This window comes from Bos taurus, chromosome 13 (genome assembly GCF_002263795.3).
Source record: "Bos taurus isolate L1 Dominette 01449 registration number 42190680 breed Hereford chromosome 13, ARS-UCD2.0, whole genome shotgun sequence".
In the NCBI taxonomy this organism is placed as follows: Eukaryota; Metazoa; Chordata; class Mammalia; order Artiodactyla; family Bovidae; genus Bos; species Bos taurus.
In genome coordinates, this window is record NC_037340.1 from 76794526 (window position 1) to 77082883 (window position 288358).

General features: G+C 50.5%; 1 protein-coding gene and 3 long non-coding RNA genes across 5 annotated transcripts; 2 read left to right on the plus strand and 2 right to left on the minus strand.

The window, feature by feature from the left end:
* Positions 1-46088: 46088 nt before the first annotated feature.
* PREX1 (phosphatidylinositol-3,4,5-trisphosphate dependent Rac exchange factor 1) lies at positions 46089-227240 on the minus strand. 2 transcript variants are annotated; one of them, XM_025001303.2, is made up of 40 exons: positions 226899-227240; positions 151591-151662; positions 147794-147916; positions 139325-139429; positions 131629-131730; positions 115105-115266; positions 106137-106270; positions 100189-100307; positions 99458-99607; positions 98923-99070; positions 92348-92448; positions 91829-91932; positions 91633-91682; positions 89465-89540; positions 82154-82226; positions 77555-77697; positions 75908-76000; positions 74783-74931; positions 72899-72984; positions 71735-71871; positions 70959-71070; positions 69057-69244; positions 68605-68766; positions 67709-67919; positions 67042-67318; positions 66249-66455; positions 64827-64915; positions 63312-63394; positions 63061-63151; positions 61023-61151; positions 59402-59443; positions 57593-57810; positions 55663-55762; positions 53461-53604; positions 53251-53365; positions 51719-51785; positions 50497-50669; positions 49884-49986; positions 49565-49632; positions 46089-47829 (listed from the first exon to the last, which is right to left on the minus strand). In XM_025001303.2, exons 1-40 carry the CDS (start codon positions 227109-227111, stop codon positions 47787-47789), a joined length of 4962 nt encoding a protein of 1653 aa, XP_024857071.1. In that variant the 5' UTR covers positions 227112-227240; the 3' UTR covers positions 46089-47786. The 2 variants fall into 2 exon arrangements, with proteins under 2 accessions (XP_024857071.1, XP_024857072.1); XM_025001304.2 differs by lacking the exon at positions 139325-139429.
* On the minus strand, positions 152238-174787 carry LOC112449342 (uncharacterized). Its single transcript, XR_009497029.1, has 3 exons — positions 162085-174787; positions 160515-160908; positions 152238-158773 (listed from the first exon to the last, which is right to left on the minus strand). It is a non-coding gene; the product is annotated as an uncharacterized lncRNA (long non-coding RNA).
* On the plus strand, positions 175839-181673 carry LOC132346982 (uncharacterized). The gene is made up of 2 exons (XR_009497030.1): positions 175839-176810; positions 181153-181673. It is a non-coding gene; the product is annotated as an uncharacterized lncRNA (long non-coding RNA).
* Positions 227241-266146: 38906 nt separating the features above from the next.
* Positions 266147-271369, plus strand: LOC112449387 (uncharacterized). Its single transcript, XR_003037960.2, has 3 exons — positions 266147-266535; positions 270424-270603; positions 271120-271369. It is a non-coding gene; the product is annotated as an uncharacterized lncRNA (long non-coding RNA).
* Positions 271370-288358: the final 16989 nt, after the last annotated feature.

Genomic DNA, 288358 nt, shown 5'->3' on the forward strand with positions numbered 1-288358 from the left:
GGTGAGACTCAGACCTGCAGGGCATTGTGTTGAGCCTGAGAGGGAGGGGGTGGAGGGGCTTGCCCTGCAGCAGAGAAGAGGGATACATGTGTGCGTGGCGAGTGATGAGTATGCATGAGTACGTGTCTTTTGCATGGGGGACACAGATTATGGTATGCATGCATGCATGGAGATGCATGCACATACAGTGTGCACGGGTATATATATGTATGCATATGAACATAAGCGTGGTGCACAGGGTCTGTGTGTGGGGCTGATTTTCAGGAGTAATAGGCAAGTGTGCAGCCCAGACTTGCTATGCTTGTGTACATGTGAACGTGCATTGCCATGGATGTGCTGCCAGGCCGGTGTCCATGCAGCTGTGGGAGGTGCAGGCGCCTGCGGGTGGGTGCTCATTGTGGGCACACACGTGGAAGTGTGTGGACATGTGCAGGGGGCTGTGATTACAACTGGCCTCTGTTAAGAGCCCCCCTTGTTCACCAGACATGCTTCTAGCACTTTCCATGCACTGACTCGTGGAAGCCTCACAACAGCTTCACTGAAATACATTCTTAGGTGTAAGGAAACCGAGGCACAGAAGGGTTTAATCACGCAACCCAGATCACAGTTTGGTGCTGGGATCTGGACCCAGAGTCTAGCCTCAGACTCAGTGATTCAATCCCCTATATGTGAGGGTGTATATTCACAGTAGGGCGCTGTGCATACCTCTATACAAGCAGTGTCCACAAGTGTGTGTAAGACAGTGAGAAAATGGTCTGCATGTGTGTGTACGTGCACACACATTGTTCCATGAATGTGCATGTACAGGGGAGTGTACATGTGTGCAAACACACGCATGTGCTATAGACAAGCTTTGTACAAGCGTGGATACACGCTCTCACGTGTGTATCCACAGCATGCCTGTGGGTGTGTGTTCAGGCAGACATGATCATTTGGAGACGAGGTGTGGATTTGCACTAAGGCATTGTGGAGGCATCTCAGGGCCCTGGAGGCACTCTGAGGGAAGCTGATGGCCTCCGTTCCCTCTCCCCCCTCCCTCCTCCCCACACTCCTCACCCAGAGGCTTCTCCTCCTCCTCCCGCTGTGTCCCTGTGGGTCCTCTCAGCTGGAGAAGAGGAAGGCAGCCTGACGGCTGAGTCTGCATTAGAGGCTGCTGCTTTGTGTTCCCCGGCTGCGGGTGGAGCACCAGCAGGGAGTCAGCAGCCCCTGGGGAGGAGGGCGGGCTTCCTGGAGTTGCTCCTACGTCACAGGGTACTTTGGGGGTGCACATGTGAGGCTTGCCCTCATGATCAAGGGGTGTGGTTCCAGAGAGAGGCTTCCACCCACGACCCAGTGTCTCCTGGGAAGTTCACAGGGATCATGGATGGAAAAGTATGAGGACGCCACTCCCCCAAGCACCACTGCACGTGAGAACCGAGGCTGAAAACTCTTCTCTGGATGGCTGGAGCATCTTGACCTTGGCTGAGGCATGTCCCACTGCTCAGACTCATTCTGCTCTGAGCTAAGGAACCTCACTGACATCCATGATTTCCGTGTCTATGTCCACCTTTGATTTCCCTTAAAACTCATACAACCAGAGGGGTAGAGTTCACCTAGAGTCAAAGGGTAATATTCAAGAGAGAGGTGAAGGGCTCTGACCAAGCAAGGGAGAAGAGGGCCTCAGATGAATAGGACTCAACCCCTGGTTAGCTTCATACATGACTGTCCATAAGTAGGGAGACCAGGATTAAGAGCCACAGCTTAGTCTGAGAGCAGACTCAGAACTGGATTCTGCTTCTAGAAGGGGAGTGCACAGATTCACCAAAGTGAAAGAGCCAGTAGCCAAGGTTGAGGCCAAAGCCGGGGTTGACCTACTGCAGAGCTCTAGATTGAGTGACTGTAGCCTCTGATAGCAGTAAAACTGACAGATGTCTAATTGACTTTTTTAAGGAGCAAAGGAAAACAAAATTTGGATAAACTGACATAGCTTTTAAACATCAGTAGACACTGAAGCCAAAATTTACTGGTAAATTTATAGCATGGTAAATGGTGATCTTTAAATGGCATCAAAATATTAGATGAGTTCATTAGACTGTTCTAATGCTCATGACCACATTTTAACAAGAAAAGCAATTCTCTGCAGGGGTATTCTGTTAGCAATTTGTCACTTATGAACATGTGGGGTGTTAGCCCTGAGCTTAATATAAAAGTGAGAATAGGGTTGTAGTGAATTTTGGGGGGGCTTAAACCTAGAAGTTATAATGATAAATTCAAGCTTTGTGTTCCATATTCATGTTCTTGTTTTCCTCTATGTATTCCTATAGATGAGCCATAACATCAATGTAGACAGTACCTCAAATACATCCTGAGGACCTATGCAGGAGTCTAGGGCCCTGGCCAGGTGCTGGGACTTAAATACTAAATCCAGTAGGTGGGTTATATGCTAACTCTTCTAGTAACACATGGCAGCACTTGGAGGTGCTTTATGGAGGGCCTGATGTTCAAGCTGGTTTTAGAAAAGGCAGAGGAACCAGAGATCAAATTGCCAACATCCGCTAGATCATAGAAAAAGCAAGAGAGTTCCAGAAAAACATCTATTTCTGCTTTATTGACTATGCCAAAGCCTTTGATTGTGTGGATCACAATAAACTGTGGAAAATTCTTCAGGAGATGGGAATACCAGACCACCTGATCTGCCTCTTGAGAAATTTGTATGCAGGTCAGGAAGCAACAGTTAGAACTGGACATGGAACAACAGACTGGTTCCAAATAGGAAAAGGAGTTCATCAAGGCTGTATATTGTCACCCTGTTTATTTAACTTATATGCAGAGTACATCATGAGAAACGCTGGACTGGAAGAAACACAAGCTGGAATCAAGATTGCCAGGAGAAATATCAATAACCTCAGATATGCAGATGACACCACCCTTATGGCAGAAACTGAAGAGGAACTAAAAAGCCTCTTGATGAAAGTGAAAGTGGAGAGTGAAAAAGTTGGCTTAAAGCTCAACATTCAGAAAACGAAGATCATTGCATCCAGTCCCATCACTTCATGGGAAATAGATGGGGAAACAGTGGAAACAGTGTCAGATTTTATTTTTCTGGGCTCCAAAATCACTGCAGATGGTGATTGCAGCCATGAAATTAAAAGACGCTTACTCCTTGGAAGGAAAGTTATGACCAATCTAGATAGCATGTTCAAAAGCAGAGACATTACTTTGCCAACAAAGGTCTGTCTAGTCAAGGCTATGGTTTTTCCTGTGGTCATGTATGGATGTGAGAGTTGGACTGTGTAGAAGGCTGAGCGCCGAAGAATTGATGCCTTTGAACTGTGGTGTTGGAGAAGACTCTTGAGAGTCCCTTGGACTGCAAGGAGATCCAACCAGTCCATTCTGAAGGAGATCAGCCCTGGGATTTCTTTGGAAGGAATGATGCTAAAGTTGAAACTCCAGTACTTTGGCCACCTCATGCGAAGAGTTGACTCACTGGAAAAGACTCTGATGCTGGGAGGGATTGGGGGCAGGAGGAGAAGGGGACGACAGAGGATGAGATGGCTGGATGGCATCACTGACTCGATGGACTTGAGTCTGAGTGAACTCCGGGAGATGGTGATGGACAGGGAGGCCTGGCGTGCTGCGATTCATGGGGTTGCAGAGTCGGACATGACTGAGCAACTGAACTGATCTGATCTGAAGCTGAACCTAGACTGATGTCTGAGTGGAAGGCAGGCAACTGAGGCAAACAAGGACATGCCTGTTCTGCTCAAGGAATGATCGCACAGTGACGAGGTAAGAATCCAATTGATAGGATTCAGACTTTAATTTTTCTGTTCTTTGATGTTTCTCTTTTTTTCCGCTACTGTTTTATCTGTTCTAGTGATGCCTTATTTGAAACTGGGCTTTAAGAACTGTGAAAAGGAAGAAATTAGATCTAGAAAGCTTTTAGGCTATGAACTAATTAGGCTTTTTTTTTCTTGTGGTATAAAGATTTTAGAAATCATGAATGGAATCATTCAAGTGCTAATAACAAGAATGAAAATTATAATGCATTAGGCCAAAATAATCGGAGAAGGCAATGGCACCCCACTCCAATACTCTTGCCTGGAAAATCCCATGGACGGAGGAGCCTGGTGGGCTGCAGTCCATGGGGTCGCTAAGAGTCGGACACGACTGAGCGACTTCACTTTCACTTTTCACTTTCATTCACTGGAGAAGGAAATGGCAACCCACTCTGGTGTTCTTGCCTGGAGAATCCCAGGGACGGGGGAGCCTGGTGGGCTGCTGTCTATGGGGTCACACAGAGTCGGACACGACTGAAGTGACTTAGCAGCAGTAGCAGCTGCAGCAGGACTAGGCTCCCTCACACTGAGCCATAGTGTGTACTGGGTGGGACTGACCGCAACCTGCAACACTGAGGCGGGGGTGGGACCTGGGTGTGGCCAAGCAGACCCACCCATCCTCTTGGATGATATGATTGGCTGTGGGATGGACATGTGACCCAGAATGGGCCAATGAGAGCCTGTGCTGGGGTTTTTGCTGGATCTGGTGGGAAGGGACTCTGTGCTACGGGGGGTAGTCTGCTGGGCTGGTGGGACGAAAGCTGGGAGCTGCTGGTGGTCATCTTGGCCACCCCCCAGTAGAGACAAACTGCTTGAGAGTGAAGCCCAGACATGGAGAGAGATCGAGTCATGACTGGGTTGTTGGAGTCCCTGGATGCAGCTGGGTCAGAAACCCAGTACACCCGACTTTAATTCCCTGAGACAGTAAATTTTCTTTTTTCACTTAAGCCTGCTTGCATTGAGTTCTGCCACTTGCAACCAGAAGAATCCCTAATATTAGAGCCCAGAGTTTGCCCTGGGGACATCTAAGCGGTGGGTCCAGGCAGACCCACAGAAGGGGGACTGCTTCAGGAAGGCTGTGTGCTTGGTGTCTGAGGACCAGGCGGGCTTAGGACAGGGTGGTACTGAGTCCCCTCACCCACCCCAGGATGGCCCCAGGGCCCAGACGACCACGGGGAGCTGAGCACCCAGCTCACAGCCTTCTTTCCATGGGCTGCATTGGTCCTGCCAAGTTGGCTGCACCAGGCCCAGTCGGTGGCACTGGGCAAAGACAGTCAGAGACGGCTTCCTGGAGGACAGAATCTGAGTGGGAGGAAGGAGGAGAGGCCCATCGGACCCGTGCCTGCTTGAACAATGAATGGCTGCCCCATCTGACGCTGCACACCGTCCTACATCCTGCATCCTTTTCTCCACAGCTCTGCAGTCACGAGTACAGATAACTAATACATTCATGCATTTCTGTTTTATCTCTGCCCCCAGACTATGCTGGACGTTCCATGACGGCAGGGATTTTCATTCACGGTCCTCACTGCACAGCCCTGGCACACAGTGGATGCTTTCTACAAATATGTTAACTGAAGGAACGAAGTCTCCCTTCTGGGCACAGCACCCCCGATTGTCCTTTGGAGAACCTCCGTCCTGCACTCTCTACTCACAAGCTGTGAATGAGGGAAGCCCACACCCATTGCACAGGGGCCCATTACCCAGGCTTGGCAGTCCGCATATCCAAGACCACAGGCTACACCTGGGCAGGTGGTACCCACACAAGGGGCTGAAATCCCCGCCCCTCAAGCCCGAGTCCTGGCACAAGACTTGCTTCTCCCAAGAGAAAGGGGCACCCTTCCTAACTGACACAGAAGCACCTCAGGGGGCAGCCCTGGCCAGGAGCAAATCTCGTCACCTTGACCCCAGTGTTTGGGTCAGAGATGGGCATGTAATCAGACTGGTCCAACCAGGTGAATCCTAGAAATCCGCAGGTGCCACCGTTACTGGCAAAGCCTATTAACAATTCTTGGGAAATAAAACTAGAAATAGAAATCTGGGTAATAAAGTCTAACCTTTTTCTTTTCCTTGGTGCTTCATCTGGTTTTGCTTGCTCACAGGATGCCTCACAACTCGCCCTTCAGACCAGAGCTCCCGGTAGGAAAGGGCTGCGTGGGCACCCCAGCCCCATGGTGTGCGGGAGCACCACCCACGATACTCAATCCAAGATGGCGGCGGAGGGCCATGTGCAGAGATGCTCCGACTCTGCGACCCCATGGACTGCAGCATGCCAGGCTCCTCTGTCATCCACTATTTCCTGGAGTTTGCTCAAATTCTTGTCCATTGAGTCGGTGATGCTATCTAACCATCTCATCCTCCACCGCCATCTTCTTTTGCCTTCAATCTCTCCCAGCAAAAGCGTCTTTTCCAATGAGTCGGCTCTTGGCATCGGGTGGCCAAAGCATTGGAGTTTCAGCTTCAGGAACAGTCTTTGCAATGAACATTCAGGGTTGATCTCCTTTAGGATTGATTGGTTTGATCTCCATGCAGTCCAACGACCTCTAAAGAGTCTTCTCTGACACCACAGTGCAAAGCATCAATATTTCGGTCCTCAGCCTTCTTTATAGACCAACTCTCACATCTGTACATGACTACTGGTAAAACCATAGCTTTGACTAGACGGACCTCTGTCCTCCCCACTAACAAGACGCTATAAAGCAGCCTTGCCCATGGCCTATGAGGGGTGGAGCATGGGCTTTAGAGTGGGACTGCACACCCTTCCATTCTTTAATCAAAAAATAAAGCTTTCCTTTGCTTCTGAACTGAATTCTGTCTCCCTCTATTGGCTTAAACAAAACCAGGCATGAGGACGCTTGTTCAAAATGGACATAGGGGTAGAAGGAAGAGAACATCTTCCTTCTAGGGTTGCTGCACCGGTAGTGATTTCTTCCCCCAGAGAAGGAAGAGGAGGGGGAAACTGCTAGAGCCCCTGGATCCAGCCCTACCTGAGGCCAGAATTATCCTCAGGCCTTTTCAGTTCTATAAGCACAACCATACATTCCTCTTTTGTTCACATCTATAGGCACTGGATTTCCTGTCCCTGACATCTGCTGGAGACCTATCTATCTGATGCAGGGGAAGGGGCAAAGACACCCTGCAGCCGCAACTGTGCGGCTAGAGGAGATCCAGTCCCACTGGACTGGAGACCCAGTCCAGTGCTTAAAAGTCTTTTTTAAGCACTTCATATAGGAAGGGCTCCTGAAGGTGCTGGCAGACTGGGACCTCATCCCCCCCAGCCCTCCTCTCCCCACCAGGTTGCCCCTTTCAGGAGTCCAGACCCCTCCCCAGGGAAGCCACTGCCCCCTCCTCCAGAATGAATTTCAGGTACTCACGGCTCCTCTCTTTCAGCCCAGTGATTTTCTTCTTTCCCATTTTGTCATCTGGAAAGATGGCAAATTGAAGCACTTAATTTTCCTCCTTCAAACCAATTAATATGAAAGTGCATAGCACTGAAGTACAACAGCGAAGGCAAGTCATTTATATCAATTAGCAAAAATAAACATGAGCTTTGTGCAAACTCAAAGAACAACCTCAGAAGCATGAAGCCCAGCAGGGAAGCCTAGGAATCAGGGCTTCTGGAGCCTCGTGGAGGAAGCAGGGATTTGAGGGTGCTATTAAAATTGCATCTCATCCCATCATCCCACCATGTGCCGAGGTAAATACGTCCAGGAATCAAGAGAATTTCCAGGCAAAGTCACACCTCACTGTTCCCAAATTTCCGCTCAGCCAAGCTGGAATGCTGAGTCCATCTCCAAAGTGTGCCCTCTGTTCACCCACACCTCTCCATGGCCACTGCCTCCCTGGGTTGAGTTCCATCGCCCATCATGGCCTTCCTGGATTATAACAGCCTCCTGCCTGGTCTCTTGGCTTCCATTCAATGCCCTTCAATCCAAAGCTCTGGTCATCCAACACATATTGCAGTCAGAGCAAGCTTTAGAAATGTAAATTAAATCATGTCACCCTCCACTCTGAAACCTTCAATGGCACCCCACTGCTCTTAGAATAAAACCTAAACTCCAGATCATGGCCTCCAAGGCCCTGGAGAGGTCTGGCCACCTCTGCAACACATCCCCCTCCAGTCTCCCCCGGCTCATGGCACTGCAGCCATGCTAACCTCTTTACTGTTCCTCCAACTCACCAAGTTCAATCCTATCCCAGGCTCTCTGCACCTGCTGTTCCCCACACCTTTTCCTGTGGTCTTTTCTGGTCTTTCCTGTCTCAGCTCAAATGCGACAGCCCCACCCCACACCCTGCAGGTTAACGTCACTGCTGTTTATCCCCTTCACATTCATTCAGTCTATAAAGATCCACGGAACATGAGCACCAGTCACATTCTAGCCCTTGTGGATACAGCAATAAACAAGGCAGACAAAAGCGCTGCCCGGTGGAGCTCCATTCTGGCCTGGGGAATGGGGTGGGTAAGAAAAACAGCAAGTACTCCAAAAAAACCTATCATTGGGTGAATCCCCTGAGTCCTGAGCAGACAGAAAGCCCCTTGTCAGGTCAGGGTTAACTAGAGAGGTGACTGGTATAAATGCCAAGTCCCAGAACCGTAGATCAAAGAGGGGGTGTCTACAGGGAACTGAGGCGCCCAGAAGAAAGTGACAGGTGTCACCAGACCTTCTTCGGAATTCTAAGAGGGCAAACAAGTGTCAATGAGACGTTTGATGTTTGCTCCAGCTCGTGTGCAAGCTGTAGGTCAGATTTATAAGCCAGAGAGAGTTATATTTTAAAGTGCTGTGCTTTATTACACAAATTTGTGTAATAATATGTTTGAAGTCCTGGTGCATATGTTCATTGTTTAAACTGTTGATGGAGATGGGGGTACAGTGTGGGGTCTCTGCTCCCCACCCCCCGCCCCTGGGGAATTCAGCAGAGCCCAGAGCACTGGGAGTGCTCCCCCGGGTGCAGGGGGAAAGTCTGCCGAGTAGCCAAATAGTAACAAAGTCTTCCAATTAAATGCGCACATACTACACGCCAGGTCCCATGTCAGTGATGACATGTGTGATTTCGTTGACTTCTCAGAACAACTCCATTCTGCCAAGTTTTGTTATTATTACTTACAACTGAGGGAACAGAGAAGTAGTATTTTCGACAAGGTCACACAGCTCTTAAACAGCAGAGTTGGGACTTAAACCCAGTTTCACATGACTTAGCAAAGTCAATTTGTCCCAGTTTGCCCAGAACTGTCCCAACTTGAAGACTGAAAGTCCCACATCCTGGAAACCCCTTGAGCCCCAGAAAACCCAGGACTTCTGTCACCCAAAACAACACTCATACCACAAAGGGAAATGGTTTCTCTTTTTTTGGCTGACCTTGGTACACAACTCTTAACTAGACTACAGGCCTATCCAGTTTCATCATTAGTTACACGTGCTCACTTGTGTGTGTGCATGTGTGTGCACGTATGCACACGCATACTGCCCTATGCAATTTATCACACATATAGGTTCATGTACCCATGACAGCCGTCAAGATATAGGATTGTCCCTTCATGACAAAGGAAAGCCCTTGTGCTGCCCCGTTATAAAATTCATACCCACTCCACTGAAAACCCCGCTCCCATTTCTACCACCTGGCAACTACTAAGGTTTTCTGTCTCTGTAGTTTCGTCATTTTGAGAGTGTCATGTAATGGAATCACACAATTTGTAACCCTTTGCAACTGTCTTTTTAATTCAGCACAATGCCCTTGAGATCCATCAGGACTGTTGCGTGTATCAATAATTCACTCCGTTTTATGACTCAGTCGTATTCCATGGTTCCGCGGCAGAGACGTGCTAGCGTTTGTTTAAACATTCACCTCTGGAGGACATCTGGGTTGTGTCCTTTTCATTTGATGGCTTGAGCTCTGTCAGAGGTAAGAAAGAGTGTCAAGATGGACAGAGGCTTGACTCTGTCAACCTGCGCAGTCAGAGCAGAGTCTGAACGAAGGGACAGCTGGGGTGCAGGAAGCTGTGTTAGGGAGTAGGCCATTATTCAGGTACAAATCACAGGGACCCAAAGCAAAAGTGGTAGATTTTTGGCTTATGGAACTGAAGAGTCCAAGAACTGTACTGCTTCAGGCATGGCTGGATCCAGGGACTCCAATGATGCTATCAACTCTGGTCTTCCTCGTCTTCTCTGTCTTCCTCTCCTCCCTCTCCCTCTCCCTTTCCTTCTCTCTCTCTCCCTCCCCACTTTGGCTCAACCTTCCTTTCTGCTGACTTTATTCCCCACAAGCCCGCTCTGAGTAGCATCGCAGGAAGCCCACAGCCTCCTTCATACCCTCTCGGTACCCTCAAGGAAAGGGAGTGTTTCTTTCCAGCTGGTTCCAGGAGCTCCACCTCCTGAGCCGATCACTGAGGCTGGGGGAATGCACCACTCCGATTAGCTAGACCTTGGTCATGTGCCCTCTCCTTGAGCCAGAGTAGAACTGGCCTGAGAGCGGGGAGCGGAGATTCTCCAAGGGAAACCTGGGTCAATGTCACCAGAAGACAAAGGAGGGATGAATGCCCGAGGGGCACCGCAGCAGGTGACTGCTGCTGAAGGAACGCTCTGCCAGCGTGTTCAGGATGCACTGCAGCTGAAAAGCCAGTGACTGGCATAGGCCAGCGGAGAGGTGAACGAGGCACAGCGGGAACATGCCGAAAGCTCACGATCCTCCTCAAAGCCCACACAAATATTTTAGTTTCCTTAAAAATCATGAAGAAAAAAAATGAAAATAATCCGTCTTGAAATACATTCATGTTTATATAACAAAGTCATAAAACATCATCTTTATTTATTAATTTAAGGAAGAAGGGATCTGTGAATCTTAACACAGTGGGGCTAGGAATTTGCTTGGACATGGTGGACAAAAGGAGGCAATTAGGAAGGTGCCCAAATTCTGCCCTGGCATTTCAAGGAATGGTTGGCTCATCTTAAGGAAGTTGAGTGAAGAGTGCAGTGTCAGCTGACTTAGTTGAAAGTGCTAATGCACTCATCTCACACGCCAGTAAAGTGATGCTCAAAATTCTCCAAGCCAGGCTTCAGCAATATGTGAACTGTGAACTTCTTAATGTTCAAGCTGGTTTTAGAAAAGGCAGAGGAACCAGAGATCAAATTGCCAACATCCGCTGGATCATGGAAAAAGCAAGAGAGTTCCAGAAAAAACATCTAATTCTGCTTTATTGACTATGCCAAAGCCTTTGACTGTGTGGATCACAATAAACTGTGGAAAATTCTTCAGGAGATGGGAATACCAGACCACCTGATCTGCCTCTTGAGAAATTTGTATGCAGGTCAGGAAGCAACAGTTAGAACTGGACATGGAACAACAGACTGGTTCCAAATAGGAAAAGGAGTTCATCAAGGCTGTATATTGTCACCCTGTTTATTTAACTTATATGCAGAGTACATCATGAGAAACGCTGGACTGGAAGAAGCACAAGCTGGAATCAAGATTGCCAGGAGAAATATCAATAACCTCAGATATGCAGATGACATCACCCTTATGACAGAAAGTGAAGAGGAACTAAAAAGCCTCTTGACGAAAGTGAAAGAGGAGAGTGGAAAAGCTGGCTTAAAGCTCAACATTCAGAAAATGAAGATCATGGCATCTGGTCCCATCACTTCATGGGAAATAGATGGGGAAACAGTGGAAACAGTGTCAGACTTTATTTTTGGGGGCTCCAAAATCACTGCAGATGGTGATTGCAGCCATGAAATTAAAAGATGCTTACTCCTTGGAAGAAAAGTTATGACCAACCTAGATAGCATATTCAAAAGCAGAGATATTAGTTTGCCAACAAAGGTCTGTCTAGTCAAGGCTATGGTTTTTCCAGTGGTCATGTATGGATGTGAGAGTTGAACTGTGAAGAAAGCTGAGCCAGAAGAATTGATGCTTTGAACTGTGGTGTTGGAGAAGACTCTTGAGAGTCCCTAGGACTGCAAGGAGATCCAACCAGTCCATTCTAAAGGAGATCAGTCCTGGGTGTTCATTGTAAGGACTGATGATAAAGCTGAAACTCCAATATTTTGGCCACCTCATGCGAAGAGTTGACTCATTGGAAAAGACCCTGATGCTGGGAGGGATTGGGGGCAGGAGGAAAAGGGGACGACAGAGGATGAGATGGCTGAATGGCATCACCGACTCAATGGACATGAGTTTGGGTGAACTCCGGGAGTTGGTGATGGACAGGGAGGCCTGGCATGCTGCAATTCATGGGGTCGAAAAGAGTCGGACACAACTGAGCGACTGAACTGGACTGACTGAAAGTTGCCAACTTTGTGGTTTGAATCCTGGACCCATGACCACTTGGCAGAGGAGCATTGAGCAAGGCTCCTAACCTCTCTGAGCCTCCTGTTGCCTGTCCATAAAATGGGCACAGGAATTATTTTCTCTGAGTTGTCATGGTGATTAAATGAGACACTGTATGAGCTGAGCAAAGAATTCAGCATAAGTGCCTAATAAATAGTCAGAATCTGAGTTTGTGGAAACCTAAGATTAGAATCTGAGAGACCAGAAATGAGGGGACACCTGAAGCTATGAGCAGAGGAGCTGCCAGAGGAGCAGGTAGAGAGAGGAGGGGGAGGCAGAATTCTGGGACATGCAGACATTAGGAAGAGGAGGAGACAGCAAGAGGTGAAGGAGGAAATACTGACCCTGAGGTCTTAGAAGCCAGGAGAGTAATGGGCATTAGGAAGTTGGAGGTCATTACCAGAATTGGATCCAGCAAAACAGTCCAAAATAAGTGATGGAAAAAGAATCTGGAAAGAAATAGATATCTGCGGTCCTGTCTGAGCAGTTTCTAGGCCCCTTGCTTTTTACTAAGTATTCCTTCATTCAACCAACAAATACTCACTGGGCTCATTCCATTGGGTATTGGCCTCAAGGTCCTCCACTTGGGTATTCCTGCTGCATGGGTGTTCTGGAGTGCTCCTGAGTTCCACCTGTTCTAAGTCTATTTCTCAGCCATCTATGATCATCTGAACAATCTTAATGCATCCAGTAAATTCCGATTTTGCCTCAGTTAACTGAATTCAGCTTCTGTTATTGGAAAGCAAGGAAATCAAGTGGCTAGCTCATCCCCTACAGTTGGTCTACCTGTTTTGGGAGGAGACAACTCCCACACCCTGTGTAAAAATGGGCATGACCTAAGCCTGACCAATCAGAGCAGACGATCCTTTAGGCAGAGTGAGTGGTTCTCACTAGTCCAGTGAGTCAGTCTGGGATATTGCTGGAGCTTTCACAAAGAAGAAAGTATCTTTGGGGTTGCTAAGCTGGTGGAATAGTTATGGGGGCCTATAGTTAATGGGGTAGTTAATAACAACCAGTAGTTAATGGGGACCAAAAAAGCGAAATGGCTGTCTGGGGAGGCCTTACAAATAGCTGTGAAAAGAAGAGAAGTGAAAAGCAAAGGAGCAAAGGAAAGATATCCGCATCTGAATGCAGAGTTCCAAAGAATAGCAAGAAGAGATAAGAAAGCCTTCTTCAGCAATCAATGCAAAGAAATAGAGGAAAACAACAGAATGGGAAAGACTAGAGATCTCTTCAAGAAAATTAGATACCAAGGGAACATTTCATGCAAAGATGGGCTCGATAAAGGACAGAAATGGTATGGACCTAACAGAAGCAGAAGATATTAAGAAGAGATTGCAAGAATACACAGAAGAACTGTACAAAGAAGATCTTCACGACCCAGATAATCACGATGGTGTGATCACTGACCTAGAGCCAGACATCCTGGAATGTGAAGTCAAGCGGGCCTTAGAAAGCATCACTACAAACAAAGCTAGTGGAGGTGATGGAATTCCAGTTGAGCTATTTCAAGTCCTGAAAGATGAGGCTGTGAAAGTGCTGCACTCAATATGCCAGCAAATTTGGAAAACTCAGCAGTGGCCACAGGACTGGAAAAGGTCAGTTTTCATTCCAATCCCAAAGAAAGCCAATGCCAAAGAATGCTCAAACTACCACACAATTGCACTCATCTCACACGCTAGTAAAGTAATGCTCAAAATTCTCCAAGCCAGGCTTCAGCAATATGTGAACTGTGAACTTCCAGATGTTCAAGCTGGTTTTAGAAAAGGCAGAGGAACCAGAGATCAAATTGCCAACATCCGCTGGATCATGGAAAAAGCAAGAGAGTTCCAGAAAAACATCTATTTCTGCTTTAGCCTTTGACTGTGTGGATCACAATAAACTGTGGAAAATTCTGAAAGAGATGGGAATACCAGACCACCTGACCTGCCTCTTGAGAAATTTGTATTCAGGTCAGGAAGCAACAGTTAGAACTGGACATGGAACAACAGACTGGTTCCAAATAGGAAAAGGAGTTCATCAAGGCTGTATATTGTCACCCTGCTTATTTAACTTCTATGCAGAGTACATCATGAGAAATGCTGGACTGGAAGAAACACAAGCTGGAATCAAGATTGCTGGGAGAAATATCAATAACCTCAGATATGCAGATGACATCACCCTTATGGCAGAAAGTGAAGAGGAACTAAAAAGTCTCTTGATGAAAGTGAAAGTGGAGAGTGAAAAAGTTGGCTTAAAGCTCAACATTCAGAAAACGAAGATCATGGCATCTGGTCCCATCACTTCATGGCAAATAGATGGGGAAACAGTGGAAACAGTGTCAGACTTTATTTTTCTGGGCTCCAAAATCACTGCAGATGGTGATTGCAGCCATGAAATTAAAAGACGCTTACTCCTTGGAAGGAAAGTTATGACCAACCTAGATAGCATATTGAAAAGCAGAGACATTACTTTGCTGACAAAGGTTCGTCCAGTCAAGGCTATGGTTTTTCCTATGATCATGTATGGATGTGAGAGTTGGACTGTGAAGAAGGCTGAGTGCCGAAGAATTGATGCCTTTGAACTGTGGTGCTGGAGAAGACTCTTGAGAGGCCCTTGGACTGCAAGGAGATCCAACCAGTCCATTCTGAAGGAGATCAGCCCTGGGATTTCTTTGGAAAGAATGATGCTAAAGCTGAAACTCCAGTACTTTGGCCACCTCATGCAAAGAGTTGACTCATTGGAAAAGACCCTGATGCTGGGAGGGATTGGGGGCAGGAGGAGAAGGGGACGACAGAGGATGAGATGGCTGGATGGCATCAGCAACTTGATGGACGTGAGTCTGGGTGAACTCCGGGAGTTGGTGATAGACAGGGAGGTCTGGCGTGCTGTGTCATGGGGTCGCAAAGAGTCGGACACGACTGAGCGACTGAACTGAACTGAACTGAATGGGGACCATCTCCGCCACTGTGAGAGAACAATCTTCCAGCGAATGAGGGATGAGAGATGGAGACAAATACTTCATCCTCATAGTCGAGCTCCTGGATCCAGCCCCTCCTGAAACCCCTGGACTTGCCCACGACTAGGCCAATAACTTCCCAATTTGGCTTAAGTGTGTGAGTTGGGCTTCCATCTTTTCAATCAAAATAATCTCTGTCTACTACAAAGATTACAATGCTATAAAAGCAAGGGGCATTCTCCATGGTTCTTCCCGGGCAAATGGCTTCATAGACGAATGTTATAACTAAACGTGAAAACACAGTATACACAGTAGGTCCTCCATACTTGCCGCTCACCTCCCACCACCCAGGTGGACTCACACATGAGTTTGCCAGTAAGAAGAAAAGGGGTGGGGTGGGGCGCAAGCTATTTTTTCAAATCAACAACATACCAAGGTCGACAAAAGGAATTTCGTATCTCCCTGCTTGTTAAACCCAAACACCTTTCCACATCAGCTTTTTATCACAGTCTTGAGCCACCCAAATTATTCCAAAATAGACATCCTAAATTCTAAGAACATAAGCAAAGCTAGTGTTAATGAAATGTTTAATGCCTGTTAGAACTCATATGTTAGTTTTACTTCAAATTTATAGGCCTAGAGAGGTACATTTATAATATATGATGTGTATATTTTTATTACATTGGGGGACCCATGTATAATCAACATGGACTCCTGATTTATGACCATCTTTATAAAACTTGGAGTATAATTTCATTACTGTTAAATATTTACAGAGGTTCAAAGTTGTAGCTTTGGTTTTATGACCCATGGTGAAATAACATGGTCTTATCTGTGCCTTGGTTGATGCTAAGTCCTTGGTTAGGAAACAACCAAAAAGAAGAATCTTGGGCCTTAGGGTGGTGCAAGTAGTGTTCTGATGACCCTGGGGGGAGGCAGCGTCCCGGAGCAGGGCCTGGGGAGGAGGGAGGGCATTTATGCAGAAATAAACCCCAGAGAGTGGGTCAGCAGGGCTGCCTCAGAGCTCGGAGAAGACCCCCATTCCTGTGAGCCAGAGGCCACAGAGCAGACCTCAGGGAAGAGGCAGGACTGGGCTGGACTGTGAGGGGCCAGTGGGTCTCAGGAGGTGGAGGAGCTGGGGGTAGAGCATCCCAAGGGAACCACGTGACATTATCCACGTGACAGGTGCCATCGTGGAAAAGTTTCCTTCCCTCCCAAGATGCTGTGGTTGACGTCCCCAGGCTCTAAGAAACTCAGGTTTCACTCTGTTATTTCTTCCATAAATCTTCCCCAGACATTGTTGGATTAGAGACTGAAAGGACAGGGTGTAAATCCATGAAGGGAGGACAATGCTCTTTGTCTAGAGGAGGAAGAGTCTAAATAAAGCCCTTGTTCTGGAATTGTGGTTGTCAGCAGGGCTAGTGGGTGCGCACTGGATACAAAGTCGGAGTTTGTATGCAGTATGCAGCTCCTTCCAAGGGATCTGAGTGATGCCATTGGACAGAATGGGTCCTCCTAATGGTTTCCACAGTGTGTGCATGCATGTGTGTGTGTGTGTTTGTGTGTGTATCAGCAGTAGATTCAGCTGTAAATGACAGTAAACCCATTTCAAAGTGCCTTAGGTAAAACACAAGATAATTTCCTCTCTGGCTAACAAAGCCCAGAAGTAAGCAGCCAGGTTTAATGGGATGGCTTCACTCTAATCAACGATTCAGGCTCCTTTTATATTATCATTCTGTCAACCACAACACATGGCTTCTACCTCATGGTCCAAGATGGCTGCTTGAGCCCCAGCCATCACACTCACATCGCAGTCAGCAGCAAGGAAGAAGGCACAAAAAAGCGTGTCCCTCTTCCTTTAAGACGCTTTCTGAAAATTACATATGGTATTTCTGGTGTCATTCCACTGGCGATGATTTAATTACATAGCCACATCTAACTGCGAAGGAAGCTGAGAAATGTAGTCATTATTTTGGGCAGCAATGTGCCAGCTATCGACTTTCTTCCCTAAGGAAGAAAGGGAAAACAACATTGGGGGAACAGTCTCTTCCATACTGTGCCTGAGTGTTTAGGTCCTGAGGTATATTGAGTGGATGTGTACCTACCCTTGTTTGTAACAAGACTCACTATAAGTTATTAAGTCCCCACTCCATAAATACTGCTGTATGAATGAAAGCACAAATGAATGAGGATGGTCCGTGAGCGTCTTGGAGATGTGCATGTGTGTGTGATCAGACGGGTTAAGCATGAGTTTGTATGTTCATGCATACGTGTGTATTCACTAATTCACTTAGCATTCAGCTAATATTTACTGAGCATTTATTATGAATGGACTGTGCTACACACTTATGAACCAGCAAGTTAACATAGCAGTCAAGGTTCCTGCCCTCATGGAATCAGAGTCCAGTGGAAGAGATAGACAAAACCCAAGCTCACCAATAAAACAAAATAATATTATAATAACATTAGCATGATAAAGACAATCAACAGTGTGGGGAAAACAGAGGCATCCGATAAGGACAGAAGGATTGTGAATGGTGTCCCTGAGGAGGTGATGTTTAAGCAGACACATCAGCCCACACACCCCTAGACATCTGCCTCCAGTTCAGACTCTTAGCTCCAGGCTCTGAGCTCCAGATGCTAATTCAACATCTTCCCCGAGGTCCATTCTGACTCCAAGTCTATGTGGCTGAAGGGAAGTTCCTGTTTCTCTTGCTCTCAAACCTTTCCTTCCCTCCCTCCGTCTTCCCCAGCTCTGTCTGTGGCCCCGCTATTTACTGAAAGATAGGAGGAAGAGGGAAGGTGTGGGAAGAGCCAGGGAAGAAGCATCCCAGATACAGGGAGCAGTAAGCACAAAGGCCCAGGGGCCAGCAAGATCTTCCTGGAATGGAGAAATAGAGAGAAGGTCAGGCACAGCCAGTCCAAGGTGACCAAGGAGTCAGCCAGGCAGATCACCACCTTAGCACTACCCTCCCTGGCCTGCACACCTCCTGCCGGGGCTCCCCACTGGTGGGACCGGACTGAAAGCCAGAGCAAAGTCTGCAAACACCTGAAGGGATGAGCCAGTGAGCGGCCATGGAGGGACCGAAGGGATGAGCCAGTGAGCGGCCACGGAGGGACCGAAGGGATGAGCCAGTGAGCGGCCACAGAGGGACCGCAGGAGGGCGTGCCCCACGTGCAGGGGTGGCTGCTCCTCGACTCTGCCAGGCTGCTGTGTGAGGCAAGCCAGGCCCTGTGCTGCTTACTCCTCTGTTTTTGAATGAAGTCAGGAATCGTGATGTGAAATAAACTGGCTTCTTTAAAAAAAAAAAAAAATACTGGCAAAAATACAATCTTAAAAAGTAGTATGCAAAGGCAAGAAAAATGACATACATACTGGAAAAGAGAGCTAAACTGTCCTTATTTTCATCCATATGATTGCTTATATAAACAATACCAAAAAATATACACATACATAAACATCTACAAGTTGATAGTGAGGCCAGCACACCAATATCAATCCTATTTCTATACAATCAGTTCAGTTCAGTTCAGTCACTCAGTCGTGTCCAACTCTTTGTGACCCCATGAATCACAGCACGCCAGGCCTCCCTGTCCATCACCAACTCCCGGAGCTCACTCAAATTCACGTCCATCAAGTTGCTGATGCCCTCCAGCCATCTCATCTTCTGTTGTCCCCTTCTCCTCCTGCCCCCAATCCCTCCCAGCATCAGGGTCTTTTCCAATGAGTCAACTCTTCGCATGAGGTGGCCAAAATATTGGAGTTTCAGTTTCAGCATCAGTCTTTCCAATGAACACCCAGGACTGATCTCCTTTAGAAAGGACTGGTTGGATCCCCTTGCAGTCCAAGGGCCTCTCAAGAGTCTTCTCCAGCACCACAGTTCAAAAGCATCAATTCTTTGGCACTCAGCCTTCTTCACAGTCCAACTCTCACATCCATACTGGAATGTGGACCATGTGGACCACTGGAAAAACCATAGCCTTGACTAGACAGACCTTTGTTGGCAAAGTAATATCTCTGCTTTTGCATATGCTATCTAGCTTGGTCATAACTTTCCTTCCAAGGAGTAAGTGTCTTTTAATTTCATGGCTGCAGTCACCATCTGCAGTGATTTTGACAACAACACAAGAGAAGACTCTACACATGGACATCACCAGATGGTCAACACCGAAATCAGATTGATTATATTCTTTGCAGCCAAAAATGGAGAAGCTCTATACAGTCAGCAAAAACAAGACTGGGAGCTGACTGTGGCTCAGATCATGAACTCCTTATTGCCAAATTCAGACTTAAATTGAAGAAAGTAGGGAAAACCACTAGACCATTCAGGTATGACCTAAATCAAATCCCTTATGATTATACAGTAGAAATGAGAAATAGATTTAAGGGACTAGATCTGATAGACAGAGTGCCTGATTTCTATACAATAGCAATGTACAATTAAAAATAATTTTAAGTACCATTTACAAAAAATTTTCAAAAATGAAATATTTAAGTATAAATCTAACAAACATACATATAACTCCATGCTTTAAATTACAAAACCCTGATGAAAGAATCAAAGACCTAAATACATGGAAAGATACACCACGTTCATAAACTGGAAGACTTGACAAAGTCAAATGTCAATTCTCCCAGATTTATTTACAGATTTAATATAATATCAGTATGCCAGCAGAGTCTTTATACACATAGATAAGCTAACTGTGACAGTGTAGAGGCAGGGGCCAAGGAACTAGACTAGCTCAAACAATCTGGCAAAGGAATAATGAGGTTTGAGAATCACCACTCTTGGGACGTCCCTGGTGGCCCAGTGGTTAAGAATCTGCCTGGTAATACAGGGGACTCAGATTTGATCTCTGGTCCAGGAAGATCTCACATGCTGAGAAGCAACTAAGCTGCAGCACCACGACCACTGAGCTCATGTGTCTAGAGCCCATGCTCCGCATCAAGAGAAGCCACTGCAATGAGAAGCTCGCACACCACAATGTAGAGTAGCCCCTGCTCGTTGGAACTAGAGAACGCCCGGGCACAGCAACAAAGATGCAGCACAGCCAATAATAAACAAGTAATTAAAAAAAAAAAGACTCTCTACTCTTACGGACTTCCCTGATTGTCCAGTGGTTAAGACTCCACGCTTACATTGCAGGGGGCACAGTTTCGATCCTTAGTCAGAAAAGTTTGTCATGCCACACAGTACAGCCAAAACAAAAGAAGCATTATTCCTCTTTAAGACTAAATATAAAGCTATGTCCATCAAGATAGTGTGGTATCGATGAACGAATGGACACACAGATTCACAAAAGAGAGTAAGAGTCCAGATCAGTCCCACAAAAATATCACCAATTGTATTTGACAAAGTACAAAAGCTCATCAATGGAGAACAAACAGTTCACTCCACAAACAGTATTGGAACAACTGGCTGTGCGTATGGGAAAAAAATAAAATAGACCTCACCTTCAACCTCACATCCTGTATAAAAATTAACTTAAAATGGATCACAGATCTAAATGTAAAACAAAAAACTACAAAATTCTCTCACTTCCACTGGAACCGTGGCTTAGAATAAGTTATTAAATGGAGGTGGTGAAGGGAACAGGATGGACTTTCTGCTCACCTAGCTCTATGGACCAGCGTTCAGCCCAGAGTATGATTTCTGCTCATACCTGTTGGGCAGGAATGTCACCAGGGTGGGGACAGGGTTCCCTTCTTCCCTGCATCCCCATCACCCAGCACAACCCTAGACCAGGAGTGCACACACACTGCCTCCACGTGGCACGTCCCAGTGAGAGGTCTGCGGGCCATCTCTCCCCCCACCCCCTCCACAGCCTGGGGCCCAGCAGCTTCCAGGCAGTTCCTCAGCCCCGGGCGTGTGTCTGCCTGAACTCCTCAGTCCCTGACCTCTGGAGGCTCAAGTGTCAGCTGTGCCTGATCAGAGAGGGAGGTGGGGCAGGGGTGGGGTGAGAAAGAGAAGACAAGCAGACAGAAAGTCCTCGGAGGCCCCGGAAAAGCCCCCTTTCAGCAGCTGCTGGGGCTCGCGGGGCACTCGACAAGCCTCACCGCAAGCCCAACACAGGTCACAGCTGGGCACCCCAGGGCAGACCCAGCCCGCGGGTGAGCAGGGGTGGAGGGTGTCCCACACTCAGACACGGGGAAGTCAGGAGGGAGAGCAGGCCTGAAGGAGTGGCACTGCCCAGCGGGTGCCCAGCGTATAAGGCTCTGCTCTGCCCCATGCCCTGTGGTCCTGCCCTCGTTTGCCTGCTGATCCTGGCACCCTCCAGGTACGACCGGTGAGGCCCCTGTCAGAGCCACTTTCAGAGACCTGTGTCCACCTGCCTGCCAGGCGTCCAGGAAGCCAGGTCCCCAGCATTCCTCCTATCACAGCCCTGGCCCTAAGTGCCCAGTTCTGGGAAGTGGTCCCCTGCCGGGAAGCTTCAGCTGACAGAGTATCGATCAGAGCGCCGGTCGATGGGAGCCTTGAACTGCCCAGCTTCCTGCAGGACCTCGTGACCCTCTGCTCTAGGAGCCCGTCCTCTGGGGGCCAGAGGAGCATTCCGGAGGCTTTGGCAGGAGGCAGGTGGGCACAGGAAGAAGAGGACCCAGGGGACTCAAGACCCAAGGTTCTGCTCTGCCACCATCTTGGCCCTGAAAGTTGGCATTCTAACTTCTCGAGCTTTATTATAATTAATAGGAGCAGCAATTTACTCTCTGTGAGTTACAGATGCCCGGGGTCCAGGGACAGTAACTCACAGGTCCTGGGATTCGTGTTGCTAAGACAGGCATTTGAGACTTTTTCCCCACGGCCGTATTCACACAGTATCTAGAAACAGCATCTGGCACTTAGTAGGAGGTCAGCAAACAACAGTGGAGTAAATGAAGGGACAAAAATGAATAGAGAGGGAGCAGACTGCTGGTGGGGGACACTGGGTAACACTCCCATGGCGTCTCTTATGTGAGGGCACCTCCCTAGGGCTCTGCATCTTATTCATTCATTCATTTAATATTTCACCCAGACAAGTCTTCACTGAGCACCTACTATGTGCCAGCAGTTATTGTGAGTTCTAGAGGTATGAGAGAGAAGTATAGCACATGGTGTGTCCAACAGTGGTGCGGACCATGGGGAGAACTGAGGTGGGAAGAAGTATCCGGGGTCAGAGGTGGGACTTTAAAATGCAGTGGCCAGGCACAGTCTCACACAGAAGTGACCTGAGTCAAGACCTCAGGGAGGCTGTTCCATCCTTCCAACTACCCTATGAGAGAGAGACAACAATCTTTGTTTTCCACGCCAGTAAAGGGAGGCTCAGAGGGGTTCAGTTACTAGCCCACAGCCACACAGCACCGAGGGCAGAGCAGGTTCCAGCCCCCACCGGCTGGAACTTGGCTCCTTCCCCGTCTCCCCCAGACCCTCTGGGCGCTCTGGGTCTGGGGGTGTCCCGGAGGGACGTCTGTGTCTCCCCTTCCCCAGCTCTGGGGTAGCTGTGGCAGCTGCCAAGGAAGGAGCAGAGGACCCCTCACGTCTCCTCCTGGGGACTCCGTGTCCTCCCCCGGACCATCCCCTACCCTCCACCAATTCTCTAACAACAAGGAGGAAAGACGTTGAGAATACAGCTAGAAGTCACTTCCATATTAATTCTGGAACCTCATTTTCAGCAGATAATTAAATTACTTTTTAATTACAAACAGAATATGGGTGCACGGCGGCTGAGTGGGCGCGGGCGAGCGTGGAGGGGAGAGGAATGAACACAGCTCTGCAGGAAGGACCGGGCGGGCGTCTCCCGTCCACGTCCTCACACATCAGAACCCAAGCGGGCCGCCTTGCGGGTCCCGCCTCGATCTCCTCTGCAGGTCGTGCGCGGGTCCAGGTGCCCCTGCTGCCCGATCGCCAGGCAGACCCCTCGGGTCTCCGCGCGGCTCCGCCCCACGCGGGCAGCGCTCCCCACAGCCGCCTCGTCCCACCGCCCGGCGGCTTCAGAAGTTTCCGCTGAAACCAGGAAAAGCATCGCTCTGTGTCCGCGCCTTCAGACCCGCTCAGGCTCGGGGGGCGTCCTGACCAGGGGGCGTCCGAAGCCAGCGCGGAGCCCACCCCTGTGCCCACCGTCCCTGCAGGAAGTGGCCGCAGACCTCCCTTCCTGGGGACGCGGGCGGCCGCGTACCGGCAGAGGCTGGCCGTCCCCTCCTGCCCCCTCCTGGGGAGACCCGGGCCGCGCCGGCTGGAGTGTCCAGGTGTCCAGGCCAGGTCAGTGCTGGAAGGAGTCCCCCGGGAGGACAGCCTCCTGGTCACCCATAGGTGATTCCCGTGGACCGTCCCCAGCGCTGGCCGCCCCGTGACTGAGGCAGGACGGCCTGGTGGGCAGACCCTGGCTCCATGGCCGCCCCTGGGGGGTGCTGGGTGCCCCCGCGTCGGCGCAGCCTGGCCCGGGGCGGGGAGGGGCCCCTGAGGGGGCTGAGCCCAGGCCATCCGGGAGGGCTGGGCACAGATGGTGCTGGAGCAGCCCTGCCCCGCAGAGCCACCCTCTCCCTGAAGGCCCCTTCTGTCTGCTCCCCACCTCCCCCACCCCCACCCCCCCGGCCCCGATCCTTCACCCTCCACCCCTGCAGTGGGACCCGGGTCTCGGCACAATGAGCTCCCTGAGCAGATGGCGGTCCCCAGTCCCCAGTCACGTCCCGCCTGCCTTTCACATGAAAATGGGGGGAGACGGCCAGACAGATGTCCACCAAGCCGGCCCGGCCGGGCAGTGGGGACCCGAGGCCACGTCCTCCCCAGGTGCCTGGAGCGGCCCCTGGACAAACAGCCTCTGCTGGGCGCTTCTCCCGCCTGCAGCCTCACTCCCCCAACCCTGTCCATCCTCAACCCAGAAAAATGACACCTATTTCCCTCTCCTCCACCCCTGCCTCTCCTCTGAGGCCACAGGATGGGACTGCCCAGTGGGCTGGACTGTCCAGGGGCTGGTGAGTGTGCGCAGGGCCCCCCATTTTGAGCAAGGCCCCCACCCCAACACAGTGCAGAGCAGAGCACACGCCGTTCTCCCCTTCACTTACCCCAGCCTCAACTGTCCAGGAAGCCCTGCCTTTCCTGCTCCCGGAACACTCTTCCCCAGATGTCTCACCCCTAACCTCCTTCGGGTGTCTGTTTAACTGGCATCATCCTGGGCCCTCTCTGAGCACCTTGCCTAAAACTGCATAGCGTCCCAACTCCTGGCATTTCCTGTCCCCCCACCTGCACTTCGGCTCTTCTCTCCCTAGCACTTGGCATCCTCTTAATGTTATAATAACTTCTCTATTTTATTTACCGTCTCTCACTCCTCATGGGAACATGAGCTCCAATAACGAAGGGACTTCTGTTTGTTTTACTGGCTGATCTATCTCATGTCCTTTACACAGTCCTTTGAACATCCCTGGCACATAGATGGTCAGAGAAAACTTGCCACACGAACGAGTAAACCGGGGGTCAGACAAAGGAGCTGGGGTGAGTGGGCTGGTAAACCAGAGAGGACTTCCTGAAAGAGGGGACATGAGTTGGAATGGATGGGATTAGGAAAGGCATAAAGTTGAGTGGGAGAAAATTCCAGGTAGCATACAGATTCAAAACCAAATGCAGTTTCCCCAGGGCCTGGAGTTGGGATATTACAGGTACAGACTTCCTTTCTGTCCCCCTCAAATGCTTAGATCTTATGCTGTCTGACGATGGTTCTTTGAAAATTCATTCAATGTTTTATTCATCCTTAAATTCTTTAACGCCACAAATCAAACAGTCACTGGGTGCTTTGCTAACCAAGTTCCAGGCTCCTGTGTTGCAAATAACTGTGCTCTTTTGCATACCAAGCAGACCTCTCTCTGTCCCCGGAAAATGAATTTCTCCTGGTGTTCATCGCTCTAATTGCATCCACAGTGGGGCAGAGCAAACATCTTCTCTTCTTGATTTGCATTATGCAAAACCTTAATCTCAAGTTTCTGAAAACAGTGTGAATGATTCACGGCCTTCTGACGCCAGGAAATGCACTGCTTAATCTGCCAGTCCATATAAATGAGATTTATTGGGGGGAAATAAAGGAGCCTTGATACTATAAACTATTGGGGAATAATCATTCGTGAGCGTGGATGCTCCATAAATCTGCTTCTTAGGGAAAAAAAATGGGGCAGCTGACCACACACATATGGCTGGATTTATGGCCTCTGTTCAATTATCAAATTGAAAAGGACAGTGGACTTCTGTCTTGGGCAAACTCCTGTGCTGTCTGGGGCAGGGCTGGCCTTCTGTGAACTGGGGGCAATCTGGCCTAAGAAAGGCCCCTGGAAGGTAAGGCAGGAAAGGATGCTCAGGGTTGAAGCAAGAGCACACAGTAGGAGACAGATGACTTTTTAGCCACGCTGGGCATGTTCACTGCTTTGTGACATCAGGCAGGTGACTTAAGCCCTCTGGGCTTGAATGTCCTCACCAGGCACTGGGAATAATGAAGTCTACCAAAACCTACCAAACCTACCAAAACAGATGGTTGAAGGTTAGACGCAGGTCTGAATGGAATCTCTGTTGGGCACGTAATCTGTGCCAGGCCCGGGTCTATGCCCTGGGGAAACAGGAGAGACCACGATGGACAAGGCCCCTGACCTCAGGGTGCTTGGAGAGAACAGACCAGGGAAGAAGCCTGCTTCCTTGGGGAAGCTCAGACAAGGGTAAGGTCTAGGAAGTGAGTGCTACGGGGCCTGTGACAGTGACCACGGAGAGGGACAGTAACATCAGCCAGATGACACATCAGACCCAAGACTGCGACACTGAGTGTGGGCGGCAACAGCCCTCTCACATGCTGGCCGAGGTCGTCAGCACCAATCAGAGCCACAGACCCGGGCAGATCTGGTCTCCAGCAGCCACCGGGTGTGGGTGTGCTGGGCTCGGTTACTGGGTGTCAGGACCAAATGCAACCAAATATATTCATTAACAGATTTATTATTATTACTATTTTCATTACCATTTTACAGATGAGGAAGCTGAGATCTGCTGTGGAATCTCAACCAGCAAGACATTCCTATTTGAGGACTTCCCTGGTGGTCCAGTGGCCAAGATTCCATGCTCCCAGTGCAGGGGGCTGGGTTCTATCCCCGGTCAGGGAACTAGCTCCCACATGCCACAGCCAACAATCTTGCATGCTTCAATGAAGACTGAAGATCCCATGTGCTGCAACTAACGCCCAGCACAGTCCAATAAATATTTTTTTTTAAAAAAAACTTCTCTTAAAAAAAAAAGAACATACCTATTTGATACACACTCTGTCTTCATCTCTCAACTCATTTGCCTGGATGACTAAGGAAAGGAATGCCTTGAACCTTTTACCAGGTCTTAAGCTATTGTCTTTCTGCTGAGAACCCTCCCTTCTACATTCAACTCTGTGATCCTGGGGTTGTCTCTGCAAGCTTTGTTAGCGCCCCAGTAGGGAGGGCTAGAGGAAAACTTAAGAGACTGGATGGGAAGAAAGGATTTGCTCTTTCCTACCTGGTACTGTCCCTGTTTTGTCGCTTCTTCCTGTTTTACTGTCCTTGTTAGTGTCACCCTAGTGCCCTCAGACACCGCAGCACCAACCAGCCAGGACTAGGTGATTCTCAGCCCCACGGTTCCGGTTCTGCAAGGTCCCTCTCCCAAGCTTCTGTTTTACTCATTACAGCCCTTCCCTTGGTTCCCCAGCCTTAAAGGGGTAGCTGAACTTCCCTGGTGGTTAAGAATCCGCCTGCCAGCGCAGGGAACACAGGTTTGATCCCTAGCCTGGGAAGATTCCACAGCTTCTGAAGCCCGCACGCTCTTGAGCCCACGTGCCACAGCTACTGAAGCCCACATGCCCTAAAGGCCATGCTCTGCAACAAGAGAAGACCCTGTAATGAAAAGCCCGCACACTGCAACGAAGAGTAGCCCCTGCCTGTTGCAACCAGAGAAAGGCAGCAGGCAGCAACAAAAACCCAGCACAGCCAAATAATTTCCTTTTAAAGGGGGTATCTGACTACTGCAGTTGCCACCTCTGGCACTGGGATGAACGGATGGCATTTTTTTTAAGAGCCATATAGTAAATAATTGAGGCTTGCAAGCTACATGACCTCTGTCACAACTACTAAGTTCTGCCCTTGTAATGTGAAAACAGCCACAAACAATATGCAATTTGAGGGTGTGGCTGTGTGCTAATAAAACTTTATTTACAAAGAGAGACACCTCACCTGTGACCAGTGGTTTCCTGATCCCTCCCTCTCTTTGCATTGAACTTCTTTAATACCTCATTAACAATTATATAAATACACTATTAATATTGTTGTTAAAAATCACTAGCATGGTTTCTGACTGACTAGACTCTTCCTCCTATAGAAATTGGAACCAAGGTCAGGGTTCACATTGGACTTACTGAATAAGGCATTTAACGTGCTTGCTATTTTTGGCCCAGTTGGGCCCAAACAGCTGAATGCCAACAATGCAGTGGAACACGGTGATATTTGGTACAATGAAAAAAAAAATCTCTGACGACGACATTGTGGCAAAAAGCAGAAGAGCTGGCCTAGATTAGAGGCAAGATTTTGAATACGGACTATTAGCTCTGAGCGATAAAAGCAAACTGCTTCTTATAGTCCTTGCAAATTGGTCTAGAAAAAAATGAAGCATCTGCCAGGTCAATAGCTGCATTGGAGGAGTTGGGGGGTCATTGATCTACTCAAATAAAGATAACACGTCTGCAACAGCAGCTGTAACTGAACTCACCACCTGACTGGGTTTACAGTAATCCACAGTCATTCTCCAAGGACCATCTGCCTCTGTACAGACCAAATGGGCAAATGAAAAGGAGATGCAATGGGATTCCCCACCCCTGCATCTTTCACGTCTTGGAGGGTGGCAGTAATCGCGGCAATTCACTCCAAAATGCTATCCCGATTAGGAAGGAAATTACCAAATGGTTTCACTTGGGTCTTATTACTATCATGGACTTTATGAGTCCTTCTAGCTGCCAAGAACCTTGGGAAATGGCATAGTAGACCTACTGGGTCCACTGGGATTTGAACTGAAATTCAATTTATTAATATTAGAATGCCCCTAGTGATCCAGTGGTTAAGAGTCTGGCTGCCAATGCAGAGGACATGAGTTCGATCCCTGGTCTAGGAAGATCTCATATGCCACGGGGCAACTAAGCCCATGTGCTGCAGCTGCTGAAGCCCACTCGCCTAGAGCCTGTGCTGTGCGCCAAGAGAAGCCACCGCAGCGAGAAGCCTATGTGCCGCAAATACAGAGTACCCCCACTCGCTGCAACTTGAGAAATCCCACGAGCAGCAGTGAAGACCCGGTGTGGCCAAAACTAAATAAATAATTTTTTAATTCAATTTATTACCTGATCTCTCAAAAAAAAAAAAAAAAATCAGACAAGAGGTCATGACTCTCCATTGCAGCAGTTTCTGGCCACCAGATCTTTTTCTATTCCATAGTTCAAATAATATTTCAGCTCACCGCTCACCTATTTCATTTCTAATGACACCGTGATGAATAAGCCATGAAAAGATTTCGTGAGAGTCTGATGAGCACTTCTTTTCTTCTGGAAAATACTGTGTCCATCTTGTGTTTGGGGGATCAATGCTGTCACTTGTCCTCATCCCTACATCTCCCATCTGGTCTCTCCCTCTGGCATCTCCACCGTTACATCTGGCCTCCTGAGAACAGCCACATGGAGACTCTCGAGAATGCAGATGCCCCCTCACTGACAGATTCCTTAATGCCTCAGTGAGCAGAGTGCATGGCAGACCCTGGGGGGCATGCAGCAGGCTGGGGGGCCAGTGGTGCCTACCATTCCCAATAAACTTACTCCAGCATCCTTGCATCCCTAAGCCTTTGGATTCCTTCATTTACATCATGCAAAGAACACTGTCATCCCAACCTCATTAAATGACAGCCACCATTGAGACCAAGATTTGTCACCAACCAAATAAACAGAGCCTGGCTTCCCAGGTGGCTCAGTGGTTTAAAAAAAAGGGGGGGAGACTTGGGTTTGATCCCTGGGTTGGAAAGATCCCCTGGAGAAGGAAATGGCAATGCACCCCAGTACTCTTGCCTGGAGAATCCCATGGACAGAAGAGCCTGGAGGGCTACAGTCCATGGAGTCCAAAAAGAGTCAGACACGCCTCAGTGACTAAAACCAAAACAAACAGAGGCACTTTCAGCTTCATGAACTAATCATTAAACTCTGAACCCCTACTAAACGTACCCAAGTCAAAAACGTCCCTTGATCCAATGTTATTGGCTGTCCTCCTTAGTCTTAAGTCTTATAATCTATTCCTAAACATACTCCCCAGGTTTCTGCCGATATGGATCAACCAACCTTGCAATGATTTTGGTGTATATGCTGTTTCCTCCCAGGTAAGACTTTGCACTTGTTCCCCTAGAACATGCTGACCTCTGACCCTAGTTTAGTAGCAACAAGTGTGGTTGGGGTGGAGCTTGAGGGGAGTAGGTAGTTCCTTGCAAGGAAACCTTGTACAACCTTGTAGGGAGACCTAGGAAGGAGGCTGCCTCTACTTCTACCTGGACCCTGTTCCTTTTTTTCAATGTTTGTGTGATTTCCAGTGCTCACTACAAGGACAAACATTTAGTAAGTACACAAAAAATATTTCTTGGATGGATTAATAACATTTTAAGGGTAAGAGTCAAGCATTTGAAATTCTCTTTTAACTTGTAACAAAGCAACTAACTGCCCTGCAATCATACTCATTTCACATGCTAGCAAGGTAATGCTCAAAATCCTCAAGTTGGCTTCAACAGTATGTGAACTGAGAACTTCCAGATGTACAAGCTGGATTTAGAAAAGGCAGAGGAACCAGAGATCAAATTGCCAACATCACTGGATCATAGAAAATGCAAGAGAATTTCATAAAAACATCTACTTCTGCTTCATTGACTACACTAAAGCCTTTGACTGTGAGGATCACAACAAACTGTGGAAAATTCTTGAAGAGATGGGAATACTTGACCACCTGACCTGCCTCCTGAGAAACCTATATGCAGGTCAAGAAGCAACAGTTAGAACCAGATATGGAACAACAGACTGGTTCCAAATTGGGAAAGGAGTACGTCAAGGCTGTATATTGTCACCTTGCTTATTTAACTTATATGCAGAGTACATCATGAGAAATGCCAGGCTAGATGAAGCAGAAGCTGGAATCATGATTGCCAGAAGAAATATCAATAACCTCAGATATGCAGATGACACCACCCTTATGGCAGAAAGTGAAGAAAAACTAAAGAGCCTCCTGATGAAAGTGAAAGAGGAGAGTGAAAAAGTTGGCTTAAAGCTCAACATTCAGAAAACTAAGATCATGGCCTCTGGTCCCATCACTTCATGGGAAATAGATGGGGAAACAATAGAAACAGTAACAGACTTTGTTTTCTTGGGCTCCAAAATCACTGCAGATGGTGACTGCAGCCATGATATTAAAAGACGCTTGCTTCTTGGAAGAAAAGCTATGACAAACCTAGACAGCATATTAAAAAACAGAGACATTATTTTGTCAACAAAGGTCAGTCTAGTCAAAGCTATAGTTCTTCCAGTAGTCATGTACAGATGTAAGAGTTGGCCCATAAAGAAAGCTGAGCACCTAAGAACTGATGCTTTCGAACAGTGGTGCTCAAGAGGATTCTTGAGAGTCCCTTGGACAGCAAGGAGATCAAACCAGTCAATCCTAAAGGAAATCAACCCTGAATGTTCATTGGAAGGACTGATGCTGAAGCTGAAGTTCAAATCCTTTGGCCACCTGATGCAAAGAGCCAACTCACTGGAAAAGACCCTGATACTGGGGGAGATTGAAAGCAGGAAGAGAAGGGGACAACAGAGGATAAGATGGTGGCATCACCAACTCAATGGACATGAGTTTAAGCAAACACTGGGATGTGGTGAAGGACAGAGAAGCCTGGCATGCTACAGTCCATGGGGTCAGAAACAGTCAGACACAACTGAGCGACTGAACAACAATGACAAAGCAACCATCAAAACTTAGCCTTTTTTTCTTCTTAAACCTCATGTAAACAGAACCCCCAGACCTTCACAACTGGGAATGTGATTCTTGGAACTGAATAGATCCTCAGTAATGGCTGAGTGAATGAACGTGGGGGACTGCCTCCAACAATCTCTTCCAGAACCATCCATCTCTCGTGCACTGCGACTCAGTGGCAGCTACGGGACTGTGTGTGGGCGGTACATCTGACACCATGGGTGCCAAGCCCATAGCCTCTCTCACGCTCCAGTCTCAACCCCATTCTGATTTGGCTCAGGCACCAGGAAGCCTGAGTTTCCGAACACAGACTCCCCTCTCAGCCCCAGGGTGTGAATCTTGATGGACTCAGGCCATGACTCTCAGTCCATCAGACGCAGTGACCTCTCCAAAGAAGAAATGTATTTAATGACCTTTCTACTGCCCAGAAATGAAAGTCATAAATAATTAATCTACGACATCACAAGTACTTAAAAACCCATTATAATGCTCTAAGTGGGTTATAAAAAAGAAATAAAAGAAAATAATTTGAAATAACATAAATCATATTTCAGCATGCAACTGAACAGCTATAGACACACAAAAAGACATGACGAATAGTCAGATCCTTGCCAACATCTGGAGAATAAGTGTGGATGTAAGGGAATAAGAACAGGAATCGCCCTACAACAGAAGGAGAGGAAAAAGAGAGCGAGACTAGAATATAAACAGCATAACCAGTATACATTAAAATCTTGAAAAAATGTTTTGTTTGGATATGAAACTGACACAGGTTCTAAGCGCAGATGATTAAAGTGGCTCTTCACACAGGCAAAAGACCACTCTGTCCTGAGGAGACCGTCCAACACATTTCGGAACATCAAGCTTTCTTAGCCCCACCCTCCTCAATGCCAGCAAAGTCACCAATCATTGCAACAAGCCAGAACGCCCTCATCTCCAACACGTCTCCTGGGGGGCATACCTCTCTGGTAGAAAACCCCTAGCCGGGACTTCCATGTCAGTCCAGTGGCTAAAGATTCTGCATTCTCAACACAGGGGTCCTGGGTTCGATCCCTGGTCAAGGCACTAGGTCCCACATGCTGCAACTAAGAATTCACAAATAAAAGATCCCCCGTGCCGCAACTAACACCTGATGAGACAAATAAATATTAGAAGGAAAAAGAAAACCACTGGTCGATGACAACCAGTTCCTTTCTTTTGCCAGCAGCTGGTCTAGGAACAAGCATGGGATGCAAGTATGGCTGAAGTAACACAAGAAAAAAACCCACTGGGAGCTTCTGGAAAAGGTATCCTGAGTCTCATAAAGAAGCAACAGGAGGAAAGACACATTTTTCCTGTCTGCTTCTGGGCTCTGTGGCCTGAGGTTGAGATACTTGGAGCTGTGGAACCTTCCTGCACAGATCAGGGGGAACAACTGGGAGTCGAACCAATGGAAAGAAGACGACACAGCTGGAAGCTGGAAGGAACCTGGGTCCTTGAGACACAGCCTCTGAGCTGGCCAAACCCAGAGCTACCCCCTGGCTGCCTTGGTTTATGACATAATAAAATTGTCCTTCCTATTGAGCTACTTATTTGGGAGTTTTCTGTTCCTTGAAGCCAAAGATATTCCATTTGTGACAGGTAGGGTCACTCCTGATCATTACCAACATCCCTTCTATTTGGTGAGCAAAGCCTGCAATTTACAAAGAACCAGGACTACCCTCCTACCAGCCCTGTGAAATGTGGGTTACGATCCCCATTTACATGTAGGAATATTTAGGCCAAGGAAGTCAGGCCACAGGCTAAGCAGAAACTAGCTCTGGTCCTGTGCTGAGTCCCACTGTAGAGATCCCTCTCCAACCCACACTGCATCTAGGAGTCCTGGTCAATTCTGTGATTGATGCGGCTTCCAGGCCTCCATACCCTAAATATCCACATGCCCTCATCATCATCACTCCACATTCTCATTAGTGGGGTAACTTCCCTGGATTAAAAACCAGAGCCTCTAGACAGCCCTCATTAAAATATGCATATCTCATCTTGAAAGAACTAATATGTATTTATTAGCACAAATGAGTTCTTCATTAGGTCTCAGATGTGGCAAGCATTGAAAGAAGAGAGACACGGGACAGGTAAGTTTGGAGCTGAGTCTACTTATACTACCAGGATGAGCTTTTATTCATTCATTCATTTTTCATTCATTTATTCATTCATTCATTCCTGCACCCATTCAGTGAAAATTTATTAAGTGCATCCTAGATTGTAGAGGCTGTGCTACGACCTGGAATCCCAGCCTTGAGCCAGCTACTGTTCCGCCCTCACAGAGCTGGCTTTCAAGTGGGACGAGAAAGTCAATAATCACATGAGCAGGATCACAGATCTAATAAACCCCATGAAGAAAATAGTCAAGTGTGATGGAACAGGAAGAGACTCCATAGGAGACAGGAGCTTCCTTAGACAAGGTGGTCAGGGAGGCCCCAGGTGGAGGAGCTAAGACCTACTTGGCGGGCCCCTTTCCCATGGCAACATGGGCCTCTGAGAATGGCCCCTTGGGCCCAGGCGCCTGGCCTGAGGCATGGGCAATGCCAAGCAGAGGGGGACGCAGGATGTAAAGGATGACACAAGAGGCCAGAGACAGCACCCCTCATCTGCACTTCCGTGGGGGCTGTTAAATTCAGGAGTACTGTGGGGCCAGGCAGGAACACCAGGGAAATCCAGAGCCAGACTGAACTGTCTTTGCTCTGGAATTTCCTACGCCCAAGAGGGCAGAGTCTCCAGTGTGCAGAGTGGAGCTGGAGAGTCACTGTCCGAAGGGAGGAGGAATAAGGACCATCAACACGGTGCTCCTTCACCAAGTCTGCTCTTGGGGATCTTGTTTGTTTAATCGGGCTTCTGAGGGTAGGGGGCACTGATCGGGTTGGGGGAGGGTGTTGTGCCAGCTTAGAAGTCTTGTGAAAGATACACACACACCCATACACACACACACATCCACGAATGAGACTACTATTTATTAATCGCTGTAATTAAGACGGAAGCTCTTTCTGGAGCAAACACGTCTCTTTGGAAACTGACATGGAGACAGAAGCGCGATTCCTGCAGAATCAAACAAATCCTGTTTTTACCTCCTCACTAGTTAGTTCTGCAGTATCAAAGGGATTATCCAGGAGGGAAGATCAGAAGGAGAATTAGCTACAGGCCATCCTGTTATCCACCGAGGCGCCTATTGTTAAACCTGAGTCATGAATGGCGAGAAGGAAGTGGTCCCCCCTCCCTTCACCGGGCGCCCCGATGGAGCAGGATAAGTCTACTGCAGGTCATGTTCTTGGAGGCGGTTACCAAGTTCTGGTTTCCAAGGAATCTCTGGAAGTCAACGGCGCCGTCCCCCGGGGCACACACAGGGCTGCACTTCTGGTCTCCTGTGGCGGTGGCCACGTGACTCCTCCTGGCCAATGAGCAGTGAGCACAGTGATCAGGTCACCCACAGGCTGGGGAAATTAACAGCTAGGGCAAGACCCCTCCCCAAGCTCTTCTTCTTTCTGCCGGGTCTGTGGTGACATCAGAGAGGGCAGACCCCTTCACCCAGGGTCACGAGGAGGAGACTGAGCCCAGCTCCCAGCCGCCCTCTGGGGACCTGCAGTCTGAGCAAGAAATCAGCCTTGATGGTTCAGGCCTCTTAGCTCAGGAGACTGCTTGTTAGGCAGCAAAACCCAGCCCACCTGACTGTGTATCAAGTGTTCAGACAGATCCAGAACCCAAGAGGAGAACCGTCCCCATTTGCTGAGCTCCTCCATGGCCCAGGCACTGTGCTCAGTCGTACGATGTATATAATGTGTATGACAAATATCTGTGTGGTAATTATTCTTCTGCACTTTACAAAGGAGGAAATAACAGTAACAGCCGCATCCCCTGAGCAGGGACGATGTGGCAGGGACTTGTTACAAATGCACTTGAACAGAACTTTTTCAGGCCTCATACTAGCCCTGGGAGGGAAATGCTTTTATTTATTCCCATTTTACAGATAAGAAAACTGAGGCTCAGAGTGGTCGTGCATATACCCAGGACCACAGAGCCAGTAAGTGGCAGAGGTGGAATCTGAACCAAGGCCCCTCTGACTCATTTCCAGTTCCTGCTGACGTCACCCTGGGTCTCTAGAGGGGACCTGAGGGCTGGGGCAGGCTGTGGGGTGCAGATACCCAGGGGCCGTGTGTTCTACACTCTCTGCCACTGGAAGAGGGTGTCCACCGGAAGTGCTAGTATGGGAGCAGCACAGGCTTGCACCCTCGGTTCCTGGAGGCTGGAGGGAGATGACACCCAAGGGTAGAGGCTGTGTGGTCACACAACCCTTCACCCACTTTGCATTCAGCCAAGCAGTCTTCTTCCTCTGATCTCCATGCCTCTTGGTCTGGAATGGACCCTCCTTTGAATAAACCTCATTGATTCCGCCTAATTAGCTCCTCAAATGAAATCACGGGTTATTTTGGGAGCAGCATCCTCACAAATGTTTCCCTGGAGCATTCAGGTGGAAAATGCAGATAAACTCACCTCTTTGTAAAATAAATGAACACATTTCGTCCCCAGTCCCCAGGGCTCCAGCCTATCCCAGGCCCAGGCTTCACCTCCACAAAAGGCCTGAATTTTAGACTCTTGGAGTTGCCTCAAACAAGGCTGTGTCTTGAGTCAAAGAGAAACTGTGGGCTATGCTGCCAAATAGCCATCACGGCTTCCTGGGCAGTTCTGTGACCCGGTGCTGATCACAGGCTTTACCTATGTTCATGAGCCAAGACCCACACCAGCCCCAGGAGGAGCACATGGCCGTGAGCCCATGCTACAGATGGGGAGATTGAGGCACAGAAACCAAGTCACTTGCCCAGGAATTTGAACCCAGGAAGTCAAGCCACTAAGTTCAAGCACTGAATCACCTACGTCTTCACTTGTCCGTCTGTCCTGGTCCTCATGTCTCAGCGCACCTGGAATCAGTGTGGTTGTTTTTAATCAATGCAGCTCTCATTTTATGAATAGTATAAGATGGCTATTCATTTGTTCATGTCAACATTTTAGCCAGTCCATGGTTTTCAAAACCCTGTTTTGCCATTTCTTCACTTTTTATATAGCAGGAGCCCCCCAGGAGGGAATCACCCTGAGGCTTCCCTCTCTAACAGATCCCACTCTCAGGGGCAGCGTCTCTCGTTCCGCCAGCTGCAGGCAGGCCTGGGGGTGAAGATGCCCACCCCTGGTGTCCCTGATCCCCACGACCCTGAGGGAACCCTCCAGCAACCCCCCCATCTCCACAGCAGGAGGATGGCGATCACAGTGCCCCTCTCAGATCTGCTGGGAGGAGTCAAGGAGGTGACATGCACGTGGGAACCGAGCCTAGAACCTGTTAGGTGTTAACTCGGAACATCACATCGACTGTTCAGTCTCAGACAGGCACAGGGATCCCGCTCCTCTGTTAACTGGGAGGAGAGAGGTTAGATGTGCTTCATGCCCACGAGGCAGGGTCAGACACTCTGGATGCTGCCACTGAGTTAGACCCGTGGAACAGAGGAGGGGTTCATGGTGGAGGGAGGCAGGGTTGTCCCGCCCCTTTGCACAGCTGAGGCTCTGCACACAGGACCCTGGTTTGGCTTGGCCGCGGACAGGTCACAGACTTGGCAGCCCCTCCCACAGGCCCCCCAGGCGACAGCACCAGGACCCCCGCCAGCTCCCTCCCAGCAGGTGTGGGAAAGCTGGAGGGGCAGCCCTGCCACCCATATCTGAGCCCCCCACCCCCATCTCCAGAAGGGCTGGTCCCCTGCAGCCTGCAGCTCCATCGTCCTCCAGTCAGAGCAGAAACAAGTCCCACCCGCCAGGGTCGTCCCGCGCTCTTTTCCTCAGAGCTGTGTGGGCCAAAAGCCAGGAAGGAGAGTGGCCAGCCTGTGCGACCCCCGCAGGGCTGGCCGTCCTCCCCACAGCGCATCTGCGGGGTCCTGTCCCCAGGACAGCCCACCCCCTCCCCATCATGTGTCACCCCCACAGTCCCGGGGGGCTCTGGGGAAGCACAGAGTTGACTGGGGGCAGCTCCCTGTTACCCAGGGACCCTCAGCAGGGCCAGAAGAGGGGGCAGAGGACGGGGAGGCTTTGATGGAGAGAGGGGACACGGTTAAGGGATCTGGAGAGATCTGGAGGCTGAAGCCAGGGCAGCAGGGATGGACCCCGGGAGGGACGCCGGGGCCACTCTGCACTGGGAACCTGGGCCTGGAAAGTGCTGGAAGAAACAGCAGGGAGGACGGGGCAGTGCCCTCCTGCGTGCTGGGCAGAGGCTGGCTGAAGCCTGCCCAGGAGGGGACGGGCTTGTGGGACCAGACCCCTCGCCGGAGCCCCTCGAAACTTCTGGGTGGGAAGGGACAAGGGCTGAAGGCTGTGACAGGGACTCAGGGAGAGGAGCCTCCGACCTCCCCTCCCCATTACAGCCCATTACTGCCCTTGGACCACACCCCAGCTGCGACCCTGCACTCAAATCCCAACCACTGTCCCTGTGCGAGGAATCGAGCTGCAATAACAGGAGATGAAACTGGCGAAGGTACCAACTCCCGGCACTTCCTTACCTCCAGTCAAGGAGAATCCTGGAGCAAGAGGGCCATGGCTGGCAGGGGCTCCGCTGAGTCATCGGGGTCCCAGCCCAGGCTCACTGTTCTGCTCGGCTCGGCCTGACTCGTGAAGGGCACCCGAAAGAGCAGGGCCGGGAGCCACGGGATTCCTGGGGAAGAGCTCATGCAAAGGCCCAGCTCGTGCAAACAGCTCATTCCTACCTGAGGAGCACTGAGGCCAGAGTGGCAGGGGCAGAGTGAAGATGGACAGAGAGGCAAGGCAGGGGGTCAGGGAGCGGGCCAGCCAGGGATCTACAGCAGCCTTGCAGGGGGTGTAGGGTCTTGGGCTTTCACTCAGAGAGGGGTGGGAAGTTCCTGGAGGGTCTGAGAGAGGAGGGACAGGACCTGACGGATCTGATAGGATTTCTCTGGCTACAGTTGTGGGGAGGGGTGGTAGGGGGAGCGTGGGAGCTGGGAGACCAGGGAGAAGCCCGGGACGTTTGCGGTAAACAAATTATCTGGATCAGGGTAGTAGCAGGAAGTGTGGACAGGAGTATCCAAGTGCTCAAAATTCAAAGGAAGGCAAGGGCCACAGAGAGAAAATAAACACTCTGCAGGACGCCGTCTCTTTCCAGGGCGAAAAGATTTTCCCAGAAGGCCCCAAAGCACAACGCTTGCATCTTATTGGTCAGACGTGAGTTAACATCCACCAATCATAGCAAAGGGGCTGGATCCTAAGGTTGGCTAGTATGATGGCAAGATGGCAAAACCACCTTCATAATCTGTAGGGCCCACTGCAGAATAAAAATGTAGAGCCCTTTATTTAAAATTATTACGAATTTGAAGGCTGTAACAGCAGAGCCTTAACCTAATCACGAGCTCTTCTGAGCACAGATCCCTACGGAACTGCATAGGTCACAGAGCCCGGAAGACAGCCCTGACTCCTTAATTCACCCCCTGAGCTGAGCATGGGGCCCCCGGAGACAGAATACAGGAGGGAGGGCAGTGGGGAGGTGGCCCCAGTATGGGCTGCAGTCTCAGCAGCCTGAGACCCAGGTGCTTGAGTTACGGCCCTTATAACGGGGTAAAGGCCAAGGGAGCTGCTGGGAAGATGTGAGCGACATACATCAAGTGTTTAGAACAGCGTCTCTTACTAATTTCTTTACCTCTAAAGAGGAGATCCGCGTCCTTCCCAGCCTGCTGGTATCACACAACTGTAACCTCAGGACTCCAGGAGAGTTTCCCTTCCCCACCTCCACCACCAGCCTGAGTACCTGAAGTTCCCCCGTTAGTCAGTACCTTGTCTCCAGGAAAGCCCATGAACTCCCCTGCTTTGGAGTTCATCAGCGAGGCGGCTACAGAGAATAGACAGAAAAATAATTATATGTCACCATAATGCTACATATTTCATGAAACACAATAGGAAAAGCACAGCATATTGTAGAAACAGAATGTTATAATCCCACTTCCGTTCTGGGGAGGGCTCTGGATTTACTTTTGAAAGCAGGCCTGGAGTGCAGGGAGCTGAGATGGCTCTTTTCATGTGAGAAAACTGCCTGCCCTGTGCCCAAAGCCCTCCAGTGCTCTCCTGGTTCTAGCTGTGAACCCCAAAGCCACCAGCCCGCTAGTGCCCTGGTCCCTGCCCACTCTGGTGTCAATATCCTCCCCACCAGCCTCCCTGCCCAGTGGCCTTCTCACTCCTCCCACAACTCACCAGGAGGGGAGTTCCCACCTCTGGACCTTTACACCTGCCGTTTCTTCTGCCTGGAACCAGCTATCTCTGCTCCTCACATCTCTATTCAAAGGTCCGCCCCAGCAAGGTCTTCCCTGGGCATTTATTAAATTAGCTCCCACATCTGTCCCTGCCCTCCCTCCTGCATGATTTATCTTATTGGCCTTTATGCCATCTGACATATTACACACCCATGTGTCCATTGGCTTGTCTGTGTCCTTCCAGCAGAAAATGAACTCTACAAACTCTTCACTGGTGGGATGGTGGGCCTAGAACAGGGCCTGGCACTCAGTAGGCCCTCCATAAATATTTTTAATGATACTAGTGAGGATAAGAGATGAGCCCAAATGAGTTGCTGAACCAAACACAGAGTCATATACAGGCAGACCTTGGAGATATTGTGGGTTGGGTTCCAGACCATCACACTGAGGTGAGTCACGTGACTTTTCGGTTTCCCAGTGTATATAACAGTTGTATTTACACTATGCTGTGCTGTGCTTAGTCGCTCAGTTTTGTCTGATTCTGTGTGACCCCGTGGACTGTAGCCTGCCAGACCCCTCTGTCCATGGGATTCTCCAGGCAAGGATACTGGAGTGGGTTGCCATGCCCTCCTCCAGGGGATCTTCCCGACCCAGGGATCGAACCCAGGTCTCCCGCATTGCAGGGTACTTACACTATACTTTGGTCTACCAAATGGGCAATAGCATTATGTCTTTAAAAAAAAAAAATGCACGTGCCTTAATTGAAAAATGCTCTATTGCTAAAGAGTGCTAACCATCATATGGCAATGTAGGGTTGCCACAGACCTTCCATTTGTGAAAAAACACAGTATCTGTGAACTGCAATACAGCAAAGCTCAGGGAAATGAGGCCTGGTTGTATGGGTTTCTGCACACCTCTTGTGTGCCAGAGCGCTGGGGGGGAAACATTCTGGTGGGTGTCCTCAGCCCAACGTGGCTTTGCACCATCCGTTATGCCCTCCTGCCAAACCAGACCCAGCACTCAGTGACTCAGACCCAGCCTGATGGAAGAACATTCCTGTGGGGACACTCAGCTCCATCCTGGTTTCCTGCAAGGGGCCTGAAGCCCCAGTGAGGGTGACAGCACAGGTGCCATTCCCCAGTGAGGGGAAGAGCAGAGGGTGGCGAGGGGGGCTGGTCGGGCCTCAAACTCACAGGCAGCAGAAAGATGCAACTGTGGATGCTCCAAACCTGAGGATGAAACTAGCGTCAGCACCTCTCATGGGAGGCTGGGGATGTATATTAACAGGAATCCTCCTTCATTCACTGATTCATTCCACCAAAGTCAATAAGGATTGGCAGAGCACCTAATATGTGCCAGCCGCTATGCCAGAAGCTGCAGTACAGCTGTGAGTACGGCAGGCCCAGCCCCTGCCCTCCTAGAACCTGCCATCTAATCAGAGCAGACTGACAATTTCTTATTGTTGCAGTTGTTGTTTAGTTGCTAAGTCATGTCTGACTCTTTCCAACACCATGGACTATAGCCCGCCAGGCTCCTCTGTCCATGGTATTTCCCAGACAAGAATATTGGAGTGGGTCACCATTTCCCTTCTCCAGGAGATCTTCCTGACCCAGGGATCGAACCCAGGTCTCCTGCATTGGCAGGCAGATTCTTTACTGCTGAGCCACCAGGGAAGCAGACAGATAATACATGAGTTTAAAAATACCCAAAAGTAAATGAAATAAAGAATGGGATCTGTAGCATAGCAGAGGGAAATAGCGTGCTGTGTTAGGGAGCCCATAAGCGATGCTATTTTTACTCAGTGAGGAAGGCTTCTCAGAGGAGGTGGTTTCAACTGAGACCTGAATAGTGGAAAGGAAGCAGCTACGGAAGAGTCAGGTGGGAAGAGGGTTCCAGGCAGAGAAAGTGACCAAGTGCAAAGTTCCTGTGGTGGGAACAAGGAACGAGACCAGGGAGCCTGAGGAAGAGAAAGAAGGCGCTGGCGGCTGACCGTCAGTCCAGTGAGGCTGGGGGCAGGAGGCGGGGGGAGACTGGAGAGGTCAGAGACCCCTGCTGCCTGTTCAGCTCCCCCAGGAGGCCTTGGTGGTGTTGGAGGAGCTGGAGGCACTGGAATCAATCCCTCCGGGTTCAAACCCTAAGGCTACATGAACTCAGGCTGGGCACATCACACTCTTGGCCTCTGCTTTCTCATCTGTAAAATCGGATTAAGAATTGTCCTCTTCTCCCAGGCACCATGAGAACTGATGAGGTTTAGTGATCAGAATTCTTGTCCAACGGGGCTGAGCCGTCCTCCCGGTCTCAGCCACTCATTCACTGATTCATTCCAGTCAAGCCAACACGTACGGCTTGGGCAGGTGCCACAACTGCCGTGCACCAGGCCCCGTGCTCTTAGTGCACAGTAGGTACTCGAGGCAGCGCTGCTACCAGGGTCTGCAGCCGCTCCCAATCTGCCAGGCCTCGGGTGCGTTTCCTCTCCCTCCACCTTGGCGACAGGCTCAGCCTTTGGGACACGCGGTGGGGGCAGTCCAGGGCCAGCACTGAAGTCACGCCCTCCTCTAGGAGCTTTATGTCCAGAGGGGAAGACCGCCAGAGACTGGGGAGGCTGCTTTGTCATTAGAAGGCCCTTCCCACCACACTCCAATGCCCTGGGGTCCCTACTAGATGAGACGGACAAGAATCCCTGCCCTTGAAGGGCAGGAGACAGAAAATGAACAAATAAACACATGGCAGGTTTTGGCCAGGTGAGAAAAAATTAAAAGGGTGAGGGGACAGGGTAAGAGCAAAGAATGGAGGGTGTGGTGACATTCGAGCAGCCTGAATGAGGGGGCAAAGCATGAGGCCGCCTGGGGGAGTCACACGTGCAAAGACCCTGGGGCAGCCGCCCCACAGCAAGAAGGCAGCCAAGCACCTTCTACTTGCTCACGATGACCACCCTTTCCTTAGTAAGACCTCTTCAACCTTTCACTCCCCTGACCCTATTTCTGCCAGGTCCTACCAGATTCTCCCATGGTGCACCTGGGCAGAGAGCCTATGAAATCCAGTGACCGCTGTAGTTTCCACCCCCTAAACGTATGACGTTGCTACCACTGCCCTGGATTCAGCAGTATTTCTGAGCTGTGCAACCGCAGGCAGGTCACTTAACTCTCTGAGTCCATCCCGTCTTCTGTAAAATCAGGCCTCAGTAGTACCTGTCTTAAAGGGCTGGCATGTGAATTACAGGAGACAACACCTTTACGCAAAGTGACCAATAGGTGCTGAGAGATCAACACGTGAGAGATTCTGAACGTTGCTATTGGTCCTCCAGAGAAGTCTAGGAGAGGCTTCTAGAAGATCAGCAGTCCTTTCTGAGGAACTGAGTTCTCCCAAATATAGGTGACAGAATCAATGCACAGAGGACAGGGCTTTGCCCAAGACCACACAGCACACCCGGGGACCCCAACTTGGGCCCTGCTGCCCTCCCCTGTCCACTCCCAGTCCTCTGGGCGGTGTTACTAGTGCCCAGAGAGGGGCAGCTTTCAGCAGTGATCCACCTCTCCTCAAAGTTCCAAAACCCTGGAGGCTTGAGGCTTGAGACGAGAAGCCCTCGCAGTTGTCCTCAGAGGTTTGGCCAGGACGACCTGGTCCACAGCTCCACCTGGTGGTCAGGGCTCCCCGCCTTGGCGGAGGGCACATCACTATTAATAATTTCAGGTTCCTGGTCACGCCCTCATGAACATCTGTTTTACAGTTTACATCCTTCTCACACATCCAATTGCAAGGGAAGAAAGACAGGACAGGAGGAAAAACATAAGAGAAAAGAATATAAAAATAAACAGTCTAGCTCACAGACATGTATTATGGGACAAAGAAAAACAAAAAGCTAGGAAGGAAAGAAAACCGATGGGAAAGAGACCAAAATAATCAAGAAAGAGACAGAAATAAAGGGGCGGGGGGGGAATTTGACCAAGAAAAAGAGAAAATATCCACACCAAGTCAGGCCAAGCCCAGACCAGAAGGGCAGAGGATAGGACCCATATTGCAGACAGTCTCAGCCACCGCTGCCTCTGTCCCAAAGTGTGCACCCAGAACAAGTGTTTGGGTGGGAAGCCAGGCAGGCAGGAGCTGGCAACACTCAAGCCCTGGGGGTTCTGGACAGGACACGGTCCCTGGCGCCACCTGCTGGACGGATGGGGTACCACGTCTATCCCCAGGAAGTTAGATTTGGATGCAAGTATCTCCATTTCTCAGAGAAGGAAACTGAGATGGTGACTTGTTACGAGATGGTCACTCAGCAAGTACAGCAGCCTGCCAGGTACAGATGTCTGAAGATGTGTGACCTCAAAGGTCTCAGCCCAGGCCCTCCCCGTCCTCAACAATCCAGCCCAGTCCAAGAACAAGGCCAGGTGCAGAGCATGTGGTTAGAGGCACGTGCTTTGGCCACACGCAGCTAGGATATGGGCTGCTGGCTCTGACAGTGATGAGCCTTCTTTTTTTTCGTTTATCAGTGGTTCACTGACACCCAGCACTGGGCCAGACCTGGGACAGAGCAGATACCATGGATGTGACTCCTGCTCTCGGGGTGCTTCACTGATGGCAAAGAACGGTAAATAGAGAAGCAGTTACATTTAGATACAATCACAAAGTGGCCAACACATTCCATACCACCTTTGGCTTTCCGAGTGGCCCCCAACATAGCCCACACCAAGGGACTGTGTCTAAGTCAGCGCCGTTTGACAGGTGGATAAACTGAGAAGCGGGAGAGCAGAGAACCGGGGGTCAAGAGACTCACCAGCTGCAGGGACTCGCCCATCTCTCGATGCTCCGTTGGTCAGTGCAGCCACTCTTGGTCACCAGTTCCTCCCTCAGCCAACACTGCCATGGCAACTCCAGAGCCAAAGATCTGGAGATTCGGGAGGCCAGCATTGGCCAAGCTCGCCCAGGCAGGGCCATCCCAGAGACGAGCAATCAGGTAAAGGAGTGTGTTAGGCCGGGTGGGAGATGGAAAACTGACTTTGCCCAAAGGCAGTGGCCATGCCTCAGCTTCAGGTGATGTGTGACCAGGCAGGACACATGGTCCCACAAGGGCCACTGGGACCAGAGCATCTGAATTTTCAAAAGAAACCCAAATTCAGGATTTGGAAGTGAAAGCTGCCGGTTCTTGAGCTTCTAATTCAAAATATCAGGAAAACGAAAACAAAACCACATCAGTTTCCAACTTTCAGCTTGCTCACTGCCAGTTTAAGACGTCTGGTCATTTACAAAACACCCCTTCTCTGTAACAGGCCTTGATGCTCCACTTTGTACCGAGAAAGGCCTTCCAGAGCAAGAAACAGCCCCAGGCTTCCACCCCATTTGTTGATGCAGCTCTGTTGTCTGAGAAGGAAGGTGACTTGCTCAAGGCTGAAGAGACCTTAATTCTCAGTTCCAAACCAAAGCTGCCCGTGTCCATCACTGCAGGAAAACTCACTCATCTTGCTGCAGGCCCTCTGGGTGCAGAACAGGGAGACGCTTCTGCTTCCTGTAAGTGTCTGCCTGGAGGAAGGCAGCAAATCCTCCCTGTTGACCCCAAATATATATCTAGGTGATGGCTCTCCCCTTAGAGTGATTTTCCCGGGATCCAAATACAGGCTTCAGATAATTCAAGTAATCAGTCCATCACTGTGCCCCAAATCCCACCAGGATCTACTCTCATCTATAACGTTATTGAGTCTTTCGAAACCTGTAATTGAAAGACACGAGGCTCTTTCCGGGAGAGACCCAGAGCCTGGGTCTGGAGAGAATAAGCTCTGAGAGCTAGTTTGGAAGGAAAAGAGATGAAAAGAGAAGGGGCTCTCGTCCAAAATGGCAGGACTCAGGGAAGGCCCAAGCGCGCCCATGAGAGTGAGGGCTTCAAGAGGAAGGCACCCTCAAAGAAGCCTTTCACAGAGCTCAGTGTTTTCCAAAGTGTGGGAAAGGAGGGAAGAGAGAGGGATGGGGAGGGAAGGAACAGGGTAGGGGGGAGGGAAGGAACAGGGTAGGGAGGAGGGAGGGAGACGGGGAAAGGCATGGGGCAGACAATTCAGGCCTGAGGATTAGATTTCTCTGCCTGGGCAGACAGACCCAGGCAGCTTCATAAAGATGGCTCAGGGCCTTGGCAGGTGAGAACCGGTGGACAGCCTTGGGACCTAGACCACAGGACCCAGTGTGCGGTACCATATCTGCATGGCTCTGTTCTGATTGGCCCGTGTGTGGCCAGTGTGAATTCTGATTGGCCAGGAACCAGCCAACCATGTGTTGAGCATTTGGAGCTCCACTCCCGTGGGATTCTGGACCGAATGGACCTTGCAGGTTGGGGTGATGGATGGCCCGTCCCTCAGACCACCTTGATCCTCGGGCACACGTGAGACAGGGAGTCCTGGCAGGACACCAGCAGGAGGCAAGGGAATGCCTAGAGAAATAGTCCCTTTTTTCCACCATCACACTGAAATGAGTACTCAGAACCCAAAACAAAGGCGAAATACACATACATAAAGACAGTGATTTTCTTGGCCCATCTGAGATGCAGACCCACCGCGCGATCTCGGGTAGTCCTCACCACTCCCCTGCAGAAAATATATACATACTGCCCTCATTTTAGAGGAGGAAACTGATGTTCAGTGTGGTAACTCACGGTACCGATGGAACCGTCCTCCGCGCCATCTTCACAGCCGTTGCTTACTCTGCCTATGACACGTGCAGGCCCAACCACCCCCAATGCCACCAGGGTCACCCCCAAAGGAACCCACCACAGATCAGGATCTTTGTATTATAAACCAACTTTTAATAATAATAAAAAAATCTATCATGAATTGAATGAGAAGATCTGTACATTGTAAAGTAAACCAGTGCACAACGCCCTTGTCCGCAGGGAACCCTCTCCCTTTCTGCCATGGGGGTCCTATATTTGTATCAGGCCACCTCTGTCCAGCGACAAGCTCACCTCTTGCAATCTGATGCAGGGTGGCAAGAGAGGGAAGGTGACTCCTGGGGATTCAGGGAGCCAAGATGTTGATGCGGCTTCAAGCCTGCAGGGCAGAGGGAAACCTACACCTGATTTCACCCATCAGCCAAGGCTGGAAAGGCATGTCCCTGCTGGTGACAGGAGCTGGAGGGGACAAACTCCAGGGGTGGGTAGGGTGGGGAAGGGGGCCGGACAGGGGGTAGATCCTGTGTAGGTTCCTGTGCCCTGGTGGGCAGGGTAGCTTCCTGTCTCTCTGGCTGGCTGAGAAGTCCCAAATGCCCTGCTGCTGCCTTGCTCTGGATTAACATTAAAAAATAAATTACAGAAGCCACCACTCAGGGTTTGCCAGCAGCCCCTCTACCACAGAGGACAGACACTGGTGTGGGACTGCCTCTCCAGTGGATGGTTCAACTCCCTCTAGCCCCCAGGCCTGGCCCAGCCACCTCTGAAACCCTTGGAGCCAGTCATTCGAAGAACAAAGTGATTCACCCTAATACAGGCCAATGGCTAGAGAACTGAAGGTGGGTGGGGAAAGGAACCCTAGTTGATACCTGTAAGCAAGATCTTAAGACCCTAATACTTAAAAAGATGAAATACTGACATTTTTTGAATTTTCAATAATTTAGTTTTTTTTTTCTTTTTTTTAGTAGAACTGGGAAAAGTTGTCAATACTACTTTATGTTGGTCCCCTGTTAGACAATATAGCTTTCTTTGAAATTTAAAACGCAAATATATACTCACACAACCTGGGGGGCGGTGGGGCGGGGGACGGGGTGAGGTGGGAATCTCAACACAACCAATGACAACATAAAAATCCCAAAATAAACCATAGAGAGTTCACGCCATATAAATAAAGTGGGGCAAATCTTGTGCCCTGGGCTGATGGCTCCAGTTCTAATGGCGTTGATAGAGGAAGCCAGGGTGGCTTTCAACCGTCCTCTTGGTAATAAGTGTTGTGCCCTGTCCCTCTGTCTTTCCTGGCAGAGGTCTGGCTTTTCTGAGTCCATTGGGGAGGTTAGTACAGGGTTAGAGGGGGATCTGGAAGCTAAGGTGAGGAAGAGACACGTGTGGTCACCTGGAATGTGGGCTTAGAAGGAAACCAGGGGTTTCCAAAGTGCAGGTTGAGTCATCCCGAGGGAGTTGGGGCCACGGGCCTCCAGCTGCAGCGCCCCTGACATCTCCCCTGTGTCCTGGGGACTTCTGGACAGGAGCCCAGGCCCTGGAGGCACCCATCAGTTCTGTGGGTCCCCAGGACCCCCTCTGGCTTCTGGCAGAAGTGTGGAGAATGTGCTGGGCCAGGGCCAATCTCCAGTTCATCCACGAGTCAGGGCACCGTTTATCCTCCCAGGAGGTGACATGATGGAGGAGGCCGGGCAGATCTCGAGGCAGGCGGAGTGGAGGCCTTGGGCCAGCTCTGGAGAAGGCCGCGTGGCCCCCTGTGTCCTTGTGAACCCCGGCTCCAGAGGATGCAGCCGGGCATCAGGCACCTCGGCGTTTAGAGGTCTCCATCCACCGGTGGCTGGCAGAGGCGGTAGAGCCTGGTGGATGGAGGTGAAGAGGATGAGGGGCGGCCACGGCCCGTTATTATTATCGTCGCAACATGTGATTTATGTGAACGTGCAATCATGCCCAGAAAGCAAAACTCAGCAGGTGTAAAAAGATGCAGAGTAAAAAATTACTGAGGTTGCCCACACTCTGCTCCAGCAGGCCAGTCCCCGCCCCTCAGCAGTCTTGCTCCCTCCAGACTGGCAAGGGGTTTACACATACAACGCAAACACATGCACCCGTGTGTGTCAAGATACGCGTGTGGGTGTGTGATTACACGTGTGGGTATCTGTGCATTTTTCCACACTAATGGTGGCCAAGTAGACCCAGCACTCTGCCCCTGGAGTTTTTCATTTAATCCATCTTGGGGGCTTCTCCCTGCAGCACGTGCAGACCTGCCTTGGCTTTCTTTCTGCACTGGGAGGATTCTGAGCCCCACCTTCAAGTAAGAAGGAGTCACTGAGAGGTTTCAAGCAGGAGAGAGCATATATGCCGTGCGAGAAGGATGGCAGGGGGACCAGACAGGAGATGGCCACAGAGACACAGACAAGACAGGGAAGCAGGAAGGCACAGGGGTCAGGAAGGGGATGGTCTGGGTTCAGAAGGGCAGCTCTGATTCTGTGTGTTAGCTGTGTGACCTCGGACAAGATACTTAACCTCTCTGGGCCTCACTGTCCCCACTGCCCATGGCAGATAACATGAGTACCTTGCTCACAGAGTTGTTGTTTAAGCAAATAAGTCAACATAGGTAAAGAGATGGGAATGGTGCCTGGAGCAGGGGAAGTGACATAGAAAAGCATTTAAGGGACTTCCCTGGGGGTCCAGTGGCTGGAACTCCACACTCCCAATGCAGGGGGCCCAGGTTCAGTCCCTAGTAGGGGAACCAGATCCCACACACCGCAACTAGGAACACACAAGTAAGGATCTCGCACGCCACAGCTAAAGATCCTGCCTACCATGATGAGGATTCCACACGCGGCAACCAAGACCCAGGACAGCCAAACTCATAAAAAATAAAGAAATAAATTTTTGAAAAGTATTTAAAAGCAACACGGGCCAACAGTGTAGGCAAAAGCTACTAGAACACATGTAAGATCTGTATGAGTTCTTGTATTGCTCCAACACCGTTTCCTAAGTCTTGACAATGTCCTGTGGTTACATGAGACATTATCCTGGTGGGGGGGACGGGGCATTGCTCCATGAAGGACCCCTGAAAACTCCGTGCTATTTTTCTAACTTCTTGTGGTCAAACTATTTCAAAATAAAAAGTTATTTAAAAAGTGTGGGCCGATGTCAAAAGCAAATCAGGACAGTGTGGATGGAGAAAGAAAACGCACTAAAATGAATTATTACTAGGACAGGGGGCTGCGCACAGTGCTATGAGAAGGTCTGACACTGACTCGGAGACAACGAGGCCATGAGGACAGGAAGAAGCAGGTGGGCTGAGGGCTCTGAGGGCAGCAGAGAAGCAGCACTGGGTGAGCAAGTTTGGGGGGGTGGGGCACACAGATCATTGCCCCACACTTCACTTGGGACCGGCCTCACTTTCCCAGCCAAAGTGGGAGCCCTGGGAGGTAACAGACTAAGTCCTATTTGCCATTTCCCAAAGTAGGGGATCCCATAAATGAGAGGGGAGGACCCATCTGAATGCCAGGGCGTCTGTCTGCGGTGAGGCCAACCCCAGGGAAGGGAGCAGAGGGAAGGGGTGGGGGGGGAACAGCCACTCACCGCGGGGCACCCTGGGGCACCTGGTCCTTGACCCGGAGGTTTTTGGCCAAAATCTCCACCCTGGGGCCCTGGAAAGAGAGAACAGTGAGGGCCCAGCTGTCTCTTCGTGGAGCGCAGGGCACTTGAGGAAGTGTGTGGGTGTGGGTGGGGTGACTGGGAGATCCCCAGAAGCTATGATCTGCAGCCCCTCCAGAGGGGACACGGTCATCAGCCCCATCCCCAGGTGGCCCCTCATCGCACCTGGGCTGTGAGCTCACCACGCCCAGGCCTGGGCACCTCCCCTGCAGTCTGACAGGGCCCTGGGGCCTAGACACCTTACCTGCTTCCGCATGATGTCTGTGGCCTGCATGATGCACTTGGGCAGCAGCCCGTGGCTCCGCGCCAGGATGGCCGCCTGCTCCAGGGAGAGGCTCAGGGTGCTCCTGCAGTGGGGTGGCAAGGGGTGGGGGGCAGCACGTGAGACGTGGGCGACGTCCTGCCCCCCACACAGCACCCAAAACCCCGATCGGAGCAGCAGGGACAACGGACAGAAGCGAGAGAGTGGTCTAGCCCGGCTCCAACCAAGACGGGCGCCCATTCTTGCCCGTGTTCTATGGATGCTCCAGCAGAACCAGACGGCTCAGCCGCTCGGTCACGCCAACCAGAGTCAGGGGGCTGGGAAGTTCGGCAGCTCTCCCAGGACCACCTTCCCCTGAGGTCCCATCTCACAGAGGACAAACTGAGGCCGAGTGTGGGCCATGGCCTTGTCTGGGCTCAACAGGGAGCGGAAGAACCAGGTTTCGAAACAGGCCTCATCTCCCATCTTGGGGCCCCAACCCGCAGAGGCACGCCCAGCCCCCTCCCGACCACGCCCTCCTTCACCCCACGCTGGGGCCCCACCCGCCTAGAGGTCCGGCCACGCCCCCTCCGCCGACTGTGCATCCTCCGCGCACCTCTGCATGCCGGTGGCGCACATGGCGATCTGGCAGGCCCCCAGGCGGTAGCAGAGCTCGGAGGAGATGGGGATGAGGCCGGCGCCCAGGCTCCCGGCAGCACCAGGCTTGGGGTGGACCAAGGACTTCATGAGGCGGCAGAGCTCGTCCAGGGCGTTGATGGGGCGAATCAGCTGCGAGGTGCACACGCCGGGAAGGTCAAAGGAGGCCCCCCACCCGGCCTTCTGCCCCAGTCTTCACCTCCGATCCAGCTCCATCACAGCAGCTGTCTTCCCCACTCTGTCACCGGGTGACTGAGCCAGAATTCTTCCACGACCCCTGCGGCTGCCCCACAAGCTGGCATTCGGCACGCACAGTATGGTTCAGGCCTTATCCTCCCATCGAATTCTCTTCACCTGCACAGGTGAAGCCAAGAGCCAGCGCCCCTCCCCGTCCTCTCTAAACGGCAGCCTCTCCCCATCCCCGTCCTCTCTAAACGGCAGCCTCTCCCCCCGGGAACAGTCAGTGCCCCCACTCTCCACCCCCTGCTCCCCAGCTTGTCGGGCATTGCCAATGCAGGCACAGAACTCTGGCCAAGGCTTTCTGTGTCATCTTAAGACTCTGCCAGCAGACTACAAACCCCCAAAGGGCCGTGCCCCCCCCCTTCTCCTGGAGCCCCAGCCTCACAGCCTGAGGCCAGGAGCCCCCATAGTACCCTCAGAACTGAGGCCCAGTAGTGCCTGGGCAGAGGGAGAAAGGCCTGGAGCACGCAGGGGATGGGGTGGGTCAGGGGTTGGGGGGGGAAACAGCCCCTAGACGGCCGAGTGTGACACACAGGAGCGTGGCTGGAACAGCCAGATCTTTCCATTACTCAGGATAGGCCAGAAGCCTCTGTTTTATGGGAAATCTTCTGACTTTCAAATGCTGGCAACAAACAGGAAACAAACAGAAAGAACACTGCGTGGCCATATCCGGCGTGGGGCTCTAGCCCCAGAGCAATGCTGCAAGGAGGGGGTGCCAGGGAGAACACATCATCTAAGGAATTCTAAAGCGGGTCAGGGAGAAATTGGAATTTCTAGAATGGGGAGGGTGCTGGGGACCCCAGGAGACGTCCTGGAGAAGGGACTGCAGAGGCAGTGTCCCAGCCAGCATTCTGGCTGGGTGTCACCCTGGTCACTGTCCAACCCGGCAAACCCCCGGCCCTGCCCAGATTCCACGGCAGGTGAGGGGAGAGAGGGCACACCTGGTCTATCTTCACTGCCGTGGTGCTGGCGTCAGTGGGCAGGTTAGACCGTTCCAGGTAAAATGCCCTGAAAGAGATGAGAAGTGTGAGGCTGGGGCCACCACACCCCCCATCCCATCCCCTTCTCCCACCCCTGCCCCACCGCAGCCTCTTTGTCTCCCAACAACTCAACGAAACGAATCAGGGAGAGTGGCTGACACAGCTCTCCATGCCCACAGTCACCTGTTCCTCCAACAGCCCAGGAGGAAGCAGGAAGGGTCCTCAAATGCCCCCTCCCCCGACTGCCCATCTGAATCAGCACCCCACTCTCTCTCCCGTGCTGGTGCGTCTCTCCTCTGACACCACCATCACTTGACATGTGACACTGCTCATTTACTGGTTTATTGCTCATCTCCCCTTCTAGAATAGCACTCAGCCAAATAGTTGACATTTTAAGCTGTGTGGACCAGTCTGTCTCTCTAGAGATGCTATGCAGCTCTGCTGTTGCAGCACAAAAGCAGCCATAGACGATACATACAGGGATGAACATGGCTGTGTGCTAATAAAACTTTATTGACAAAACAGGGTGGTAGGGTCCAGGGGCCATGGCTGCTCTAGAATCTACACTCCATCAAGAACAGGCTTTGTGCAGTCACTGCTGACTCCTAAGCAAGCACCCAGAACAGAGCCTGGCCCACAGAAGGTTTCAACTGACAGGTGCTGAAGGAAGGGATGAATGCAGATCACAGAGACCATATTTTAAATATTCAGCAAACGGCAGAGAACAGACCGATGGCACTGATCGATCCAAAGAGATGCCAGATGTAATAACAGAGGTGACTGTTCTCCCTGCACAGACAAATGAAAGTATCATTCTCCCATTTCCGAATGGTAAAGCTGGGCTAGGCCCGCTTACCACACCCTGACACCCTGGTGTCCTGCTTCTCAGCCCACCTTCTTCATGGCGGGAGAAGGTGAGGCGGAAGGAGGAAGGGGCCAGAGTCAGGGCAGCAGGAGTGGGGCTCCTTCCTTGGGCCCAAGGCTTCCTCCTGGTGAATGTGACCCCTACTCTCCTCTTCTCCTTGGCGGGCGGTGGGGGCGGGGGGGGCGGTGGGGGGGGCGGGCGTCTCCTCTGAGCAGGGCCAAGGCCCTGGGGTCACACCCCTCACTCACAGGCTCAAGGATCCTAGGGCCCCCCGTCACAGCTCCCTCCCCCATGCAGAATGAAACAGGCATCCCCTCCCAGCTGGCAGGACCTGCTACGAAGCCAAGCAGACCCAGTTCAAAGCTCAGCTCAGCCAGTGTCTAGCTGCATCCCTTGGGTGTGCTCCCTGGGCCTCAGTTTCCCTCATCTGTAAAATGGGTTAGAAAGGTAACTACTGTGAGAATCTGAGGAGCTCGTGTAGGCAGAGGGACTGACACCCAGTAGGTGCTCAAGAAACGGCACTTTGCCCTCCCAGGCACTGGGGGCTCTCTGGTGCCTTCCACGCAAAGGCCCCCTCCAGGTGACAGTGTCCAGGATCCTGGCCCCAGCGCGAGGCCCACGCAGGTACCTGAGTTTGCGGTAATACTGCTGAACCTTCTCCAGAGACTGGGCATTGATCTCCTGCTGCAAATCTTCCACAGCCTGGCTGCCTGGAGGAGGCGAGACCTCCATGCTCTCCAGAGCTGTGAAGGGAGAAGACGGGCGAGGCAGGTGCTTGGCCCCCAGCGGGCACAGCCGTTCCCCCGTGGGGCCCCCACGGCCCGTCTCCGCAGCTCACCTTTCGTGAAGAGCACAGTGTGGAGCCTCAGGCTGGCCCCGCTCTCCAGGCGGGAGGGCAGCTTGGAGAAGTGGTAGCTGTCCAGGTAGAGGACGACCTTCAGCGCCTGCCGGCTGCCCTCAATGTGGTAGAAGACATTGGTATCTGTGGGGGGACATGGTGGGCCAGGGACACAGCTGTAAGGGCAGCTTCAGACCCTCCTTCAGACCTCAGAGCCGCGGCTACAGGCCTCCCTGCCCTCCCGTCCAGGGGTGCCCCACGCTCAGAGGAGCAGCCTCTGACCTTCCTTTTCCCCCTCCCTCAACAGGTCTGTTTCCACTGCTTAATTCTTAAACCGGACACTGATTCTGTCCAGCTGGGGAGTCGTCCACGTTTGTCTTCAGAGCCTCACCAAGGTTCCTTGCACCCTCGCCCGGTAGCCCCGGGCCTCCACCGGGCAGAAGCTGCCTTCAAACAGCACCTGCATCTTGCTTACACCCATAGGGAAGAGCACACGGCCGGGTGGCACTGGCACCCCATCTCATGTCTGTGCAGACATCACTAATCAATCGGTGATTCTCTCTGAGCCCAACTTGGCCTCTAGACAGGCAGCCACTGTCAACCAATTCCAACAGGCACCAGAAACAAAACTCACTGTCCAACTAGACTCCTGTCCACATATTCTCAACAGGGTGCTATTGCCTCTAAGGAGGTGAAAACTGGTTCTTATGGGGAAGGCAAAAAAGACATTATCCTTTCCATGTATAAAGCACAGACATACATACAATACCTAAACGGATATACAGTTTATCCATCATACTAAAACTTCATAGTGAGTGAAGTCGCTTAGTCATGTCCAATTCTTTGCCACTCCGTGGACTGTAGCCTGCCAGGCTCCTCCATCCATGGGATTTTCCAGACAAGAATACTAGAGTGGGTTGCTATTCCCTTCTCCAGGGGATCTTCCCGACCCAGGGATGGAACCTGGGTCTCCCGCACTGCAGGCAGACTCTTTACTGTCTGAGCCACCAGGGAAGCCCCATGGGGGTGTGTGGCGATCAGCAAAAAATTGTCTAAATAGGATCCTCAGGGAGGTGATAAAAAACAACAACAATTTAAAAAAAAAAGGACCAGTGGTTCTCAAATTTTGCTGCTGCGTTCAGTTGCTAAGTCATGTCCAACTCTCTGTGACCCCACACCAGGCTCCTTTGTCCTCCACTAGCTCACAGAGTCAGCTCAAGTTTGTGTCCAGGTCTTCAAACTAGCTTCAAAATCACCAGGAGAACTTATTATCACAGATTTCTAGGCCCTACTTCCAGTTTTGGATTCAGGAAGTCCTGGATGGGGCCCAGAATTAGTTTTTCTAACAGTCCTCCAGGTGCTGGTCCAGGGATCACAGAGAACCATGGCTCTAGAACTGAGCCCAGCGGTTCTCAGTCCTGGCTGTACATTTAAGTTTCCTGGAAAACTTATCTAGAATCCCAATGTCCAGGATTCATCCCACAGATTGAATCCGAATTGCCAGGGCCAGGAGTAGGACCAAGCTTCAGTATCTGAAAAGCTCCCTGGGGGATCCCAGTGCAGTCAGGGCTGAGACTGGGCTAGACTGTGAGCTCCAGGAGGGCAGAAACCATGGCCACGTCTCTCTCCACTGCAGCCCCAGAACCTAAAACTGAGCCTTACACACAGGATGTGCTCGTAATTATAGGGATGTGGATGGATGGATGAGGGGGTGGATGGATGGGATGGTGGATGGATGGGGTAAATGGGTAGAGGGAGGTAGAGGGATGGGTGGGTGAATGAATACATGGATAGATAGATGGGTGGATGGATGAGTAGATTAATAAATGGATGAGCGCGTGGGCAAGCAGAAAGATGGGGGGAGGGAGGGAGAACGAAAGGAAAGAAGAAAATTATGGTGTTAAGTTCTTAGAAAATCTTAACACATCTTCATTCCAAAGAAGGTTATCTCTGGGAGTTTTCATTAAGAACTGGGTCCTGGCTGTTCTTCCCTCCTAAGTGCTGTTGGAGATGGCTGGGCTTATATGAAACGAGACCCCCTTCTTCCACATATGTTGGGAGCAGGCGGTTTGAAAGCACTGGGTCCCAGGTCAACCCTAGGCAGCTGGCCTGGTGGCAGAGGGAGGGGCAGGGTGACCCCAGAGCAGCCCCTTCCACCCCAGAACCCCGACTCTCTCAGTGGGGGTGGGAGGAATCACTCACTGGCCACACAGTTCTCATCCAGCTGCTTGAAGGAGAAAGTGACGTTGTCCAGCTCCGAGAGGGTCACCCAGATGTCTTCCAGCATGGTCCGTTCCTCTTTCTGCAGGAGGAAGACAGGGTGGAGGAGTTTCAGATCTCACCCCTGCCCCAGGTTTTATTTCAAGATGCTGCGATTCAACTCCGGTTGACACACCAGGCTGTGGCCCTTCCAGGCAGGAGGTCCCGTGCAGGGCTCTCCAGAGCTGGAGAGGAGATCACATTCACTCCAGGCCTGTCCCACCTCTTCCAGGTCAGAGCCCACCTCTGCTCTAATGTGCCGGGTGGCTCTCTTTCCTGAGCCCTCCCACCAATCCCACTGAACCGTTCCAACCCAGCACCCAGTTCAGAGCCTGCATATCTTGTCGACTGATGAATTAACACACTGGGTCTCGGTGACTTCATCTAAGAGAAGGAAAGTGAGGGCTGGGTATTCATGTCCAGAAATCAAGTGAGAAGGTATCTGCCATCAGGCGGGCGCCCGTCTGCAGCACTGGCCAGCAGAGGGAACCCCAAGGCCACACTTTCCCAACTGGCCTGCAGTTGTGACTTCTCCTCCCACCTGGGAAAATGTCTAGGAGGCTCAGAGCTGCAGAAGCCAGGGGAGCTCCGGCCTGGGCGTGCGGGTAGAGGAACAAATACCACAGAGAAGGTTTTTATTCCTGGGGGGCATTGGCTCTAAGTACCGGTACCCCACAATGCTGAGTCACTGGCTCTGCCATCACCCCCAGGGGCTGGTAGAAGGACCCACCCTGATACTGATCCCTGAGAGTGAATAAGCAGGGCAATGAGGGATAAAAGAGAAGATGCAGAGAAAGCAGATCAGCTGGGGGAACTGGGCTTAGCATAGGACTCCCACAGTTCCCACCCGCTCCCTGGGCCTTAGTGTTCTCATCCTTAAAAAGTGGGTATAAAGGACCTGCCTTGGGGTTCCTGCAAGGGTTAAACCAGAAGCTACTTGCACTGAGGAAGTTCACCTGGATCATCACAAATGCCTGCTCACAGGTCTCCCAGCCTCTGCCCTTACCCCGCAGCCCCAGGTGATCCTTTAAGTGCCAAAGTGAGATCCTGTCCCTCCTCTGCTCAAAACCCTCCCCTGGCTCCCACCCACTTGAAGGAACAGCCAAAGTCTTACAAGAGCCTGCAAGACCCGCACAGTCAGACCCCGGGGGGTTCTCAGGACTTGCCGCCCCTCCCTGGGCTCACTGTTCCAGCCACACTGGGAACCTTGTTGTTTCTCAAACACTGCGTGCCTGCTCCAGCCTCAGGGCCTTTGCACCTGCTGTCTTCTCTGCTTGGAGGGCTCCTCCCCAGGGTCCGATGGCTTATCCCCTCCCCTCCTTTGGTTCTTGGGTCAGAGGTCACCTTCTTTGTGAGGCTCCTGGTGGCCACCTTATCACACTTTCAACTGCCACTGCCCACAGACCTTCCTGCCCCCTCCTCTGCTTAATTCTTCTCCTTCACCCTTATCACTATACGTGAGGGTCTCTCAACTGCAGAACGACTGACACTTGAGGCCTAGATAATTCTTGGCTGGGGGCTGGGGTGGCTGAGCACCCTGGAGGAGCAGCCCCTCCCCTGGCCTCTACACACCAGACACCAGTACCTCCTCTTCGTCAACCGAAAACGTCTCCAGACGTTGCCACGTGCCCCCTGGGGGCAGAAGTGCCCCAGTGAGGACCAGAGGTCTACACCATCCATGTCCTTGGCTACTTATTTCGATCTCCCCAAAGTCAGGATATAACATTCCTGATATAAGGACATGGTGCTGTGTGTCGAGCGCCGGGTCCCCGATGCCTAGAACAGGGGCACCCAGCAGGTTCTCAGTGAGCCGCTGTGAATGAACGAACGAGGAGCGTGACGGCGGAGCGCGCCCTCCCCGGGCCCCACTCACCACGGCTGGCGAGAGCAGGGACTGGCAGTGCAGCAGGACGCCCGTGGCCGCCACCTGCTCCAGCCACTTGCGGCTGGCATCCCGGCTGCTCTCCTCGTACTCCCCATTGTTGTTGTAGCGGTAGCTCAGGGCCGCCAGCAGCTGCTCGGAGAAGGCGCACACGGCGGCCACCAGGGCCTGGCAGAAGATGCCATCCCGCCGCAGCTGCAGCTCTGTGTCTGCGGGTGGAGGGGGCGGAGGGGTCACGCGGGGCCATCAGCAGGCTGGCACCCCGAGGCCCCGAGCTAGCCCCCTCTCCCCTAACCGGACCACCCATCTGGGCCCAACTTGCCAAAATTCTCTCCATCCCCCGGCACCAAAAGCCAACTCCTTTAAAAACTGACTCTCCTAAAGCAAGCCGATCTGTGTCAAAACTCAACTCTCTCAATGACCCCTCTGCCTATTTAAAAAAATAAAAATAAAACAGGGGCTGCTTTGGTGGTCCAGTGATGAAGACGTCACCTTCCGATGTAGGAGGTTGGGGGGCGGCTAAGATCCCACGGGCCTCACGGCCAATAAACCAAAACATCAAACAGAAGCGATGTTGTGACAAATTTAGTAAAGACTTAAGAAAAAAAAATGATCCTCATAAAAAAAAAAAATCTTTAAAAAACAAACTTGTGATTTCCCTAACACTTGCCCCAAACCCCTACCTTCAGCTGTTCCTTTATTAATTAGGAAATGTCTCAGCCTTGACTGAGAATGACAATGACAACAAGCTCCATGTTTGAAGAAAGGCAGTTTACTATTTTCTCTGTTTTTGAGAAGTACACTTTCTTCCTATCATCCCTCCCCACTACCTCCAATTCCTTGGCCCCTGCCTGTGATGTGATTTGCAGAACTGGCCAATTTCAGGAAATTGGTCATTTAGGGTTCTTATCTGATGCTGGGAGGAATTGGGGGCAGGAGGAGAAGGGGACGACAGAGGATGAGATGGCTGGATGGCATCACTGACTCCATGGACGTGAGTCTGGTGAATTCCAGGAGTTGGTGATGGACAGGGAGGCCTGGCGTGCTGCGATTCATGGGGTCGCAAAGAGTCAGACACGACTGAGCGACTGAACTGAACTGAACTGAATCTTCAGAAAGGGATTTTTTGTTTTGCTTTTGCCTGCACTACTCGGCTTACGAGATCTTAGCTTCCCCCCAAAAAAAGCTGAACCCAGGCCCTCGCAGTGAAAGTGCGGTGTCCTCACCACTGAACCAGGGAATTCACCGAAAGGCATTATTTTTGATGACTGGCAACAGCCAACAGGTTTTCCGTGCCCAATTTTGACCTAGATCCTATTCTAGCTGCCCCATGGCTGAGAATTTCTGGAAGGATGGGACAGAGAACACCTCCAAGATTTCCCTGGGCGCCCATCAGCCCCTCTTCCTTCCCACCATCTGCAAGGGCAGGAAGCCCCAGGCTGGGGCTGAGGGCTCCACCAGCAGAAAGCCTCTGAAACCATCAGTGCTCTATGCTGGGTCCTCACTGAGATCAGCCCAGTCCTGGGAGGTGACAAGAGAGAGTGCTCCTAGCTCCAGGGCCTGAGACTTGTCCCCTGGACACAGGAGGAGGAAGTGAGGTCCGAGAAGTTCTCAAGGCGCTAGAGGCCACAGGGCTACCTCCCCCACAGGCAAGCCCCAAGGACCCTGTGGAAGTCAACCTTGGTCAGCAGGAGAGGCCTTCCCTGGGCTGCGGTCACGAGCGCCAGCTGCCGGGACAGCCTCTCCCAGGTGTACCCGGCACGTGCACATTGCAGACAGTTGCCCTTTCAAAGCCCTCACCTGTGCACTTCAGCAAGGCCAGGAGCAGCTGGTTCTTTCCATCTGGAAGGAGAAGGGACCGAGAAGGGAGAGGGCTGAGTGGAGTAAGCAGAAGATGCCGACAGAGCCCAGCCTGCCCCCCGGCCCACGTGCTCTGCCCCGCTTTGCAGTGAAGCTCTGGGTACACGCAGCCAGGTTCAGGAAGCTTTGAATGAGTGTTGGGTGGATTCCAGAAACCTCGGACATCCAGGGGGTGAAACCCCAACTGTTATCTGCACCCGCCGAACAAAGACTGAAACCAGCCCCTGCAACTCCTGGGCCAGAGCCCCCAGCCCACACCTCGTACCTGCTCGTGGGCATATACAATGGGTGCTCACATAAGTTCACACGCATCCTAAGGTACTTATTCACGCCACCCTACACGGCCAAGCCCTGCCCACATGCAGACAAAGCTCAGACCTTCCAGACACAGGCTAACATCCTGGTTTCTTTCCTTCACATAAAGGCTCTTGGGCCCAGAAGGGGCTTAGAAAAACCGAAAGGGCTTTGGGTCTGGGCTCTTGTGATACATTCTATCCTGGGGAGGCCCCAAGATGCAGGGCTGGTGTGACAGGAACACCAGCGTCTGCTTATTGAGGACTCACAGTGTGCCAGGCCCTGTACCAAGTGCCTTACTTGTACTGACTCACTCCTCACAGCAACACATAAGGGAAGGCGCCCTGTGGACCCATCTTACAGTGGAGAGACTGCGGCACAGAGACATCAAGAAACTTGCCAGGATCGCACAGCCAATAATTGGGAGAGCTGGGGTTCAAGCCCTGGCCATCTGGCTCCAGAGTCCATGTTCTTAACCAGTGACAGCTTTGGAAAACAGGACAGCTCAGGGCCAACCCAGACTTCCAACTCAGAGTGGGCTGTTCCTGGGGGCATGAGCCTGGGGCCAAGCACCCCCTGCTATGCTGATCAAATGTCTCCCTGGCCTGGGCTCCTTCTAACCCAGGAGCCTCAGGTTCAAATGCTGCCAAGGGCCAGGCAGGTAACATAAGGGGCGTGAAGCAGACCCTGGGCCACGGGGTATGGCGGGGTCCACCTGGCCTGAAGGCTCCCCTCCCCAACCTAAAGATGGAGGCCACCGTTCATCTCCAAGCAAGTGTGAATGCAGGACTGCAGGCCTGTTACTGCCAGATCGCCTGCTTGTTCAAGAATAGCCAGATGTCTAGACTTGCATGTGGGCTTTCAGATGACAAGTATTGGAAGCAGATTCACAGTTTTTAACGCTAGAGCATCCACACCTACCTGGAGGCCCAAGTCTGATAAGGACCCTCTCTCCCCTCAACACACACCTGTAACCTTGATCATAAACAAAAGAAACCTAACTGAATCCACAGCTTTGGAAACTGGGAAGGAACAAGCTCGGCCTTCTCAGCCTCCTGATTCTGCGAGAAAGGCCCCGGGCACCCCAGATGAGCAGTTCCCTGACCACGTGTGTACTGTCCCAGGGCCCTGAGAAGTGGCACTGGCTCTTCCTGTCCTCTCCCTGGGCCTAGAGAGACGTGGGCACAGAGGTGGACCCTCCCATGTTCCACATTGAGAACTGGAGGCCACAAGACCGCCACGTGACAGCCTTCCCTGCCCGACTGACCTTCCACGTATCTCTGAATGTTGTCCACCAGGGTCTTGATGGAATTGGGGAGGTTCCAGGGGTCCTCCTGAATGCTGATCTGGATCAGGTTCCGGCCACGGATTGTACATTCCTCTTTCTGTTTGAACTCTGGAGCAGGAAAGTGACAGGGGGGCAGGAAAGAGACAGGGAGCTTTGAGAAATGGTGCCACCGAGGCCTCTGTCCCATCACTAGATTCCAAAGCTCAGAATCTTAGGTCAAGGATGCTGGTGGGAGCCTTGGGTATCATCTGGTCCATGGGAAGACAAATAGATGGTAAGTGTGCTGCTAATGGATAGTACCATACCCATGGCAGACATCACCACTCAATCTCAGCACTCCTTTCTACTAGTCTGAGGATGGGACTGCTTGCAGGCGCAACCAATCCAATGCAGAATCACAAATGAATCTCGGCATTTTCTTCTCCTGAGCCTGAATGTAGTCACAGAAGCATCCTCAGGTCCTGCCCCCTCACAGCCACAACCAAGCTGGCACATGAGCTATAACCTAGCGTAACCTTTTCCCTACACAGAGGAGGAAGTCAAGGCACAGAGGGGGGAAAGTGGCTTGCCTAAAGTGACTCATCAAGGCAGTGACCAAGATGGGACTTGAATCTGACCCCAGACAGGCTGACAGAGGCCTCTGCTCCTTCGGCCTCGTGTCTGCTACACAGTCTCAAGTTTCTGAGATATTTTATGGTTTTGGCTCCTCTGAGTTTGACATTTCTTCTTTCAGAGGTCCATCCCAGGCAGAGATGACCCTGAAATAGTCGGAGGGGCTCTGCTAGGGCACCCCAACCCCTCACCACTTCCAACCCTCACTTAGAAGCAACTGGTTCTCCTCCTGCACCCTACTGGAAATTCCTGGAGGTCAGAGGCAGTGTCTCATTCATCTCACAAGCCCCAGAGCCCACCACAAGGCTGAGCACAAGTTGGTTCTTGGAAATTACTTACTGAATATATGGATGCATGGATGCTGGTGGGTGGGTGGGTGGGTGGATGGATGGATGGATGAATGGGCGGGTAGGTGGGCAGATGGTGGATGAATGGATGGGTGGGTGAAAAGATAAGTGGATGGTAGAGGGTCAGTGGGTGGGTGGATGGATGGATGGATGGGTAGATAAATGGGTGGGGGATGCATAGATGGGTCGATGGTAAACAAGAGGAAAGGCAGGTAGAAAGACATAAATGTTGATTATTTTTCTCTCCATCATTTCAAGAAGAAAGTCTCAATTTGGTGCCGTCAAGTCCTTAACACTTCTTTAACCTGTTAACCCCTCTCGTGAATAAACAACAAAGAGCTCTGGACAGACGACAGTGCCTAACTACAGCACAAGGGCATTTTTCATTGTTGGTTCCACTGGACTTGTTATTTTATGGCATGTTATGATGATTTTCCACTTACTGGAAGTTTAATAAGTTCTTTTCAAAATTAAATTTTTTAAAGGGAAACACTTTTTCAGACAAGATCTATCAATAACAATACAGGCAGCAAATGAATATAGTTTAAAACTGTAAAAATGTCGGCAGAGTCTATGACTGTCTCTAAAACGATGAAGAGGGTCAAGGGTTTTTGAGGTCTGGCAAACTGTGCTCCAGCCCTTCCCCTTGTGTTATATATGGGCAGACGGAGGCCCGGAAGGGCTCAGGGACCAGCCCAGGGGTCCACACACGTTTTCTGTAAAGAGTCAGATAGGAACTGATTTAAGCTTTGCAGGGCACTCAGCTCCTGTCACACGTTTTCTTTTGTTTTGTTTTGATGACTCACGATAAATGAAAAATCATTCTCAGCTCATAGTCTGTACAAAAACAGGCTGTGGGCCAAATTCGGCCCATGGGCTGAGCTTGCTGACCGCCCCTGGGCTGGCCCACGCCATTCGGCAGGTGAGGGGCACAGCAGGCAGTGTGTGGCCCAGGCAGCCTGCCCGCCATCCAGCACACGCGCCACATCACAGGCTGTGACCCTGATGGATGCGGGCTGCCACCCCCTCACCCTGCCTGAGGACTCTTCTCTGCTCACCTTGTAAGCTGTGGTCCATGGGGAAATGTTTGGTCTCTTCAAAAGCTCTGCTCATGACTGGCCCCTTGAGGAGTGTGTGAATGGAGTCCACCTGGGCGAAAGGAAGCCCCGGGTTAGTTTGGCCCTAGGGGCCCTCCAAGTGGCTAGAACCTGTGACCTCTGGCCCCTGCCCTGGCTCCTGGCTTACAGGTTCTTACCTGGGGTGATGGGAAGAGCTCAAGGTCAGGCCAGGGTTGGGACAAAGATCCTACCTGGTTAAAGAGATGCTCTAGGCAGCCATGAAGCTTGTCCTGCTTGTCTGATGGGATCCTCATGTCACAGGGCAACTCATCCCCTGGCAGAAGGAAGAAACCACAGCCATCAACTATTCCTGCCCCATCACACACCTTCCCAGGCTCTCTCACAAGAAGGCAACGTAGCTACAGAGCTCCGAAACCCACAGCGGACTTGGAGCCTGACAGATCCAGGTCCCAGCTGTGCGACGCTGCACACATCACTTGGCCTCTTTGAGCCTCAGTTTGTTTATCTGCAAAATGGGCAACAGGAACTAAAACATTACACAACTGTAAGTCACTGTTACTATTTTCACTCTGAAAACGAGTGAAGGAACCAGATCCCACATCTCTCATTCATCCCCGTTTCATTTAAATCGCCTTCCTAAAACCTCCCCAGGGGTAGTTTTTGCAGCTGAATAGCTTCTGTGATGAAACATTTATCCAAAGTTCAGAAATAGCTCTGATATTTCCTGAGCTTCCTTTTCTTCTGCCAAACTGAAGTATAATTAAAATTAAATTTTTATGCACAGACTACCTCCGGAAGGACACACACAACCGCAGTGGCAGCGGGAGCTTGGGAACCAGGAGGCCGGGGAGCAAGGATGGGAGGGACGTTTGTCACCACCCACCCTCTCCCACTCATGCCTTTTGAATTATGAACCATGTGAGTGTCTATCCCATTCACAAAATAAAAATGTTAAAGGCTGAAATCCATGAAAATTAAAACAAATTTGTCTTTCGGTGAAAGTTGCAAGTAACATACAATCGAATGTATATGCTCAGTTGCTTGGTCGTGTCCAGCTCTTTTGCAACCCCATGGACTGCAGCCCGCCAGACTCCTCTGTCCATGGGATTTTTCAGGCAAGAATACCAGAGTGGGTTTGCCAATTCCTCCTCCAGGGGATCTTCCCGACCCAGGGATTGAACCTGTGTCTCCTGCATTGGCAGGCAGATTCTTCCCCAGTGAGCCACCCTGACTTATAAATTCTTCTTTATGTCTGTCTGTCCCTCCAGCCATCCACTCACATTTCTCCACCTCTGTGCAGAAATACACGTTCCCCAGTGACCCCCAAATATCCTCAATGGTCATTTCTGTGGGAGAGGCTGAGATTCTGACTGATTTTCATGTACTTCTTTTGTGTTGTGTGAATTTTGGGTTTGAGCACATGTCATTCCTGGAAACCATCAGGTCGCCCTGTTTTAGCAATGCGGGAGCCCTCGTCCCATCCAGTAACTGGAGTGTTTTTATCTGTTCTGTGTCCACAACACTCACAAAGAACATGAGCTCTACAAGGGCCTGTCTTTTCAAAATCCACGGCTGTGGTCCTAGCATATAACAGGTGTGCAATAAACACACGCAAAATGAGGGAAGGAAAACCATTACCAAGCCATGCAACGTAAGAGAAAACCAGAGGATGTGTAGGAAAGTGTAACAAAATAAAAACAAACAAAGCACCATCTCGCCAGGGGGCCCCCAGCCCTGGCACTCACCGGAGCCCATCTCGTCGCTGCCCAGGTAAGAGCTGTTACTTCTCACGCTGGTGTAGGACAGAACAGAGTCCCGATTGCTGTTACACTCGCTGCAGAGTGGCAGAGAGGAAGGTGTGAGTCAACCCTCTGCCTCCCCGCTCACAGCCTCTAGTCCCAGCATCCGGAACCCACTTTCTGGAGCGTAGACAAAACCCTTGGGTAGATAACTGGCCCAGAGAGAGCACTGTTGGCCAGCCAGCAGTGCCAGAGATGGGGAAGGTTGTCCCGGTGAGTTTCCTAGGTCCCACCCTGGAGAAACCTCTCTAGGCCTCGGTATAAAAACACAGAAATGGTAGGTGGACAGTGACTCATCTTCATTCGGGTGTAATTACCGTCACTGCCCTCGTGGGACAGTCTTGCCCTCAGATACATCTGCACCCCCACACTCGAACACACGGCCTGGCCGGAAGCCTCCTAAGAACAAGGGCTGTGTGTGCTTAGCTTGCGTCCCAGGAACTCAGAAGGTATGGGGAATCAAAAACCACAACGCTGAAATTCTTCCCTTCACTTTTCCAACAATTGAAAGGAAAAATTGGAGGATACAAAAATGTCAGAATGCAAACACAGACAGATAAGATCTTGGTCTGTGGACACAAGGTTCCAAGAACATGGGACCCAGTCAGCCAAGCCGTCTCATTACACAGACACCAAGAAACACCAGGCCCCTTGAAGACTGAAAGGCTATAAATGCCGGGAGGACAGGGCCCACGGCCTCGCCAAATTCTATCAGTTCTCTCTTTGCCCCAAACCATATGAAGTGTCCCTCCAAGGTTCTAGTTTAACCACAACCATCAGATGTTCGAGAGCCTTTTCACTGGGGGCCACAGCGCTGCGTTGTGGTACGGAATTCCATGCACTCCACGGTTTATTACAGGAAATTGAGTTTTGAGTTTTCGGTCTGTTCAACACACTAATTAAGACTTCACCAATCTTAATAATTAACCAGGAGAAAACAATTCAGATCCTCGAGAGTTACGAGGGGAAAAAAATAGTCTTACTCCCTGGATCAAGGAAAAACAGTGTTTGTTGCAAAAACCTGAGGCCTGACGTTGGTTTTAAAACACACAGATCTTGACTTTTTCTTGGACTACATTCCATCAACGTATGGGGACAGGAATCGAGGTGGAAAGGATCAGTGGTGTCCCCAAGGGGGCAGGCCCTGAAACGTTGGTCTGGGGGGAGGGAGGCTGAAGACTGTGTCCAGGGTGTGCTGTGGGACTCAGATAACTCCCCAGAACCACAAACCACACGGGTAGGCGATAGCACCCTGCCCCACAGCTTCCTGAGAAACGTCTTCTGATTCTGACCTTTCCACGGCCGGGGCCTCAGCTATGCCTCCACACCAAACCCTTCGACACCCTCCCAAGCCAGGCCTGCCCCCACCTGTAGGAGTCCCGGTAGCTCATGGTGTCGTGACCCGAGTCCTCCTGATCCTCCTCGCACACCTTGAAGCACACCTTCTTGCTGGCCCCGTGGTCGGTCCTGTCCATCTCACTCTCTTCGCTGACCAGCGGTGGGGAGGAGGCCTCCTCGGCCACGGCGGGGTCGCAGGACCCACTGGAGCTGGGCTCTGTGATGGTGGACAGCAGCCTGTGGGAGCAAAGACTTTGAACTTCAAGACACAGGCCCCCTGGTCATTTGTCACCTAGAACCACCCACCTTCTGGATTTAGCCAACTTCATCCCTGACGTACCATTTCAGCCTCCCTTATGCCCCGCATCATCTAGCCAGCCTAGAACTGTGATCAGAGAACTGTGCGACTTGTGTTGGTGAGAACGCTTTGTAGGTGGTGCTGTGTCCTGCTGTATGGCACCAAAAGGGCCATCATGTCCAGTCGTCTTTCTCTCTCTGCAGTGTTGAAATAATGAAGTTCCCCCCACAAACCTTTCACCAAGTTTCAGCCTCTACTGACAATGCTGCCTACATCCATCCTTTCATTAGAGCAGCGGTTCTCAATCAGGATGATTCTGCCCCTAGAAGGCATCTGACAACATCTGAAGACATCTTAGGTGTCACAGCTAGGGAAGGGAGTGCTACTGGCATCTGGTGGGTAGAGGCCAGGGATACCGCTAATAACCACTAATGTACAGGACACCCCCCCACGCCAAAGGATAATCCTACTCAAAATGTTGATGCCGCGGATGTTGAGAAATCCTGACCCTGACACAGGGCTCACCTGTTGATCTGAGTGACATATTGCTTCATCTCCTTCAGGGCCACATCCAGTTTGGTAAAGAGCTGCAGGTAGGCATCCTGGATCTCACGGTCCTCCTGCTTCAGCAGGAAACTCAGGCCTCGGTCCTCCTGGCCAAGGGCTCCATTGGCTGGCCCAAAGCTGCTGTCGTTGGGACCCTGACGTTGTGGGTCCCCATCCGCAGCAGGCAGGCACTTCCAGGATGGGGCAGCCATGGTGGTGATGCAGTGTTGGGTATAGGACATGGGGTTCAGGTGACCTACAGTAGGGAGGAAAAGTTCACAAACCCATTTTAAGGATCCCAGTAAATGAAAAAAGTTTCCCTTTAAAATATTCTTTTAATACATTAAACTGCTTTAATAAGCAAGTTTCAATTTGGTGCCAATACGCTCTTAACTACTATGATCATTTTCCTGCCTGGAATGTAGACATGATGGCTGGTACTCCAGCAGTCATTATATACCATGAGGCATCTTTCAGGATAAAAGCAACATTTAGAGATGGTGGCATAGAAAGATAGGAGGAATCTGGAACCATGATGACCACAGAGCCACCATTCCAGCTCTAGCCTGTTGGCCTTCAGGAGTGCTTTTGTTTAAGTATTGTACTGTGAGACCTGAACACATTTTTGATGGACACATGCAGTTACCTTGCTCTGGGTCAAGGCCGATGAGGGAGGGTTTGCGACCAAAGCGGATGCTGAAGGACCTCCCAACTGAGGGAGTGGTCTTGGGGTAGGATACTTCCATGAGGTTGACGTGGCAGTTGGTGGGGCAAAAGTCCAGGCCACATAGTGGATGGGGTTCCAGGGGTGCTTGTTTGAAGGGTGGGCTGATCCTGCTCTTTAGCTGAGCTGCAAACTGAGAAAGGTGGAGGGAGGCATGGGGTTGTTACTTAGGGGTCTGGGAATTCTGGCACATCTCCTGTACCCACTTTATCCTAACCTAGGCCAGACATTCCAAAATTGAAAAAAATGCCTATAAGTCCAAATGGAAAAGTAAATTCCCCTGCACTGCCTTTCACTGGACCCAGATTTCAAGGAAGTCCTGGAGGAATGTGAGGCCTCCAAGTACCTACCCACCTAGAGGTCTCCATTTCAGCTGCACCTGAGGTGTCCTGGGGGAACATCTCTCCCTGACCCAGCATCTGTGAGGTTCAAGTAAGGCTGCCTCCCCATTCCTGCAGAACTTGCACAGGCCTAGGCAGGGGACCCAGGCCAAGCCAACGAGAGCTCTCATCGTGTTCTATTTCTACTGGGGTTGCTAAGGCTAAAGCTACTGAGGACCATTTTATCACCACGTGAAAAGGACCTGCCTGAGAGCAAAACCAATAAGGAAAACAAAGTCAAGAGAAGGAGAGAGGTCCTGTTCTTGTAACAGTGTGATATCTGTTTGAGTGCTGGATACAACCATGCCTGAAGCTTACCTATGGACGTTTCAGTAATATAAACCAGTTAATTATCCTGTTTGTTTAAGCTAAGTTGGGTTGGGATTTGACATTTACAACTGAAACACCCCGAGTTGAGACCCTGTAGGGTGCAGGCACCTCCTGGTAGCAGGCGATCCTCTGGCCGATGCTCTCCAGCTTGGTGTCACAGATGTTGCGGAACTCAAAGTGGGACATGGTCCTCATGTTGCTGCTTAGGGCCATGAGCCGCCCACAGTTCTGCACGAAGACACTGTCATCGGCAGCAAAGGCCTCAAGGATCTGGAGAAATATCAACAGCTACTGAGTACTCACTGGGCACCTGGGAGAGTCTTAAGGGGTTTATCTTGGGTGACTACTATACACCTTGTAATACACATGTGGGTCAGGTCTATTATTGGCCCACTTAAAGGATGAGTAAACTGAGGCTAGGAGATAAGAAGTCAGTCTCCTAAGCCCCACAGCTACCAAGTGGAGGGGCAGGGATTAGGACTGAGGTTCCCCAGGCTAACTCGGAGGACATGGGAGTCAGGCTGCGCCACCCCCCAGGGCAGGGCCACAGCCAGCAAGACCTTGGCAGTGAGGCTGAAGCAGCCGCGGGGCTCCACGATCTTCTCCAGCACGTGGCACTTGACGCCCGCCGTGCTCACGTACTCGTACACAACGCCGTGCTCCAGATGCACATTGTCCACTGTCAGGCTGACCAGAGGGCTGTCCTCGTGCTGGCTCGGCTGGGCGCCCAGGGACATCAGCGGGAAGGCTGGAAGCCAGAGGGACAGGTGACCCCGCGGAAGGGGCACCACCCCACACCAAGCCAGCCCCCGGACCCAGCACCGCGGACAGCCAACGTTAGACAGACAGGGACACTGAAATCTGTGCTGCAGCTCTCTTCACTTTTGCCAGCCCACTGTTGCTCACTTCTTATTCTAAAAGACTTTCCTTTTAGGAATCAAGCCTTGAGTCTCATTCACAGTCTCTGGGGCTCCGAAAAGGACTCATTTGCCATCCATACCCTCCCCCAGAGGCAAAGCCTGGCCATTCAGCATGTGTGATTTCCTCTATTCACAGTGACCGGTTCAGGAGCAAGCATGTGACCCAAGCTGAGCCCATGACAGGGAGATCTGCTTGGATCTACAAAGGGAAGGAGACATCCTCTTTTTCAACTGGATTTCAAGTTACCAGAGCCACTAGGCAGAGAAAAGAGCATGTGAGAGGGAAATCAACACAGAAGGAGCAGAGCTGAGACCTGGAGAAAATGAAGGCCTCCTCAGTATACGAAATGCTGGATCGAGCCAGACCTGAAGCTCATTAACCCTACTCAGCCTTTTTAGTTTGCTAAGCCAGTGTTTTTATGGAGCCCAGTTTCAGTCCAGATTAACAGGGTCCCAGAGAGACTGTGACTCCTTAGAAGTCACACAGCTAGGTAGCAATGTATCTAGGAAGAAAGGAGGCACTTTATGGCGTGAAGCAGTTTCCTTCCCACCTGCTCCAAAGAGTACTCTCAGCACACACAGTCACCCTTTCCCCCTCACTCTCCGTGCTATGCCACCAATTATCAATTTTTTTGTTCTTTTTTTCATTGTCTTGTTCCCCTCATGTCAGTGCCCTAAGGGCAGAGACCCCGTCTGCCTTGTTCACTCCTGTTTCCCCAGCTCCTTGAACATGACCTGGCACATAGTAGGTGCTTCTACTTATTGAATGGAAGTTTCGAAACCACCAGCTCTTCCCAGTGTGGTTTACCATCGTCATCACTGGGGTCACCCATGTGCTGGGAAAGGAGGCCCACAGCCCTTTGCTCTCAGAGGGGCAAAAACTAAGCTCAGAGCTGGCCTCCGGTCTCTCCCTCTTCCCATCGGCCTGTCTCCTTTAGGACCCCTCTTTCAGGCTGTAGGTGTTTCAGCAGCAGGCGAACAGCTCCCCGAGGGCAGGGATTATTTTGTTTTAATCCATACTGTATCCTCCGAATCTAGAACTGAGCCTGGCACATAGTAGGTGCGGACTAAATGCTTGGAGTTTGACTAATAGCTCCTCCTCTCCGGTCGCCTCTGTGCTCTGCTGGGCTGGGGGCAGGAGGAGACGTGGGAAGATCAGGGGCTTTCGATGCCTTGGTGTCTGACAGCTCTGGGCTCCTTGCTGGGGACTTTGGGGTCAACAAAGAAGCAGGGTTTACAGGGCTGGCCGGGGAGCTGTCTCCCTGAAACAAGCAAGTGAAGAGCCACAGATGGGATGCCGGCCTGCTGGCACCTTGATGAGAGCCCAGGGAGACGCCTTTCAGACTTGTGACCTTCAGAACAGTAACGCAGTAAACGCATGTGGTTTTAAACCACCAGGTTCCTCGTACTTTGTTACGGCAGCGATCAGAGACTCATACAGAAATTACAGCATCGAGAAGGACTGGATGGGACTGGGAGGAGTGTGGACACAGAGGGCCCAGACCCAAGGGCGTCTGTCTCATGGCCTGCCTGTCCCATTACCCGAGTTGAGCTGGTCTTCCTCTCCGGCCCCTTCGCCACTGGGGTCCTCGCCGGCGGCCTCCCGGGCCTCCTGCGCATCCTCGTGGGTGCGGTAGATCCACTGGTACAGGCCCTGTGTGGGGAGCAGAGTAAGAGGGGCGGCCGTGACTCCCGGAGCCCAGGTGCACGCTGTCCCGACTCCAAAGCTCAGGGCTTCAGCCTGCCGGCGACACCACCTTCAGAGAGCCTTCCCAGACTTCACTCTGGAAACTTCCTGAGGGATCTCCAGCCACACTCGGCCCTCAGCGTCCACAGTCTATGCTCCTCACAGAAGCCAGGGAAGGGGGAGCACTGAAAACGTAAGTCAGCTCCATGGGAGCAGGAATCTTGTCTCTCCTGTGGCCCCAGGGTCTAGAAACACGCCAGGCAGACAGCAGGTGTGTAGGAAATGCTTATTAAATAAACCAGTGAATCACTGTCCACAAACCCTGGGTCCCCAACCCAAACATAACATCAATTTCTTATCATCAATGTGACTAGTTGTCCAACGTGCCTACATGGTAAGAAAAGAAGGTCTTATCACACCCGTTTCACAACTGTAGAAACTGAGGCCGTGAGGTTCAGGGAAGCAGAGGGGTCCCGGAGCTCAGGCCCAGCTCAGCCCTCAGGTCTGCAGCCCCAACCCACCCAAAACCCTGTGGTGCCTTCAGGCTTTTCCCCAGAGAAGGGAGGGTGCCCTCAGCCTCCACCCCAGTGAGCAGGGCTTCTCTGATCCCCTTGGCTGCCAGGCGGCTCACCAGGGCCTCTTCTTGGCGGCTCCGGAATGCCTGGAAGTGCTCCAGGACCTCTGAGGCTCCGTCATTCGTCACATTGTTGCCATTGACCTTCAGGATGCACTGGCCGGCACAGAGCCCTGCAGCCGCAGCCTCGGAGCCTAAGGGGGACAGGAGCGCTTGAGGCTGGATGCCAGGCGATCGCTGGATCCCAGCGATGGAGGCTGGGGCGGTATCAGGCAAGGGTGAGTAACCAGATGCACCTGTCCCTCACCCCACACCAAATGCCACCTCCATCCTCCCACCTCACAGCCACTCTCCACCCCACACCAGTGGGCAGGACAGGCACTGTCATTCCCATTTGGCAAAAGAAGAGACTGAGGCTCAGAGAAGTCGCAGTAAGCCCAAGGTCACACGGCAAGGGAGGCTGGCCTTGAACCCACGCACATTTCACTCCAGAGCTTTGTCTCCTTCGCATGTGTGCTTGCTACTCACTTCAGTCGTGTCCAGCTCTTTGTGACCCCATGGACTATAGCCCGCCAGGCTCCTCTGTCCATGGGATTCCCCAGGCAAGAATACTGGAGTGGGTGGCCATGCCCTCCTCCAGGGGATCTTCCTGACTCAGTGATCGAACCTGCGGCTCCTGCAGCTCCTGCACTGCAGGTGGATTCTTACCACTGAGCCACCAGGGAAGCCCTCTTCTCCTTTAAGTCCCACAACAACCCCATGATTATGGAGCCAGGATCAGCCCCATTTTGCAGATACAGAAACACAGGCTCAGAGAGGCGAAGCGGCTCTCTCAAGTCACGTGTCTAGAAGAAGCCAGGTTCCAAACCCAGGTCTACCAGGCTCCAAGGGCATGTTCTCTCAGCTGTCCCGTCATTCTCAAACTGCCACATTCCTGCCTGGCAATAAGGAGCTGGAGCCAAAGAAACACTGCCGTGTTTGGAGTGAATGTGCATTTTCTCACTTTCCCACAGTCCTCCCCACTCCCTAGTGCTTCCTTTCCCCCACAGGCATGCATATTTACAAGCCTTGGCTTCCAGCAAAGAAGGAAAGTGCTAACTGTGGGCTAAGAGGCACAGGCCTGGAGGTAAGTGTTTGGGCGGGCGCCTCTGAATTCCTTCCACACACACAACAGACTGGCCTCCCAAAGCCCCACTCCACGTCCCTTGGGCTCCCACTTACCTCTGCCCACTGCGTAGACGTACGGCGGGGCTGCTCCACGGATCTGAAAGCACAGCGCCTCTGGATGGTCGGGGACTTTGACAATCCTGCACCGAACAGAAGCTGCCATAAGGTACAGCAGTGTCTCTCCCGAAAGAAAGCCCAGGGGGCCACCAGGGGAGCCCCTGCCTCCCAGGCTTTTGGGAAATCCAGCCCCGGACAGCAGCAGCACCAGGCTTTCCAAATGCATAGAGAAACCTCACTCAATCAGACTGCACAGAGCAGGGCCTTTGATTCATCAGAACCAGCCAGCCCACCCTCGGAAAGTCCGTCCATGCACCCTCCTAACCCTTCACTATCATTCTCTGGGTGAGAAGAAGCCTTGTGGCCACCAGACCAGCACCTTGGTGAGTGCATATTTTATGTAATAATCACTTACTTGGAGGGTGACAAGTGACCCCCAGCACATCTGGGTGCTGACTCCAGAAAAATGTCCACGTGTCCCCCAGAGATCATGATTTGAAAGCCCAGATGACCCAGCCACTCTGTGGGTGGATCACCAGGGCAGAATGCCCAGCCCCTGCCCAAGGTCATTATTAATCCAGGGGCTTCAATGTAGCCATCGGCTTCCCTGTCTAAGGCATGTCCTCCACATTAGGCCTTGGATTGTCCCTACCTGCCATAAAAAGCCGTCTTGGGAGCCTGTTCTCAAACCCCAGGTATTTCTGGAACTTGAAGCGGGCATGTTCCACCATGGTGATTTCTCCCACTTCTACATACTAACCAAACCATCAATCATGTCCCCAAAACTGACAAGCCTTTGAACTGAAAGAATGCTATTTAAAACTTTCTATCACTCCCATCAACAGAAAACCAGGAGCATCTGCCTTAAATAGAAGAGAGAAGTGAAAAGCAAATGTGCAGGATTTAAAATAGAAAACGCTCCTCCCGGTGCCTCTATCTGGTACACGACCACTTCTCACCATGCCCACCGCGGCTGGGCTGGCCCAGCCAGCAGCCTCCTCTCCAGGCTTCCTGCTTCTGCCCTCCCCCACCCCACCCCCAACAATCTAGTCTCCACCTGCAGCCAGAGAGATGCTGTGTTACCCTATGTCAGATCATGCCACCCCTCTGCTCAGAACCTCCGGTAGCTCCATGCTCCTTACTGTGGGCACAGGTCCCACAGGGCCTGGCCTCTACTGTCTGACCGACCTCAGTGCCCACCCTGTTCCAGCCCCATCAGCTTCCTCACTGTTGCTCAAACACACCAGCCCCAGTGCCACCCTGGGGGCCTCTGCACTCGCTGTTTCCTCTGCCAGCAACCCCCCTCCTCCAGATGTCCCCCTGACTCCCTCCCTTACCCCCCTTCAGGTCTTCACCTCTGTTCTCAGGGGCATCTCCCTGACCAGCACTCCTCCACACAGCACATCTCCTGTCCCAGCTTTATAATGGGTTGGGTAAATATTTGTCTGGATTTTTCTATAAGATGTGATGCAAAAACCCAAATGATTTATGGCCAACCCAACATATTGGTCCACACTCACTACCTCCTGGTACGTCTCTCCCTTTTCTGCTTTGACTTTGTCTGTCTCCTGCTCTAGCCTCCAAACAGACAGAGATCTGTGAGCGCAGAAATGGATCTGTGCAGACGGGGCTGCATCCCCTGAGCCTAAAACGCCAGCAGGCACACAGCAGACACCCAGTAAGCACTGTCAGAGCCATCTGACAGTGAGCCAACTGAACAGAGCCAGCAGCACCTTGTCACGTGTCTGCAGGAGGACCCGCCAGCCGCAGGGACCTGGATTAGCCAGGCACCCCCCACCCACCACCACCACCCCTGGGACCCGGGCAACTCCTCATCCCGAGAGGAAGGCCACCAGACACCCTGCCCCTGGCGACACTCACTCTTTGGCCTTGGTGGCTACCAGGAGGCGCAGAGGGTGGCGGGAGCAGAAAGACTGGTTGAGAATGGACTCCACCTCAGCCAAGGGCCGCAGGAACACCAGATCCTCGTTGATGGAGAAGATCTTCCTCCCCACCTGCAAGCCGGCCATCTGGGCGGGGGCGGGTGGTGAGGGAGACAAGCACACCAGGTTAACTGACCCCCTCTCCTCCTCACTAAGGAGGCGCTCAATTCAGGGGCACAGAGTCACCAGCCCCAGGGACCAAGTAGGACCCGAGTGAGACTCCCCCTGGGGCAACCCCGCTGCCCTCTGTGGTAAACAGTGAGGTGAGCTGGTGAGACCCATGTGGGCCAAGGAGCTGTGAAGGGAGGCCTGTGGGGGCCACTAACAGCAAAGACATCTTCCCTGAGAAGAAGCTTCCAGCCCGCCCCTCCTTCCTGCCCGGCTCTGCAAGGACACGAGGCATGGACCTGGGGTGGCCACCTTGGGACCACGAGGCCTTGGCCAGCAAAAGTGAAGCGATGTCAACCCTGAACCAAGACTTATAACCACCTCCTTCTGAGCTGCTTACATCAAAGAAAACAGAAGCCCTGGGGCTCCAGCCACTGTCAAGCCCAGCCTGTGGCTACTATACGCAGCCAAACGCCTTCCTGATTGCTATGAGGAAGCAAGCAGAGCCCCCTAAAAAAAGTGGCCAGCGCCTCTCTCCCAGCTGTCTGCACACCCCTGACAACAGCTGAGAGGCCCTGGGGCTGAAGCCTTGGCCTCCCTCCTTTAGACCTCATATCCATCTCGGAGCAGCAAACCAAACCTGCCTTACTCAAGCGGCTGACAGTTAGTTTTTCTATAATCAGCTGATTTAGAGCCCCCAGTGGGGATTTTTGGGGGGGGCGGGGGTTGGCCCCTGCACGGCCAGCAGGGGGAGCTGGTGGTCCACGCTGGGAGGGCAACCTGGATGCCGGGCGCTCCATCACTAGTTCCCAGAGACCCAGACTCAGTATCCCCAGGAGGACAAGGAGCCAGGAGGAACCACTGCCATTCCAGGGCTTTCTGAGCTGGAGGAGGGCCCCACTCTCCTGTCCGCACGCAGCCCAGGGGCCGGGGTGGCCCCTCTGAGCCGCCTCACCTCCGCCAGTGAGCCCCTCTGGACCGACTTCACCACCACAGCCTTGTTCTTCTCCTCGATGTCGAAGCCGTAGTCTTCCTCCTGGGGCAGGATCTGGGGGTTCGAGGCAGGAGAGGCAGTGAGACTGGGAGGGGGGCCTGGAGCCTGCCCCAGCTTGGCCCACACCGGCGTGGGTTGGAGGGGACTGGGACCCAGCTGGCTCCTCATGTCCCAGATCTTCTTAGGGTGGGGCTGGGAGTGGGGTGACCACGTATTCATTTAGCTTTCTTGGCCTGTCTCCCCTTTCCTCCTCCCAACCTGAGGACAGAGCCTCCTTATTTATTATGCCCCACTGTCTCCCCATCTGCTGTCATACTGCAGGTGCTCAATAACAGCTTACTGCCTTAATGAAATAAATCAGACCCCAAAGTGTCCTGCCACCAAGAACTTAGGGACAGGAAGGGGGTTTAGGGAGGAGCCGTCCCTCCCCATCGCAGGATGACAAGAAGGTTTGGGGGGGGTCCGTGGTAGTGGGGATATAGAGAAATGCATTTATTTCCTCAGTACATATTTTGCTGAGCTGCTATTATATGGGCCAGGTACTACACTGTTTTGGAAACAGCACCAAAAAAGACAAACAGTTCCTGCCCTCATGTATAGCTGCCTGTCTAGTAGGAGAGACAGACTACAAACAAAGAAATACAGAATGTGGTGCCCAGGGGTGTATGTACTTTGAATTAAAATAAAGCACTTAAAGGGAGAGAATGCAGCACAGAAGCAGGGCCAGGGGAGGGGACATCTGCGCTGAGACCTGAATGAAATGAGGAACAGAAGTTTATAGAGTGGAGAACAGTGCTCCCGGCAGAGGGCACAGCAGGTGCCAGGGCCCTGAGTCAGGCCCCAGAGTACTGGAGGGTAAGACGGAAGATCTGAGTGGCTGCGCTAAGTGGGCCGAGGAGGGGGGAACACAGGAGAGGAAGGAAAAGGGACAGGGAGGTTTTGTCCCAAGTGTGGTGTGGAGCGCTTGAGGGCTCTGTGGCGGGAGAAATGGGAACTGAAACAGCAGCCCCCTTAAGTACGATAGGAGAGACGTGAACAGAGCCGCCTGCATGTCAGGCAGGCTTCAGCCCCAACTCTGGCTTATGCCAAGAGACCCAACCTCTCCGAGCCCGTCTCCCTGTTGCCTGCTGTGGGCCAGGCCTCAAGGTGGAGGCTGAGGCTCAACCAGGAGGCACAGAAACAGGATGGGCTAGGCTGGTAAAAAACCTGACCAGGCTGGTGAATGTCCTACCTTAACTGCAAGGCTAATTGCAGCAACTGAACAAGGGCTCTGGCCCAGAAGACCCAAGGCTTTGGTATGAGAGGGGTCATTTCAGGAGACCATCCTCCCTGCAAAGGCTAGGCTAGGGGTGGGGTGGACAAGAGGAGAGGGGAAGAAAAAGAAAGGGAGCCCAGCGAGCCCAGTCTCATCTGTCAGGAGGGTGGCCTGGCCAGGAAAGTAGCCTGGCATCTGGGCGGTGTTGCCAGGCACCGCCTAAAATCCCCCCTTACTTCTGGGCACCCCAAGGTGAGCTCAACTTCTCCAGCCACAACCTGAAGGTTGCCCAGTTCCCAGGCCTGCAGGCAGGTCTGGGAAGGAAGATGCAGCGAGCTCAGCTCTGCTCCTACCAGCAGGCGCTTGGCCAGGATGTTCTCCACCAGCTTGAAGTCATTGCGAAGCTGTTTGTTCTTGCTGCTGGTTCCCTCCATCTCCTCGTCTGCGTGGAAGCGGAAGTACTGGGACTCATCCTTGAACTCGCTCTTCTCCAGCACTGCAAACCCACAGACACGGGGTCAGGCTCACACAGGGAGCCTTCAGTGGTATCTGCCGACTGGCAGCCACAGGCCAGGACCAGCCCCTGGACAAGCTTGGGTTGGCCAGCATGGTGTTCTAGTAAGTAAAGTCCTGTGCCAAAACTAACATATTAGGATAGTTCACATAAAAGCCTGACTTTCTGACTCATGAAAATTCTGAACTCATCCCACCTGCTTATATAAAGGCATGTTACAAAGCCATGTAAGGTACAAAGCTGTGGAACCACAGCCGAAGTAAAGAACCGGTGGAAGAGAACAGCTATCACATAAGAGGCCACTGTTTTATGGGAACTTAGCATATGATGGATGACAAACAACCACATGGAGTATTCCACAGATGGTACAGGGAAAACTGATGTACTTAACGGGGAAACAAAAAATCCGATCCCTACCTCACACCATATATAACAATAAATCCTGTTGAATCAAACGCCTAAATAAGAATAGGAAAACTAAAGCTCACCAAACAAAATGCAGGCAAGTGTCTTTGTCTTAAAACAGAAAAGGAGTTCATATACAAGGACCCCCCGCCCCGACCCCGAAAAAGCAGTATGATAAAATTAAGGACTTCCATTCAATAGCAAGGCCATAGGCAGGCCACAGATTCAAAATTAACCGTCTGGTCTAAAATCAACAAAGGAGAAATCTCTAGACTATACGGGAAACTCCAACAAACCAACCAGAGAAAGCTGGGAAACTCAAAGATAAATGGGTAAAGGATATAAATAGGTAATTAACAAATGGGAAAACCTAAGAGAGTGGTGAGTGCCAAGTGCACGGAAAGGAACTCACCCTCACTAATAATCAGAAACAGACCTCAGTGAGACCCTGTAGACCAGGGGATGGTACACTCAGCCTCTGTCGGCCAAATGTGGCTCATTCCCACTTTTTATGAATAAAGTTTTATTGGAACACAGTCACACCAATTTGTTTATATATTGTCTGGGGCTGCTCTGGGGTCACAATGACAAAGTTAAATAATTGCAAAAGACTACGTTCCACAAAACCTGAGACATGTACTATCCGGGTCCTTACAGAAAAAGTCTTCAGACCTCTAAGACTAGGCAGGAAAGTGAGTAAAAAGAACCAGTAACAGGGGCTTCCCTGGTGGTCCAGTGGTTAAGACTCTGCGATTCCACTGCAGGGGATGTGAGTCTGATCCCTGGTCAGGGAACTAAGATCCCACATGCTGTGTGACCGAAAAATATTAAAACAAAAACAGAAAAAAAAACTGGTAACAATCAGCATGTGATATGGGCCCTGTGGATTACAATTTAACTAAATACCTTCTAGTCCAGAGCACACCAGGAATACAGGCTTAAGATCACTTTGCAGACAAAGGAGGACCTGCTGTGCCCCTTTTAAAGACAGGCAGTCTAAGGCCCAGAAGAGCTAAATAAACTGCCCAAGACCACAGAGCCCAGGCTCCTCCTCTTCATCATACTGCCCGGCCTGGCCTGACAGATGGGCACAGGGGCAAATTCCAGAAGGGGAGACGTCGAGGCAGTCATCTGAGGTCAGTGGGCCCGGGAAAGAAGGACAAGCAGCTGCCTTAGCTTCAGGCCTCTCTGAAAGCCTCTGATGACATGAAAAGCATCAAGAGGCCTTCCCTTCTGCCTCCTTCCCTGCCGGGGACACTAGCTGTTTGTGAGCATGGCTCTCAGACCACCTCTATTACCTCCTTGGAAAGAACAGACGCTCAAATTGCTGCTTTCCCCAGAGCTGGGAGCCAGGCCCCAGGAGGCCAGCTGGCTTCCCCTCCACTGTAAACACGAGGCTATGAGTCTCGGGGAGAGGGAGGAGGAGACACCGAGCTGTGTCTTGTGTCTGAGCTGAAATATCTGGGGAAACAGCTGGAACCCCAGAGTCCAGGAGCTCGGCCAGGTGAGGGCCGACCACTCCCAACTTCCAGTCACAGCCACTGGCCAGGCTTCGTGAGACACGGGCACAGACCATCACTGAAAGCCTTGGTCAGTTCCCACCACCCCCAACCTCAAGGCCGTTTAGCCTCTCTGAGCCTCAGTTTCCTCATCTGTAGGGATAACAACCAACGTCCCCGAGCGGCCACAAAGATTAAATCACAAGCCTCAGTTTCCTTGTCTGCACCTACAGCGAGGGGGCTGGACCACTGCCTCTGGGCCCCTCCCCAGGGACACCCCAGGGCCCCGCAAGCCCAGGTCAGACACCCCGGGAGGCGCCAGGCAGGCCCCACCACGCCCTCCACCCGGCACCCTAACCTGCATTTTGCAGTGGCCGCCACCCTAGGATTGGCCGTTTCCTCTTTTAGCTTGGTCTGGAGTTCATGGCAAGCAGAGGGGACCGAGGGCGGCACCCTGCAATTTCTCTCCCTGAGCACCCCCCAGGGTGTCGATGCTGCCCGGGGTCACCCCCATCAGAAGGTCCTCAGACAGCCGCCTTCCTGAAATAGCCCTGGGGTGGAACCCTAATTACTCTCACCCACAAATGAGAGGTTCTGTTCAGCTGACGGGAGGGAGGGATGGGCTCGGAAAGATCCCTGCAGGGAACAGAGTGGGTTTCAGGAATGACCCGGGCTGCCCTGGCTGGGCCCGACCTGCCCCCCTCAGCTGTGGAGTGAGCCCCAACGCCCCAGAGCTGTCAGAATGCTGAGCTCAGACGGGGAGGGAAAGATGGGAGAACTGAGGCTGAGAGGAGAGGGCTTTGCTGTCAGCAAGCTGAGTCGGGCCCAGAACCGGGCCTGCTGGCTTCAAGGCAGGGGCCAAACCTGATGGCCTTTCACCTCACGGGGCAAAGGGACAGCAAATCCAGCTCTTGGACCAACTGTAGAAAGCTGTGGCCCCCAGTTTGTTTCTCTAAATAAAGTTTTATTGGCTAAACGTCACACCCACTTGTTTATGCATCCCCTGTAGCTGCTCTCAGACTACGGACGGGGGCAGAGCTGGGCTGTGGCAGAGACCGTGCGGCCTGCAAGAACTAAGACATTTACTCTCTGGCCCTCTACAGGCAGAGTTTGCCAACCTCTGAGCTGGTGCACAGAGCAGACGCTGGGAGGATTTCTGGCTGCTCCTCTCCCCAGCGTGGCTTCAGCTTATTTCACGGTTGTGTGACTCACTCACTCTCACACACACACACACACACACACACACACACGAGGGCAGGACTTGTATTTCTTGTTCACCTCTGGTCCCCAGAGCCTAGCATGGTGCCCACAGGCAAAAGACACACTATAGATGAACAAAGACAGAGGGGAGGTGTGGACTCAGCCTCACGGGGACAGGCAGTCCCGGGAAGGAAAGGGAATCGAGCTGGTCCAGAGCGGGAGGCAGGAGAGGACCTCTCCGAGCTGGTCGGGGGGCCTTGCTGCAGAGGCCAGAGCTGAGCAGAAACACTGGTAAGTCAGGGGACGAGGCAGGGAGGGAGGGGCCCCTGGATGAGGGAAACACTGCGTGTGACAAGGCCCTGAGGTTGTTCTGGATACCAGAGAAAGGCTCTTTGCTGGCGGGGCGGTGGGGGGGGGGGGGGGGGGGGCGGGGCGGGGGGGAGAGGCTAAAATCCACTCATCCTAAAAAAGTGGGAACTTGGGGGCTCCCCCGGGACCAGAAGGAACTTCGGGGCTCCCCCAGCCACAGAGCTCACTGGTGGCCTGTAACGTCAACCTGCCTGGGTCCAAATCCCAGCCCCTCCTTGAGCAACTGTCCTAACTGCCTGGGCTTCTGGTCCTCGTTTATACACGGGCATGTTTTCCATACCAACATCAAAGGACCAGCACAAAGATTAAACTAATCACTACATGCAGAGTTCTTAGGGGAGGCCGGGCCCAGGGTATAATCTCTCTCTTATCTTAAAGCGGTGTCAGTGGAACCATTTCTCCCTCCCCAGAACCATCTCACACCATCCACCTGCCTCCCCTCCGACACGCTTCTCCCTGCGGGAGAAGGAGGGACGTGTCTGAGGGGCGAGGCCTCACCTGGCTTCCTCCCTCTCACTCACAGCCCGGCCATCCTCTGTCCCCACGAGCCCCTCTCCTCCCCTCCCAGGAGGCCCACGGACCAGGCCCACCTTGCCCAGCCTCGCTGCCCACCCTGGGAGGCCATCTCCCATCCAGGAGTAAAGTCTTGGGAAGCCCATGGATTTGATCAGCCACCTCGGTCCCCACGGGACACCTGAAGTGGTCTCCCCATCGGTGCAGAACTGGGGGTGGAGGAGGAGGGGAATGCATGAGCTGGCCCAAAGCCACAGCAGTCCATAGGCCCACACCCACTGCCTTGCTGGGCAGCCGCCAGCCTGCCACTTGCTGTCTCTGGGCCTGTTTCCCCTCGCTGAAACATGTACCAGGGACCAGGGTCCCTGCCAGCAATTCTGTCTCAGGACAGACCCCCACCCCACCCCACCCCACCCCCTGGGGAGGCTGGGCTGAGCGGAGGGCTGGATTACCGTGATGCATGAAACCATTGTTACACAGGCCCACGCCAAGCGCCACGGCCTCCTCACGTGTCTGGCAATCACCCTGGAACAGAACAAGAAGGGGAAGGTGTTAGGTGGACCTGGCCCAAGGCGCTGAGCCAGGTGGACAAAGAGCCCACTGCCACCCCAGGAAGGGAGACTCCACGAGGGCAGGGATGTGCCTCTGTCTTATTTACTGTGGTACCACCAACCATGTCTGTGATTGTTATTTACGACTCCCAAACCAGAAAAATATATAATTGTATGTTATTTAAATGTGACAAATGCATGGAGTATCATGCGATAAACACTGCAAAAAGAGAAATTGAGATTTTATGTGGCAGACACTGTTGGCTGCCCAGCAACAACCCTCCCCCGCCCCATCCGGCCCTGGTACCAAAATCTTCACTGTTATAGATGACAGTGCATCTATCTAGATAACCTCAGATCCCAGCCTCCACTATAGCCAGCGGTGACCAATGAAACACAAGCAGAAATCACTGATAGGGAGCTCTGGAAACACACTTTATTCCTGGCCTTTTGTATCTCTTCCTCCTGCCTGCCTGGAACACAGATGTGATGGCTGGAGCTCCTGCAGCCATCTTATATCACAATGTGATCTGGAAAATAGAAACATACTAAGCAGAGCAGTGCAAAAAGAAAGGGATAGGGTGGTCCTCAAAGATAGCATGAGATTGTCCCAGCAGCTCTGTCTCACCAACCTCCAGCCTTCCCTCATACTAAAGAAAAACAAACCCCTAATTGGTTTCAGCCTCTGTAGTTGGCTCTCTGATATTAAGAAATCAAGTTCAACTCCTAACTGACCTGGCTGTAGCCAATGAGCTATCTGGGGAGGCCTACCAGGAAATCCTGGAAAATATCTTCCTCCCTAATAAAAGGGAAAAGCAAGAGCACCCCTCCCTGCCTGGGATAAAATTACATGAGGAAGTGATGCAGGGACTGCAGGACCATGTCCTGATCAAGGTGGCAGCCTGCTGAGGGTGGCGGAGTGAAGGACAGAAGGCTCTTGATATGTGGTGCTCCCGATGTGCAGCATGTCATTTCCTTAGGCCAGTGTTCAGTTGCGTTTTCTGTTCTCGCAACTGAAAATACTCCTAAATCGGGGGTCTGGCTCATCTCAGACTTCCTGGAGGAAGTGACAACCAACCCGAAACTGAAGACTGAATGGGTGTGGCCAGTGTGCTGGGCCCCTGCTGGGCCCGCCTTCAGGGCCAACTCTCCCATGTAGAATGCTGCTGTGAGAGGAAGGTCCCTCCAGGCTTGGGACCGCCAACCCCTGGCCAGGTTGAGGGCATGGGGTCCAGGCAAGGCCAGTGCAATGCCTCCTGCCCCAGAACACGACCCCTGAGCAGAGGAACCCAAGGTCAGGGAGCAGCTGGAGCCAATCTTGCCTTAGAGCGTGCCCTGGAGACAGTGTCCCACCGCGCCTGCTCCTGAGGAGCTCGGAGTTTCCTGGTGCCAGTTCCTTTTAAGGCCTGGCTCCAGGGTCTCTCCTGACTCTGTGGGTGCTCCATGGCCTTCCCAGTAAGTCACCATCTCTTTTTAATATTCCTTAAGTTAGCCAGATTCTGTTTCTGCTTCTTGCAACCCAAACAATCTCAGTATATCCAGGCAAAATATGTGAATTGTGTGTGCATGGGGGGAGGGACAGGCAAAGGAAACAGCAGGGACAGAGGTCCAGGTGGACGGAGCCTGCAGCACAGAAGACAGCATGGCCAGCAAGGACGGGGTGTGGGTGAAGGTCGGCTCCACAGGGAAAGGGCCTTTGCTCTATTGTGTTCCCTGCTGAATTCGAAGGGCTTAGAACAGAGCCTGGCACACAGTAGGTGCTTGATAAATACCTGCTGAGTGGATAAAGACATGGTGAGCAAGGACTAACTCATGCAGGAGCTTGTAACCAGGTCAATGAACTTCGACTCCATTCAGAGGGTCACAGGGCCTACAGCCTCTCATTTAAACAACTGTCCAAGTGAGAACTGATTCCAAAAGGCCCCGGACACCGCCAGGCCAGAGGCCTGCACTTTGGGTGTATCCCACACACCCCCCAGAGCCCGCGGCCAGCAGCGGAGTGGCGGGGCAGGGAATTCCTCAGCTAAAGGAGAAATGAATTCAGAGCTGCAGGCCCCAGAGCAGAGCCTGGGGCAGCCGCTGGCCTCGTGTTTCACTGCCCCAAGCTGACTCATAGATGACAAACCTGTCCTGTGGGAACCCGGGCGGGCGGTTAGAGGGCCAGCAGGCTCTGAGCCCCGCCGGGGGCAGGGGGCTGCCATCCATCCTGGAGGTGCCACATCCACAGCCATAGCCTCCCGCTGTGAGGGGCCCAAGAGGCGGGCAGGCCCGGTGGGGTTGCGGGGGGCCCGGGCTGACGTCTGGAGTCCACCTGGCTCTCTAAAGCTCTCACAACCTGGGCTCCCAGCCTATCCCCTCCCCTCTTCTCCCCAGAGGGCCCTGGGGTAACCCAAGGGGCAGCTCCCAAAGTGAGAACAGCAGCAGGATGGATCCTCTGCTCAGGAGTGAATCACACCAACCCTGGGTGTACCCCCACCTGAAGAGTAAACCCCCACCCACATCCCACCAGCCATGGGGAGACCGAAAGTCACAAGCCCCCATTTTCTTCCCACAGTGTAATCAACCTCACCACCTGAGTCTCCCTGCCCCGAGTGGCCCACCAGCCCCCTGGTGGGGGGGCTCCAGCCACACTAACGGCCTTGAGGGTCAACCCAGGGGCAGCTGCTCTTATTAACCTCGTTTGGCAGATGAAGACATTGAGGGACAGACAGACAGATGCAGCACTGGCCCAAGGTCACAGCTTGAGAATGGAATCCTCTTGCAGCCAGGCCTTCCCTCCAAGTTACAAACAGGGAAACTGAGGCTCCAAGAAGGGAAGAGAGCTGCCCTGGGTTGTGGCCAGGGCTCCTGCCCTGTCCTTGTTTATCCTGTTTCCTCTAGGCTGGTGCCTTGAGCTGCCAGACTGCCCTTTGCCTGCTCCCATCCAAGCCCCGCCACCCCAACCCCCAGGCGCTGGAACCACCGCCTCTGCCAGTATCACCATCAGCCTGGCCGTGGGGTCAGCGTGGCAGGCACTCGGGCACATTTCTGCAGAGCCGGCACAGGAGCCAGCAGATGTCAGCCTCCCCGCAGCACCTGGCTCCTGGCCTGACCTGCTCTGGCCTGTCCCAGCCCACTGCTCCCCACCCTCCTTTTGACGGCCGCAGCCTGGGGCATGCTGGAGCCCAGGCAACATGGACCAAAAACCGTGAGCAGAGAGGGGAAGAGACAAACCTGAAGCTGGGGTCCCCGTGTTCAAACCCCTGCTTGGCCAAGCTGTGACCGTGGGCAACTCCTTAACCTCGCCAAGCTTCACGTCCTCATTTGTATTTTTTTAATCCCTGGATTTGCTCTTAACTTTCCAAGGCCTCTGCCACCCCTCAGTGGTGTTCCCTGCTCAGATTCCACAGTACAGGTTATAAGCAATAGAGAGGAGTATTACTATTATTTCTAATATTATTATTGACTACCAGGGCATCATGAAAGCCCCAATCACATACACACCCAATCTTACAGGAGTACCCCATTTCTGGGTGTCCTGAGGCAAGTTATAAAACCTGAGCCTCAGTTCCTTCATCAGTAAAATGGGGATAACAACTGTTTTTCTGAAGATTAAATGAGATAATATACAGAGATCAGAACTGATGCAATATGTAGCTTGTCAATCAAAGGACTAGTACCTCCCTCATTCTCAGAGCTAAAAGAACTCTGATTCATCCAAGGAGTTGGCAGGGAGCCTCAAAGAATGAATTCTGAGGAATTCTAAGCCACGCTCAGCAATCCTTGTTGTCTTCCCCAGGGAGTGGTTTAGGGGTATATGTGGGACCCACCTGGCCATGAGACCAAGAGGAAGACCACTTGGGAAGGGAGAGGACTGGAGGAAGTTTCCTCCCCCAATACACAGAGTGAGAAAGCTCTCTTCACCTGTCCCTGCTGCCTGCCTCTGGCCATAGGTCTATATGGATGCGATATCTGGAGCTGTGGCAGCCATCTTATGACAATGAGGCAGCGGGCAAGGTGGTGGAACCAAAAGATGGAAAGAGCCTGGGTGTAAATGGCATTGTTGAGCTCTAGGATCATGAGCTCTGGATGTCTAGTTACGGGAACAACGAAAAAAGAAAAACGCCTTTACTGTGCAAGTCAAGTTTCTTATCATGTGCAGCCACAAGCATTTCCAGCTGATCAAGGAGGTTTCAACCAACATTTTGTTTCAAGGAGCAGAATGACCTAGAAGTTAGAAATGAAGAGGTGTTCAAAGCAAAATAACCCTCCTGAACTACACAATTATATGTTTTCTTTTTGACCTTCCTGCCAAGGTACAAGGTGGGGATGACTCTAATGAAGACTTGCCATAACCAGTCGTCAAGGTCACATCCTCATCACCAACCTCTGTCACGCAGAGAGACCCATATGCATACCGTCCTCCCCTTTCCCTGAATGGGAGCCAGATGCCAGCTGTCTTTTGGTCAATCTCGTGGAAGCCATCCTCTGTCAACTCCAATTAGCCTCCCTATGTCCCCAGACCAGGCCGAGCAATGGGAGGCCTGCTCAAGTGGACAGAGGGTCAGCCACAAACTTTACTCCACCATCCTCCCCTTGCCTCCACTGCGACAGGATGCTGGGGGATAGGGGTGGGGCATTCTCAGGACCCACTGACAACGACTCAGGCTATTCCAGGGGGCCTTCGGCCAGGATCACAGCTAATCTGACAGCACTGGCCAAGAGCAGGTCCCCCCTCCCCGTGCCTGACATCAATCACAAAGAGAAACCAGCAGAGGAAGTTGCTCTGGCTAGTTCTCCTCCTTGCTGGAGTGCTCCAGGTCACAGCCCTGAGCCTCCCCAGCTTGGTCAAGGACCTTGGAGTTCTTCAAGACTCCTCTCTCAACCGCCGCCCACAATCCATCCATCCAACAGCAGATTCTGTTAGGTCTACCTTCAAAAAATCCAAAACCTGACATTTCCCGCCTCCCCCGAGGCCACACCATTCTCAGGGGAGTTCTTGTGCTCCCCTGCCTGTAGTTCTGAATTTGCCTCCTCATCGGTCTGTCTATTGCCAGCCTCATCCTCTGACAGCCCAAAGATCTTATCCCACCAAAATCAGCTGCTGTCTCATCTGTGCTGGGAGCCCTGCAGTGGCCCAAGCCCTCCCAAGAGGCCATGCTAGTAAAGCACACACTCTGGGCTGGCTTCAGGGGATCCTATGGAGGGGGTGGTGTAGTACAATGGTTAGCAGCTCTGTGCTTCCAAGCCATGCAACTCTATAAATTCAAATCCAAGGTCATTTTAAGACCTCCCACATTTTAGGGCCCCACATCCCAGCAAACATATTTTAAAATGCACTCACATCCTACATTAAATACATTTTGGGGGTTTGAAAAAGTTTTTTCAAGGCGTTTTCTAAGCTTGCTTTTGAAGTTATTTGACGCCAAGAAGGCTTTCCTTTACATAGATTGGCTCTGACTTCTAGGCAATCATCAGGAATTTGTTCGGCAAAAGAAAATCCAGGCAGTAAGTTGTTTTCGAATGGAATGAAGTTTCTATGAATGGGAAACTTAACTATTAATGAGGCTGCCATAGAGCTGCACTCTGTAAAAGTTTAAACATGTATCCATTTCAATTTCACAGTCGGCTCCTTGTCTTTGGAGCCAGCGCATTCTTCTTATGAACTATGAATGGAAGTTCTTGCAGGCTCCCTGAAACGTCTGCAGAACCGAGGCACGAGGGGATACGATGGGCCCACCCGAGTCCTAGCTGTGCTGCTGCCAGGCTGTGTGTTCTTGGACCAGGCACTTGGCCTCTCTGGACCCCAGTTCCCCATCTGCAAATGGGGTGGAGGACTCAGTGAGACAATGCCCAAAAGAGCAGATGGGCCCCGGCCCAGAATAAGCATGCTGTGACCAGGAGCTCCCAACTGCAAGAGACGGGCAGGCAGGATGGCTCACAGCACCTCAACAGAACAATCGCCTTGGGGAAGTTGCAGCAAAAGCGGCTCATAGATTCTTCCAAGACTCTGCCCAGCCCCTGCTCACTGGGGACCCGTGTGAAGCGAATAACCTGGCAAGCCTCCACTCGGAGGCTCCGGTTTGGTGGCAGGACGGAACCAACTTGTCCCAGCGGGCCAGGGATCATCTCATGTTTAAAACAGAAAGCCTCAAGGTGGCAGTCACCCCACTGCCCCTCGACTGACAGCGAAAATGTGCTCTATCCACCCAACAGAATATTATTCAGCCTTTAAAAGGAAGGAAATTCTGACACGGGCTAAACATGGACAAACCCTGAAGGCCTTATGCGGAGTGAGCCAAGCCCGACACAGAAGCACAGACACGGCCTGGCCCCTCACACGGGTCTCCCTGAGCAGGCCAGCTCAGAGAGCGCGGAAGGGCGGCTGCCAGGAGCCGGGCAGCAGGAGGAACAGGGCGCTACTGTTCAACAGGGACAGGGTTTCAGCTTTGCAAGACGGGAGAAGCCCTGGAAGTGGACGGTGGTGATGCTGTGTGATAATGGACTTAAGGCTACTGGACTGTACACTTCAAAATGGTTAAGATGGTAAACGTCATCTTATGTGTTTGCCGATGTGCTCAGTCATGTCTGACTTTTTGTGACCCCATGGGCTGTAGTCCACCAGGCTCCGCTGTCCATGAGATTTCCCAGGCGAGAATACTGGAGCGGGTTGCCATTTACTCCTCCAGGGGATCTTCCCAACCCAGGAATCAAACCCGAATCTCCTGTACTGGCAGGCGGGTTCTTTACCACAGCACCACGTGGGAAGCCCATATTACGTGTATTTTACCACAATTTAAAAACCATTTTATGGAAGGGGGGGTTCAGGATGAGGGGACACATGTACACCCGTGGCTGATTCATGTCAATGTATGCCCCACACTGCCACAATATTGTAAAGTAATTAGCCTCCAATTAAAATAAATAATGTTTTTAAAAATTAAAAGATAGTTGGACAGAAAAAAAAAATAATTTTAAAACAAATTTTTAGGGACTTCCTACGTGGTCTCGTAGCCAAGACTCCACACTCCCAATGCAGGGGGCCCAGGTTCAATCCCTGGTCCGGGAACCAGATCCCATAGGCTGCAACTAAAGACCCTGCATGCCTCACCTAAGACCCAGTGCAGCCAAATCAATCAATAAAATTTAAAATTAAAGCTTTTTAAACCTCAAAGGCCCACATCCTGGTCAGCCCCTCAGCTCCGGGTCACACCCGCTCAGGGGAGCTCTCACCTGGGCCAGCAGCCAGTCCACCAGCTTGCTCCCAGGCAGCACGGACTTATACGTCTTCAGGTGGTAATCGCGGTCCCTGTGGAGAGGCAGCCGGCCGTGAGCCAATCGGACAGGAGGGAGGGGAAACAGTCCCGAAGTCCCTGCTCAAAGTGCTAGGGGTCCAGGGACTTCCACATTCTCCAGCCACGGGTCAGAGGCCGGGGGACCGGGGTGACCACCAGACAGGGAGACTGGCCAGACCCGCCCCTCACTCACAGAGTCACCTAGGGCAGGTCTGTCCCAACCCAGAACCCCATCCTCAGGCAGCTCTAATGCTCTGGGAACTCTCCCCAGCCTAGGGTTCTCCAGCAGGGACGACTATGCCCCCCGAGGAATGCTTGGCTGTGTCTGCTGACATTTTTGGCTGTCATGATCTGACCGGGGACGGGGGTGACCAGAGGTACCATCAGCATCTAGCAGGCAGAGACCAGATGCTGCTAAGCACTCAAAACTGCCCAGAATAGCTCCCAAACAAAGAACGATCCAGCCCAAGACGTCAAAAACGCTGAGCCTGCGGAGACCTGATTTACTCTTGAGTAGCGAGAGAAACTTTCAGTTCTTCCCTTTTTCCTTTCGTTTCATCATTGACATCCTTGCGTCTAAAGGTAACAAAACTGTGTTGATATGGAAACGTCTCTCCAGGGGCTGGAGTGGGCAGTCAGGACCAAGCAGAGGGCAGGGGTCTGTGACAGTCCTGGTTCTTCGCTCTGACCTGTCAAGATTCCTGCCAAGTTGTGGTATGAAGGGTTGTGCGGATCTTGCAGCCAAACCACAAAACTGCTCAGCTTCTGAAGCCGACGCAAATGGGTGTCTGCAGCCAGCCCTCTTGGGGCTCAGAAAGGCAGGTTGGGGGAGCTCTTCTCGGGAGCTGGGGAGCCCAGCAGGGCACGTGCGTGGTAAACAGGACCTGCTGCCGGCCTGGCCACATCCTCCTTTGGGGGCGGACGGAGGGGCCCGGCCTGTGAGGTGTGAGCCGAACCGGGCCAGCCCCACCTGCCTTCTGGGCCTGCACAAAGGGGCTCCCTGCGCCTCACCTCCAAGGGGAGAAGACCCTGCCCCTCCGCTCCTGAGAGGTGGTAAGAGCTGTCAGGACAGCGGGCAGAGGCCTCTGCAGCTATTAAGGATCACATCACCCTCCCGGCCCTTCATCCACAACCATAAGCTTCACAGTAAAGACAATCACGAATCACGGGAACTGATACAGCGCTCACCGTGTGCCGGCGCCACTCAGATTCACTCCTCATGACAACCCCAGGGGTGTGAGCTATGCTTATGCCCATTCCACAGATGCAGACACAGAGGCAAAAGAAGCTAGGCACCCCTCAACCACCACTCAACAAACATTTACTGAGGGCTCCTCTGCCCCGGACAGGCACTCTCCAGTATGTGGCTGGTTTCCAATCACTTAATGTTACATCAGAGTTCAGATTACACTCTTCAGTCTCAAGAGTGTGAAAGTACATGTGACTAGTGGCCAGTGTCCTGGACAGCACGGGTGCAGAGCGCTTCTACCAATGCGGGAAGTTCTACTGGCCAGCGCCTCTTTGGGTGCTGCTGAGGGTTTGGGGACACAGTGGTGAGAAAATTCCCTGCCTTTGGTGAGTGTACAATTCAGTGGGGGAAGACAAGACAGTACACAGACCAAGAAATAAATATAGAGTATGTCAGCCACTGACAAGCTTCAAGAAGAAAACCAAAGTATATTCCAGATGTGATACTTTAGAAAGGTGGTCGGGAAGGCCCCTCTGACTTGGGGACATTTGAAGGAAAGAAGGGAGCAGATATGTAGGGAAAGAACATCCTAGGCAGAGAGGACAGCAAGTGCAAAGGCCCTGGGGTGGATCCTATTATCATCCCCATTCCACAAAGGGAAATAGCTGCTCACCAACTCGCAGGCTGAGATCCAAACTCGGCCTTGTCTGACCCCAGAACTAACACCTTTCACCACCAAGCTGCAGTGTTTCCCAACAGATTAACTCACTTGACCCTCGAGACAAACCTACAGGGTAGGTGCAGTTATGAGTTCCATTGGATGGAGAAGGAGACCGAGGCTCAGAGAGGTTAAGTTACAGGCCCAAGGCCACACAGCTGAGAAGAGGCAGAGGTGAAGCTTGCAGAGAGTAACTTACTTGATCACAGGGGTGTAAAGGCTGTGGAGACGGCAGTAAAGCCTCACACCCTGAAAGAGAAAAAGGGGGAGTCTGGGATCGGGCCACATTCTCCAGGGGACAACAAATCCCGGCCGATAGGAGGGTGTGGGGAGTAGAGGGGGGGCTGGTGGGGGCAGTGGGGTCTAGACTGTGGGTCAGGGCAGAGGGTCCGCACCTTGGACATGATGTCCTCTAGCTCGCTTCGGGCCTTGTAGGTGCCGTCATCGTAGCGGAAGCGGTACATCACCTGCTCGTTCTTGAACTGGTGCTTGTCAGAGACTAGAAGGACCCAGGGCTAGTGAGGCCGAGTGCAGCCCCCTGGCCCCTCCCAACCCACACCACATCCTCACCCTCCACCCAGCCAGGCTCCATGCCAAGTGCAATTTCACCGAACCCCCTGCCCACGCTCCAACTGGAAACTAAAACTTCAATGGTTCTTGCTATTTTTTGCAGGGACAGAGAGAAAATTCTCCTCCCCGCCCATAACTTTACAAGGCCACCTTGCTTTCTGGGTGCCCCGAGTGAGTGCTGGATCTTCCAGCCCTGTGAGCCGTTTTATAAGGGCAGCCACTCTGTGCCCAGGGAACAGGTGGCCGCACAGCAGAGTAGAAATGGCCTCTGGGTTAGTTCCACACACAGTTGCTGAGGTCTGACCTGCCTACCCTCACCCCCCTCAGACCCAGGCCCCACTCACCATGGTGGATAATACCATTCTCCAACAAGGCTTGGCCCAGGTTCACACCTTCTTCCGTCTTGCTGATTTCACCAATTTCTAGGAGCCAGGCAACAAACTCACTGCCAGAAATATAAGATGCAGTTGAGAGGGCCACCCCTATCCTGGGACCATAGCTGCCAGCACTGAACTGGCTTGATCCCACCCACTCTCAGGAGTAACAGCCGAACTGCCTGTGGGGAAGCAGAGCTCAGGACCCCACAGGCCCGGGGTTCCTGCTGAAAAGTGAAAGTGAACGTGGAAGTCGCTCCGTCGTGTCTGACTCTATGGCCCCATGGAATTCTCCAGGCCAGAATATAGGAGTGAGTAGCCTTTCCCTTCTCCAGGGGATCTTCCCAACCCAGGGATCAAATCCAGGTCTCCCGCATTGCAGGCGTATGCTTTACCAGCTGAGCCACAAGGAAGCAGGTGTTCCTGCTGAGGCCAGATGCTTTTCCTCAAGACCAATGGCAGAGAGGTGGGTGTGAGCAGACCCCAGGCCCTGCCTCAAGCTAACTGGATGGATGGATGGATGGATGGATGGATGGATGGATGGATGGAAGGATGGATAGATGGAAGGATGGATGGATGGAAGGATGGATGGATGGATGGATGGAAGGATGGATGGATGGATGGATGGGTGGATGGAAAGAAGGATGGCTGGAAGGGAGGCGGGAAGGAAGGATGGACGGATGGATGGAAGGATGGATGGATGGATGGAAGGATGGATGAATGGATGGATGGATGGCTGGAAGGATGGAGGGATGGATGGAAGGATGGATGGAAGGGAGGCTGGAAGGAAGGATGGATGGATGGATGGAAGGATGGATGGATGGCTGGAAGGATGGCTGGAAGGATGGATGGATGGTAGACTGGAAGTATGGATGGATGGAAGGGTGGATGGATGGATGAAGGATGGATGGATGGATGGATGGAAGGGAGGCTGGAAGGAAGGATGGATGGATGGAGGAATGAGAGCATGGACACATGAGTGGACAAATGAATGAAAAGTGAGTAGATAATTGGATGATTCGACAGATAAATGACTACGTGACTGGGGAGCTTAGTGGGTAGGTGGGTGGAGGGAAGCATGAATGGATGGGTGAATGGTAAGTGGAGAGATTTATGGTAGATGGGGGGTGGGTGGGAGATGGATGATGGCTGGATGGGTGAACAGACAGAAGGAATGAAGAAACTAATAAGCAGGAAGAAATAAGGACCCAGAAAGATGATTGTAGAGAGTCAGGAGAGACAACCAACTCATGTTGTTCTCCCACTGAAAACCCTCCAATGAGCTGCCTGCTGTTGCTGTTGCTGCTGCTGCTGCTGCTGCTACTGCTGCTAAGTCGCTTCAGTCGTGTCCGACTCTGTGCGACCCCATAGACGGCAGCCCACCAGGGTCCCCCGTCCCTGGGATTCTCCAGGCAAGAACACTGGAGTGGGTTGCCACTGCCTTCTCCGAATGAGCTGCCTACTTACTCTCAAAAAACATCCAACTTCTGCCCACATGATGCCAAGGCCCTGCGTGAACTGTCCCCTGATCTCTGTTCTTTCACTTATTCTGCTTTACCGCACTCACCGTCTTCCCCAGCTCACAAAACATGCCAGACTCCTGCTTGCCTCAGGGCCTTTACACTTGCTGTTCCCGCTGCCAAGACACACGCTTCCCCAGCTCTTCACATAGCCCTTCTCTTCCATCTTTAGGTCTCAGCTCAAATATCACCTCCTTGAAGAAGTCTTCCCCAACCACCTCATCAAAACACCCCCCACACACACAAACCATCCCATCTTTCAGTTTTACTTCCTTTTTAGCACTCATCACTGGAGTCGTACTCTTTACAGATTTATGGATGCGTTTATCAGCCATCTCCCAGAACCAGAATGTCGTCTCCATGCTGATGGAGACCTGTTGTCTAACTCACAGATCTACACCCCCAGCACCTGGAAGAGGAGCCCAAGCACAGCAGGGCACAGTAACCTCGTGAACAACTGAAGGAATGAGCCATGCAACAAGAAGGAACATTCTGGGGGAAGCAGGAAGGCCTCAGCAAGAAAGATGTGCTCACAAGCCCAGAGGAAATGAGACAAATCCAATGTGACTACCCAGCGGGGCAGGGGCTCAGCCAGACCCCAGGTCCCAGGTCTCAGAGGAGTGTTTAGGGCTCCACGCAGAGCTCAGCCCAGTGGAAGTCAGCAGGAAAGGGGAGAGCTGGGGACGCGAGGCAATCTGTACTCAATGAAAGCGGGTGGCAGTTGGCCAGAGCACGGAGCTTATCGAAACCAGCTGTTCCGCCTCCAATTACAGGGCCAGAGGGGAGCAGGGCTATTTTTAGCTTTCCAGCATTTGGCGGAGCAATGACCTGCCTTATGTGTAGGTAGTGGGGTGTGCCGAGGCACTCAGGGAGCCCCAGCGCAGGCCAAGGAGAGCGTAGAAGAAACAGATCTATTCTGCGGAGCCCCGAGTAGGGAAGAGATTGTTCTGAGTCCTGTCCTCCCCCAGTGCTATTCCCCAAGTCCTCAAAATCAGCGGCAGAAAGAAAGCTGCCAGCAGCTGGGGGAGGCGAACAGATGTGGAGTGCCCACTCTTGGAAGCTGAGACTCGGCTACCAGCTGCCCACCAGCTGTCCCCTCAGGGGCCACCTCTGGCCCGGACCGGCGGCCCTGCAGCCAGGGTTGGGGAGAGACAGGAAGCTCCCTGCAGCAGCTGCCAGCACAGAAAAAGGCAGCCCAGACGACAGAGGAGCCGAGACCCAGCTTTCTGCCCCAAGTTGAGTCTTGACCTTTTTTGAGGATCAATTTGCTGGGCAGATTTGGGCAAATTGCTGTCCCTCTCTGGGCCTCCAAAGGGTCCATCTGGCAGGTGGTTCATTCAGGGACCCTCTGGATTTTGTCAGTAATTTTCGAATCACACTGAATCTTGAGCTGGGATCCAGGGTTCAAAACCAGACATCATTCACCTCTAATGCAGGGACCCTGACCTCTCGTAAATGAGTGAAAAGGGCCAGGTGGAAACTCTGCTGAGCCAGCCAGCACTTCTGGAGACGGCAGCCACTCAGGGCGGCCAACCATGTCCACACGGGGAGACTAAAGCATCTTATGACTTTTCAAGAGAAGCCAGAAATCCAGCGTTTCCTGTGAAATCTCCCAACTGTTAAATGTGGACACTGAATACCAAGTTTTATGGAAAACACGTCTGCAAAGCGCACTGGGTCAAGGGGGCATCGTCTGCCTCCACGGGGCGCAGGGAAGAGAGTACAGGCGGGAGGATCAGCCTCTGAGTGAGAAATAAGGAAACCAGTGGTCTGCCAGTTGGTGGGGGCCAGGGCACGAGGAGCAGCGAGATCTAGTCTTCCAGAAAGACGGAACTGGATGCAGGGTGGGGGTGCTGGGGACGCAGGGAGCAGATCAGCCTACGTGGGCAGGAGCCAGAGAGTTAGCATGCATCAGCCTTCGTCGCTCTTCATTCCTGCCCCACTATATCATGCACCCAGTAAACATGGATCTCACTTACTGAATGTCAAATCCAAGGCTGGGCACAGGGGATACACAGGTACGCCTTGACACTCTTCCCAGGAAAGTCCCTGAGCTGAGACCCAGTGTCCACTCACTCTCAGTACAAGAGTCCCATTTCTCTTGCTCATCTGCTCCACGACCTTGAGCTCCATGAGGGCAGGAACTGGGGGTGGGGGTCGGGGGGGTTATGTTCACCCATGTGACTCCATGGTCTGAAATGCTTCCAGGGGGGTGTCTGCAGCAATGCCTGTCAAGTCACTATTTATCACCTACTATGTACTGACGGGGCTTCCCTGGTGGCTCAGGGATAAAGAATTCACCTGCCAACACAGGAGACGCGGGTATCTTGATCCCTGGCCTGAGAAGATCCCCTGGAGAAAGAAATGGCAACCCACTCCAGTATTCCTGCCTGGGAAATCCCATGGACAGAGGAGCCTGGCAGGCTACAGTCCATGAGATCATAAAAGAGCTGGACATGACTTAGCAACTAACAGCAATCGTGCACTGATAATGACAGTAAACCACAGTGTCATGTGAAGATTAAAAGGCACGGCCACGTGGCCACACGTGGAGCGGAGAAAGGCTGCCTGGCCATGTCCCTAGGGCTCCTGGTTCCTTCCACCTGAGGGGATCTGGGTGTCAGCCGGGAAGAAAGAAGACCACGGCCCCGGGCTGGGGGCAGAGCAAAGCCGTGCAGGGAGGTGAGTTCCATTAGCACGATGATAAACAGTCATCAGTCCTGGCCCTGTTTCAAATGAGCAATGAAAGAAATCTCCCTAATCCTTCCTAAGGGGACAAAACACTGCTGAAGCTCTAATTACAGACCGGTTATCCCGTCCGGCTGGACTAAGCTCTTCGAAGGGTTCGGCAAGGGGCAGGGAGGGCCTCTGACCCTGGGGGGCCGGAAGCACACCTCTCCTAAGAGAAAAACCTCCTTCCTTGCCCAGGGATTAGGGGATTAGCTGATGGAGACCGGCCAGGCTGCCCCTTCCTGGCTTCCCGCAGGTCTCGGGCCCACACTCACCCCTCCACAGAGCCTCCCAGGGAACACGGAGCGGGGTCCCTGACCTGAGGGCAAAACCCGACTCAAAGGCATCGCTGCCACCTCTCAGGGTCCCAACAACCCCTAAGACCCCCTGGCTGCTGCCAGGCCAATCGTAAGCCTCAGGCCGTGACCCCTACCCCACCCCCCAGCCCCAGCTTCACACTCTCCAACTGCCCATCCAACAACGTTTCAATATCTGTCAATATGCAAATGTCTACGGGGCATCTCAACCTTATTAACATGTCCAAACCACGATTCCAAGTCTCCGCACCTTTCCCCACCTGGCTTCCAGGCCACCGCACTCACCAGCCTGCCTCCCACCTCTCTGCCAGCTTCCTCTCCTTTGATAGCTGCTCCTCCTCCCCAGGGCCCAGTCAATCCCTACCTCATTTCTTTCCTGCCCTCTTTCTACTCATTCCCTTGCAGATTTCATTCAGTTTCATGACTTTGAAAACCATCTAAACGCCCACATGCCCTGCACTTAGGTCTCTAATCCAGACTTTTCTCCCTGAGTCAAGATTCCATATCCACCTAACAAGTCGACATCTCCATCTGGGGGCCGGTCCCTATATAAGCATCCAAATGTCCCCTGGGCTGTACCCCCGCCCCCTGAAACCTCCCTGCGTCTCCCCCGCCACTTCTCAGCAAGCAGCCATCTATCCTTCCAGGTGCTCATAATCCTTAATTCCCTTCTTCCCTCACCCTGTCAGCAAATGCCATCACCTTCAAGATGACCCAGAATGTGACACTTGCCGCCATCTTCACGGTGACCACCCTAGACCAAGTCACCTCTCCCCTGGTCTATGACAGCAGAATAATTCCAGCAGCTTTTATCCCAGGCCTCCCCAAAAGCTTTGGAGAAGCAAGTGGGATGAGAGTTAATGAATTCTAAACAGAACCCCAGCCTCACAGGCAAGCTTCTCTCCCCAGAAGCTTTGTGAGGCCCCAGGCACTCTCCTACCCTCTCCAGAGCGTGACCACCAGGTCTAACACACAGAGGGGCCTGGGAACAATTGGCTGGTTTTACGGGGATTCCAATTCTTCCTCCGCTTCTCCCAGTGCCCAGCCTGCTCCCCCAAGTGAATGAGATTTAAACCTGGGTTTAGGATCCAATCCCAAATCACCTGCATTCTGGCCCTTTGATCCTCGGTTATAAAACAGGGGCAGGGGCAATAACATTTTATTATTAGGAAATAATGTAGTTCCCAAACAGAGAAATTGGAGGCCCTATCTACTGAAAGCCATGGGAGACCTCCCTCCCCTTATGGATCTCCTAAAGGGAGGTCTTACCAGACACCCACCCGTCGAACACCTCGCTCTCAGACTTCCAGCCTCTAAAACTGTGAGAAAATACATCTCTGTTGTTTCAGCTGCCCAGACTCTGGGACTTTGTTAGGGCATCTGAACAGACTAATTCAAAGGTCTACATTTGCTCTTCCGGCCCTCCCAAAACCTTTGAAATCAACTCTCTGCATTAAATACCTCTTTGCTTGAAATAGCTACAGGGGCCTCTCTTTGCTTAAATGCTAGAGCAGCATTTTTCAATCTATGGTGGGCAACCCACTCATAGTTTGTGAAAGCAATTTTATGGGGTCGCACAGAGTCGGACACGACTGAAGCGACTTAGCAGCAGTAGCAGCAGCAGTATTTTTGAAATGAAGAAATGAGTAGAACAGAATACGCAAATACTTGTAGAGTGTATAAAGCACAGTAAATTCTGTGAAACTTTGGCTTCGATCATACAATTAATGGATCCTATGTGTGTACCCGGTCACAATATCAACCTTACATTTTGCAGTGAGCTGTGGTCAAAAACATTTGAAAGACCTCATAAGGGGACCTCACTACGCTTGACCGCCAAGGGCTGTTCCATAAGGATTTAGGGTGCTTGAGTGGCTCTGCCCAGGGGGGCTCCTGGGGGACGGGGCAGAGCTGGGAAGAGCCAGGTGAGTGCAGCCGAGGCCCAGGGACCCAGGGGAGGGCAGGCGCAGGCACGCACTTGCCGAGGAAGCACTTGGGAACGGTGCTCAGCTTTCTCCGGCGGTCCTTGATCAGGTTCACCTTCTTGCTCATCATCATGTGGTACAGCTTCTCCCCCTTCTCCGCGATCATGACGTAGGCGTCGCGCTCCATGCCCAGCTTCAGGCCTACGGAAGACACGGTCAGTACCAGGCGCTGGGGAGCCCAGGGGACAGGCCTGTGGATCCCGAAAGCCTGTCCCCAGCTGACCCCCACGACTGCCAAGAATCCCAGGACGACCAACCACATTGGCACGACCTTAGGCAAGTCTCCTCCACTAGCCCTCAGGCTTCCCATCTGTCTAGTGGGCTAAACCAGATAAGCTGAGCTCCGACCAGTTACCACAGTCTCAGAGCTCCTACCCCTTCAAAGACCTGCTTTTTGGCAGGTGGTCCCAACCTCTCTGGAAAGGACCCTATGCCCTGTCCCCAGACACAGCTCTCACTCGACAGGAGGGATCAGACAGGGGGAAGCCATATACGCTCCCGGATCCGAGAAAGCCCCCGGCCACGCACTCTCGCGCTGCTCCCGCTCGCGGATTATGGCGTCCAGCCACTTCTGCTTCTCCTCCGCCGTCTTGGCCATGCAGACAAACCACTTGTTCTTGGCCGTGTTGTGGATCTTCCAGCCGTTGGTGACAGTGTAGCCATTGCTGTGATAATCCGCTAGCGGGGGCAGGAGGCAAAGGGAGGGGGTCAGCATGGACTCAGCCATATAACTCAACATTCATCATTATACGCTTATGTGAGGTCATGGGACCAGCCCTGCCTGCTCCAGGAAGACAGGGCAGTGGAGACCTCAATGGGATCGGGTTTGGGGGTTGAACTTACCACCCTTCAAATGCTCCCTCTCCTATCTCTTCTCTGGTGGGCAAGGAAGACCTGCCCATAAAGAAGTCTCCCCCAGTGCTTCCCTGCCTCCTTGCCCATCTCCTTCGTGCACTTTAGGCTGCTTAAAACCCTAGTTTTAAGGATGGTCCAGTGGTTAAGAACCCGGCCGTCAATGTAGGGGACATGGTTTGGATCCCTGGTCTGGGAAGATTTCACGTGCCATGGGGCACCTAAGCTGGTGTGTGCTGTAACTACTGAGCCTGTGCTCCAGAGTCCGGGAGCCACAACCACTGAGCCCACAGGCTGCAACTACCGAAGCCCGTGCTCCACCACAAGGGGAGCCACCGCAGTGAGAAGCCCACGCCGCACAGCAAAGTGGGGAGGCTGGCCTCAGGCAGGGCGTGGGCGGGGCCTACCTGTCCCGTCCTCCACGTTCTCCACCTCCATGACCTCAGTGTTGATTCGACCCCGGAAGATGTACAAGGAGCCATTGATGGATTTGGTCCTCTTGGTGGATTTCTTGCCCCCAGTGACCCTGAAAGACAGCGGGAAGTCAGTGTCCCCTACCCGTCCCCTCCCCGCGCCTCAGTCATCTTCAACAGGGTGATCGGGTGCAGGACAGTGGCACAGAAAGGACAGCCGGGGACAGGAGCAGGGCAGGAACTGGCTTAGAAGTGTGGCATTTTGGCTGGTGCTGGGGTGACTTGAGCAAGTCTCTTTTCCACTCTCAGCCACAGCTTCCTCATCTGGAAAATGGGCTAATAACCTTGCTGACTTCCCAGAGCTACTTTTGAGCCAACAGGAGATGTGGATGTGAAACCAATAAGGACCAATAGAAACCCCACTCTTCTAAGGCTAGAAAATGGGTAGAGGCTGTCAGGGTGTCTAACAACAGGAACTGCCTGAAAGAAAACCAGAATGGAGAGGACCTCCATTTCTACATGGAGAAATCTGCATCTACCTACCCACCGCTGAGTCACTCGCTCAGGGGGACTCTCACACACCCACTTAGTCACTTGACAAACCATCTGACCAGCACTTCCTCTAGGAAGGCTACCAAGGTGGGACTGGGGGAGTCACCCACCCATGCATTCAACAGGTGATTGAGAGAATACCTACCGGGCACTATTCTAGGTGCTAGGGCTGCAGCAAGACGTAGTCTCTGAGACTACATCTTCCACTATGGGAGGGCAGGAGGCACCCCCAAAGCTCTCCATCATCCCCCCTTCTGGCTCCTACCCCCTGCAAGATTAACCACTATCCTGATGTCTAACCTCTTGGGTTCACTTTCCTGTTTTGGAACTTCACATTCATGGAATCACACAGGGTGATGGTGACGGACACTTGGGTTGGCTTCAGTCTCGTGCTGTGCCTTATGTTCTGGCATGTGTGTCTTAAGAAGAACATACATGTGCCTTTCTTCGGGTTTATCTACCTAGGAGTTGAATTGCTCAGTTATAAGGAATGCACACAACTTGCTTTGGTAGACGCTGCCAAGCCATAACAATTATCCCACCCCAGCGGCGTACAGACACTCCAGTTGCTCCACAGTCTCCATAACTGGTACTGAATTTCTCATTCTGGCCATTTTGGTTGCCGAGAGGAGTGTGTCTAATAAAGATGTCATCTGTATTTCCCTGGTGAGTAATGAGGCTGCACACTTTTTCATGTTTATTAGCCATCTGGTATCTTCCATTTGTGAAATGACTGTCCCTTGACCATTTTTCTGTTGGGCTGTCTTTTTCTCAATGCTTTATAACAGGGCTCAGCAGATTTTCTTCTGAAAAGGAACCAGCGTGTAAATATTTTCAGCTGGGTGGGCCATATGGTCTCTGTTACAACTACTGAACTCAGCCCTTGAGGCGTGAGTGCATCCAGAGACAACACAAAAATGAATGGGCATGGCCATTTGCCAATAAAACTTTATTTATAAAAATAGGCAGAAGGCCAAAGTTGGTCTACATATTATGGACACGAGTCCTTTGCAAAGTGATAGCAAAGATCTTCTCCTCCTCTGTGGCCTGGCTTTTTATTCCCTTCTTGTTGTCTTTCGAGGAACAAAAGTTCTTAATTTTAATGTAGTCTGATAAATATATTTTTCCTTTATAATTATACTTTCTGTACAATTTAAAAATCTTTGCTTACCCCCCAGGTCATGAAGACAGACTCCTATGCCTTCTTCTAGAAGCTTTATTGTTTTATTGCTCACATTTAAATCAATGATCCATCTGAAGTTGACTTTTGTATATTGTATGAAGGGTCAAGACTCATCTTTTTCCCGCTGGTTATCAAACTGATCCAGCACCATATACAGAACCACACTGGTACTTTTGTTGAAATTTCAATGACTGCTTTCATGTAGGTCTGTTTCTGGACTCACTACTGCACTCCATTAATCTGATTTTACACCATTTTAACCACACAATCTTAATTACAGCAGCTTTCCAGCAGCCTTGGTGTCAGGAGTCAAAGTCCTCTATCTCTGTCCTCCTTCAAAACTGTCTTAGCTGTCTTTGTTTGTGTTTCCATGTAAACTTAAAAATCATTTATGTACACAGACACACAACCTCCCTCCTGCAATTTTTATCAGAATCACATTGAGGTTCTAGACAACGTCTGATAAGAGAATGCAAAGCACTTGCTGGTGATGAGGGGGTAAGGCAGGTCAGAATGAAGGACAGCTAAGACTCTGGCCTCACAGCCTGGGTAAATGGTGGTGCCCTTTATTAGGAATGAAGAAGACTCAAGGAGAAAAAGGTCTGGAGCAGACGTTGCAATGAAAAGGAAGAGTCTCAGAACTCCCCTGGCGGCCCCATGGTTAAGATTCCACGCTCCCAGCACAGAGGGCACAGGTTTGGTCCCTGGTCGGTAACTAAGATCCCACATGCCACGTGGTAAGGCCTAAATAAAATGAAGATCTTGTTTCAAACCCAAGTGAAGTGTGAGCTGTGTGTGACTAAACCAAGGGGAGACACGGTTTTAGATTTCTCCTACTCTACACACCCTGTTCCAGGCGCCATTCCAGCCACCTTATGTGTTTTACCTTGATCTGTAAAAACAACCTCATGAGATGGAGAGTGCTCTCACCCCCACTAAACAGACAGAAAAACAGAGGCATTAAGAGTTGACACAGCGAGCGGCAGCAGCGTCTCTGCATTTTCAACCACTACACACTGCTGACGCCTCCATGATCTGAAACGAACATTGAGACACAGGAGACTTGGCTCTTCTGTGCCCAGTTTCCTCTTCTGAAGAACCGGGAGGTGAGTTTTTAAAACTCTCCCTTCCACTTCTGACACCTGAGAAGCCTCTATTTTTATTTTTTTTAATACGTATTTCTTTGGCCACCTGGGTCCTGGCTGCAGCAGGCAGGATCTTCGCTGTATCTTGGGGAATCTTTCATTGCAACTTGCGGGCTCAGCAGCTGAGGCACACGAGGTTAGTTGCCCCTCCTCATGGGGGATCTTAGTTCCCCAACCAGCGATGGAACTTGCGTCCCCTGCGTTGAAAGGCAGATTCCTAAGCACTGGACCACCAGGGAAGGCCTGAACAGCCTCCAGTTTTGAATCCGACCAGAAGCACTCTTGAGTCAGAGACCTCTCCTGACCCATGACCCGGACTGGTGGTGCCTGGTGAAGCCATAACCAGAGGCAGACAGCTACCAGCATCGGGCGTTTCCTGGGACCACATCAGGGTCGGGCCGGGAGCTCCATCCACCGCTGATGGCCCCACCCCTCCGAGACCTCTCAGAGCCCAGCCCTCGGGCTCCTGACCCAGTGCAGGAAAGGTGGCAGCCTGCCAGCTTCTCCCGGGTGACGTGTGCCCTCTGCCTCCAGCCGGCCCTGCTCACTCGCAAGCCTGAGGCCGGAAACGGAGTTACAAGAGCTCGTGTGGCCACAGGGCCGGCCCCAGAAGGCCCCCTGGGGATCCAGCCCCACCAGCATCAGCTGCTTTGGCTCCAGCGGAGGAAGAGCCCGTGTGGGGGTGGCTGAAGCCTGAGTAAACTCGGCCCGGGCTGGGGGCCCACAGGGGCCTGAAGGGACGTGCTGTTTTCTAAACCCCCGGATTCTGGGAAAAGGGCCTGCCTCAGACGGCCTGGGGAGGTGCTGCGGGCAGGGCTACGGGTGGATGCTGGCCGTGGCCTTGGCATTGCCGAAGGAGGACTCTCAGGAGGGCCCCAGTGAGGACAGGCAGGGCGCAAGGCGGGAGGAGAGGGCAGCGTTGATGGAGGGACAGGAGGACACGAGAGTCACAGACAGACCAAGGGAGTGAGAGGGAAGAAAACGTCAGTGAGAAAGAGACACATGGCCCAGCCACGCAGAGACGGTGAGGAAGGACACGGAGGCCTCTGACCAGAAGGAGCAAGCCCCAGAACAAGGAGGGAAGGGGGCAGAGGGAGGGGCCTGTGGCCGAAGTGCCTACTGTGTGCTAAAGCTGCACTCACAGGATCACACTGAATAGGAACTCGTCACCTGTGGAGGTAATCAGTAACAGCAGCTACTCATTCTGGGCACTTACTATGCGCCAAGCAAACTTAACAGGTTTGTCCTTCAAAATGGCTCTGTGGGGTACAGGATAATTCAACCTATTCCACAGATGAGGAAATTGAACGAGAGAGGCAAAGTCACAGAGTTAGAGAAATAATAAGGAACTCGGCTCTTAACCAAACACTATTGTAACTTTTTTTAAATCAACCCCATTTTACAGAAGAGAAAACTGAGGCTCAGAGAGGTCAGACTGCTGAAGGAGGACGATGAGAAGCTTCCCCACGCCCACACTGAACACCCCTCACTCATCCTGTGGAACGGTTCCTCACCACAACCTTAGAAGGCCAGCAGAACCAGACAAGGAAAACGAGGCTCAGGGAGGCAGTAAGTGAGAAGCCCAGAACCAAGAAGGAAAGCAGAGGTGATGCCGAGAGTAAGGCCCAGATCTGGACCTCCCCTCAGCCCCAGCCTTTGCTAGATAAAAGAATAAAGAAGCCTCTGGCAAGTCACTATTTTGTCCCGTAGCAACGTAGCAGGAAGAAGTTTCATTCAAAATGGGCTGCACTGGTCAGTTGTGACGGTTCTCTACCTCCTCAGCGAGAAAACTGAAAGGCAGGGATTCTCCTGGCCCACCAACCTACCCACCCACTCGTCCATCCAACCATCCACTCAAGCCCCCACCCCTCCGTCTCCTAACTTTCCCTCTATCCACTCATTCATTCATCTCTCCATCAACGCAGCCATCCAATCACCCAACCTTCCACACCAGGGACTAGCCACTCTGGCAACTACCAACCAATCATTCTTCAACACACCCATCCAACAGACCATCTATCCACCAATCTCTAAACCTCCACCATCCACCCAGCCTCCCAATTTATGACCATCCAACCATCCATCCATCTACCCATTTACTTATAAAGGCCCAACTCAACTTTCATCTAAACACACCTCTGCCAGCCCATCATGTCTTCATATTGATTCTCCAACGACCCAAACATAGATTCCCCCAACCAACTATCTATCCCTCCATCCAACAGGCTCCTAAACTCCAACCACTCACTCATTCATCTACTCACTCATCTGTCTACCGATCAGTTCATACACGCATTCACAAGCACTGCCTCCAGGCCTCCCTTCACCTACATCCATTAATCTCCCAAACTTCCACCTAGGCATCTATCCCTCCTCCCATTTGCCCACACATCCTACCAAACGTCCATCCCCATCGGTCTACCACTCATCCACCCGTCCATTCACTCTGCAAAGTTTAAGACGCTCCAATGAAAGACACAGAGATGACGAAGACACTATCTTTACTTCAAAAAATGTAACAGGAGAAGGACCCCCTCCCCTCGAACCATCTATCTTTGGATCTTAGAATCACAAGATGCGAGTGCCACAAAAAAATCTCCAAACTCCCATGACCGCCTCGCCCTACACTGCCCACTACAGCAGCCACAAGCCACGGGTGACTGCTGAGCACTTAAAGGTCCCTGGCACAAACTGAGACGAGCTGTAAGCGTAACAGACACACTAGATTTTGAAGCTTTAGCGTACGTTTTTTAAAAGAATGCAAAATACCTATTCACTCAATTTTTTAAACTGATTAGGTAGAATGATAATATTTGGGGATATATTGGGGTAAATAAAATATATTATCTAAATTTATTCCACCTACCTCTTTTTGCTTCTCTAAATGCTACTAGAAAATTTTAAATAACCTATATTCCTGGAGAGTGCTGATCAAGAACAAATCTCTCAACTCAGAGGAGAAAAGGGAGGCCCAGCGCCCCAGGAGAAACTGTCAAGAGTGCAACCGGATCCCAGCCTCCTGACCCACCCAGGCAGCCCTGGCCCCACCTCCAGGCACTCACCTGGATTTCCGCTTGCAATAGACAAGCAGGTTGTCGAAGAGGAAGAAAGCTCTCTCCTGGATGTTGCCCGCAGAGATTTTTAACAAAGTCCCTTGCAGGAGGAGCTGGGTGCAGATGTCCGTGAGGTTGGAGCCCTAGGAGAGCAACAGGGCAGGGTGCAGTACATGAGCTGGTGAATCCAGGAGACAGCCCTTGGGGATACCCCTCTTTGTTTCCAGAGACAGACCTGCCCCTGCCTCCCTCACACCCCCAAAATCTCAATGCACCACTGGAGGTGAGCAGACAGAAACCCAATCGACAGTACCACCCAATCGACAGCTTCCCTCTGCTGGCAGGAGAGCATACAGAGACGACCATCGCTCAGAGAGGGGACCTGGGACCTGGCAAGGTGGAAGGACTCACTCAGCCCACACGGCCCAGGCAGTGTTTTGTTATAGGTTTTGTTGTGTTTTGTTTAGTTGGTTTTTTGCCAATCCCCTCCCCCCCCCCATTTATTTGTGTCTTGACTTGTTTCTTTATTTCCTCCATGAGAATGCCACCTCTGGGACTTCTCTGGTGGTCCAGTGGCTAAGACACCAAGCTCCCCAGGCAAGGCGTCCAGGTTCGTGCCCTGGTCGGGGAACTAGATCCCACACGCCGCAACGAAGAGTTCGCATACCACACCGAAAGCTCCTGCATGCCGCAAGACTGAGAACAGCCAAGTAAATACATAGATATTTTTTAAATGCTGGCAGAATTCATTATATACATATAAAGAATGCCACTTTCCTAAGGACAGGAAGCATTATCGAGCATCTATCAACCATTTGCCACTGTACTTCTAGCACCTCCCACACACTCTGACACACAGTAGGTGCTCAACAAATGCTTGCAGAACAAGTGACCAACCCCACGTGAACATCACCAGGGGAAGGATTCTGAGAGCACCCCCTCTAGCTGCAGGTGTGAGAAGCGATGGGAACCATTCCTGAATTCTACCTGGTCATCTGTGCTAAATAACGAAGATGCCGGGTGTGTGTGGAGTGCACTGAATTCTCGTGGGGCTCAAGCAGCGTGATCAGGAAAGGCGCTGGGGAGCCCGGGAGGATGGCGAAGATAAAGAGGCTGAGGATGCGGACGGGGCGAGGTCCCTGCTGGAAGGAGGACACGGAGCCAAGGACCACACAGGTCCATCTGGAGCTCTGAGCGGACCAGGGCCCGGGGCAGAGAGATCTTACAGTGATAAGAGAGAGGAAGCGGGAAAGAGACCGTGGAGGGCATGGGCCCCTGGGGAGGGGGGAGTCTCAGACCCATGCTCCTCTTCCGTCCGAGAAAGGTGGTTTCAGCTGGCACGTGGCTGCCCAACCACAGACTCCACGTCTCAGCATCCCTCATGCCAGGCATGGTCCTGTGACGATATTCTAGCCAGTGTGCCCCGCTTCTACATCCTTTTCTTGAGAGAAAACCACCTCCCTCCCGTTCCTCCCTTATCTCCTCTTGCCTAGGATGGAAGGTGGCCAGAGTGGCAGGACCCGCTGTAGCAGATGGCAGAGGACAGCGTTGGAAGGGACCAGGGTCCGAATGGAGCAGGGCCGCCCCACCCCCAGCCTGCATCACTACTGAGAAATAAACCGCTGGGCTGGTTGTTTTGTTGCTGTTCTTGTTTTGGCTGCAGTGCACGGCACGCCGGATTTCAGTTCCCTGACCAGGGATCGAACCTGTGCCCCTGCAGTGGAAGTGCAGTGCCCGAACCACTGGACTGCCAGGGAAATCCCAAGATTTTTATCTCACTTAAACCATTAAAATCTCTCTTTTGTAGAGCCTCCAACTTTAAGTGCTTGATGTACTTTAAATACATCAAGATAAGGATGGAGGCCCCATCCATTGGTGGGGCCTCTGACACTGAGGCCCAGGGGATATGGCACGAAAGTGTTTATTTTAGGGGAAATTCATTACAAACCTGCAGATCACAGAGTAGCAAGAAACCAAGAGACAAGATGCTGTCTCTGCCTGGAAATGAACTGAGGGAGGAAAGAGCCGGGATTCTTCACAGAATCTCCTTCCCCAGACACTCAACACCCAGGAGCGACAAGTTCATACCCCAGAGAGGCCTGCTATCTCAATTATTTCTGAGACCCAGCAAGGGGAACTGGTTTTGGCAACTCAGAAATGAGACTGTCTGCTACCTACCCTCCGCAATTCCCTCCGTTGCTGTCAGAGTGGGTTTGTTTGGTGCCCATGGGCCAGCTGGAAACAACAAATCCATTCACCCAGTGGTGCCAGAGAGCCCCCTCTGGGTCTTGGAAAACCAACTTCTTTGCAGCCAAGGGCTGTGCAGCCCAGGACACAAGCACATACCCGTTAACAGAAATCACCACCTAGATGCTTGTGTGCCACCGGCAGATACATGACACCCACAGCACAGCAACCCAGCACGGTAGTGTGCCTGCTGCTCCAACGATATGGGGGCAAAAGCAGCCCCTGGAGCCTCAGCATCCACGCAAATGGAGAGCGCGACTCCCTGGTGATGAGAGTCCATCCACGGCCCACAGGGCAGCTCAGAGCAGACGGCAGCACGACACTTCCTTCGAGACCCCGTGCTTCTGTCTCCTCTGTCCACCTCACTCGTGCCCGCCTACCAGTCCTTCCAGGCTCCAAAGGGGATTTGGGCTGCTTGCACGTGCTGTGCTTAGTCGCTCAGTCATGTCCAACTCTTTGCAACCCCATGGACTGTAGCCTGCCAGGCGCATCTGTCCATGGGATTCTCCAGGAAAGAATACCAGAATGGGTGGCCATGCCCTTCTCCAGGGGATCTTCTCAACCCAGGAATTGAACCCAGGTCTCCCACATTGCAGGCAGATTCTTAACCCTCTGAGCCACCAGGGAAGTAGTCCAATGCATAGTATTTTAGAATAACTATACTCAGAGTAAAGGGAATACCCAGATTTGTGAGATACAGAGCACCAGCTGACACCAAAACGAAGGGAACCAAAATGCTGTCGTGCCCATTGCCCTTCAGGGTGGAAGGCTGCTTGTATAGGAACCTACCACCGGGCCCGGCTGTAGGGACCAAGAGCCCAGAGGCCATGCAAACCTAGACCAAGGCCAGGGGACCGCAGAGAGAAGCACACCTAGCCTGGGAAGTTGCCTCCCTGGCCTCAGCCAACGGCCACCCAGAAAACTGCATCTGAAGTGCCCAGGATGCTGCAGAGGGAGGCCTCTTCCACCCCAGCTCTGCTAAGAAAGAAGCCCAGCTGACAGTCTCCCTGGAATCCTTCAACCCAGGTCAGGGGTGGGGCTAAGGACCAGATACACACGAAGAGGCTGAACACCACGGAGTCCGCCGGTCAGGGCTGCAGGCCTCCTTCAGACAGAGCAGAAGTGAAGTGCTGTGCAGAGAAGAGGGCGAAAGCTAACACAGGTGCATGGCTTACCACCCGCCAACTCCGGTTCTAAGTATCTCACAGAACTCCATTAATCCTTACAACTCTCACTTTACAGAAACGGAGTTTCACTTTAGGAAACAAAGGCACAGAACAGCGAAGTGACTTGTTCAAGGTCACACAGCTAGTCCAGGCTTGCCTGGTAGTTCAGCTGGTAAAGAATCCGCCTGCAAAGCAGGAGACCCTGGTTCGATTCCTGGATCTGGAAGATCCCCTGGAGAAGGGATAGGCTACCCACTCCAGTATTCTTGAGCTTCCCTGGTGACTCAGGGAAAGAATGAGCTGGTAAAGAATCCACCTGCAAAGGAGGAGACCCTGGTTCAATTCCTGGGTCAGGAAGATCCTCTGGCGAAGGGATAGGCTACCCACTCCAGTATTCTTGGGCTTCCCTGGTGGCTCAGCTGGTAAAGAATCTGCCCGCATTGCGGGAGACCTGGGTTCGATCCCTGGGTTGGGAAGATCCCCTGGAGAAGGGATAGGCTACCCACTCCAGTATTCTTGGGCTTCCCTGGTGACTCAGGGAAAGAATGAGATGGTAAAGAATCCGCCTGCGTTGTGGGAGACCTGGGTTCGATCCCTGGGTTGGGAAGATCCCCTGGAGAAGGGAAAGGCTACCCACTCCAGTATTGTGGCCTGGAGAATTCCATGGACTATATAGCCCATGGGGTCGCAAAGTGTCGGACACGACTAAACGGCTTTCACGATGATACAGCTAGTGAGTGGGTGGGCTGAGACCTGAACCCAGACAGGTGGCCCTACTGCCCCACCCTCTCCCCTCTGCCACCTGTGCCCCTCCTAGACGGGGACCTGAAGTGTTTTGATGCATCTGTCTGCCTACAGCAGGGGTCTTCAGAGGGGCAAGAGCACAAGGCATCCCAGAGCGGGTGGGAAGAACATACAAGAACTTCTATTTATGGCCCCTCTTTTTAACTTCACGTTTTCCTCACGTTTCTTTCCTGCTGTCTCTCTTTGGGGGAGTGAACAGTGGACAGTCTCTTAAGCCAGGGCATCCAGAGCCAGTAAGAGTGGTATGTTCTCTCTTTTTCTTATTAAGACCATGCATGTCTTTTTACGACCGTGAGCTTCTCACGGAAGTCTGTGGAGCATCCCTTTGCAGGAGGGTCAGCCCACACTGGTACAAGCCCTGCCAAAGTTGCATGATGCTTTCTCATCTAAAAAAATCAAACAAGAAATCCTGCTTTGCAGCCACGGCTCTTCCTGACATTTATGGAGTATTTACTCCGAACCAATAAAAAAAAAAAAAAAAAACACTGTTCTGAGCGCTTTGCATAATCCCCGAATCCTCAAGTGAGCCATGTGGTCTCCTGCCTCTATCCAAACTTATCAGATAAGGAAACTGAGGCAAAGGCACCCCTCCAAGCAGAGGGGGCGGGCCCATACGCTTACTTCCACACTCTTGTGACATACTCCCATTTCCTGGTGTTCAATAAAATGGATTTATGGATTACCTTATCTGGTTTTAACTAAACCAGTCCCACAACTAAAAAGGACAATTGGCTTATAGAGGATCAGGCCAAAAAAACCACAGATCAGAGATCAAACTAATGGTGCAACCCTGAGCACACAGCAAGAGAGTGGCCAAGACAAGATCAACCTCCTTCGGAAACAAGTCCCTTGCCAGCCATACTGCGAGAGAGAGGACAGCTATCTAATCAGATTGGCAAGAGGTCAAAGAGACTAGAAAGTATCAAGAAGAGAATCAAAAATCAGGACCGGCAACCACCTTTGTTCACTGTGAATGCCGCCCTAAGTCATCCAGTCCCCTGAGGCGCTAACTGCTGATGGCATGAAGTTACTGCAAGCAGCTTCATAGTTAAACATTATTTGTTCTAGCTGGAACATATTATTTTCCCAAGTCCACTCTGAGGATCAAACTTGAAAACCTTTCTACTATACAGAAAACGATGTCACATTTTCCTAAAATCATCTGTGTTCTATGCTTCACTTTATTGACAAAATGATACCAGGAGACAGCTTTAGAGATACTATTTCTGAAATGAGACAAGTAAAAGTCAAAGTGTGGTCGCTCAGTCGTGTCTGACTCTTTGTGACCCCAGGGACTACCGTCCACCAGGCTCCTCTGTCCATGAAATTCTCTAGGCAAGAATACTATAGGAGTGGATTCCCATTTCTTTCTCCAAGGAATCTTTCTGACCCAGGGATCGAACCTGGGTCTCCTGCATTGAGGGCAGATTCTTTACCAACTGAACCACAAGGGAAGCCCAAAATTAGACAAGTAGGGGGAAATGAGGCCAGGAGAATAAGACAGACTTGCTTAAGGCAGGATCATCTGTAAGTTAAAAGGCTGGACCCAAAGTCAAGAGCCTGCACCTCAGTTTTCTACTCTGTGAAATGGGGATAACAACAGCCCTCTCTTCCTGTGTTGGAGTAATGTGTCACATGTGCTCAATAATTGCCAGCAGCTCTTACTCTGGGTCACTTTATTTCCTACTGCACCCAGCAACACTGATCAAAATAAGCGCCATTCTCAAACTGCAGATTTTTCAGGGTCATAAGAGCCTCAAAGACCCTTAGTTCCTATTTCCCTAGGCATTTACCAGAAGGCATCTGGAAATCACTTCTGGTCTGGCTGCCAAACTGCTTGCTTAATGCTCCTCACAGGGGCCCACATGAGAAATTTTCTTTCTAGCTGGATGTCGAGAACTCTGTCTCCCAGAAGAATTGCCCAGCTTCTTCCTTTTTTTTTTTTTTTTTTTTGACAAATGAATGCTAAGTAGCTGATGTGTCCTGCTCTTTTTAACTTGGCTGCCAGGAAACTCAAAGCCCAAACAGACAGATACTTAAACATGTCCACTGTATATACACTTCAGGTCAGCATATTTGGTGAAAGTAGCCAAGTGACTGATTTCTGGCCAATGAGATGGGAAAGGAAGTCCCTCTGGGGCTTCTGGGAAAGGTTTTCCTCCACTAGGGAGGAGAACTGGGTCCCATCTCCTCCTGATTTGTGTCAGATGATACCTGGAGCTGCGCCACCATGGAACCACAAAGGGTCACAAGAAACCAAATCAGAGCTCTGGCATCATGAAGGTGAAACAAGATTCCTTAGAGGAAACACCCTAACTGACACAATTTTCAGTTGCAGGAACAGAAACCAAGCAAAGCATTTTAAGCAGAAAAAAATGAGGGCTTTCCTTACTCAATTCTTGGAGGGGCTAGAGCAGCCTAGAATTACAGCTGCCAGAAAACCAAGAACACTGCCCAACTGGCCCTCCAGGGGAGCCACTGCCCCTGCCCTAACTGGGGAAAGGGACAATCAGACCCCTGCCTGCCCGAGTTGGTGTGTGCATGCTCAGTCGCTTCGGTCGTGTCTGATTCTTAGCGACCCCATTGACTGTATAGCCCGCCAGGCTTCTCTGTCCATGGGAGTCTCCAGTTAAGAACACTGGAGTGGGGTGCCATGCCCTCCTCCAGGGGATCATCCCAACCCAGGGATCAAACCTGCGTCTCCAACACTGCAGGTCGATTCTTTACTGTCGAGCCAATGGGAAAGCCCGCCCAAGCTGGTACTCTCAGGAAATGCTGCCCAAGCTGCTGCTGCCAGGCCTCAGGTGATGTAGCCTTAACTATCAGCTACAAAGCCACCCTGTCCTGCCAGACAGATACCGCCAACAGCACAACAGAGCCCTTCCCCTTGACACCCAGAAGCTGGAAGCCGGGCGCTCTGCAAATGCGATCACAGAGAGCCAACATAACCACGACTGTGCTTTGCTGCAAGAGCAGAAGGGTGGCCTCTGTCCCAGCCCTGCCTTCCAAATCTCACGCAGCTGGATCTGATCTGTCCGACCCTATCCCATCTCAGGGAGTCTGAGAAATGCAATTATTTATTCTCCAGACTCAGCTGGGCAGGAAGGAGAGTGGGCACATGATAAACACTAATGCACAACCACCCACCTCCTTCCTGAACACAGGCCTCTCCCCTCTGGAGCCACACCCTCGACCTCCCAGCAACACAGTCTCATTTGCTGCTGCTGCTGCTGCTAAGTCGCTTCAGTCGTGTCCGACTCTGTGGGACCCCAGAGACGGCAGCCCACCAGACTTCCCCGTCCCTGGGATTCTCCAGGCAAGAACACTGGAGTGGGTTGCCATTTCCTTCTCCAGTGCATGAAAGTGAAAAGTGAAAGTGAAGTCGCTCAGTCGTGTCCGACTCTAGCGACCCCATGGACGGCAGCCCACCAGGCTCCTCCGTCCACGGGATTTTCCAGGCAAAAGTACTGGAGTGGGGTGCCATTGCCTTCTCCGACAGTCTAATTTAGGACTCCCCAACACAGGGAGAGTATTCCAGGAGGCGCAAGTGGTAAAGAATCTGCCTGCTAATGCAGGAAACACAAGAGGTGTGGGTTCAGTCCCTGGGTTGGGAAGGTTCCCTGGAGGAGGCAATGGCAACCCACTCCAATATACTTGACTGAAAAATTCCATGGACAGAGGAACCTGGCAGGCTGCAGTCCATGGGGTCACAAAGAGTCAAATACGACTGAGCGACAGAACACACACACACACACAAAACACAGGAAGATGAAGTGGAAATCCCAAACGAAGCAAGTGCCAGAAAATCCAAACGGTCTAAGGCCGATGATTCCGAGAAAAATCTATGTCCAAGACTTTCCCCTTTAGTCTCAATCTCCCATTCCAGCTGTACTTACTCAGATATTAACTTTTTTATTTATTCAGATTCTCCCATTTCCTTCTACAGATTTTCAGGAAGACTCTAATAACTTAAGGAAGCCACAACAGAAGAGATCAAGAATCTCATCCCCTAATAATCATGACCACAGTAACATCCATGTGCTTGTGCTAAGTTGCTTTCCGTCCTGTCTGACTCTTGACGACCCCCAGACCGCAGCCCACCAGGCTCCTCTGCCCACGGGACTCTCTAGGCAAGAATACTGGAATGGGTTGCCATGCCTTCCTCCAGGGTATTGTCCCCACCCAGAGACTGAACCCATGTCTCCTGCATCTTCTGCATTGCAGGCATATTCTTTACCACTGAGCCACCAGGGAAGCCCAGTAACAGCCATACCTACCATTCACTGAGTACCTACTATGTACAGGTATAGATAAACAAAGCATGGTTCAGAGAAGTTAAGACATTTGCCTAAAGCCACCATAAAGGAGTGTTGAAGCCAGAATTCTGTCCCGGAGTGAACCCTTAAACACTACCCTTGACCTTGGCATCGAAAGCTCAAAGGACAGCAGGCAGGTCAGGAAACGTGAAGGGGAGTGATTGGGGGTGGGGCAGGGAGAAAAACTAGAGGCTCCGATGGCTGATGCCACGCAAAATGGGGGCCCAGGGTTCCCAATTTTTTAAGAGAAACTTGAAATCTATACTTTTATGTGGACCTCCCTGAAAAATAATTAAACTTTTTTTTGCAAGCAACATGCAGGCCAAACAAAATATGCCACAGGCTAAAGCTGGTGCCCAGACGGCAGTGTGAACCCACAGCTGTGCACTCCCCCCAGCCCGGGTCTGTCTCCAGCCCAGAAGGTTCCTTCTGCCCCAGACACACCTCCCAGCCTTCAATGTGTGACTGCAGCTGCTCCAAAGCCTCGAGCTTCTCCATCTGCCGCTTGGTCTCATTGATGTTGGAGCAGACGGTCTTCATGGCCTGCAGGGCGCTCTGGACTGCGGGGTGGTCAGGGTGCTTGCCGGGGGTCCTCTTGGCCAGTTCCTAGGTTAGAGAAGAGGGCAGGGATGAGCGACATCAACCCAGAGGGCACCAAACGGCCTCTAGATCACCCAGGTCTGAGCCAAGTCCCAGCTCTGCTCTGGACAAACTGGGACCTGGAGCTAGGGAACCTCAGTCTTTCATTCACACATTCAATAAACGTCCCCTGAGCAGCTCCTCCAAAACAGGCAGCGTTCTGGGGGACACATCTGTTAATACACTAGAAAAATTCTTCATCTGGTGGATATTGCATGCGTGCATACTCAGTCGCTTCAGTCGTTTCGGACTCTTTGTGACCCTATGGACTGTAGCCCGCCAGGCTCCTCTGTCCATGGGATTCTCCAGGCAAGAATACTGGAATGGGTTGTCATGCCCTCCTCTGGGGATCTTCCCGACCCAAGGATCAAACTTGTGTCTCCTATGTCTCCTGCACTGCAGGAGGATTTTTTACCCACTGAGTCACCTGGGAAGCCCCTGGTGGATATTACATTCTAATAAAGAAGATGGGCTTAAAATAAAAATCAAGTATGTAACACAAGATTAGACAAATATTATGAAGACACATCAGAAGGGGCTACAAGGTCTTGGGCAAGGTGGTGTTCTTTCAGAAAGGGAGGGCAGGGAAGGTCCCTCCGAGGGGGTTGACATCTGAACAGAGAGTGTGGACAAAGCCAAGGAGGGACTCCTGCACAAATCTGGGGGAAGAGCATGCCTGGCAGCAGGAACAGCAACTGCAAAGGGGCAGAGTGGGAGCATGTGGGCTGTGAAAGGGAAACATCCCGGAGGCAGTGTGGCTGGAAGAGAGAAAACCAGAGAGAGGAGGAGAGCGAGTCAGAGGCAGAGTCTGGTAGATCACAGAGGAGGTCACAGACACTGCTCCTCCCCAGCCCCAGCTTTCTCATCTGTAAAATGGGTATAAAACGGAAACATCCCAGAGGCAGCGTGGCTGGAGGAGAGAAAACAAGAGAGAGAAGAAGGAGAGAGCGTCAGAGGCAGAGTCTGGTAGATCACAGAGGAGGGCACAGACACTGCCCCTCCCCAGCCCCCAGCTTTCTCATCTGTAAAATGGGTATAAAGAACACCATGGGGACTTCCCTGGCAGTCCAGCAGTTGAGCCTTCCAGGATATCGAACCCTCCAGGTACGGGTTCGATCCCTGGTCAGGGAGCTAAGATTCCACATGCCTCCTGGCCAACCCAGAACATAAACAACAGAAGTAATACTGTAACAAATTCAATAAAGAGTTTAAAAATTGTGCAAAAAAAAAAAAAAAATGGTCAAAAAAGAAAGAAAGAAATCTTAAAAAAAAAAAAAAAATAGAACTGCTGGCCTTCACGGGGACATGGAGAAAAGATGTGAAGAGGCCAGTCAGGAGCCTGAATCTGCCAGCCCCTCCCCGCCATTTCTCACTCTCCTCTCCCACCTTACCACAACACAGGCTGGGGCATTCCGGAGGACAGGTGGGCCTTAATCCAAGGGTTTCAGCCCCATAGGACGTGTGATAAGGAACTGAGACGCAGAGACTAGCCAGGCCTCGAGATACCAGAGGAGATTTTCAGGCCGCACCGCCTAACCGACTGGCACAGATAATTTTCTCTCATCAGCTGGCCTCAGCGTGCCCGAATGTTTCGCTATCTCTCCATCTCTCTATTCTCTCAAAAATCACAGATACGACGCTCTGGCCAGCTGGTTCCCAGCACAGCCACACGTGGGCTCCAGGGCTGTTTCCACCCCTGGGCCGCTGGGCGACCTTAGCCCAGATGCCCTCCACCCTGAGCTGCAGGTTTATCATCTGAAAACCTGTGATGCCACTTCCCTGCGGTCCAGGGGTTAAGACTCCGTGCTCCCAGTGCTGGGGGCCCAGCTTTGGGTCCTGGTCAGGGAACTAGATCCCACATGCCTCAACTAAGAGTTCGCAAGCTGCAACTAAAGACCTCATCTGCCACAACACAGATCGAAGATACCACGTGCCACGACAAAGGCTCGACACAGCTAAATAAATATATTTTAAAAAAAGAGAAAAGAAAACCAGCGACGAGAAGGAAGACGGTGACAAGGACTGCAGGCAGCAGCCAGTGCCTACTGAGCCTCGGCCCTGTGCCTGGGAGGTAGGTTCTGTTATCATCCCATTTAACAGACGAGGAGACAGAGGCTCAGCGGACACACCAAGGCCTCTGAGAAGTAAGAGGAAGAACCTGATCTGAACCTGGCTGTCTGCTTCTGCTCACAGTCATTTGCTTTGTTGTTCAGTCGCTCAGTCATACCCGACTCTTCGCAACCCCATGGACTGCAGCACGCCAGGCTCCCTGTCCTTCACCATCTCCTGGAGTTTGCTCAAACTCATGTCCATTGAGTCTATCATGAGTGAGTGAGTGAGTGAAGTCGCTCAGTCATGTCTGATTCTTCGCGAACCTATGGACTATACAGTCCATGGAATTCTCCAGGCCAGAACACTGGAGTGGGTAGCCTTTCCCAGCAATGGCACCCCACTCCAGTACTCTTGCCTGGAAAATCCCATGGATGGAGGAGCCTGGTGGGCTGCAGTCCATGGGGTCACGAAGAGTCGGACACGACTGAGCGACTTCACTTTCACTCTTCACTTTCATGCATTGGAGAAGGAAATGGCAACCCACTGCAGTGATCTTGCCTGGAGAATCCCAGGGATGGGGGAGCCTGGTGGGCTGCCGTCTATGGGGTCGCACAGAGTCGGACACGACTGAAGCAACTTAGCAGCAGACTTAGCAGCAGGGATTGAACCCAGGTCTCCTCATTGCAGGTGGATTCTTTACCAGCTGAGACACGGGGGCAGTCCAAGAATACTGGAGTGGGTACCCTATCCCTTCTCCAGGGAATCTTCCCGACCCAGGGCTTGAACCCAGGTCTCCCGCATTGCAGGTGGATTCTTTACCAGCTGAGCCACCAGGGAAGCCCATGCTGCTGCTAAGTCGCTTCAGTCGTGTCCGACTCTGTGCGACCCCATAGACGGCAGCCCACCAGGCTCCACCATCCCTGGGATTCTCCAGGCAAGAACACTGGAGTGGGTTGCCATTTCCTTCTCCAATGAAGGAAAGTGAAAAGTGAAAGGGAAGTCACTCAGTCGTGTCCGACTCTTCGCAACCCCATGGACTGCAGCCCACCAGGCTCCTCCATCCATGGGATTTTCCAGGCAAGAGTGCTGGAGTGGGGTGCCATTGCCTTCTCCAGGGAAGCCCATGGTGAGGGGTAAATCAGACACTGCGGGAAAAGCCACCCGGCTGGGAAAGGACAGCCTCGGTGAGCACTGCGTCTCCACTGGCCGGGATCGGGCCTGCCGCCACAGGACAGGACATGTGAGCTGAGCCCGCGAGCAGCAATGGGCCGGCCGGGTGTTGGGTGCGTACCCTGCGGAGCACCAGCTCCAAACACGACCCTCCTCTAGCCACGTTTATCTCTTCTCTGCCCAAACAGTAGCAGATCCTAACGGTGCCGAAGTCCAGACATTCTGTAACCTCAGACCCTGGGGGTTTTCTTGGGCCAGGGACGGGCCAGCGGGGAAGCAAAAGGGGGAGATGGAGCCCTCTTTCTGGAGGCAAGTGAGCTGGGAAAGCTGCTCCAGGGAAGACGGGGAGGGGAGGAGGAGGGGAGGAGGAGGGGAGGGAGGGGCCCAGACAACAGCCCCAAGTGGTGAAAGGGCTCATGATAAATCAGAGAAGGGGAAGGACAGTGTGGGCCGGAAAGGCTTCAAGGAGGAAGTGAGGCAGAGGCAGGCCGGTCACTGAGTATCGAGTGCTCTGCATTGGGTTGGCCAAAATGTTTGTTCGGGTTTTAATGGTGTGCAGGAAAACCCGAACAAACTTTTTGGCCAACCCTACACAGAGGACGTATTTCCATTGGTTCCCAAACTCAACAGAGACAGACTGAGCCCAAGACAGCCCTCCGGGAGCTCACGGTCAAAGGGAGAACAGTCCACAAGTTGAGCGTTAACCACTGACAGTAATAACAAGAGCTAACACTCGCGGAGGGTGTATGTTCTTGTCAGGCTCCCAGAACCTTCATATCAGCCCCATGAGATGGTTCCTGTTTTTACCCTCATTTGACACACGTAAGGACTGAAGCCCAGAGAGGTCAAGTCATCTGCCTGAGGTCACAAAGCAGACTGGGGCCTAACCAATCTGGCTCTGGGGTCAGTGCTCTGAACCGCTATACTGTTCTATAACCTTTCTGAGAGTTAAATAGGAGTACTTTCCTCCCTAATAAATATATAAGTTATATGATGGATAAGTGATAGGTGAGAAATGAGGACAGAGAGTGAGGGAGGTGCAATGGCCTGTCTCGAGGAGCTGGGCCTCCAGATGGAGACCTGGACGAAATGAGGGCATGGGCCATGCAAGAACATGTGGGAATGACACTCCAGGCAAGAGAGGAGCACAGGCAAAGGCCCTGAGGCAGCAAGAAACAGCAAGGAGGCCAGGGAGGCCACAGCAGAGTGAGAAAGAAGACGACGTGTGACGAGGTTGGAGGCAGGAGCTAAACCCAGATCAGGGGCGGTCGGGGGGTACTCTTCAGGTTCATCCCAAGAGCCTCAGAGAAGCAATGGGTGGAGGGGGGCGGGTACTAGCTGAGGCCTAACAACATCCCTTTTATTTAGCCTTTACAGAATCCCTCTGACTGCCAAGTGGAAGATGCACTGGCAAGAACATAAAATGAACATAAAAGCCAGAAGACTGGCTAATGGCCACTGGTCCAGGCGAGAGATGCTCAAGACATGAACCAGGAAACCCAGGGATCCTCCTCTGATGGGTTCCCTGAGGGGCTGCCAACAGCCAGTAGCTAGTGAAAATGAGAGAAAGGTTAGTTCCCTTTTCTGTCTGTCTGTCCTGCCTGAGATCAGTGCTGGGTAGAGAAGTGAAACTCAGCAGGGCCCTTCCGACCAGGCTGCTCGCTGGACCAAAATTGAAGGAAAAGTGTTAGTTTTGTTTTCTTTGCTCACAAGGGAGTGTGGGCTCCACTGTCCCCAGCTACAAACTCACGGCCTGTTCCTGCTCCCGGGCCTTTGCACTTGCTTTGCCCTTTACTTGCACTCTACCTCCAAACTGTAAGAAGTGGGACTGCGCTGGCATACAGACAGCTATAAGATCAATGGGAAAGAAATGAGAGCCCGGAAATAAACCCTTACACTTATGGCCAGTAAATGTTTAACAAAGTGCGAAGACAATTAAATGGGGAAAGAACAGTCTTTTCAACAAATGCTACTGGGAAAACTTTATCCACATACAAAAAAAATAAACTTGGACTCCTTCTCACACTGTACACAAAAATTAACTCAAAGTGGATCACAGATCTAAAAGAGTGAGCTGAAACTATAAAACTATTAGAAGAAAACATAGGTATAAATCTTCGTGACCTTGGGGTAGGCAATGCATTATTAGATATGACACCAGACGCATAGGCAACTAAAAGAAATTAGATTAACTGGACTTGAGCAAAGTTAAAAATATTGTGCTTCAAAGACTATAAAGAAAGAGAAAAAACAATCTACAGAATGTGTAAATTATTAATATATGTCTACAAGGGACTTGTTTTCATTATATACAAAAAACTCTTACAAATTAATAAAAAGACAAATAACTCAATTTTTTTTTTAAAAGCAAATAGTTTGAAGAAACATTTCTCAAAGACAATACACCAATGGCCAATAAACTCATGAAAAGATGCTCAGTATCATTAGTCATTACCAGAAATCCAAAACAAAACCACAGTGAGATAACACTTCACAGCCCCTAGAATGGCTATAATCGAAAAGACAATAACTAGTGTTCGTGAGGATAGAGAGAAATTAGAATCCTCATACATTGCAAGAAGAACTATAAAATGGTGCAGCAGCTTTGGGAAAGAGTTTTGCAATTGCCTAATGACAACTGGACCTAGCCATACCTCAAATCATGTATCCACATATGTTTCAGTTATGTGAGCCTTTTTTTTTTTTTTTTTTGGCCCCATCATGCAGCTTGCAGGATCTCAGTTCCCAGACCAGAGATCAAACCCAGCCCTGGCAGTGAAAGTGTGGAGTCCATTTTTTTTTTTTAATTAAAGCTGCTTGAGCTAGTTTTTCTATCCCTTGTATTTGAAAGAGTCCCTACTGCTTCATAATCCCAGAGAGACTGCAAGGATCCGGAATCCCAAAGATGTCCCAGTCAATCCCAGACAAGCATAAAGTATGGGTATCTTCAAAATTAATGGAAGCTTGAGCTGCACTAACAAAGGTCTTACGTGCAAAAGGAGGGAGGTGAAAAGGTTCCCTCCCAATTCAGAACTTAACACACTGTCTTAGTAAGCTACAACAGAGTCAAGTTCAAAATAGACAGACTACGGTGTTGAAAACCCTGACATCCACATCCAAGGTGGAACAGCTTCATGAACATACAGGGCTTGCTTGGCCCAGAGAAGAGTTTTTCTGGAAGCAACCCAAAAGCTGCTTGTTAAGCATCTTTGGGGCAGGGAGGGTGCGTGGAGAGGGTCTCCTAGGCAGCGTTAGTGGTAAAGAACCCGCCTGCCAACGCAGGAGATGTAAGAGACACAGGTTCGATCCCTGGGTTGGGAAGATCCCCTGGAGGAGGGCATGGTAACGCACTCCAGTAGCCTTGCCTGGAGAATCCCATGGACAGAGGAACCTGGCAAGCTACGGTCCATGCACAGAGTCAGACATGACTGAAGGGACTTAGCACATGCACACACACACACAAGCATCTTAGGAGAACTACATGACCAAGAAGAAGCCCTCTGCATCTGTAAGACCTCAGAGGGTTCAAGTGGGCTGAGTGTGCATATCTATAAAATGGGATCACAATCAGATCCAAAGGCTATGGCCAGGATCAAACAGATTGATGAATGTAAACGTGTTGGTGGTCGGTAAGGACATGATATTTATCATGGTTATTTCCATACTCATAATAGCTCTTACATTTATTATTATTCCTATGTAGTAATAATAACAGTGAAAGTTGTAGTCATAGTAGTAATCATAATAGCTAGCATTTGAGTATTTACTGAGTATGCCAAAAACTGTTCTAAACTTCAATTTCTTAAGTCATTTCATCCTCAAATCATCCCAATGAGGTGTGTTAATCACTCAGTCGTGTCCGACTCTTTTGCGACCCCATGGACGGTAGCCTGCCAGTCTCCTCTGTCCATGGAATTCTCCAGACAAGAATACTGGAGTGGGTTGCCATTCTCTTCCTCAGAGGATCTTCCCAACCCAGGGATGGAAGCCAGATCTCCTGCATCGAAGGCAGACTCTACTGTCTGAGCTACCAGACAAGCCCACGAGACAAAATCATGTTTATCTTCAGGCCACAGAGAAAGGGACTGAGGGACAGAGGGGCGAGGCCTCTTGCACAAGGTCACAGAGCCAGAAGGCAGGACCTGGTGGGCATCCAGCCCATCCACGGGCCCCTCCAGAAACAGGACCAAGCGGGAATGAACACTCCCAAAGCAGGCTCTCAGAACAAACATGCAACATCTGAGCAGCGTCAGGCCCTGGGGACTCCTTAGAAAAACTGAGGGCAGAGAAGGGAGGGGGTGTGCCACGGGCACCCAGCAAAGCAGCGGCAGAAGCCCCTCCAGGCCCAGGCCGGGTGACCTCTCCCCAGCATCCGTCCAGCCAGCCCCGTGTGGTTTCAGAAGCGGGGCCTGAGGTGAGGGCTTCCTGGAAGAGAGGATGTCAGAGCAGAGGAGTTGCCGCTTCCGCCAGGGGCCCCGTCACCCCCTCCCCTCCCGTCACATTTACCAAAAGGACGCCTGCTGGTGTCCACTTAGGGTGGCCACGTCGTGTCCCCAGAGGTGTGGGCACGGGGCCTCCAACTCCAGGCCAAACCGGGGCATCAAGGAAACGCGACTGCAGCCAACTCCTCCTTTCTGGCTCAGCCTGCTCAAGATTCAGAACACGGGGCCCAGAGGTGGAGGAAGAAAGGGGCGAGGAGGAGGCAGGGAGGAGACGGGCCCCCGTTTTCCCGTCCTCTCCCTCATCATGGAGTCCAAGAGAGGCCGCTCCAGGCCCGCTCCCAGGGCATGTTCGAGAACCTTCCATCTCCCAGCCGCAGCTCCCAGCTCAAGCACAGCATGGGAAAGCAGGGGATTCCCCGGTGGTTAGGACTCTGCACTTTCACTGCTGAGGCCGCGAGTTTCATCCCTGGGGGACCCGAGCCGACCCAACAAGCCCTGAGTCTTGGGACTTTACACGACACAGGAGGGAAAGACACACTCTCTTCTCCCCCGTGGCCACGCTAATCAGATGCAGGTCTGAGGCTGCTGGAGGCCAGTGCGGCCACCACGAGAAGGGAACCTCCCAGGAACAAGGCGGACACAGGAAAACCGAGCCAGGAGACGGGAAGAGCCTGACCATCACTGGAGCCCCTGGATACAGCCATGAGAAGACAGATCCATAAAATCACGGTGTGAAAACAGCTGGATCTGTCACTGGAAGAAGGGGCAATATCCACCACTCACTGTGATGTGGGCTTGATGGAGGCTCCAGAGGAGACACGAGAGGTGAAAGGCATGCTGTCCCCTCTACAAAGAGAAAACAGCAGCCTGGAGTGTGGGATGGTCACCAGTGGGGACTGGATCCCATGGAGAACCCCCACTTTCTGTGGACACTTCAGCCGGCTCCAGGAAGGGCTGATCTTGCACCCGACTGGGGCTCTGTCCACAGACCTCCACCTGAGGCACCCACATCGAAAGCTCAGCAAGCCAAGCTCTGATCTCTATTATTAAGACTTTTCCTGTATTTCAGTTCTGGGTCCTTACATGCCCTATCCAGGGCAACAGCAGGACTGAAATGAAGGGGCATTGACAAGACCCACCACCCCTTGCAAGAAAAAGAAAACAAGAAACAAAGAAACATGTGGAAGTCCAAGAAAACCCAGAACCAAAAAAGCTGTCTGGCACAAAACAACAAAAACTCCATGTGCGGCAACTGGATGAAATATATTTCACGCCAAGCGTTCCCGATGTTAACAGTTCCAGCCCCTGCTGCATGTTCGTAAACTGTAGCCCCTGGGATGAGGAATTAATGGGAGAAAAGAAATAATGCACATGGGTCTTTTAAACTCCTTCCTTCCACTTGGGCAGAGAGCAGAGAAGACAGCAAGGAAGGGCTCGGGTCTGGGAGTTCCCATTCTGGCTCTGACCAGGATATGCTGTGTGACCTTGGGCAAGTCGCCTCCCCTTTCTGAGCCTTGGTCTCCTGGCTGCATAGGGCAGGACTGTATCAGAGCCTAGGTCACCATCCTGCCCCGGCAGGCCAAATGCTGTTGCCAGGCTCTCTCAGCAAAGCCGAAGTTCCGGTCACCACGGGTCTGCGTTTTCAATGGACAACAAAAATTGGCTGACCTCAGTAGTGACCACCCCCTTAGATGGGACCATGCCCATTTTACAGATCAGGTAATGGGGGCACAGAGAGATCCAGCAACTTACCCTCAGTCACACAGCTAAGAAGAGGTGGAGCTAGATTTCCAAACTCAAATTCTCTTCTTGTTTTAAATATTTATCTCTTTTTGGCTGCATCCAGCCTTCGTTGCACACGGGCTCCAGAGCGTGTGGGCTCTGTAGTTTGCAGCACGCAGGCTCTCTAGTTGAGGCACCCAGGCTTAGTTGCCCTATGGTGTGTGGAATCTTAGTTCTTGAACCAGGGATCGAACCTATGACCCCTGCATCAGAAGGCATATTCTTAACCACAGAACCACCAGGGAAGTCCCCAGACTCAGACCCTTAACCACTATGTAGAGTGTGGCAGAAAGCAGGACTCGGGCAGCACTCCCAGGAAGAGTGATCTGGGAGGATCCCTAGCAAGATCAAGAATCAGCTTGGCTTTGAAAGGAGTGGGTAAGAGCAGGTGTCCCACCCAGAGGGAGTCAAGTGGCCCCAGGCTATCGTTGTGCAGCACACCGGAAAGAGCTGGTGCGGCCGGAGGTGCTGAAGCATCTGTGGGCAAGGTGTCGGTGCTCAGCCCACGAGGCAAGACGCAGGGTGGGCACTGCGGTTCGGGGAGCTGGGGCAACGGGGGCCACAGTAAAGAGACCTGTGACTTCCTGTGTCTCCTTGGCAAGTTGGTGACAACGCCAGAACCCCAGCAGATGAGGAACTCGTTTCATAACCTCAGGGTCAGAGAAGAATTCCACAGAGATACCCGAGGTAGCCAGAATGGAGAGAGAGAACTCTGGCAAATCGATACAAAAGGGAACTATCCAATAGAAAATGGGCAAATGATGTGACAAGGCGGCTGTCATTAAAGGCACCCATCTCCCCCACCACCGCCCTGGTCCAGGACCACTCACGTCAGCGCACCGGCCCCCCACCTCCACCTTCATCACCCCATTGTCCATTCTCCGTACGCAGCCTGAGGGATCCCACAAGAACTAAGATCCTGTCTCTCCTCTGCTCAAAACCTTCCCATGCTGCCCACCTCACTCAGAGCAGACAAGACCCCACAAGGCCCCGCGTAACCCGGGCCCATCACCTCGCTAACCTCACTCCCCAACTCTCCCCCTCAAGTCCTCCCCTCTGCTCACACAGGCCTCCTAGCTGTTCCTCAGATGCACTCCTGCCTCAGGGCCTTTGCACTGGCTCCTCTCTCTGAAAGACTCTTCCCCCAGGTGCCTGTATCGCCCCCTCCCTCACCTCCTTGAGGTCTTTGCACAAATGTCACTTTCTCCCTCTAACACTCCTGGACCTTACTAATCCCCACTGCAATCATTCCATCTAAACACACATATACATAAATGATTGGTAAATGAATGAACATCACATCATGTATGGACGTGAGAGTTGGACTATAAAGAAAGCTGAGCACTGAAGAATTGATACTTTTGAACTGTGGTGTTGGAGAAGACTCTTGAGAGTCTCTGTGGACTGCAAGGAGATCCAACCAGTCCATCCTAAAGGAAATCAGTCCTGAATGTTCATTGGAAGGACTGGTGCTGAAGCTGAAACTCCAATACTTTGGCCACCTGATGCGAAGAGTTGACCCATTGGAAAAGACCCTGATGTTGGGAAAGATTGGAAGGCAGGAGGAGAAGGGGATGACAGAGGATGAGATGGTTGGATGGCATCACCGACTCAGTGGACATTAGTTTGAGTAAACTCCTGGAGTTGGTGATGGACAGGGAAGCCTGGCGTGCTGCAGTCCATGGGGTCACAAAGAGTCAGACACAACTGAGTGACTAAACTGACCGAACTGAAATGAATGAACAGCTCCAAAACCCAGGGACACTGCAGCACCAACTGTGGCTTCCTGGAGGTAAGGGAAGACAGGAGGGATTTGCTAAGAAAGTTCCGTCTTCACCGTGTGATTCACTGTGTTTGGTGTTGTCTTCTCCCCTCCCCCACCTCCCCCCCAACAAAAAGTTTTCTCCTGTGCCACCTAAAACACTTTGGCAAGCTGCAAGTGGTACACGGCCCACGCTCTGAGAAACACATCCCTCCCAGGTCATCCCCCAGCACCAAGAACTGATGCCAACACCGCCTTAAAGATAGACCACGGACCATCCCCAGGGCCACCCCACCCCTGACAGCCAAGCAAACAGAGGTGACAACCGAATGGCGAGGTCCTCAGCTGTGTGTTGGTGACAGCTCCGTCACCCACTGGCAGGCGTGGGAGGTGCAGAAGACACCAGAGTCGGTGCAGGACCCCAAGGCTCTACCTTGAGCAGAGACTCTGAGCAGCATTCCTGGCCCGACAGCCCTGCAGCAGTGGTCCCCAAAGATGGCTCCCTGTTTGGGCCCAAGATGTCTGATCAGACCACTTACGGAGGTGAGGACAAGGGGGCAGGTAGGAAGGGAGACAGGTCTGGAGGAAGGGGAGAGTCCAGCCTTTGGTTTTAGCCGTGCTAGGCAGAAGATGCCTGTGAGACATTCAGGTGGAGAAGCCAGTGGCAAAACGAACAAGCCCACAGTTTAGGCGAGAGGTGCAGGCTGGAAGTCATCAGACAGAGACAGGGGTCTAAAGCCGTGGGAATGTCCACCTCAAAACTTCTACTGGATGTGCACAGCAGCATTATTCACAAAAGCCAGAAAGTGGACACAATGCAAGCGCCCATCAACTGATGCACGGATACACAGAACACGGTATCCCCACACAAGGGAATATCATTCTGTCATAAAAAGGAATAAAGATGTGATGGACACGACGACGTGGATGAGCCTTGGAAACACTCTGCTAAGTGAAAGGAGCTGGACACGAGAGAAACTACATATTATATGACTGCACTCACGTGAAATGTCCAGAGTGGGCAAAATCGCAGGAGCAGAAAGTCAATGAGCGCGCTTGCTGGGGGCCGGGGGGGGCGGAAGGGAAAGGGAAGTGGCTGCTCATGGATCCAGAGTTTCTCTCGGGAGTGATGAAAATGTTCTAAAATTACTGTGCTGGTGATGGCTGCACAGCTGTTGAATGTCCTTTAAGAAGGAGGGGCACAGAACGGTCGAGGCTACTGCAGACACAGGTGTAGATGGAGAAAAGCCCGTGGACAGAGGCTAGGGACCCACCTACACTTGGAGGCCTAGAAGGCGAGGAAGCAGCAAAGGAGACTGAGAGGGAGGGGTCAGAGAGGCAGGAGGCAAAGCGAAGAGGGGACTGGAGGGGCAGCTGTCCCCTTGGCACAGATGGGCACCCTCACTTTGCCCCTGCTGGGCTCAACCTCGCTTCTACTACAGACGTGGGTCCAGTCCCAGACGGAGAGCTCCGAGCGGCAGGCCCTGGGTCTGTCTTGCTTGTGACCGCGGTCCTGAGCTGCGACAAGAGCTGGTGCGCAGCGGGCAACATAAGACACACACGTCATCCAGCGACACCTACAAGGGTCAGTGTCAGTGGGTCTCCCCTCGGGCACCTGCCATCTGAGCCCCGGGGGCATCACCCCAAGCCTGAATCATTTTCCTGGAGATGTTGATGGAAAACTCAACAAAGCCTGAAAATGCCAACAGTCTATCCCGGGCCTGGGCTGCAGGCTGAAATAGAATGTTCCGGCTATTCTTAGGCAACATTCAAGTTCAGCTTTTTGGGGCAGTTCCCAAAAGAGGCTTTCATTCTTGCTTCTTCCCCCTTCCCACCCAGGCTCCTCAACCCTGTTCGCCTCCTCAATTCAAAGTCCAGCTCAAACAAGGGGGCTCAGACAGAAGGCCACAGGGACAGCTGCGAGGGCGTCAGAGTCGGAGGGGGCAGGGGCAGGACAGAGGGTTGGGGCTCAGCTGCCCCACGCTCGTGGGATCATCTTTGGAAATCTGCTGGAAAATGTGACAGGACGGAGGAACTCAGGAGGGGTTCGAAGAGTTCCCGTCCATCCCAGCTGTTTTCTGATGCAAACATTCCAGCTGCGGGTGCCAAAGGCCAGGACACTCTGAGCAATTGTGCCGGGCGAGGAGCATGGCATGGCCCCACAGGAATCTCGGGCCCTGCTGGCTGGCCCCCAGTGTTCTCTGAGCCCCAGATAAACACAGCTGGAGATGGAGGAAACAGGGAGTGTAAACAGCCATTTGGTCTGGAGGGAAACCCACAGCCCTGCTTCCTCACTGTTTCCTGTGGGCAGTTAATCCTGCATCAGTTGCCATTGGGTTCTGTCTCTCTTTCTGCTCAGGGAAACCAGAGCCCAGCATCTCCACCAGACTGCAGCCCCTGGGGCTGAGCAGATCCCAGACACACCTGGACTTCACATCACGAGCTTAGAGGTCATGGGGAGACACAGGTCCAGCAACGCCCCCCCACCCCAGCTTGTTAAAAGACGGAAACTGCCTCTCCAAGTGGCCACTGGGATCCTAGACTTTCCCAAGATCCAGAAACCAAAACATTAATACCTAGGGAACCTTGGCTGGGGACTGGGGCCATAGCTGGTGATGCTTCTAATGGGTCATATTAGAAATCCATTTGAAATTCATAGGATTTTAAATCCAGGAAAGAAGGGGCAGACCAGCCACTGAGCCACAAAACACAAGGCTACCAACCTTCCCCAGACCCCGCCTAAGGAACTGAGAAGGTCAGCACTCCTGACACACCAGCACTTGGGCAGTTTAGACTCTCCAAAGTGCTTCTCTATAGGCCTGTAGCCTGACAGTTAGGAGGCAGAACTCTAGACTCGGACTGCCCGGGTTCCAACCCTGGCCCCTGCTGCTTATCTAATGTGTGGCCTTAAACGGGCCACTTCCTTTCTCTGCCTCTGGGCCTCATCTCAAAAATGAGGCTTATCCCAGTGCCTACCTCACTGAGTTAAGAATTAAGTAAATAAATGTTTGATCAAGATATCAACCCTACCCGTACACTATTAATACAAACACTGCTACAGATGGCAAACTGAGGCACGGGGAAGCCCCAAGGTTACGCAGCCAGTAAACGGCAGAGCCAGGATTCAAACCCAGACAGCCTGAGACTGAAGTTCCTGGCTCTCATCCAGGGGTCAGCAAATTTTCTCTATAAAGGGCCAGATTGTAAATATTTTAGGCTTTGCTGGCCACATCCGATCTCTGTCACAAATTCTTCTTTGTTTGTCTTGGGGGCTTTTTTAACAACCTTTAAAAAAAATGCAAACACCATTCTTAGCCCGCGGATTGTACAAAAACAGCCCGTGAGCTGGATTTTGGCTCACAGGCCACAGTTTTGCCAGGCCCTGCCCTAAACCACTGCAGAACGCTAACTCTTGGACACGGCAACTGATTCAAGTTTGGGAAACACACCAAAGCCATCAAACGAAGCCCATCTGCCAGTCCACTGCAGTCTACAGGTTACCAGTTTACAAGTTCCACCTGGAGCTTCTTCAGCACCAAGGTGAAGAGGTGAGCCTCCTATGGCATTCCCAACATCTGTTTGGGGATCAAAGCAGCTGCAACAACTGTAGACGATTCTTTCAGATCCCTGGGTCAGGCAAACAGCAGCAGGCAAGAGGAAGCACAGGGAGAGCTGGGTCCCACCACCCACAGCTATACACGTTAAAGGTCTGTGTGCACAAGCAGGGTGGACAGCCCTCGAAAGGGTCTGGTCCAACTGAGAGGCTCAAGGGTCACCCATTGCCTCCAGCAGAAAGGTATGTTCAAGAATACCCTAGTATCGGGCTGGCCAAAAATTCATTTGGATTTTTCCATTATATATCATGGAAAAACCTGAACAAATTTTTTGGCCACCTCAGGACGTTCCCCCCTCCCCTCTCCCTTTCAGCTCATGGAGCAAAGATGCGTGTGGCCCCAGAGAGCAGGTGCGTGAATGAGGCACCACCAGCCAACTTAATCCACCAGCAGGGGCCCCAGAGAACAGCTGTCAGACGCAATGCCTTCGGGATGGAGCCAGGGCAGGCCCAGGCCAACAGCCACCATGTCTAAGGGCTGAAAACCCTGGGCTGAAAGCTTTGGATGGTGGCAGAGCCATGCACCCAGCTAGGGATCTGCCCAGAAGCCAACTCCGAAGCTGATAATCAAGGCTTCTCAGGCCTCCACACAAGCAGCACCCCTTCCCCTGGCCTGCCTGACCAAGACTCAGTCAAATGTGGTGGGCAAGGAAGGAGACAGACGATGCGTGGATGGCTCTGGTTCGCCCACCCAGCATCTCCCTGCCCCAACCCCTCATCCACAAAGAACCCAGACTTTGGGGAGGGGCTCCCTCTCTCTCCATCACTGGACTTCCGGCCTGTGCGATCCAGGGATTGGTTGGAGCACACGACACAGGTCTGTGCCAATCAGAGCTCACTTGCTCAGGGTGAATGGTTCAGGGGTGGAGCACCTGACTGTGGTCTCAGCCAATCAGAACATGACACTGCCCTGCTCACTGTCATTGGACCATATCTCAGCCAATCAGAGTTCATCATGATTGGGTCAGGGGTCCCAAGTCCAGGTGTGCAAGTCCAGGCAAATGAGAGGTGGATAAATAGCACAAGCAAACAAAAATTGTAATTGGTTCAAATGCAAGGACCATGACTCTGGCCCAAGGCATTCCTAATGTCGCATTCTCCTGGCCACAGATGGCTAAACCCTGAACGACTCTCAAGACTTTTGTCAGAACTGCTGGAAATGAGGCTCTCTCTTCCCCATTGTCTTTGAACTTGATTTGGGTGCAAGGCTGCAGCAAATACAGCCACTTGTTACCATGCTGAAAAGAAAGCTGAAAGGTGGGAAGCGGAACTGAACCAGAAAGAAAGTGGCAGGGCCCTGGCTTGGATGCAGCCTGGCCCCAAACCAACACTGTCCCGAGGCTTCTCAGCTACCTAAACCAGCAAGCTTTATTTTTTGCTTAAGCCAGACAGAGCTGAATTTTCTGTCGGTTCAAAATCAGGGAAAGACACTACATTGTAAAGCAACTATACTCCAGTAGAATTTTTTTTTTTTTAAATCAGCAGAAGGAATAGGGGGAACAACTCACCTTGAGGAGGAGGGGGTATTTGCAGATCCTCTGAATAGGAGACAACAGGTAGCCCTCCAGAGGGATGTCCGTGGTCTTCCGGCCTCCGAGAAGCATGCAGCTCTGCAAAGGGACAGGAGACCTTCGTCAGAACTCGCCAAGGACAGCCAAGGAGTCTGGTCACCCTCAAATAATCGTGGGAACCACTTGCAAAACGGAGCTATATGCAACACTTTGGAAGCAACTTAAGAACACCGAGAACAGGAAGAAATTTGTAAGGTCTACAGTCCAGCACAAACCCTAGATCAGAAGTTGACAAATGACAGCCCAGGGGCCAAATCCTGTTTTGGCAATTACATTTTTTATTGGAACATAGCCATACTCATTTGTTTGCATACTGTCCATGACTGCATCCGAGCTATAATGGCAGAGCTGAGTAACTGTAACAGAGACCTTATAATTGCTAAACCCAAAATATTTACTCTCTGGCCTTTTACAGAAAAGTCCGCCAACCCCTGATCTACAGAAACTCACACACACGCACCAGGACACAGGAACATGGACGCTCAAAACTGCCTTGTTTGTAATGGCAAACAGTGGAAAGCAACCTGAAAAATGTCTGCAGCTTTCTACAATGGTACACTACGCACTCGTGGAAATGGGAGAACTAAACTCTCTATAGCAATAAGGATGAACCTCAAAAACACGCTCTTCAGCAAAAAAAGGAAACAAAAGAGTATGTATGGTGTGAACTCATTTATATAAAGCTTCGAATGACACACAAAACAAAACCAGACATTCTTTACAGAGAATCTACAGGTACGAAAGCAGAAAGCCACACATGGGAAAGAAACGCACCAAGTCACATGTCTGCTACGGTCTCTCACCACACCCCTCACCGTCCCTAATGAGGGGCTGTCCCTGGCCAAGTCACAGTTCCTAGTCCAGTCGCTAGGGCTCACCATGGCCCAGTGAATGAATGAATGAACGAATGAGTGAATGAACAAACTGCCAGCACATCCAGCAATGAAGGGGCCTCAGCCTTCCTCCTCAACAGTGTGCTAGCAGCCTGGAAATGGAACTGGACTCCTGGGAAAAGGGACTCCCATCCTATCAAGCATTCATTCATTCTACAAATACACAATGTGTACTTACTATTCGCTGGACACGGTTCAAGCACTGGGGAACTGCTCAAGAAAGCAGACAAATTCCCTGCTTACAGTCAAGGGCGAATAAGACTAGAGAACGTTTACCATGCGCTTACCATGCTTAAGGTTCTGCGCCTTAGCTTCACCCACAAGTAAAGTTTATGCTCACAGCCCTAGAATGAACCAGATCCCCATTCCAGATGGCCAAACTGGCACTCAAGAGCCGGAAGCACTGGCCCAAGTCTCAGACCTGTGTCCACTGCCTCTCGGGGACCTTTGCAGACACTCTCCTTGGAGAAGCAGAGTCGCAGGGACCCTAGGGCCCGGCTCTGGCAGGAAGCCGCATGGCTCCCAGCCCCACATCTACGCCTGGCACAGACAGGGGATCGGGGCTGCAGCAGCTGGGATATGCCAGGCCCCACACCGTTCACACTCGGGCCTTTGTCCTCCGAGCCAGCGCTCCCCACAGGCTGCCCTGGTGATGTCAGCTCTGGGCAGAGAGAGGGAGACTGGGAGTGGGGGCTGCTTTCCAGACGCCCCCAGGGCTTGGCGGGAGAAAGGCCTGGCTCTTTGTTCAGGATCAAGAAGTTTTCACAGGACTGTCACAGCCACCACCTCCTCTTCACCCCAAACATCCTAGATTATTGTTTCACTTTATTTTCATAAAAATTAAAAAAACAGCAAGCACACACAGAGCTATTCACTATTCTAATAAGATTATGCCCCGGGCAGTATGGGAAGAACTTTTGAGAATCCTCTCTTTAAACCATCCTAATCCACAGAACTGACCCAGGTAACGTGTCATCCTCGCCCGCTTCCCAGCCTTCTAATGGCAGCCATGCCTGGCGTGGTCCTGGGTCCTCCCTTCCACCCACGCTTATCCCCACCTTACCTCATCCAGACCCATCACTCTCACCTCTTTAACCATCCTTTATGAAGAAACACTCAGCTTTCTATCTCCAGCCTGGCCCCTCGGTTCCCTACACCCCAGACTCAAATCTCTGATTCTGGCCCAAATTCCCACCTGGAAATCTAACAGGCATCGTAAAACCTCATATACATCCAAAAGGAAATTCTTTTCTCTTTACCTCTCATCCTGGCTCCTACCCAGCCTTCACCATTTCAGGAAATCATATCTCCACTCTTCCAGCTGTTTGGGCTCCAAACCCAGGAGTCATCTTTGATTCCTCTTGTTCATTAATACACCAATGCCAAGCACACAGCAAGTGCTGTCAGCTGGACAATCAGACTCTACACGAATCCAACTACCTCTCAAACTCAAAGTTTTTTTTAAAGAGCGTTAAAACTTCCTGATGGCCAATATTACTTATATATCTTGGTGATATATAGTGTATTAATGTATAATATGGGCTTCCCAGGTGGCTTAGTAGTGAAGAATCTGCCTGCCAATGCTGGAGACGCAGGAGATGTGGGTTCAATCCCTGGGTAGGGAGGATTCCCTGGAGATGGAAATGGCAACCCACTCCAGTATTCTTGCCTGGAATATTCCACAGACAGAGGAGCCTGGCAGGCTACAGTCCATAGGGTCACAAAGTCGGATATGACTGGGTGACGGAGCCCTCAAACCACTACCACTCCATCTTCCCCACTGTCATCTCTTGCCTGGATGTTGCAGCGGCCCTCGAAGGGGGTTGAATCATGTCCCCCCAAGTGCCCTGCCCACCTGGAATCTCAAAATGTGAACTTCTTTTGAAATAAGGTCTTCACAGATATAATTAGTTAAATAAAGATGAGGTCATTCTCATTCTGGATTAGGGTGGGCCTGAAATCAACTAGCTCCGTGCCCTTAAAAGAAGAGGACAGGACACAGAGACAGCAGCCAAGTGAAGAGGGAGCCAGAGACTGAAGGTCTGGTTCACAAGGCAGAAACATGTGAGGCCACCAGAAGCTAGAAGAGCAAAGGCGAGGTCCTTCCCGGAGGCCTTCGAACGGAGCAGAGCCCTGCTGACACCGTGATTTGAGACTTCGGGCTGCAGAAGTGTGAGAGAATCATTTTGTTTTTTAAGCCACCCAGCTTGTGATCATTGTAACAGCAGCCCTGGGAAACCCACGCAAGCCCCCAGCCTGGTCTCCTCCTAGCTCCACCATCACAGGGCCAAGGAGAGCTGTTCAAAATGCAGATGAGTGCACGTCATTCCTCTGCTCAAAGCCATCCCATGGTTTGCATCCCACTCAGACTAAAATTGAATATTCTATTGAAAGTACTGCCACATGCTCCAACCTGGACGAATGTCACAGACGTTCTGCGGAGCGAAAGAAGGCAGACACAAAAGCCTCCTTGTGACTCCATTCGTGGAACATTCTAGAACAGGCAAAACTAACCTTTCTTGAGAGAGCCTGGCACAGAGGTTACCTCTGGCTGCACAAAGGGGCATGACTGGGAAAGCGGATAGAGGAGGGCGCTTTCTGGAGTGACGGAAGGGTTCTAAATCTTGATCTCGGGGGTGGCTCCACGGGAGCACACATGTGGGAGAATTCGTTATGCTTTGAGTACGTACATTCACTGCACGTATGCTACATGGCAATAAAAAAAGCTTTCTAAAAATCTCAGATTCGTCCCATTGTCTAGATGTTCCTTCATTATCTGGTCTCTTTCAATCTTTCTCCTACCCCCGCTTCCTTCTCCTTTTCCTCTCAAACTCTCCAGTGCAGCCAACCGTGCCCTTCTTGCTATTCCTCAAACACACACGGGCCTCAGGACCTTGACCATTGCAGTGGAGAAGTGGAAACAGAAAGATGCAGATACCAGCAACAAAAAGCATCATCGGTCCTGAACGCTTAAGATGCTTGGGACAAAAGCGGGAATCAGTTGACCAATCTGTCCTGCCTCAGATTGAGAATACTTTCCCTCAAGATACCACTTGTCTTTCACTCTTAACTCTATCCAGGTCTCTGCTTAAATGTCACCTAAGATGCTGTTTATCCAAAGAACCATCTAAAATAGCAGCCGCCACCCAAAAACATCCTGTCGTCCTTAACTTACTTTATTCCCTGCAGAGGATTTAATGCCACATGACATACCATGGAAATCTCCCCTATGAGGATGGCCATTCCATGAGGCAGGGACTCTTCTTGCCTTGGTTTACTGTTGTATCCCCAGGACTTAGAATGATCCCGACCACATGTCAGGCAACTCAAAATGAAACTGGTGAATGAATAAGTGAATCCATTATCCCCATTTTACAGACAAGAAACTGAGGCACAGAAAGATGAACTCCCCGCCCCATTTCTCCGCTAGTGCACAGCACACCATGAATGGAAAGCAGATGGTGTCTGCTCCCAGTGCCTGAACATCCCATAATAGGCTCGAGACGGCTCTTCTGCAGGTGGCCAGAAGCTGGGAGATGCCAGCAAGGAGGGAAACAGATGGCGTGTGTCCTGGCACCCCACACCTCCTCCCCCTACCCAACCCGGCCCGGCCAGCTGTGCTAGGAAAAGGGCAGCCCAGCCACCAGGAAGACTGCAGGAGAGACAGGAAGGGGAAAAGAAGGGAGGCCCTTTTGTCCCAACACCCTGCAAACAACTTCCTGGCATCTTCCTGCTTCTCAAGACAGAGCTAAGCCCAGAAGGTGGGACTTGGGGAGTCCAGAGCCCAGGCAACTGGACCACTACTGAGTTTTGGGCCAATCACAGAAACATAGCCACATGTGTGACCTTACACGACCTGGCTTGACTTTGCTTTGTGCCCAGTCGCTTCTGAATATGAGTGGAGAAGTGGAAATGGAAAGATGCAGATACCAGCAACAAAAAGCATCATCGGTCCTGAACGCTTAAGATGCTTGGGACAAAAGCGGAAATCAGTTGACCAATCTGTCCTGCCTCAGATGCTCACTGGAACTGGGCCAAGCAACACCAACTCACTAGTGAAGGAAACATACGTCATGACTCAAAGCCTGGAAATACATTGTTGGAGACTGTGGACTAGGGCAAAGTGCAATTAAGAATTGTATTACATAGTTCAGCGCTCTGGGCACGTGGTTAAGACGCTTTATGCCAGCTCAGCTGACTGTTCTACTCTTGTGTGCTGAATCTCGTGTGTGCTTTCAGGCAATAAAATAGTATGGGGGCTTGGTGGGGGCTGGGGTGGCCTGTGACTGAATGAGCAGGGAATTCAGAGTCAAAAAATAAAGAGCCGAACCCATGAGAAGCACAATCATTTTTCAAGTGTGTACTCTCAGAAAGTCACTTAATATTTTGGAGTCATCAAAAAGACTTGCAGCAAAGTCTAGGCAGTGTCTCTGAATGAATTCTTCTTCCATAGCAAAGCAACTTTCAGCTAGGCACAGGGCTGCCCAGAACAAAACTTAGATTTCCCAGCCTCCCTTGCAGCTAGGTGTGGCCATGTGACTAAGTTCTGGCCAATGGGATGTGAGAAGAGCTGTGTGCAGCTTCCTATGGTGCCCATAGGAGGGGAGGGGCCAGCCCTTCTTCCCATCCGTCCTGCATCTTACTACCTGGAGTGTGGAAGTGGTGTGATGTCATCTTAGACCATATCAATGATGTGGGCATACACTGGGACACTGACCCATGACACTGGGGCCCCTTTAATTGTCTATTTCCACACTGTTAACACAGGAGGGAAATACAATGTCTACCTTGTTTAAAGGAGCTTCCCTTGTAGCTCAGTTGGTAAAGAATCTGCCTGCAATGGAGGAGACCTGGGTTCAGTTCCTGGGTTGGGAAGATCCCCTGGAGAAGGAAATGGCAACCCACTCTAGTATTCTTGCCTGGAGAATCCCATGTACAGAGAATCCTGGTGGGCTACAGTCCATGGGGTGGCAAGAGTCGGACACGACTGAGAGACTAAACCACCACCACTACCTTGTTTAAAGCACGATTTAGGATGTCTGCAAGGCAAGCAAATGTATCTCTCAACTCATACACAACAGATAGTGGCTGGTAAATTTCCAAGGCGGCTTCCCTGGTGACTCAGATGGTAAAGAATCCACCTGCAACACAGGAGACCTGGGTTCGATCCCCGGGTCAGGAAGATCCCCTGAAGAAGGGAATGGCTACCCACTCCAGTAGTCTTGCCTGGAGAATTCCACAGACCAGGAGTCTGACAGGCTACAGTCCATGGGGTCACAAAGAATCTGATACAACTAAGCCACTAACACTTTCACTTTTCACAAAGCTCCAAGGAGATACATGAGAACTTGTTTTATACACAAGTGAATTGTCCAATTATTGGGAAGACCATCATTGCTGTCTATAGTGGAAGCCAACTGTCCTTTAGGGATGCACCCCATCCTTAGGGCCTGCAGTGTGAGTAGAGTTGTTCCTACTCTCCAGGTCCAAATGTGACCAATCTGAGCACCAGCCCATCCCTGTCTACAGCAGTTGGTTCAGGGATTTGGTCTGGAGCCAAGCTGAGCCAATGAGACCTGGGTCCAACAGACCCAGGATTTTTGCAGGTACTATTAGAAGAGGAGCCCTCTTTTGGGTTTCCCTGATAGCTCAGTTGGTAAAGAGTCTACCGTCAATGCAGGAGACCCCGGTTCAATTCCTGGGTTGGGAAGATCCCCTGAAGAAGGGCTAGGCTACCCACTCCAGTATTCCTGGGCTTCCCTGGTGGCAACCCACTCCAGTATTCTTGCTTGGAGAATCCCCATGGACAGAGGATCCGCTCTGGCGGGCTACAGTCCATGGGGTCGCAAAGAGTTGGACACGACTGAGCCCTCTTCATCCTGGAGTTGCTCGGCTATGAGAGGTACTGGCACGGAGCTGCTGGAGGCCACGTTGCCACCTCATGAGGAGAGCCTGCCTGGCAACGGACCAAGGTGAGAAAAGCAGAATCCAGAGACACTGCTGGGGGTGTCACTGCAACACCCAGACTCTGCTGTACCTGCAGCCCTCTTAGGTCTTAAACTTCCAGAGGAGTGAACTAGTCATTTTTTTTCCGTAAGCCAATTTTAACGAGATTTTCTTCCACTTACAGTGAATAATCCTAATAATCCAATTGGGGCTTTCCTGATAGCTCAGATGGTAAAGAATCTGCCTGCAATGCAGGAGACCTGGGTTCGACCCCTGGGTCGGGAAGATCCCCTGAAGAAGGAAATGGCAGCCCACTGAAGTATTCTCGCCGGTGGAATCCCATGGACAGAGGAGACAGGCAGGCTACAGTCCATAGGGTCACGAAGAGTTGGACATGACTTAGCAACTAACACACACACACAATAATATAATTACTACTACTATTGTTATCAGTTTTATCAGGATCATTACTTTAGACCAGGAATTGGTCAATTTGGCCCTACGGCCAACCCAGTCCCCCATATCTCTCTTGATAAATAAAGTTTGGTTGGAACACAGCTCATTTCTTCATATGACTTATGGCTGCTCTCACACTATAGTAGCAGGGTAGAGTTGTTGCGACAGAGGCTGTAAGACCCACAAAGGCGAAAGTGAGTCACCATTAGGCCTTCACAGAGAAGGTCCCTGCTGCACCCAGACCGCCCTGGCCGAGGAGGGGTCAGGCGGCGTGGGTCTGTGTGGACCTGCAGGGCTGAGGCAGAGAGGACGGGGCGCTGGGGCTGCGACTGACTTACCAGAAGGAAAGCGCGCACGGCGGGGATCTTGTTCAGCTCCACAAGCAGCCGCAGGGCCTTCTCGTGGTTGCTGCAGTACTCCTCATACACGCAGAACTTGTCCTTCTGCAAGACAAGGACAGAGCCTGTGGGGAACAGCTCACAGCAGGAAGGCAGATGCTCGGAGATGTGCGGGGCCTGGGACGAAAGGACAACTCCAGACCCTGAGAGATACCCAGCAGGCGGGGTTTCAGCTGAAGGAGCTCCCACTGACCTCCCACCTCCACTCTCGCCCCAGTTCTGCACCCAGCGACCTCCCAGGCAGCAGCATGGCCCAGAGTCAAGGATACGGGCTCAAGCCAGGCAGACTGGACTTGCACCCTGGCTCTGTATTTCCAGCTGTGAACTGGGGCAAGCTAGCTGACCTCTCTGTGCCTTGGTTTCCTCATCTGTTAAGGTGGAATTAATTACAGTCCCTAGCTCATGGTGTTCTGTTAAATGATTTAAAAGGTACGGTTTCACCATACAGTGAGTGCTCAATAAATGTCTTTACAATCAAAACGCAAATCAGATTGTACCACACCAGGGCTTAAAACCCTGCAGTGGTGTCCTGTTACACTAGGAATGAAACCCAACACTTCACTATAGCCTTCAAGGGTCAGCCAATGTGACCCTGCCTTTCTCACTGGCCGGCTATCTGCTCCTTAGATTTGCCAAGCCTGTTTCTACCTCTCAGCCTTTGCGCTTGTCTTCTTTCTGCCTGGAACACTCTTGCCCAAAGCCTGGCGACTCTGCACCATTGGGGTCGCAAGTCAAATGCCACCTCCTCAAATGATACCTGGACCATCCTGGCTAAAGTGGCCACCCAAGTGTTCTCTATCACTCCTCCATGGCCATCTTTCTTTTCTTTGTAGCATTCCCACCTGAGAATTATCTGTTCATCATCTGTCCTCTCCCACTTGACCATCGGCTCCCTGAAGGCAGTGACCACATCCTCTAGTTCACTGAGAGGTCCCCAGGTACCAGCACAGTGTCTGGCACACAGTAGGCCCGCAGTGAACACTTAATGAATGAACTCACACACCTGCTATGCACAATGCCCTATGTATATGAACCACAAGAGTCTATATAAGACTCAGGAATTTGGGAGAACACGTAGATCTCTGGTTGCTGCCATGCAGCAGTGGCATTGCTGAGACGGGGGATAGCTCTCTTGACCTCCAGAAGTCCCTGAGCCCAGAGCTAGGTTCTTTACAGGCTAGAGGTCACCTGTGGGTCAGCAGGTCTGTAACCATCAGTCAGGGTTTCTGGGACTGGAGCGGCCAGGAGCCGTCTTCGCAGGAAGCTCTCCACCGAGCAGTCAGTTCCCAAAGGCTTAAAGAATACCTCCTCCCATCCCGCCAAACCCCAAACAAGGATGTCCTGGGGAAGGCCACAGGACAGGAAGGGCTGACGGGTCTTGACCTCGGGCTGGGGGGTGGCTGGGAGACCCCAAGAAGCTTAGGAAGGAAGAGGTGGGTCTGCAAGGTAAGCAACTCGTCTTGTTTCTAAATAAGCCCCAGTCATCCTGCCAGTGGGCGGAGGTTTCGGAATCAGTAAGCTCCCTCTGGGGCTCCGTGTGCACCATCTGAGCTGATTGAGGGGTCAGGACCGGCCACCCTACGCTCTCCCGGAATGCGGGCAGACTCACTCGCATCTCACAATCCCCTGACACGCGGACGACTGTATTCAACGCCTCACATATGGGAAACCAAGGAAAGGCTGGTTTCCAGGGCCTCACCCCTAGGGAAGCGGCAGAACCGGATTCAACCTCTCTAAACCCCCATACTGATGTCCAGCTCTACAGCCAAGAGCCTACAGGCTCTGCTATTAGTACAGCCCCAAGGCACGACAGCGAAGCCTTGGTGGCCACCACCAGCATCGGCCTCCAAGGGCAAGCCCAGGTTCTACAACCAGACCACCCAGGTTCACAGCCCAGCTTCCCAGCTCTGTGACCTCGTAAAATTTCAGAGCCTCTGCATTCGTGCCTATAAATTATCGACAGTGATGACCTCCCGGTAATAAGGTTGTTGTGAGGGTCATCAGGTGAATTTATAGTTAATGTGTAAAAGAGTGTCCAGTAAGGGCTCCTTGACTATCAACCACCACTATCATTGCTGTTGTTGACGCTGCTATGATGACTATTGCTATTATTTCTGCAAATTCACTATCCCATTAGTGAACCCATCTATACTATGACAGGCGGGGCAGTGGATGGGCAGGTTTTGATGGCAGAAAAGAGACAGGCAGAGTCAGGAGGAAGACAGTGAAGTGGACTCGTAGGTCTGGGGTGGGGCGCCAAGGAAGGCACCAGGCGGATTGTGTGAAATATGGGGACTCCTGCCCGCCAGCAGGTCTGCTGTCTCATTTTGGCACTGTCCATCTCCCCACAACCACCCCCTGGACTAGGATCTCCTTGGAGGCAGGGTTTGCCCCTGCTGAGGTCACGGCTGCGATGCCAGGGAGGACGGAAGTCCCAGACGGAGAAGAGATGACTACTTGATGAATGAAGTGAGGGCACAGCCGGGGGAGCTGTGTAGTGGCCAGGACCCTCACCCCAGCCTCACTCTGCTTCTAGTCCACCACAGCACAGCCTCAGCTCATGGTCAGCCCGCATGTTGTCTCACCCACCCAGCACCCAGGGCCCCTGGCTCTGGTCTCAGGCCCCAGTGTTTCCCCCGGGCACCTGCCTCCTACACTCTGACCCCACTGACTCGACTGCACCCCCAGGCACCAGGGGTGAGCACGTGGCCCAGGCCAAATCAGTCAAACAGCTCCCAGTCCTGGCAGCAGTGGTCACATGACCCAAGTCCCGGAGAGCCCTCAAGGACTCACGTTGGAATTATTGCGAAGAGAAGCTGCCTTTGAACTTTTGTTTCTAAGTGAGCAGACTGTCACCCTGAAAGTGCCGAGGACCATCTCTGCCACCACTCCAAGAAATAAAAGCAAAACAGAGGAAAGCAGAGCCTAAAGATAAACACCACGTTCTGAAAACATCACATGGGATCCTGGATCCAGCTATACCTGATGTCAACCGACACTGACTATGTCATTTGTATAAGCCAATTAAGTCCTTTCGTTGTTGTTTTCGTCACTTGCAGTGAAGACAGTCCTAATATACGCACATTCTAAAAGGGGAAGAAAATTTAAAAATGGATCCAAGCCTGGTGAGATGACACAGTCTCCCTGTTCATCTCTATCTGCACCGTGAAGGGCCTGGACCAAAAAGCACAGCCCAGATCTGTTCATCTTCACATGCCAACCCCAATCAATAAGGAATGCTGGCTGCAACACTAGTGAGAAGAACTCTGGAGCCCCCTGGAGAATGCTGTTATTGATTAGTGATGTCTGCCATGGATGCATGAAAGGGGAGTAAGTGGGAAGATCTCCATGGGTTCATCATTCCTCATTCCCTGAGCCCCTTCTCTGACACACTCTCATCCTCTCCTTCCATACTGAAAAGGGCAGGGGACCAAGGTTTGAGGCTCGGAGAAGTTAAATTTAGCAACTGACAACATCCCCTCTTCAAAACCATGCCGAGTTTCATCACTCCCATCTCCGTTTACGGAGCCCAATCCCAGCTGCATCTCAGGCTCAAGACGCAACAAATGTGCAAATGCTGCCTTTGACAATGAAGAGGCCAAGCGTTCCGTTTCCTCCTAGGGGCCCCACATGGGGCTTGGATTGTTTGGCCAGGAGGAAACGGACACACAGTTGTGGACACACAGATGTGGGAGGTGGGGAGCACGTGGCTGGGGGTTTGGGCTGTGAAGGAAGAGAAGGGGACGGCTGCCCATTGGAGACAGCTGGGGGAGAGGGTCGAGCCCCCAGGGAGGGCTCAAGGGTCGTCAGCAGCGGTGGCTGCTGTCCACAGTGCCCGGGGGTGGGGAGGGGGGTTACTAGCTGCACGGAGACCATCTGCTCCCAACCACACTTCACACTCACAAAGACTGAGACTCGGAGAAGGGAAGGAGCCGGCCATGCAGACACCTCTGGTGGGAAGAGGACTGTGATATTCAGCACCTCACAGAGGCCTTCCCTGACCAGGATGGCCAGATAAAACACAAGACACTGAGCTGAGTGCCCTCAGATAAACCATGAATCTGTTCTAGGATAAGTATGTACCAAACACTGTATGAGACACGTGCTGCATGCGTGCTCAGTTGCTCAGTCGTGTGCAACTCTTTGCAACCCCATGGACTGTAGCCCCCCAGGCTCCTCTGTCCATGGGATTTTCCAGGCAAGGATACTGGCTTGGGTTGCCATTTCCTTCTCCAGGGGATCTTCCCAACCCAGGGATCAAAGCCACATCTCCTGCATTAGCAGGCAGATTCTTCACCACCGAGCTACCTGGGAAGCCCATATGAAGCATACTTACATTAAAATATAATCTGCTGTTTACCTGAAATCCAAATTTATCTCACCCCTCCTAAGGTGTTTTCATTTGCCCAATCTAGCAACCCTATTCCTGACTGCCAACTTTCATACAACCTCAAGGAGAGTTACTCCTCACACAAGGCATCGTGTATTCTTCACAAATCCACATCCCTGTCTGCAGTGACATCCTCTCTCAACTGAAGGACCCTCCACGTCTTCGGCCTAAGAGCCTCATGGCAGCAAAAGGCAAGTCTGTCTTATTTAGGGCACCAACTTCAGGGCCAAGAACAGTGGCTGGCGCACAGTAGGTGCTTAATGATACTATTAAGAGACTTTATCATGTAGAACGGTGAAAAACACAAGACTCAGAATCAGACAACTGGCTCAAATCCCAGCTCCAACACTTACTGGCTGGGTAAGCTTGCACACTGACTTAAGCCTCTCTGGGCCTCAGTTTCTGCACCTGTAAAGTGGGTATAATAATAGCACCCACGGTTAAAGGTTGTTGTGATGTTGTAATGAATTAATATACATAAAGCACTCAGAACAACACCTGGGACAGAGAAAGTTGACTGAATGCTAGTTTGTGATCATCTCAGTAGCTGGGGGTTGGGCCTGGGGTGAGGGGGTGATGGAGTTCCCCGCCATCCACTGACTGGGCGGCAGGGGTGGGCTGGTCTGTAAGCCAGGGCCCTTCATGGGGTCTGAGATGCCCCTTCCTTGACCGCAGAGCTCTGTTCCCAATCACCACCTACCATCCTTGTGCGGTCCTGCTGGCCTGGGTGTTCCCTCCCTTTGGGGTCCTCAGGGATGCGGTGGTAGGCGTGCCCCATCCGTACATCCCTCCCTGAGGACCATCCTCAGTCTGACAACCACCTGGCCTGCCTGAGGCTGTCCACCCACTCCCCAGGACGGCCCCCATCCAACAGGGGTGCAGAAGCCCCATTCCCTCATGGCAATTTGGGGTGACCTGAAGGAAGAGGCACCCCCAGTTCCAGCATTCCCCCAACCCTGGATGGGGTCAGGCCGAGTGGAGACTGCAACCTTCTTCTTGAACTGCTTCCAACAAGGCCCCCTGCACACAGGCCTCGGGCTTCCGGAAACCCAACCTACAGCAGTGGCCCCTTTTAAAAGAATTCAGCGGCATCCTCTGCGAGCATGGGGGACGCGGGGTGACGACGGCAATATTTTAATGAAAAGGATGAGTTTAAGTTAAAAACTCCGAATCACCCACTGAGAAAGCAGACTCCGCTTTCAGCTGTTTCAGTAACTTCAAGGGAGGGTCTCAGCAAGCTGTGGGGCACCAAAGCCAGCCTGATGCTGTTCACCTGCTGCTGCTGCTGTTGCTGCTACTGCTAAGTCTCTTCAGTCGTGTCCGACTTTATGCAACCCATAGACGGCAGCCCATCAGGCTCCTCTGTCCCTGGGATTCTCCAGGCAAGAACACTGGAGTGGGTTGCCATTTCCTTCTCCAACTGTTCACCTGAGCAGGCATCAGCTCAGAGTCGCAGGTGGGCAGAAGTTTCTGGAAGGAATGCCGTAACACAGCTTGGCTTCTACTGCATTTATTTTTAATAGTGAGAGACACTCACTTTCCAAACCCAGTAATGATGCAAATTTCCCTCGTAAATAAGTGTGTTTGGCTCCCCACAAAGGCCTGAACATCCACTGCCAACACGTCAGGGTTCTGAGGATAAACACTGCCGCCACGATCGTCCAGTTCGCTGAGGCCACGCGACGAGGGCTGCAGGGTGCGCACGGGAGGGCACGGAGAGGGCTGCATCCTGGGCTCCAAACTCCCCACCTTCCTTCCTCCAGCCATCCCCACATCTCTGAGCAAATGAGCCCCGGTGGGGACTCACGATCCAGAGACCTCGCTGGCTGGTCCGTTAAACCTGCTTACCATGCCTCTGCAGCTCAGGCAGAGAAGTCGGGGGACCCAGGGAGCCTGGGGTTAGTGGCAAGCTGGATAATGCACCTTGAGGATCCCTTCCCCGCCCTCAGCTCAAGTATGGACTGTTCCACTTCCAGCTCAGATGCCATCCCTTCAGAGGCCTTCCCAACAATGCCACTGCCTCCTGGAAGCCTTCCCTGGTCCCTCAGCTGGGATAACACCCACAGCTGACACTCACACCAGTCCAGATTTCAGTGCTTCACTCAAATTAACTCATTTCACCCTCATGACGGTACCCCACGGCAGGTACTATCATCACCCCCGTTTTACAGAGTCAGAGATTGCGGCCCAGAGAGGTGAAGTGACTTGCCCAAAGCCACTCAGCTTTTCAGTAGAACAGGGAATCAAACCGAAGCAGTCTGGCTCCGAAGCAATGGGGGTTCACTCCTTCCTCTGAACCTAAATGGAAGACTGCCCCCCATCCTTTTTATTTTCCTATTCAGGATACGTGTCCTGGGGAGTTCCCTGGCAGTCCAGTGTTTAGGATTCTGTGCTTTCACTGCTGAGGCCGGGGTTCCATCCCTGGTCAAGGAACTAAGATTTGCAAGCCACAAGGAGCAGCCAAAAAATAAAAAAATAAATAAACAAGTAAAAGACATGTGTCTTGAACCAGTACTGCCGCTTGCCCCTCTCACCACCCGTATGGACGCCACCCTGCCCAAGGGCACCAGTGTCTCACACGTGCAATGACCTCCTCCTGGTCTCCCCGCCTCCCCCGCCCCTCCAGGCCTCTCCCTTGCAGCGGCCCCAAGAGCAGATCACGTCCCTGCCCTGCTGCTCGCCCTCCCTGAGTACCCGGCTCACCTGTGCCCCATCTCTCTCTCATGTTCATCCAATTTCAAACACTGAGGAATGGTGGCCACGTGGACAGCTAACATCCAGCATTTAGTGAGCACTTCCCGGTGTGCTGCTCTGAGCCCTCTCCTCCCTTATGTTAACAAACCTGATCCTCAACAACATCACGGGTCAGGTCTAGTTTTATACCCATTCTACAGGTGAGGACATTGAGGCACAGACAGGTTAAAACAACCTGCAGAGGCTAACGTCGCCCATGAGCAGCCCGGCTCTGCCCTCCTCGTCTCGGACCATCCGGATGTGACACCCTGGAGAAGGGAGTTAGCGACGATGACAGTGACAATGGAAGTAAGCACCAACATGGACTAAGTCCCTGCTCCAGGCCAAAGTCTCTCATCTCATTTCTGCTAACACTTGAGGCAGGATAAGCCTCTGTTGTGGGGACCGTCCTGTGGGTTATGGGCTAATTGGTGGCATGGCTGGCCTCCCCGTACTAGAAGCCAGTAGCATGGCTCCCCTCCCCGAGCTGGGACAACCAGAAGTGTACCCAGATGTGGCCAAACATCCCCCTGGGGGCAAAATCATCCCCTGGTTGAGAACCGCTGCCCTAGGCTACACATTTGATCATTTTACCTCTTTGAGTCTTTCCATCGACCCAAGGAGGCATCATTATCCCTACCTGTCAATCAGAGGAGGAAACTGAGGCTAGGGGAACAGAGGAGTTTGGCCCAGGCCTCTGCCCACGAGTCCAGGGCGGGTTTCCTCCTGGCGAGGAGGGTCCTGGGCGGCACAGGACGAGCAGGTGTGGAAAAGCAGGTGCCTCCTGCGGGCTAAGCCCCACCGTCTTCCTCCAGCCACCCCCACCCCAATTCTAAGTGACTTGGGAAGACAGTGGCCATGACAACGAGACGCAGCCTCCCTGTCCGGCAGTCCCAGTGGGCGCCCAGGGGTCAGACACCCTCGCCGGCCAGTGGGTGGCCCAGCGGGGACTCAAACACCGGTGGGTCTGACCCAAGTCCATCCCGGGGCCCCGCCAAGCCAGGAGGCCACAGGAACCCCAGAATGCAGTCATTCAGCCAAGAGCTCTGAGGGAAGGGGGACCACCTCCAGGTGACACCGAAGGGAGGGGAGCCAGCAAGTAAGACCCTTGGTCCGCTGGGTTCGACACTCCGCCCACTGTTGCAGGGACAGAGGTTGGGCCCGCCTGCCCACCAGCCTCTCCATCACCCAGACAGGCCTGCAAGTGAAACCGGTCAAGGGGACCCAGGGAGAAGCCCATTCCCTAAAGCTACAGGCTCCGACAGGGGCTGGGGCACTGTACTCACGAATTTTAAGAACACATTCCCAAGTTCGTGCTGAGACTGAGGCTCCGGATGCAAGCAAAACTCCAAGGCCTCCAGGAAATCCTTATGAACCTCCAGGATGTCTTCGATGTTTGAGAACAGGATCTGCGAGGGGAACACGAGGCCCAGGGACAGCATCAATCCAGGCTCAGAGGGAGAGCGAAATGAAGCCTTAAAAAGTACATAACCCCCCAGTGCAGGCGAGGAGGGCACAGGGAAATGGGCTCACAGAAATCATGGTAATAACAAAAGTACTGCCAACATTCACCAAGCCGGACTAACGCCTAATCCTGCGCTAAGAAGTTCATATGCGTTTATCGCATCTAATCCTCAGTATAACTCCATGAGGCAGGAACGATTCTCATCCCTAGTTCACAGATGAAGAACAGAGGCTCAGAGAAAATTATTAACTTTCCCAAGGTCATGCAGTCCAGTGAAGCAGCAGACAGACATGAACTTCACACTCGGCGTGCGGAAGATCACGTACTGAGAATTCATCAGTCTAAGACACACGCCTGCTATGTCCAACCGTAGGACTGATTTTTTTAAATGGTGAAGGTAGTTCCAGACACCAATTAAAACGATGTGATAAAAGAAAATACTATAGGGAAGGAAGATCAAAATGCCGCTTAAACCCTCACAAACCATACAAGAGTGTTTGTTTCCCCCAGAAGAACCTATAAAGTTTGAAATGCACAGTCTGGCCCGGCAAGTCTGTATGTTAGAATTGAACCTTTTGATCAGTCATTTCCAACCAGGGACAGTTTTGCCTCCTGGGGGACATTTGCCAATGTATGGGGGCATTTTCGATTGTGACGAACTCAGCTGTAACAAATCAGGACGCTCCTAGTGTCTGAAAGGTAGAGGTCAGGGATGCAGCTGAATATTCTACGAGACAGACACAGAACAGCCCCCTTGAGGGCAAAGGGGGCCAGCCCAACATGTTCACTGCACCAAGGTTGAGAACTGGGTGGACGGCCAAGACCATATACGGCAGCTTTACCTGCAGTAGCAGAAGACCGGAGGAAAGCTAAGCATGCATTGAAGGGGACTTGTGAAATAGTTAAACAGCTGGACTGGTTATATTTAAATACATCCCATATTCTGAAATACTCTGAGCCTGTGAAAAGAACCTGCAGGTTATCTGGAGCCCTGGAATGATCCTTAATTGCATACTGTTAAGTGGGGGCTCAGGGCAGGGGGCATCATGGTGCCACCTGGAATTCCAGTATGGATCCATCTGTGTAAGGTAACACACACGCAAAGGCCACTCTGCTCTGCGCTGGCAGAAGCAGAGACCCCTGGCAATAACACCAACTGGGAACCAACAAGGCCTCTAAGAACAACTAAGGGAGAATTTCCACTGACTCTAGGCCGTTTGAACCGTGAAATTCCTTTCTCTGCCTTTTTTTTTTTAAAAAAAACAGGTGCATTTTTCATTTAATTTTGAAGAAGACATTCACAGGGTTCAAAAATCAAAATATTATAGGAACATAAAGGTCCTTTTGAGCACCCCAATAAATACAACGCCACGTCCCTCTTCTCCCACTTCCCACCCGCAGCAGCTAGCAGCCCAGGTCACCAGTCACTGCGGCTTACAGCTCCCTCCAGGGTTTCTTCCACAGTCATTCCTTCAGGGAGTACTAACTGAGCCCCTACTGTGCGCCAGTTTTCCAGGAGACAAGAAGCCTCAGGACAAAAGTAAATCAGGAAGGGAATCCCAGGGTGGGGCAGGAGGAGGAGTTTGCACGTTTAAACACAGAGGGCCAAGGACAGCCGCTCTGAAAAGGTGCTACTGGAGTCAAGGCCCTGAGGAATGAAGACCAACCCCATACACCCTGCAAAGGCAGCAGACAGTCTGTAGAGGCCTGAGGGTGGGCAGCGAGGGCCAAGGGGCAGGAGACCACGCGTCAAAGCGGAAGTCCCAGAGGGCCAGAGGCCCTCTTCCTCCTCGGCCTTATCCTGGGGGACACTGCTCACATGAAGTGGCTGGAAGAATCACTCGCACTGTTGGGTTATTCTTCTCTTTCTTGTTCTGTCCAGCTCACATGGTTGAATGTGTTTAAAGACCCATAGGATACACCCTATTCTTACACTCACGTCAAGGAACGGCTGCAGAATTTCAAAATAAGTTTATCTGTCTCCTGAGCATACACCCCAAAGAAATGAGAGCCTGTGTCCCCCCAAAGACAGATGAGAACAGTCATCACAGCCAAAAACTGGAAATTGCACACATAGCCACCGCAAGAAGAATGAATGAGTCAACAGTGGTGCATTCGTACTATGGATTACTATGCAGCAATGAACAGCAGTGACTCCCAGCTACACCAAACAACAAGGGCAAGTCTCACAGACATGACAGTGAACAAAAGATGCCAGGCTCCACAAAGGGATCGTTTTTATACACGGTTAGAGAAAAGGCAAAGGCAACCAACGCAGCCAGAAGTCAGTGCTTGTCTTTGCGGAGGAGGCATGTACTGAGGAGCTACACTCAGGATTGGACCCTTTGCTTTATATGAATTATACCTCATAAAAAAGGTCATTTTTTCAAACTGCAATAAATTACAATTCTTAATTATAATGCATACTGTTAAGATGTAATAAATAAACGTGCTCAGTCATTCCAGTCGTGCCCTCTTTGCAATGCTGTGGACTGTAGCCTGCCAGGTTCCTCAGCCCATAGGACTCTCCAAGCAAGAATACAGGAGGGGGTAGCCATTCCCTCCTCCAGGGAGCCACAGATTGAACCTGAGTCTCCTGCGCCTCCTGCCTTGCAGGGAGATTCTTTACCCACTGAGCCACCAGGGAAGCCAATAAATAAACAGACTGTAATAAATAGACTAATGAACAGCAGGGACTCAGTAAATATTTGCTTTCTGAATGAATGCATAAAAGGTTCAATGCCAGCCCTACCAGGAACCAGCCATGCACTGACCCTGCATAGGTCTCTTTACATCTCTGAGTCTCAGCTTTCTCATCCAAAATACTCAACTCAGAATTATCAGTGTACAAGGTACAAGGCGGCTATCAACCTCGGACGTATGCAGAGGGATGTCCAGTGTGACCAAGCCCTTTATGAGCTGTACATGCTGGGCACAGCTGACTCCCACCCTGCCCCAGCTCCCCATCTCTCCAGACACCAGGACCCCAGAGCCCCAAAGGGCTGGAGGCGGCTTCTCAGAGAGTGAGATCACACTGGAAAGCCAGGCCTGGGGACCTCTGGGGCCCTTACTGAGCACACAGAAGGCCTATTGACTTCCTCCTGAAATTCCCCAGAGCCACAGCCAAGATGAAGCCTGGACCCAGTTACTCATCCACTCTGCCTCGCACTTAACGCCCAGTGCAGGGCAGGGGCCTGGGCTGCCACGAGGGCAGCTGGAGGTGCCAGGCTCCCAGGGGCGCTTGGGAAGGGATTTTCCACTGGCACCAAGCCAGGGGCCCCCGCGCAAGGAGGCTGGGACACAGGATGGTTGTACTGAGCAAGGGGAGAAAAATCCTGAGCTGGGAGTGGGGGCCTGAGGCCGAGCCCTCCTCACAGAGCCCCAGCATGGTCCGCTCACGGGACCCAGGGGCCTCTGGGGACCACAGGGAGCAAGCGGGGTGGGGGAGGGCAGAGCCAGCTGCCCGCGGGGTAGACACACCCACCCCCACCCCGGCGCCCCCTCCGAGCATCACCCGGTGGACCAAACCCACCCCCACCCCCACACCCCCTCGGAGCATCACCCGGGGGAACAAGGCAGCTCTGCTCAGCAGGGACAGCAGGGGCCCCGGACCCTCACCTTGACGTTCTCCTCCGTCAGGCCCTTCTCCACCGAGTCTGCCGCATTCTGCCGGATGCGATGCAGGAATGCCTGGAAGACAGAAACAAGGAGAGGTGAGCTTCCACGCTGCCAGTCCCCTGGAGGCAGCACAAAAGGAAGGTCAGGAGTTCAAGCGCCAACGCAGCCCTAGACACAGGCGGGAAAGAAGCAAAAACCTACTTGGCCAGCCATTCAGCCAACACATCTTTATGGAGCACCTACCCGGCCAGGCTCTGCAGAGCCCAACACAAGCCCTGCGCCAAGGATCTGTGCTCACACCTGCGTCATCCCCCAGGGGACCCTCGTGGACTGCAATTCATTTTCCCATTATTTTTCTTGTTTAAAAACTTAACTTCTAAATAATAACCATTCGCAGGGCTCAAAAGTCAAAACTATACGAACTTTCCCGGTAGCCCAGTGATTAGGACTCCACACCCCCACTCCAGGGGACGTGGGTTTGATCCCTGGTTGGGGAACGAAGATCTCAAATCCCAAAATTTTTTTAATTTGTTAATTAAAAAAAAAAAAATATATATATATATAGTCAAAATTGGAAAAGTGGGTTTCCGACACCCCAGCCCCCACCCATCTAGTCCCTCCCTCCCCCACAGGAACCACAGCTCCTTGTGTGTTGTGAAAACTTCCAAATAAACATACATGTGTTGGTCAAAAAGTACCAAGTTTCCGTTATTAGAAAAATAAATTCTGGGATTCTAGTGTACAGAAGAGCAATTACAGGAAATAATACTGAATTACACACTTAAAGCTGCGCTATGACGGCAATCATTTTGCAATATTTAAGTGTACAGAAGCAGGTGGTACACCTTAAATTTACACAATGTCACATGTCAATTATACCCGATAAAGCTAGGAAAGAATAAACACATATATAAATTTATGCATACACACACACACGTGTATTCCTGTTTTGCCCTTTACTCACACCAAAAGATAGCAGCATACACAGGATGCCCTGGACCTCCTTTTTCCACTGAACTTAAAGATCCCTCCATATCATAACCCAGGCAACATCCTCATTCTCCTTTCATGGCTGCCCAGAATGCTACTGCGTGGATGAACCTCAGTCATTCTGCCACTTTTTTCAAGGGCTTGGAACAGAGAAATCATTTCCCCCTTCTGTGATGTGAGACAGTAAAGGCGGGGCCTGGCAGGGGGGATCGTGGGGAACAGGTAAACACACGACCACTGCGGGGGGCGGCCGTTCACCCCCTTGAAGTGCGGCCACGTCGGAGGCAGCAGGCCCAGGATCGCCAGATGTCCTGGAGGAGTTATTATTTTTTTTTCCCCAAGAGAAGCCAGAAATTAGGGGTTTTTTTTTAAAGCAAAGTCTCCCAGCTTTTATTATTATTATTATTTTTAAAGCATTTGGGGGTTTTGTTGTGGTTTTGCTTTCTGGCCATGCTGCACAGCATATGGGATATCAGTTCCCTGACCAGGGATCAAACTCATGCCCCTGCAGAGGAAGCACGGAGTCCTAATTGCTAGACCATCCAGAGAAGTCCCTCCCAGCTTTTAAATGGTGGCAGAAGAGCCATCTGTTTTTGCAAAGAACTAGGTTTCAGGGGTTGAGCACGAACGCTGGGGACCAGAGTGGAGGGGTGCAGCCACGCTGATGAGCAATGACAGTGGCCTGGCCCTGGTTGGGTGGGACGGACGCGCTGCTGAGAAGTCAGGGGAATGGACTTGGGTGGGGAGGGGATGAAAGCCAGCCCCTGAGGGAGACTGAGGTTTGCCCCGACCCCAGGACTTGCCCCAGGCTGACCTGGCAACAGCCACAAGGAACCCCCTGTGAAAACAACTTCACGGTCCACAGATCAGGAGATGGCACGGTGGCCTGCCGGTCACCCTCACCACCGCACGTGTGTGGAACACAGGGGACACCTCTGAGTGGGGAAGCTGGAGGGGACGGCCCAGGACGGAGCGAAGCGGGGCAGGCGGGCAGAGAGGCGGCTGTCAGATCCTTTCCCATCACCCAAAAGGACATCCACGGATGTCACAGCAGCCTGGGCGCCTGCGGACTCTCCTCTCCCAGGAAGACACTCACCGGCGCTCCACAGGGCAGGTCTCAGAGAGGAAAGTTGGGAACAGCAAGGTGGGCTTGCCGCTCTGCCCACACTCACTGTGATGCATTTGCAACCAGTCCCTGCAGCCCAAGTGTAGCCCAAGTGTATATTCTGGACTCAGCTGGATTCCTGACAACTGGACAACTCCACCTAGATGTCCGGGTCAGCATCAGTCACTCAGCCGTGTCCGACTCTGTGTGACCTCCATGGACTGTGGCCCATCAAGCTCCTCAGTCCCTTGGGATCCTCCAGGCCAGAATACTGAAGTGGGTTGCCATGCCCTTCTCCAGGGGATCTTCCCAACCCAGGGATAGAACTCAGGTTTCCTACATTGGCAAATGGATTCTTTACCATCTGAGCCACCAGGGAAGGCCAGACGTCCAAGGGCTATCTCAAACTTAACACATCCCAAACCTAGTTCCTGAACTTCCCTCCAAACCCACACAGCACCAAGCCCTTCCCAGCCTGACAAATGGCACCTCTGCCATTCAGGATCTCCAACCAAAGCCCCCCAGTCATCCTCGACCCCCTCTTTCTCTCACACTTCATTTCCATCCATCAGCAAATGCTATCACAGCTTCACCTTCAACTTGTTTTTTAAATCAGACCATTTCTCCCTACATCCTCAGTCACCTGCCTGGCCCAAGTCACCATCACCTTCTGCCTGGACTGCAATCCCCTCCCCCCTGTTCCTTTTACCATACACACAGCCTGAGGGATCCTAAAATTCTCCATGGCTACTCAATATACTTAGGAAAAAAAAAATCACATCTTCCCACAGTCCATAAGGCCCCCATGGACTAGTTAATCTCTCTGAACTCACCTTCCAGCCCTCCATCTCCACCTCACACCTCAATAATCTTCAGCCACATCTTTAATCTCTCTATTCCTTCCACCTGCCAGGCATGCCCCTGCCTCAGGACCTTTGCACATGCTGCTCCCACTGGCAGGATATGTTCTCCCATCTGTTCTGGACCAGCTCCTTCTCATTCATCATTCCTTAGCTCAAATGTCACCTCCTCCAGGATGCCCACCTTGTCTTCATGTACTTATCACCTTCTCATCTTGCATTAGTGAAGTCGCTCAGTCCTGACCGACTCTTGGTGACCCCATGGACTGCAGCCTACCACACTCCTTCATCCATGGGATTCTCCAGGCAAGAGTACTGGAGTGGGTTGCCATTTCCTTCTCCAGGGGATCCTCCCAACCCAGGGATCGAACCCGGGTCTCCTGTACTGCAGAGAGACGTTTTATTAAGAGCCCATTTGTCAGACAAAAAGACTGAGATCAAGCAATCTACACCAGCTCCTAGATGAAAGGCAAAAATAAGGGAGCATGGTTGGGATGAAACCTTTACCCCAATCCAAGAACAAAGGTCAGGCTTGGAAACCAATGATTTGGCTTTAAACTGCATTCCTCCTCCTTCCTGCTGTGTGACCTCAGGAAAGTGCATTGGTCTCTTTGAGTCTCAGTTTGCGTGTGTGCGTGTTAAGTCGCTTCAGTTGTGTCCGACTCTTTGCAAACTTATGGACCATAGCCCACCAGGCTCCTCTGTCAACGGGATTCTCCAGGTATGAATACTGGAGTGAGTGGCCATTCCTTCCTCCAGGGGACCTTCCCTACCCAGGGATAGCACGTGGGTCTCTTATGTCTCCTGCATTGGCAGGGGGCTTCTTTACCACTAGCGCCACCTGGGAAGCCCCGTGTCTCAGTTTACTCTTCCAAGATACGTGGATCATAGTGATACCAACCCGGCTTTCAGAATGTATTAGGATAAAGCGAATGGGAGCTCCATGAGGGCAGGGTCCTTGCCAGTCTTCTTCCCAGCTGGACCCTTGGGGCCTAGACCTGCTCCTGGCACACAATAAGCCCTCAGGAATCAAAGGAAGGGCTAAAACCTGCCTGGCACAGTGCCTGACACATCGCAGGAAGCTCAGCTTGGGCCACGTGGAAGACTGATGATCCTTCTTTTTAAAAGACAACAGGTCGGGGGTGGTCAGCAGACAGAAGTTCCCAAAGGATGTTTTTCCAGGGCTTGTGATGCTGCCGGGAAGTCCGGCCTCCAGCCTCTCCAGACGGGGCCGGAGGACAAGGCAGCCTCACCCGGCACATTGGGCAGAGCAGGAAGCTGGGAGCGCGGCGCGGCTGGCCTAGATCGGGGCTTCCTGCCCCACTTTCCCCACAAGAGCACGGCCACCGCGATCGTGCTGGGACAAAGCGAGGCTCGGGCCACCCACAGAGGAGCCGCAAACAGGCTGGTGTGCTGGGCACGATCGCGGCTCGTGGCCCAGAAAGAATGGGCAGGCAGGGGCTCTGAATCCGGCCCGCGTGCTGCCCAAGGCACCATTGGCTTTTCCAGGTGGGCGCCGATGCCCTTTGTGAGGGCGGGGTGCTGAGAGGCACCTTCTAGGGCGAGTCCGTGTCCAAACCTTGACAGTTTTGGAACACTTGGCCAAAAACATCTCCCATCTTGGAAACCTCCCTTAGAGACGAGCCTGCTCTCGGGAGTCCCAGGGCTGCCTGCAACCCACCCCGGCCTGGGCGTCTTTGTCTATGCCATGTCCATCCAGTACCCTCCCCGGGTCGCGTCCCTGCCTCTCGGCAAGTCCTCCTCTTCTCTTTTATGATGATGATGATGATGAAATACATCAAGGATCCCCAAACAGTTAGAGAAAAATTTAACACCCACAAACATATCACTACCCAGTTTTGGAAAATCTTCTCAGCATTGTGTCAAACCATGTCAATGCTGGGAAAGACTGAAGGCAGGAGGAGAAGAGGACAACAGAGGATGAGATGGTTGGACGGCATTACTGACTCAATGGACATGTGTTTGAGTAAACTCCAGGACTTGGTGACGGACAGGGAAGCCTGGTGTGCTGCAGTCCATGGGGTCGCAAAGAGCTGGACACGACTGAGCGACTGAACAACAACAAATTTGCTTTAAACCATTTTCTAAACGAAATTCATCAAGTCCAGAGGAGGTATAGACTGGGAAGGGACACAAGGGAGAGCCGTGGGTGGGACTGGGATGGGAGGAGCTGGAAATATTCTACTTCTTGATCTGAGCGGCAGTTACACAGGCGAATGCGTATTCAAAGCCTTATCTGCGGGCACCTGAGATCAAGGCACTTTATCCACGTGCCTTGTGAATATCAAGCCCTCAGTGCAGATGCAGAAAGAAAGGAGTCATTACAGAGTGAGGTGAGCTACCTGGGTACCTGCTCATCCTGCAAGGCACCGACTGCCCTGGACGCATGCTCCTCGCCGCCACACAGGCCTGCGCCCACTCACTGGGCACGTGTGAATTGAGAAGCAATAAAGAACACTGTTTTGCGAGTTTACAACACTTCTATAAGTGATGTGTTTTCAGCAACTTGCTTTTCTCACTCCACATCGCACCCTCCACCTTTGGCCCACATCGACCCTTGCACTTGGCAACACGTACCGCCCACACTCCACCCACACCCCTTGGTTCTTATCCCTGGGGTGCATCCCCGCACCACCTCGGCCACCAGCACCCACATTGCTGGGTCTGAGGCCCCTCTCTCACATGCAGAGCAGGCCGCAAAGACAAACAAGGAAACTGAGGCACGTGGGCCCCACACCAGTCACCTGCTTGACGACACACTGTTCTTGGGAAGGGGCCCAGAACAGGTTCCAGAAGTAACAGGTACAGCATTGAAAAGTATAATAATAACAATGATAGATCTACTGCTGCTGCTGCTGCTAAGTCGCTTCAGTCGTGTCCGACTCTGTGCGACCCCATTCCTTTGCAATTGTTACCCTACCTTACACCTTTGAGCCTTACTGTATGACAGATGTTAGATCTAAGTGTTTTTCATCCTCAAACAATGCTAGGAGTTCGGCCCTACTATAACTGTGCCCATTTTACAGAGGAGGGAACTGAGGCCCGGTGTAGTAAAGAGCTTACCCGAAGCCACGCAGCTAGGAGGTAGCAGAGCTGGGCCTCGAACCCAGGCAGTCTGGCCCGGTGATGAGTCTCCAACCCATTTCCAACACACAACAGCACTCAGTAACTGAACAGGACAAACCACGCAAGCAGCAGACAGGTAGCAGCTGCCCTCTGGGGTGCTACTGGGGAGCTGTCATACTGGAACCCATGGCCACAGCCTTGGGAAGAAAATTCTCTCCCTGGAGATGAAAAAGGAGAGAAGGAGGCCTCAAAGATGCTCTCTGAGATGGCCACCGGCAACCTGATCACTAAGGGGAGGCGGCCCGCCTGCCCCCAAGGACATCCCTGCCTTGACTGGGGTGACCTCACCAGACATATGGCGAAACCTGAGGGGCCCAGGGGAACAGCAGCCCCCAGACCATAACAAAGACAGGAAAGGGGGTGTCCTGAGGACCCCAAATCCCTGGGTGATCTGGGTGGTCCAGGGTCCAGGGAAGCAGAGTGTCACAGAACAGCCATGAATCCAAGTAACAGTAATAAAGTAATACTAACAACAGCATTTTACTTTATTAAGTGACGCTTGCTCCTTGGAAGAAAAGCTGTGACAAAACTAGATGGCATATTAAAAAGCAGAGAAATCACTTTGCTGACAAATGTCCATCTAGTCAAAGCTATGGTTTTTCCAGTAGTCATGTACGGATGTGAGAGATGGACCCTAAAGAAGGCTGAGCGCTGAAGAATTGATGCTTTTGAACTGTGGTGTTGGAGAAGACTCTTGAGAGTCCCTTGGACTGCAAGGAGATCCAACCAGTCCATCCTAAAGGAAATCAGTTCTGAATATCCATTAGAAGGACTGATGCTGAAGCTGAAGCTCCAAAACTTGGGCCACCTGATGCGAAGAGCTGATTCATTGGAAAAGACCCTGATGCTGGGAAAGATTGAGGGCAGGAGGACAAGGAGACAACAGAGGATGAGATGACTGGATGGCATCACTGACTCGATGGGCATGAGTTTGAACAAGCTCCGGAGCTGGTGACGGACAAGGAGGCCTGGCGTGCTGCAGTCCGTGGGGTCGCATAGAGTCGGACACGACTGACTGAATAACAACAGCAGCATACTTAGGGCTGATTCACGTTGTTGAATGGCAGAAACCAACGCAACACTGTAAAGCAATTATCCTCCAAATAAAAATAAATTTAAAAAAATAATAATAATAACAACAACAGAAAGGGCCTTTGTACAGCCTGCACTAAGCAGCCCCACAAAGGCCAGAGTTTGGGAAGACCCCCAAAAGCACAGTGACTCCAGCAAATCCTTTCCTCCATCCACTCTAGCATTTATCCTATTGGAGTAGCTAAATCTCACACGTGGCATCAAGATTTAACTTTAGTATCTGATTTTAAATTCTAACACTTGGGGTTTAGTTAGATAAGCTGTCCATCTTGGCAAAAGGATCATCACATGAAAAATGGTTTGCAGAAGTCCATAGAGTGACACAGAAAAAAGGGTGTGAATGTATCTTAGAAAAAAAACCCAAGTTACAGAAGAGTGCATAAAATATAATCTCCTTTTTGGTTAAATAATTTCTACATAGGCACAGAAAAGAAAAAGTGTGGAACGAAATACCCTAAGCTGTGTGAGAATACAGCCAAGATTACTAACTGTTCCCTAATGTCTGGTCTCTTCTTCTCCAGATCTTAGAATACAGACTATATTTTGCAGTTTCCTTTGCAACTACATGTGGTCCCACGACTAAGTTTGGGAGAGGCAGGAGTGGATTACATACACTGGAAGCGGAAGTATCCTTGGGGATGAGGGGAAGAACGGACCGGCATTCTCTTGCTATTCCTCCTTCCTGCTGACTGGATAGCAAATGTGATGCCTGGAGGTCAAGCAACCATCTTATACCATGAGGTAAAAGCCAGGGATTGAAGATAGACCAGCAATACAGAAGGAGCTTATGTCCCTAATTACAGTGGAGCCAACACATCTATCCTGGGAAGCCTATAATTCAGTAAGAAGGAAAATTCCATATCATTTAAGGCACTAATGTGTGGGTTTTATCACTAGCCATGGAAGCTAACTCTGAGAGTGGAATGATAAGTAATTTCAATTTTCTCCTTCATTTCTGTTTTTTCCCAAATTTCTACTTTGAAATCAAAAGTCATTTTGTAACATAAATACATGCTTTAAAAAAAAAAAATTGGATAGGAGAGGTTATTCCACATTCCAGGCTCGCCCCTGCCCAGCCTGATTATCACTTCTGCTTCAAGTGGCTAGTCACTTCTAGCATCAAGAAGGCTAGTCTGCATTCTCCTCCTGGGGGGCAGATGTCCCCATGCAGAGCAAGTAGTGCCCACTGGCAGAGACAAAACCAGGCTGTCCTTCTGCAGCGGGGCCTCTGAGCTGCCCACCCGTCCTTCTCTGTGTTGACTCTGGAAACCACCAGGGCCCCCAGGAAGGTGCTCCCCCTGGCTCGGTGCCCCAGGAGCCAGCCTGGCACTTCCACAGCCTGGGGTGGAACATGAGAGCATCCTCCACCCACAGTCACCACCATCACTCTGGCTGAGATCGAAAACCTCTGCACTCTCTCGTCTGCAAGCACCCTCTTTCATCAGGCCTCTTCCAGAGCCACTGATGAACTATGTGACCTCAAGCAACTGACTTCACCTCTTTCTGCCTCAGTTTCCTCCTCTGTAAAATGGGTACACAGGAATCCAGCGAGGATTACCGATGCCAACACACACATCAGGCACTTTGAGTGGTGCCTGGTACACAGTGAGGGCTCAGTCGAGCATCTGCTGGTATAACCTCCCCAGCCCCACCTTGAGCTGATAGGGAGACAGACATGAACCCATTGTGTTTCCTAAGGAAACTTCTGGAATTGGACCAACCCCACTTACAGATCTCCTTGTATTTATCCTATGTTTGTTGACTTGTTGTCTTTTTCATCCTAAAAACAGTCTTTCTATCGATTGCTTCACCATCTCCAGGGTGCAGTGAACTGGTGGCAGGGGGACTTCACAGACTGTACAGTGTCACCACATCCTTCTCGCTGCCATGCAAAACCAGCCACTGCCTTCCCCCGCACTTGCCACCCTGCTGCATCCGCCTGGCAACCACGTGACCTCAGAGTCACTGAACTTCTTCCTCGGAGTCTATTTCTTCATCCGGAAAAAAAAAAAAAAAAAAAGAGGCAGTAGCTGAGGGCGTAAGCAAGATGATGCAGGTAAAAACTAACTCTGAAGACTTCCTGGAAGAAGTGGCACAGAGGCTGGCGGAGAGAAGTGGGCTGGCCTGTGAGGAAACGGGAACTTGCTTATGATTACATTCTTGGGGGAAGGCTGTCACGCCACCCACACCAACTAGCGTGACCCCAGACTTACTGTGTGCCCAACATGGAACTGGGTGCTGGAGACACAGACATGACCTCTCCATGGGGGGATCGAGTCACTCCTGCACTCGCCTATTTACTCAACGCACACTGCCCACCTACCAAGTGCCAGGCACTGCGCTAGGAGCCCATGACACATCAGTAAATGAACAAATCAGACCGAATCTGCCCTCATGGAGCGGTGGCAAGACTATTAGTACAGTCGTTCAGTCGTGTCTGACTCTGCAACCCCATGGGCTGCAGCACACCAGGCTTCCCTGTCCATCACCAACTCCCGGAGCTTGCCCAAACTCATGTCCATCGAGTTGGTGATGCCAACCAACCATCTCATCCTCTGTCGTCCCCTTCTCCTCCTGCCTTCAATCTTTCCCATCATCAGGGTCTTTTCCAATAAGTCAGTTCTTCGCATCAGGTGACCAAAGTATTGGAGTTTCAGCTTCAGCATCAGTCCTTCTAATGAATATTCAGAACTGATTTCCTTTAGGATGGACTGGTTGGATCTCCTTGCAGTCCAAGGGACTCTCAAGAGTCTTCTCCAACACCACAGTTCAAAAGCATCAATTCTTCAGCGCTCAGACAGATTTTAAAATAACATGGCAGGTGAGGACGAGCATTATGAAGAAACATAAAGCAAGATGAGGGACCAGAGAGAGATGGAATGAGGGAGTGTTTGAGAGATGCTCAGAGAAAGCCTCTTGGAGGAGATAGCATCTGAGCAGATACCTGGAAAAACAAGTGAAGAAGCAGCTTTACAGGTATCCGAGGGAAGGGCTTTCTGAGTAGTGGGAACAGTCAGTGCAAAGGCCCTGAGGCACATTCAATCGGTCTGAGACCAACCTAAAAACAATACCTGACCCTCCTTCTGGCCTGTTTTCTTCACAGCACCCGTCACTGCGCATTATGTCTACTGTCTCTCTAGTCCACTGGAATATGGGTTCCAGAAAGGCTCTGATGATACGTCTAGGTCACTGTTGTACCCTCAGAGAGACTGGGACTTGATTTAGCACAGAAGATCCTTGACAAATAAGAGTTTAACTGACTAATCAATTAGTCATCTGGAAAAGACTCCTGATACTCACCGCCCGGGGGCTTCCCTGGTGGTTCAGTGGTAAAGAATCCACTTGCGAATACAGGAGACTTGGGTTTAATCCCTGGGTCAGGAAGATCCCCTGAAGAAGGAAATGGCAACCCACTCCAGTACTCTTAGCTGGGAAATCCCAAGGACAGAGGAGCCTGGTGGGCTATAGTCCATGGGGTCACAAAAGAGTGAAACATGACTTACCAACCAAACAACAACAACCCACTACCCAGCTTCCAGGCCCCAAGAAAAGGTCCCCAGTTTTCACCCAGCCCCATCACATCTGCGACCATGGAGGAAGTCCAAGCAAAACCTGAGTTGCTACAACCTGTTGTGAACAGGGCTGATGCAATAGTAGGGGAGGGGGGCGGGGGGGCCACAGAGGAGAAACCAACACTCTTCCCCACACAGACTCCACCCCAGGGGCTGCAGCCTAGCCTGCAGTCTCCCTGAACTCACCCTCAACATGCCATGCCTTCAACCATGATTCACGCCGTGGCTGCAACACGCTACCGAGATACAGTTCCCTCTCAAAGGTCTCAAAGTGGTGGCCCACAGGCATGTCTAGTGTGACCAGCAATGGGCTTTGAGGAAATCCGGGCTTGGGTTTGAACATCAGATTTCCCATTAAAATCTTAGGTGTGAGCTTCTCTTGAGAAAGCTGACCACAGGTCTCCAAAGTCCTGAGGGCCACAGCCAGATAAGAGCGCGGCAGCCACCGAATTCACTCCCGCGAGCTCTGCTCTGTTTGCTACCAGCCAGCCTGCTGCTGCACTCATCTTCCTCCCACCTGGCCTCATGGGCATTTAAGTGTGAGACCAGAGTCCTAGACCTGGCAGAGGTGAAGCCTACGCACGCTCCCCGTACCAGCAACCGGGGCAGACATCGCCAATGGAGCACCGGCTTCTTTCCTGCTGAGTCTTCTCCACACTGCGGAGCACGTCTCTCCCCTTGCTGTTACCACCCCCACCCACAACATGATCTGAGATCCTTCCTATTCCAACGCCAACTTCTTCCCCACCTCTATGAGCCCCTAGTCTTTTTACCTAAAGAATGGACTCATCAGAATGGGATTAAGAGCAGAGCATCTCAAGCTCTGAACCACTGACACTGGAGCAGATAATCCTTCCGTGCGGGCGGGGAGGGGGGCTGTCCTCTGTATTACAGGACGTTTAGTGGCATCCCTGGCCTCTGTCCTCCAGACACCAGTAGCAAACCCCACCCTCAACTGTGACAACCAGAAATGTTTCCAAACATTGCCCAATACCTCCTGCAGCGGGGAGGGGGCAAAGTCTACCCCACCCCCCACGCCCCCTATGCAGCCCCATCAAGAACCACCAATTACATCATCGTTAAGAACATGTCTCCAAAGCCAAGTATTCTGAGTACAAATCCTGGCTCTGACATTTACTGGCCACGTGACACTGGGCAGCCTCACTCAGTTTCTTTCTCTGCAAAAATGCAGATTCAAAAATGGTACCTGACTGCTAAGGGGTATGGAGTTTCCTGGGGGGGGCGGCGGGAGTGATGAAAATGTCCTTAGGTAGCTGGTGATGGCACAATTCTGTCAATATACTAAAAACCACTGAAGCACACACTTTACGTGGCTAAACTGTATGATACGTGAATTATATTTCAACAAGCTGTTGCACATACACACACACGGTGCCTGGCTCACAGGGGCATGGTGAGACCTTGACGAGTTAGGATGAAGTGCCTTCGGAAAGCAGACAATGTATTATCAGCGTCAGCCCACACTCATCTGGAGACGCAGATGGGCGGGCGGCTTCGAGGAAAAGCCCACAGTGACCGAGACAGCGGTGGCTGGGAACGGGCTCCGCTCTGGGTGGTATTTCCCGCCGGAATGTCCCAGACAAAGCAAACCAAGTCACTCGGGGGCCCCAGGATGCAGGGCGGGGCGGCTGGACGTCCTGGGGACCCCGTGCCTGTCTGTGGAAGGACAATGGGTGGAATGCGCTCTCCTCTCCGCGGGGCTGACACTTGACATCTGAGGACAATGACTTTCAAGAGGTTTTGTTTTTTCCTCCGCCCAGCTTTTTTTTCCATCTCCCCAAACAATTGTGACTTGGGCTGCTGGGGGGAGCGATTTCCCCCCACCACTTCTTGGCTTGTGAAGAATTGTCTTTGCAAAGTCAGGAAACAATACACAAAAGTGAGAGAATGTAAAGATAGTGGCACTCGGGACCGCCAGGGCGGGGGTCTCAGCGTGGAGGTTTCCTCCGGTTTGTTTTTCCCAGAGCCTGCTCAGGCCCCCGGGAAGGGATTCAGGGGCTCAAAGAGGCTGCTGACTGCAGGGCAGGCTCCAGAGCACAGACCTGTACTGCTCGCATGGGAGTCTGGGGTCTTCATTTTAGGGCATGTCAGCAAGGTCCCCACTGCTTCCCACACACTGCCTTATCCCAGACACCCTCAGCCCTGTCTTTCGGAAAAGGAGATGGATAGGACTTCCCTGGCAGTCCAGTGGTTAAGACCCCTCACTCCTGTAATGACAGGGTGTGTGGATTCAGTCTCTGATCGGGGAACTAGGATCCTGCAAACTACACAGTGCGGAAAAAGAAAAAAACAGGAACTTCCCTGGCGGTCCAGTGGTTAAGACTCCTCACTGCCAATGCAGAGAGTATGGGTTCCATCCCTGGTTGGGGAGCTAAGACCCCACGTGCTTCTTAGCAAAAAAAAAAAACAAAACATAAAATAGAAGCAACACTGTAACAAGTCCAAAAAAGACTTTAATAACAGTCCACACCAAAAAAAAAGAAAAAATAATTAAATATATATGATTATTTGAAAAAGAAACAACTTTTTAAGAAAAGAAAAGGAGACTGAGGTTCTCAGTGGATGAAGGGCCAGTCCCAGAGCACACAGCTAAGCAGACAGAGCTGGGATCTGACCACTGGGCCACCAGTCTGGACACTGGCCTTCCGCTGTTTCCCTCTGACCTAGGCTTGTGCTCTCAGCGTCCCTGACCAACGACCCACCCAATCCGACTCTCAATGCGGCCACACCATTGAAGTCCTCTCCCCTAGTTGTGCCTAGGTCCCCGTGATCCAGCACTGCCTCTGGCCTTGCAGGTCCAGGAGACGAAGGGAGGGAGATGTTGCCAGGGGAGCCTGTGGATACCGGGGGACAGACAGGCCCCTGCTGCCCCTGACCACCGAGGTCAGCTGCATCAGGACTCCCCAGAGATGTCCGCGTCCTAATCCCCGAACCTGCGGATATATGATCTTACATGGCGAAAAAGGGTTCTGCAGATGTGATCTGGTCAAGAATCTTGAGATGGGGAAATTATCCCAGATCATCCAGCTGGGCCCTTTGAGGACACAGGATCCTTAAAGAGAAAGAAGGATGCAGGAGAATGAGTGTCAGGATGATGCAGCGTGAGAAAGACCAGTCATCCCTGGCTATGAAGATGGATGGGGCCAGGAGCCGAGGAGAGCAGGCAACCCCTAGAAACTGGAAAAGCAAGTCAGGGCATGAGCCCCTAGAACTGCCAGAGGGAAAACAGCCCTGGCAACACCTTGATTTTAGCCCTTTAAGTCCCATTTCAGACATCTGACATCCAGAAACCTAAGATAATAAATCTGTGTTGTTTTAAGTCACCAATTTTGTAGCAATTTGTTATAGCAGCAAAGGGAAACTGATACAACCACCTACCTGGAGACACAGGTATCTTCATCAACAGCCTAGCACAATCCTAATACTCCACTGTTAATTATTATGAATACATAATGTGTGTGTGTGTGTGTGTGCTCAGCTGCATTAAGTCGTGTCCAACCTCTTTTGTGACCCCATGGACTAAAGCCTACCAGACTTCTCTGTCCATGGAATTTTCCAAGCAAGAATACTGGATTAGGTTGCCATTTTCTCCTCCAGGGGATCTCTCCCACCTAAGGATCGAACCCAAGTCTCCTGCACTGGCAAGCACTTCTTTACCACTGAGCCACCCGGGAAGCCCTATGAATGTGTGCATGCGTGATAAGTCACTTTAGTTGAGTCTGACTCTCTGCGACCCTATGGATTGTAGCCCACCAGCCTCCTCTGTCCGTGGAATTATCCAGGCAAGATTGCCATGCCCTCCTCCAGGGGATTGTCCCAATCCAGGAATCAAACCCGAGTCTCTTACATCTCCTGCCCTGGCAGGGAGGTTCTTTACCACTAGCGCCACCCGGGAAGCCCAGCCCTATGAATATATAATATTAATAGTTACTATTACATAGCATAGCTACACATTTCACACATTTCTATTCAGTCTTCTAATTAGTAAGCTGTGATATGTCCTCTTTCCCCACAACTGATGGTCTCTGTTAACAAATTCATTAAGGACAGGTGGTCTGATAACAAAAATTATCAAAATAATTATAATAATATCAACTCTCCTTAACTGCCAGGCTCTATTCAGTTCCCAAGTTTAGAAAGCAAGAAGCCATTTAGTGAGATCAGATGCTGGAAACCTCAGACACCGAGTTATCTGACCTATACCATGTTTGTGTTTCCAGTGGAGTAAGAACACCAGAACCAGCTGCAACATGAATTAAGTGCTTCCTGTATGCCAACGCCGAGTCTATGAGGAGGTGACTGCTGTAGTCCTGTTCACAGACAAGGAAATGGAACCTGGGAGAAGTCAGGACATTTGTCAAGGGCATGACAGGGAGGAAAGGAGGGAGCCAGGACTGAGCCCAGGCCCCTGGAGCTCCAGAGTCCAGACTCTTTCCTACAGGACTAGATTGCCACTTGGGTTCAAAAGGTGGAAGAATTTAGTTGGGGGTCAGGGAGTGGTGTGGCCCAGTGGGATGACCAGGAGTTGGGAGGCCAAGGTCAGTGAGGCACTCAGGCTGGAGTGACCACAGGCAAGTCACAAAGGAGACCTTTACAAAATGCAAATGTGGTCACCCCAGGTCCTACCAGGCCTACCAATGGTTACCCACCGTTCTGAGGATAACAAGCAAAACGGCCATGCAGGACCCCTCCTCACCACTGCCACCAAGCCTTCAGGCTCTTCAGGCTGTTCTGAAAAGACGTGGAGATTGCTCCGGCCCCTGGGCCTTTGCACGTGCTATTCCCTCCAACCACAACGCTCATGGCCCTCCTTTAACCCAGTTAATATCAGTTCACCTTGCCTGACTTCTCAACCAGCTCAAAGCCCACGTTCAGGCCCCAGCAGCTCCGTAAACCCTTCTTAGAGCCACCACAGCTACAATGTAACCTATGAGATTATTCAAGTAAGGCCTGTCTCCCTCACCAGAGCTCCAAGAGGTCTTGCTGAGCCACAGCTTTATTCCTGCTGCACTCACTCTGTTTTATTCATGGTTACCCGCCCCCGCAGCACTTAGCACCTGGCATTTAATGTATTTCTGAATGAATAAGTGAAAATAAGCAAATGAATGAGAGAGAGAGAGAGAGACGGTCCTTCCTCTGGGGCTGTTTCCTCATCTAGAAAACAGGAACAGCATGGGAAGTCCCTGGCGGTGCAGTGGTTAGGACTCCACCCTTCCACTGCAAGGGGCACAGGTTCGATCCCTGGTCAGGGAACTAAGATCCTGCATATCGCACACCACAGCCAAAAGCAAAAAGAAGAACAGTAAGACTGCCTCAAGGATCACCGTGAGGATTATAAGAAATGATGCCCACTAGCGAGGTGATCTGGGGAGACTGGGCCTCCCCGGGCCCACAGACTGACAGGTCACCAAGGTTCCCCCAAGGGAGTCTTCTGACAGGTCCTTCGCTGGGGGCCTCACCCACCGCCCAGGGACCCCGTGAGGGAGGAGAAAGGAGGGCAAGGGGAGGCTCTGGTTCAAGGTCCCACCTACCAGTGCGGAAGGTACCTACGTGTTAACCTCGGCTTCCTCTTCTGTAACCGGAGATTCAGACACCTACCTCGAGAAGATGACACAGATAATGAACCTCAGCTTCAGCCTCGCACAAGAGTGAGGCCTCATGAAATGCCAGCACATACACTCCCATCACTGATATTATTTTTATCTGTCAATCTTTGATGAGAGAAGAAAGCCCCCACCCCCAACACGCAGATTACAATATATTTTCCTCATACTTGCCCCGAAACGGGGTGTCTCACTCCCCTTCAACCATACCAGCTAGTCTGCCTTTTCCTGTGACTCTCCAGGCTTGTCCCCGCCTCGGGGCCTTTGCATGTGCTATTCCCTCAGCCTGGCTCTTCCCCCAGGTTATTACGGAGGAAGACACTCTCCCCCTCCACATCTTGCTTTCATTCTTTATAAAGCAGTTATCACAGACTCCATGCTATTTTATACACTAATGAGTGGTTCTTTCTCATCAGTGGAATGGATTTCTGTGTGTCTGGATCACTGCCGTCTCCACAGAACTTAGACTGGTGCGAGGCAGATACACGATGCTCAAAAAATAATTATTAAGAGAAGAAAGGAAGGGAAGTTACATAAGCCTCTGAGCCTCTGTTTCTACATCTGTAATACAGGGTAAATAAGAGCTTCTATCTCTTAGGGTTCTTTGGAAGATTAAAGGAAACATTACATAGAAAGTGCTTAGCACCGGGAAAGGAGCACAATAAAAACTCGTATTTTAAAAAAGCACAGATGTCCGCCAGCAGGCGAGTGGATGCACAGATTGTAGTGTATTCACAAAATGGAATACAACTCTGCAATCAAAAGAAGAACCGCGCACACACAGGACGACACGGGCGTGTCCTAAGAACAGTGGCCGAGCCAAAGAGGCCAGAGACACAGAAGGGTGGGCCCCGTGGGACCGCGCTGCTGCAGAAGCCAGCGAACTGCCAAGAGCATCTCTGATGACAGAGATGACCAAACCGGCTACTTTTCTCAGCAGAACACCAAACAGGTTACTTTTTGTCTCCAGGTGCTGACCAGCAAGGGGCCTGAAGTGACCTCTGGGGTCAGCACGTTCTAGATCTTGGCCTGGTGGTGAAGAGCAAGCAACAGTCACGGAGATGTGCACGCAAGACCTGTGTACTTAAACGGGTGTAGTCACACTGCTCTCAAAATTACTCCAAACTTTATTTTTCCGGCAAAGTGATGGAAAGGAGATGGTTCCCTTCCACCCTGGTTCATCCACCTGCCCACACACGCGGCTCCCAGGTTCTGGCAGCCAACACACCCACTGCACTTCAGGCAAAAACCGAGTCCCCCTCCCACGCGGCCCCGGCTTCGGCGAGGCCTGTTACCAGAGACAAGCTGCTACACACACACGCACACGCACACACTTCAGGCAAAACCGAGTCCCCCTCCCACGCGGCCCCGGCTTCGGTGAGGCCTGTTACCAGAGACAAGCTGCTACACACACACGCACACGCACACACTTCAGGCAAACCGAGTCCCCCCTCCCACGCGGCCCTGGCTTCGGTGAGGCCTGTTACCAGAGACAAGCTGCTACACACACACACGCACACACACACACATGCGTGCACACACCCTCACTGCCCCACGGCTCTGCTTCCGAGAAGATGCAAGAACAGGAAGACTGCTTGGAGGTTCCAAAAGGTCAGAGTGGTAGTGCTGGGGAGGGAAGGCAGGAGGCTCCCCACTGAACGGGGAAGCACCTCCAACACTAGAGCGGGATCTTCTCCTGGTGTTTGACAGACGCCCACACCCATCACGGGCACCGAGACATCCTCAAATGCTTGCTCGATCGTTGCTTGAGGGGCACCTCCAGGAGCCCCAGCACTTGGCACACCCCACATGTTCACAGACCGCTGCCTGGTGCTTTCCCCTGTTTAAAACCTTCCCAAGGTGCCTGCCACTCTCAGAATATAACCAGACTCCTCAGGGGCTTGACACAACTCTACTCCCCAACCCCTCTGCCTCCCTTCTCCCCCGCTCCTCCTGTGCACAGGGCCACTCTGATGTTCCAAGAACGTATCTGTCGCTCAGTCATGTCTGACTCTTTGCAACCCCATGGACCACAGCACGCCAGGCCTCCCTGTAGTTTAAGCGTCATCACTCCTGGAAAATGCTGCTGCTAAGGTACCCCACCTCTTACCTTGCTTCATTCTTTTTTTTTGCATAGTATTTATCACCTACTACAAGAATTGATGCTTTTGTACTGTGGCGTTGGAAAAAACTCTTGAGAGTCCCTTGGGCTGCAAGGAGACCCAACCAGTCAATCCTTAAGGAGATCAGTCCTGGGTGTTCATTGGAAGGACTGATGTTGAAGCTGAAACTCCAATACTTTGGCCACCTGATGTGAAGAGCTGACTCATTTGAAAAGACCCTGATGCTGGGAAAGATCGAGGGCAGAAGGAGAAGGGGATGACAAAGGATGAAATGGTTGGATGGCATTACCGACTCAATGGACAAGAGTTTGGGTGGACTCCGGCAGTTGGTGATGGACAGGGAGGCCTGGCGTGCTGCGGTTCATGGGGTCGCAAAGAGTCAGACACGACTGAGCAACTGAACTGAACTGAAGTGAACCCTGTCGAACTTCCTTATGTAATGTCTTTGTTGACTAGCTTCATCATAAGCCCAGTGAGGATGAGTATCTTGCCTGTCTCGTGCACTGCTGCATCCCCAGCCCCTGGTACACAGTAGGTGCTCAATAAATTACTCGTAGATACAAACTACACGCTGATCACAGGACTGACTTCCTTATAATTTTCTGCAGCATTTCAGTCCTTTTCAATGTTATGAGCACGTGTGGTCTTTATAATTTAAAATTGAGGCACATGGGACTTGCCTGGTAGGGTCCGAGTGGTTAAGAATCCACCTTCCAATGCAGGGGTCATGAGTTTGATCCCTGCTCAGGGAACTAAGGTCCCACATGCTGAGGGGCAACTAAGCCCACATGCCACAGCTGGAGAAGCCCGCGCACAGCACAAGTAGAAAAAAGTCTGCACACTGCAATGAAGACCCAATGCAGCCAAAAGGACATACATATATATATATATATGAAAAGAAAAAATAAAATAATATTAAAGTACAACTAGAAGTCTGATTTTAAAGGCCAAGTGGGGGCAATCCCTAGGTTAGGGGGTTTGATGTCCAAAGAGTGGCATAAAAATGACCCAGGGAGCTTTTCAAAAGACACATTTGCCCAAGAGGTGTACCAGGAAGTGCTAATCTGACTCAAGAGGTATGGGAAAGTCAGGTAACTTGTGCCTTTGTAGAAGCTCCCAGATCCTCTCCAGGGCTCGAGGGAGCATGGGGAACTCGGGAACATGTAGGCAAGCAAGGAGGGCTGCTGGGAAGAGGAAGACAGAGAGAATCCTGACAAACAGCCAAGATCAGACTGAGCCAATTCCTGGGCCCTGCTACTCAGAGGCCCCAGTGCAGTGGGATGGGTGGAGCCTGGGCATCTACTTTGTCATACACTTTCCCAGGTGCCTGAGCAGGCTCTGAGGTTTAGAAAGCACAGGTGAAGTGGAATTTGTTCACGGACTGTAGCCTGCCAGGCTCCTCTGTGCATGGAATCCTCCAGGGGATCTTCCAACCCAGGGATGGAACCCAGGTCTCCCACATTGCGGGAGGATTCTTTACCGTCTGAGCCACCAGGGAAGCCCTAGAAAGTGCTAGATCTAATCTAGCAGTAAGATTAGACTAGAGTCTATTCTTATGGTTTGAATGTGTACAGTGGCCTTTCAAGGCAAAACCTGATAAAAGCATGATAAGAAAATTGGAAATCACACATTCCAACTGCACAGTTCATTAATGCTTTGGTATGTCACCTTCAACAGTTTTTCTCTGCGTCCTTTTGAAGGCACAGATGTCGTCACAAGCTGTACATAATCAGGCATGTCACCTTCTTTGTCTGCGACAGTTGGAGAAGGGGGCGTGCCTGGTCACCTTGCCATTTCCCCATTTGGGGACATTTAGGTTGTTTCCAGTGTTGAGTTCTCACCCACGGTGCTTTGATGAACATCATGGTACTTAAGTGTCTGGGGCTTTCCCCCCTCTATGCTTTGGACTTTTTCTCAGTCTCCAATATCGGTGTGAGATCCAGGGGGTCCCAGGATATCACATTTGGGAGCCTCATGAACACTCTGCTAAATGTTTCACCGAAGGGTCTGCACCAACCGATTGCCCCCAAATGATGTCAACAGCCACGAGATAGAGTCTTATCAGAGGTGAAGTCCCATCGCATTACAGAGACGCGGAGGCCCGGACAGCAAAGCCTCTGTGGCGGACGCTCACTGGAAACTGACTTCATTGCTAGATGCTGTCCTGAGTGATTCACCAACGTGAACTCCTGTGACGCCCACCATGCCCCTGTGTGCTGGGGATGACCATGCAGGGAATGCATGTTTGATCATCATCACCACCACCCGTGCTCAATTTTCCTACAAAAATGATTTGTGGACACAGCTGGGGACGGAGAGGGTGGGATGAATTGAGAGAGCAGCACTCACATATGTACTCTAACCACCATGTGTGAAACAGATTGCTGGCGGAACCTGCTGTATACTGTCGGGAGCTCTGCTCAGAGCTCTGTGATGACCCAGAGGACTAGGATGCAGTGGCGGAAGGAGGCTCAAGAGGGAGGGGATCTATGTATACTTAGAGCTGATTCACATTGGTACAGGAGAAACCAGCACAACATCGTAAAGCCATCATCCTCCAATTAAACATGAAATTTTTTTTAAATGACTTGTCCAACCACATCACTGAGCAAAGTCAGAGTTCCAGAAGGCCTGGGTTTCTCGGGTGGCACAAGGGATGGCCCGGCAGGGCACCCACACCCCCAGGAAGGGACGAGAGGTTATCAGTCTACACTCTGCGGCAGAACCATTCCTGCTGATGAGCCAGCCTGGTCGCTGCAACACGAGATGCCAGGCATCCATCGGCAGGGCTGGACTCTGCCTGCTGAAGCGATGTCCCAACCCATGGCCCAGGGCCTGGGGCCAAGTCCTCGGGAATACAGATGTCAGAGAATGAATGACTGAAGGAAGGCAGGAGTCTGCCGAGACACCAGCGGGCAAGGCAGTGCCCCGCTGCCCCGAGCCTCGCCCCAGGCCACCAGCCACAAGACACGCGACGCAGACCTAGAATCCTGTACTCAGCTCTGCACAAATGCCCCAGTTCCCCTTTTTCTCTTTGCAGAACTTCCCACCACATCAGGCTAACAAGGAAGTCAGCGTCCCAGAGGGAGGAATGGTGACAGCCACACAAATCATTTCATGTCTGCTGAGGAAAGAGGAAGAGGCTGCTCGGACGGGCCTAGGGCTCATCTGCCCGCTGCCAACCAGCCAGGGCTGGCCACCCGGCTGCGTGCCAGGGCAGATGGAGAAGCTGTCTGGAGAAATCGAACAAGTCTACTCAGAAACTGTGTCCACAGGCAAATCACCCACTACCTGCAGTGGCCTCAGTTGTACTCATCTGTTAAATGGGTCAGATGGTGCCTACCGAAGAGCTGCTGCTGCTGCTGCTGCTGAGTCGCTTCAGTCGTGTCTGACTCTGTGCGACCCCATAGACAGCAGCCCACCAGGCTCCCCCGTCCCTGGAATTCTCCAGGCAAGAACACTGGAGTGGGTTGCCATTTCCTTCTCCAATGCATGAAAGTGAAAAGTGAAAGTGAAGTCGCTCAGTCGTGTCCGACCCTCCGCGACCCCATGGACTGCAGCCTAGCAGGCTCCTCCATCCATGGGATTTTCCAGGCAAGAGTACTGGAGTGGGTTGCTATTGCCTTCTCTGAAGAGCTACTAGGATGATTTAAATAAGAGAATACCTGTAAAGGCCTCTCTGGCCCAGGGCCCAGCAGACACCATGTGCTCCATAAATGTCCCCAATGAGGATTAAGTTCAAGCTTTCCATCTGGGCGGACTGGAGTTGTTCTGTCTAGTTAAGGCTATGGTTTTTCCAGTAGTCACATATGGATGTGAGAGTTGGACTATAGAGCAAGCTGAGCGCCAAAGAATTGATGCTTTTGAACTGTGGTGCTGGAGAAGACTCTTGAGAGTCCCTTGGACTGCAAGGAGATCCAACCAGTCCATCCTAAAGGATATCAGTCCTGAGTGTTCATTGGAAAGACTGATGTTGAAGCTGAAACTCCAATACTTGGGCCACCTGATGCAAAGAGCTGACTAAATGGAAAAGACCCTGATGTTGGGAAAGATTGAAGGCAGAAGGAGAAGGGGACGACAGAGGTTGGATGGCATCACCGACTCAATGGACATGAGTTTGGGTAAACTCCGGGAGTTGGTGATGGACAGGGAGGCCTTGGCATGCTGCAGTCCATGGGGTTGCAAAGAGTCGGATACAACTGAGTGACTAAACTGGGGAGGGATGAAGGGAGCTCAGGGAGGGGTTGCCTGAATGAGTCTAGGTGGGAGATGATGGTGGACTCAATCAGGGTAGTGACATGGGAGTGGGAGAAATGGTCAGACTCTAAATGGACTTTGAAGGCACAGTCCACAGGATTTGCGGGTGGATGGGATGTTGGGGGTGAGAGAAGGGAGTGGAGGTCGACTCCTTGGTGTTTGGCCCAAGACACCGGCAGGATGGAGGTCACTTTTACTGAGACAGGAAATACTGTGGTTTGGGGGTAGGGGGAGCATGTAGAGCGAGAGTTCAGTCGGGGACATTTTAGGTCTCTGTCATGCAAGCCTGTGTGGCAAGAGAGACAGATCATCGGCCAATCATTGCACAATGTGGACTCAACAGCAGCCATGCTGAGTGCCAGGAAGCCAGACTGGGCAAGGGGATGCAGGCAGGGGCATTCAGGGACGGCTGCCTGGAGGAGAGAGGAGACAGACAAGAAAGGTGAGGAGACAGACAAGAAAGTTGAGGAGCCAGGGATTCAAGGGAGGTGGTGAAGCTGCTTCCTCTGCTACCCCATCACTTCACCTCCCGCTTCACAGCCAGGGCCGACAGGGTCCAAGAATGAAGGCAGCATGGTTCCTGCGGTCAAGCTGCGGGGTCAGACGAGTGGGTTCCCATCCCAGACTGGCTATCTTGCTGTGCGGCCCTGGGCTGGCAACTCCACCCCTCGACGGTTCAGTTTCCTCATCTCTAAAAAGGAATGACAGTGCCAACTTCGGGAGCACGGTGTGACGCTCCAGAGACCCAGAGAGGAATGCCAGCCCCCGCCACTGATGCGCCATGCCCTCCCCCAGACCTCAGTGAAAGCTGCTTTGTCGGGGAGGCTGGACCAAGACCGACTGGGAGGACAGGGAGTGGTGGGACCCGCGGGGCTAAAACCACTGCCGGGAGCTTCCCCCAGCCCTGGCCGGTCCCCCTGGGATTTTCCACCTCTTCAAAACGGGACTCTCTGATAAATACTAGGGCTTCCTTGGGAGCAGGGGTTCTTTCCACTGAAGCTGAATTTAGTCTTCAAGCACCATGCAGGGCGGCAGGGGTCACCCGCCTCTCAGAGGGAGGGAGAGGACCCTGGTCCGCGGGCAACAAGAACCCCATGTCGCCTCAGCTCTGGGGACACAGGTGGCCCGTGGGGCAGCTCCTGTTGTGTGTCAGTCGCCACGTGCTCGCTCACACCCACCGCCTGACCCGGAACACAGAGCTTCTGCCTCCTTGATGGCTCCACGAAGTCACTGACGCGCTCACACAGCAAAGAACACAGTGAGCAGTTGCTAAGGGGCAGGCCCCAGGCTAGAACAAGAAACCAAGGAGGGGATGCGCCCGCCCTCGGAGAGCTGATGCAGGAGGCACCGGCAATAAACAAACAGGACACCGGCTGGGCCAACCCCGAACAAACTTTCTGGCCAACCCACCACTAAGTGTTCTGAAGAAAACTCCGCTGTAACGGGAGATAGGAAGCTGGAGGGGGTGGGGTGCGGGGGCTGGGATTGAGACCCTGAGGAGATGAGGGAATGAGCCGGGGGACAGCAGGGGAGAGCACAGCGCCTCACAGCAAGTGCAAAGGCCCTGGGGCCAGGGGCCTGCTTGCTGTGTCTGTGGAACAGCCAGGCAACCCCATGCGGCCGGAGCAGAGCCAGCAGCTAAGCAGAAGGACCAGGCAAGGTGACCCAGGCAGCGATGGGTCACCAACTCGGGCAGAAAGGCACACGGGTGCCTGACCACACAGGCCGAGGAGACGGACCGTGTTCTAAGCATGAAGGGCGAGGCCCTGAGCAAGAAGGTCACTCAGCACCGTGGACCAGCAGGGGAAGGACCCTAGTCCTCAGGGCTGCAGGGTCAGTGCGGCCCCAGCTCCCCAGGACAGGGTAGAGGACGCCAGGGCCCCCTTGGGGCCTTCCCCTCCCCTCCACAAGCTTCATTTGTCCCCATCTGTGAAACAGATATGAGCTCTGCCCAGCTGCCTAAGGGGGTCCAACGAGGAGCACGCTGACACACTGCAGCTGGAGGCTGGGGTACCCCAGACCCCAGCCTCACGTTTCTTCAGACCCCTTTGCCCCCGAGAACGAACCTCCCAGGTTCTAGTGAAACACAAACGCTAGGCTCCCAGGGACCCGACCCCCCTCAGACAGCCTGAAACAGGCTCTCTGAGAGCTAAGGTGTCCAAGGAGGTGGTGCCTGGCAACCAGACGCCTGCCTAGCAACTGTGAGCTGGGATGGCAGCCAGACTCCATGGCAACCAGCAGCTGGGGCCCGGGGCTGGGCACTGCTTCGGAGGGAGAGTCAATGGGGAAGGGAGGGTTCCCAGGCTCCCCTCTAAAGCAGCGTGACTCACGGGCCCTCAGAAAAGCCAGCGGGCACCGCTTGCAGGACTGGAGGCCCAGGCTTCGCTCCCTTGCCTAGCACTGGGTCTCTTGAGTGGTTCACTCTGCTTCTCTCCAGAAGGAAGACCAATGTGAGAACTCAACATTAATAAATACCAATAAGAACAGCAAGAACAGCACAAATAAGAACAAGCATTTATATGGAGCATCGCCTACGTGCCAGGCTCCAGCCTATGTTTTTTTTTTATTATTTATTTATTTGGCCGCACCGGGTCTTAGTCGCGTGGGATCTTCCATCTTCATTGTAGCATGTAGGATCTTTAGTTGCAGCATCTGGGATCTAGTTTCCCGACAAGCGAGGGAACCCGGGCCCCCTGCATTGGGAGTGTGGAACTTTAGCCGCTGGACTAGCAGGGAAGTCCCCAGGCTATGTACTTTATATGCCACTATCTCATGTAATTCTCCTGAGGCAGGTGGTATTCCAATTAATCCCATTTCACAGGTGAGAAAACTGAGGTGCTGAGAGCGCGAACACCACATTCAGCAAGGGGCAGAATCAGAGAGGCTGACCTCACGCCAGGCCTCTCACCCACGCCACCATCCCGTCTCTGGTGTGTAAGGGCCCAGGGTTCTTCTCTCACCCGCTGGTCCGGTCAGCAACTTCTACAGCATTAATAATGACATAATAATAGTTGCTAATGCTTATTGAGCGTGCTGTACGAGACACGCACTCTTCCAAACACTCAACTGCACTGGCTTCACCCTCACAACCTTGCAAGGCAGCCGTCTAGGAAGAGCGCTTTTTGCAGAGGGAGGCCGAGGGAGGCAAAGAACGTGCCTGAGAAGGTTCACTAGGAAGCTGTGAGACTGCAGCAAAAATGCAGGTTTTCTGGCAGCAAAACCACCGCATGACACGAGGCAATTCACAGGTGTTTGATGATCATGACCTGGGTCTGACTCTGGAAAAGCCTCCAAGTCCCGAGCTCTCCGACTCTCCAAACTCCAGCCTGAGGCCCCGGGGCCCAAGCCACACACCACCATTATACTTTCAGTGGACTTCAACCTCAGGCACACACACAGAAGGCTGCTAACCCCAGTGTCCCTCGGGGCTGGCCACCAGGCTGGATATTCATCCCCCTCCTGCCACCCAGAATTATCTACAGATTGATCCTAGGAGGAAATGAACGGCCTCATAAGGTCACATTACAAACATCTGAGTGCAAACCCTGACACCAGAGGCAGAGCTGGAGAGGAGCTGAGAACCTGAGATGCTCATAAGGTCTCTGCCCTCAGCCACCAGGTAGCCAGTAGCACCTGCAGTGACTCTGATATAACATAGGCTTGAGGTCACAGCAAAGCCAAGCTGTGACAGCCTGGGGCCAGTAGCCTTACCTACTGAGACTCAGTTTCCACATCTGTAAAATGGGCATCATGAGAGCAATGCCCTATAGCAGCAAAGAACTGAAAAAAGACCACAGATAAAGGCCTTAGAACAGCACCAAAGACAAAGCTCCAAGTGGAACTTCTACTGCTCCATCATGATCATCATCAGGATGATCAGTAGGTGAGATCCCACAGCCAGAGGTGCCCAAGGAGTCTACACCAGAGACTACAAATACCAATGCCTACAGAAGCCAGGCCGGGAGCACGCTCAGTGAAGCTGGCGAGGTGCAGGACAAAAGGGAGACAGGTGGACTGTGGCAAACTGGACTGCAGATGTTCATCTAAAGCGGTGGCCACTACGTTGCTCCAATCAGCTGTCACCAGGCAGAAATAGAGCCAGAGCGCTCTGTTTTCCAAGAGAAATTGGAAATCTAGACATTTATAACAATTTTTCCAACTTTTAAAACTCTGTGCTAGCTAAATCTAAAATGGACATGGAAAGGGAAAGAAACTAGCATAGCCAACACAATTTTAGAAAAGAACAATATTGGAGGGCTCACAGTATCTAATTTTTTTTTCATCTTTTTGCTGCACCAAGGAGCATGTGGAACCCCAGTTCCCCAACCAGGGATTGAACCCGGGCCCCCTGCATTGGCAGCACGAAGTCTTAACTACTAGACCGCCAGGGAAGTCCCTGCACTATCTAATTTTGAGAGTTATGATAAAGTTACAGTCATCAAGAACATACGGTACTGGTGGAAAGGTCAGACACACAGATCAAAGGAACAGAACAGAGTCCAAAAACAGACCCACACAAATAAAGCCATTTGATTTTTGACAAATGTGCAAAGGCAATTCAATGCAGAAGGGATGGTCTTTTTAACAGATGGTGCTGGGATAACTGACATCATATGCAAATTAATGAATCTCAACCTAAACTACACACTTTGTAGGGAAGTTATCTCAAAACGGATCATAAACACATGACTCAGAAGACAGGGGAGAGAATCTTCGTGCCCCAAGGTCAAGCAAAAAGTTCTCAGACGTGACATTAAAGGCAAGATCCACAAAAGAAAATAAGGGATACATTAAAATTTAAAATGTTGGCTATGCCAAAGATACTGTTCAGGGAATGAAAAAACAAGCTACAGACTAGCAGAAAATATTTGCAAATGACAAGTCTGACAGAAGATCCCTATGCAGACTATAACTCTAAATTCTACAGCAAGAAAACAAACAAATCAATCAGCAACAGCAGATATAAGACCTGAACATTCACATCCCCCAAAGAGGATATGTGGATGGTAAAAACGCACAGGAAAAGAGGCTCCACGTCATTAGCCATTAAGGACATGCAGACGAAAACTGCAATGAGATCCTACTATCTTCTATTGGAATGGCTTTTTTAAAAACCTGACAATACCAAGTGCTGACGAGGATGTAAAAACCACAGGGTCTCTCAGACACTGCCGGTGGGAACGCCAAACAGCACAGCAACTTTGGGAAACAGCTCAGCAACTTCTCACAAAGTTAAACACCCACTTACCATATGGGCCCACTCCTGGGCACTCGTCCTAGAGAAATGAAGACTTACATTCACACCAAAACCTGTACACAAATGTTTATAACAGCTCTATTTATAAACGCCAAAAACTGGAAACAATATGCCCTTCAACAGGTGAACGGATAAGCAAACCGTGGAACATCCAACCAACGGAAGAAGACGCAGCGATGACGCAGCGATGAAAAGGAACAAACTGGATACACCCAGCACCGTGGGTGGAGCCCAGAGGCCTCATGTTAAATGAAAGAAGCCCGTCTCAAAACGCTGCATGCTGGTGATTCCTGGAATCTATACATCCTGGAACTGACAAAACTGTAGGGACAGAACCCAAAACTACAGGGACTAAAACAGACTGGTTTTCAAGGGCTACAGGTTGGGAAGGGCATGACCCAGGGAGGGCAGGACCTCTGAGGGTGGGGGGCAATGAATGACGATATTTTAAAATTAAACCTTTAAAACTCTTGCATTGGGTATCAATACAAACTTGGAGTTATTTTCTTTTTTTTAATTTAAATTTATTTATTTTAATTGGAGGCTAATTACTTTACAATCTTTAATGTACAGTTGCCCCTCCATATCCACAGGTTCCGTATCTGGAGATTCAACCAACTATGGATCAAAAATATTCCCTCAAAATTCCAGAAAAATCTAAAAAGCAAAACTTGAATTTGCCAAGTATCGATAACTATTTACATAGCATTACATTGTAATAGGTATTATAAGTAACCTGAGTGAGTGAGTGAGTGAGTGAAAGTCACTCAGTAGTGTGTTTGCGACCCCATGGACTGACTATACAGTCCATGGACTCCTCCAGGCCAGAATACTGGAGTTGGGTAGCCTTTCCCTTCTCCAGGGGATCTTCCCAACTCAGGGATTGAACGCAGGTCTCCCGCATTGCAGGTAGATTCTTTACCAGCTGAGCCACAAGGGAAGCCCATAAGTAACCTAGAAATGATTTAAAGTATATAGGAGCATTTGCATAGGTTACACACAAATACTATGACGTTTCATATAAGGGACTTGAGCATCCTCAGATTTTGGTATCTGTGGGCATCCTGGAGTCACTGCCCCATGGATACAAGGAATGATCATATACAGGTAGAATGCTATGCAAATATAGATGTGTGTGCAGGTGTGAATAGCACATACACATGTATTTCCCAGCTCTATCCACCAAGAGGGCCCAGAAGCAGTGACAAGCAGTCACAGCAGCAACAAGTTCACCTCACCCCTAGACCTAGGTTTCTAAATACTACCTTCCAATAAAAAGAACCAGAGCTCCTTGGATAGTAGTTAATTCCAGGGCTAAGACAGAGGAAAGACAAGATGAGGCTGGAAAAATCACACAGTCCCCTGGACAACTCTGCAACTTCTCCAGAACAAAGACACTCCTCCAGGGTCCACTCATTATCCAAGTCCTCCCAGGGAGAAAGACCATCCTGTCTGCAAAATATTCCAAACAAGCTGACCACTTCTAAAATTATCCCCCAAACACCCTACCTAACCTCCTTTCTGTATCTTTCCAGCTCCTGCTCTCCTGGATATACCACAGTCAAAATACGGGGCAAAGTGAAAGCAAATCAGTTGCAAAGTGAAACTGCAAGCCTTGCAAAAGATGCTGTATTTCATGACATCGACGAAAGTGATGCTGGCAAACAGCAAGCAGCTAATGCGGGACAAAGCTATAAACACATAAGGACCTGGCAGGTAGGCCGCTTCACACAGAAAGGAAGAAGACAAGACAGAGTTCCAGGAGATGATGGAACCATCAAAGGGAGGTAGGCGTGAGCACTGAAAACCAGCTCTAAAGTTTTTGCAGAATGACTCAATCATCATACTCTTTATCATCATGCTGTAAAGGGCAACTTTATGTGAAATGACATCACAGCATGCAATCACTTAATTTTATCAGAAAATGTATGCATCCCCCAGTGGAAAAAAAAAATCAACACTAGGTTCACTCTTTACTGATCGAAGAATGCATGACAAATTGCTCCTGCATCCTAAATCCTATATCCTAATTAATGAAAAGATACAATTCAACTTATTTTTAGGATATCTGGTTTTCTGTTCCACAAGGTAAAGTCCTCATCCAGTCCCTCCCTCCACTCCCAATACTGTCCTGTTAGGGTCCATTTCCAACGGATTCACGGTCCGCTTTCTGGTACCAATCCGAGGCAGTGAGGTCGTTCTAGATCTGCAGATTGCCGAGCCCCACAGGACATAAAGGTCTCCCCGCCTTCCTGGAGAAACCTCATCACTTGGGGCAAGAAACTGATTGGCCCACAGGAACCGAAAACCCACCAGAAGAGAAAGTCCAGTGGACCTCTGGGTGTGTGGCCTCGGGTGACAAGTATCTAGCACCTCTCCTGAACCCACCTGACCCCACAGCAGCCCCTTCCTGCCCTGGGCAGAAAGAGGCTGTCAGCTCCCCTACCTTTAGCCACTGGGCCCAGCCTGGTGAAATTTGATAAGGCATGCCTTCAAATGGGTACCTCTCATTTTATGTAAATTTCATCTCAATAAGGTTTAGATATTTAATAAGAGTTGGTTTGCCTGTGCAGGGTACCACGTCTGGGGTCTCCTGTAACAGGAGAGCTGGAGGGCAGCAGGCAGCCCAGCCCCTACCAGGTACAGGTGAGGGCCAGCAGTGCCAGGGAGCACCCTTCAGGCTCAGTCATCAACCTATGGAGGTGCAAAGAGAACAGGCTTACGGACACAGGGGCTGGGGGAGGAAGGAGAGGGTGGGACGAATGGAGAGAGTTACATGGACACATATACTCGACCACACGTAAAACTGAGAGCTAATGGGAATTTGCTGTATGCTCAGGGAACTCAAACCGCGGCTCTGTAACAACCTAGGGGGTGGGACGGGGTGGGAGGGAGGTTCAAGAGGGAGGAGACATATGTATACCTATGGCTGATTTATGCCAATAGATGGCAGAAACCAACACAATACTTTAAAACAATTATCCTCCAATTAAAAGGAAATAACATTTTTTAAAAGGACTCAGTCATCAAAAATGTAAAGGATGCTAAGAGCCACTGGTGCCCCACCGCTGTTCACTATGTCCCAAGAAGCTGGCTTTGGGGCACCACCCCTGGTGGTGCTCAGGCTTAGCTGCAGCCACTGAGCCTCCCAGGGCTCCCAAAACCCCTTCCAGGAGGCCCGGCACAAGAGCACCACCCAGCCAGTAAGAAGCTCGGGTATCACTGCTGAGACGCAAACTCTGGGGCCCCTCCTCTCACCCCGTAGAAGTGACCCCTAGTCCCTGGGCAGCAGCAAGGACTCATCGCCACTGGCTAGCCTCTCTGGGCTTTTAAGGTCAGCTTTCAAGACTTCACCTCCCCCGATAATCAGGCCCCAGGCAGTGGCCTCTCTTCTTTCCCCCTTTAAGCCTTTTCACCTCTGAGGTTTTAGATCCCCCAAGGCCCCAGCAGGAGAAAGAAAACTGAGCTCATTTCCCCAAATTCAGTCCACAAATATTTACCAGCCCCCTACCACGGGGCCAGGCAATGGAGGTACAGGATCGAGAGAAACCCAGAGCCTGACTTCTAGTAAAAGGAGACACGTGGTCAGCCAGACATACATCCCCAGGGACCCAGAGGAGCGATGTTAAGAGGAAGGAGAAAGCAGGGGAAGGCGGGACTTCTCAGACAGGTGGGTGGGGAGGGTCTCTGTGGAGGGTATTAGAGGGGAGAGAGGCCTACTGGGGTTGCGGTGGGGGGCGGGGGGGGGGGGGGCAGGTTCATTGGATCCTGGGAGAGGGTGTCCTGCAGCAGGAAGAGAGGGCTGCTCCAGAGGGATCTGGAGCACAGATATGGGGGGCGGGGGGCAGCGCCAGACCGAGGACCGGGGAAGGTTGGCGGGGAGGGGAACACCACTAGGCACACCCAGGAATCGAGGTTTGTACCAAGTTTCCTGGGAAAGGGACCCAGTGCCTCGTTGGAAGAGGGGAGGGCGGATGGGGAGACACCCTCACAGGAAAATGAGCAGCAACTACCAAAATCAAAAATGCATATGTGTCCTCAGAAGAAGCAAACCAAGCCCCTTCTGGAATCAATCCTGCAGAGACAGCAGCACCTGTGACCTATGACATTCCGTGCAAAGGGGGCAGAGAGCCAAGTGGTGAAGAGCACGGATTCTGAAGGCAGAGTGTGGGGGAGATGGGAGTGGGGAGGGAAAGCGGAGAAGAAAGAGAGAAAGGGGTGAGGGAGGGGTGGGAAGGGCCCGAGGTCGCTGGGATGGGTCAGAGCATCTCTGGCCAATGACCCATGACCCTCCCAGCCCCACTTCCCACCCCACACTCCGAGAACCTCTCAGAAGCCCCCCTGAGCACCGCAAGCTGATGACCCTCTGGGGACTCACTCCTTGGTGGCCGGCAAGTCTAGCAAAGCTGGGCGGAAAGCCATTCGGGACTCCTCCCTTCCCCACCCTGGTGGGTGGGCAGTGCCTCAAAAAGGAGAAAGAGAATTCCTTTAACCCCGGAGACTGACACCTGCCTCGACTTGAGTCACCTCTGCATACACCATTCTCACAGTCAGGGGGAAATTGATCCCAACTCTCCAATGAGTTCTATTAAAAGGCATCAAAAAGGTCCTTTATTTAAAAAAAAAAAAAAAAAAGGCTGACTTCAAAACATCACATGTATTAATAATAAGTGTTTGACGGAGCAACAGATGCCTGAATGCCCGTTGGCAGTAGAGCCTCCGGTCAACCAGGGTCCACGAGAGACTCTTTCAAAGACCAGAGCACTTTTCTAGCTCATTTCCTCTTTATGCTACTCACAACATTATAGATTTATATAAAGGTTTTTTAAAAACCCTCTTGCAAAAAAGAAAAACTCATTTTTACAAGGAATTCTATAAGCAGATCTGGAGGGTAGGAGAAAGACTAAGAAAAACCCTATAGAAGGCTGGTTGCAAAATGTTTTTAAAAAGGGAAAAAAAAAAATTTAACATAGAAATACCCAATGAAACATTTTCAAAGTCTAATTTTGAAGAATGATCAAAACACTTTTTTCCCCCCAAACATCCCAAATTACAAGTGGCCACCAGATGCTGGGGTCTGGAAATATGACTGTGGTTTGTTTTATTTTCTTTGTCTTTAAGAAACCTAAAAGTTAGGGAAGTCACAAATACCCAGGAAAAGGAAAAACTCGGAAAACTGCCGATGTGGTGACTAAACCTAACGTGCGGACTGCCAGAAGCTTCACAGTGAACGCACCCAGACCCAAACCTCTAACGCTGAGAGGGGACCACAGAGAGGTCACGCGCAAACCCAAATGTAACATGCAATTCACTCGACGTGTTTAAAGGGCCCATGGGAAGTGTTTCGTAAGTGGAGAGGTTTTTACTGGTGAGTCCACATCCACCATAGAACCCTGCCCTCCACCACCCGAGGACCAGGCAGGCAGTGTCCTAGAGCCTTCTGCAGGATGCAGGGCAGATGTTTGAGGATATGATGTAACCTGGGTGAAGTGAATTCATGCAAGAATGAGTCATGAAAGCAGCCCTCAAATGTCCTTCAGAAATCTCAGTTGCGGAACGCTGGGCTCAGACCCAAAGACCCACCCACTGCCACCTCACACAGGACTCTCCCCTCTTTCAAATAAGTTCTGCAGGCACCTCACCTTTTGCCATCAGCTTTTGTTTCCCCTTTTTGTAGTAAAGCACCCTAATGCAGCTTGAGGAGTGTCACACATAACCTCCACCTGAGCCACACAGGACACAAGAATGAAGGTAACAGAAAGGGCAGCGGAACAGAGACACACGTTGAGCACCTAGATCAAACCATACCTGAAGCTGATCTCCCAGCTGCACGAGCTACATTTAATCTCTTGTTTAAATCAGTTTGGTTTGGGTTTTCAGTCACTTACACAGAAAGTCCACTATCAAAGATTAAATAAAACCCTGACCCTAACTAGGAACTCAGAAGTCCAGCTATGAGCACTCCTTCCAAATAACCACCAATTCAGAATGAAATAAGTCCTTCAGGTGTCACCTCAGTGAAATCTGGCAACCACTTCCTCCATGTCTTCGTCCACCTTCGTTGCCAGGACAACATGCTGAGCCTCAGGCCCTGACCCAGGTCCTCACCACAGTGCTTCTCTGGAAGAGGAGGGGGAAGGGGAAGGAAGCCGGGGGAGGAGGCAGAGGGAAGGTGAAGGAGGGGAGGAGGGGAGTGGGTGAAGAGGTGGGTATCAGCAGGAAGCTCTTCCTGAGAGTTCAGGATGAGCTGAGCAGGCAGGGCACACGGCATAAGCACTTTGATGCCTGATCCCATTTAATCCTCACTAAACCCTCAGAATTGATGCTTTTGAACTGTGGTGTTGGAGAAGATGCTTGAGAGTCCCTTGGACTGCAAGGAGATCCAACCAGTCCATTCTGAAGGAGATCAGCCCTGGGATTTCTTTGGAAGGAATGATGCTAAAGCTGAAACTCCAGTACTTTGGCCACCTCATGCGAAGAGTTGACTCATTGGAAAAGACTCTGATGCTGGGAGAGATTGGGGGCAGGAGGAGAAGCGGATGACAGAGGATGAGATGGCTGCATGGCATCACTGACTCGATGGACGTGAGTCTGGGTGAACTCTGGGAGTTGGTGATGGACAGGGAGGCCTGGCGTGCTGCGATTCATGGGGTCACAGAGTCAGCCACAACTGAGCGACTGAACTGAACTGAACTGAAACCCTCAGGGGTCCGCACTGGTATCACCCTCGTGCTCCAGATAAGGAAACCAAGCTGCAGAGGGCTAAGTCCCTTGCCAGGGCCACACAGCCTGTCCATGGCAGGCCCAGGCTCCGGCCAGTCCCCCCGCCCCAGCCACCCACAACGCTGAGCTGTCCACTGCCAGGAACTGCCCACCTCTCCCCTTTCCCAGACTCCAGCCCTCAACAACTCAGGGCTCCTCTGCGCTTGCACTCTGTCCTTACCACTTTCTTCTCTGCTGTCCAGTCAAGCAGCCTGAGCCTCTCTGAGCCTTGAATCAGATCACGTCCCTACTCCATTCTCAGGGTAGCTTCCACCCCGCTGAGAATCAAGCCCAACATTCTCACCAAGCCACCCCAGACCTCACTCCTCGCAAGCTGCTCCAGCCATCCCAGCCTTCACCATACCAGCATGACCGCCCCCTCCCCCAGGGCCTTTGCACTTACCATTCCCCCGGATGCTACCATGGCTAACACTTAGAGCCCTCTGTTCAAACATCAGCACCTCTCTGAAGCCATTCCCACTCAGCCTACTTCACTCCCACCCCAGCTCCATCTCTGTCTTATTTTTCTCACTAGCACTTATCGCTAGCTGATACTCTGTGTATTCATTTGTTTATTTGTTCACTGTCTATATGCCCACCCAAACGCAAGCTCCGTGAGGGTGAGGACTCTCAGCCTTGTTCACTATCACAGCACCTGGAGACCACAGTACCTAGGCTGAGGGGCAGGCCTGTGAGTGAAAGAATGCAAGCGTGCATGCTGTGGGTGTAGGATGCCAACGACACAGCAAAACAGATCTTAAGTGCTTGACGTGTGTCTGCTGGGCTTCTGAGGTGGCTCAGTGGCAAAGAATCTACCAGCAGGAGATGCAGGAGGCGGGGTTCAATCCCTGAGTCAAGAAGATCTCCTGAAGGAGGGCATAGCAACCCACTCCAGTATTCTTGCCTGGAGAATCCCATGGACAGAGAAGCCTGGCGGGCTATAGTCCATTTAGCCGCAGAGAGTCGGACACGACTTAGCAACTAAACACCAGCAACAACAGTAAGAAAGGGAATCTTACTATTTTTAGGATGGGTAGTGAATCCACTCTAGGATCAGGACAGGAAAACAAAACAAAATCTCACCACTTCACCCTTTCAGACACAGCCTGACGACCCACTGGGCTCCCCAGAAATTTTTCCAGGAACCAAAGAGAAAAGATGGGAACAAAGGGCTCCACACCCCACAGGCTTGAAGGGAAATGGAGGGCAGTAGGCAGCAAGGTAATTCGAGAAGTTGAAGAGGGAAAAAGCAAAAACCATGAGCTAGGTGGGGAGAAGGGAAGGCTAAATTCAGTAGCCCAGGCTGCCTCTCCTGATAGTTAAAATTCTGTTGTGTTAATTCTGAGTGCTTCAGCTTTCCTTCGCCTCCAAGGAGCTCTTGACTAAATTAGTGCCTGCAATATGCCACGGAGAAGAAAGGGAAGGTGAGGAGAGGCAGAAAAAGGCGCAGGGATGGCTGGACGTGCCACACCTGTGCTGAACATCAGGAGAATGAAAGGCAGACCCCAGAGCCTTCTCTCCAGGCCACAGCCAGCAGGCTCAGACCCACGGCCCACAGCTAGGCACTCAGCACCCCTACCCCGCTCCCTGCCACACCCTGACCTCGGGAGCAGGAACCTTCCTCCGTCCACCCAACCCTGTCCCACCCGCCCCATCAGCTCCCACCACCCCCCATCAGTTCAAACACCACTGGCTGCTCAGGGGGCCGCGTTCACTGAGAACCTGAGCGTGAGTTTATTTCTGGGAGCATGCTGGGGAGAGGGCGAGCGCACACACACATAAGGTACACGCGCTATTAACGCATGGGGGTGCATGTGCAGAAAATAGCATCCCCGCTGGCTGGCTCAGACCCGCGCGCGCACACACACACACAAATGCTAATGTCACTCCTGCAGCAAACACGCAGAGACACGCGTGAGGAAACAGTCCCCCTCGTGCTGCTTCTGCTGGATGGCGGAGCCCTGGTGGTTACCACGTCTGTCTGCATGTCTGTCTGTGTCCGTTTGTGTGTAATAGTAACAATAGCTGATGCTATGGGTTCCTACCATGAGTCAGGTGCTGCTCTACTTGCTACATCCACCCCAGGATGGAGGTACTATTATAATGTTACCTCTACTTGACAGATAAGGAAAATGAAACACGAATGTCGGGTCTCTTGTCTCAGGGTCACACTGCTAGTGAGTGGCAGAGCTGGAACCCAGGGAGTCCAGCTCCCAAGCCTGCACTCACGTCACCACTTTATGCTGCTGTGACTAGCCAGGCTCCGGGGGCACACTGACCACCATTCACATATTCAGTCCAGAAATAACGGATGAGCTCCACTGTGCAGATGTACAGATTAGAAAGTGGAAGCACCAAGAGGTTCAACAACTTGCCCAAGGTCACAGCTGGGAAGGGGCAGGGCTGGAGTTTGAACCAGGGATGGCCTCTAGATCTCAGACCCTGATGCGCCAAGCGGCTTCCAGCTGTAGGAAGATAGTTAATGCCCGAAGTCAAAGACAGGAGCTGTAGATTCTGAATATAAGGGAATCATACAATACTTGGGAGAAGGCAATGACAACCCACTCCAGTGCTCTTGCCTGGAAAAGCCCATGGACGGAGGAACCTGGTAGGCTGCAGTCCGTGGGGTCGCGAAGAGTCAGACTCGACTGAGCGACTTCACTTTCACTGTTCACGTTCATGCATTGGAGAAGGAAATGGCAACCCACTCCAGTGTTCTTGCCTGGAGAATCCCAGGGACGGCGGAGCCTAGTGGGCTGCCATCTATGGGATCACACAGATTTGGACACGACTGAAGTGATGCAGCAGCAGCAGCATATGAGATTTCTCCTTCTCTGTCTGATTTACTTCACTCAGTATGACAATCTCTAATTCCATCCGTGTTGCTGCAAATGGCATTATTTCATTCTTTTTAATGACTGAGTAATATTCCACTGTTTATGTATGTATGTGTGTATATATACACATGTACCATAACTTCTTTATCCATTCTGTCGATGGATCAGCTTCCCTGGTGGCTCAGCAGTAAAGAATCCTCCTAATACTCCTGCCAACACAGGAGACCCAGGTTCGATCCCTGGGTCGGAAAAATCCCCTGGAGAAGGAAACGCCAACCCACTCCAGTAATCTTGCCTGGGAAATCCCATGGACAGAGGAGCATGGCGGGCTGCAGTCCACGAGGTCGCAAAGCGGGGGACACAACTTGCGACTAAACACCGTTTAGTCGTGGCACCGTGGATGGACATTTGCAAATGAACTTACTTATAAAACAGAGACAGACTAACAGACTTAGAGAACGAACTTATGGTTCCTAGGGGGAAGAGACGGTTGGGGAATACGGGATTGACCTGTAAACACTGCTATATTTAAAACGGATAAGCAACAAGAACCCACTGCAAAGCACAGCGAACGCTGCTCAGTGTTATATGGCCCCCTGGATGGGAGAGGAGTTTTGTGGGGAATGGATATACGTATATATACGGCTGAGTCCCTCGGCCGTCCACTTGAAACTATCATATCGTTATTCATCGGTTATACTCCAATATAAATTACAAGTTTTTTTAAAAAGCCAGGCGCTGTACAGTGAGCAACCCATCATGAGCAGGCCACAGTTTCATGACCCTGGCGGTGAGAGGCAAGGATCCCAAAAAATCAAATGCCACCAGGGCCCTCACCAAGCCCACCATGCCAGTGAGGGGCCAGATTTAACCACAACTGGCACAGACAGGAGCCCGAAAACCCCAGGGGAGGCGGGAGCCCGAAGTCCGGAAGTGCCCGCAGTCAAGGTCGGTGCCCAGCGACGCTCCTCCCCCACCAACAAGTCGCCCCAGGGGCAGAGCATGCGAACTGGCAACCCACGGGCTTGGCCTGCCGACGTGTTTTGTTTGGCCAATGAAATGTTTGTTAAAAATATGATCGAGCTGCCAGCATTTAAAAATCGAGTGATTTCATACCCCAAACTCCACCATTTCCGGCTGTTGGAAAACATCTTTAAAAAGGCAGGAGATTTGGCAACGCTGGGCTTGTGTTCCCGCACAGGGACCGCGGCACGGGGGTGGGGAGCAGCTGCCCCCGTTACATGTTACACGGGACACGTGACCTCCGGTTCTCCAGGAGGCGTGGGGTCACCGCATGGGTTCCGGAGCCGGCCTGCCAGGCTCGCTGCTATCTGAGCTCTGCCACATCCTCACAGTGTGATCTTGGGCCAATTACAGCTCCCAGGCCTCAGGGCCTCAGTTTCATCTCTAAAAAAGCAGCCGCCCCATAGGATGGGGCGCCTGGTATCCAGGAAACAGTGTCCGTCGATAGATGAATGAATGAACAAAGGTGCTGTATCCAGATAATGGAGAGTTTCTCAGCCCTGAAAGAGAAAACCCCGACGTGCCTACAACCAGGATGAACCGTTACAAAGTCGCGCTACGTGAAATGATACAAGCCACACGCTGTATTGGGCTGGCCAAGAAGTCCGTTCGGGTTTGTTTCCATACGAAGTTATGAAGCTCCAACGTTATGAAGTGGCCAGTACTTTGGCCGCTTGATGCAAAGAGCCGACTCACCAGAAAAGACCCTGATGCTGGGAAACGCTGAGGGCCAAAGGAGAAGCAGGTGGCAGAGGATGAAAGGGTTAGATAGCATCACCAACTCAGTGGAGCCTGGCATGCTGCAGCCCATGGGGTCACCAAGAGTCAAACATGACTTAGCGACTAAATAACAACAGAGACAGAAAGTAGGTTGGTGGTTGCCAGGGCTGGGGGAGGGAAAGAATGGAGAGGGACTGCTAGTAGGTTTGGGGTTTCTTTCCAGAGTGATGGAATGTTCTAGAATTACAAAGCAACGACAGTGCATAACCTTGCAGCTGTATAAAAGGCAGCGATGTGGACGCTGGTAACAGGGTCAATTTTGCAGTGTGTGAATATATCTCAATTTTTTTTTTTAATTTTTAAAGAAACATCTATGAGACAAGTAGTCTTATCTCTGTATTATACATAAAAGAAAAACCAAGGCACAAAAAGATCAAAGATATCCAGGCTGATGTTAAAAGTGGAAAAACAAAAAGACAGATGGTGAGGGTGGCATCACGTTTCTTACACCTGGCTCCTTCACCTGTCAACCCATGGGCATCTGGGTTTGCAACCCCACCCCAGCAAATCACCTCCTCTCTCTGAGCTCCAATCAAAGGCTAGACTGAGATGACTCTTAGCTAGATCCCTCTAAGGTGCTCAAGGATCCTACAAGACTAGGGGACCATAGTGGAGCATTATTTATTCATACCTGAAGGGACTGCTGTGGCCATTAATAAATGATGACTTTAACGACCCACAGTGGGATATGGCCTTCTCCCAGGTGCAAGGGAAGAAAACATTCTGGGTTTTCCGAGTCCAAGCCCTTCATGTGGCTGGCTCGAAGGTCACAGCAAGGAGGCTCACCTCCTCCCAAGAGGGTCTGACCAGGAGGACCGTTCTAGGAGAGGACGATGCCTTACTCACCAGGAAGGAAGACCACCTCACGGGGCTGGAGGACCCCCTCCCTCAGCAGGAGGAGACCCCACGAGACAAGGGGAGCCTCTGGCTCACAGGGTGGGAGGATCATCCCTCCCTCACCGGGAAGACTCCCCCATGGGACAATAGAAACTCTTCCCTCGAGAGATGGAGGACCATCCTTTCCCCAGCTGGGGCAGCAGGATCTCAAAGGGCTGGTGGGAGCTGGGGTTGCAGCTTTTCTGCAAACAAGCCCCTGTCAAGTGTGGTCCCTTCTCTGAGCACAGAAGGTCCCCAAGAGTGCCCTGCATTGGGAGATTCTGAGACCATTATCGGATGCAGGGACCAACCTGCAAACAATGATGTGTCAGAAGCCAGAAAGAGAGAGGGAGAGACACCGGGAAAGAAACACAGAATGTGACCACGATGGAAGAGCAGGGGGAAGGGAAGGGACACACCCAGGTTGGCAGAGAAGCCAGGAGGAAGTCAGAGGTAGGGCTGGAGACAGAAACCAAATGGGGAGAATGAACACAAGTGTGATCAAAGCCAGCTGCAAAGAGGCCTGGATGCAGAGGAAAGACCCCTCTGAGGCTTGCATTTGGGGATCCTTCCCACGCGGAGGGACAGCATCAATCCTGTTCAGAAGCCCCCATCAGTGGGAGACGGGAATGGAGGTGGGGGAGCGGGTGGCTCTCCCAGTCAGGAAGGAGCCTGCCAGGGCGGCCTCAGCCAAGGAGGAAGCCGGCGGGTCAGGCTGGGGGCTGGGCTTGGATGTGCCAAGCATCCAGTCAGGTTGCCATGGCCACGGAGACAAAGAGAGGGGCTGAGGAGAGGCCTGGGATGATTCCCCAAGAGGGGCCCCAGGCGCCTCCAATCCCAAGGGAAGCCCAGTCTCTCCTGGGACCTGCTTTCCAGGGCGCTAGGCCGCTGACCAATCACACTTCCGTGGGGAGGCCTGCAGGTCGGGGCCTACCCAGCTGCCTGAGCTGGTGTGCTGTAGCTGTGCTCGGCCACTCAGTCGTGTCCACCTCTTTGTGATCATAGACTGCAGGCTCTTCCGTCCATGGGATTCTGCAGGCAAGAGTACTGGCGTGGGTTGCCGTCTCCTCCTCCAGGGCATCTTCCCGACCCTGGGGCCAAACCCAAGTCTCCTGCATCTCCTGCATTGGCAGGCAGATTCTTTACCACTGAGCCACCTGGGAAGTTGGAGGAGGTGTGAAAAATCATAGCCCAGGCAAGGTCAGCAGAGAAAAGATCCCCAAGCATCTAGACCCTGCCAGCCAATCCTGAACACCCAACCTGCCTGGGTCTCTATTTCCTCATGCATTAAAGAGGAGGAAGACCTCTCAGCTTCTTCTAGTTCCCAGCAATAAAGAGGTTATGTGGAGAGAACCAAATGTCAGAATAACAGATTAATGATAAACTTCACGTTTACCGAGGTCTTATGATAAGCCAGGGCCTGCTCTCAGCCCTTTCCCCATCCTAACACAGCATTCCTCCAACTATCTGTTGGGAAGAACTATTTTTTAATATTTATTTTTATTATTATTTAATTTGGCTGCGCCAGGTCTTAGCTGCAACACATGAAATCATCGATCTTCACTGCGGCATACAAGGTCTTTGGTTGCAGCGAACTCTTAGCTATGGCATACGGCATCTAGCTCCCTGACCAGATACAGAACCTGGGTCCCCTGCACTGGGAATGCAGATTCTTAGCCACTGGACCACCAGGCAATTCCTAGGAATAACTATTTTTGTCTTTAATTTCTCATTTGTTTGAGACTAATCCAGTCCCATCACTTCATGGGAAATAGATGGGGAAACAGTGGAAACAGTGTCAGACTTTATTTTTCTGGGCTCCAAAATCACTGCAGATGGTGACTGCAGCCATGAAATTAAAAGACGCTTACTCCTTGGAAGGAAAGTTATGACCAACCTAGATAGCATATTCAAAAGCAGAGACATTACTTTGCCAACAAAGGTTCACCTAGTCAAGGCTATGGTTTTTCCTGTGGTCATGTGTGGATGTGAGAGTTGGACTGTAAAGAAGGCTGAGCGCTGAAGAATTGATGCTTTTGAACTGTGGTGTTGGAGAAGACGCTTGAGAGTCCTTGGACTGCAAGGAGATCCAACCAGTCCATTCTGAAGGAGATCAGCCCTGGGATTTCTTTGGAAGGAATGATGCTAAAGCTGAAACTCCAGTACTTTGGCCACCTCATGCGAAGAGTTGACTCATTGGAAAAGACTCTGATGCTGGGAGGGATTGCGGGCAGGAGGAGAAGGGGACGACAGAGGATGAGATGGCTGGATGGCATCACTGACTCAATGGACGTGAGTCTGGGTGAACTCCGGGAGTTGGTGATGGACAGGGAGGCCTGGCGTGCTGCGATTCATGGGGTCGCAAAGAGTCAGACACGACTGAGCGACTGATCTGATCTGATCTGAATACTTTTGTAAACTTCAATGAAAGTGAATTATTAGAAAAACAAAGTAAAAAGGCAGATTACAAGCACAGATTATAGTACTGGACTATACTGGCATAAAATCACTCTGCCAAATTGCTATAAAACTTTAAACATTCACTCTCAGTTTCCGTCCTATCTCCATACAAACCACACTCTTCGGTGACCCTCAGGACCACCCAGGAACTAGGTCCCAGTGTGGGCATGAGGTGGGATTGGGGGCTGCACGCTGGTTAAGAGTTCCAGCAGCCCAGGTTCTCATACTAGCCCTGCCACCTCCTGGCAAAGGACTTCAACACCCCCGTGCCTCAGTTTCCCCATCTGCAATATGGGAATAAGATTAACATATCTCATAGGGGGTTTTGGTGGGGATTCAATGAGTTCATCTTGTGAAACTCCTTAGAACAGTAACTGACGTACTGAAACCCTCACTACACATCAGGTATTACTGTCATCAAACGTCAGGTGACATTATTATTGTGACTCTATCTCCTTACCCTCACCCACACACCACCACCGGAGAAGTCAGGTATCTATCAGATGACTGGCTTACTGCTTGCCATTCCCACAAGAAGGCTAGCTCTATGACGGCAAGGGCTTGGGTCAGTCCTCTTACCCATGAGACATCCAGCTCAGCCTAGACCCATGCCTGGCACTTGGCGGGGGCCCCAAAAGGGGAAGGAGTGTAAGCGCAAACCCTGGTTCCGCCATGTATTCACCGTGTGACCTCAGGCAAATGACTCGACCTGAAATGACTCGACGTCTCTGGGCCTCCATTTCCTTATCTACGGAAGGTTGTCGTTTTCGGTCCCCTGGACTGTAGCCCGCCAGGTTCCTTTATCCATGGGATTTCCCAGGCAAGAATACTGGAGCGGGTTGCCCTTTCCTCCTCCAGGGGATCTTCCCGACCCAGGGATTGAACCTGAGTCTCCTGCATTGACAGGCAGATTCTTCACCACCGAGCCACCAGGGAAGCCCTATCTAGGGAATAGGAACACAATAAAGATGCCCTTGCCCATGCGTAGGGGAGGCTGGGAGAAGGACGCTCCCTAAAGCACTTCTCAGCACCACGTTCAGCGATGTCTGGCAACATTTTTGGTCACCACAACTGGGGGTGCAGGAGCTACTGGCATCCAGAGGTGCGGGGTGATGCTCAACACCCTCCAAGGCACAGGACAGGCCCCCACACGAAACAGTTATGCAGCCCACACTGTCAGCTGTGCACAGCTTGAGAACTCCTGATGCAGAAGAAAAAGAACCGCCTAGACACCTGTTGAGAGGGGAGAGGATATATAGGCTCCAGCACAACTGTCCTGTGAGAGAGTAGGCGGAAGTTAGAAGGAATGAGCTGGGAATGTGTCCTGCAACAACAGCAACAAAGAGAGATCGCCCAGACACACACTCTGTGAACAGCGCTGTGGGATGCGGGGTGGTCGCAACCCTGGGGGAGCAGGGAAAGGGACGGACCTAGAATTTACACCAGGAGCCTGGGTCCAGAGCCCACAGCTTCACACACTTGCTCCAAGGCCTCAGGCTGAGGGTCTTCTCCCCCAAGAATGTAACTCCTCACTTGTTTATGTGGCTGTGCCAGGTCTTGGTTGAGGCACACGGGATCTTCCATCCTCACTGAGGCTTACAGGATCTTTTCAGCTGTGGCATTCGGGATCTTAATTGCAGCATGTGGGATCTAGTTCCTGACCAGGGACTGAACTAGGGCCCCCTGTACCAAGACTACCAGGGAAGTCCCACAGGGAGGCTGACTTTTTAATATGCATTACTTATGCCTTTTTAATACGAACCATGGAAATGATTACATACAATACATATAAAAAATAATATATATTCAACAGATACATACACACAATTTATTAGGTACACACACATATACACATACAGTTATACATACGTGTGTGTTGCAATATCTTAAAAATTAAAAGGCACAAAGGAACATAAACTGCGTGATTCCCTTTTACATAAAAGTTCAAGAGCAGGCAAGAGGAATCTGATGAGAGAAATCAGAACAATAGCTACTTTAGGGGACACTGACTTGAGAGGGAACTCCCCTCTGGGGTGCTGGCAATATTTACTAGCTGATGTGGGTGAAGATTATAGATAAGTTACATGTAAATTTTCATCAAGCCATGTACTTACTATTATACATTTTGCATGGAAGATATGACTTAAGAATTAAAATGCATGGTGAAGGGGATTTCTAGAAGGCCCCAGCAACCAAAGGGAGTTCTTTGCTTAGGGCCCTGGGAGGGGGCCAAGATGGGGCCGAGGCCCCCACCCACCCCCACCCCTAGCCGCTTCACCCCCCAAAAGAAGCCGAACGGGAATCAAACTGGGCTTTGTGGCTGGGTCCAGCAGAGCAGGATAAAGGGCCAAATGACAGCCCCCTGCCCCTCCCAGGGACACTGAAGCCCATTCATGTTGGAGGCTGGCCATCTCCCCAGGGCTCCAGCCGTCCTCCTCTCCGGCGCGGGAACAATGTCCCCTTTTTCCATCCCCTTGTCTCCCACTTCCGCATTTAATTGCAAGTTCATGGGTATTAAGTGGCCCATACAGCTGACCTAGCTCCCCCTCCCCTCCCCACCCCCCAAAAGAGAGGCCCACAGCGCTGTCTCTGTTCCCTGCCCCTCTGTGTGCCCGCGCCTCCTCGGTGATCTGCCCAGAGAGACAAAAGAGAGAGGCCCCCCCTTCCACCCCCTCCACCCCTTCCTCAAACAACTCTGTTCTCACCCAGAAAGTGCCGCCTTGCAAACCAAGCTGCTCTGGGCCCCGGTGTGGGGGCAGCGGGCCGTGAATCAACACCCTCTGTTCCAACCTGCCAGGCCGCCAGCACGCTGGCTTTGCACCTCCCTGGAACCCCACCTGACACTTGAGGAAACCGAAGCCCAGGGTGGGTGGTCCAGGCCCAGGGCTAAGAGCCTTGAAACTCCCCCGCCTGTGTGTCCGGACTTTCCATTAGCTGTCTCCTTGCCCCCACTCAAGGGGGTGACCCAAACCTTTGACCCTTAATCCCTTCTCTAGCTTCGAAACCCCAGGGACAGCTCTGAGCTCATTGATGACCTTTAAGCGTTGGAAGGAGGTCACATAAGCCAATCCCTTGCCCTTCACATGAACCCACTTTGGCCCGTGCTTATGGGATTCCCACTGTGGGAGTGCCGCCCAGCCTGTCATGCCCATCCTGACTGCTTACACCTCCTCCAGGAAGCCTTCCAGGTTATACCAATCAAGGTCTCACTTTCCCTCTGATGAAGAGCCTCACCTCCCACATTCCTCTGCCATCATTTCCCGTCTGAGCCAACTCCAGCACCATCCTAAATCTGTCGCCCTCTCTCCGTGCCACCTCCTGGTCCAAGCCGCCACCATTGTTTGCCAGTTATTGCCACCCAACTAGTCTTTTTTTTTTTTTTTTTTGCTGTTCTGTGTCTTCATTGCCACATGCAGGCTCTTAGTTGTGGTGTGTGGGATCTAGTTCCCCAACCAGGGTTCAAACCCAGGACCCCTGCATTGCGAATGGTGAATGTCGATGGAGTCTTAACCACTGGACCACCAGGGAAGTCCCACCCAACCAGTCCTGCTGCTCCTACAGCCCAGCCTCCACACTCTGACACAAGCAGCCCCTCTGAAAACATAAATCAGACCATACTCCTGCCCTGCTTCCAGCCCTCCAGGTCTGCCTGCTGCGCGAGGAAGAAGCCCCAGGCTCACCCTTACCTGCCTGGCTCCGCATAGGTGCCCGCTACCTCCCTCCTCTCATCGCCCCCCGTCCCTGCTCTCCAGCACCTGCTGCACTCCAGACCCACCACATCCCTTCCCAGCTCCGAGGCCCTGCACTTGCCATTTCCTCCCGGGATTCTCTTCCCTCCAAAGGGACACATACCCAGCTCCCCGGTTATCCTTCATGGCTTCGCTCTTAGGTCAGGCCTTTCCCAAGCACCCAGCTAAAGGCAGCACCTCCTCCCAGTCACTCTTCATCACTCCCGCCACCCTCCCTGCCTCGTTCCCATCCCAGTGTGAGGATGTTCAAACCCGGAATGGTCCTGCTCCTTTGCACTTGCTATTTCTCCGTGCCCCCCATTAGAAGGTCAGCTTCTCCAGGGCAGGGACTCTGTTATGGTCATTCCTGTGTCCCCTAGTACAGCACCTGGCACACAGAAGGTGCTCAGTAAAGGCAGGGGATTTGATTCGTTAATGAAAGGTGGTTCCTATTTTTTCTTTAATTGCATCTAATTCAAGAGCTGGTACGTACTCTGCTACAATAAGCAGGAGCTACTAACCAATTGCTATTGACCAGCTCTTGGGCTATTTAACTGGACCAGCTGGGACCTCCCTGCAGTAAGAGGAGGGTTGCCGTTTCGGGGTTCCCGAACAGCTCCTGAAGCTGGAGCAGAGAAAAGAGACACAGGCCCTCCCACCAGGTGCTGGGCAGGGACAGCCAATGAAGGCTCCCTCTGGGGACCAACCAAGCCCCCCCGCTCTGCTGGCTGAGGCCTTCTCCTCCCTGCAAGTCCGATTCCATCAGGGTGCCCCAGAGGCCAATTCTGCCCCCGAGACAATCCTGCACTCCCTTCTGACGCCCTGAGCTGGTGCCCCGCCGACTGGCACCGCATGATGTTCAGAAGCAGGGTTCTGGGGTGCGGCAGCCTGACCGTGCGAATCCTGCGTCTGCCTCTTGTCATGGACTCTTTGTGACTCTGCTGGCGTGAGCTGGGCAGGGTACTGAGCCTCTCTGCGCCTCAGTTTCCCCATTTTTAAGGAGCTCTACCTCACAGGGCGGTTGTAGGGACTGAAGGAGGGAATAACAGCCACAGGGACTCCTCTCACATGGCAGCTCGGGAATCATCGGGTGGGGCTTGTTAGGAGCAGACTGTGACACCGCGGAGCTGGGCTAGGGCCAAGCTCCCTTGTCGACGCTGTCGGTCCCTGGAGCAAAGCTGGAGGAGAGCAAGATCTTTGGGGCTTTCTCATGCAGCCGGGGCTCAGTAAAACGTACCTCCCAGAGTCATTGTCATCTGCCTAAACGAGTCTGCAGAGAGCTGTATACCTGGTCCTCCCACTGGGATCACACTGGAATCTTTTCAGATCTCGGCAAGGCCCTGACTTAAATCTGTAAATGTAAATAAATAAAAGCTAGACTTTAAAAAATCAGCAACTACCATTTCTTGAGAAGCCAGAAATGGCTTCTTCCATTTAATTCTCAAGACTCCCCTGCACGCTGGGCTGGGGTGGCAGGGGGTCACGGCACGGAGACCCCTCGCAATCACCCATGAGATGCCCCCAGCACCCTGTCTGGAGCATCCTAAGAATAAGAGCAATTTCTATAAACCCTGGGCATGCGTGCGTGCTGTCTCTTCAGTCATGTCCAGCTCTTTGCCACCTTATGGGCTGTAGCCCACCAGGCTCCTCTGTCCATGGGTTTCTCCAGGCAAGAATACTGGAGTGAGTGGCCGCTTCCTCCTCCAGGGGATCTTCCCGACCCAGGGATCAAATTCATATCTCTTTCGGCTCCTGCACTGCGGGCAGATTCTTTACCACTGAGCCCCTGGGGAAGTCCATAAATCCGGCAACCCTTCTGTGAGCAGTACAGTCATACTACCATCCTGGAGCTGGTGTGTGTTCAAAGCAGCATCGGTTGGTTCACAGTAAAATATTTCAAATACCACCCCTGGGGACCCAGCTTGGTCCAGCATGCATTTTGTGAACAAAGGCCCGAGACTGGAGGGGTGCCCCCGTGTACCCCACGGGGAGACACTCGCAGCCTCACTTAGAGAAGAGGAGAAGGAGGCGCAGAGGGCTGACCAGCTTGTGCGGGGTCCCACGGGCCTGCACGCGTCTGTCCAGCCCAGGAGGACCAGCTGTGTGGGAGGGGCAGGGACCGCTGGCGCAGGGCCTCCCCTCCGCCAAGCACTTCTGACCATGCAGATAGGATCTCGCTCTAATCAGCCTCTGGACCAGAGGCCCGGCAGCCCCTGCCATAAAGGGGCCCCGGGAGAACTTTGATGTGGTGGAGGACGGAGCCAGCCTGACTCAGGAGCCGGGGCCAGCCGCAGAGGAGGGAAGACCCACGGAGCCCCACGGTCTCAGCCCCTCTCCAGTCCACTTGGGCCCCCCTCCCCAGTCAATTTTTTTTTTAAACCAAGTATTTTATTTATGTCTGTATTTAATTTTGGTGGCACTGGATCTTCACTGCTGCGTGGGCGTTCCTCTAGTTGCAGCAGCTGGGGGCTATTCTTCATTGCGGGACGTGGGCTTCTCATCGCGGTGCCTTCCCTCTTTCGGAGCACAGGCTCTAGGGCGCACGGCCTTCAGGAGTTGCAGAGCGTGGGCTCCATAGATGCGGTTCCCAGGCTCTAGAGCACAGGATTCCTGGACCAGGGATGGAACCCGCATCTCCGGCCCTGGCAGGCAGATTCTTTACCACTGAGCCACCAGGGAAGCCCTCCCCCAGAAAATCTGAATGCAACTATTTTACCAAACCCCCTGTACTCCTAATCCCCAACTGAACCTCACAAAAATGCTTTGAAGTAGGTACGACAACGGCCTCCCATTGTGGAGGTGGAGAAACAGGCACAGAGAGGCTAAGTGACCTGCTTCAGCGTCTGAGCTGGAGTCACATCTAGGCTCAGCTGACACGGGGGCCCAAACTGATTGATAAGCACTATAAGCAGAGGATGAGTAATCATCCTGGTTTATCTAGGAGTGAGGGGCTTTCCCAGGATGCGGGATTTTAGTTTTAAAACAGGACAGTCTCAAGCAAACCAAGGCAGCTGGTCACTACCACTGTGTGTGTGTGGGTGTGTACGTGTTTCTAGTCACTAAGTTGTGTGACTCCTTGCGATCCCACGGACTGCAGCCCACCAGGCTCCTCTATCTATGGGATTTTCCAGGCAAGAATACTGGAGTGGGTTGCCATTTCGTCCTCCAAGGGATCTTCCTGACCCCGGAATTAAGCCCACATCGCCTGCATCTTTACCACTGAGCCACCAGGGAAGCCCCATCTACCACTCTAGTTATCAATAAAAGTAAAGATAACAATAACATCAAAAGCAACAGCAGCTGACAACCACTGAGGACTTACATGTGTCAGGCTCTGTCCAAACCCCTAGGGCAGGTTTTCCCTTGACTCCTCAACACACAGGCCTGGAGATGGGGCTTTTGTTCGCCTCCCCTCTTCCCCCACTTCATAGATGAGGAAACTGAGGAGCAGGGAGGCTGCAGAACTTGTCCACGGTCAGCACCAAGTAGAGGGCACACGGCCTCCCAGATGGCAGGAGCATCCCTCATGCCACGTCCTGAGGTTCTCAGAAGCCAAAAGTCATGGTCTGCTTTCAACATCAACATTATGAGATGGATGCCTTTAACATACATGTGTGTGTGTGCACGCGTGTGCACATGTGTGCTCGGTGGGATCTGACTCTTCGCAACCCTATGGACTGTAGCCCACCAGGCTCCTCTGTCCATGGAGTTTTCCAGGCAAGAATACTGGAGTGGGTTGCCATTTCCCTACTCCAGAGGATCTTCCCAACCCAGGGATCGAACCCCCATCTCTTGCATCTCCTGCATTGGCAGGCGGATTCCTTACCACTGCACCAACTCAGAAATAGTTTAACATACAAGACATGCAACCAAACTGTTGGGGCTGCAAACAGTCATGGGATTTCTAAAATTATTACCATGTACCACTTATGAACGGGGTGAGCTTTGGATGAGTTCCTGCTCTTCTCTGGGCCTCAGTTTTCTCATCTGTAAAATGGGGACAGTGAGTCCTTCTCTCATAAATCACAGTGAGCATCCCATGAGCTCACACTTAGAACATGATCTACAAAGGAAACACTCTAAATATCAGCTATTACTATTAATGGCTGTAGTAGTATTGGTATCAATGTCTATTGCTTTCAAGCAAGCAGCCTAGTTTCATGAAAGCCATATAAGCAAGATAAGGCACATCCCCTCTTTCAGCAACTCTCCATGTCCATGTGGATAAAAGACATCCCACTGCGAGAGACCACGACCTGCTGGGCCCTCCCCTTCGCAGACAAGCATTGAGATGAGACCCTCCCCAGCTGCCCACCCAGCACTAGCCATCTCTGCAAAAAGCAAATCCAGACCTACCAACCACACAGCAGCACCCAGAAGCCTCCTAGAACCTTCCTTTAATAGGCTCTGTTTTGGCCAAAGCATGATCCTTCAGTAGGTAACAGTCAAGGCAATAGCTTCCACCACATGGAAACTGACTTTTTTGCTCAGAAATCAGCCCAAATCCTGAACCCAGCCACTCCTCTCCCCTTCTCCCCATTCATCTACTTTCTTCACAGCAGCCAGAGAGATTCTTCTAAGATGAGTCATTCATTGAGATTCTCTGGCTGAAAACCTCCACTGCTCACAGAATAAAAGCCCAGCACCTCACCTGGGCCCCACAACAGTACTCAGACCTCCTCTCCCCACCTGCTGTCCCCTCACTCACTCCACCCCAGCCACACGGCCTCCCTGCTGATCCGGAAACTGGCCAAGCTCATCCCTGCCTCAGGGCCTTTGCACAGGCTATTCCCTCTGCCTGAAACAACTCCTCCTGCCCTTCTTCTATGGCTGGCTTTCTTGGCATACAGGTCCCAGTTCAAAACTCATCTCATCAGACAGCCTTTCTCTGATCATCAGATCCAAAACAGCTCCCAACACTATCTAACTCGTACCCCTGACTTATGGTATTCACAGAACTTGTCACTTGCAGGATTTTTTATTTGTTTATTTCCCATGTCCTCCTATTCAAAATACCAGATCTTAGAGTAGGGTTTTTGTCTGTTTTGATCACTGCTGCTTCTCCAATGTCTGGAACCTAGCAGGACCTTAACCAATATATGCTGACAGTATAACGACATCAGAGAACAAGATTCCTGGAGCTTAAAGTGCATCTGACACAGCAGATCACCCATTCCCTATGGGACAAGGGCTCCAAGAGAAAACATAGGGTGCAGAGACCAACGGGGGCAGCAACCCTGCCGGGGAGGGGGGGTGACGAGCCAAGGAAGAGAAAGTGCGTTAGACCCTCGCCCCCCAGACCGGCAGCATGGCCATCTCCTCTCCTAGGAGCCTGTTGCAAATGCAGCATTGCAGGCCCTACCCCCAGGGCCTGCTGTTTCTGCATTCTAATTAGATCCACCCCAGGCAGTTCCTATGTATAGTAAACCTTGACACATCCCCGTCTAGACCCCAGGATAAGCAGGCAGTAGTAGGCATGTCTGGCTCAGGGCGGCCCTGGAAACTGAAAGGCCCCGGGCAGGCCTGTGAAGCCACCCTCACACAGAGCATAGCCTCCCGGTGCCACTGACCAGGAAGAGCAGCGAGGCCCATCCAGGGTCCCAGAGCAGCCTTCCTCCCTAGGGCCTGAAACACGATCCCAGACGCCCAGACTGGCATATGCAGGTGGGGAGGGAGAAGGGGGATACGAACCCAACAGATCTGTGTGGCAGACTCCCCGAGAGTCGCACCATCTGGAGCCCCTTTGTGATACAGGGAGGGGAGGACAGCAGAGAGGCGGAGAGCCGGGAGTATTTATAACGCACAGGCCAAGCAGGCGAAGGAGCTGAGTGCGGGGAGAGGCAGGGGACCCACCACCGAAATGCCTGCAGCATCCCCATCTCTGTCTCCCAGCCGCCTGCAACAGACAGGGCCACACACCACCAAAACCACTTAGAATCTATGTGAAATCCACCCTTTCTGTAGCTCCCAGAGATGTGACCTCCTGCAAGTCAACCCTGAACCTCTGGGTACATGCCCCTGTGGAAGAGCTGACCCTTCATCTCCATTGATAAGGATGAACATGTGACCCAAGCCAAACAATCAGATTTCTGGGCTCCTAAATAGACAATACTTCGTTTACAGAGGGGAACATGTGCCAGGGGTCAGGCTGGGGAACACCTGGATCCAGCTATGCCTGAAGCCATTAATCCTGAGTCAACTGAGCCCATAATAGCCTTTTTTATCCTTAAGACACTGATTTGAAATTTCTGTCATTCACAACCCAGAGAGTCCTAACACATCTGCTAAAGCACTTAACACCCAGTAGTGTCATTACTTGGAGAAGGCAATGGCACCCCACTCCAGTACTCTTGCCTGGAAAATCCCATGGATGGAGGAGCCTGGTGGGCTGCCGCCTATGGGGCCGCACAGGGTCGGACACGACTGAAGCGATGCAGCAGCAGCAGCAGCAGCGGCAGTGTCATTACTTGTGTGCCCTGTCAATCGCCTGCACTGGAACTCTCTGAGGACGCAAACCATTGTTTGATTTAATTCTGTCCCTGATGCCTAGAAGAAAGCCTAACATACACTATAATCTCAAGAGATGCAGGACAATGAACGGATGGTCTTCCTTCACCCTACGAATATGCACTGGGCACCCAGGGTGCCAGACCTTGTTCTGGGTCTGGAAGCAGCAGGAAACGGGGGAGACAAAAAAATCCCTGCCCTCCGGGAGTTTCCACTCTAGTGAGGGGAGGGCAGACAATTATTAAACAAGTGAGTAAGGTCTAACTGCAACGGAGAAGGGGAGAGGGACCCTGAGGAGGAGGGGTGCTTCCAGACGGGAAGGTCTGGGAAGGATGCCCTGAGGAAGCGCAGTACTGGAGCAGAGGCCTGAAGAGGCACCAAGCCACACGGACACCTGGGGAGTGTTCCAGAGCAGGCAGACAGTCAGCACAAAGGCCCTGAGGCAGGAACGGGTCGGCTGTGTTTGGAGACGAAGTCAGAGAGACGGACCCAAGGAATAGGCAGACCAGACGCTGAAGGGCTTCCCAGGCCATCTCCAGGGTCTTGACACTGACCACAAGGGAGGGGGGAGCCCTGGGAGGGTTTTAGGTAGAAGAGGAATGTGACCTGACCTCTAGGGGGTGTGTGGAGACCCACCTGTCAGGGGCGAGGGCAGAAGCCAGGGGCCAGGGAGGAGGCGACCGAAACAGTCCCAGGAAGCAATGAAGGCAGCTAGCACCACGGCGGCAGCGCGGAGGGGTAAGGAGCGGCCAAAGTCTGGATGCTCATTAGAAGTGAAGCCTACGGGATTTCCTGACCGTTCAGATGCAGGAGATAAGAGGAAGAGCAGCATCAAGATGGTTCCTGGGATGTGTGTGGGCAGGTGGAAGGATGGAGACACCATTACTTAGACAGGAGAGGCCATGAGCAGAGTGAGCTGGTACAGATCGGGAGTTGGCAATGCCCATTAGACACCCAAGGAGAGTTGCCATCGTCACTGGATACATACAGATGCTGGGAGGTCAGGGCAGAGGGCAGACTAGGAAACATTTGGGAAATGTCAGCAAAGGGATGGCAGGAAGGTGACTGAAAAGACATACTCAATCACAGAATGATGAAGAAATGACAGAGGGAGAGAGGGAAGGAGCCACCCCACACCCTTGCCCCTGGGCCCCCATCCCCACCCCCAGTCTTCCCAACTTCGTGCTGGGGGAAAGCCGTAATTGAGAGGAATAGTGGCGTCAGCTCCTCCTGGAAAGACCTGGACAAAGAAGCTGCACATACAGCATCTCTCCTGCATCCACCCCCACCCCGCCTCCATCACCCAGGTGACAAACTGAGGCTCGGAGAGGGACAAGGCCGACGCCAGGAATCCAAAGGCTGTCAGCTGGCGGGGCCGCCCGAATCGGGCCCTGGCTGTTGACACCACATGCTGCTGCCAAACACAGCTCTTCACGAGCAGAAATAAAGAGGACACCCCCCTCACCCTGCCTTCCGGGGCTGCCGGCACAGAGGACGCGACAAAGACTGACACATGGGGAGGGGGCTGAGAACATATCTTGGCTAGAGGCATCGTGGTGACTGGCAGACGACAGGGCTGGCACCGAGCTGGGGAGCCAGGAGGGGTGGCCAGCACCAAATTCAGGCCAGGGTCTCCAGAGCCTCCCCAGAGGCAGAGTATCTCCACTTCTTGGACATACAGGCCAGTCCTGAGCCCATAGCCTCTTCCCAGGGATGGGGCATCCTGCTCCCACCTCGACACCTCTCCGAGCCCCAACTTCCTTGTCTCTAGGATGGGTGGCAAGCAAAGACATGTTTACGCCATCTTTTCATCACAGAAGCTAAGATTCGTTGAGCTCTTACTGTATGTCACTGACCTAGCCCCCGGTCCTCAGCCTCGGCACTACTGATATTTGGGACCAGATCATTCACGTCATGGGGGCGGTCCTAAGGCATTGGAGGATATTTAGCAACATCCTTGGCTTCCACCCACCACAGGCCAACAGCACCCTTCCTCTGCACTTATGACAACTAAAAACGTCTGCAGCTTTGCCCAACGTCCCGAGCTGGGGTCGGGGGCAGGGGGAAGGGCAAAAAGTGCCCTCGTTTGGGAACCCCTGTTCTAGGCACAGTTCTACGCTGCCCAGGATGTCAGCTCCTCAAGGACGAAGATCTTTGTCCACTGGTCAAGTCTAGGGCCCAGATTTAACTTAATGGGCCTGGATTCAGAATCTTATTCACCCATCCCATTATTCTGATTCTCAAAGGACTATGAGAGGCTTTATATGAACCAATATTATATCCAGGTCTACCACCCATGGGTGAGAAGCCAGCAGCTGTCTTTTTTTAATCATCGGTTTATCTTAGTTTGAAAAATAATGTCTTAATTATAACTAGTGAAACAATGCAAAAAATACCAAGATGAAATATCTTTCTCTGAAACCCTCCCCGTTCTCAGCCCAAGGCCACCTGGGGTGCATCATACAGTGCCCTTCTCAACGTTCGTAAATACCCGTCCAGAGGGTCTTTTTTGGCTGTTGGGTTTTTTTCCTACAAAACTGGGATCACCCTCTACGTTTGACCTTAACCTTTCTTGCTTAACAGTACAGCGTGTTCAGCCCTTCACGTCAAGTGAAGAGATCAGTTTCATTCCTTTAAACAGCTGCCTGACACCGCAACCATGGATAAGCGATAACCTTTGCCTTCTCTCTGTGAACAAATATCCAAGTGGTTTCCGTTCTGCGGGGGAGGCCCGTCATAAAACTGGAACAAACAACTGTCTAACTTACATCTTTATAGACTGCTTCTTCTCGGCTCTACAGGAGAGATTCCCAAAGACACTGAGTCAGAGGTTATCACGGTTTTTGACTTTTAAGAACATTGCCAGACTTACAACGTGATAAGTATCATTAAATTGCTGTATGTTATATATGAAAACGGTTAAGATATTAAATCCTAAGAGATCACATCACAGGGGAAAAAATCTTTTTATTTTATGTTGTAGCCATACGAGCTGACGGATAGTCAACTAAACTTAACGGGATCATCACTGCACGACGTACATCAAATCATCACGCTGTACGCCTTAAACTTACACACTTCTGTGTGTGAATCATTTGTTGTTGTTCAGTTGCTCAGTCGTGTCCGACCCTTTGCGAACCCATGGACTGCAGCATGCCGGGCTTCCCTGTCCTTCACCCTCTCCCGGAGCCTGCTCAAACTCATGTCCATTGAGTTGGTGATGCCATCCAACCATCTCATCCTCTGATTTACTTTCCTTCCAATTTCATTGAATTGTATCTCAACGAAGTTAGAAGGAAAATAAATGAACAAATAAGAAAACATGGCCAGACTATTCTTCCCAAAAGACAGCAGCATTAATACTCTTGACAGGAATCATGGAACTGTCCATTTCCAAACAAGCACATCAGCACCGGGTATTACGACTTTTTCTGTGTGTGAGAGACAGATAATGGTAATGTTGATTGATGTGGTTACTGAGCAAGAATGTGGCTCCACATAGTTCTCATTCCACAAAACACTACCAATTCAAGAGAATTGTTTTCTGACCCACATGAGGCTACGTGATTGTTGGGGAGCAGGCTGTCCCTCCATGGGGCCCTGAGATGTCTTCCTCCCAAGTCCCTCCCCATCCTTGTAAGCTGCCCTCTGAGCCTGCACCATTTCTCAGATGGATTTCACACCCAGGAATAACAAAGATGTCTTTGTCACTAGGAAAGAGGGAACGACTGTTGCCAGAACATTCTGGGTTCTGTTCATTCAAATCTCCATGTGTCAGGAGGAGGAGGGTAGAGTTGGGGATGGCAGGGCAGGATGCTTCCCACTCTGGGGCTAACCTCAGGGGTAGATGCTCCCTTGGGCAGAGCTGGAACAGCACCAAACTCCCTGTCGTTCACTCACTGGTTTATTCTACAAATATTTGCTGAGTGTTTGGCAGGCATTCCGGAAAGCCCTTTACATTGCATGCAATTCATACTCACAGCCTGATAAGAGAAGTAACACCATTAACCCCATTTTACAGATGAGAAAACTGAGGCTCAATGAGATTAAAGCCAGGACCCAAGGTCACACAGCTAATGAACAACCCAGGAGCACAAAGGAGCGGCAAATAACTAACTTCTAACCACCTGCAGAACACCCCAGACCCCAGCTGTCGCGTTGTTCCACCTGGGCTACTACCATGCAGCCTCCCCCTCTGCCTCCATGTTGCCCCTCTACAGTCCATTCTCCCCTGGTAACCAAACGGATCCTGGGACAACTACGCGAGATTCTGTCCCTCCTTTGTTCAAAAGCTCCAAGGGCTTCCCCGCCTCTCAAAGTCAAATGCAAAGTCCTTACAATAGCCCAGTCTGCCCACCAGCCTCTCCACTCGTACAGTTACCTCCCTGACTTCACCTCTCCTTCGTTTTTCACGGGACTCACTGCCTCCGTTCTGCTCCTGAAACACACCCCTGCCTCAGGGCTTTTGCACTTGCTATTCCCTGTACCTAGAATGTTCTTCCCCAGATACAGCGGTTAAGCCATTTTCCTAAAGAGGCAGAAAAGTGTGAACGTATAGTCACTCAGCCTTTCTGATCCCATGGACTATAGCCCGCCAGCCTCCCCTGTCCATGGGATTCTCCAAGCAAGAATACTGAAGTGGGTTGTCATGTCCTCCTCCAGGGGATCTTCCTGACCTAGGGATCGAACCCAGGACTCCTGCATTGCAGGCAGATTCTTTACCACTGAGCCACCAGGGATTCAAATCCAGGTTGTGTGGCCTCAGAGAAAACAAAACACACAGGCGAGAGCCTCCAATGAAAGAGAAGATGCTGTGTGACCCTGAAGCCTTTCTGGGCACTGAACCTCTCTGAGCCTGTTTCCTCATGGATAAAATAGGTAACACAGGATCGGCTTCTCCACGAGATTCCGGGGAGCCTATGTTGCTTGAGACTTGTCCCCTGAGGACATCACACACATGTGGATGCTGGTGCTATTATTAGACCCATGCAAGAGCCAGAACGGTCAAGGAAGGTCTTCTCAGGAAGCAGGATATGAGCAAGGCTTTGAAGGTAGGATGTGGAAACACCACCGAGCAATGTGGGCAGCCCCAGTGACAACAGAGCTTCCCTGGGCCCCAAGACTCGGGGGAAGGCAAAGGCTTCCAATCCAGGATGACAGTACCAGCACAGAGGAGAAGAGATGCTCTCAGCTGGCATCCCTCCCCTTCTCCCGGTCCCAGGGCCCTGGAGTCTGCCTTCCAGGACTCACGGCTCCTCCATGGGCACGGTGTACAGGTGGGCCCCTCACCCAGACCTGGCCAGTCAGCCTCAGTGACAGGGGTCTGGGCTGGGCACGTGACTCAAGACAGCCAATCAGAGCCCACTCACCCCACTGGAGTAGCCAGACCCTCCCCTACACAAACCAAGCAAGACCAGTCTGTGCTGAAGGCATTAAACTGGTTTTCCATCAGTTGCAACAAAAGAAGCCTGAGGACCAGCACTTGCTGCTCTTTTATTGTTGCTGTTTCAAAACCTTCTAGATTCTGGAGAGACAAAGCAGGGGAGAGAAACTCCACGGAGCTGCACAAGAGGAAGAGGACGCCAAGCCTCACTGGGAAGGCATCGGGGTCCTCGAGTCCAAGCGGAGGCCCCCAGTGGTAACTGAGGGACCCCCGAACACCCAAAGAGGAGCCCACTGCGTCCTCTCTGGGATCTGCGGCCCGGAATCTCCCAAAGGAGCCCAAGTACACAACAAGATTCAGGAAGCAGGACAGATGAATGTGGGAACCTCCAGTTCGACAGCTGAGGTTGCAAAAAAGAAAGGAGAGTGACTGCCCACAGGCCACAGGAAGTGGAAGCTTGGGTAAGAGAATCACCCTCTCCAAGAGAGAGCCACCTTCTCCCCCTCTGCTCACCTCAGAGAATAGAGGGACCACCCACAAACTACGAGATGCATCTCAAACTGAGCTGCCTGAGTGGAAGGGGCTGGGGCTGGGGCCAGATGGGTGTCCTCCGTGATGACGATGAGAGTCACAACCTTTGGACAAAAAAAGCACTTTTTTTGCTTACTAAGTTCAGTTCATTTCAGTCGCTCAGTCGTGTCCGACTCTTTGCGACCCCATGAATCGCAGCACGCCAGGTCTCCCTGTCCATCACCAACTCCCGGAGTTCTCTCAGACTCACGTCCATCGAGTCGGTGATGCCATCCAGCCATCTCATCCTCTGTCGTCCCCTTCTCCTCCTGCCCGCAATCCCTCCCAGCATCAGAGTCTTTTCCAATGAGTCAACTCTTCGCATGAGGTGGCCAAAGTACTGGAGTTTCAGCGTTAGCATCATTCCTTCCAAAGAAATCCAAGAGCTGATCTCCTTCAGAGATTACTAAAGGTGACAGTAATCCTTCCAAAGGGAATCGAATCCATCCTCCTTCCAAAGGGAGAGCCGGCCGCCTTTGTTTCTTAAAACATGTAACTCTCACACCTCCCCGGCAGCTCAGGAGTTAAGAATCTGACTGCCAATGCAGGAGACACGGGTTCGATCCCTGGTCCGGGAAGATCCCACGTGCTGTGAGGCAACTAGGCCCGTGCACCACAAGGACTGAAGCCTGTGCTTTCTAGAGCCCAGCTGCACAGCAAGAGGAGCCACCACACGAGAAGCCTGCACACTGTACCTAGAGAGCAGCCCACTCACCACAACCAGAGAAAGCCCAGCACAACCAAAAATCAAGAAGCCAACAACATTTCCAAACAACAAACAGAAAAGAACATGAATGAAGCTCTCTTGGTCTGGCTTTCAGATTTCTATGATAGAAACAAGGGTTAGAAGAACTCTTCCAATGTCCTCGAGTCTATTTTTTTTTTTAAGTCCAGCAGAGCAAGCACAATGGCAAATGGCAAGCAACGTTGGGTTTCAATGTCAGGACGTTAGGGAAGGGTAGGGACTGTGGCAGGCTGAAGACTGCAAGTCCTGTCTAAAGAAGGCAGCTGCTGTTCAGCTCCAGGCAAGTGTTTGCCTGTAGGCACACAAGCTTAATGCGGACCGGTCTTCTGATTATTGAAGAACTCAGAAATAAAGATTTTCATATGAAATTTCTTAATTTTTCAAGAAATACTGGCAACCAATAAAAACAAAATTTTTAAACACTGCACAGGCCTATGCTGGCCTGAGGACCCGCAGTTTGGAACTCATGGGGCTATGGACCCATGACCACTGAATGATAGAAAGACAGACAGACAGACACACATACACACATCATGTATGGCCACTGAAGTCAAAGGAGCTGAAAATAAAGTTTCCCAAAGACACAGGAAACCTCTGGGTACACAGGATTCCTCCAGCTCACTTGGACACAACTTAAACCCTCCCTCTCTGTCCTCCAAGCATCTGAGCTGTTGGACGAGAGCAGAACAATCCTGGGGTTCTGCTTTCAATTTCAAGTTCCGTCTCAGCCACAAACTCAGTTGGTAAGCCTGAACCAACTAACTCACTGAACGGTTTTGTGCCTCGGTTTCCGCATCGGGAAAAATGACACAATCGGCTGAGATAATGTCATGGATTCTCCTTGCTCTGACAACTCAATTCTAGGGTTCTAGGTGTTGGTCATTTCTTTGGATTGGTAAAGACCACAAGGCCCTAAACCAAAGTTTCTTCAGCTTCCAGTTACTGAACTGGCAGCTTGAACAAAGACACATATGCTCTGTAATTGTGAAAAGCTGAAATCTATGTAAATACTCAATATAAAAGGGATGGTTAAAAGATAATAATAGTTTTATTAGTATATTATTACATTATGTTATTATAGTATATTATTACATTATGTTATTATAGTATATTATTACATTGTGTTATTGGAGAAGGCAATGGCACCCCACTCCAGTACTTTTGCCTAGAAAATCCCATGGATGGAGGAGCTTGGTAGGCTGCAGTCCATGGGGTCGCTAGAGTCGGACACGACTGAGTGACTTCACTTTCACTTTTCACTTTCATGCATTGGAGAAGGAAATGGCAAACCACTCCAGTGTTCTTGCCTGGAGAATCCCAGGGACGGGGAAGCCTGGTGGGCTGCCGTCTATGGGGTTGCACAGAGTCGGACACGACTGAAGCGACTTAGCACATTGTGTTATTATATTATATTATTACATTATGTTATTGTAATAATTATTATAACTATAGCTAATATATACCAAGCATTTACCATGTGCCAGGCATTGCTTTGAGAGCATGACAGGTCTTAATTCATCTAATTCCCCATCAGTCTAAGGGCTAGGCACTAGTTTCAGAATGAAGCGTGCCCAGGTAAAGCAATTTGCCCACCATTACACAGCTGGGAAGTAACCAGGATTCTAATGCAGGAAGGAGAAGCCCCTTCCAGGGCACAAGAGTGGGCTCTTGTCTAACACTCAGAAATGAACTGTCCGAGGAGACACCCATGCTGATAAAGCAACAGACTTCATTGGAAGGGGGTGCCCAGGAGGAGAGCAGCGGGGTGAGGGAGCCCAGGAGAACTGCTCTACCACATGGCTCACAGTCCTGGGTTTTAGGGGAACGGGGTTCTTTTCTGGCTTGTCTCTGGCCAGTCATCTTGTTCAGCCCATAGTTTGATTCAGGGTCCTTCCTGGTGGCATCGCCCAGCCAAGATGGAAGCCAACGCAAAGGATTCTGGGAGGTTGGTCATCTCCCTCCTCCCTCTTCTGACCCCTCCCGAATGCTCCCAGTCAGTTTTCAGCAGCATGTTCCTTATGGGTGCCTCCTGTTGTGAGACAACCCAGGCAAGTGGGCCTGGCCAAGGTGGGCAGTTTCGGTCAACAGTTTCCTAACAAGTCAGCTTGGACAGTGCGGACCCAGAGACCCATGTTTCACTACAAAGCCATCGAAAGCTTAGCGATGGAGTGTACTTACTAGTGACACAGGAGCTGCACAGAAGAGGCAAGAGAAACATAACACCGTGTGTGTGGTGTGATCACACCTCGGCTGAAACAACACGCAAAGGACAAGCAGGAAATGTGCCGAAAGGTGAAACAGCTGTTTGCAAAGGTGAGATCTTTTTGCTTGTCTTTATTCTCCAAATGTTCCACAACGAGCAAAGTGACAGCAAAAACGGCCCACGTGAAGAGGGTGTCCCTGGGAGCCAGCTCCATGCACAGCACCTACTACTGTATTTCGCTCCACCAAATCCTCTCCTCTCAGCCACCAGCCTGAGGACCCAGATGTCTGCCTACCCTGTGACTGCCGAATCCCCAGTGTCAACACACCCGGGAACACAGCAGACACTCAAGAAAACGTGTGCAAGGGAGAAAAGGAGATCTCCCCATTTCACAGCCAAAGAAACTGAGGCCCGGGAGCCATCTGCCCAAGGTCACAGAGCTGCTAAGTGGTGGCCTGGGGACAATCGTGGAAGAACTACATCTCAGCAGAGAGTTTCTACCACCCACACAAGTGGTAAAAGTCACACGCAGTCAAAATCGCCAGTGAGGTCAACTAAACACGATGCACGATCCAGGACTGGATTCTGGAGATGGGAAAGAGCGGAGGGGAAGTATAAAGAACACTTGGAAAAACAGGTGAAATCTGAATTCAGATTGTGGATTGTATAATTTACTATCAATGTTACATTTCCCGATTTTGTTCAGGGTACTGTGATTATAGCAGAGAATACCTGTGTTCTTAGGAGATTATTTAGGGGCATCATGTCTGCAATTATTCTCAAATGGATCAACATAATAAAAACTCTGTGTGTGTGTGTGTGCATGCATGTGTGTGTACGAGGTGGGAGAGGTGGGGAGGGGAAAGGAGAGGGGAGAATTAGAAAACAAACTGGTGAACCTAGGGTAACGGTCTATGGGGTGCTCTCTATTCTTGAAATGTCAACATTAAAAGGTACCCAAAAATTAACTTTCAAAAAGTGAATTAAAATGTCCACAAATACAGCAGACTGGAGTTTTACGTCTAGACCTCTGACCATGTGCAGAAATGTGTAACATATACGGCCAGGTACATACATAAAACATCATTTTACCATATTTGGTTCCATATGAGAGAGTCTGTAATAAAAGGACATAAAAGAATATGTTTTTGACACATACACGCCCACTATATTTATGACCTTTTTGATCAGGGGGAAATAAGTCTTAAAAAACCACCCAGTTGGACTTCCCTGGTGGTACAGTGGATAAGACTCTGCCTGACAATGCACAGGACACGGGTTCGATCCCTCCTCCAGGAAGATTCCACATGCTGCGGGGCACCCAAGCCCTCGAAGCGCAACTCCTGAGCCTGCGCGCCACGAGCCCCTGTGTCTATAGAGCCCGTGCTCCACAACGAGCGAAGCCACCGAAATGAGAAGAATGCGCGCTACGACGGAGAGCAGCCCCCGCCACGGCCGCTGCAGAAACCCCGATGCAGCAACGAAGACCCAGCACAGACAAAAAAAAATACAACGGAGAGCAGCCCCCGCCACCGCCGCTGCAGAAACCCCGATGCAGCAACGAAGACCCAGCACAGACAAAAAAAAATTTAATTTTTTTAATTAATAAACTTTAAAAATTCTTTTAAAAACACCCAATCAACAGCCCAGCCTGCCATCAGCTAGTGGCTGGGACCACGCAGAGCTCCCTCGGCCCTCCCAGCGTGGTGAGGGCAAGAGGCCAAGGACGCCAGTCTGCAGGCACTCCCCACGCTGAGGTCCACGCTCCCCAAAGTCAAGGAACCAGAAGGCCTGGTGGCAGGACCTGGGAGAGCCTCCACCACACAGTAAACCCCATCCAATCCCTTTCGCTCACACACTCACTCCCGAGACCCACATGAACAGAGTGCCCATTATGTGCTGGGTGCTGCAGGGCTGTCAGTGAACACAGCAGGCAGGGGCCCTGACCTCGTATGACTTGTATCCTAGTGGGGGAGACAGACGCCAATCAAGTAAACAGACTATCTCAGGGAGTGACAGGTACCAAGAAGAAAATGGGTGTGGTGAAACAGAGACCAGGACTGAAGGCTCCCTGAGGAAGTGACACTGGGGTTATACAGCTAAACGAGAGGGAAGGGCCCCATGCACAGCACAGTTAGAGGTGCTACAGGCAAGAGGAACAGCAAAACGAAAAGGTTGAGAAGGTAGAACCAGCCTAGCAAGTTCAAGAACAGAAAGCCCGGGACATAATGAATGCAGAGGAAGATGAAGCTGGCGTGGTGAGCAGAGTCCAGACCTCAGAGGCCGTGTAAGCCACAGCAAGGGGTCTGGATTCAACCAGTCTGCACTTCCTGCTCCCCTTTCCTCCAGCACAATGGGGACAGGAGAGGAAGGAGATCCAACGAAATGCCAGGATGTTAGACCTAAACCCAACCCTGTCAATAACTGCATTAATGTATATGAGCTAAACAATCTAATTAAAAGGCAGAGACTGTCTGAACGGATTTTTTTTTAAAGCACATGACAAGGATCTGAGGAGGTGAGAGTCATCACAGCAAACAGCCAGAAAGAACATGAGACCTCAGTCCGACGGCCGCAAGGAACTAAATTCACCCAAGAAGCTAAACAGAGGTCCCCAAGATTCAGACGAGATGCTAGTCCAGCCAATACCATGACCGCAGCCATGTGAGACCCGGAGAAGAAAACCCAGTTACCCAGTGCCCAGAATTCTGACCACAGAAACTGCATGGTGGTCATCAATAGGGCTGCTTCAGACACTAAATGCGGGGTAGTTTGTTCCACAGCGATAGACAACGGATACACCCTCTCTTGTGATCTTGGGCAAGTGGCCTCACATTTCTGGGCCCCAGTTTCTTCATCTGCACAACTGTGAGGATGCAAAGAAAGCAGAATGTACAACAGCCTCGCCCAGGAAGAGAATGGTTTATTCTGTGTCCACTCAAGTCTGTGGAGAGATTTCAGAGTGGGAGAATAGGAGGGGCCTTCATGCATTTTTGAGAAGATGACCATTTTTTTTTTCTATCTTTGGGTGGGTTCCTCAGGGAAGGAGATGAATAATCTCTTCTAGCTCCAAATGCCAGTCATCCCAAAGATGTCCTTGCTCCCAACTGCCTTCAGAGACAGGAGTACAGAGACCAGGAGTCCGGGTCAAGGGGCCACCTGGCCAAAATGAATTCAGTTGCTTATTTCAAGCCCCAAGAATGATCTGAGGCACGTTTTTCAAGACAAGACCCCATAACTGTTCTTGAGCAAAAAGAAGGGAAATACTGAGATTCTAAAACATGATAATAATTTTAATAAAAGAACAACTACCATTGACTGGAGCCTGGCCATATGCCAACACTGAACAAAGTGTCCCAACCCATTTTACAGATGAGGAAACTGAGGTCGAGAGAGGGGAAACTCCTTGGGGAAACTCCTTGCCAAGGATCGCAGAGCCACTGAGGGGCAGAGACACAATTCAGACCCAGATAGTCTGGGCCAGACCCCAGGGCCCAAAAATCCACACAAAAATACTGAGCATTTATATAAATTAAGACCATCACATTATTTTAAACATATGGGAATTCCCTGGTAGTCCAGTGATTAGGACTACGCACTTTCACTGCCAAGGATGTGGGTTCAATCCCTGGTGGGGGAACAAAGATCCTACAAGCTGCGTAGTACAGTCAAAAATAAACAAATAAATGTGTGTGTGTGTGCAGAGGAGATGTTTTTTTTTTCTTCACTTGACAGATATTTAATGAGCACCTACTATGTGCCAGGCACTTTTTAACAGTGCTGGAGAGAGAGAGTGAATAAAGGACCACCCAGAGAAAAGGAGACAGGAAGCAGTAAGTGGGGGCAGAATACAATTTCAAACAGGAAGTGGTGGTGGGGTAGTCAGAAAAGACCTTCCGAAGACCACGAGGTTTAAGCAGAGGCCTGAAGGAGTAAGCCATGGGGATACTGGAGGAAGTGCACTCCAGACAGAACAAATGGGAAGACCCTGATGCAGGAGCACGCCTGGGGCCCTGAGAAAGGGTCCATGTGGCTGGAGGGGAGCAAGGGAGGGCGACAGGACGCTCTGGAATTAGACGGCAGCGATGACTGCACAACTTTGTGAATATACCCCAAACCGCTGAACTGTGCTCTTGAGGGGGTAGAATGTATAGTGTGTGAATCATACCTCAATGTTAAAAAAAAGGTATGAAAAAAAAAGATGCCTCAGAGACGGAGGGGAGAAGAGACAGGGCAAGTGGTGTGGGACCTCCTGGGCCACCCTGAGGACCTGGCTTTGACTGAGGGCGCTGGCAGCCACAGCAGGGCTTTGAACGGGGCAGCGGCACGACCTAACAAGTCTAACGAGGCTCCTCGGGCTGTGCATGGAGAGCAGACCACGGGAGGCAAGGATGAGAGCAGCGGAGGCAGAGGCCAGTTCCCCAGGGTGGGTCCCCGGGCGAGTTACCCTCAGTGCCTCCATTTTTCTCATCTGTGAAGTGGGTGTGTAAAAGACACGCGAGCTGACGCCAGGTTAAGTGCTGTTGTGACGGCTGTGAGTGGAGGGTGGAGTCAGAGGTGCCACCGAACAGTTTTTAATCATGCAAATCAGTTTCCTGAACAGAAAACATGGGGTGGCCCTCCCTCACGGGAAGCAGGCACCCGTCTCACACCTCAACAGCCCTCCCAGTGCAGCCCGTCCACACCCAGGCCACGAAGAGGGGCCCAAACTCCTCTCCACGTGTGGTCGGCTCACAGCACCCACCCAGACAGAGGACAGAATCGCCCAGGTCACTAGACAGCCGGGGCACAGACAGGGGGGAGCTGCCTGTGGGAGGGGAAGATGTGGTCCTCCTCCTGGCGAGGTGCCCAGGAAGGAAGCAGGAGGTGTTTGCTGGACCTTGGGAAGGGCGCCATGCAGTCCTGAGTTTCAGGTCATCAGTCAGACGGTGCCACACCCCAGGGCCTCCTCATCCCACTAAGACTCAAGCCCAAACGGCTCACCGTGCACGTGAGGTTCACACCGCCAGAACCCCTGCTGCCCACGCCAACCTGACCTCCTCTTCAGCAAGCCGAACTGGGCCCTGCCTCAGGGCCTTTGCACACGCTGTGCCCACCACCTGGAGCACGCTTCTCTCAGCTCCTTCCTCAGCGGGCTCCTTCTCGGCCACCTCTTCAGAGGCCTCCCTTGACCACCTCATGTCAACAGATGACACCACCTCCGTCACCAGGGTACCTCCCCCTTCCTTTCTCCTCGGGGCACCCACTCCAAACTGTGTGCTGCTGCTAAGTCGCGTCAGTCGTGTCCGACTCTGTGCGACCCCATAGAGGGCAGCACACCAGGCTCCTCTGTCCCTGGGATTCTCCAGGCAAGAACACTGGAGTGGGTTGCCACTGCCTTCTCCCCAAACTGTGTGGACTTGAGCAATTTCCTCAGCCTCTCTGGGCCTTGGCTTCCCCAGGAGCAAAATAGATATAATGACAGTCTCTACTCCAAAGGGTTACTGCAAGGGCTCAAAGAGATAATTCATACAGTACCTGGCACCCAGCAGGACCTCAGTGGATTATCTTATCATGATTACACCTCTCGTCACTTGCTCAAGCCATCTCTTTTTGTACTGTGTGAAGATTCCACGAGGGCAAGAACTTTGTCCATCTTGTACTGGCCATGTGCCAACATCTAGCCCATATGTCTGACACTTAGTAGGTGCTTAACATCTGTTTGTTTAAGAAGTGAATTTGTGAATGAAGGCATTGACTGCCTATACCCCACGGTGACCCTGGCCTCACTCCTCCTGGGAGCAGCTTCTTGCAGAAGCTACCCACCCTCCCCAGCAACTGGCCACCTGCCTCTACCAATCTTCAGTGGCCCTAGGCCAGCCAGCCTGAAATAGCCTCACCTCTCCTGGCCCAGAACCAAGGGGTCAGTTGCCAGCTCCACCCTGGGGAAGGAACTGGGCGGGTAAACACAGATTGTGTGTCTGACCACACGACAGAAGAGGGGCGGACAGGCAGATTCCCTTCTGGCCCTCAAAGAGTAGAGAAAATAAAAATAAACCTAAAAATCCAGACTCGTCTGGGAGTCTGGAGGCTTCCCTCCTTCCTCAGGGATTCCTTCTGTGGCCTGTACTTCAGGGAGACTGATCTTGCCCCAGGACCCAGCTGCACCAGGAGTGTGAGTGACTACACTCGATCCTTGCAGCCACCCTAGGGGGACTACAACCATCTTACAGATGAGGAAACCAGGGCTCACAGAAGCAAAACGACTCGTCCAAGGTCACACAGGGGCAGAGCTGCGTTTCAAACACAGGCTGTTTTTGTCTCCAGAGTCTGTGCCCTTAACCATGAACCCAAGACACACTGCAGAGTGAAAAATACAAACCATACCACGCCATTTAGGTAAACACATACACATTCACACACACACACATATCAACACTACACATGTAATTGCCTTCAAATGGGCCAAAAGCAGAGCTGGTGATCAAAGGAGGTTTCAGCCAGTGATTCCCAGCCAGGGGCTATTTTGCCCCCAAGGGATATGTGACAATGTCTGGAGACACTTCTGATCGCCCCAACAGGGGGAAGGGGACGCTACTGGAATCTAGTAGGTGGCGGCCAAGGATGCCTCTGAAATCCTGCAACACACAGGCCACCCCTACAAACAAAGAATAATCCTGCCCGATGTGCCAATAATGCCAAAGGTTGAAAGATGAAGGGATTCACCCCAAATCAGTTACTAGGGCTGGAAATGCCCCTTGTAGAACTTGTTTAAGGGGGACAGTGGATCCAGGCTAAAACACAAGTCCCCAGAGAAGGCCCCCAAGCCTTCTCTCCCAAGAACTGTCAGGATGGAACTGTCAGCAGCAGTCACCACCCTTGACCAGGGCTTACCTCCCTCTGAGGGACACAACTTCTAGGGGGTCCCTCCGGGGGCCTCACCTGCAAAACAAGGAGATTCAGACCCTGCCTCCACCCCTGGCTTGCTCACAAGTTCTATGTCTCCTAAATTCTGGGGCAGGAACCAGCTCTGACCTCACCTGGTGCTTTCGAAACAAAGCCAGTGGGACAGCAAACCCTGGTTACCCACTTCCCACTAGGGTTCCAGCCAGAGAACCTATGTCTATTGGAGAAGAGAAAACACAAAAATCTGGGAGGTAAAGTTCTGCAGCGAGGCACGGCCTACTTCAAAGACTCAACTTTTATAAAAGCTTTAAGAGAGGGCCAGCTGTAAAGCAGAGAGGATGTGGGTTTCTTAATCTGAGGGTGTGGCCCTGAGTCCAACAGCTCTTCTGCTCACTGGCTTGATAAAAGGGACACTCTCGAAGAAAGTGGTGCCCTTGAAGCCTCCAAAAGCCAGGGACACCAACCCCATCCATCTCTTCTTAAAGTGACAGAGCAACAGTTACAAGAGCAAACATCGGAATAATAGCGAGTGGGTGTCTGGGATGTTTGTTTGAAGAACACACTCATTCAAATACATGAGTTCGAGCATCCCTGTTGACTCATCTTTCTCATAAGGACAAGGACCACGTTTGGCCCGTTGGCGGCTGCATCCTCGTGGCCTGGAACACGGACTGGAATACACAGCAGATGCTCCCTCTACCTCCGAAAAAAGCAGTCTAATTTATTTATGGCTTTACCTGTACGTAGCTGTGTGTGCCATACACAAAAGAGGGGCCCCGCCTAACTTCTGCTGATGCTAAGGTTTTTATCATCACAAAATTTTCACTGCCTTCCTGATGACGTTCAGCCCAAAACAAAGTGGGCTGGTCCTGGGTCCCTCACATCCTAAAGCTCAGATCATTTGGATCGCCGGGCTTAATTCTTGAATGTGGGTCGTGAGCACAGCACCCTGTTGGGGCAGGTCAGGGTAGCGTTAAAGAACGCGGACTGTGCAGTCAAGACTACCTGGGTTTGAATCCCAGTTCCGTCGAACTGTGTGACGCTGGGAAACTGACTTGACCTCTCTGTGCTTTTGTTTCATTTGTAGAACAGGAAGCACAATAACACCTGGAAAGCTGGAGCTGATACACAGAGAATGCTTTTCCTGGGGCTTGCAAACATCTCGCGCTACGTACATCTTAGCAAAATTATTATTACTATTGCTGTGCATTCAACTAATGATCAGGCTGAAAGTACAATAATTCCTTCTGTTGGCGAGTTGTAAAAAATATATTCTCATATATATGCCTAATTTTACATGGAGAGGGCATTTCAAATAGCATTTCTTAGAACTTTTTTCTTTTTTTATCTTTCTGCTTGCCTTTCTTCATATGATACACATCTATCCACCCTTTTCTCCCAATTCCTGTCATGTCATACATACAACAATGTATATCATATTATGGTTATTGCTTATATTCCCAAGGCGGAACTTCTGAGCATCCTCCTTTGCACAACACAACCTTGTGAAACCCCCCCGCCACGTCACCGAGCAGGTCATTCTGTGACTGCAAAATTTAAAAGGCAGCCCCCGCCCCCACTCCCCAGCATCGCTCCCTAGTGTCAGACTAAGAGTACAAAAATCTTAAAAAAAAAAAAAAAATAGTGACAACACAAAACCACAGTTTCTTGTTTGGGCAACCAGAGCTCCAATGAGAAGAAAAGCTTTCGTCTCCTACCCCCAAAAAGCAGAACCACAGAAAGCATTCTGGGAGCTCTCTGCCTATTGTTCCTCAAGGACCCCGGCCCAGCCAGTTCACAAGACCCTCTGGGTATCTGAGAGTGACCCGTCTTTGTTCTGTCCTGGCTTTACTACACACTGATTGTAGGAAGCCCTGGGCAGGTCACCAGCCTGCTCTGTGCCTCAGTTTCCCCATCTGTATAATGGGCACAGTATAGCAGCTGCTGCATCATGGAGAAATGGGGAGCCCTTTCTCTCATCAGAGAGCCAAGGGGAGCCCTCCAAGGGTCTGCTGACCACCCCCGACACAGGAGTCTCTCTGCCCATCCACCCAGGCTGGATGATACATCCTTCAGGGAAGCCATTGGCAGCTGTTCCCAAAGGCAGTCTCCTGGACTTGTAGGTGGAGACCCCAAACCAATCTAAACATGAGACAAGTGGGTTCAAGGATCACCCCGCCTCTTTTTAAGGGGGAAGACTTTGAGCCCCAAAAAGACCAACTCTTTTGCCCCCCCCTCAATGCTGCACATCCCCTCAAAAGGCTACCAGAGCATTCTGGGCACCTACTGTGCGCCTGGCACAGTGCTAACAGCGATAACCTCAGGTTCATTGGAAATGCAACCTTTCCTCTATGATGCAGCAGCTGATATACTATGCCCATTATGCAGATGGGGAAACAGACACGGAGCAGGCTGGTGACCTGCATAGGGCCACCTACAGGCAGTGTGGAGTAAAGCCATGGTTTGAACACCAGCAGCCTGGCTTCAGAGCCCCACCCTCAACCCTCACGCCACGAAGAGACACGGGGTACAGAGGAGGAACCCAGCAGCCTGACATTTCCATTCTTCTAAGCTGTGCCCGTTCTGTGGAAGAGACAGGCGTCACAGAGGGGAAGTAACCAGAGGAAGCCCAGGCAGAGGGTAAGGGTCACACAGATCTGGGTTCAAATCCCAGTTCTGCCACCTCCGTAAGTCACGAGTCAAGCCCTTTATAAGCCAGAGGCAGTCTGTGAAGTGGCTGCAGACATGAGTTCCAGGGTAGGCAGCTGTCTACATGAACCAGACAGCTCACTTAAACCATCTTTGCCTCAGCTTCTTCATCTGCCAATGGGGATAAGACACCACTTCCTTCACAGGGGTGCTGGAAAGATCAAATGAATGGATAGAAGGGTAAGCAATGAATCAGTGTCAGCCCCTACACAGTAATGACAGGCAGGAATATCATTGTCATTATCATTATTAACAAGAGTATATACAGTGCACCTAACACAGCCAGGGCTTCTAAAGGCTGAGATCCAAGGTTCTCAAAACCCGAGGCATCTTCTCCTGCCATCTCTAGAGGGTCCTCCAAGAGAGATCCAGCATCAATACGAGAGGGCTGTCTTTCCCTTCCCATGACTCTTCAATAAATAGACAGAGAATATGGCACCAAAGTCATCAGGCCCCACTGGAGATAAGGGAGGAAGTGCAATCCAGCTCCTGAAGGAGGTAAGGAAAGATGGGGAGATTCTGGAGGAAACTGAGAGCCCCCAAACCCAGAACCAAACGAAACCACTAGTTCTAGAATATAGATGGTCAAACGGAAATTCACCCAGAGTTCCTGTCCTCCTTTCAGTAATGACTCAGATCTCACTTCCTCCAGGCAGCCCTCCCTGACTACTCCTGCTTGCTGGCTACTGAAATCCTACAATCCTAATCATCTGTAATCTTTAAGTATCATATAAAAATTAATTATAATAACTCATATTTAGAATGACTTCCCTGGTGGCTCAGACGTTAAAGCGTCTGTCTACAATGCGGGTGACCCGGGTTTGATCCCTGGGTTGGGAAGATCCCCTGGAGAAGGAAATGGCAATCCACTCCAGGACTATTGCCTGGAAAATCCCATGGACAGAAGGATTTAGAATTGCCTTACAACTTGCTAGGCACTGTTCTAAGTGCTTTATATATATTAATATAATTCACTTATCCGCTTCAAAACCCTATAAGATGTACTCTCATTCTCCATTTACAGATGAGGAAAGTGAGGTACAGAAAGGTTAAGCCACTTGCCTAAGGTCACAGAGCCCAAGGACCTGACCCCCAGCAGTTTGGCTCCAGAGCTCAACCTCATACTTGGATTTCTGGAAACACTCATATATTGCCACCCTTGGCTAGAACATGCCCTCCTCTAGCACAAGAACTTAAGACCTGGTTTTTCTGCATTTCCCATAATGCTCAGTCTACCACAGAGGCTTCATTTCTACTGGCACAGGGACCTTAAAAGGAGGGACTCAAGGAAGCCAGGGCAGCCCTTTGAGACCTGCCTCTGCCACATGGAATTAAAAGCAAGGAGGGATTACCCAACATTTCTTCCAAGCAGGAACAGTCCCTCAGTAAGTATAACATAAAGGCTGGGAGGAGGGAGTGGGAAGACAAGAGAGATTCACAACCTGCAGGCTGCCAGCCTGGCTGCCATGGAAAGCCTTGGTAATTAGCAGTTTGTGAAGCTCCAAGCCCTGGGTTTTCAAAACTGAAAGACCTTGGGTTGTTTAGGGACCGTTTCTGATAAAGCAAAACAAGAGAGGTCTCCTGCAGCTCACAATTGAGGTACAGCTGGTCAGGTTACACAATCAGTCCATTTGCTGGCACAAGCTTGGGGACACCCAAAAGGACAAGGCAGAAAGAAAGCCTGGCTTCCCCTCCCTGCCTCTGACAAGTGGAGAAACTGAGGCCAGGACAGGTGCGAGAGTGATCCAAGATGTCAAAGTCAGAACCAGCTCATCTCAAAACGGATGGGGCAGTCCAAAAGAAAGAAAAAGGATGAATTCAGCAGATTCAAAGTGTCAAAGGGATGATATGGAAGTGTAGAAGTCTTTTATCTTTTTTCCTGTTCTTTTTTAATAAGAAGAATGGTTGATTCTAATCAATTTCCATTATTTCAGCTTCCTTGGACTCTACATGTGGACAATTTAAAACCACAGTGAACCCAAACACCATCTCCTATCTCTTCCGAAAGGCACCACACCATCCAGGGCAAGGATGTGGGGGTACAAGGTATCTTTTCTTCTCCATTAATGTAAAAACTGGCTTGTCTTTGCTCTTTCTCTTCCAGACTAAGAAGCAGGGAGTGGCTCAGAAGGAGAAGTGAGGAGTTCCCTGGAAGCTGACATTGCTCACAGACACCAGGGCTGCCTACATCTTTAATTCAGAAACTGCCAGCTTCAAACTGAGCAGATTCTTTTTTTTTTTTTTTTTCTTTTTTCTGTGAGAGAGGGAGGGATGGGAAAGAAATGCCAATCCTGCTTCATTCTCACAGGCTTTTCTAGAAGGGTCCTTTAGCCAAAAGGTTTTCAATGCCTCTGCACAACTCTCCTCCACCACCCCCTCAACACACACACACACACACACACACACACACACACACACACACCTCCTTTCACAGAGAGAAGGGCTCCATCCTCCTGGAGTTAAAACTCAGACCTCACACAGCCTCGGCTGCACCCCTAAGCCACAGGGGATCCCAGAGGATGCCAGAGCCTCGCTCTTTCCCCGGGAGACTGGGAACTCCAGGGCCTGGCTCTGGGGTTTCTGAAGGAGCCACCAACTGCCCCCGCTGCCTGCTGCCCCCAGCCCTTCCTGCACCAGGATTAAAAGACTTCCTAGAGCAGAGAAGGGAGTAAATGAGGTCCCAGCAGGAGGCTGGGAGATTAAAGCCCTGCCAGTCTCCTAACTTCCAGCCAGGCTGCCTCAGACCCACCCCCTCCACCCCCTAGCCACTTTTCTCACTTCCTAGGACGGTAGGGAAGTGGCCCCTTCCTCCCTCTCACAGACAAAAAAAAAAGAAGAAGAAGAAGAAGAAAGAGAAGAAACAACAACAACAAAAAAGAAATGCAGTAGAGAACAGGGGCTTGGAGCACTGACGGAGACTGCCCTGGTTCAAAAGCCAGTATCCCCACTTAAACAGCTGTTTGATTCTGGGCAAGTTACTCAGCCCCTCTGGAGCTAAATTCTCCCATCTGAAAAATGAGGGAGGTATTCGTCCCTACTTCGTGGGCCACTTGGGAAGGTCCAACCTTCTCACGACACACGTAGGCGCCTGGCGCATAATAAGCGCTCAGTTATTTTACAGAATCTGATGCCAGTGGTTTGGCAACTTGAGGTTGGGGGTGGAGGGGGATGGGATGGAACCTGCGAGTCGTGAGTTCGAAACCCACAGTCCCCCAGCCCCAGCAACTGCGTGTGCGTGGGAAAGAGGGGTCCTACCGGGGGGCTTTGGCGACCTCTGTTCCTACTCCGGGCTTTGGGTTTTATCCTACTCTGCAGGGCGCGCAGGGATGCTGGGCTCGAGGATTTCCAGGGTCCGTCCTAGATGAGCAGTGGCAAAGAAATCCCCGGGGCGGGGGCGGGTGGCAAAAACGCAGGAGCCCAAGCTCTCGGCGCCTGGGTCCCAAGGATTCTGCCTCACGGATTTAACTAATTTTAAAACTATTTGAAACGGGGCGGTTGAGAGGGGGAGAAAAAGACAAAAAGGTAGAGTATGGGGGGTGTGGAACGGAGTGCAGGAGACCCCGGGTTGGGGCTGGACCGCAGGCCGGCAAGAGAGGCGACAACCCAGCTCCGGAGCAGCCCGATCACCCCAACGGCTCTGCGCGCCCCGCGGGATGCCTCTGAGGTGATCCTCGCGATCCCCTCCCCGGGGACCGTGGCCACAGGTTGTGGGGACCCACGCGGGAGCCCCCCCACACCCCCCGCGGAGCTCCGCAGCAGGGCTGGCGGCCGGAGCAGAGACTGACCCCGCGCTCCCCGGGGGGCGACACTCACCGACTGCAAGAAGCGCAAGGTGCCCACGTAGTCCCTCTCGGTGCCCAAGATCTCGTTGAGGACACAGAGGCGGAGGCGCAGCTGGCGCTCCGACTCCCGGGCGGCTGCACAGGGGCCGGAGTTGGGCGCAGCGGCGCCGTGAGCCAGGGCGTCCGGCGGGGCACTGTCCCCAGCCCCGTCGCCACCGGGATCGCGGCCGCCGGACACCTCCATCCTAACGCGGCCGCGCGGCACCAGCTCCTTCCTCCGGCGCGGCGATCGCGCAGAGCGGCGACTCAGGCGTCCAGGCGCCCCATCCCGGACGGGGCGCGCCGGCGGGCCGGGCTCAGCGGCGGGCCCGGCGCATGGCGCGGCGGGCGGGCTGGCGGGCGGGCCTGGGGGCGGGCGGCCCGGGCCGGGGGCGGAGGCAGCGCGCGGAGGCCGGACGAGGGGCGGGAGGAGGCTGGCCCTCGGGGCTCCGGGACGGCGGGCCCCGCCGCCCAGGGAGCGTCGGCCAAGTGCCACGCCGCGCCGCGGCCGCACAGGCGCTCCGCGCGCGCCCCGGTCCCCCTGGAGACGCGGTGCGGCTACGTCGGAAGCTCAGCTCAACCCGAGCCGGACGACCGGGCTTCTCGGGCGAGAGTCTTCCGCCCGGGGCCCCGCGGAGCCTGGAGGCGCCGAAGCAATGCGGCCGGCTCCCCAGCTCTGCGCCGGGACGCGTGGCGCCCGGCTCCCCGCCCGCCGCGGGCTACGCCACTCCCACCTCTACACACGCGACCCCCGCCGCGCGCAGCACGCGCGCGCAGGGCCGGCCGCCGCTCCGGCTGAGTCAACACCCGACTGTGGAAGCTGGCGGCGTAGCCGCTCGGGAGCAAGCCCGCCTCGCCTCGCCTCGCCTCGCCGCGCGCACCCCTAGCGGCCCCCGAAGAAGGCGGCCAACCTTGCCCGCTGCCTTTGGGGCGCCCAGCTGGGTGCCCTCGGGCGCTCCCACGACCTTGGGAAGGAAGACGCGCGGCTCGGCTCTCTCCTCTCTCTTACCCCCTCTTCTCTCTTTCCCCTTCCTTTTTCTTTTTCCTGCCTTTTCTTTTTCTCTTTCTTTATAACTTCTGTGCCCCGCCCCGACCCCTAGAGATGAGCCTGCCCTTTCCAACCTTTCCCTTTCCAACCTTTCCAGAGGAAATTATTATCTGCTCTCGAGGCACTAATCAAGTGACAGCTGCTCTGCCCGAGCTCCCCATCCCCATTCCTCCGCGCCCCCCACCCACCAACAATGCCTTGGGAAACCCTGCTGCCAGTCTAGGCTGCTCAGTGTGACCTTGATCGTCGCGAAGTGCTCGACAAATGTCCTCACCTGTCTCCCAGGAAGATGCGAAGGGAAGATCACCTTGGGGGCTGTTCAGGTTAAAACCCCAGTTCCCACCCTTGCTAGTTTCTTTGGGTGACCTTGCCCTGGTTCCTTGCCTCAAGAGCCTCAATGTTCTCATCTGGACAATGGGAATGACCGTGGTACCTAACTCATGGGGTTCTATACAAGGTTATATGTTAATCCATAAGGGCTACTTGGAACAATGCCCCGTAGGTGAAAGTTCTCTGTTAATGTTTCTTGATTAATATTGTAGGTATGAACAGCCCTCTTAGCCCGGCCCCACTCTCCAAACTGTCCTCACAGTTCCTGACCTGCCCCTCTTCTGGACCCAGAGATTGTCTTGTCTGTGTGTAGACTGGCTGATTCAGGTATCAATAATATCCCCCTGTAGGCTGTAATCATCCTTTGGGCTGTTCCAGACACCTAGGATTATTCTCCCAGTGGCCTCTGGGTAAATACTGCAGGTGCCTAAGGACACAGGGAGAAAGTAAGGTGGCTTCTGCCCTCTCTGAGCTGTTTCTTTTTGATCTTGGACAAGGTGACGCTTGATCTGGGCCTGAGTGAGTTAAGTTCCCCTGGACACAGAGTCAAGGGTATGAGGTAGAGCCTTCCAGGTTTGGGGAGTGGAGTCAGTTGTGTCCAAAATGTGACCAGCTCCCTTGGAAAGAGGTCTCTGGAGTAACTGCTGTGTGACCTTCATCTGGTCACAGAACCTCTCTGATCCTCGATTGCCTTGTCTTTAATCCTTTGACCCCCAAGGAGAGAGCATAGTGGGAACACCCTGGCTTTGGAATGAAACTGATTTGACTTCCCTGGTGGCTCAGACGGTAAAGCATCTGCCTACAATGCAGGAGACCCAGGTTCAATCCCTGGATCGGGAAGATCCTCTGGAGAAGGAAATGGCAACCCACTCCAGTACTCTTGCCTGGAAAATCCCATGGACGGAGAAGCCTGGTGGGCTACAGTCCATGGGGTCACAAGGAGCTGGACACGACTGAGCGACTTCACTCTCACTTTGACTTGCATTGGTTTTCCAGCTCCAGACCTGACTGGGTGACCTTGGTCAGGACATTTCACCTCTCTGAACCTCTGAACCAGTTGCCTGTTGTGTAAAATGGCAGTCATTGTAAGAAAAAGAAGAAAAATGGAAAGCCATGTTTTCTCAACCTCAGAAAAGTGACATTTGGGGCCAGATAATTCCTAGTTGGGGACCATCCCATACGTTGTAGGGCATGCAGAGGCATGATGTACCCACCGCTTGCCAGCAGTTCTCCCTCCCCAGTGACAACCAGAAATGTCTCCAGACATTGCCACATGTCCCTAACAAGCAGGGACAAAATTGCTCCCCACTGAGAACCACTAATTCAAAGTACGTGATACAGATAGCTGGCACATAGTAGGTGTTCAACATATGTTAGTCCCCTTCCCAGCTTTGACCAAGGAAGATCGGCTTCAGCTTCAGGGATAGTTTCACGCATGCGCGCACACACACACAGATCCCATGCTTCACCCAAGAATTAGCCCATACTGCCCAAAAGACCATCCAAATGTTTCTGCCTTTGTGCATGGGGCCCAGCTCATTATAGTCTTTTACTCCCTTGGGTTCCTCTGGGATGTTTCTTCTCCACCATCCCATCCCCTAGTGAGATAATACAACTCAATAGATTAAGCTCTCTGTGCCCCGTTTTCATCATCTGTGCACTGAGGATCATAATTGTTCCAATGTCGTGAGGTTGTTACAAAGATTCCTCAGTTAATACATGGAAAATGCTAAGAGCAGATAGTAAGCACTCCAGTAAAGTGAAGTGAAAGTCGCTCAGTCATATCAGACTCTTTGTGACCCCATGGACTGTATAGTCCATGGAATTCTCCAGGCCAGAAAACTGGAGTAGGTAGCCTTTCCCTTCCCCAGGGGATCTTCCCTGGGGATCGAACCCAGGTCTCCCACATTGCAGGCAGATTCTTTACCAGCTGAGCCACAAGGGAAGCCCAAGAATACTGGAGTTGGTAGCCTATCCCTTCCCCAGAGGATCTTCCTGACCCAGGAATCGAACCAGGGTCTCCTGCATTGCAGGCAGGTTCTTTACCATCTGAGCTACCAGGGAAGCACTCCAGAAGTGAAGGCTTTTATTTATTCAGTTCTTACATTGAATACTGAATCTACTCGGATGCATTCAGCTCGTGGAGGAGAAAATGGGCTACTGATGGGTTAAATCATACGGTGTTACAGTGTGAGTCTCTCAGTCGTGTCCAACTCTTTGCAACCCATAAGACATTGTTTATTTAACAGGAGGTCCCGAGGAGAGGTTGGCTTCTCAGCCTGGTTCAGGACTTGGTGACATCATCAAAGACCAAGGCACCTGTGACCCTGCAGTCCTCATCATGGTGGCTTTTCTTCCAATGTTTGGAGCCTCACAGTCACAACATGGCTGCTGTATCCACCACATCGCCTGCTAACACCACTCCAAAGCAGGAAAGGAAAGAAGAGGATAAAGGGCCTCTCTCTTATCAAACTTTCTCCAAAGCCCGCAGCAAGAAGGCTCTCCCTTACACCTCACAGGCCAGACTGGGACACGTGACCACCTTTAAATAGTCCTTGACCAAGAGCGAGGTTGTAACCATCAACTTAAAACAATCCTGCTCCATCTCCTGGGACATGGCTGCCTGCAAAGCTTGGGGTTCTGTTATTAAGAGAGAAGCTTATGGGACTTCCCTGGCAGTCTAATGGTTAAGACTCCACACGCCTGGTTCAGGGGGCACGGGTTCGATCCCTCTTTGGGGAACTAAGATCCTGCATGGTGCAGCAAAAAAAAAAAAGAGAAAGTGAGGTGTCCGCCACAAGCACCTACGATGTTCCACACATGGAAGGAGGTGCTAGAACCACGGAAGTCAGCAAGACGTAACCATTCAGGCCCTCCTGGAGCTGACCTCACGCCAGCAAGGGGAGCAGACAGTGAGGCATTCGACAAAGACAGCAAGTTCCTTCTGTCATTCATTCAAGTATTTATTGAAGACCTACTGTGCGCCAGGCTGGGCTACAGCAGCGACTACAATGGATAAGGTTCCTTCCTTCCTGGTGTTTCCAGATCAGAGCAGGAGGAGAAAAGCAATAACCAGATTAGCAATCCATCAATAAACAAGCAAACAAATCAACGGGATCCTCTCAACTTTTCCAGAGTTGTTTGGTGGCACCTCCAGGCCTCTGCCTCAGGTCAGTGCCTGCCCAGGTCTCGCTACTCAGATCAAGAGCTCGGTGCTCATGTGATCAGCGGGGACTCCCTTAGTCCAGGGCTGGCCGCCTCCCAGCTAAGCCTGGCACAGAGCAGCTCGCTGAACCAAACGTGACTAAGGAATCACAAGCAAGGGGAGGTTTCCTTTTTCTCTCTCCCTGTTTTAGCCTGACCTCTCCTCCCTTCTTCCTCATCACTTCCACCCCTCCCATCCAGGATGTTCAGCTAGAAGCCCCTTAGATCCCTGTCTGTCTCCAGGGCAGGTCCTGACATCAGCTCTAGCTGGGAAACATTCACCAAAAGAACGGAGAGAACGGAGGAAGAAAAAAATTTTTCAGTTTAGCAAGAAAAAAAGTGACGGTAATAATAGGGAAATTCTCTCCTACAGGGACAACTTCAGAATTTCTGTCACCGTGTACTTCGCGAATAGTGGGAAATACCGTTTCGTTTCTGTTGCATAAGTCTCACGGTTGTGCAGAAGAAGTGAATGCTGCTTGGAAACATTTACACAGAGAGTTCCTTATTCCCTAATGAGACGCTCTCAGATTCTGTGGGCTCAGGATTTGGGCTTCCCTTGTAGCTCAGTTGGTAAAGAATGTGCCTTCAATGCAGGAGACCCTGTTCAGTTCCTGGGTCAGGAAGATCCCCTGGAGAAGAAAATGGCAATCCACTCCTGTGTCCTTGCCTGGAGAATCCCATGGACAGAGGAACCTGGCATGAGGTCACAAGAGTCGGACACGACTGAGCAACTAAACAACAGCCAACAGGATTTGAAGACCACCCCTACTTCCCAAGCTCTGCTTTTTAAAATGATAATAATTAAGAGAAAGCAAGGGGTGGTTTTTTTAGTTTTATTTACTCATTTCTTTCTTTTTGGCTTTGCTGCGTCTTGGTTACTGCACGGGCTTTCCTCTAGTTGTGGCCAGCAGGGGCTACTCTTCCTTGAGGCACACGGACTTCTGGCTGTGGTGGCTTCTCTGGTTGCAGAGCACGGGCTCTCTCTCTGGAGCACGTAGACTTTAGCAGTTGCGGCTCCCGGGCTCTGGAGCCCTGACTCAGTCGTTGTGGTCCATGGGCTTAGTTCCTCCTCGGTGTGTGGAATCTTCCCAGATCAGGGATATGAACCCGTGTCTCCTGCCGTGGCAGGCGGACTCTTTACCACTGAGCCACCAGGGAAGGCCCAACGGGTGGTTTTTTCTCCATCCCAAGTTGAACAAGCCAGGTGAGAATCGCATTATCGGACTGTCCCAGATTGCCAATCATTTCCCAGATTCAGATGAGTTCTCAGTAAGTCAGGCCAGCTGCCCAGAGAATCTTTTCCCATTCCAAGCACCAAGAGCAGCCTTCTGAGACGAGGAGAAAGATGTCTCCACCCTTGGCATTGGACAGAACAGCTGGACACCCCAACCCAAGGCTGCACACGCAGACCAGGGTTCATTTCTTCAGACCAAAACACAATTCTCTTCCTGCTACTCTTAGTGGGGCCACCTGCAACTCCCCAAGTCAAAACTTGTCCAAAGAAACCCTTGCTTTTAGAAGCAGATATCTCCAGAAGGCTCTGGTTCAAGGTCTGATCTGAACATAATAGATACTAGATTGATTCATGGTTTCAGCGCTTTGCCAAGTCATATTCCTTCTGAAAGCTTTGGAAATATAGCCTGGAGGAAAGAAAGAAGGAAATGCTTAGGACCTTCAGTTCCAATCCTAGCTTGGCTGCTGACCTGGTCCTTTCCTTTCTCTCTAGACTTTGGACATTGTAGCTCTAGAGACCAGCTGCCTGGGTTCAAATTCCAGCCCCACAACTTCCTATTGTGTAACTGTGCAAGTGACTATCTCTTCCAGCTTTGATGCGTCTGTCTGTAAAATGGAACCGATAAGAGTTCCTACCTCACAGGGTTGTTTTGCGGATGAAAATACTTTATAACTTGAAAGTGCATGGGATGCTGCTGATACTCGATTGAGTATTTGTTATTATAACTGAGTGAAGCCATGATGCGTGGAGTTGTGGCAGGCATCTTGACACCATGAGGAAGGACATTGTTGATCATTTGAAGATGGCAGAAATGACAGATGGAAAGAACCTAGATCTTTGATGTCACTGAGCTCCTAAATTAACCAACTGTAGAGCCATCTGACATCTGCACTTCTTGTATTAGGGTCACCCAATTCTTTGAAATAAGTATTTCCCACTTCCAGCTTATCCCTTAAAAGGCAGATGCCCCAGAGAGGACTGCTATTCACCATAATGTTTTTCCAATGAAGCAGAGTTCTAAGATTCCTAACATGAAGCCTGGACTGGGGGTAAAAGTGAAGAAAAAGATTCAGAAATAGACTGGTGCATAAAAGGTAAATTCTACAACTTAGCCAAGCCCGGAGATTGACCTGGATGGTGTATCTTGAAATTCTGTAGCAAGAGATGCCAGATGGTTTCAGCAGACATACTGGATACACATTTATATGTCTGGGTTTTTTGGGTTTTTTGGGTTTGTTTCCTGGACTCAGTGCTCAAAAAATAGGGCTGCCCAGTCCAAATCCAGACACCTGGCAATCTCAGTGGTAACTTTTACTGAAAACTGATGGTTTCCTCTTTAGCCAGCAGAAACACAAACAGCCGCACCCTCCCCAAGTGCCATTTACACTGTAGCCTGCCTTCCAGATATGCTGGGCAAATTCTATTCCTGGAACCTCTGTTGAAAGGGAGAAAGTTCTAATACCAACTGTTGCCATTTATTTTTTGAGCCCTCACTATATATCAGGCACTATTTTTTACTATGTCTATCTGGATACACATATATCCAAATAAATGTATGGCAGCAGAGACTGGGAACTGGAACTTTGTTCCTTTTTCTGAGCCTCAGTTTCCTCATCTGTTAAATGCAGACATTAAGAATCCTGCTCTGCCAGCTCTACAAGGGAATATGAGGGCACAGTGAGATCTTACAGCCCCCAGAAATCTTGAAGAAAAAATAAAAGATCCCTCTACAAAATAAAGGACTTTCTTCCCCTACCACACAAATGTAGGTCCTCAGCAATGTGAAATGTACACAGACTCATAGAAAAGAAAAGAGAAGTTGTAGCAGAGAAAGCACTACATACAGCCCCACGCAGCAGCGTGTGGATGAAGTTTTAAAATGTAATATGGAGCCAGCAAAGCCAGATATACAAAAGCACATTATGTATGGTTCCATTTACATGGTGCTGTAAAGCATATTAAACCGCAGGACTTAGAGGTGCACATTTGGATGGCAAAGCTATAGAGAAAAGAGTGTAACTTTTACTGTGTGGATCAGGGCAGTGGTTTCCTCCCAGACCAGGGAGTAGGGGTCAGGGGTTTAGAAGAGCCATACTGAGGCATGAGGGGTCTGGCAGTGTTGTATTTCTTACCCTTGGTGATGATTTCACAAAGGCTCACTTTTTAATAAGTTATTACGGTTTACATGTATGTCTTCTATACTTTCTCTCTGTGTTCTCCATCTCACCACTTAAAAATGCACCGAACACCTTAAAAATTGGATACATGTCTATGTTCATGCCCTTTGACCTAGTTATATTCTCATTCCAGGAATCTGAACCACAGAAATCATCACACGCTCACATAAACTTTGATTCACAAAGATGTTCACTGCAGTGTGACTTATAATAACTCATATTTGAAAAGACCTAAATTCCCACTTGGTTAGATAGCATCACCGACTCAATGGGCATGAACTTGAGCAAACTCCGGGAGAAAGTGGAGGACAGGGAAGCCTGGCATGCTCCAGTCCATGGAGTCGCAAAGAGTCAGATACAACCTAGTGACTCAACAACAGCAACAACAACAAATTCTCACTTATAGATAAATACTGAAATACATTATAGTATATCCACAATGTGGAAAATTATTTAGCCGTTTAAAAGTCTGCTGTCAAAGTCTAATGAAATAGAAGCATGGTCAAGACACATGGATAAACGGGGAGGAAAAGAGTGGAGTAAATTACATATAGAGTGTGATCCCAATATTGTCAATATGTCTTATGTATTCATACCAAAAAAGACAGGAAAGAAACGTACAAAAATAACAAGAGTAGTTAAGTGGGCAGTGGGATTATGGGTATTTGTTTTCTTCTTTACACTTACATTTCCCAAATTTTCTACAATGGATATATTGAATATATTATTTTTATTCCTTAATACATTGGTCCCCTTTCTGTTTTTGTTTTTTTTTAATTTGGACCTCAGATGCACACAGTTAGTTAACAACACTCTTTAGGCCATGGCACACCATCAGTGACATCAGAGTATGGCCTCTATTTTATTTCCATTTATTTTTGCCTTCATCACCCATTTCTCCTCCTCCTTCCCCCCTCCCCACTCTCCCATGGACACCCACTTGGGTATATTTAAAGTGTGTTTTTTCTGCCCATCTGCCATACATTTATTTGGATATGAGTGTATCCAGATAGCAGAGAAGGCAATGGCACCCCACTCCAGTACTCTTGCCTGGAAAATCCCACAGATGGAGGAGCCGGGAAGGCTGCAGTCCATAGGGTCCTGAGGGTCAGACACGACTGAGCGACTTCACTTTCACTTTTCACTTTCATGCATTGGAGAAGGAAATGGCAAACCCACTCCAGTGTTCTTGCCTGGAGAATCCCAGGGACGGGGGAGCCTGGTGGGCTGCCGTCTATGGGGTTGCACAGAGTTGGACACGACTGAAGTGACTTAGTAGCAGCAGTATCCAGATAGACATAGTAAAAATATATATAAAGAGATAAAATGTTGTTTTATGGTTGCTTGTTTATAAGTTAAAGTTAGTTGCTCAGTCGTGTTCGACTCTTTGCGACCCCATGGATTGTAGCCCGCCAGGCTTCTCTTTCCATGGAATTTTCCAGGCAAGAATACCAGAGTGGATTGCCATTTCCTTCTCCAGGGGATCTTCCTGACCCAGGGATTGAACCCAGGTCTCCAGCCTTGCAGGCAGACTCTTTACCATCTGAGTCACCAGGGAAGCCCAAAGGCTGTTTATAAATTTTTGCATAAACGGTACAGGGTTACGCATCCCAAGCTGTGTTACTTTTTTCACTGAACCTCTTTTTTTTTTTTTTTTTTTTGAGATCATTCCTTGTTGCTCTTTGTAAATATAACTCATTACTTCCGACTGTTGCTTAGGATTCCATTATGTGAATGTATCACGGTGGTAGATTGCTGGCTGTTTCCGAAATATGGTTTCCTCCTCCTCCAGGACACAGGGCAGGACTACATTTCCCAGTTTCCCTTGCAGGGAGGCAGAGTCACATAACAGCTTCAGCCCATAGATGCCAGGACATGCCATGCGTATCGCCTCCAGTCCTGGCCCTTAGAACCTCTCTCATGCCCTCTCCTCCATGCTCTTTTCCCTTCTAAACTGACTGGGATGATGACCCCAGAGGGACCCCTCAGCCTGGATCTGAATGCCTGCATGGAGAGGAGACAGACCACCCACTGGTAACTTTCACCTTGGAACGCCTTTTTGAGCAAATAATGAAACGTCCTTGGGGTCTGAGACTTCACATACTTTATGGTCTGTTTGTTATAGCTAATGTTAACCCTAACCAATAAAACTATGTCCTACCTCTCCATTTCCTAGTGCTAGAAACCATTGCAAACTCTTTGAAGCAACGTGTCACAAACATCCTCATGTGCATTTCCATGTGTATCTGTGAGCAAGTATTTTTTCGGTTGTCAATCAGAAATGGAATTGCTGTGTCACCAGGTCTGTGTGTCTTTTGCTTACCCTTGGCCAAAGCGATGGCAGAAGCATCCGGCTTTGGGGCACAGTGACAGCAGAAGTTTTGGTTTTCGGGTGTCTGAGCTCAGCAGGACCATTCCAGGAGCCACCCCACAGAGTGGTTTGGGCACCATTCTTTGGGGTCTGGTTGCCAAGACTGACTTCCTGGGCACTCTTGAGATTCTGTGAGCTCCTTATAACCATTTGTAAAATTCTAGGGCAGTTTCTATTGTTTACAACTGAAAATCTGTGACCGACACTAAATTAGGAGCTAGCAAACTTTTGGGGTAAAGGGCCCAAAGTTAGTAAATATGTTAGGCTTTCAGGGTTGTAGAGTCTGTGCCACAACTACACGATTCTGCCATTGGAGTGCTAAGGGCAGCAGGAGACAATATGTAAATGAATGAGTGTGGCTGTGTTCCAATAAAACTTTATTTATACAAACAGTAGCCTGCAGCCTGCAGTTTGCCAATCCTTGGGCTAGATCTCACCTTTCTCTAAATCTCTATGTAGACATTTATATCGTGTTTCCTGGTCTTGGCTCTTTGGGGTTTTGTTTGTTTGTTTCATATTTTTTTATTTAGCTACGCCAGGTCTTAGTTGAGGCACGCGGGATCTTTACTCGAAGCATGCAGCATCTTCTCGGTGCAGCATGCAGGATCTCACTGCAGCACCCGGGACTGAACCCCAGCCCCTGCGTTGGGAGCGTGGAGTCTTAGCCACTGGATCATCTAGGAAGTCTTTTTTGTTTTCCCTTGAAATGGCCTTGGCTCCTTGGTAAGCTCCTCTCTTCAATCCATTTTGGGGTCCCACATAGAGTCTAACACACCGCCTTGCTTACAGTGGACTGATGGAATGAATAAAGGAGTGAATGCATGAAAAAACGGACGACGCTGGTTTCAAGGTGGTCCTAGTGAACAGCCCAGGCAACGGCCCATCAGAACAGCAGCCAACTGAAGACCACCTGTAGGATCGAAGTGCTGCACCAGCAGCAGCCAGTCCTGCTGCATTGAGTCCACCCTCTGCCCCACAAAACCCGCACCCACCCAGCCAGACTTCATCCCACATCCCTGGCAGGCACCAGGATAGGGTCCAGTTTCCAAATTTCAGAAGCTAATAAGGAACAGCGGCAACTGTGGGGAACTCAGTTCTCCAAAGCAAATTGTGTTCCAGTGACTAATCCATCTTTCACTCTCGATATTTTTATTCATGCCGGCAGAAATGTGTATGAGTCACAGCTCCTGTTGGAGACTTTTTTTTAAATGCAGTATTGTGTGTGTATCTCCAGCCTGCAGACCCGTAAGATCTGGGTGCTGCTGGCAGGGGGCTGATGATTTCAGCAGCAACAATAAAAGCTGTCAAGTCACAATAACCAGGACTCCTTCTCCCCACTGTCATCAGCATCCAACAAATAAAAACAGAAAGAAAAAAATAATAATTGATTCAACATCCGATTGAAGATGTGACCCACGGAGTACTGAGGCGGTCACAGACTTACACATTCTCCTACCAATACCTTGCCCTTCTTTTAAGACCCTGCTGAGTTTGGGATTGACAGGTATTAATACACGTTGCTATATTTAAAACGGATAACCGCCACGGTCCTGCTGTATAGCAGGAAACCCTTCTCCATGGTATGTGGCAGCCTGGATGGGGGAGAATGCATACATGTATATGTATGGCTAAGGCCCTTTGCTGTCCACCTGCAACTCTCACAAAATTGTTAATCGACTATACTCCAATATAAAATAAAAAGCTTTAAAAAACAAAACAAAACAAAACAGGCCACAGCATCCCTTTCTTTCAGAAAGCCTTGTTGATTGATCTGATCTCAACGACCTTTTCCCAGCTCTAAAACCACTATGATTTGTGACTCAAATCTCCCCATCTTCAGATCACATTTCTGTCCTGCAGTGGATTCCTCCAGCCTTCAGTGCAGAAAAGTCCTGTTCTACTCCTTTCAATCAGCGTGTAGCAATCTTTCTGAAGTGTGAAGTCACTTCCACGTGGGTGTACTCTCTCTCTCCGGCCTGGTGGGGCAGACACAGCTGATTGGGAAATCAGAGAGATGAAGTCAGATTTCCACTCAGCTCCTCACTGGCTGTGTGACTTCACCTCTTGAAGCCTCATTTTCCACATCTATGAACAGGGGTGATGTTGATAATCATGATAGCAGAGTAAATATTGCTATTTCCTGAGCCACTAGACTATGTGCTCAATACAAAGAAGAGTTTTTATCTGTTTTGCTCACTGCTGTGTCACCAGGGTCTATAACAGAGCCAGGAACTGTATAGGTACTCAACAAACATGTATTGAATAAATTAATAAATGGTTTCCCATACTTGCCTATACTATCCTCCCAGGAAGATCCACAGTCAACCTTGACTCTCTCCTTCCATATCCAGAACGCTCATGTTCCAAATCCCCTAGTTACTGTATTATTTAAGGTTTCTTAAGATGCAAGGGGCAGAAATCCAACTCAAAAAACAGTTCAAGCAAAACAGGGAACATATCGGCTCATGTAAGTGAAAAGTCTGCAGTAGCTTCAGGTACAGATGGATCTAGGGGCTGAAAGAAATAGACCGTTTCCCCAAAGTGCAGCTTGAAAGGCCATCTGATTGGAATTGGGTCCTGTGGCCAGTCACTGACTCTCAACAGCCAGGTCTGGGTCACACGTCTTCTTCCACTAGAGAGGGTAGGAGAGTGGGTCCTATATGGACCTTATGGACTGAAAGCAGGGAGGGAATGTTTCCAGAGATCAAGCAGGGCCCTAGCACTAGAAAGAACAGAGGCAAATCAAAGGACTAGGGAGACTCCTCCTGCCTCCAGTCTCACCAGCCTCCATTCCACCCTCTACCGCTCCTTCAGGTTAACCGCCATAAAGGGCAGCCATGACCCAGTTATTCCCCGGCTCAGGCACCTCTACTGGCTCCCTACCGCTGACTGATGTAATTATGACTTGCTCAGCTTGACGTGGAAAGACCTCTGCAATATGATACCAGTCTGAGGAATCAGTAAGGAAGCTATTTTAAGAATCCAGAAAAGCAGCGGTAAAGCATGGAGTTGGGTAGCAGTAGAGGGGGGTGCAGGTATAAATTCCAGAAACATCCATCATTCCACTGCTCTCATCAAAGCCAGCAATCTGGACCTCCAAGTCCAACCCTAGTGGCTATTTCTCCATCCTGATTTTACTCGATGACTCAGTAGCACTCAGCACAGTGACATCTCCCTCCTTTTAAAAACATTTTCTTAGCAGTAAATGGGAGGGGTGCCCTGCCCACCTTCCCCTCCCTTCCCCCATTCTCTTGCACTGCCACTTCCTACTGGCTTTCTCTGGTAATAAGACTGTAGCTCAGACCTCGCCTTCTGAAGACTGACGATACCATTTTTGTAGAGAATAACCATCTCCCCTTCTCCCTATCAAAACTCCAAGTTTGGCTACCTCTGAAGACAATGAACCCCTTCCCACCTACAACAGGTAAATCTCAAGGCTGCTGCTGCTGCTGCTAAGTCGCTTCAGTCGTGTCCGACTCTGTGCGACCCCATAGACGGCAGCCCACCAGGCTCCCCCGTCCCTGGGATTCTCCAGGCAAGAACACTGGAGTGGGTTGCCATTTCCTTCTCCAATGCATGAAAGTGAAGTCGCTCAGTCGAGTCCAACTCTTAGCGACCCCATGGACTGCAGCCCACCAGGCTCCTTAGTCCATGGGATTTTCCAGGCAAGAGTACTGGAGTGGGTTGCCATTGCCTTCTCCAAAATCTTAAGGAGTCTTAATCAATCATGAGGAACAGACATATGACACATCAGCCAATAGGACTTGATGCAATAAGACTGAGGGCTGCAAGTTTTCTTCTCTCTTAAAACAGGACTCAGGAAAAGAAAAGGATCTCTCTGTCCTTCTGATCTGTGGATGTTGCATGAAGACTCCATGTCTGGAGCTCTGGCAGCCATGTTGGGCCCATGAGGAGAGACTGTGCCATCACAGTGGATGGAAAGGACCTGGACCCTTAATACTGCTGTTAGGCCACTGAATTAACCAACCCTGAGACTGCCCTACATAAGGTCACGTTGCTTAAACCACCTTGAGTTGGGTCTTTATTCAGTTGTAGAAAAAAGTCTAGGTCACTCCAGACCCATGTGTGAGGTATTTAGGGAACATCTTTCCAAGCAATCCTACAGGCACCTCAAAAATATGTCCCACTTGAACCAATTATCTGCTATAGTCCCCAAAAACCTTATCCACTCTCCCCTAGATGGATGGCTTCTCCATCAATAGTCTCTCTCAGGAGACTCTAAATCCTAGAGACCTTTTCTCATTTCTGCAGTCATTCCTTTAACCAAATCATATGTACTGAGCACCTACTGTGTACTAATCATTATGCTAAATGTAGAGGGGAAAACAGTGAATAAGACAAAGTTTCACCTCTTGACGTTTATATTCTAGTCTGGGGAGAGAGATGGTAAATAAATAAACACATAGCCCATAATAGCTAAGACATAAAGAAGGCATTTTCATAGAGAAATACAAGAAGGTATGTACCCAGATAGGGTGATTTGGGAAAACTCTCTGAGGGAAGTAATGGTTAAGCTGAGATCTGAATGCTGAGCCAGAACAACTCTATAAAGGGTGAGAATAGCTTCCTAGGCAGAAAAAATGCAAGTTCAAAGTCCCCGAGGTTGAACCACACTCGGAACATTCCGGGACAGCAAGGAGGCTGGTGAGGTGGGAACAATGATAATGAAATGAGTAGTAAGCAAAGAAGTCAGATTAGTAATGTGGAGACAGTCCACGCGTGGATGTTATGCTAAGCACAGTGGGCAGCCTGGGGAGGGATTTAAGCAAGGGTGTTTAAATCCATGACCTGATTCTGATTCAGGTTTTTAAATGGTCACACTGTTGGATGGAGGATAGCTTGCAGTAATAAAAAATAATAACAATAAAAGATCATCACCAATCCTTTTATAATACCTACTGCATCCCAGCCACTGTTCTAAGCAATTTCCATATGTTAATTCATTACCTCCTCATAACAATGGGAATGATTATGATGCCATTTTACAGATGAAGAAACTGAGGCAAAGAGAGGTAAGGTGACTTGCCCAGGGTCACACACTGAGTAAATTAGAGGAGCCTGGATTGCATGAAACTGGGAGCCTAGCTAGAGGCTATAGTGTGTATGGTGAGAGGGAGTTGCCTGGCTTGGAAAAGGATGGATCAAGACTATGATGTCAAGATAAAAAGGAAAGAAGTCTCTGGTGGTATGCGCAGTATCCTGTCTGTACCTTCTGATTCCCTTCTCCAACAGGACTTTTCAGCAGCTGCCACAGCAAGACAGGTCACAGACTCCCCGAGTCCTCCCTGCCCACTTTATGGATGGAGGTCTCCCCCCCCCATCCCGATCCCCATTATCCTGCAGCGCGGGCATCCTGTACATCTCACGGTCCCCACAGCGCACCCGCTGCTGCAACCGACTCGGGCCTCGGTCTTGCCCTGCCCCTCCACAGCTTCGCCTGGATCCAAAGATAAAAAGCCGCCAAAAAGCCGGAGAGGAGCACTTTGTAGACGCTCCCTGAGCCTCAGCAAAGCTTTTACGGTGTTGCGGGAAGCAGAAAACAATGCCAGGGGCCCAGGGGCTCGCCGGCTAAAGACTGCAGACAAACTTGGTCCCAGTCCCGCCGCAGGCCTGAGCTCCCCGGAGGCCAGAGGAGCAGACGGGGAGCAAGACCTGAGGTTGGCCCTGCTGTCTCAGCCTCTACCCACCCAGGCATCTCAAGGAAACCAGAACGGGGGAGGGAGAAAGCTGGCCAGAGGTGACCAGCGTGACCTTTCAAGGCAAGGCAGGAGTTTCTACAGCGCGTCTGGGAATCCCCTAAGTATCTGTTCCCAACCCCAAGGGAATAGAAGGTCAACCTCTCGGTTCCTCCTCAGCCCGGGATGCGTTCACTGTGGGGTAAAAGTGTGAAAAGCTAGGGACCTACCCATGCCTGGGACCTGCTCTGGGGCTTTCTTTAAAAAAATGAAATGCATAGAGCCTGGGCAGAGGACCCACCTGGTGCAAAGCACAGCACTAGGCTCTGGGGATCAGAAGAAAGGAAAACACTCTGTACTCCAGGGGCATGGTGGAAAGATGAGTTGTGCAGAGGCAGAGGTTTGAAGGAAAAATCAAGGAAGGCTTTGTGGATGAGGGGGCCTTTTTCAACCGCTCTTTTAGAGGCAGATAGGATCCCCCACATGCTCAGCACTATTACAAGTTTCTTGACTAACAAATCTATGGCTCTGAATTATTTTCACTCATTCACAACAATCTTTGAATATTGCTGCTTTCCAGTTAATCTTTGTTGAAAATAAAAGGATGGAAAAGTTTCCTATTCTCACCCTCCTCTCTCTTCCCTTCCTTCTTCTTAGAAAACATACCCCCCTAAAATGACTAAATAAATAAAATATGCACAAAAGAGGCATATGTTCTTTTTTTATGTAAATGTATAGGCCATGTCCTTTTCTTTACTCTTTTTTCTGATCACTAAAGGATTATATGTATGTTGCTGGAACTTTGGAAAACCCCAGATGTGCATATGATGGCAATGAAAATCACCTATATTTTTACCATTTAGAAATAAACACTCAACACGTCAGAATATTCCTCTCCAGGCTTTGGTAGTTATTCTATTACGAATATTAATGCGAAATTTGTTACAGTGAAGTGCACAGATTAAAGTGAATGATTCAATGAATTTTGACAAATCCCTACACCAGGTGCACCTCCCAGTCAAGATCTAGAACATTCCTGTCATTCCAGAAAGTTCCCTCGGGTCCCCTTCCTGTCAACCCACAACCCCCACAGGCAACCATCCTTTTGATTCCTATCACCGTAGATTAGTTGTGCCTGTCATGTAATTGGAATCACATGGTATGTGCCTTTTTTGCCTGGCTGCTTTCACTCCATATAATGCTTTTAGACCTGTTCACATATCAATAGCTTGCTCCGTTTGGTTGCGGAATAATGTTCTAGTGTGAGGACGTACAGTGTGTTGGTCTAGCCTCCCTGTGATGGCCTTCTGTCTTGTCTCTGCTTTGAGGCTGTTACGTATAAAGCCGCTCTAAATGCTGGTGCACACACCTCTGTGTGGACATAGGTTTTCATTTCTTTTACGCTAACATTTAGGAGGGGAATTGCTGAGTCACACGCTTTACTTCTATTAGAAATTGCCAATCGCTTTCCTAAGTGGTTGTACCATTTTGTATTTCCACCAGCATGGCATGTGGGTCCCAGTTGCTAACTATTACTCATTTTGTGTTACACAGATGATACACGGGTACATTCTTCTGCAAAGCTAAAGCACTTCTGGAGGACCACCAGGCACCTGCCGTTCCCCACAGAATCACAGTGTCGGCAGTTTGGGGTGCTTCCTTGCAGACTTTTTCCTGTGCATTTATATACATAAATAAATACACCTAGAAAACACAAGGATTCTTTTGTGGTGAATCTTTTTACAAAAATGGGAAACCTTCTCCTATTACATATTTGTTCATTGAGTTTACCACACCCAACACGAGCTTGTCCCCAGCCTCTCTGCTCCGCCTAGGTAGAATGTTAGCTCAACTGTGGTAAGCTGTGTATTTCATTCCCTGCTGTATTCTCAGTGCCTTGAGCAGTGTCAGGCAGAGAGCTGATGCTCCATAAACATCTATGGATGCCAGGATCATGTCAGCATTGTTCTGGAACTCCCCTTTTTCCCCCCTCTGTAAGTCATAGGTTTTTCTAAGTCAACACTTACATTCTATTTCCTTCCTTAACCTGCCACATATATGCTGTGATAGGAATATGCAAATTTTCTTTTTCATTCCCCGAACATTTCATGCAAAGATGAGCTCGATAAAGGACAGAAATGGTATGGACCTAACAGAAGCAGAAGATATTAAGAAGAGATGGCAAGAATACACAGAAGAACTGTACCAAAAAGATCTTCACTACCCGGATAATCACGATGGGGTGATCACTGACCTGGAGCCAGACATCCTGGAATGTGAAGTCAAGTGGACCTTAGAAAGCATCACTACGAACAAAGCTAGGGGAGGTGATGGAATTCCAGTTGAGCTATTCCAAATCCTCAAAGATGATGCTGTGAAAGTGCTGCACTCAATATGCCAGCAAATTTGGAAAACAGCAGTGGCCACAGGACTGGAAAAGGTCAGTTTTCATTCCAATCCCAAAGAAAGGCAATGCCAAAGAATGCTCAAACTACCGCACAATTGCACTCATCTCACACGCTAGTAAAGTAATGCTCAAAATTCTCCAAGCCAGGCTTCAGCAATATATGAACCGTGAACTTCCAGATATGCAAGCTGGTTTTAGAAAAGGCAGAGGAACCAGAGATCAAATTGCCAACATCCGCTGGATCATAGAAAAAGCAAGAGAGTTCCAGAAAAACATCTATTTCTGCTTTACTGACTATGCCAAAGCCTTTGACTGTGTGGATTGCAATAAACTGTGGAAAATTCTGAAAGAGATGGGAATACCAGACCACCTGATCTGCCTCTTGAGAAATTTGTATGCAGGTCAGGAAGCAACAGTTAGAACTGGACATGGAACAACAGACTGGTTCCAAATAGGAAAAGGAGTTTGTCAAGGCTGTATATTGTCACCCTGTTTATTTAACTTCTATGCAGAGTACATCATGAGAAACGCTGGGCTGGAAGAAGCACAAGCTGGAATCAAGATTGTCGGGAGAAATATCAATAACCTCAGATATGCAGATGACACCACCCTTATGGCAGAAAGTGAAGAGGAACTCAAAAGCCTCTTGATGAAAGTGAAAGTGGAGAGTGAAAAAGTTGGCTTAAAGCTCAACATTCAGAAAACAAAGATCATGGCATCTGGTCCCACCACTTCATGGGAAATAGATGGGGAAACAGTGGAAACAGTGTCAGACTTTATTTTGGGGGGCTCCAAAATCACTGCAGATGGTGACTGCAGCCATGAAATTAAAAGACGCTTACTCCTTGGAAGGAAAGTTATGACCAACCTAGATAGCATATTCAAAAGCAGAGACATTACTTTGCCAACAAAGGTTCGTCTAGTCAAGGCTATGGTTTTTCCAGTGGTCATGTATGGATGTGAGAGTTGGACTGTGAAGAAGGCTGAGCGCCAAAGAATTGATGCTTTTGAACTGTGGTGTTGGAGAAGACTCTTGAGAGTTCCTTGGACTGCAAGGAGATCCAACCAGTCCATTCTGAAGGAGATCAGCCCTGGGATTTCTTTGGAAGGAATGATGCTAAAGCTGAAACTCCAGTACTTTGGCCACCTCATGCGAAGAGTTGACTCATTGGAAAAGACTCTGATGCTGGGAGGGATTGGGGGCAGGAGGAGAAGGGGACGACAGAGGATGAGATGGCTGGATGGCATCACGGACTCGATGGACGTGAGTCTGGGTGAACTCCAGGAGTTGGTGATGGACAGGGAGGCCTGGCGTGCTGCGATTCATGGGGTTGCAAAGAGTCAGACATGACTGAGTGACTGATCTGATCTGATCTGATCTGAATGATGGACAGGGAGGCCTGGCATGCTGTGATTCATGGGGTCGCAAAGAGTCGGACACAACTGAGAGACTAATCCGATCCGATCAGATGGATGGACTCAGGTTGCTTCCGAGTTTTCATTATTAGGAACTTTGCTGCCTTCAACATCCTGGGCTTGCCCCACCTGGCATAGTATTTCTCTAAAACAGTAGCTCAGAAGGAAATAGTGGGGTCCGAGTGAGTGCCTTGTCGCTGCTCAGTTGCTAAGTTGTGTCCGACTTTTTGCAACCCCCGTGGACTATAGCACGCCAGGTTCCTCTGTCCTCTACTGTCTCCCAGAATTTGCTCAAATTCATGTCCATTGAGTCGCTGATGCTGTCTAACCATCTATCCTCTGCTACCCCCTTTTCCTTTTGCCTTCGACCTTTCCAAGTATCGGGGTCTTTTCCAATGAGTTGGTTCATCGCATCAGGTAGACAAAGTATTAGAGCTTCAGCTTCAGCATCAGTCCTTCCAATGAATATTCAGAGTTAATTTCCTTTAGGACTGACTTGTTTGATCTCCTTGCTGTCCAAGGGACTCAAGAATCTTCTCCAGCACCACGATTTGAAAGCATCAGTTCTTCAGTGCTCAGCCTTCTTTATGGTTCAACTCTCACATCCATACACGACTACTGGAAAAACCATAGCTTTGACTATATGGACATTTCTTGGCAAAGCAATGTCTCTGCTTTTTAATAAGCTGTCTAGTTTTGTCATAGCTTTCTTTCCAAGGAGCAAGCATCTCTTAAGAGTCTATGGAGTGTAAATTTTACTGAAATTGGCCAAAGGGGCAGGATCTCTACCACCAGATATTCTGAGATCAATCCATTGTCCACTTGAGAAATGGGATGGGGGAATCAACAGTAAATAGATAGAATTTATTTTATTTGGCAAATTAGGGGTGGTGGAGAGAAGGTATTGATAGCTGCAGAGTTGTACTAGAATCCGATTGTAGAATCATCCGATTATGTTTCTACGCCCTGGAGTCAGACGCCCTGGGCTCAAATTATAGCTCTGCCACTAACAAGTTGTATGGCCTCAAGCAAGTTACTCAACCTCTCTGTGCCTCAGTTTCCAATCTGAAAAATGGGAATAACAATCATAGCCACCTCCAAGAGTTGTTATGAGAATCAACACACATCTAAAGTGCTTAGAGGAGGGATGGACACTTGTTAAATATTCAGTAAGCGTCCTCCACTGTTAGTATTTAATAACCAACTCAAGTTTATACTCAAAAGAACACCTGCGGTCACTTCAGTCAGTGCTTTCACCTCCCTGGCCTGTGGTGGTGGTCGTGGTTTAGTCTCTAAGCCATGTCCAACTCTTGCAACCTCATAGACTGTCGCCTGCCAGGCTCTTCTGCCCATGGGATTCTCCAGGCAAGAATACTGGAGTGGGTTGCCATTTCCTTCTCCAGGGGATCTTCCCAACCCAGGGATCAAACCCAGGTCTCCTGCATTGCAGGCAGATTCTTACTGACTGAGCTATGAGGGAAGCCCCTTCCTGGCCTGTAGGCATTAGTTATTCCATCCACTGACTCAGGACATTTATTCCAGGGGAAGAAGAGGTTGGGGAGGGGGGGTTCACGGGGGAGGGGACCCAGGGAGGAGCAGCTTTACAGGAACCGGTGGAGTTTCCAGAAGCAAGGGCTGTTTGTTCAGTGGCAACAAAAGCCCCTGAAGAGCTGAGTTCAGGGAAGACGCAGCAGTAGCCATCGCAGCCGGGCAACCAGGGAAACTTGGCAGTGACCTCTGGGGGTGGGGACGCTAGAGCAGAAGCCAGAATCAGAGGGCCAGGGTCTGTGCTCGGGCGGAAGGAGTTGGTCCGGAGCGGCAGTGCCCTTCGGAGAAATCGGGCCAGACTGGGCTGTATCTAGAAGGGGAGAAACATGGTTTGGTTTTTCAGGGTAGAAGATCTGAGCAGGTTTAAGGGGAAAAAATTATTTCAGGAGTCCTAACTGCAGGGTCTGAGAAGAACAGACCTCTCAGGGCTGGTATGTTCAGGGTCTGACCCTCTCAGAAAGTTCCTGCTGTGGTTAGATGTTTCACCAATGTCTACTGAACAGATAACCATGGGGAGGGAAAAGGTGCCCCACCCACCTCCCACCCCCACATTCACTAACCTCATGGTGAAACATAAAAAGAAAAAGTACAGTCCCCACCCCTGATTAAGGGTGGATCCCAATCTACTTTGGAAAAGGACAGAGGAACACGAGAAACGTAAAATCATAACGAAAGATTCAAACCATGGGAGGTAGACCTGGTGTAGAAGAAACACTGCAAGCTAGCCGCCTACACAGGGCTTTAGTGGCCCAGCGGGAGATATTTTCAGTTTTGACTCGGTTGCCATCAATTACATCTAGAAAGTTTTCACAGGAAGATCTAAATTTCCTACACCCCGCATCCTGAACATCAGCGAATTCTATAGTTTCACCTTCAAAATGCAAATCTCCAGAGGCCAGCGACTTCTCTCCACCTCCATTCCCACCATGTCTTGTCCATTCTCCGCAGGCAGCCAGAGGGATACAGTGAAGACCTAGGTCTGGTCCTCTGTATCCTCTGCTTAGAACCTTCCATGGCTCCCACCTACTCAGACCTAAAGCTGAAGTCCTCACAGTGGCTGTGAAGTCCCGCATGGTCTGTCCCCGTGACTTCCCTGCCCTCAACGACTTTCACTCTGCCCCTCACTCCCTCTGCTCCAGCTACACAGCTTACCTCTCACGGTTCTTGCGACATTCCAGCCTGGCTCCCTCTTTAGGACTTGGCATTGTTTCTCTCTCTACCTGGGAGGGCGGCTCTTCTCCTGGGAGGGGAGGGTACTGTACAGCTCCTTCTGGGACTCTTTCCAGCCTTTACTCAAATCTCAGAGGTTTCCCTGATACCCCGCCTGAAAGTCCACATTCCCCTCCGACACTTCTGCTCCCTGCCCTGTGTTATGTTTCTCCACAGCACTTCCCACCATCAAACCTGCTATTTTGTTCACATCGGGCCTCCATGAGTTTGCAAGCAGTGTCTTCCGGCTATTTCATCCTCCATGGATTCTCCAGTGCCCAGAACCATCCCAGCACATAGTAACCAGCTTCTCTTAACAATCAGAAGAATTTGGCAACAATGGATTAGATAGGGAGGTGCTATCTACACTACTTCTCCTTTTTTTTTTTTTTTTCAGTTCAGTTCAGTTGCTCTTTGCGACCCCATGAATTGCAGCACGCCAGGCCTCCCTGTCCATCACCAACTCCCAGAGTTCACTCAAACTCACATCCATCGAGTCAGTGATGCCATCCAGCCATCTCATCCTCTGTCGTCCCCTTCTCCTCCTGCCCTCAATCCCTCCCAGCATCAGAGCCTTTTCCAATGAGTCAACTCTTCGCATGAGGTGGCCAAAGTACTGGAGTTTCAGCTTTAGCATCATTTCTTCCAAAGAAATCCCAGGGCTGATTTATTTATTTTTGGTCATACTGCTCCAAGGCTGCTGCTGCTGCTGCTAAGTCGCTTCAGTCGTGTCCGACTCTGTGCGACCCCATAGATGGCAGCCCACCAGGCTCCCCCGTCCCTGGGATTCTCCAGGCAAGAACACTGGAGTGGGTTGCCATTTCCTTCTCCAATGCATGAAAGTGAAAAGTGAAAGTGAAGTCACTCAGTCGTGTCTGACTCTTAGACACTCCCATGGACTGCAGCCTACCAGGCTCCTCTCCCATGGGATTTTCCAGGCAAGAGTACTGGAGTGGGGTGCCATTGCCTTCTCCGAGGCACGGAGGACCTTAGTTCCCCAACCAGGGATCTCAGAGTTCTAACCCCAGGACCGCCAGGGAATTCCCAAGAGGCGGCATTTCGAGCCCGCGTTTCTACACAGTCTTCTCCTCCCTGTCCCTGCGCCTGCCACCCTCACTGCCTGGAACACCCTTCTCCCATTGGCCTGGCAAGCTGCTCTTCACCTACTAAATCAGGGGTCGACGAAATCCAGCCACCGGCCGAATCCAGCCCACTGCCTGTTTTCGGGCTGCCTGTTAGCTAAGAATGGTTTTTACAGTTTTAAATGGCTGGAAGGAAGAAAGAAGAAGACTACTTCGTGACATGTGAAAATTACATGAAATTCACATTTCACAGTCCCTAAATAAACTTGTATTGGCGCCCCGCCACGCCCAACCGTTTACCTGTCATCTGGGCCTGCTTTTGCGCTGCAACGGACAGAACAACAGAGCGGCAGAGACAGTGTGGCCTGCAAAGCCTAAAATATTTTATCTGGTCCTTTACAGGAAATGTTTGCCAACCCTGTTCTAAATCCCTTCTCGAGATGAACAAAAACCAAAAACCACCAACGTCTTTCTCAGCCTTACCACCTCTCTGAAAACCTCCTTTGTTCCTGGGGACTCCCTATGGCCCCGGGAACCTAGTCACATCACTGGACAGCCCCCGCTCACTGGCCACCACTTGCTTGCTCTGTGTTTGTCCCCTCCGTCCTTGAGGATGGGGACGTGCAGGCTGAAGTCCCCCAGCACTGAACACGTTGCCTGGTGGTCAGTAAATACTGGCTAAGCTTTTCTGAGGACTCAGGGCCACCCCTTCTGTACTCTGGGCTCAGTTTTGCCAGGTGTATAGTGGGAGCCTTGATTCCTAAGATTTCCAACACTGTGGAGAAAGCCTATCTGAGTCCTTGCCAGGTTATATGAGACTATTTGCAAACAGATTATTTTTTTTTAATACTTATCTGTATTTATTTTGCTGTACTGGGTCTTCACTGTGGCGTGTTGGATCTAGTTCCTTGACCAGGGATTGAACCCGGGCCCTCTGCATTGGGAGTGCAAACCCTTAGCCACTGAACCACCAGGGAAGTCCCCACATTCCTTTTGTCTAAAGACTTTTTTACTGTGCCCCATTTTTAAATGTACTGGGTCTTAGTGGTTGTGTGCAGTCTTTCTCTAGTCGTGGTGAGCAGGGGCTACCCTCCAGCAGCAGCTGAAGTCTGTGGGTTTCTCATTGCGGTGGGTCTTCATGTTTCAGGGCACAGGCTCCAGCAGCACGAGTTTCAGTAGGTGCAATTCCCAGGCTCTAGAGCGCAGGCGCAGTAGTTGTGACATAGGGCTTAGTTGCTCGACAACACGTGGAATCTTCCTGGACCAGGGATCAAACCTTTGTTGCCTGCATTGGCAGGCAGATTCTTATCCACTGGACTGCCATGGAAGTCCAAAACAGATTCTTTTTATTTTTATTTCTGTGAAAAAGTGCACTTCGAGAGTGCCAAAGGTCACAGACTCATGGACTGTGGACCCGACTTCAGCCCAGATTTGTCTGGCTTGGCATGCATGCTTTCTAATTTTTTTGTTACTTCGATGTTAGTAAAAACCAGACCTACTATAAACTGGCACACTTTAGTCACGAGCACTATCCATCCAGCTCTTGTGGTCATTTGAGTTTGCTGTCACTGGATGGAGAGTTAAAAGATCCTTCTGGTCAGAATGTCCAAGAGCCCTAAAGAAGCCTCTGGAGTCAAAGGCCAGGCATGTAATTAGGCCAGTTTTCCCAAACCTGGAACGATGTCAATCACCCAGACAGTGCGCCCAGTGCAGGTTCCAGGCTCACACCAGACCCACGGAATCCTACTCCCCAGATTTTGCACTGCTGGATATGGATTTTTTTTATTCTCCCCAGATGCTTATGCATTGCAGGTGAGAGGAATTATGTATCAAATCAAACTCTGCGGATGTCAATTTTTCTGTACCTGTCAAACTTACAAATTTACCTATGTCTTGACCCAGCAATTTCACTTTTGGGAATCTGTCTTTCCAACCAGTGCTTCTTAAACTTTAATATGCATACATATCCCCTGGGCATCTTTTAAAGACTCAGATCCTGATCCAGCAAGTCCAGGGGGGGGTCTGTGGTGCTGCAGTTCTAACCAAGCTCTCAGTTAATGCCCAGCTACTAGCCCTGGAACAGTTTAAGAAGCAAGGGTCTGCATCTCCCCACATACACATCCAGTGATGTAGATGCAAAGGCTCTCCTTGTTTCCTGGTCTGTCATTGAAAGTATTGGAAGTATTCTGAATCTCCATCCACTGTGAAGTGTGAAATGTTAGTTGCTCAGTTGTGTCCGACTCTTTTTGATCCCATAGACTGTAGCCTGCCAAGCTCCTCTGTCCATGGAATTCTCCAGGCAAGAATACTGGAGTGAGTAGCCATTCCTTTCTCCAGGGGATCTTCCTGACCCAGGGATCAAACCAAGGTCTCCTGCACTTCAGGCAGATTCTTTACCATCTGAGCCACCAGGGAAGCCCGTGCATCAACAGGGGACCCGTCAAAGAGGTCCATCCCTACAACAGAATATTACACTGCCTTGAAAAATATCAAGGCAGCTCTTTATGAACCAGCATGGAATTGTCTCCAGGAAGGATTATTAAACAAAAAAACAAATTAAGGAGCAGAACAATGAGTAGAATGTGTACATTTTGTGTATAAAGTGTTGGGTTGGAATATTCATATTCATATTGACTTGTAGAAGCTCAGAATAGCCTGGCAGAAGAAACTGATAACCAAGTGCCTCTGGAGAGAGGAACTGAGTGGATAGATGACGAGAGACAAAGGGTGACATTTTCCTGTTCCATTTGAGTTTTGAACTATGTGAATATAATACTTTTTCCAAAAAATAAAATTTAAATTATAATGACGCCCAAATAAAAAAGAATCACTATGTGCTTCTAATCCTCACACATGAATTTAGACCATTAGAAAAGCAGTTCCAGGGCGGGTCATCCCCTCCTTTGGTACATCACATACATACGTGCGTGCACACACATATTTGCATAGAACTCTGAGGACAGTCTGTGCAGGGTGTTGGCAAGGAGACTGGGATTAAACACGGCAAACCTCCGTTGGATCTCAGTTCCACCAGCTGAGTGGCGTAGGGCAAGACATGCCGCCTCAATGAGCCCCATTTCATGGGGACAATCAAAATAACACTGGCTGCCCTGCAGACCTGGGATGGGGCGGAAATGCTTCTAAAGCTGTCAAGTGTCCACATGAAAAGACTTATTATACCAAGAGCCCTGATGGTGGGCCAGGGCTGGGGCAGCCCCCGCCTGGCCTCATGGGGTCTCATGCTTAACCTCCCGGGGCACCGTGCAAGGTGGAAACCCAACACCACACGACCTTTGCAGTCAGGCCACAGCTGCTCTGAGCAAGCCCTGGTGGTGTAATCTCCAACTCTCCGCCCACCCTCTGGTCCAGCTGCCAGGCTGAGTCACACGGGGCAAGGGACAGCACATGACCTGTGTGTGGGACTCTTGTGAGAGTAGTGGCTGGGGGAGGGTGGGAAAAGCCGCAAGAGGCTGCCACTCCCCTCTCAGTGGGAAATTTCCTACCCGGGGAGATCTAAGCTTGACCTCAGGTCCGGAACTCAGCTGGTTGCCTGGCTGTCTGGCAGAACTCCTCCTCCAGGAAGCCCACCGTGCATGTGTGTGTGTGTGTGTGTGTGTACACGCATGCGTGTGTGCCAGAGACAGAAAGCATACAAGGAGATGATAACAAAGCTAAGAAATACTGAGCACTTGCTGTGTGCCAATTTCTGTCCCGTGTGTCTCACAGATTAAACTCAGCTGGGACTTCCCTGGTGGTCCAGTGGCTAAGACGCCACACTCCCGGTGCAGGGGGCCCGGGTTTGATCCCTGGTCAGGAAATTAGATCTCACCTGCCCCAACTAAGAGTCCCCATGCTACAATTAAAGATCCCGTATGCTGCTACTAAGACCCAGCATAGCCAAATAAAGAAATTTTTTTAGCGAATTAATTCAGTGAATCTTTGCTGATACTGGTAACATCATTGTCATCACCCCTACTTTCCAGATGAGGAGACTGAGGCCCAAGGCAGCTTACCCCAGAGCCCCAACTCTGAACCTCTCGGCCACTGGCAATTTCATTCTTGGAAGGGGTTTCTCAGGTGTCCCTTATGTGGGCATCTGGCAGTGTAACCTTAGGCAAATTAACCCTGTGCTTCCTTGATACAGTGTCAGTTTCCTCACCTGTAAAATGAGGATCATCGTAGCAATATCCACCTTTCAGGGTGTTTTCAGGTTCAGTGATGAGGTATCGAAAGTCCTGCATGCAAGACCTTTCACCTGATACCAACTATTCTGAAAAATCATCATTGTTAATAAGATTATCATGCCTAATCTTATCCAGTATAATTGAATGAGGTATAAAAAATAAAAACCCAGTCCTCTGCAAGAAGGAATCAAATCTCTCTTTTTAGCAATTTGTTCATATCATTCATCTACAAGTAACCTAAATATCTTGCCTCTTTTCCTGTTCCTGTCAACCCCTGCAAGAAAGCAAGATAGGGTTAGCAAAAGAAAATTTGCAGATCTGGGTCAAAACCACTTTCTTTTTTTTTTAAAGACATCAAGAATCTTGATTTCTGGGGAGAGATTGTCACAGAAGAGAAACCTACATGGGGGAGCAAGTCCAGCCTGGTGGCAGGGGGACAGATGAAATTTTTTCAAGATCACTTCCATCTCTGTCCACTTGGAGACTAATTCAACAATCATTTAGTAAGTATTTGGGCTGTTCCAGGCACCTGCTGGGGACTACGGAGATGGCATGAGAAACCCCCATCTCATGGAGCTGGCCTTTTGGAAGAGGAGACAGACAATAAACAGGTAAAGAGATCATCTAATGCCAAGTGTCAAGAGATGCCATGCAGAAAAATAAAGGAGTAAAGGCATGGAAAGTAAAAGACACTTGCTCCTTGGAAGGAAAGCTGTGACAAACCTAGATAGCGTATTAAAAAGCAGAGACATCACTTTCCTGACAAAGGTCCATATAGTCAAAGCTATGGTTTTTCCAGTAGTCATGTACAGATGTGAGAGCTGGACCATAAAGAAGGCTAAACACTGAAGAATCGATGCTTTTGAACTGTGGTGCTGGAGAAGACTCTTGAGAGTCCCTTGGACTGAAAGGAGATCAAACCAGTAAATCCTAAAGGAAATCGACCCTGAATATTCACTGGAAGGACTGGTGCTGAAGCTGAAGCTCTAATACTTTGGCCACTTGATGTGAAGAGCCGACTCATTGGAAAAGACCCTGAGGATGGGAAAGAAGGCAGATTGAAAAGGGGGTGACAGAGGATGAGATGGTTGGATGGCATCACCGACTCAATGGAAGTGAGTCTGAGCAAACTCCAAGAGATAGTGAAGGACAGGGAAGCCCGGGGTGCTGCAGTCCATGGGGTCACAAAGAGTGGGACATGACTCAGTGACTGAACAACAACAGCAAGGGCCTTGAGAGTGGTAAGAGTTGGGAACCGTTATTTTTAACAGTGATCTGGGACGGCCTCTTGGAGATATTTAAGTGAAGAGCTAGTGAAGTGAGGGTTGAGGGAGTGAATAGCATGTGCAAAGGCCCTGAGGCAGTAGGGGAGAGAATGGTAGGAAATGAGTTTGGATAGACAGGCAATGCCTTGCTTCTCTCTTGCTCTCTCATCTGAAACACTGGGATGAAGACAACAGCCTGTTACCCCACCTCCACCCAGGAGCCACCAGGATGTAATGAAGGGAAAGAGCTTTGAGAGGGAGTGTGTGTGTGTGTGTGTATGTGCTCACTCGCTCATTTGTGTCTGACTTTTTGCACCCCCATGGACTGTAGCCCACCAAGCTTCTCCATCCATGGAATTTTCCAAGCAAGAATACTGGAGTGGGTTGCCATTTCCTCCTCCAGGGGATCTTCCCAACCCAGGGATGGAACCTGCATCTCTTGCATTTCGTGCATTGGCAGGCAGATTCTTTACCACTGCGCCGTCTGGGAAGCCCCTTGAGAGGGAGACCGGGCAGCTGACCAGAATGTCACGAATGGACACACGGTACAAGGCCCACACCAGGGGCACTTACTGACAGCACCGCTTCTCCTCCCGCCGGGTGATTCTGTTATCCTAAAGACCGTACTGGGTGAGCCCACGGTTCGAACACTTCCCTTCTCTTACTCCAGGGAGGGAAAAGCTGGGGAGCAGGGAGATCTGCCCAAGTCCACCTAGTACATTCCTGCTAGGGCCCTGGTTTTCAGGGCTTGGCTCCAAAATATAACAAATATTGACCCATCCAACTCTCAGGTGAAAGATGAGAGCAAGTAAAAGCAACAGTCTTGTCTCCTTAAGAAGTTGTTACTTCCCCCAGGGCAAGAAGGAGGTGAGACTATTGGTTGAGGGTTGCCGCTGGGTGAGGAACACTTTGCAAAGCAAATTACATGTGTTAAATGAGCTATTTATCCCAGAGACTGGTTTCTTTGCTCTCAGCGACTTCTCATTTGTGCTTTTCAGAACATTCCCCGATCTTCTTAGGTCTTCTCAGCCCAAGCTGAGCGCTTCATCACCTTTCCACAGATGAGGACACTCAGGCCCAGAGCAGTGAAATTGCTCATCTGAGGCTGTATAGCAGGTTTATTTATTCAGTCAGCATATATGCACCACGGTGAATGGTGGGGAAACAGTAAGGAGCAGACCCCACCGAAAATAACATAACGAACAAGCTAATTTCAGAGAACACCAAGAGTATGGATGAAATAAAACAGAGGGACTGGCAAGACTAACTGAGCGTGGTCAGAGAAGGGCCCCAGGGGAGGTGTCATATAAGCAGGGCCAGAAGCAACCAACCACATTCAGAGCCAGGCAGTACAGGGTTCCAGGCCTTTGGACCACACGTGCAAAGGCCCTGTGGTTGGAACAGCGTGGTGTTGGAGGAACAGAAAGGAAAGGCCAGTGTGGCTGGAGCAGGGCAGACCAGGAGGGGGCAAGTAAGAGATGAGATCTGAGAGATGGGGGAGGGCCTCACAGGCCCCTGTGGATTCAGTCCTAAGAGGTGTGGCTGTCGGTGAAGGGTTCTGGGGTTGGTGTTAAATCTTCTTCAGAACCAAGGCTCAGTCGTCCACAGCTCCCTTTGGCCTCCTGCACATCCTGGGACTTCCTCAGCTGACCCTGAAGTTCCTGGTTGTACCCCTGGCTCGTGACTCTGAGTCCCCGCCCCCCCACCCCACCCCTGGCACTGATTACCCAGAAGCTCAGCAGCAACCGCCTTTGTCACACAAAAGCAGGTCTTCACCTCGGTTTCTCAAGTTCACCCTCGCTGGGGGTCTTGCAGCAGATGAACTGACATCTCGGTCCTCCCTGGCGTTGGCAGGCATTGGGGTAGGGAAAGACAGCGAGCAGAGAAGTTCAGGAGTGACTCTGAACTAGGTAGGAAGGGAGGGAGAACGTGGGCCAGACATGAATGAGGGGCTTATCAGCCCTGCCCTGGGGACAGGCTTCTACGGGCCAGAGCTGTCTCCTCAGGCCTCACTCCTGGTGTTAGGTGATGGCAGATGGGATACCAGAGTGAGGCTGGCCCAAAATAACCAAGCATAGGGACAGCTTCTAGGGGACCCTTGTGGGGGAAGTGTGAGTCCTCACTCCCCAGCAAATCACGGTTTTGTCCCCAAACCATGGGACCTCTAAAACCCTTCCTTGGTGATATCTTTCTTTGATATAGATACTTGTCTCTCTCTCTTTTTTTTTTAAATTGAGACTTAACTATGACATTATGTGAGTTTCAGATATCAGTTCAGTTCAGTTCAGTCGCTCAGTCGTGTCCGACTCTTTGCAACCCCTTGAATTGCAGCATGCCAGGCCTCCCTGTCTATCACCAACTTCCGGAGTTCACTCAAACTCACGTCTATCGAGTCAGTGATGCCATCCAGCCATCTCATCCTGTCATCCCCTTCTCCTCCTGCCCCCAATCCCTCCCAGCATCAGAGTCTTTCCCAACGAGTCAACTCTTCGCATGAGGTGGTCAATGTTTGATATTTGTAAATACTGAAAAATGATCACCTCAGTAAATCCAGTTAACATTCATCACCACACACGGTTACAATTTTGTGTCTTGTGATGAGAACTTTTACAATCTGCTCTCAGCATATTTTAAATATGCAATAGTGTATTGTTAACTATAGCCACCATGCTGTATGTTACATCTCTAGGATTCATTTCATATTTGGAATTTTGTGTCTTTGGATCTCCTCCATTCATTTTGCCCACCCTCAGCCCACACCTCTGGCAACCATAAGTCTCCTGAATGTTAATAATAATAAGAGCTCAGATTTATGGAGCTCTTGGGATTCCCAGTGGTAAAGAATCTACCTACAATGCAGGAGACACAGGAGACGCAAGTTCGATCCGTGGGAAGGGAAGATCCCCAAGAGGAGGAAATGGGAACCCACTCCAGTATTCTTGCCTGGGAAATCTCATGGACAGAGGAGCCTGGCGGGATATACTCCAAGGGGTCACAAAGAGTCACAACTGAGCACACACACGTTTGCACGTGCATTGAGCTCTTATCTATACACTATGCATAGAATTAAGTACTTTGAAGTTTTCATTCATAAAAGCATCTATGTCCTATGGAAATAAAAAGATTCTTGGAAAACTTGGTGATTTTTATGGATTTTTCAAAAGCCAGCTAAGTCAAAACAACTACAAAAACAAAACCAGTGAGTCTGTTTAACCCCTCTCTCTGCCCCCATAACATGCCATCTGAAAGACCCTCCCACGTGATGGCACACAACTGCTGTGGAAACATCCTTCAGGAAGACCTTTCAGATGCAAATCGAGATGCCAGCCTCACTTCACATGCATTAGGGTAGCTGCTATTTAAAAGCAAAGTATTGGCAGGGATGTGGAGAAATTGGAACCCTTACGCATTGCTGGTAAGAATGTGAAATGGTGCAGCCACTGGAAAACAGTATGGTGGGCCCTCAAAAAATTAAAAATAGGATTACCATATGACCCAGTGATTCCTCTTCTGGGTATACATCCCCAAAGAATTGAAAGCGGTAACTCAAACAGATATTTGCACACCTATGTTCATAGCAGCAGTATTCACAGTTGCCAAAAGGTGAAGGCACCCAAGTGCCCATCGGTGGATAATGGGTAAGCAAAACACGATACATACACACCACAGGATACTCTCCAGCCTTAAAGAGGAAAGGACTCTGACACAGGCTGCAGCGCGAATGACCCTTGAGAAGACAACGTGAAGGGAAACAAGCTGGTCGCAAAGGACAGACACTTATGATTCCAGGAGGCACCTAGGCAGCTGAGCGCATAGAGACAGGAGCGCAACAGTAGTTGTCGGGGGCTGGGGAGAGAGGGCGGGGGCAGCTCCTGCTCAATGGGGCGAGAGCTCGGTTCTGCCAGGTGACAGGCGTTCCGGAGATGGATGGGGGGGTAGCTGCCCCACAGTGTGAACAGACTCGTCGTCGTTGTTCAGTCGCCCAGTCGTGTCCAGCTCTTTGCAACCCCATGGACTGTAGCACGCAAGGCCTCCCTGTCCCTCACCATTTCCGGAGTTTGCCCAAGTTCATGTCCATTGCATCGGTGATGCCATCCAGCCATCTCATCCTCTGACACCCTTTTCTTCTGCCCTCAATCTTTCCCAGCATCAGGGACTTTGCAATGAGTCAGCTGTTCACATCAGGTGACCGAAATACTGGAGCTTCAGCTTCAGCATCAGTCCTTCCAATGAGTATTTGGGATTGATTTCCTATAAGAGTGACTGGTTGGATCTCCTTGCAGTCCAAGGCACTCTCAGGAGTCTTTTCCAACACCACAGTTCAAAGGCATCAGTTCTTGGGGCCCTGCCTTCCTCACAGTCCAGCTCTCACAACCATATGTGACCACTGATGCCACTTAACTATAGGTTTTAAAACCATTATGATGACAAGTTGTGGGTTAGGAGTATTTTATCACAATTAAGCAGTTTAAAAACAAAGATGCCCCAGACTCTTTGCTGGGGCCCAGAGAGGAGATCTCTTTTTCTGATGGGGAGGACAAGGTTTTGACTGCAGCCCTGTGGCCCCATTCAGCTCCTTCTGAACATTAACGATCTGAGGCTAGCCTCTGGGACCCTATGAGAAGCCATCTCGGCTTGGGCCCCAGGACAGTAGAGGAGTGAAGGAGGTGGAAAGGGATGAAGTGGAAATTCTAAGGTTGATTTTGGGGGTGAGGGACCTTGAACAATTTATTCTACCTCCTGAGACCTCAGTTCCCCCATCTGTACAAGTGATGGGGGATAGACTTCAGAAGTTATATCCAGCCCCCAACATGTCTTACTTGGCCCTCCCAAGATTTAAAATTGGGAGATTCCTGAACTTCCCAGGTGGCCCAGGGGTTGGGAGTTCCCCTGCCAACGCAGGAGACACAGGTTCAGTCCCGGGTCTGGGAAGTTCCCACGTGCCGAGGAGCAATGAAGCTCGTGCACCCCAACTCCGGAGCCTGAGCTCCCTGAACCCCTGCTCCACGACAAGAGAAGCCCCCTCAATGCGAAGCCTACACACCTCAGTAGAAAGTAGCCCATGGGCACAGCAAGGCCCCAGTGCAGCCAAACACGGAAAGAACCCAAGGAAGAATTTTAAAAATAATTAAATTGGGAGATTTTCCCCTAGAAGGCCGAGCCACCACGGTCTGTCCCTCTGTGGTCCCTGCCATCCGAGGCGGCCCCCTTGGACAGGGCCAGTGAGCCCCCTGCCATTCCCCCCACGGGCCTGAACCTTCCCTCACAGGGCCCTGAGGGTGGCTGAGTCTGCAAAGCCTGAACAAGGTGACATCCGAGGGCCCTCCTGCTTCAGTGACAGTCCCCTGGGTGAGGATTTCCTTGAAAACACAGCTCTGAGGTTTCTGACCATGGGACCCACTGAACCTGGGATCTCTTTTTTTCTGAACTCCTAACCCCAGCATTCCGCAGGCCAATTCTCTAAATCAGGGGAACCCCACAAACCCCCACTGACAACCCACAACTTGACTTCCTACCTCAGTTTTCTGGGGTTCCCAGCAGAAAAGGAAGAGAGCCTACAATGACACCCCCCGCCAAGGCCTCCTCGTTTGAGGGGCTTTAAGACAATCACCTCCTTTCCACCCTCCATCTCTAAGCTTATAGCAAGTGAAAAAGCAGGACTTCCCTGGTGGCGCAGTGGATAAGAATCTGCCCGCCAAGGCTGGGGACCTGGGTTTCGATCTCTGGTTTGAGAAGATTCCAAATGCTGAGCAGCAACTAAGGCTGTGTGCCCCAACTAGTTGCTTCACTACTGAGCCTGTGCGTTGGAGTCCAGGAGCCTTAAGAAAAGTCACTGCAATGAGAAGCCCATACACCGCAACCAGAGAAAGCCTCGGTGAAGCGACAAACGAACGTGAGGAAATAAATACAAATTATTTTGAAAAGATAAAAACAAAATGCACCCTTCTTAAATTCTTGTGATTGTTCCCTGACAATTCAAGTAGGAGAAACAGAAAGGAACATTGTCATCCTCTTTTTCCGCCGCCTCACCATCCATTAATACAGATAATGGCTATTTTTAGTTGAACATTTGCTGTGTACCAGGCTTTCTTCTAGGCGCTTTGCATATTGTTTCATTTAGTCCTCACAACAAGTGGATGAAGAAGGTGCTATTTTAGCCCCATTTTACAGAGGAGGCAACGGAGGCACAGCCCACACAGGGGTGGGGAAGAGACATCAGCTCTCCTACCTCTTATGATCTGACCTTGGGCAAGTCACTTCCTCTCTCTAGGTCTCAGTTTTTGCATCTGTGAAATCTCTAAGCTGTGCAAGGTCATCATGATGGTCTAAACTTTTTGTTATGCCTTGAACACATTTCCTAACAATCAAAGCATACACAAAAAGAATGAATTTGAAACCACCTACCTGCCCGTGTTGGGTGTATGTGTGTGTGCGTGTGTTTTAAAAGCCAATTAATTGGTAATCCATTGCATTTTTTTCTTTCCCACTCTGGACATAGAACAGCTCCCACAAAAAACGATAGTAAGAAGGACCTTTCTGCCAGCAACAAGGTGGTACCCAGAGAACACACCATCAACATTCTCAAGCACATCCATGGAATGGACTTCACAGAGCGTGCTCCTCGGACACTCAGGGAGATCCAGAAGTCTGCTGTGAAGGAGACATGCATTCTGGCTCTGAGCGTTGACTCAGACCAGAGGAATAAGGACTGTCCGCTACTATACCTGTGGGTGATGTACGGAGAGCGTAACGAGGGCGAAGATCCACCAGACGAGCCCTATACAATGGCTCCCTGTGTCTCTGCCACCACTTCCAAAAACCTGGGGACTTCCCTGTGGTCCAGTGGTTAAGACTCCTGACTTCCAATGGGGAGGTTTGGAATGTGCAGGTTTGATCCCTGGTCGGGGAACTAAGACCCTACATGCCATGCAGTATGGCCAATATACATATGTGTGTGTGTGTGTATACACACATTATATGAATATATATGTGTAGATTATATAACTGCAGTCAATGTGGATAACTAGCCACTGGTTATCAAATAGTTACAAAACAAACAAAAAAGAGCTTTTGTTACGATCGATGAGCCAATAACAACACATCAGTTCAGTTCAGTTCAGTTCAGTCGCTCAGTTGTGCCTGACTCGTTGCGACCCCATGGACTATACCTGCGGGGTATAGCATCAGGGAAGCAGCAGGCCAGGCCTCCCTGTCTACCACCAGCTCCCGGAGCTTACTCAAACTCATGTCCATCGAGTCGGTGATGCCATCATTATTAGCTCGACCCATAGTTCACGTTGGGGTTCACTCTGTGTTGTGTATTCTATAGGCTTTGACAAAAGTATAGAGACACGTACTTACCACTGCAGTATCACACGGAACAGCTTCACTGCCCTCAAAATCCTCTGCACTCTGCCTGTTCATCCCTCCCTCTCCTCCCCTGAAACCTCTGGCCACCACCAATTTTCATTTTGCAACGCAAAGCTCAGTCGCTAAGTCATATCCGACTCCTTGCGATCCCATGGACTATACCTGCCAGTCTCCTCAGTCCATGGGATTTTCCAGGCAAGAAAACTGGCGTGGGTTGCCATTTCCTTCTCCAGAGGACCTTCCTGACCCAGGGATCGAACTCATGACTCCTGCATCGGCAGGCAGATTCCTTACCACTGAGCCACTTGCAAAGCCAATTTTTGTTTCACTGTTGCCATAATTTTGCCTTTTCCAGAATGTCATGTAGTTGGAATCTCACAGTGTGTAGCCTTTTCAGATTGACTTATTTCACTATGCATTTAAGGTTCCTCTTTGTCTTTTGATGGCTTGAGAGCTCATTTCTTTTTAATGCTGAATAATATTCCATGGTCTGCAGGTAACACACTTTGTTTATCCATTTACCTATTGAAGGACATCTTGGTTGCTTCCACATTTCAGCAATTATGAACAAAAGTTTATACACTTTTAAATAATTGTTTCTTCCGATTGTAAAAAGCAGTGACATAGGAACATCATGGATTAGAACAAGGTAGACATGCACTGAGAATGAAATAAAAATTTCCCATTTTACAGATCAGGAAACTGAGGCTCAGGGAGGGGAAGTGACACGTTCACTCATTCATTCCTCTGGTGAATACTTATGGAGGACCTACTATGTGTAGGTACTGTGCTGGGGTAGGGGGCACTGAAAACAGAAAGTTTAGGACTCTGCCCTCCTAGAGTTGACATTCTAGACAGACAATAACTAAGCAAATAAATAAATAATATAAATAATGAAAGGACAGTCAATATGTATTCTGCACTTTCTTTGCACCAGGCATTGTTTCAAACTCTGTGTGCATTAAGACAGCTGATCCCCACAAGCCTCCTGGGAAGTAAGACTATCATTATTCCATTTGCAGATAGGAAAACTGGAGTCCAGAGAGGTTAAATCACTAACCTAAGGCCACACAGCTCGAAAGTGGAGGAAGCAGAATTTGAATTCAGTCTTGGGTCTCCCAAGTCTACACAGTGAAATAATGGGAGGTAATTTTAGACCGAGGGCTGGCGGCAGAGCCCAGGCTTGACCCTGATCTTCAGTTTCTCGTGGCTTTTTGTGCTGGAGCGCCCAGCCTTTCAGGTTCTGAGAGGCCAAACTTCATTGTTCTTCTAGCTTCTTCCAGTGGCTTAGCTTTGGTCCCTGGAGGTTGGGGGGAAGGGCTCGTGGCTGGCCAGGGCTCCTGAGTGCAATCAGATCCCCTTTATTTTTAAGACGTTAAATCCCTGATGACAAATGCTGTCCTTCGGAAGAGCAGGCTGACCTGACCAAGAAAACAGAGTCCCTGGGTATGGAAAAAAGCTACACACCTCAGCTGGTATTTTTGATAATCAGGCGGGGGGTTGGGCGTGGGAGGGAGGCAGTCTCACCCAACTCTGCTTCCTGCCGGTGTGGTTCAAAATCAGTAGCAGAAAAAGCCAAAAACTTCTGGAACCATGTTGGTGAACCTCTGGGGAAACAGGTACTCAGATACTGCTGATGAGAGAAAGTGGCTCTAGTTGCTTTGAAAAACAATTGATCACAATTACTCAACTTTAAAGGAACACAGCCTTTGACCCAGCAATCCCAAGTCTGGGAGTTCATCCTAAGGACATCAACATCATCCACACACATATATCCAAGATGATATAGGCACAAACTCAAACATTACAGCAGTTTGTAGCAAAAGAAGTGAAATAACCCCGGAGTTCTCCTATCCCCTAAACAGGTCCCTGGTGAAACAAACAAGGCCCGGACTCACAAAGAAACTGTAACTTTGTTCAAAAGAAAAGTCAGCTCACCACTTACTGTGATTGAGGTTTCTTCCAAATAAATTGTTAAGGGGGAAAAAGCAAGCCTCAGAACATTATATGAGATCTCGGCTGTAACAGAAAGAAGTGGGGAGGGAGGGCTTTGTCTACAGAGGTGCTGAATCTTGAGAGAGGGCTAGGTCCTTTGGCTAGGCATCCTACCTCTGGCCCCTCCTTTGCTGTCTGTTGTTCTTTAGTCACTAAGTTGTGTCTGACTCTTTGTGACCCCATGGACTGTAGCTGGACAGGTTCCTCTGTCCGTGGGATTTTCCAGGCAAGAATACAGGAGTGGGTTGCTATTTCCTTCTCCAGGAGATCTTCCCAACAACCAGGAATCAAACCTGCATCTCCTGCATTGGCAGGCGGATTCTTTATCACTGAGCCACCAGGGAAGCCCCCCACCTTGCTGTGTAATGAAGAGCAAAGTACAGGTGGCCCTCCACATCCAAGGATGTTTCATGTGCAGATACAGGCGGCTGACTGTATGCACTACATCATCCGCTATAAGCATTTTACTGAACATCCACAGATTTTGGCATCCACAGGGGTCGTGGAACCAAACACCCCCAGTGACCAAGAAATGACTGTACCAAACCTCTCTGTGCCTCAGATTCCTCAGTGTGAAACTGGGTCCTGATAGCTGGACTTGTTGGAAGGATTCAGTAAAGTAAGCTACATGGGAGGCTCTGCTCAGTACCTATGACGTAGGAAGTGGTTAACAAAAGGCAGGTATAATAATAATTATCAATATAATGTACAGACTTTCTCTGGAGGAAGCCACAAGAAACAGGGCACAGGGGCTGCTTCTGGGAATTGAAGGATGTGGGTGGGAGAGAGGGCTGCTGACTTTTCAGTGCACCCCCTTTTTGAAGAATTTGAGTTTTTCTTTTGCGTGTACCATATGTTTCAAGAATATTACTGAAATAGGGGCGCAGGGCAAATTCCAAAGGAGAAGGAGCAGCTGAGTAATTTCCGGTGGTTTTCCAGCTGGGTTTTTCTGAGTTTCCAGCATCCTGGGCCCCAAGATTCACAGTCTGGCCTCTCATGATCATTACCTAGGGGACTCTTAGAAGGGCAGGACCTCAGCTCCCCTGCAGACCTGCGGAAAGAGAACCTGCATTTTGAAAAGATGCCCAGGTAAGTCGCGAGGAGGCTCAAGGTGGAGAGGCGCTGGTTTTCAGGCTGCAGCCAGCCCCAGAGCTCCAAGTCCAGAAGACAATTGCCTTTCAGTTCTGTAACTCAGGTGAGCAGAGGATGAATGGAAGAGTGGCCCCCTCCCTCTAGGTGCGGGCGGGGGAGGGGAGAGAACAGGAAGGATTCAACTCTGCTTTCTCCCCACAAGAGGCTGTAGCACGTGAGGTCTGAGGCGTGTGGCTTTCAGCAGCTCCCCACTTAAGAGTTTAAAATAACTTTCTGGTTTTAAAAAAGTAAGGAAGAAAGAAAAGGGAACCTCCCACTGCAGCCCACACAGCCCTGACATGAAAGGAGGACTCTGCTCCCCTCTCCCCAGCTCCAAGCCCACTTTCCATCTCTTTGGAGACAGTGACAGAGGCAGTGCTCCAGGAGGATTCAAGTGGGAGATTCTTAGAGCTAGAGAGCCTCTAAGATAATTCACTTTAAGCTTCTCATTTAGCAGGTGGAGCAATCAAGGCTCAGAGAGCAGAAGTGGTTTGTCCAAGGTCACACAGCAAGTTAGGGGCAGCAACAGTTCAGGAATCATAGAAGTAGGAGATGCCTTGAAACCACCTACTTCAGAGTTACAGACTCATGAGAATTGGTGCTGGAACTTTGATTGGTACCGGGTGCCATCTCTGCATCTATTCACAGGTGGAGAGCCTGCCAACATTTTTAACTATAGTAAAATGTGCATAACATAACATTTACCATCTTAACCATTTTTTAAAGATTTTTTTTAATGTGGACCATTTTTTTAAAAAGTCTTTATTGAATTTGTTACAGTATTGCTTCTGTGTTTTGTTTTTTGTTTTTAATGCTTTGGTGTTTTGGTCTTGAAGCATGTGGGAATCTTAGCCCCCAGACCAGGGGGTGCACCCATACCCCCAGCATTAGAAAGTGAAGTGGTAAGTGCTGGGCCACCAGGGAAGTCCCATCTTAGCCATTTTTGAGTGTTCATTTCAGGAGCATTGAGTGCGTTCACACTGTTGTATAGCGAGCCTGCCACTCTTGGTAGAGCATGGGGATGGCAAATCTATCACTCTCTTAGTTTACTCTAAGAAAAACTGCAGGGAGCGAATGATAAATGGCTACAGACGCTGGGGTCAGGGAGACAATAGGGAGTGGCGGGGACTGTGGCAAGCTGGAGTGCGTGCAACTCCATCCGCGAGGCAGTCACTACTCAACTGCAGCTGACACGTGCCTACACGGATGCTAAATCATCTGTATATGAAAACATCTGACTTATTTTTAAATGTGTTTTTATAGAAGTATAGTTGATTTGTAATGTTGTGTTAGTTTCTGGTGTAGAGCAAACTGACTCAATTATTATATATACATATTTCTTCATATTATTTCCCAGTATGGTTTATCATAGGATATTGAATATAGTTCCTCGTGTTATACGGTAAAATCTTTTTTTTAATCCACTGTCTATATCAGTGATCAGTGAACAGTGAACGTCGCTCAGTCGTGTCCGACTCTTTGCCACCCCATGGACTATACAGTCCGTGGAATTCTCCAGGCCAGAATACTGAAGTGGGCAGCCTTTCCCTTCTCCAGGGGATCCTCCCAACCCAGGGATCAAACCCAGGTCTCCTGCATCGCAGGCGGATTCTTTACCAGCTGAGCCACAATAGTTTGCGAATCCTGAACTTCCAACCCACCCTTCCTTGGACCACTTGGCAGCCACAAGCCTGCTCTCTGTGTCTGTGAGTCTGTCTGTGAGTGTGTGTCTGTGAGTGTGTGTCTGTGAGTGTGTGTCTGTGAGTCTGTGTCTGTGAGTGTGTGTCTGTGAGTCTGTGTCTGTGAGTCTGTGTCTGTGAGTCTGTTTCTGTCTCAGAGATAAGTTCATTTCTGCCGTATTTTAGAGTTCACATGTAAGTGATGCCCGTGGCATTGTCTTTCTTTTTCTGATGTTCTTCACTTATTATGCTAATCTCTAGGTCCATCCATGTTTGCAAATGGCATTATTTCACTCTTTTTGATGGCTTTTCCATCGCATATATACACCACATCTTCTTCATCTTCTTTATCCATTCATCTGTCAGTGGAATTTAAGTTGTTTCCATGTTCTGGCTGTTGAAAACACCAAATGTTTTAAATTTTTTTTGCAAAATTCAAAATATTTTGAAAAGATAAACATAAAAATTTCCCTCACAATTGGGTCTCTCACTCCCATAGCTAACAGTTATTGGTTTGTTATGAATGCTTAAAGTCTCTTCATAATTATACAAATAGTATTAACATTTACATACATTTTTTTCTTTTCTCCATTTTTACACAAAGAGACCACAATAAACACTTTGTTTTAGATCTGGCTTTTTATTTAACAGTTTATCCTAAAGAACTTACCTGATCAGCACTGGGCAGAGTCTTCATTTTTTCCAGCTGCATAGTATTGCATTCTGTGGATGGCCTACATTTGATCTAACTCATCCCCTATTGATAGAAACTTTTTTTGAAAAAATTTTTTGAAACTGTTGCATTACAAACAATGCTGCCTGAATAACCTCCAATATATATCATTTTTCACATGTGCACATGTATCTGTAGGCTAATTTCCAAAAAGTAGAATTTCTATATTTGGATTTTTAATATTTAACAACCCTGCCAAATTATCCCCCTCATAGTAGTTGGACAAGATCCATTCCCACTAATCGTGTATGAATGACTGTTTCCTCACAATTAAACACCTTATTGCTTTAATATTGACAAAATGAAACAGAATAAAAACGATGTGGATCCAAACAAACATGCCTGTGGACTGTATCAGCCCCGACTTTAACAGCGTCAGCCCTTCAAAGCCCAGAAACATTGACCAATCTCCCTCAAGTTGCAAAGCAGATGAAGTGCAGAGTCAGGATTCAAATCCTGACAGTTTGATTACTATTCCTGAGCCACTTCTCAGTCAACTGCCCACTTGGGGGACACCTCAGCTTAGGTGGTAAGAAACTAGAGCTTCTGCAGAGTTATCTTGTCAGCTCGAGCATTTGAAACAATAATCAGGCTTATTTGCAGATGGTGACTGTCAACGGAGCTGTCCCCACACCCAGCAAGTACCTCCTCTCAGATATATCGGTCAGTTTTTCCTGTGTAACAATCAATCACAAAACTCTTATTTGCGTGGGTGCTTTTAACATCCTTCATCCAAGTGCTTGAAGTGAAATGAAAGTCAACCAGTCATGTCCAACTCTTTGCAACCCCATGGACTATACAGTCCGTGGTATTCTCCAATCCAGAATACTGGAGTGGGTAACCTTTCCCTTCTCTAGGGGATCTTCCCAATCCAGGGATTGAACCAGGTCTCCCACGTTGCAGGCGATTATTTACCAGTTGAGCCACAAGGGAAGCCCAAATGCTTGAGGAAGCCCCTTATTGCAGAAGTGACTCTGCAACTAAACCCAGAAAGTAGCTGTGGATCCAGACGGACTTGAGCTTCTCTTCTGGGTCAATCCTCTTGTAAACAGTATGACTTTGGATAATTGTCTCTTTGAAGCTTTCTTTTTCCTCAACTATAATAAGAGGATAAAAATAGTCCCCATTTGGAATTGTGATAACCACAGTGGACACAAAATAAGTACTTTGAACATGAGAATCAGGCCCAGCTCACCAAGATGTTCAGGCTATGAAAGGTTCAAAGGAACTGGGCCTTCGTGAAAGGAGAGAAGGTTTACGGGTTCTTATTCCTCCACGTCACACCCTCATTTAGTTAAGAATAGTGCACAGAATCACCCATACTCATCACATCATGGTTTTTTCCATCGAGCACATATTAATATAATTAGATGTGTGTCGGTTGCATACACATGGAAAACAGTTCCTTTTTATTTATATTGTGTTTATGGTCAGGAAGATCCCCTGGAGAAGAGAATGGCAACCCATTCCCGTATCCTTGCCTGGAGAAGTCCGAGGACAGAGGAGCAGTCTACAGTCTATGGGGTCGCAAACAGACGGACACGACTGAGCAACCAACACTTTCACTTTCAACTTTATGCAACTAGATTGACAGCAGGGACTATCTTCTAGTGGGTAAGACAAGCATGGGAAGGGCTAAATATTTTGAAAGATAGAATGAAATAAATGTGCAAAGTGCCATGGGGAAGGGCAACCCACTCAAATGGGAGCCTGGAAGGGCTTCTAGAGTATTCAGAATCCGTTCTTGAAGGAGGGTTAGGGAATGCAAGAGGACCTTGCATTTACTAAACAGCTATTTGCTTGGCACTCGGCTTCCTGACTTAATTTTTTCTGTTGAGTTTTTTCTCTTTAAAAAATAACACCAATAGGATATCACTTACATGTGGAATCTAAAAACATATAAATTAGTGAATATAACAAAAAGGAAGCAGACTCACAAACATAGAGGACAAACCAGTGGTTACCAGTTGAGAGAGGGAAGCGGGGGAGGGGCATCACGCGGGAAGGAGAGTGAGAGTTACAAACTATTGGGTAATTAAATAAGCTAGAAAGATCCATTGTTCAGCACGGGGGATGTAGCCAGTGTTTTGTAACGATAACTGGAGGATTTGTTGTTGTTCACTTGGTCAGTCACGTCCAATGCTTTGTGACACCATGGACTGCAACACGCCAGGCTTTCCTGTCCTTCATCATCTCCCAGTGTTTGCTCGAACTCATTTCCATCGAGTCGGTGATGCCATCCAACCATCTCATCCTCTGTCATCCCCTTCTCCTCCTTCTCCTCTGGAGGATAGACTTTAAAAATTGTGAATCACTCTATTGTATAGCTGTAATTTATATAACATTATACATTAACTCCACTTCAACAAAAAAAGGAATTAAAAAGGGAACATGAAAAAAAAAAAAAGGAGGTTGTTTAAAAAAAAAAAGTGTATGTCAGCTTTTGCTACAGAACAAATTCTCATTTATTTCTGGCTCACACATCTGTGGATTTTGCAGGGAGCTACCATTGATCTCATGATCTCAGCTGGGCCTCTGGGCAGGGGGGTTTGATTTAGGGATGCCTCACATGTCACTCTTTTTTTATTTTCGGAGACTAGCAGGCTACGCAGAGCATGTTCTCACGGTAAAATGCAGGAGGCCAGGAGAGCATCTCGACTCCACCAGCACATTTCAAGTCTTTATTTACATCGTGTCCACTGATACCCCATTGCCAAAGCCAATCACATGGCTAAGGCCAAAGGCAAGAGATGGAGAAGTGGATGGAGAAGATACATATTTGCTCAAAGATAACCAAGTCTACTGCAACCAATCATACGTGAATGGAAGTGAAGTGAAAGTCACTCAGTCATGCCCAACTCTTTGCGACCCCACGGACTATACATGGACTGTGAAACAAACGCTTGGCGGGCACAAACAGAACCTTCTGCGCACCAGGACCCAAGAGAAAGGAGCAGTGACTCCGCAAAAGACTGACCCAGACTTGCCCAAAAGTGTCCAGGAGTCCCCCGCAAAGGCATGGGTCAGCGTGGCCTGCTGCAGGGCTGGGGGCACTGAGTGCAGCAGTGCATCTGGGACCTTTTGAAGGAGGTCGCCATTACCTTCCTTACCTCCACCATAGTTTGAGGTTTGTGATGTTGTACAGGATACAGGGATCAAGACCATCCCCATGGAAAAGAAATGCAAAAAAGCAAAATGGCTGTCTGGGGAGGCCTTACAAATAGCTGTGAAAAGAAGAGAAGCGAAAAGCAAAGGAGAAAAGGAAAGATATAAGCATCTGAATGCAGAGTTCCAAAGAATAGCAAGAAGAGATAAGAAAGCCTTCTTCAGCGATCAATGCAAAGAAATAGAGGGAAACAACAGAATGGGAAAGACTAGGGATCTCTTCAAGAAAATCAGAGATACCAAAGGAACATTTCATGCAAAGATGAGCTCGATAAAGGACAGAAATTGTATGGACCTAACAGAAGCAGAAGATATTAAAAAGAGATGGCAAGAATACACAGAAGAACTATACAAAAAAGATCTTCACGACCCAGATAATCACGATGGTGTGATCACTGACCTAGAGCCAGACATCCTGGAATGTGAAGTCAAGTGGACCTTAGAAAGCATCACTACGAACAAAGCTAGTGGAGGTGATGGAATTCCAGTTGAGCTATTCCAAATCCTGAAAGATGATGCTGTGAAAGTACTGCACTCAATATGCCAGCAAATTTGGAAAACTCAGCAGTGGCCACAGGGCTGGAAAAGGTCAGTTTTCATTCCAATCCCAAAGAAAGGCAATGCTAAAGAATGCTCAAACTACCGCACAATTGTACTCATCTCACATGCTAGTAAAGTAATGCTCAAAATTCTCCAAGCCAGGCTTCAGCAATACGTGAACTGTGAACTTCCTGATGTTCAAGCTGGTTTTAGAAAAGGCAGAGGAACCAGAGATCAAATTGCCAACATCCACTGGATCACAGAAAAAGCAAGAGAGTTCCAGAAAAACATCAATTTCTGCTTTATTGACTATGTCAAAGCCTTTGACTGTGTGGATCACAATAAACTGTGGAAAATTCTGAAAGAGATGGGAATACCAGACCACCTGACCTGCCTCTTGAGAAACCTATATGCAGGTCAGGAAGCAACAGTTAGAACTAGACATGGAACAACAGACTGGTTCCAAATAGGAAAAGGAGTACGTCAAGGCTGTATATTGTCACCCTGCTTATTTAACTTATATGCAGAGTACATCATGAGAAATGCTGGGCTGGAAGAAACACAAGCTGGAATCAAGATTGCCAGGAGAAATCTCAATAACCTCAGATATGCAGATGACACCACCCTTATGGCAGAAAGGGAAGAGGAACTAAAAAGCCTCTTGATGAAAGTGAAAGTGGAGAGTGAAAAAGTTGGCTTAAAGCTCAACATTCAGAAAATGAAGATCATGGCATCCGGTCCCACCACTTCATGGGAAATAGATGGGAAAACAGTGGAAACAGTGTCAGACTTTATTTTTCTGGGCTCCAAAATCACTACAGATGGTGACTGCAGCCATGAAATTAAAAGACGCTTACTCCTTGGAAGGAAAGTTATGACCAACCTAGATAGCATATTCAAAAGCAGAGACATTACTTTGCCAACAAAGGTTCGTCTAGTCAAGGCTATGGTTTTTCCTGTGGTCATGTATGGATGTGAGAGTTGGACTGTGAAGAAGGCTGAGCGCTGAAGAATTGATGCTTTTGAACTGTGGTGTTGGAGAAGACTCTTGAGAGTCCCTTGGACTGCAAGGAGATCCAACCAGTCCATTCTGAAGGAGATCAGCCCTGGGATTTCTTTGGAAGGAATGATGCTAAAGCTGAAACTCCAGTACTTTGGCCACCTCATGCGAAGAGTTGACTCATTGGAAAAGACTCTGATGCTGGGAGGGATTGGGGGCAGGAGGAGAAGGGGACGACAGAGGATGAGATGGCTGGATGGCATCACGGACTCGATGGACGTGAGTCTGGGTGAACTCCAGGAGTTGGTGATGGACAGGGAGGCCTGGCGTGCTGCGATTCATGGGGTCGCTAAGAGTCGGACACAACTAAGCATCTGATCTGATCTGATAGTTTGGCCCCAGGTAAACAACAGGGAGGGAACACAGCCCCACCCATCAACAGAAAACTGGATGAAAGATTTACTGAGCATGGCCCCACCCTTCATTTCAGTTCAGTCACTCAAAGTGTCCAGCTCTTTTTGACCTCATGGACTGCAGCAGGCCAGGCCTCCCTGTCCATCATCAACTCCCGGAGTTTACTCAAACTCAGGTCCATCGAGTCGGTGATGCCATCCAACCATCTCATCCTCTGTCATCCCCTTCTCCTCCTGCCTTCCTTCAATCTTTCCCAGCATCAGGGTCTTTTCAAATGAGTCAGCTCTTCACATCAGGTGGTCAAAGTATTGGAGTTTCAGCTTCAACATCGGTCCTTCCAATGAATATTCAGGACTGATTTCCTTTAGGATGGACTGGTTAGATCTCCTTGCAGTCCAAGGGACTCTCAAGAGTCTTCTCCAATACCACAGTTTAAAAGCTTCAATTCTTCTGCACTCAGCTTTCTTTATAGTCCAATTTTCACATCCATACATGACTACTGGAAAAACTATAGCCTTGACTAGGCAGACCTTTGTTGGCAAAGTAATGTCTCTGCTTTTGAATATGCTGTCTAGGTTGGTCATAACTTTTCTCCCAAGAAGTAAGTGTCTTTTAATTTCATGGCTGCAGTCACCATCTGCAGTAATTTTGGAGCCCCCAGAAATAAAGTCTGCCACTGTTTCCACTGTTTCTCCATCTATTTGCTATTAAGTGATGAGACCAGATGCCATGATCTTAGTTTTCTGAATGTTGAGCTTCAAGCCAACTTTTTCACTCTCCTCTTTCACTTTCATCAGGAGGCTCTTTAGTTCTTCACTTTCTGTCCAACAGAACAAGATCCAATTTCCCCCTCATTCAGTCTCTCCTATCAGGAAGCTTCTATAAGCCTCTTACCCTGCTCCACCAGAGGGCAAACAGACTGAAAACCACAATCACAGGAAACTAATCAATGGACCGCAGTCTTGTCTAACTCAATGAAACTATGAGCCATGTCGTGTAGGGCCACCCAAGATGGTCGGGTCGTGGTGAAGAGTTCTGACAAAATGTGGTCCACTGGAGAAGGGAATGGCAAACTACTTCAGTATTCTTGCCTTGAGAACCCCATGAACAGTATGAAAAGGCAAAAAGATAGGACACTAAAAGATGCTCTCCCCAGGTTGGTAGATGCCTAGTATGCTACTGGAGATCAGTGGAGAAACAACTCCAGAAAGAATGAAGAGACAGAACCAAAGCAAAAACAACACCCAGCTGTGGATGTGACCGGTGATGGAAGTAAAGTCCGATGCTGTAAACAACAATATTGCATAGGAACCTGGAATGTTATGTCCATGAATCGAGGCAAATTGGAAGTGGTCAAACAGGAGATGGCAAGAGTGAACATCGACATTCTAGGAATTAGCAAACTAAAATGGACTGGAATGGAAGAATTTAATTCAGATGACCATTATATCTACTACTGTGGGCAAGAATCCCTTAGAAGAAATGTAGTAGCCATCATAGTCAACAAAAGAGTCCGAAATGCAGTACTTGGATGCAATCTCAAAAATGACAGAATGATCTCTGTTCATTTCCAAGGCAAACCATTCAATATCACAGTAATCCAAGTCAGTGCCCCAACCAGTAATGCTGAAGAATCTGAACAGTTCTATGAAGACCTACAAGACCTTCTAGGACTAACTCCCAAAAAAGATGTCCTTGTAGGGGACTGGAATACAAAAGTAGGAAGTCAAGAAACACCTGGAGTAACAGGCAAATTTGCCCTTGGAGTACAGAATGAAGCAGGGCAAAGGCTAATAGTTTTGCCAAGAGAATGCACTGGTCATAGCAACACCCTCTTCCAACAACACAAGAGAAGACTCTACACATGGACATCACCAGATGGTCAACACCGAAATCAGATTGATTATATTCTTTTCAGCCAAAGATGGAGAAGTTCTATACAGTCAGCAAAAACAAGACTGGGAGCTGACTGTGGCACAGACCATAAACTCCTTATTGCCAAATTCAGACTTAAATTGAAGAAAGTAGGGAAAATCACTAGACCATTCAGGTAAATCAAATCCCTTACGATATACAGTGGAAGTGACAGAGTGCCTAAAGAGCTATGGATGGAGGTTCGTGACATCGTTCAGGAGGCAGGCATCAAGACCATCCCCAAGAAAAAGAAATTCAAAAAGGCAAAATGGTTGTCTGAGAAGACCTTACAAATAGCTGTGAACAGAAGAGAAACAAAAGGCAAAGGAGAAAAGGAAAGATATACCCATTTGAATGCAGAGTTCCAAAGAATAGCAAGAAGAGATAAGAAAGCCTTCCTCAGTGATCAATGCAAAGAAATAGAGGAAAACAATAGAATGGGAAAGTCTAGGGATCTCTTCAAGAAAAATAGAGATACCAAGGGAACTTTTCATGCAAAGATGGGCACAATAAAGGACAGAAATGGTATGGCCTAACAGAACAGAAGATATTAAGAAGAGGTGGAAAGAATACATAGAAGAACTATATAAAAAAGATCTTCATGACCCAGATAATCATGATAGTGTGATCACTCACCTAGAGCCAGACATCCTGGAATGTGAAGTCAAGTGGGCCTTAGGAAGCATTACTACAAACAAAGCTAGTGGAGGTGATGGAATTCCAGTTGAGTTATTTCAAATCCTAAAAGACGATGCTGTGAAAGTGCTGCACTCAATATGCCAGCAAATTTGGAAAACTCAGCAGTGGCCACAGGACTGGAAAAGGTCAGTTCTCATTTCAATCCCAAAGAAAGGCAATGTCAAAGAATGCTCAAACTACCCAATTGTACTCATCTCACATGCTAACAAATTAATGCTCAAAATTCTCCAAGCCAGGCTTCAACAGTATGTGAACCGTGAACTTCCATATATTCACACTGGATTTAGAAAAGGCAGAGGAACCAGATATCAAATTGCAAACATTCATTGGATTATCAAAAAAGCAAGAGAGTTCCAGAAAAACATCTATTTCTGCTTTATTGACTATGCCAAAGCCTTTGACTGTGTGGACCACAACAAACTCTGAAAAATTCTGAAAGAGATGGGAATACCAGACCACCTGACTAGCCTCTTGAGAAATCTGTATGCAGGTCAGGAAGCAACAGTTAGAACTGGACATGGTACAACAGACTGGTTCCAAATAGGAAAAGGAGTACGTCAAGGCTATATATTGTCACCTTGTGTATTTAACTTATATGCAGAGTACATCATGAGAAATGCTGGGCTGGATGAAACACAAGCTGGAATCAAGATTGCCAAGAAGAAATATCAATAACCTCAGATACACAGATAACACAGATAACACCACCCTTACGGCAGAAAGAGAACTAAAGAGCCTCTTGATGAAAGTGAAAGAGGAGAGTGAAAAAATTGGCTTCAAACTCAACATTCAGAAAACGAAGATCATGGCATCTGGTCCCATCACTTCATGGCAAATAGATGGGGAAACAGTGGATACTGACAGATTTTATTTTGGGGGGCTCCAAAATCACTGCAGATGGTGACTGCAGCCATGAAATTAAAAGACCCTTGCTCCTTGGAAGAAAAGTTATGACCAACCTAGACAGAATATTAAAAAGCAGAGACATTACTTTGCCAACAAAGGTCCATCTAGTCAAAGCTATGGTTTTTCCACTAGTCATGTATGGATGGGAGAGCTGGACCATAAAGAAAGCTGAGCGGTGAAGAATTGATGCTTTTGAACTGTGGTGTTGGAGAAGACTCTCAATTGAGAGTCCGTTGGACTGCAAGGAGATCCAACCAGTCCATCCTAAAGAAAATCAGTCCTGAATGTTCATTGGAAGGACTGATGTTGAAGCTGAAACTCCAATACTTTGGCCACCTGATGTGAGTAACTGACTCATTTGAAAAGACCTTGATGCTGGGAAAGATTGAGGACAGGAGAAGAAGGGAATGACAGAGGATGCGATGATTGGATGGCATCACCGACTTGATGGACATGAGTTTGAGTAAACTCCAGGAGTTGGTAATGGACAGGGAGGCCTGGTGTGCTGCAGTCCATGGGATTGCAAGGAGTCGGACACGACTGAGTGACTGAACTGAACTGAACTGAACTATACAATCTATGGAATTCTCCAGGCCAGAATACTGGAGTGGGTATCCTTTCCCTTCTCCAGGGGTTCTTCCCAACCCAGGGATTGAACCCAGATCTCCCGCAATGGAGGTGGATTCTATACCAGCTGAGCCATAAGGGAAGCCCAAGAATACTGGAGTGGGTATGTGAATGGAGTGGCATTAAATATTCAAACAAGAAGGACTTCCCTGGCAGTGGTTAAGACTATGGATTTACAATGTCAGGGAACTAAGATCCCACATGGCAAGGCCAAATAATAAAACAAAATAAAAAATAAAATAAAGAGAGTAAGAACTAAATTTTTTTAATTATTAAAAAAATAGAACTATCGTGCCTAATAGTTTAAAAAAAATTAAACAGGAAAGTATAAAAACATGGCTGATTGATGTTGATGTATGGCAGAAATCAACACAACATTGTAAAGCAATGATCCACCAATTAAAAATATATAATTTTTTTTAAAAAGGAAGATAAAAACATAACAAGAGACGGAAATGTTTTACCCTCCTCCCCATCCTCCCATCTACCCAGCCAGGCATAATCACCCCATCATTTTGGGTCAAGTCCCATCAGACTTTTTCCCACACTTTCACACACACACAGAAGGTTTTTATTTTACACAATGAGCTCATACTGTATGTATTTTCACATGACAATTATAAGTATCTAACCATTTAACAAGTATATTGACCCTATGATTAGAGTTTTTGAGTAGCTGTTTTATAAGCGAGAAATCTGAGGTTAAGACGCTTACCCAAGATCACCCCGTTCCTCAATAGCTGAACCAGGACTCAAACCTAGGACTTTCCAAAAATTATCTTTATTACAATGAGACTGCCTCTATAAAAGGGGGATCCAGTTGTACCACTAAACTTGCCAGTAGCCCACTTTGCCTATCCTCTGGGACCCCCGAGAAGGAAGACTCTGTGTGTGTGTTGACCGTGAGTGAGTTTTCGGAAAAGGAAAAAGGAGTTGTTACTACGACTGGCCTTGTGTTAAGAGCTTTGGGAGACACACTGTGGAGAAAAGACCCCCACCCTCCGGTCACTTATAATTAAAGAAGGAGGGAGTCTCTTTTGACGCAGTGGAATGTCACAGCAGGATGCGCTTGGACACCGATGGGACGTTTTCTGTTATTCTGAGAGGTGGACGCCGGAGGACGTGAGCCTTAAGCACTTTCCTAGAAAATGGGAGGGATTTAGAGAAAGGAGAAAGAATGAATATTGGCCTGCATCAGGAACATGATGTCATGTGGCTGTGTCACCAGGGGGCTCAGTTTAGACCGGGATCAGGGGAGGTTTCTTGAGGATCTGACCTTAAAGCAGAACCTTGAAGGCTGAGTGGAAATCAGGCAAAGAGTAGGGCTTCCCTGCTGGCTCAGTGGTAAAGAATCTGCCTGCCAATGCATGAGACGCAGGTTCAATCCCTGAGTCGGGAAGATCCCTGAAGGAGGAGATGGCAACCCACTCCAGTATTCTTGCCTGGAAAATCCCACGGACAGAGGAGCCTGGTGGGCTACAATCCATGGAGTGGCAAAAGAATCAGACATGACTTAGAAACAAAAAAAAAAACAACAGGGGAAGAGAGAGAAGGGCACGTGACAAAGCCCTGATGGAAGCCAGAGAGGGTGTGAGCATCCGAGAATGAGAGGATCCCTGGGTGGTGAGGTAGGGGGTGGGGATAGAGGCGTGGAAGCGGGGATGAGGTAAGGCCAGGCGGCCAGCGGAGCTTGCAGGGATCGAGCTGACCTGCGTGGGATGAGCAGGTAAGAGGGGCTGAGTGTGTGTGACCATGTGCTGGTGCCAGAGGAAGACCGCACACCTACGTGACCATGCAAGAGTGACTTCGGGAGCATATAAGAGAGCAAGGTAAGGGCAGCGCGTGGCTCTGGGTCAGGGCCGGGGAGGTACTGTGTAAATCGTGTGATGATTTGGGATACGACATCCTCCGTCAGCTCTGCAGCTAGAAATTCAAGGTTTCTAAGGGGTGCCTAGAATAACAAAACTTGAGAAGCCGTTTACTCGGAGTTCGGACAAAGCACAGAGGAGACAAATTCTGGTGTGTCGGTGGTGTGGGAGAGAGGAGGGAGGGATTGGCATCTGGAAGGTGTCACAAGGTGACATCTGAGCTAGATCTTGAGGAATGAATGGGAGCTCACTAAGCGAGGGGGGCGGGGAGGACACTCCAGGCAGAAGGCAGAGCAGAGGCCAAGGCAGGGTGTTCTGAAGTGCCCAATGGATAAAGGAAATAGGTCAGGGGGAGGTTATAAGCTTAGATTCCTGGAGGAGAGGGGCCCAGGGGATGCCAGGGTTCAGCCGGGGGTAGGCAGTACACAGCGTCCCACACCAGGCACGGGAACTGGAAGCAGCAGGATCAGATGGTTCACGATAATAATCGGGCTCAGCTCCGTGCTCTCTCATCCCAAGGGATCAGAACGAAGCATTTGGGGCCCTTCCCCCTCTTCCTTCACACAAAGACACACCTTTTGGAGGGGTCACGGTGGCAGATGGGCGTGACAGATCCTGTAATCCTATCCCCAACCCCTGGGTCAGGAAGCCGTTTCCCCAGCGGCCTCCAGCCCAAGTCTGCTGTTAAGCCTGAGGTTGGAAAACTGTTTTTCTCATCCACCTGGCCTCAGGTGGGCAGGATGGAAGCCAGCCCGCATCCTCTGGAGACAGTTCTCACCGTGAGACCGGCCCCTTAGAGGACACAAGTGAAACCCAATGCAACATGAAAGATGGCAGAGGTGGCAGAGTGCTGATCTTAGTGAGCCAGCTCCACCTTGGAATCAAACAAGAGGAATAGAGCTGTCCTTGTTTTCTCTCCTTTTACCTCCTGGTTAATTGCTGGCCAGGGGGTCTGGGGGATGGAAGTTGTGGGTGATCCCCAGACTGTACTCTGGCCTGGGAGGCAGGCAGGTTTCTCAGCCACCCTGGATTTTTTAACATTTTCTTGTTGCAAGTCACGTCCTCAAGTAAACTGTTGAACACCATTTAGGGAGAGGGACAGAAAAGTGAAAGACAGTCTTGGCTTAAAATGGGTCTATAGTTGCAACATCGACTCAACGGACATGTTTGAGCCTGGAATTCTACAGTCCATGGAGTCAAAGAGAGATGGACACAACTGAGCAGCAACAACAAATCTAGATAAAGGAGCGACAAGAAGCACAGGTTCTTCATCTCATTAGGAGCAAAGACCTAGTCAAAACCACACCGGCATCTGTTTCTGGTACCAAGCACAAACTGGGGCTCAGTAGACATGTCATCTCATTCAGAATTCTCTCAGCAGTGAGTGTTAGAAACCCAGCTCAGGATGGTTCAAATGCAACTGGGAAATCCAAGGCTAGAATTATTTCAGGCATGGCTGGACCTACGGGTCAACCGAAGTCATCAAGGTCAGACTTTCTTCTGCCACCCCTCCCCCATCACCTATTCCTGTGCTCTTCATGTTGGCCTCATTCTCAAGTACATTCTAAGTGGCGACTTTTGGTGGCAAGAATTATATCTTTCACATCTGCAGTGGAAAGGGTTTCTTTTCTCCTAGTAGTTATAGCAGAACTGCCTGGTTGGATCTTACTGGACTCATGTGGGTCACAAGCTGTTTCCTGAGACAGTCACTGGCCAGGGGAATGGAATGTGCTGATTGGCCAAACTCGGGCCCGTGGCTGTTTCATATTTGTTACATGAATAAATATGAAAGGCTAAAGACAGCAATATAATATTTTCCATTCAAGCAACGGAGCAGCTAGAGTGATTCTTTTTAAACATATCCAGTCATTTCACTCCTCTGCTCTGGACCTTCCATCTCACAAAATCCCAGGTCCTTACAACAGCCCACCAGGCACTGCATGATCTGCCCCTTGCCCAGCTCCAATTCCTCACTGACTTCCTCTCCCGCTCATCTCCACTTGCTCACCATGTTCCAGCCAGGCTGTCCTTGCTGATCCATGAACTGTTAGGCACGCAGTAGCCTCAGTTTCTATATGAATAAGACAGGGATGCTTATAGGAGACATCTTACATTTTGTCCACCCAGCATTCCTCTTTTTCTGGTACCTCTGTGACATCCTCTCACCCGCTGACTGTTTCAGGAAGGGTTAACCCCATATCAGATCCAAAGATAGACTTGTGACTGACCAAGCATTCCAGCAGCATTCCAAAACTATTCAAAGAGCTTCTTTGAGGGATGGGTATGTGACCCAAGTCAGTCTAATAGATTCAATGCTGACACTTCCATTGGAATTATAGAAATAAAAATCTCTCTTTATGCTAATGTTGTTAGAAAGATAATACAAGTATTAAGTCACCAGAGTGACCACGTGGAGGGAGAGAGTCTGCTTGACAGACACCAGGGAGGGCAGTTCAGTGAAGCAGGAAGAAAAAAAGTAGTTTTGGTGGTATCTTTGAGCCCCTGGATCCAGCCATGCCTGAATTCCTCTAGACTTAACGTTATAGGCCTTAGAAGATTCCCTTCTCTGCTCAAGTCGATTTGAGTTCAGTTTCGGTCACTTGCAACCAAACAAACATACTGAAGGGCTGCTGTTATAAGGGTTAAATGAGATTGTGAATAATAAAGTGCTTAGCACAGGAAGTGCTCCAAAAAATAAGAATCATTATTATTAGCATTTTATGATTCCGTCTTCTGTACACATATTGAAATCTGCTTTCACTTTTAAAACATTTACTTAAGAAAAAAGTATTTAAAATTCCGTGTCATCAGGGCTGGTATTCACTTGGTACCAGCGTGGCCATGTGGGTTGCTAGAACACTAAAATATTTTCATGGTGGTTGTTAAATAGCACCGCTCTGAATCTCCCAAGTGCTCCCTGGATTTCCAGGATGCACCCAAGCCCTCTCTTGGGACTCTCCAGCCTGACCTAAAATCTAGCACCTAAAGAGTTAACCCCAGGGCCAGCTGGAGCCTCTTGGACACGCTCTCTGACTAAGGTTAATGTTTTTTTTTATATCACCTCTGGATAATCTGTCGACTCTTCAATATACATGCATCAGATGGAAACACTAAATTATCAACAGTTCCACAAAATAAAAGCCTCACCCTTGATCCCTCGAATCACCAGTTATTGTTAATTAAGTCACCTCTTCTGATCCTAATGATGCCAGAGACACAGTTTTGCACAGAGGTGACCAAGCAGGCACGGGCACCAGACCAAGCCCTCTTTTCCTCCCTGCCCATTATCTTGTAGCTCTCCTTCATTTATGTCTACATCATGGGCACATTTGTGACTCCTGGCGGCAATCTGATATTCCTTTGTTTTAACTCACGATGACTGGCCTCACCCTTCCTCCACGGCGGGACATATGGTCCATTTTTGTTCAGCTTTTCAAATTTTAAAAACTCACTCTGTTGGAAATTGAATTTCCATGTGGTGCCCATCTTTCTGGTAATAAGCAACGGATTTCCTTCCTGCTTTCAAACTCCAGTTTTGCGAATCACAAGACGCAGTTTAACTTTTCGTCTGCAAATGATTTTTGTGGGTGCTCTTTGAAATAAGAATCTTGAGTTCGATTGCGTAATGCTGCCATTTAATAAATTATTTATTTTGACTCTAAGTCCATAAAGGATTTAAAGTGGTTTTTAAAAATATGTACAAGATGAAATCAATACATGAGGGAATCGGGGAGAAGGAAAAATAAAGAGCAGTACATCTGATAGGTATTGTGCTCAGCTGCTGGCGAGAAAAACCAGAAATAACACCATAGACATTTATTTTTCTCTTACATAACTTAAGTCTGGAGGGAGGAGGTCCAGAACTGCTGTGACAGATCCACAATAATTGAGGATACAGGCTCCTTCTAGCATCTTCCTTCATTATCCTTAGAATGTGGTTTCCATCCTCAAGGTAATTTCTCATGGTTCGAGGTGGCTATGGGACCTCCAGCCATTACAGCCACATTTTAGGCAACAGGAAGCCAGAAGGGAGAAAACCCTGCCTAAGGGTTCTCTAAGGAGCTTTCTCTAAGGAACTTCTTGGAAGTTCCAGCCCTAAACTTCTATTTATCTATCACTGGCCAGCATTTAACCCTAGCTGCATAGGAAACTAAGAAGTGAAGTCTCTTAACTGTGCATATTGCCACCGCAAATAAAATTAGGGCTTGGTTGCCAAGAAAGAGGGATAATGGATAAGAGGTAGGCCCCTAGGAATCTCTGCCACAGATCAGAAAAGGGAAGAAAGCTAGGAGTTGAGCTGGTTCACAAAGCTGCCTACCGCCAAGATATTTCAGGTATCTGGTGATCAGATTGTCTTCGAGCGTCCTAGTGACGATAGCAGAAAGGAATCTGTGGCTATATACAAAGCCTTTTATCTAAACAAAGAAAGCAAACCTATTGCTGGGCTTCCCTGGTAGCTCAGTGGTAAAGAATCTGCCTGCCAATCCAGGAGACATGGGTTCAATCCCTGGTCTGGGAAGATTCCACACGCCTCAGAGGAACTAAGCCCATGTGCCACAACTACTGAGCCTGTGCTCTAGAGCCCGGGAGCTGCAACCACTGAGCCGTGTAGCAGGACTGCTGAAGCCCGTGGGCCCTGGAGCCCGTGCTCTGCACCAGGAGAAGCCACCACAATGAGAAGCCCGTGCACCACAATGAGAGAGGAGCCCCCTCTTGCCGTGACTAGAGAAAAGCCCACAGGGCAAAAAAGACCTACAGATATAGATACAGATATACACATATATGGGCTTTCCTGGTGGCTCAGACAGTAAAGAGCCCGCCTGCAATCCAGGAGACCTGGTTTGATCCCTGGGTCGGGAAGATCCCCTGGAGGAGGGCACGGCAACCCACTCCAGTATTCTTGCCTGGAGAAGCCCTTGGACAGAGGAGCCTGGCGGGCTATAGTCCATGGGGTCACAAAGAGTTGGACACAACTGAGCGACTAACACACACACACATACACACACACACACATACACACACACACACACACACACGAAAGCAAATCCATTGCTCAGAAGAAAAAAAAAAACAAAACTGGGAATGTCCTGGTGGTCCAGTGGTTAGGACTCCATGCTCTCATGGCTGAGAACTGGGGTTCAGTTCCCTGATCAGGGAACTAAAATCCCACAAGCTGCACGACCAAACTAACAAATGAACAAAAAAACTTACCTTTTCCAAATTCAGAGGTTAAAAAGAAAGTCTCCCCACAGGTCTTCATGAGGAAGACAGGCAACATGGTGGGTAATATCCTTAACAATATTCCTGCAATAAAGGAACAACACGATTCTGGGATTTGCTTCAAAAACTCAAGACAAGGGAGTGAGTGGGAGAAGAGCTCAAAGCAGATGGGCCATGAGTTGAAAATTGCTGGACTGGGTGATGGACACACAGGCCTGTGTTTTATGTTTCCCTTTTGTTTGGTTATATTTAAAGTTTTTCCATAATAAAAAAAGATTTAAACTCTGCAATGAATCCTTTCCAACAATTGCTTTTTAAATGTTCCTTTTAATAAACTTGCTTTAAGCTTAATTGACAGGCAGTTTCTCTCATCACTATTCTCTCATATTTTTTTTTTTTTTGGCCTTTCTATCTACTTTCTTTATCAACTTACTTTTTTAACAGCTTTATTGAGATGTAATTCACCTCTTGTACTATTCATGCTTTTAAAACATACAGTTCACTGGTTTCTCACAGAATTATGCAACCATGAGCACAACTAATTTTAGAATATTTTCATCGCCCCACAAAAGAGATTCCATACTTACGAGAAGTCACACTCCATTCCCCTCCCCCAGTCCCTCCTCTCATACCCAATCCTAGACAAAAACCAGTTGTCTACTTCCTCATTCCATGTATTTGCCTAGCCTGTATATTTCGCACAAATGGAATCATACAATGTCATTTTTCCCATGTGTGACTAGCTTCTTTCACTTAGCAAAACGTATTCAAGGTTCATCCGTGTCGGGACATATATCAGTATTTCATACCTTTTTATAGTCAAAGAGTATTCCATGTTATTGATATACCACATTTTGTTTATCCGACCATGGGATAAAATGTCCTTTCACGCAATGGAGAAGGAAATGGTAACCCACTCCAGTGTTCTTGCCTGGACAATCCCAGGGATGGCAGAGCCTGGTAGGCTGCTGTCTACAGGGTTGCACAGAGTCGGATACGACTGAAGCGACTTAGCAGCAGCAGCAGCCCATGTAGGAGATGTGGGTCTGATCCCTAGGTTTGGAAAGATCCCCTGGAGAAGGAAATGGCAACCCACTCCAGAATTCTTGCCTAGGAAATCCCATGGAAATTCCATGAACAGAGGAGCCTGGCAGGCTACAGTCCATGGGGTTGCAAAAGAGACATGACTTAGCAAGTAAACAATAGAAACAACGAGGTTCTATAGACTTTGCCTCTTGTCCCAGGCTCCAACAGAGTGCAGCATGGCAGTGTTTCTGATCCTGTCCTTACAGAAAATGTTAGTATTTTGATCGTGGTAGATTTTTTGGTATTCATTTTTATTTTTGTAAATATTGCATTATAAATATCATTTCTCCCAATCACAGAGCTTTTTTGGCACCTCCTTAAATCTTGCCTGGCTTGCTTCAACCTACCTGGCTGCAGCCTTGTTTTGCATAGAGGAAGCATTCATCACACCTTGGCCATTGTTATTGCTTCTTTCGGTGAATTGCTAACTCTTTTGGTGACTTGCTGTGAAAAGTTTTATTAATATCTATCAGCTCAACAAGAAGAGAAATAAAAAACAAAGTCGAAAAGCAAGGGACAGGATGGGAGAAAATATCTGTAGCTTATCCAGGCATAGGCTCAGGGCCCAAAATATGTCAAGAACTCCTACAAATGCAAGACAGGGGAAGGTAAAATAAATAAGATATAAGGATGAGTGTACAGCACAGAGAATATACCAATATTGTATAATAACTTTAATTAGAGTATCATCTATAAAAATACTGAATCATTATGTTGCACACCTGAAACTAATACAATGTTGTAAATCAACTATACTTCAATATAAAAAAATAAAATATCTTTTTAAAAAAGAACTTCTACACATTAATTTTTTAAAGGACGAATGATCCAAGGCAACAGCAAGCAAAGGAGAGAAACAGGTAATTCATGCGAGAAGTAAAACAGATGATCAACAAATACATGAAAACCTTCAATCTCGCTAGTTATGAAACACAAGTTTTTTTTTTTTAAACTTTACATAATTGTATTAGTTTTGCCAAATATCAAAATGAATCCGCCACCGGTATACATGTGTTCCCCATCCTGAACCCTCCTCCCTCCTCCCTCCCCATATCATCCCTCTGGGTCGTCCCAGTGCTCTAGCCCCAAGCATCCAGTATTGTGCATCGAAGTTTTGAAACTGATGTTATCAAATGTTGGCAAGAGTGTAAGAACATGGAATTATAAACTGATAGCAGCCTCTTTGGAGGGAAATTTGGCATATCTACTAAATTACAATTGTACACACCCTCTGGCTGAGCTATTCCACTTTTTTCTACTCCAGAGAAAAACATGCCCACGTGCACAAGGATGTTTATTGAGACTTCCTGAGACTTTGCTTGTAACAGCAATAAATTAAGTGTTCTTTAAGGAGAAAGCTGATTTAAAAAAAAAAAAAGTAAGGATTTTCCTAGTGGTCCAGTGGATAAGACTCCGAGCTTCCACTCTAGCGGACACAGGTTCAATCTCTGGCCTGGGAAGATCCCACATGCCTCAGGACAGCTGAGCCAGTCCACCGCAAGAACTGAGCCCACACATTCCACATGAGCAGGGAGTAGCCCCTGCTCGCCATAACTAGAGAAAGCCTGAAGACCCAGCACAGCCAAAAATTTTAAAAATAATGATTTAAAAAACTGTGATATGTCCAGCAATCCCACACCTACTGGGGAGCCCGGGTCTGTGGCAGCGTCTCTATCACCAGCCTTGATCTATGGGGGCCAGCTCCCCTGAGCTCTGCACCAGCAGATCCCTCTTGGACTTGGTAATGGAGCAGTCCCTGGGCCCTTCTGCAGAACGGACTCGCAGGATGGGGTTTCCCCACTGTTACAAACCTGCCTTTCTGTGTCTTGGCTCCCTTCCTTCATGGTCTGCTGGGGCAGTTCTGGCATTTCTACCACACCCCCTTTTTTTTTTTCAAGCTGCCTACCTGGGACCATATGAGCATCATCCT

Excerpts from the sequence above, each read along its gene's own strand:
- PREX1 (XM_025001303.2), bottom strand. The coding sequence starts at position 227,111 with ATGGAGGTGTCCGGCGGCCGCGATCCCGGTGGCGACGGGGCTGGGGAC. Across the intron at positions 53,605-55,662 it reads GGATGAGAACTGTGTGGCCA|ATACCAATGTCTTCTACCAC; the intron begins GTGAGTGATTCC and ends GTCCCCCCACAG. Across the intron at positions 47,830-49,564 it reads GTGCCCCAGGGTGCCCCGCG|GCTCTACCGCCTCTGCCAGC; the intron begins GTGAGTGGCTGT and ends TCCATCCACCAG.